The sequence below is a fragment of the Cyanidioschyzon merolae genome, chromosome 11 (assembly GCF_000091205.1).
Source record: "Cyanidioschyzon merolae strain 10D DNA, chromosome 11, complete genome".
Taxonomy (NCBI): domain Eukaryota; phylum Rhodophyta; class Bangiophyceae; order Cyanidiales; family Cyanidiaceae; genus Cyanidioschyzon; species Cyanidioschyzon merolae.
Window position 1 is genome coordinate 600,343 of NC_010137.1, and position 252,507 is coordinate 852,849.

The 252,507-nt window shown below is 55.1% G+C and overlaps 67 protein-coding genes and 11 non-coding genes across 78 annotated transcripts, besides 15 other annotated features; 40 read left to right on the top strand and 38 right to left on the bottom strand.

Moving 5' to 3' along the window:
* Positions 1–1,976: 1,976 nt before the first annotated feature.
* Positions 1,977–3,155, top strand: CYME_CMK220C (hypothetical protein, conserved; the record flags this gene model as incomplete). The annotated part of the gene is made up of 1 exon (XM_005536556.1): positions 1,977–3,155. One exon carries the CDS (start codon positions 1,977–1,979, stop codon positions 3,153–3,155), a length of 1,179 nt encoding a protein of 392 aa, XP_005536613.1.
* Positions 3,156–4,975: 1,820 nt separating this feature from the next.
* CYME_CMK221C (hypothetical protein, conserved) lies at positions 4,976–9,847 on the top strand (the record flags this gene model as incomplete). Its single annotated transcript, XM_005536557.1, has 1 exon — positions 4,976–9,847. The coding sequence occupies one exon, from the start codon at positions 4,976–4,978 to the stop codon at positions 9,845–9,847; it is 4,872 nt and encodes a 1,623-aa protein (XP_005536614.1).
* A 479-nt stretch (positions 9,848–10,326) lies between these two features.
* Positions 10,327–12,229, top strand: CYME_CMK222T. The gene has a single exon (XR_002461390.1). It is a non-coding gene; the product is annotated as a hypothetical transcript (transcript).
* Positions 12,230–13,289: 1,060 nt separating this feature from the next.
* Positions 13,290–14,918, top strand: CYME_CMK223C (similar to mitochondrial GTP binding protein trmE; the record flags this gene model as incomplete). The annotated part of the gene is made up of 1 exon (XM_005536558.1): positions 13,290–14,918. One exon carries the CDS (start codon positions 13,290–13,292, stop codon positions 14,916–14,918), a length of 1,629 nt encoding a protein of 542 aa, XP_005536615.1.
* A 1,034-nt stretch (positions 14,919–15,952) lies between these two features.
* CYME_CMK224C (hypothetical protein, conserved) lies at positions 15,953–16,690 on the bottom strand (the record flags this gene model as incomplete). Its single annotated transcript, XM_005536559.1, has 1 exon — positions 15,953–16,690. The coding sequence occupies one exon, from the start codon at positions 16,688–16,690 to the stop codon at positions 15,953–15,955; it is 738 nt and encodes a 245-aa protein (XP_005536616.1).
* Positions 16,691–17,023: 333 nt separating this feature from the next.
* On the top strand, positions 17,024–17,737 carry CYME_CMK225C (hypothetical protein; the record flags this gene model as incomplete). Its single annotated transcript, XM_005536560.1, has 1 exon — positions 17,024–17,737. The coding sequence occupies one exon, from the start codon at positions 17,024–17,026 to the stop codon at positions 17,735–17,737; it is 714 nt and encodes a 237-aa protein (XP_005536617.1).
* Positions 17,526–18,127: a sequence feature (possible transcribed region).
* Positions 18,128–20,129: 2,002 nt separating this feature from the next.
* CYME_CMK227C (hypothetical protein) lies at positions 20,130–21,641 on the top strand (the record flags this gene model as incomplete). The annotated part of the gene is made up of 1 exon (XM_005536561.1): positions 20,130–21,641. The coding sequence occupies one exon, from the start codon at positions 20,130–20,132 to the stop codon at positions 21,639–21,641; it is 1,512 nt and encodes a 503-aa protein (XP_005536618.1).
* Positions 21,642–23,260: 1,619 nt separating this feature from the next.
* CYME_CMK228C (mitochondrial translation initiation factor IF-2) lies at positions 23,261–25,618 on the bottom strand (the record flags this gene model as incomplete). The annotated part of the gene is made up of 1 exon (XM_005536562.1): positions 23,261–25,618. The coding sequence occupies one exon, from the start codon at positions 25,616–25,618 to the stop codon at positions 23,261–23,263; it is 2,358 nt and encodes a 785-aa protein (XP_005536619.1).
* Positions 25,619–26,399: 781 nt separating this feature from the next.
* CYME_CMK229C (hypothetical protein, conserved) lies at positions 26,400–27,284 on the bottom strand (the record flags this gene model as incomplete). The annotated part of the gene is made up of 1 exon (XM_005536563.1): positions 26,400–27,284. The coding sequence occupies one exon, from the start codon at positions 27,282–27,284 to the stop codon at positions 26,400–26,402; it is 885 nt and encodes a 294-aa protein (XP_005536620.1).
* Positions 27,285–28,470: 1,186 nt separating this feature from the next.
* CYME_CMK230C (hypothetical protein) lies at positions 28,471–29,517 on the top strand (the record flags this gene model as incomplete). The annotated part of the gene is made up of 1 exon (XM_005536564.1): positions 28,471–29,517. One exon carries the CDS (start codon positions 28,471–28,473, stop codon positions 29,515–29,517), a length of 1,047 nt encoding a protein of 348 aa, XP_005536621.1.
* Positions 29,141–30,678: a sequence feature (possible transcribed region).
* Positions 30,679–30,680: 2 nt separating this feature from the next.
* On the bottom strand, positions 30,681–32,120 carry CYME_CMK232C (argininosuccinate lyase; the record flags this gene model as incomplete). Its single annotated transcript, XM_005536565.1, has 1 exon — positions 30,681–32,120. One exon carries the CDS (start codon positions 32,118–32,120, stop codon positions 30,681–30,683), a length of 1,440 nt encoding a protein of 479 aa, XP_005536622.1.
* A 1,132-nt stretch (positions 32,121–33,252) lies between these two features.
* Positions 33,253–38,847, top strand: CYME_CMK233C (hypothetical protein; the record flags this gene model as incomplete). The annotated part of the gene is made up of 1 exon (XM_005536566.1): positions 33,253–38,847. One exon carries the CDS (start codon positions 33,253–33,255, stop codon positions 38,845–38,847), a length of 5,595 nt encoding a protein of 1,864 aa, XP_005536623.1.
* Positions 35,825–38,593, bottom strand: CYME_CMK234T. Its single transcript, XR_002461391.1, has one exon. It is a non-coding gene; the product is annotated as a hypothetical transcript (transcript).
* A 1,073-nt stretch (positions 38,848–39,920) lies between the features above and the next one.
* CYME_CMK235C (DNA ligase I) lies at positions 39,921–43,007 on the top strand (the record flags this gene model as incomplete). Its single annotated transcript, XM_005536567.1, has 1 exon — positions 39,921–43,007. One exon carries the CDS (start codon positions 39,921–39,923, stop codon positions 43,005–43,007), a length of 3,087 nt encoding a protein of 1,028 aa, XP_005536624.1.
* Positions 43,008–47,436: 4,429 nt separating this feature from the next.
* On the bottom strand, positions 47,437–49,164 carry CYME_CMK236C (hypothetical protein, conserved; the record flags this gene model as incomplete). Its single annotated transcript, XM_005536568.1, has 1 exon — positions 47,437–49,164. The coding sequence occupies one exon, from the start codon at positions 49,162–49,164 to the stop codon at positions 47,437–47,439; it is 1,728 nt and encodes a 575-aa protein (XP_005536625.1).
* A 2,277-nt stretch (positions 49,165–51,441) lies between these two features.
* On the top strand, positions 51,442–53,262 carry CYME_CMK237C (hypothetical protein, conserved; the record flags this gene model as incomplete). The annotated part of the gene is made up of 1 exon (XM_005536569.1): positions 51,442–53,262. The coding sequence occupies one exon, from the start codon at positions 51,442–51,444 to the stop codon at positions 53,260–53,262; it is 1,821 nt and encodes a 606-aa protein (XP_005536626.1).
* Positions 53,263–54,986: 1,724 nt separating this feature from the next.
* Positions 54,987–55,793: a sequence feature (possible transcribed region).
* A 500-nt stretch (positions 55,794–56,293) lies between these two features.
* Positions 56,294–56,938, top strand: CYME_CMK238C (hypothetical protein; the record flags this gene model as incomplete). Its single annotated transcript, XM_005536570.1, has 1 exon — positions 56,294–56,938. One exon carries the CDS (start codon positions 56,294–56,296, stop codon positions 56,936–56,938), a length of 645 nt encoding a protein of 214 aa, XP_005536627.1.
* An 846-nt stretch (positions 56,939–57,784) lies between these two features.
* Positions 57,785–59,978: a sequence feature (possible transcribed region).
* On the bottom strand, positions 58,501–60,369 carry CYME_CMK240C (hypothetical protein, conserved; the record flags this gene model as incomplete). The annotated part of the gene is made up of 1 exon (XM_005536571.1): positions 58,501–60,369. One exon carries the CDS (start codon positions 60,367–60,369, stop codon positions 58,501–58,503), a length of 1,869 nt encoding a protein of 622 aa, XP_005536628.1.
* A 73-nt stretch (positions 60,370–60,442) lies between these two features.
* Positions 60,443–62,073, top strand: CYME_CMK241T. Its single transcript, XR_002461392.1, has one exon. It is a non-coding gene; the product is annotated as a hypothetical transcript (transcript).
* Positions 62,074–63,062: 989 nt separating this feature from the next.
* CYME_CMK242C (unknown RNA-binding protein, conserved) lies at positions 63,063–67,178 on the top strand (the record flags this gene model as incomplete). Its single annotated transcript, XM_005536572.1, has 1 exon — positions 63,063–67,178. The coding sequence occupies one exon, from the start codon at positions 63,063–63,065 to the stop codon at positions 67,176–67,178; it is 4,116 nt and encodes a 1,371-aa protein (XP_005536629.1).
* A 567-nt stretch (positions 67,179–67,745) lies between these two features.
* CYME_CMK243C (phosphatidylserine decarboxylase) lies at positions 67,746–68,900 on the bottom strand (the record flags this gene model as incomplete). The annotated part of the gene is made up of 1 exon (XM_005536573.1): positions 67,746–68,900. One exon carries the CDS (start codon positions 68,898–68,900, stop codon positions 67,746–67,748), a length of 1,155 nt encoding a protein of 384 aa, XP_005536630.1.
* Positions 68,901–72,155: 3,255 nt separating this feature from the next.
* Positions 72,156–73,637: a sequence feature (possible transcribed region).
* CYME_CMK245C (ATP phosphoribosyl transferase) lies at positions 72,599–75,203 on the bottom strand (the record flags this gene model as incomplete). The annotated part of the gene is made up of 2 exons (XM_005536574.1): positions 72,599–73,435; positions 74,745–75,203. 2 exons carry the CDS (start codon positions 75,201–75,203, stop codon positions 72,599–72,601), a joined length of 1,296 nt encoding a protein of 431 aa, XP_005536631.1.
* A 633-nt stretch (positions 75,204–75,836) lies between these two features.
* Positions 75,837–78,565, top strand: CYME_CMK246T. Its single transcript, XR_002461393.1, has one exon. It is a non-coding gene; the product is annotated as a hypothetical transcript (transcript).
* Positions 77,130–78,218, top strand: CYME_CMK247C (similar to 11-beta-hydroxysteroid dehydrogenase; the record flags this gene model as incomplete). Its single annotated transcript, XM_005536575.1, has 1 exon — positions 77,130–78,218. One exon carries the CDS (start codon positions 77,130–77,132, stop codon positions 78,216–78,218), a length of 1,089 nt encoding a protein of 362 aa, XP_005536632.1.
* Positions 78,566–79,592: 1,027 nt separating the features above from the next.
* Positions 79,593–80,756, bottom strand: CYME_CMK248C (similar to phosphate/phosphoenolpyruvate translocator protein; the record flags this gene model as incomplete). Its single annotated transcript, XM_005536576.1, has 1 exon — positions 79,593–80,756. The coding sequence occupies one exon, from the start codon at positions 80,754–80,756 to the stop codon at positions 79,593–79,595; it is 1,164 nt and encodes a 387-aa protein (XP_005536633.1).
* Positions 80,757–81,657: 901 nt separating this feature from the next.
* Positions 81,658–84,468, bottom strand: CYME_CMK249T. The gene has a single exon (XR_002461394.1). It is a non-coding gene; the product is annotated as a hypothetical transcript (transcript).
* CYME_CMK250T lies at positions 82,022–84,414 on the top strand. The gene has a single exon (XR_002461395.1). It is a non-coding gene; the product is annotated as a hypothetical transcript (transcript).
* Positions 84,469–84,611: 143 nt separating the features above from the next.
* On the top strand, positions 84,612–86,753 carry CYME_CMK251C (probable DNA repair protein RadA; the record flags this gene model as incomplete). The annotated part of the gene is made up of 1 exon (XM_005536577.1): positions 84,612–86,753. The coding sequence occupies one exon, from the start codon at positions 84,612–84,614 to the stop codon at positions 86,751–86,753; it is 2,142 nt and encodes a 713-aa protein (XP_005536634.1).
* A 3,088-nt stretch (positions 86,754–89,841) lies between these two features.
* Positions 89,842–91,668, top strand: CYME_CMK252C (hypothetical protein; the record flags this gene model as incomplete). The annotated part of the gene is made up of 1 exon (XM_005536578.1): positions 89,842–91,668. The coding sequence occupies one exon, from the start codon at positions 89,842–89,844 to the stop codon at positions 91,666–91,668; it is 1,827 nt and encodes a 608-aa protein (XP_005536635.1).
* A 2,495-nt stretch (positions 91,669–94,163) lies between these two features.
* CYME_CMK253C (probable ubiquitin conjugating enzyme E2) lies at positions 94,164–94,916 on the top strand (the record flags this gene model as incomplete). Its single annotated transcript, XM_005536579.1, has 1 exon — positions 94,164–94,916. The coding sequence occupies one exon, from the start codon at positions 94,164–94,166 to the stop codon at positions 94,914–94,916; it is 753 nt and encodes a 250-aa protein (XP_005536636.1).
* Positions 94,917–95,548: 632 nt separating this feature from the next.
* Positions 95,549–96,595, bottom strand: CYME_CMK254C (probable tRNA splicing endonuclease subunit Sen54; the record flags this gene model as incomplete). The annotated part of the gene is made up of 1 exon (XM_005536580.1): positions 95,549–96,595. The coding sequence occupies one exon, from the start codon at positions 96,593–96,595 to the stop codon at positions 95,549–95,551; it is 1,047 nt and encodes a 348-aa protein (XP_005536637.1).
* Positions 96,596–97,593: 998 nt separating this feature from the next.
* Positions 97,594–98,181, top strand: CYME_CMK255C (hypothetical protein; the record flags this gene model as incomplete). The annotated part of the gene is made up of 1 exon (XM_005536581.1): positions 97,594–98,181. One exon carries the CDS (start codon positions 97,594–97,596, stop codon positions 98,179–98,181), a length of 588 nt encoding a protein of 195 aa, XP_005536638.1.
* A 329-nt stretch (positions 98,182–98,510) lies between these two features.
* CYME_CMK256C (hypothetical protein, conserved) lies at positions 98,511–100,058 on the bottom strand (the record flags this gene model as incomplete). Its single annotated transcript, XM_005536582.1, has 1 exon — positions 98,511–100,058. One exon carries the CDS (start codon positions 100,056–100,058, stop codon positions 98,511–98,513), a length of 1,548 nt encoding a protein of 515 aa, XP_005536639.1.
* A 1,629-nt stretch (positions 100,059–101,687) lies between these two features.
* Positions 101,688–103,424: a sequence feature (repetitive element).
* Positions 103,425–103,711: 287 nt separating this feature from the next.
* On the top strand, positions 103,712–106,951 carry CYME_CMK258C (hypothetical protein; the record flags this gene model as incomplete). The annotated part of the gene is made up of 1 exon (XM_005536583.1): positions 103,712–106,951. The coding sequence occupies one exon, from the start codon at positions 103,712–103,714 to the stop codon at positions 106,949–106,951; it is 3,240 nt and encodes a 1,079-aa protein (XP_005536640.1).
* Positions 106,952–107,199: 248 nt separating this feature from the next.
* On the bottom strand, positions 107,200–108,444 carry CYME_CMK259C (hypothetical protein, conserved; the record flags this gene model as incomplete). Its single annotated transcript, XM_005536584.1, has 1 exon — positions 107,200–108,444. One exon carries the CDS (start codon positions 108,442–108,444, stop codon positions 107,200–107,202), a length of 1,245 nt encoding a protein of 414 aa, XP_005536641.1.
* A 3,854-nt stretch (positions 108,445–112,298) lies between these two features.
* CYME_CMK260C (probable mitochondrial processing peptidase alpha subunit) lies at positions 112,299–114,316 on the bottom strand (the record flags this gene model as incomplete). The annotated part of the gene is made up of 2 exons (XM_005536585.1): positions 112,299–113,158; positions 113,530–114,316. The coding sequence occupies 2 exons, from the start codon at positions 114,314–114,316 to the stop codon at positions 112,299–112,301; spliced, it is 1,647 nt and encodes a 548-aa protein (XP_005536642.1).
* Positions 113,643–114,218: a sequence feature (possible transcribed region).
* Positions 114,317–116,658: 2,342 nt separating the features above from the next.
* Positions 116,659–117,129, bottom strand: CYME_CMK262C (hypothetical protein; the record flags this gene model as incomplete). Its single annotated transcript, XM_005536586.1, has 1 exon — positions 116,659–117,129. The coding sequence occupies one exon, from the start codon at positions 117,127–117,129 to the stop codon at positions 116,659–116,661; it is 471 nt and encodes a 156-aa protein (XP_005536643.1).
* Positions 117,130–118,091: 962 nt separating this feature from the next.
* CYME_CMK263C (hypothetical protein, conserved) lies at positions 118,092–118,883 on the top strand (the record flags this gene model as incomplete). The annotated part of the gene is made up of 1 exon (XM_005536587.1): positions 118,092–118,883. The coding sequence occupies one exon, from the start codon at positions 118,092–118,094 to the stop codon at positions 118,881–118,883; it is 792 nt and encodes a 263-aa protein (XP_005536644.1).
* CYME_CMK264T lies at positions 118,385–120,379 on the bottom strand. The gene has a single exon (XR_002461396.1). It is a non-coding gene; the product is annotated as a hypothetical transcript (transcript).
* A 447-nt stretch (positions 120,380–120,826) lies between these two features.
* On the top strand, positions 120,827–129,538 carry CYME_CMK265C (hypothetical protein; the record flags this gene model as incomplete). The annotated part of the gene is made up of 1 exon (XM_005536588.1): positions 120,827–129,538. The coding sequence occupies one exon, from the start codon at positions 120,827–120,829 to the stop codon at positions 129,536–129,538; it is 8,712 nt and encodes a 2,903-aa protein (XP_005536645.1).
* Positions 126,111–130,097: a sequence feature (possible transcribed region).
* On the bottom strand, positions 130,077–130,862 carry CYME_CMK267C (hypothetical protein; the record flags this gene model as incomplete). Its single annotated transcript, XM_005536589.1, has 1 exon — positions 130,077–130,862. One exon carries the CDS (start codon positions 130,860–130,862, stop codon positions 130,077–130,079), a length of 786 nt encoding a protein of 261 aa, XP_005536646.1.
* Positions 130,863–132,649: 1,787 nt separating this feature from the next.
* Positions 132,650–134,632, bottom strand: CYME_CMK268C (hypothetical protein, conserved; the record flags this gene model as incomplete). The annotated part of the gene is made up of 1 exon (XM_005536590.1): positions 132,650–134,632. The coding sequence occupies one exon, from the start codon at positions 134,630–134,632 to the stop codon at positions 132,650–132,652; it is 1,983 nt and encodes a 660-aa protein (XP_005536647.1).
* A 2,152-nt stretch (positions 134,633–136,784) lies between these two features.
* CYME_CMK269C (fusion protein of 3-dehydroquinate dehydratase and shikimate 5-dehydrogenase) lies at positions 136,785–138,413 on the bottom strand (the record flags this gene model as incomplete). Its single annotated transcript, XM_005536591.1, has 1 exon — positions 136,785–138,413. One exon carries the CDS (start codon positions 138,411–138,413, stop codon positions 136,785–136,787), a length of 1,629 nt encoding a protein of 542 aa, XP_005536648.1.
* A 136-nt stretch (positions 138,414–138,549) lies between these two features.
* Positions 138,550–140,745, top strand: CYME_CMK270T. The gene has a single exon (XR_002461397.1). It is a non-coding gene; the product is annotated as a hypothetical transcript (transcript).
* Positions 140,746–141,271: 526 nt separating this feature from the next.
* On the bottom strand, positions 141,272–144,220 carry CYME_CMK271C (hypothetical protein; the record flags this gene model as incomplete). Its single annotated transcript, XM_005536592.1, has 1 exon — positions 141,272–144,220. One exon carries the CDS (start codon positions 144,218–144,220, stop codon positions 141,272–141,274), a length of 2,949 nt encoding a protein of 982 aa, XP_005536649.1.
* Positions 144,221–144,874: 654 nt separating this feature from the next.
* On the top strand, positions 144,875–149,818 carry CYME_CMK272C (hypothetical protein; the record flags this gene model as incomplete). Its single annotated transcript, XM_005536593.1, has 1 exon — positions 144,875–149,818. The coding sequence occupies one exon, from the start codon at positions 144,875–144,877 to the stop codon at positions 149,816–149,818; it is 4,944 nt and encodes a 1,647-aa protein (XP_005536650.1).
* A 2,119-nt stretch (positions 149,819–151,937) lies between these two features.
* On the top strand, positions 151,938–152,378 carry CYME_CMK273C (60S ribosomal protein L23A; the record flags this gene model as incomplete). Its single annotated transcript, XM_005536594.1, has 1 exon — positions 151,938–152,378. The coding sequence occupies one exon, from the start codon at positions 151,938–151,940 to the stop codon at positions 152,376–152,378; it is 441 nt and encodes a 146-aa protein (XP_005536651.1).
* A 1,008-nt stretch (positions 152,379–153,386) lies between these two features.
* CYME_CMK274C (mitochondrial ribosomal protein S5 precursor) lies at positions 153,387–154,814 on the bottom strand (the record flags this gene model as incomplete). The annotated part of the gene is made up of 1 exon (XM_005536595.1): positions 153,387–154,814. One exon carries the CDS (start codon positions 154,812–154,814, stop codon positions 153,387–153,389), a length of 1,428 nt encoding a protein of 475 aa, XP_005536652.1.
* Positions 154,815–155,941: 1,127 nt separating this feature from the next.
* Positions 155,942–159,112, bottom strand: CYME_CMK275C (hypothetical protein, conserved; the record flags this gene model as incomplete). The annotated part of the gene is made up of 1 exon (XM_005536596.1): positions 155,942–159,112. The coding sequence occupies one exon, from the start codon at positions 159,110–159,112 to the stop codon at positions 155,942–155,944; it is 3,171 nt and encodes a 1,056-aa protein (XP_005536653.1).
* A 3,415-nt stretch (positions 159,113–162,527) lies between these two features.
* Positions 162,528–164,106, top strand: CYME_CMK276T. The gene has a single exon (XR_002461398.1). It is a non-coding gene; the product is annotated as a hypothetical transcript (transcript).
* A 1,231-nt stretch (positions 164,107–165,337) lies between these two features.
* CYME_CMK277C (hypothetical protein) lies at positions 165,338–166,159 on the bottom strand (the record flags this gene model as incomplete). Its single annotated transcript, XM_005536597.1, has 1 exon — positions 165,338–166,159. One exon carries the CDS (start codon positions 166,157–166,159, stop codon positions 165,338–165,340), a length of 822 nt encoding a protein of 273 aa, XP_005536654.1.
* Positions 166,160–166,812: 653 nt separating this feature from the next.
* On the top strand, positions 166,813–167,649 carry CYME_CMK278C (probable protein disulfide isomerase; the record flags this gene model as incomplete). Its single annotated transcript, XM_005536598.1, has 1 exon — positions 166,813–167,649. One exon carries the CDS (start codon positions 166,813–166,815, stop codon positions 167,647–167,649), a length of 837 nt encoding a protein of 278 aa, XP_005536655.1.
* A 1,890-nt stretch (positions 167,650–169,539) lies between these two features.
* Positions 169,540–171,162, bottom strand: CYME_CMK279C (hypothetical protein; the record flags this gene model as incomplete). The annotated part of the gene is made up of 1 exon (XM_005536599.1): positions 169,540–171,162. One exon carries the CDS (start codon positions 171,160–171,162, stop codon positions 169,540–169,542), a length of 1,623 nt encoding a protein of 540 aa, XP_005536656.1.
* Positions 171,163–173,776: 2,614 nt separating this feature from the next.
* Positions 173,777–176,378: a sequence feature (possible transcribed region).
* CYME_CMK280C (MYB-related protein) lies at positions 174,133–175,695 on the bottom strand (the record flags this gene model as incomplete). The annotated part of the gene is made up of 1 exon (XM_005536600.1): positions 174,133–175,695. The coding sequence occupies one exon, from the start codon at positions 175,693–175,695 to the stop codon at positions 174,133–174,135; it is 1,563 nt and encodes a 520-aa protein (XP_005536657.1).
* CYME_CMK282C (hypothetical protein) lies at positions 176,213–176,974 on the top strand (the record flags this gene model as incomplete). Its single annotated transcript, XM_005536601.1, has 1 exon — positions 176,213–176,974. One exon carries the CDS (start codon positions 176,213–176,215, stop codon positions 176,972–176,974), a length of 762 nt encoding a protein of 253 aa, XP_005536658.1.
* Positions 176,975–177,180: 206 nt separating this feature from the next.
* On the bottom strand, positions 177,181–177,789 carry CYME_CMK283C (hypothetical protein; the record flags this gene model as incomplete). Its single annotated transcript, XM_005536602.1, has 1 exon — positions 177,181–177,789. One exon carries the CDS (start codon positions 177,787–177,789, stop codon positions 177,181–177,183), a length of 609 nt encoding a protein of 202 aa, XP_005536659.1.
* A 565-nt stretch (positions 177,790–178,354) lies between these two features.
* CYME_CMK284C (DNA primase, large subunit) lies at positions 178,355–180,013 on the top strand (the record flags this gene model as incomplete). The annotated part of the gene is made up of 1 exon (XM_005536603.1): positions 178,355–180,013. One exon carries the CDS (start codon positions 178,355–178,357, stop codon positions 180,011–180,013), a length of 1,659 nt encoding a protein of 552 aa, XP_005536660.1.
* Positions 180,014–180,467: 454 nt separating this feature from the next.
* CYME_CMK285C (eukaryotic translation initiation factor eIF-3 subunit B) lies at positions 180,468–182,825 on the bottom strand (the record flags this gene model as incomplete). The annotated part of the gene is made up of 1 exon (XM_005536604.1): positions 180,468–182,825. The coding sequence occupies one exon, from the start codon at positions 182,823–182,825 to the stop codon at positions 180,468–180,470; it is 2,358 nt and encodes a 785-aa protein (XP_005536661.1).
* A 775-nt stretch (positions 182,826–183,600) lies between these two features.
* CYME_CMK286T lies at positions 183,601–186,641 on the top strand. Its single transcript, XR_002461399.1, has one exon. It is a non-coding gene; the product is annotated as a hypothetical transcript (transcript).
* Positions 186,602–187,470: a sequence feature (possible transcribed region).
* A 203-nt stretch (positions 187,471–187,673) lies between these two features.
* On the top strand, positions 187,674–190,124 carry CYME_CMK288C (probable potassium transporter; the record flags this gene model as incomplete). Its single annotated transcript, XM_005536605.1, has 1 exon — positions 187,674–190,124. One exon carries the CDS (start codon positions 187,674–187,676, stop codon positions 190,122–190,124), a length of 2,451 nt encoding a protein of 816 aa, XP_005536662.1.
* An 843-nt stretch (positions 190,125–190,967) lies between these two features.
* On the bottom strand, positions 190,968–191,807 carry CYME_CMK289C (20S core proteasome subunit beta 2; the record flags this gene model as incomplete). Its single annotated transcript, XM_005536606.1, has 1 exon — positions 190,968–191,807. One exon carries the CDS (start codon positions 191,805–191,807, stop codon positions 190,968–190,970), a length of 840 nt encoding a protein of 279 aa, XP_005536663.1.
* A 381-nt stretch (positions 191,808–192,188) lies between these two features.
* Positions 192,189–193,392: a sequence feature (possible transcribed region).
* Positions 192,762–194,261, bottom strand: CYME_CMK291C (delta12 fatty acid desaturase, chloroplast or ER; the record flags this gene model as incomplete). The annotated part of the gene is made up of 1 exon (XM_005536607.1): positions 192,762–194,261. The coding sequence occupies one exon, from the start codon at positions 194,259–194,261 to the stop codon at positions 192,762–192,764; it is 1,500 nt and encodes a 499-aa protein (XP_005536664.1).
* Positions 194,262–194,944: 683 nt separating this feature from the next.
* Positions 194,945–195,976, top strand: CYME_CMK292C (hypothetical protein; the record flags this gene model as incomplete). The annotated part of the gene is made up of 1 exon (XM_005536608.1): positions 194,945–195,976. The coding sequence occupies one exon, from the start codon at positions 194,945–194,947 to the stop codon at positions 195,974–195,976; it is 1,032 nt and encodes a 343-aa protein (XP_005536665.1).
* Positions 195,977–196,525: 549 nt separating this feature from the next.
* On the bottom strand, positions 196,526–198,679 carry CYME_CMK293C (AAA-type ATPase family protein; the record flags this gene model as incomplete). Its single annotated transcript, XM_005536609.1, has 1 exon — positions 196,526–198,679. One exon carries the CDS (start codon positions 198,677–198,679, stop codon positions 196,526–196,528), a length of 2,154 nt encoding a protein of 717 aa, XP_005536666.1.
* A 3,702-nt stretch (positions 198,680–202,381) lies between these two features.
* On the bottom strand, positions 202,382–203,581 carry CYME_CMK294C (26S proteasome ATP-dependent regulatory subunit; the record flags this gene model as incomplete). Its single annotated transcript, XM_005536610.1, has 1 exon — positions 202,382–203,581. The coding sequence occupies one exon, from the start codon at positions 203,579–203,581 to the stop codon at positions 202,382–202,384; it is 1,200 nt and encodes a 399-aa protein (XP_005536667.1).
* A 1,524-nt stretch (positions 203,582–205,105) lies between these two features.
* Positions 205,106–205,510, top strand: CYME_CMK296C (ubiquitin with short C-terminal extension; the record flags this gene model as incomplete). The annotated part of the gene is made up of 1 exon (XM_005536611.1): positions 205,106–205,510. One exon carries the CDS (start codon positions 205,106–205,108, stop codon positions 205,508–205,510), a length of 405 nt encoding a protein of 134 aa, XP_005536668.1.
* Positions 205,511–205,812: 302 nt separating this feature from the next.
* CYME_CMK297C (probable ribonuclease HI large subunit) lies at positions 205,813–206,799 on the bottom strand (the record flags this gene model as incomplete). The annotated part of the gene is made up of 1 exon (XM_005536612.1): positions 205,813–206,799. The coding sequence occupies one exon, from the start codon at positions 206,797–206,799 to the stop codon at positions 205,813–205,815; it is 987 nt and encodes a 328-aa protein (XP_005536669.1).
* A 104-nt stretch (positions 206,800–206,903) lies between these two features.
* Positions 206,904–208,394: a sequence feature (possible transcribed region).
* Positions 208,395–209,612: 1,218 nt separating this feature from the next.
* On the top strand, positions 209,613–210,359 carry CYME_CMK299C (hypothetical protein, conserved; the record flags this gene model as incomplete). The annotated part of the gene is made up of 1 exon (XM_005536613.1): positions 209,613–210,359. One exon carries the CDS (start codon positions 209,613–209,615, stop codon positions 210,357–210,359), a length of 747 nt encoding a protein of 248 aa, XP_005536670.1.
* Positions 210,360–211,997: 1,638 nt separating this feature from the next.
* CYME_CMK300T lies at positions 211,998–214,015 on the bottom strand. Its single transcript, XR_002461400.1, has one exon. It is a non-coding gene; the product is annotated as a hypothetical transcript (transcript).
* A 495-nt stretch (positions 214,016–214,510) lies between these two features.
* On the top strand, positions 214,511–217,069 carry CYME_CMK301C (hypothetical protein; the record flags this gene model as incomplete). Its single annotated transcript, XM_005536614.1, has 1 exon — positions 214,511–217,069. One exon carries the CDS (start codon positions 214,511–214,513, stop codon positions 217,067–217,069), a length of 2,559 nt encoding a protein of 852 aa, XP_005536671.1.
* A 1,636-nt stretch (positions 217,070–218,705) lies between these two features.
* On the bottom strand, positions 218,706–219,788 carry CYME_CMK302C (hypothetical protein, conserved; the record flags this gene model as incomplete). The annotated part of the gene is made up of 1 exon (XM_005536615.1): positions 218,706–219,788. One exon carries the CDS (start codon positions 219,786–219,788, stop codon positions 218,706–218,708), a length of 1,083 nt encoding a protein of 360 aa, XP_005536672.1.
* A 748-nt stretch (positions 219,789–220,536) lies between these two features.
* On the top strand, positions 220,537–221,709 carry CYME_CMK303C (similar to ADP ribosylation factor 1 GTPase activating protein; the record flags this gene model as incomplete). The annotated part of the gene is made up of 1 exon (XM_005536616.1): positions 220,537–221,709. The coding sequence occupies one exon, from the start codon at positions 220,537–220,539 to the stop codon at positions 221,707–221,709; it is 1,173 nt and encodes a 390-aa protein (XP_005536673.1).
* Positions 221,710–225,536: 3,827 nt separating this feature from the next.
* On the top strand, positions 225,537–226,721 carry CYME_CMK304C (similar to syntaxin; the record flags this gene model as incomplete). The annotated part of the gene is made up of 1 exon (XM_005536617.1): positions 225,537–226,721. One exon carries the CDS (start codon positions 225,537–225,539, stop codon positions 226,719–226,721), a length of 1,185 nt encoding a protein of 394 aa, XP_005536674.1.
* Positions 226,722–226,905: 184 nt separating this feature from the next.
* Positions 226,906–227,514, bottom strand: CYME_CMK305C (similar to DnaJ homolog, subfamily B; the record flags this gene model as incomplete). The annotated part of the gene is made up of 1 exon (XM_005536618.1): positions 226,906–227,514. One exon carries the CDS (start codon positions 227,512–227,514, stop codon positions 226,906–226,908), a length of 609 nt encoding a protein of 202 aa, XP_005536675.1.
* A 6,412-nt stretch (positions 227,515–233,926) lies between these two features.
* On the bottom strand, positions 233,927–234,808 carry CYME_CMK306C (hypothetical protein, conserved; the record flags this gene model as incomplete). The annotated part of the gene is made up of 1 exon (XM_005536619.1): positions 233,927–234,808. One exon carries the CDS (start codon positions 234,806–234,808, stop codon positions 233,927–233,929), a length of 882 nt encoding a protein of 293 aa, XP_005536676.1.
* A 2,646-nt stretch (positions 234,809–237,454) lies between these two features.
* CYME_CMK307C (probable thylakoid lumen rotamase) lies at positions 237,455–238,837 on the top strand (the record flags this gene model as incomplete). Its single annotated transcript, XM_005536620.1, has 1 exon — positions 237,455–238,837. The coding sequence occupies one exon, from the start codon at positions 237,455–237,457 to the stop codon at positions 238,835–238,837; it is 1,383 nt and encodes a 460-aa protein (XP_005536677.1).
* A 400-nt stretch (positions 238,838–239,237) lies between these two features.
* CYME_CMK308C (short chain dehydrogenase) lies at positions 239,238–240,530 on the bottom strand (the record flags this gene model as incomplete). The annotated part of the gene is made up of 1 exon (XM_005536621.1): positions 239,238–240,530. One exon carries the CDS (start codon positions 240,528–240,530, stop codon positions 239,238–239,240), a length of 1,293 nt encoding a protein of 430 aa, XP_005536678.1.
* A 161-nt stretch (positions 240,531–240,691) lies between these two features.
* Positions 240,692–242,848, top strand: CYME_CMK309C (unknown zinc-finger protein; the record flags this gene model as incomplete). The annotated part of the gene is made up of 1 exon (XM_005536622.1): positions 240,692–242,848. The coding sequence occupies one exon, from the start codon at positions 240,692–240,694 to the stop codon at positions 242,846–242,848; it is 2,157 nt and encodes a 718-aa protein (XP_005536679.1).
* A 537-nt stretch (positions 242,849–243,385) lies between these two features.
* Positions 243,386–246,503: a sequence feature (repetitive element).
* A 137-nt stretch (positions 246,504–246,640) lies between these two features.
* Positions 246,641–248,743: a sequence feature (pseudo-gene of L-lactate dehydrogenase).
* Positions 248,158–252,153: a sequence feature (repetitive element).
* Between the last annotated feature and the right edge of the window lie 354 nt (positions 252,154–252,507).

The window sequence follows — 252,507 nt, forward strand, 5'->3', positions numbered from 1 at the left end:
CTGTGCAGATGCCCGTCCGATTCGAAGAGCAGTTGCGACGCTGTGCGCTGCTCTTTGAACATTCAGAATCTTAAAGACACGTAGAAGGAGTTTTTCGAGACTGCATGCCCGGAATGTGAGGAAAAACTCTTCAGCATTGAATTAGCAGGTCGACTAGAAATCAGAATAAAAGCGCTGCAAGTTCTTCCTGATGTGGAAAATCCCGAGATGCAGACAGGCAGCGACGTGGCCCATACTCCAACAACCAGCAGTGCATCTCGAAAGATTTCTGGTTTGATTCGTCCGCTCCATTTCATTGAAAGGGAAGGAGAGAGCTGAAGCATCCAAGCATGTGCGTTCTGTGACCGACTGCCGCATGGGGCCATCCTTCTGTCCTATATCCGTGATCTATTGGAAAGGCACATCGGACTGCACGCTTTGTTCATGCCCTGAGCGTTCTCTTCCAAAGTATCATTCGATGTATCGTTGTGCTATTCAGAATTTGTAATGAGAGCTTACGGAATTTCGTGTGCAGTTGCAGGATTCTCGGTTGGTTTCCCGGGATGACGACTGCGATCCTCGGCAGACGGACTTTCTTATGTCGCTGGAATCCAGATGGATCGCGGCGTTTTACAACATGAGCTCCCTCCATAACCCTTATCAATAACATGTCCATACGAGAGAGTCTTCGCTCGTGTGCCTGCTCTCCGCTTTCCATGCTCAATCCACGCACTGTTCACCGTTTCGATCATGCTGTTTGACGGCAGATCGTCGGTGCTGCGCAACCGCACCGCTGCATGGTCAAGCGAGAATCCTCAAGGTCGACCTCCAACGATTCCTCCACAAGCTCATACGGGAACCGCTGTGAACTCGTCACGCCCATTGATCGATTCCGTTCCACATTCGAGTACGCTGCTCGTTGTAGCCAGACATGAGACAACGTTCGAGTGCAACATGATACCTGTCGCAGGATATGTATCTAGAGGCTCCCTGTCGCTTCCGTCTGTACGCAGACGGATCTCGGACTCGGACGTCAAGCATCGCAGTGATCGCTTCCAGTGGAGCGTGCGTCACCGCTCAGTACGACAGGTGCAGTGACGCACCCGAGTTTCCCGGCCAGCGTACATGCCTGCTTTTTGGTTCCGCTGCTTGTCTCATCATGGACAAGAGCGCGGTCCATAGATCCTTCACCGACGATGACGTCGAGCGGTTGTCTATGCAGCGGACATCGTCGTCGCTGCGGGAATCGCATATAGGGAGCACATGCTCGTGAGGCAAGGTACCTGGTGTGGACCCGGAGGCGTGCATTCGCGGAAGCCTTCTGTACCGGTCAACGGTACGCATCGTGCGATGAAGAAGGTGTTACCCTGCTCCAGTACAGCGCGATGGAAGCGGAATACTGGCCAATATACTTAGAATGCGTGAATAGCCTCCAATTTCATGACGAAGAAGGTCACACACTGAGACTGTATACGAAGAAGATGCGAATGGCATGCGAAGCATAGATCGTTACGTTTTCCTGTGCGTGAAACGTTTGTACAGCAGCCAGGAGCAACGCCATGCGGCCTAGGACGCTGCCATGAACACCCCTCGACGTCCTGAAACATATCTGGCGGGAGAAAGAAGACCGATCCATTTCAGGCTCGGAGATAAGAGGGAGCGATCGAGAGCAGTCGCATGAAAAGCCCACAATGGTCAGTACTGATTACATCAGGAACTGTCCCAAGAATCCTTTTTTTGTTTTCGTCCTGGAGCACCCTTTGCATTTTAGTCTGACATCGATATAGTAAACCAGAGACAGCAGGTTCACATACACAAAATGACATGACACGATACCCCTAGATGACGCATTGGGCTGCGACACTTCGCCAATGTTGCGCAGACGCTTCGCACGCTGCGCCTGTCGAAACCGACGTTTCGTCGTTGTCTGACGCAACGTCTCCCGAACCTGAGCAGCTCGCGCAGCTTATTCAAACTTGAGGGTGCGCTGACCGGCGATGCGAGTTCCACGGTCTCAAGCCAGTGTTATCCGGCGCTGCTGGGTCACATTCTGGCCAGAGCGAGTTTTGCCTCACGCGCGGAGCGGCTGCGACGCGTGCGTCCAGCGCAGTGCTTTGCCCGTCTGGGGCAGACGAAGCATCTGGAACGCGCGACTCGGTCCCGCTGCTGCTTCTGCGTCTGCGTCACTATCGACGCTGGCGCGACGTCGCGTGCCTTCGCACTTTGGCTTCGTTATTGTGCCCCAGCAGTACGCTTATATTGTTCAGCGGTTCGGCCGCTTTAGTCGAGTGCTCGATCCAGGTCTACACTTTCTCATCCCGTTTGTGGACAAAATTGCTTACGTGCATTCTCTGAAAGAAGAGGCGGTATCGATCAACTCGCAGACGGCGATCACTCGAGACAACGTTACCATCGCAATCGATGGCGTCCTCTATGTTCGTGTCGTTGATCCGGCGAAAGCTTCCTACGGGGTCGAGGATCCCTATATGGCTTTAACGCTACTAGCGCAAACAACCATGCGCTCCGAGCTCGGTAAGCTCTCCCTCGACAAGACCTTTGAGGAACGCGAAATGCTCAATGCACGCATTGTGGACAGTATCAACGAGGCTGCTGCCGCCTGGGGTATGCAGTGTCTGCGGTACGAAATACGGGACATCAATCCGCCAGCGAACGTTCGCAAAGCTATGGAGTTGCAAGCGGAGGCAGAGCGTCGGAAGCGCGCTCAAATCTTGGACTCTGAGGGGGAAAAGGAATCCGAAATTAATGTCGCAGAGGGCCAAAAACGATCCAAAATTTTGAATTCAGAGGCGTTGCAACTGGAACAGATCAATCGCGCGCACGGTGAAGCAGAGGCAATACTCGCTAGAGCACGTGCAACCGCCCAGGCCATACGTATCGTAGCAGCCGAGATGCAACAGAAAGGTGGACGGGATGCAGTAGCACTGCGCATTGCCGAACAATACGTGCAAGCCTGGAGTAAGCTCGCCAAGGAAGGAAATACATTGATCATTCCAGCGAATATCAGCGATGTTCGTGGCATGATAGCACAAGCTTTTTCAGTCTGGGAAACCATGGGGACGCAAACGTCGAATGCACGTGCAGCTCGTGCTGTGGTGTCCCCGGCGGCGGAGGATAAGGCCGCCCTAGTGGCCTCGTCGGAGCAGTCCGATAGCTAGGAGGAGGATCTGTCCGAGGTGTGCTCTGCGCTGTCGCCGCGCCGTCTTGGATTCAAGCATGTGCTCGGTGCACTGGCGCCGGTCGATGGCAAATACGGGGAGATGGCTGGCGCGAACAAGGACGCACGGACGTCTCTTACCGATTATGTCGTACCGCAGCGAGATATCTGACACGAGCGAATCTCGCTGTAAGGGTACTCCCCAGAGCGTACAGAACAATTTCTTCCAAAGTAGCTTAAAAAATTCAAAGGATAACGTACAGGACGCAAAGAAAAGGCTTTAGGCCTGTATAGATTGACAAGCTCATCGCATGGTATTGGATACGCAGGCGATGTTCGGTCTATAGAGCTAGGTCATTAGATAGATGTGTGAACGCGCCTCGAGTTCCACGCTGACGTGCGCAAGTGGATACGTGCAAGACCGCGCACATGATTCTCATGATATTGTGGGTTTTTATGCGTATTTCCGGGAGCTGGTTATGCTCAGCTCTGTACCTTGTTATACTATGAATCACGCTCACGTAGCGCCCACTTTCGCAAAACATGTGGAGCACAGTGGCATTCTCAAGGGGCGACGCAGATCCAGCTGAATGATTTGTCTGCGAAATGGACATGGATTTCGAGAGTCACATGTCTTTATGACACGAGATTCCGGTATTGACGCTAGACCCATCGTTCTGCCAAGTTCTGAGGACTGCGCTCTACGTGGCGTACACTTTCTCGGTGGGCGAAACGCATGTTGCATCGTCGTTGATGATGTCAGTTTCATCCGGCGAGCGATCCGCCACTTGCACAGGCCCTGGACCGTACACAACTCACGAAAGGGATTCTCGCGCTCTACCCGTATCCGCCTGAAAACTCTGGTTCTCGACTTGGGGGCCGTTTTTGTCGTCTGCGTACGTGCGCTGCTCCACACGGGTCCAGTATCTTCGTAAAAGACGAGACCGCCAGGTCTTGTTTCACCGTCGTAGTTGAATGCATCTTGAGTTTTCGTCTAGTTCTCCTGGGGCATGAACGCTCACTTAATCATCCCGCGGGATTCCCGCCGAACCGCAACCTGTCCATGTTTCGCGGCTACTCAGATGTAATGCCTTCAAGTGCTGCAGAGAACGCAGAAGCTGGTCCCAGTTGAGCGCCACCGCACGTCATGTTACGAAATCTAATGCTTGGTATCAAAGTCTTTCGACGTCACACTATTCATCGCTTCGGAGCAGCTGGTGCTGGGGATTCTATACGACGGAGTGCGCTTCAAATGTGTCGACGCTGCTGCATGCAGTTTCCAAGTTACGTGCTGCGTTGCCTGGGCAGTATCGACCTGGTGCGCAGCGTCGGCGCATCTGGCGTACATTGCCGCGCAGGAACGCACGCACACAAACGCACGCACGCATGCACAGAAGCACGCATCCGCCGCATGCGTGCGTGCGTGCGTGCGTGCGTGCTCACACATCCACACACACACACTCCTAAAGCATTGTTTTTTAGGGCTCTTCTCATTGTTATCCAGCTTAAACTCGTGTTTCTGCACAGCGGGCCAGGTTGTATCCGTGAACAAGTCCTCCCAGTTGTTCGTATCGTTTTGGGTGTACTAGTTCTGCTGCAAGTCCCTGGTCACGTGCTCGGACCGTGTTGGACGGATCGGGACGATGCGCAGTTTTTGGTATAAAGGGAGTTGCTCGCGAACCGCAGTACTTTATCTATCTCGGAAAGACTACACAGAGGGGGACTCGTTTTTGTTTCTGGGTTTATTATAGGACGATAGTGCCCCGCAAACCTCTCGTTTCACGGTGTTGCGTGTGCAGGCTGGGTTCTGCATCACCAGGGATGACTCCGGAAACCTCAACGCAACGCGCACACACAGAGGGCCGTTCCCCTGCGGAGGTCGTTAGTGGAGATGACGGAAACGGATGCCCAGGTAATAATAGTTCGGCGTCTGTGTTTGAGGAAGCTATCCGTGTCGAGAAACCGCCTGCGCCTTTCGAAGCGCTCGAAACAGCAGCAGCCTCTCGCGGTTTAGGCGCGCTGACCACGGGGACCAGCACTGAGACTCCGTCAACGGCACCCGCGGGAGCTGGCCGTCCGGAAGAACACTCGGGCACCGCCTCTCGAGTAGGGGCGCTCGGGGAACGCCAGAGTTGGCCGGCTCGCGGTCCCGGGGTTCCCAACGCTCGTGGCGTCGTAGGCGCTGGCACGACCACGGCGGCACGAATGCACACCCTGGGACGCGGCGGTCGTGTTGTTGTCCAGCAGCCATCGTCATCCGCTGAACAGAATGCCAAACCCGATGTTCGCTCGGAGAGCGCTGACACCCCCAAAGCGACCACGGCTGTAGCTGCAGCCGCTATGCTCAAAGCATCTCGGAATGACACTGGTGACCGCACAGCGATCCCTTCCACGGGGCCTGTTGTTCGCAGCGCTCAACAGGCCGCATGGAGCAGACAACGCTCTGTCCCGGACCCGGCAAGAAATGCTACCGGAAGGATATTCTCGAGAGCTACGCAAGGCGCGTCGGCGCGATCTGCCACACCGACTAGTGATTTCCCTGCGCTTGTGCGGGAGAACCCTACGCAATCGAAGCCGTCTGCAATGCAACAGCGGAAACCTGATGAGAGTGCTGCGCAGCTGCGACCTGTCGCTGCTGCACAGGATTCAGCACGGCGAGGGCAGCATCCGCTGGGTACTGTGTCACGAAATCACACCGAATCGGGGCACGTTCCAAAGGCGATTCCATCGCCCCTACAGCTCACGGACTGGAGTGAGGATCCAGATGAGGAAATGAACTTTAGTGTCCCATTGGACCAACGTCTCGCTGTACCTGGAATGAAACCGCTGACGCGTCCGGCACAGAAGGACTCTCTGAGAGAAGCGCAGTCCCCCACGACCGATAGTGCAACCATTTCAACACGTGCGATCGGTGGATTCGACTGGACTGATTCGGACAATGACGAAGGAAAGGCGGTGCCATCGGACGACAATGAGGCATCGAAAAATGACATTGCATCTGAGGTTGCGACGGGAACAGCAACAACAGCGAATGTGGAGAACGCGGACGGACGTCAGGGTGCTGCGTTCGTTGAGTCGGACGAGTACCAACAGCAGCACCAGCAGCAGCAGTCGCAACCGATCGCAGTGGGTACAAGGCGTCCAAATATTCAACCGAGTCTGTCCAAAGAAAAGATGCAAGTCGATTTGGAGGAAATCTCGAGAGAATTGCACCTCCTTGAAGAGCAGCGCGAGCTTGCGAAACAGAAAGCCGCCGAACGTGCTCGGCAACGTAGAGAAGAAGAAGAGCGTATGGAGAGGGAACGCAAGGAAAGGGCAGCACTCAAACTTCGCCAGCTCGAGGAACGAATTGCAGCGAAGAAGGCAGAAAAGGCGACTGTGAAGGAGCGGACCACTCCAGAGCATCAAGCTGCTAGAACAGATTCAGTCAAAGCCGCTGACCTTGGCAAAGATCGAAAGCTGCCAGCCGCTCGAATTGACCGAGCAATCGCTTCCGCCCAGAGTGGAGGGCCTGCCTCCTCCGCATCAGCGTCGGAGAAACCATATCCGCTCGAGCAGGTGCGACGAGATGATGCGTCTGCGGGTGATACGCGAATAACCCGAACGGAGCATGCTACCGAAGCGGGATCACGCTCGGCAGCGCGCAATACACAGCAAAGAGTACGACGCGCGCCGCTCACGGAAACCTGGTCCCAAGAAGAGCAGCACACACGCGGACGTGCCACTGCCTCAGCAGGTGTGAGAGGCACCGCTTCTGCTGTCCCCGCATGTGATCGGTCCTCGCTGGATCGTAGCAGAGCCACGGCATCTGGCGCATCCAGTACGAATTTGGATCAGAGCAGACGGCAACGCCGCCAGGGCGCACCTCGCGGGCAACTCAGCAAGAGTGATGAACCAAGAGAACGCAGTGACTCAGCTTCTGCTTCAGGGTCGACGAGCCGAGACAAGACGGCGACTGAGCCAGAGGGTCCAAAGATCGAATCATCGGTGCGCGGGAGCCGGTCTCGAACGAGCGCCCCATGGGGGCGTGCAGGCCCTGCCTCGAAGCCTGGCAAGCGGAACGATCGCGAAGGGGCTCCTTCAGAAGCAGCCCTGTCGGAGCACGTGCAGCCTCTATCGCTGGAGGACGCTTCGCTGCCTTCGAGCCCGCCACCGACGTGGTTCACCATGCCCGATACCATGGCGGACGAGGAAGAACCGACGGTGAGATCGCCCTGGGCAGCGTCAAGTCCCGCTCTGACACCAGCGGCAAGTGCGACCGGTGTTGCACCAAAGTCCGCCGACGAACTGGACAAGTGGCAGCTGCCGAGCTACCCGAAACCGTCGTTCGAGGATATCTCGCGAGCATTTGCTGCTGCAGGGCCGGTGGTTGCAAGCCCTGCTTCGACCGCATACGGCTTGGCGGAGCTTTACGGATCGAGCGTTTCATCCCAGAGAGTCCCAGTGGAATCGAAAGCGTCGCTGGTGTCAGCACGGCGCCCCGGCGCGCTCCAAGACGAGCGAGAATTGGAGGCCCCCAAGCGGGATACGAGCCGTTCAAGTCCGGGAACGCAACGCGGAACGCTGAGTGAGCGCACGTTATCTGAACCGGACGCAACCGCGGCGGATCCTGCGCAGCACCATCTGAGAGTATCATCTGATGTAGCTGTAGCAACCACTGCGGTTTCACAGCTATCGCTCAGTGCCGATGCCGACAAGACCCTAACGAAAGAGATCCCCTTCCATTCCGATTTACGCACGGATGCGCCCGAATTCGTGCCGTTTATATCGTACGGTGGCTTTGGCACATCTGCATTCCCAGTACCACAGATGAGCCCGACGTTCTTTTCAGCTCCGTACGGCGAGGCGACGCGGTCGGATCTATATCCTTTACCAGCTTATATGCAGCCTGCTGACTGGGGCACAGCGTCTGCCGGCGATACGATCGACATGCACCATCTCAGTTCTGGTGGCGAGGCGGCTGTACCCACAAGGACAGTGAGGCAGCGTGCGCCCCCAGAGGACGACGATGAGGATCTCGCAGCGGCGGCGATTTCGTCGGCGCTCGGCGAGCGGCGCCAGCATCGTGGCGGCAAGGGCGTCACCGCAGGGCGACACGCTGGAACCAGCAGTGCGCCTGGACGAACGCGGCAGCGCCCGACGATTGCGGCCAGCACGGAAGTATTTCGGGCCAACAGGGGGCGTCACCGGACTGGGATGGGTGTGGGCGCTTCTGGCACCGATGGAACGCTTGCCAAGCCACAGCGCTTCGTGTCCGAGGATCGCGAAGCGCCCTCGCACTCGGAAGCTTCAGCAGCATCAGCATCAGCATCAGCATCACGTCTGGAGCAGGAAGCAACGACTCCGATGGCACGTTCTGGACAGCAACAGCGGACCGCAGATTCAAACACGAGCGCCAGCACGGAGCTGCAAACGAGGCGGCGGTCTCCTGGGCTGCGAACGAGTAGCAACAGCAGCAATGTGCGCTCTGTGCAGGATGTGCGCTGCGAATCCAGGCGTGGTACTGCTGCTCCTACTACTACTACTGCAACGCAATCGTCGCCGGGGGAGAATCTGAAAGCTGCGGACGATGAGAGCGCGCAACGTTCGGAACCTGCGCCAGCTCTTTCAGAACAGCAGAGCGGGGCTGCTGCATCCGATGCAAGAGCCGGTGTGCAAACGCGAAAGGTAACCACAGGCGTGAATAGACTCAAGGCTGTGAAGCCATCTCGGCCCGCAACCGCGAACAAGTCGGCAGCAAACGCACTAGAACCAACAGCGGGTACCGGAACGGCCGATCGGAACGGCGAAGACGCCCTGGCACCAGCGACGACGAAGCGCGGCAAGTATTGCGACCGCAACGCTGGTGCCGATGGGAAACGTCGCGAACGATGGACAAGCCGACCGCGTCCACGAAGCATGCGCGAAGGGCGTTCGCGGAGTACCGCTTCCGTTACGGGTGCTGCTTCTGCAGCGACAACGGAGCCGAAGACGGCTACAGCCTTGGACACCGCAGTCAAGATGTTGCCGTTCGAGGTCAGTGGAACACGCACACCATCGCCAGTGCAGCGGGAGCAGCAGAAGCAAGAAGCGGTGCCTGAAGCGCCAACTCGAACGTCTCCAGCGGCGGAGGGCGCTCCCAAGGCGCTTGTCACGCCAGCTGATCCCGCTGAGGATCCGAAAACGCCTGCCAAAGACCAGCGGACTCGTGAGGCAGGCTCATCTGACGCGAGGGTATCAACGACGACGCCACCATTATCATCATCAGCGTCAGCATCAGCGTCGTTGTCGTCGAAAGAGCAAGGAGCCGCCAATGCGAAAGCAACCGCCGCTACGGGCCAAGAAACGAAACACGAGCATTCGGCTTCTCGTCGACACTCGCAACGAAAGCTGCACCCGCGACAACGTCAACAGAAGCATCGCTTCCGGAACCGGACCAATGCAGGCAGCGAACAAGTCGAAAGCTCAGCGCGCACCATGCAACCCGAGCCTGCACCAACCGGAAACGATCGTTCTTCCGCGAACGACGAGCATCGTGCGAGCTTCAAAAACGTCGATGTTGTCCCAGTTGCTGGCGCTTCCCTTGCACAACCAAAGTTCAAGCTGTCAACCGAGAGCGCAGTCGCTTATCGCCGAGTCGAGGCGAACGCGTCTCCGAGGCGTGCTCTGCGACAATTTCGCGAAAAGGTCAGCGAGGACGCCAAAGACGCATGATCGTCGTTTATCTCAATTGCAATGCACCTCCAGATGGGTGTCATCAAATGCCTCTTCGCGGTTTACAGCAGATGCGTTTGAAATGCGTTCATTTTGAAGAATAAAAAGTCCCATGGAAAGGTATGCACATGGAGGTCGAAGATCCCGGACGACCACGATCGTCGCCTATCAAACGATACCCAAAAGAAATCCTCTTCTCACGGACCATCGAGCGAAGGAGAAGAAGAAGAACAGGAAGGAGTAAGCGAGAAGAGGTGTTTGTCCGACGGAATGGCAACGAGACCGCGGTGGTACGGAGGGCACGATTTCGATGAATGCTCGCATCGGCAAGATCCACCAGCTGCAGATCATACATGGAGTTCGTGAACCGAGACTTGAACGTCCCCATCAATATCAGGAGATGTGCGGTACCGAGGACGTGACCTGCGGTGCTGACGCGATCGAATTCTGTGGAGCAGTGTCTCAGACTCGAGGTGCTCAAGGAGAAAAGCACTGGGAGGCGTCTGCGGGTGGCTATTCATTTACCCGACACGGTCGTAGAACATTTTGGTGTTTCACGTATCGAGTGCGCAGCAAGCAAGTCACGTTCAAAGCACAGACGTTGCAGTCGAGCGATGCTTCATTCGGCCGCTGAAGCGAATCAGCCTTCAGCAGCTGCCGAGTCCTCAATCCCATACCCGCACACGAGCGACTGCTGCATATGGTGTTTCGGTGGCGGCGGACAAGCTTCTCGGGCGGGAGTTTCTGTGCACTAGGGCTGCGTGAGTAGCGCCGCCGGGGCGTAAAACCTTTCCGCAGCACCACGTGATGGGAATCATTTCAAGAATCTGGCTTTCAGGTAACGCTTGATGGGGGTTTCACGAGACCCGCTGCTTTCTTTGTGGGTGCATTATGCCAGTCTGCAGGATGCGGCTCTATCGGTGTCCCGATGTGCTGCAGTTTTGACCGGCGGTGCCTGCGTTCGGTACGAATATGGGGCGCTGCGTGCCCGGGAGCGCACGAACCTGGACGCTGTGGGGCTGCTTCCTCGCACGCCGTTGAACAAGCTCGCCGAACACGCCACTGGATACGAAGACGCTGGTGCTGTTGCTGCTGATTGCGTGCGGGGATTCACCTGATCTTCGTTAGACGCGATCGGAAGGTTACATGCCGATATTCGTGCGGGTGCGACCTCGTATTCCAGTCGTCGTCGTCGTTACGCATATTCTAGAAAGAAATGCAAAGGGTGCTCCAGGACGAAAACAAAAAAGGATTCTTGGGACAGTTCCTGATGTAATCAGTACTGAGCATTGTGGGCTTTTCATGCGACTGCTCTCGATCGCTCCCTCTTATCTCCGAGCCTGAAATGGATCGGTCTTCTTTCTCCCGCCAGATATGTTTCAGGACGTCGAGGGGTGTTCATGGCAGCGTCCTAGGCCGCATGGCGTTGCTCCTGGCTGCTGAACAAACGTTTCACGCGCAGGAAAACGTAACGATCTATGCTTCGCATGCCATTCGCATCTTCTTCGTATACAGTCTCAGTGTGTGACCTTCTTCGTCATGAAATTGGAGGCTATTCACGCATTCTAAGTATTTTGGCCAGTATTCCGCTTCCATCGCGCTGTACTGGAGCAGGGTAACACCTCCTTCATCGCACGATGCGTACCGTTGACCGGTACAGAAGGCTTCCGCGAATGCACGCCTCCGGGTCCACACCAGGTACCTTGCCTCACGAGCATGTGCTCCTTATTTGCGATTCCCGCAGCGACGACGATGTCCGCTGCATAGACAACCGCTCGACGTCATCGTCGGTGAGGGATCTATGGACCGCGCTCTTGTCCATGATGAGACAAGGAGCGGAACCAAAAAGCAGGCATGTACGCTGGCCGGGAAACTCGGGTGCGTCACTGCACCTGTCGTACTGAGCGGTGACGCACGCTCCACTGGAAGCGATCACTGCGATGCTTGACGTCCGCGTCCGAGATCCTTCTGCGTACAGACGGAAGCGACAGGGAGCCTCTAGATGCATATCCTGCGACAGGTATCATGTTGCACTCGAACGCCGTCTCATGTCTGGCTACAACGAGCAGCGTACTCGAATGTGGAACGGAATCGATCAATGGGCGTGACGAGTTCACAGCGGTTCCCGTATGAGCTTGTGGAGGAATCGTTGGAGGTCGACCTTGAGGATTCTCGCTTGACCATGCAGCGGTGCGGTTGCGCAGCACCGACGATCTGCCGTCAAACAGCATGATCGAAACGGTGAACAGTGCGTGGATTGAGCATGGAAAGCGGAGAGCAGGCACACGAGCGAAGACGCTCTCGTATGGACATGTTATTGATAGGGGCTATGGAGGGAGCTCATGTTGTAAAACGCCGCGATCCATCTGGATTCCAGCGACATAAGAAAGTCCGTCTGCCGAGGATCGCAGTCGTCATCCCGGGAAACCAACCGAGAATCCTGCAACTGCACACGAAATTCCGTAAGCTCTGATTACAAATTCTGAATAGCACAACGATACATCGAATGATACTTTGGAAGAGAACGCTCAGGGCATGAACAAAGCGTGAAGTCCGATGTGCCTTTCCATCGATGACCAGCGAAACGATAAATGTTTGGCAACCATTGGGTATATTAGCATCGACTCGCAGACGCCTCCTAGCCTTTTTGCCGAGGGATATTGTGTGCTATCTTTTTCAGTTTCCCCTTGTGCTCGCATCCAGGCTTAGCGTCGTTCCCAGAGTGTTTGGTCGTCTCGGTACCTCGGGTCTCGTGCTTTGCGCAGCAAATCGTCTGATATTGATAGCAGCGCTGGAGCCTCGGTTCACGAAATTCTTGCATGCATTTTTCTGGTTGTACGCTCTATTGCAAAGATTCCCAGAACTTGTACCCTCCGCACCACTACAGTCTCATCATCGTCCAGTCGAGCAAGCACCTCCTCTCGTCCACTTCCCCTTCTTCTTCTTCATGACTTGCTCTACGTGCTGGAACGTCGGCGAGAACAGGATTTTTCGTATCCTTTTGCGACAGCAGGCGGCACCGGCTTTCCAGGATACTCGACTTCCGCGTCCATCCCATTCCCTCATACTTTTATTTCATCAAATAAATGAACCTGGAACGCATCTATTATAAACCACGAAAAAGCATTTGATGACTCTATGCCAGAGGTGGATACCATAGACGTGAAAGACTGTCATCTTACGGGGGGTGTCGGCCGCTGCGCTCGATGACGGTTACGTGCAAAAGGCTTTTTGTCGCTCTTTTGTGGAATACTCGTTCGCTATGATGAAACCAACGTGATTATGTCAGTTCTGCTGCTGATTCAAGTCTACAGGAAGAAACGTTCACGTGGACTGAGCAACAAGAGCGAGTATTCCTAGTTCAAGGGTTTACCTGGTCTCCGTCGCAGACTGATCTCGGGGACGATACACTTCGCTAACGAGCAAGCTCTGTAGCGATCTGATGCAGCGCACCCGATCTCTGGCTGCTTCCGTCCAAAGTCTCGCCAGATCTCTTCGAAGTAAGCAACTGCGTCCCTACCAAAAGGTGACGCAGCACGCAAACCGGGTAGAAACGGTGTCACTCGGGTCACTGAGCTACTGTGCAAGCGTCGTCACGCGATACCTCTGTAGCGCTGCACAGAAAGCCGCTGGGGCCGCGGGCACGCGGCCAACCATTTACGCCCTGGCGACTGCACCAGGAACAGGCGCTATAGCAGTATTCCGGATCAGCGGCCCCGAGACCCGACAAGTACTGCAGGCGGTGCTCCATGTGCCTGCGCAAAAACTTCCGCAACCACGGCAGCTCGTTCCGCGGACGCTCTATGATCCGCAGCGCAACTACGCTTTCGACCGCGGTATGGTCGTCTGGTTTCCGGCACCAGCATCATACACCGGAGAGGATATGGCGGAGTTGCAGGTGCACGGAGCACCAGCGGTCATTCGTGCAGCGCTTGTTGCACTGGCGGGATACCCAGGCCTCGTCCCTGCTACAGCGGGCGCTTTCACCAAAAGAGCGCTTACGAATGGCAAAATGGACCGATCTCAGGTGGAGGCGCTAGCTCATATCATCCAGGCGGATTCTCTCGATGGGCTTGCCCTGGCGGTGAATAACTTGCAAGGAGCGCTTCGCAGCCAGCATCATTCTTGGCGAGCGCACCTGCACGCAGCGATGGCGATCATGGAGGCGGTGCTTGAATTCGGAGAGGAGCACCTCGCACACGAAATAGACGCACAACTGGAGCAAGCAGCGCAGCGTATACGGGCTGTGCAGGCAGAGATGCGCATGCAGATTCGTCTCGCGAGTCCCGAAGGTCAACGACCGGAACTGAGCCTGACGCCACGCATCGTGCTGTACGGGCGAGTGAATGCGGGCAAGAGCAGTCTATTTAACTTGATAGGGCAACGGGAGGCCTCTATTGTGCACGAGACTCCAGGAACAACTCGAGATGTCGTTGAGCAGAGAGCATACATCGACGGGCTTGCCGCAACCATCATGGACACAGCGGGGCTGCGTGAGACGCCGCAAACCGCCAGTGCGATTGAAGCCGAGGGCATTCGTCGAGCCCGAAAAGTCATTGAACAGACGCCGCTGCGAGTGCTCGTGGTAGACGCAAGCACAGAGGAAGAATGTTCATTGGAGCATGACCCAACTGCGGCATGGTTGCCCAGTGCTGTGGTGCTCCACAAAGCAGACCTAGTCCCTGATCATCAACAGCGCGAGGCGTTGAGGAATCGCTTTTCACGCTGTTACCGAGAGTCTGATCTGTTTTTCGTATCCTCCCGAACAGGCGAAGGGGTCGATGCTTTTCTGAACTGGCTTGGCGAGCGGTTACGCGCAAGATTCGAATGTGCAAAGGATACAGATCAACGTCGCTGTCTCATTCAGACGCAACGTCAGCATGCACTCCTAAGAGTTGTCCATGATCTGCTTGACGGTGCTTTGCAGCATCTCATCGTGCCAGAGCTTGCGGTAGAGCATCTTCGTTCGAGTCTACAGCACTTGGCGGAGATATCAGGAGAGGGCGATCGGCGCTTCGATGCCGAGGATACTCTTGAGCATATCTTTTCGCGCTTCTGTATCGGCAAGTGAGCATCAACGATATGGGCTTTCCATCGATTCACCTCGCGCTTTCTGGACGCCGGGTGCAGTATTCCCGATCCGCTTCGCATCCAGCGTGTTGCCTGATCCGAACAGACACTCCACGCTAGCACTCACACATGAACGGATGGATGCATACGAATCCGATTCATGAAGATGATGGATAGATAGATAGATAGATGCAATTCAAGTCGCTTTATCAGAATGGCGCCCATGCGATGCACGGGGCGCGTTTCCCGTCGAATCCGCTGCCGCCGTATTCACAAGGCATCTCTACGAACGACATAGAGGTGCCTTGCCTCCCCGAAGCGGCCTGTGTTCTCTGTTGACGGTCGACGTGGCTATCGCCCCGTGTGCCGTTGTGGAGTAACTCGTTCGTAAATGAGCCAAAGCAGAGGCGCGTCCCTGTCTGGGACACCCCGATACTTGAACGACATCGCAGTGTCACCTGGAGGTCTGTCGCCGCCGCCGCCGCCGCCGATGCTGCATTCGAGTCTTTGACAGCCGTCGATTGCTACCGTCTGGCGTGTACTATTCGCAGCAGTCCTGATCCCTGTCCATATGAATTACAACAGTGAATGGTGTCAAGAACAATGCTCTACACCCGCTTGCTGATCAATCTGGTTCGCTCAACACCCTAGCACTGCACCTGGAACCTCGGTTAACGCAAGCTTTGGCGAGCGCCCGAGGCTATACCATTCATGTCTCGCGGGACACTGATGCTCTGGCAATGGCCCGCAGCTACCCTGCTACCATCCTATCGTTCTTGTGCATGTGTGCTTGCACGTCGTTCGGATCACGCTGGTCCCACTTGAATACACAGCATCCTTGGCGCTTGTCCAAGACGCCGAGGCGACTCACTGCACAGCGTCTGGCACCTGCTAGGTGAGCGTGTGTGCGTGTGTGTCCGTAGCGTACGAAAAGCGCCTCGTTTTGCGCAGCAGCATCGCAATTGGCGACAAGTCCGGTCTGCGTACAAGTTTACGTCGGGATGAAGCAGCATACAATTGATTTTTGAAAATTCACTAGTGACGCCGCTGCGTGTCACGACGTTCCTCGTAACGCCATTGCCATGGCCACTCAAATAACAGCGTCTCGTCATTCGTTTCTTGAGAAGCAGCCCAGACCCCGTGATGCTCTCTGCGAGCCTCCTCTTCGTCCGGGACGTACATGGTACTAAATTTTCGGAACGCTACAGCCCAACCGTCTCGCACCATCGCACGACCGAGGTCCAGGGTCTCGCCGCTCGCCTCTTCGACTGAACAGATAGCGACAATGCGCTGGAAAGGATCGCGTCCTCGTGGGACACAGGTGACGGGGCGGGCGCCAATGAGCGCACGAAGATGCTCCGTCGCCTGCAGGCCACAGCGGTAGGTATCGAACTTCAGCGGGGCAGCGTCTGGAGCCGTGTTGTGGATAGGCCGTCGGCAGCGCTGGCGCTGTTCAAAAGCATCCATACCGAAGAGCCGCACTCGCGTTGTACCAAACGCCAGGGTGTCGCCGTCCACTATGCGTGGATAGCCATGAATGACTGAAGCCGACGCCGGTCTCTCTCGGTTTTCCAAAGTAACTGCGTTAGCGGGCAAAGCGAACGCTGCAGAGCGCGGCACTGATGCTGGAACGGGAGCCGTCACACCTATCACACTGATGATTCCGATACCTACCAAACAGAGACCGAACACGTCGTCCTTTCGTAGCCGGTGTCCCTTGGAGCCCCACAAGTCCCACAAGTCCCATAAAGGCACGAAACACGCAAAGGACATTCACAGGCAGACGCAGTGCGCCACCGACTGCTGATAGCGCCTTGCTCCGGTGAGGTCCTTTGAGCTGCACGGAGGGTGCGTAGCGCCAGACGCCCGCCAGTATGCGAACGATGCTAGAACAAAGACCGTCAACTACACCGCTTGTAAAGACGCTTCTACGTAGCACTGCACTCAGCGCAGCGTTCTTCACTGGAATCGCTCAAGTACGCTGCTTCAATACCCTCCTCTGTATCCGTTTATGGTTTAGAAACGTTGCGAGCAACCAGTGCGACCGTCGAGCGCACCCCAGGTATCGGCAAATTCGCGTTCGCCTTGCAGCGCTGCAGCGAGGCGATGCCCGCATTCGCGACTCGACAGCAATCGTCACACAACGATTCCCAGTTCACCACAGGAACTCGATGCAAAGCGATGCGGTACCCGGCTGTAATTGTCGACACCGTCCGTGGCATGGTATATGGCAAAGTCGCTGTTACCCGGTGCTGCATCAACGCTGGCACGATCAAGGTTATGGAGCACGTTCGCAGCAGACTCGAGGCACAGTTCAACGTTCGACGTGACGACTATCGCCAGGATAAAGTATGTCTCATGGAACGTACAGGTAGTTCTGAAACGTACCGTACGGCACGTATCCTGGAGGAAGCGGATACGTCCGTGAACTTGGAAGTAGGACAAGACATGCGGATCGCCACTATCGAGCACGAAATCGGGGATTTTCCTCGTCACGGAATTGCTCTGTTGCGTAAAACAATATCCTTTAACTGGCGTTGTCCAGCGTACATCCCCAAATCACAACCGTATTCTGCACAAGCACGGGAATTATGTTCCCTGCACGATAATGAATTCGATATTTTCGATGATGCTGATGATGCCGCTTCGATACCGCTGCATGAGACAGCGCGCGGGCTGAAGCGCTCGGCAGCGGCGGCGGCGGCAATGCGAGGCATTTTTCCAGGCGCTATGCTTGGCGCTGCAAACTTTGTACCCGTTTCTTCTTCAAACTCGGCACCATGTCGAATACCCTCGCAAACCTCATCCAGCAGCGTGTAGTTGAGAATGCATCTGACCCCTATTTTACGCTTCCTTTTTCCATAGATTCAGATGCAGACTTGCTTCCTCGTGAAGGCACGTCACTCGGTATTGGCGGAACTGCGGCGTCACCGAGAGACGTTACGCCGAGCGCACCACCCTGGGATGCTCTCGCGGAAACGTCTTGGCCGGTGTTTGGTTCCATAAGTTGCTGTACGGATGATAATGATGGGTTACAGTGGCTTGGGGACGTTTTTCCGAGCCCGCAAAAGCAACCGATACGACGAAAAACACGTTCCCGCGCCCACCTAACTTGGTTTCCGGTGCACGTCGACGGTGCAGTCGACGCTCCGGACCCACTGACCAAGCGACTTTCCTTCTCGCTGAATGTAGGCCGCCTTCTTCTCCAGAAAGCAAAGGTCCTTTACGCAACCAGCTCCGTGTCACTGCAAAGCCGCCTTTCCAACCTGGTATGTGTTCATGGCGTTGTCCAGCATTTGCTGAAATGCATTCCGCAAACCGTTGAAGTTTGGTCAGCAGCCGCACAAGCCCGCTGGCGTCTGCTGCAAGCTCGTGTTCCGCGGTGGCATCAGGTCCGGGAATGTCATCTGGAAGGAAGCCTCACGGGCCTTGTGATCTTCGTGCGGGAGCCGAGACCCGCCCGAACATCACAACCAAGCATCAGGTACTTGAACGCTTGCGCGCATGATATAGTCGAGCGATGGCGGTCTCTATGGGACGACTGGCAAGCTCACTGTTACCAACGACGTGCACTGTATTTTGAACGGTACTGGGAAGCACGTGCTCTTCGATTGGAAGAAGAGAGCGTGCAGGCGCGCCAAGCGGCCCAGGCCTGGAGACGAGCGCGTGAGCGGCGGCAGCGCTATCGACGTACTGAACGCTAGCGCTGAGGACAGTGTCAGATGAACATGTGATACTGAGCTACACGCTTTGTTCATGCCTTGAGCGTTCTCTTCCAAAGTATCATTCGATGTATCGTTGTGCTATTCAGAATTTGTAATCAGAGCTTACGGAATTTCGTGTGCAGTTGCAGGATTCTCGGTTGGTTTCCCGGGATGACGACTGCGATCCTCGGCAGACGGACTTTCTTATGTCGCTGGAATCCAGATGGATCGCGGCGTTTTACAAAATGAGCTCCCTCCATAGCCCCTATCAATAACATGTCCATACGAGAGAGTCTTCGCTCGTGTGCCTGCTCTCCGCTTTCCATGCTCAATCCACGCACTGTTCACCGTTTCGATCATGCTGTTTGACGGCAGATCGTCGGTGCTGCGCAACCGCACCGCTGCATGGTCAAGCGAGAATCCTCAAGGTCGACCTCCAACGATTCCTCCACAAGCTCATACGGGAACCGCTGTGAACTCGTCACGCCCATTGATCGATTCCGTTCCACATTCGAGTACGCTGCTCGTTGTAGCCAGACATGAGACAACGTTCGAGTGCAACATGATACCTGTCGCAGGATATGCATCTAGAGGCTCCCTGTCGCTTCCGTCTGTACGCAGACGGATCTCGGACTCGGACGTCAAGCATCGCAGTGATCGCTTCCAGTGGAGCGTGCGTCACCGCTCAGTACGACAGGTGCAGTGACGCACCCGAGTTTCCCGGCCAGCGTACATGCCTGCTTTTTGGTTCCGCTGCTTGTCTCATCATGGACAAGAGCGCGGTCCATAGATCCCTCATCGACGATGACGTCGAGCGGTTGTCTATGCAGCGGACATCGTCGTCGCTGCGGGAATCGCAAATAAGGAGCACATGCTCGTGAGGCAAGGTACCTGGTGTGGACCCGGAGGCGTGCATTCGCGGAAGCCTTCTGTACCGGTCTACGGTACGCATCGTGCGATGAAGGAGGTGTTACCCTGCTCCAGTACAGCGCGTTGGAAGCGGAATACTGGCCAATATACTTAGAATGCGTGAATAGCCTCCAATTTCATGACGAAGAAGGTCACACACTGAGACTGTATACGAAGAAGATGCGAATGGCATGCGAAGCATAGATCGTTACGTTTTCCTGTGCGTGAAACGTTTGTACAGCAGCCAGGAGCAACGCCATGCGGCCTAGGACGCTGCCATGAACACCCCTCGACGTCCTGAAACATATCTGGCGGGAGAAAGAAGACCGATCCATTTCAGGGTCGGAGATAAGAGGGAGCGATCGAGAGCAGTCGCATGAAAAGCCCACAATGGTCAGTACTGATTACATCAGGAACTGTCCCAAGAATCCTTTTTTGTTTTCGTCCTGGAGCACCCGTTGCATTTTAGTCTGACATATGGTTGCATCAACGCCGAGCCATCTCGCCATGAGACAACTGCGGGCAACCAGCCGCGGCGTTTTGGCAGTTTGGCGCACTGGGTACGCTCCGCGCAGTCTCCTCGGGAGAAAACTACGGATATGCTCGTTTCGGAAAGAAACAAGCTTCGCAACCTTGTGACCCTTCTGGTACTTGTTTATATCATCATCCATGAAATATGCTGTCATAAGCACTGGCAACAAACAGCTGGGATCGCGGGTCCACTGTCGGAGACAGCTGCACCACTGCGTTGGGAGCATCGTGCCTGGAACGCGATCGCTCGTGCCACCAACCTAGCTGTCGCTCGAACTAGGCGCGGAAGCAGTCGAGACCGTTGGTTCCACGAGTATGGAAACTGGTGGGCCTCCTCTGTTCGCTTGGGCAATGTTCTAGGTCGGTCGCCGCGCGAGCCTATAGGCCGCTACACCCTCCGCCAAGAGTGGTCCTGGTTTGTGGAGTTGCTTGAAGAGAGTCTCGAGGTGGATTCTGTTGCACCAACAGGCCAGTTTGAAGGCACAGGTATTGTGATGGCGATCGGAAGGCCGCAGCGCTATGCGATTCCAGCACTTGTCACCTTGCGGTTGCTGCGACTGCTCGGCTGTCGCCTGCCTGTCGAGTTCTGGTACTCGAGCGCCCGTGGCGAGTCGCCGTTCGACAGCGGCCTCGAGGCGGCGCTCCGACGCATGAATCGAGTCCCTGATACCAAAGGTACCGCCAATGAGGCACCCATATATTTTCGTGATCTCGACACCGTGGTGCCTCGCCAACGGGACCTCGGTGGTTGGGAGTCGCTCTTCGCTATCAAACCGCTTGCGATCGCGTTCAGCAGATTCGCTCATGTGCTGTACCTGGATGCGGATGCCCACCCGCTACGCGACCCTACCTATCTCTTCTCGCTGTTTGCTCCTGAAGCGGTGTCGGAAACGAGGTCGAGTCGAATACCGACAGCCGTGTTCTGGCCGGACTACTGGATCATGCCCGTCGATCATCCAGCGTTTTCCATTTTCCGAGTAGTGCCGCGAACATGGCGCGAACGACGAGAACAGGAGAGCAGTGTCCTGCTCGTTGATAAGAGCGATGTTCATGAATCCTGGATACCTTTGATGCTTTCTGTGATGCTCAACGTGCGATCCGATTACACCTACCAGTACTTGCACGGTGATAAGGATACATTCCGATTCGCTTGGATGGCACTGGATGCTCCGTTTGATCGTATAGAGGTACCACCCGCGGCAGCTGGGCACTGGTCCTCCGAGGGCCTCTTCCACGGTACCACCATGGTCCAGCATGACCCCAACGGGAAGCCTCTCGTCCTCCATCATAATCTGGAGAAGCTCGATGCCTGCAGCTTGGATCGCAGCGCCCGGTGGTGGCCCTCGGGTCGTCTCTGGGACGCTGTACAGTTTGGTGGCCAAGCGAACTGGACCACCCAGGGACGCTGGATCGGGCCTTCGTCTCGGATTTGTTTCACCGGCACTCGAGTGAAAACAGTGCCGTTCGAAGAGTACATCGGACAGGATTTCGAAACGCAATTTTTTCGACCAGCGTTGGACGCAGTCCTCACGGACGCTTTCGCGAAGCGCCACCGATGGAGTCGCTGCCGGGCCGCTTGACAGCTCAGCGCTCCGGATCCTATAAACAACACAATCATGACAGCAGTTCAATCCGGCTGAGCAGTTCTGATGATTTGCACGTCGCGAAAGCCAACTGTTGGACTTTCAGTCTATGCCTCCTTCGGACCAAGATGAGCAGCAACGGAATATGCATTTTCGGGGGCGTTTCCAGGTTGCATCCGGTGCAACGCAATGCCGTATTGCTTTTGAGTTGCTGAAACGAGCAGAGCGCCTCTCTCTCTCTCTAAAGCATCGCGACTGCCGTCTTTTGTTTTATGATCGCGGGTACTCAACACTGGGCAGACGTAACCGATGACGTCGCTGGCCCATGAACACGCGAGCGTGGCACCAGTGGAGCCGCCCCGAGCGCCAACTCCAGTGGCACGCGCTCCGGTCCAGCGATGCGTCTCTCGCGTGGTGTACGGACGATAGACCTAAGGAGGATCCAGCGGATTCGCGCTTGCTATGGGCATTCGGCGTAGACAGGCTGTGATATTCGCCGGTGAATGTAACACGGATTCTCGTGCCTGTCGATGCACAGCAGCGCACCCTCCACAGCATACAGAGGCACGCGCCTACGACGCTACGCACAGCGGCCTGCGAGCGGAACAGGCACCGCGTCCCTGGACATATCCGCCGCGTCGAAGAGTTCCTGATGTGTTCATCCTGTTAGCATGCCTATTCTGGTGGAATCGCGTCTCGATAGACCATAGTTCAACGAATGTATGGCGTTGCTATAGAGCAGTTTTGCCGATTGCATGCAGAAAGCGTCATGATTCAGAACTGCTGCCAAAGTAACCAGCGCGTGCGGATTTTGGCTCCCTTGAACAAGAATGTTTTTCCAGATGGAACATACCGAGCAAGGAACCAGGATCTGCATGTTTCCTTTGTCTCGAATGAGCGTCGACTGTCGGATTCATGTGGCAGCGAGCGTCGGTACTCGATCGTGCGTGGGTGCAGCGCTTTTTTTCCGGACACGCTCTTCATGCAGCGGGTTTGTGTCACCTGTTACATCCGAAAAACGACTCGAAACTGGGAGCCAGGTCGCTTTGGGGACGCAGCGAGTGTGCGCGGCCGCTTCGCAAAAGCACATGTCGAAAGGAAAGAGCGTTCTCGGAGACCCGATGCCATCATGCTGATTTGTAGCCGTTCGCAGCACAACCAACAAGTGCGATCGTCCGGTGATTGCTCGCTGGCGTCTATGCGGACCGGGGCTCGACCGCAGGACTCGTGCTCTCGCCAATGAAACGACGACTGCTGTACGCGCTCTTTCCGTCTTTCCCACTCTCACTGTGTGTGTGTGTGTGTATGAGTGTATGTTGAGAGGCGATGCTCCAGGCTCCACAGCGGTAGATGCTGCGCTGTGGGCATGCATCGAATTCAACCGAACAAAATGCCCTGGTGTCCATGAAAACCGTCCACCATGATCCGTGACTGCGTTTCCAAGCAGCATCCCAAGGCATGGCGGCAGCAGCGAGGCTCCCGTGCCATCCTCCATACCACCCTCAGCGATCAGTCGCCAGTTCCATGATCACAAGCGGTTCGATACGGGATCATCATCTCGAGCGCAGTCGCCATCATTATCTGGGATGCGAAGCTGCCGGCATAGGCCCGGACTTTTAGCCGCTGTCGGCTATCCCGATGATTTCATCGTCCACCGCGAATGCAAATCCCTCCACGGCGATACCGCACTCCTGGCCTTTCCGCACCTGGGCAACATCTTCGCGATAATGCTTGAGAGAGCTGATACGCGCCTCATGAACACATTGTCCTTGTCGAAGAATCCGCACTGGATGACGCCTGTAGATAACGCCATCGATCACGCGGCAACCGCCGATAATAAGTGCGTCAGCGACCCGCTTGCCGGCGTTGTATGTGAAGACCTGCTGCACTCGAGCTCTGCCAGTGGCAACCGGAGCCTGGGGCTCGTCGCTCTGGGCCCGTCGCTGTTGCTGCTGGATGTCGTCGAGGATCTCGTAGATCACCGTGAAGCACTTGACAGGTACATGATGCCTAGCCGCCAATTCCGCGATTGCCCTCGGTACCTTGGTCTGGAAGGCAATGATTTGCGCCGGACGATCCAGAGAAGACGACGCCAGGAGAATATCGGCCTTGCATACCGCTCCAGTTGAAGCAAGCATGATGTGAATGGGGAAATTCGGGGTGCTCATGCGCTGCACCGCTTGCGCTACCGCCTCTACGGTACCTCGATAGGTACCACGAATGATCAGCTCGAGACCCGTTGTATGTGCGGTTCCCGAGCGCGTGGCTTCGCTACCGCGTGCAGCGGTGCTCGCTGGGGTCTCCAGCGCCGCAGTGGATCGCTCAGATCGTACGAAAGCTTTGGCAGCCTCTTCACTATCAACAGTTCGAACAATACTGCCGGGCTCGACGGGGATCTCTGAGTCGTCTTCGTTGCGACGCACCCCGATGACGGTCACCGGCTGTGTCGGCCATGCCTCTTGGATTTTTCGCCCGTGCTCGTCCAAGAGAAGCCGTACGCGTCCCCAGGCGGCAGGTGTTGCCAGGATATCTCCGGAACACAATTTCCCGTGTCGGAATAGACAGTCTAGCACGAGACCATAGCCTCGATCCATGCGCGCCTCGAGGCACACGCCCTCCGCGGCACCTTGTATGCTTGTCGTCCGTTCTGCCTCTAAAACAGCAGCTTGCAGGAGAATCGCCTCCACGAGTCGATCGAGATGTAGTCGCTTCAGAGCTGAAATCTCTACGCACTGCACATCACCGCCAAGCGCTTCAACACAGAGACCAGCCTGCTCCTCGAGTGCCTTGTAGATCGCCATGCCTCGGCCCTTGATCTTGTCGCACTTGTTCAACGCGACGATGATCGGTACTGCAGCTGCACGAGCGTGGTGAATAGCCTCCAGCGTCTGCGGCATCACGCCGTCGTCAGCAGCAATCACCAGCACGACAATATCCGTCACAGAGGCCCCGCGTGCTCGCATCTCGGTGAACGCCTCATGACCTGGCGTATCCAGAAAGGTTATCCAAGGCACCGAGGGTACGTCAGCACTCTGTCCAAGGATGCGCTCCCAGAATACTCGAAATGCGCGAATATTTTGGGTGATTCCACCGGCTTCCTCTCCAGCGAGTTGCGTCTCGCGTAGCGCATCGAGTAGCGTTGTCTTGCCGTGGTTGACGTGCCCCATAACCGTCACGATGGGTGGACGCAACCATGTATTGGTCGCGGGGGTTTTCGCAGCATCTACTATGTGTTCCACTGGACCAGCTTTCGTTGCCGATATGCCTAGATGGCGTATGTATCGAGCGCACAGAGCCGTACTGCGGCTGGGTGAGCGCCACTGGCACTGGGCACGTCTCTGAAGCTGCACTTGCCGCAGGCTCGGTATCCGGGGGCCACGTACCTCTACAGAGCCTTGCGCTCGACTGGATACGATTCGCAAACATTTCGAGTCGTCTGTAAAAAGAGACTCCCGCTGGCGACGAGGTTTCTCGTGTGGACGCCCGAGGCGCTGCTGCAACGACCGCAGGGTGCGGGATGCGCTGCGCTGGAAGGCGCCTCGGCCCACCGCAGTCCCAAAGCTGGTACCGTACCCGTGTTGAAGGATTTTCGCATCAGCGAAGTGACTCGACACTCTGGTATGTCGCACTAGGGACGATGCGTAGCTTTCGAATCGTGCAGGCAGTTTGAGTGCTGCTTCAGCTGCGCCTCTAGCTGGAGGAAGCGAGCTGCCAGCGCTGTTCCCACGCAGAACTTTGTCCAATGCTCCCACGCTTGATCTGCTCCTCCAGCACTGCAGATGTCGCCAACAGACATCACCAAGTCCATTCGCGTCTATAACTTGCTGTAAAGTGCCTCCCGATTCGCCTCTGCTTAGAGGGCGCTGGTGAAGAACGCGTCCAGTACTGGGCGGCGCCTGCGCTCGCAAAACCTCTGAAACGTTCTTTAGGTTACCGCACAAAGCGCTGAAACAAGATCGTAGTGGTAAAAACATGTACCATTCTTCGGAGCGACCAGCGTCAGGCTTGGGTCCTTAAACGAGACCCCGCCGCTGTGCTGCCTCGGGAAAAACCTATTCGCGTTCAAGTCGAACAAGTTGACGCGGTGGCTTGCGCAGTGCAGAGTACCCGGTAAAGCTTCTCGTTCTATCAATGCACAACCACCACAACCGTTCACTGCACAGGGCAGTTGCGTTGCAGGACGGAATGAGCACGATTCGCTGTGTCACTGTGAAGCCGCTTCTGCAGGTCGGAGTCCGGTGCGTTGCAGTCGCTGCTGGCGACGGGGTCTCTTTTCGTCTTCGAGGCAGTGCGTCACCGGTGCGGAGGTGCGCCTACTCCGAGCTCGTGTCGAGTTGATTGCATCGATGCCCGAGGACCGCAGGAATGCTCCATAATGCGTCAAACGGGCAGTGAAATTGGATGAAATATATTTGAAACGGTGATACTGGAACCACTTTATCGAACGAGCAGCTGCACACATACGCATACCTCAGCCATCTGTCAAGACCGACACTTCGCTTTCGGTGTGATCTGGCTGTAAACACGCGTTTCTGAGCCTGTGAGATTCGAGGCAACGCTCTACAGCGCATATCGACGCGATGCGGTACCCAAGGTACGAAAGTTGTTGGCGCTGTTTGCCCTGGAACACTCGTGTGCCGCAGCGGCAACACCGGGATCACGCGTACCACTACCACATCGGCTATGATTTTGATGCTAATGAGCAGCACTCGAATGTTCGGCAAGAGAGCTGATGCTGATCATCGCTTCCATCGTTCAGGCGGTTCGGAAGATATTGCCGAAACACTGGGTACAGTACCAGGCACCGGCGCTATTCTGGGCAAAAGCTACCGAGCAGAGCTCGTAGTCTCCCAACATGTTCGCTCGATGCGGTGGCGAACTGATAAATAAGTTGATACACTCGTGTGCCACATGCTCCGCTTCCGTGAAAAACGCGACGTTTTCACCGCTGAACACAATACCTGCAGGTACAGGTACGATCGGATGGCTCAGGTCCTGGTCACGGAAGACGCCTGTGCGAGCCATGTACTGGGACCAGGCCAGCGCCTCGACGTAGAGGCCCTGGTTGTAGCCGAGAGGTCCGAGTCCGTTCTCAGCCCTGAACTGGTTTGTGTACTCGAGGGCTCGCAGGCCAAGTGCTTGGATCGACGAGCTCGGTGACGGCTCTGCGCTGGACGGGCTTGATGTCGGGGGCGCTGCGGTCTCGGGCGGCACCGCCGAGGACACAGCAGTAGGCGTCGGCGCTGGTGCTGCCGTTGGTGTAACGAACGGCGGCGGCGGTACCGGCGTCTCCACCACAACGATAACAACAGGTGTCGCAGGAGCAGCGGTTACCACCGGAGCGCTCGACTGTATCGAAACTGCCGTTGGCGTCGGCGAAGGTGTTGGTGTTGCGATTGGCGTCGTCACGCTTGTTACTGACGGGCTCGCGACTGCCTCCTGGGACACGCGTTTGCAGTCGAGACCGTCGTCGCAGATGCAACCGACTGCACCAGCCACTAGAAAGTCTCCCGTGCAGCAATAATAAACACCAGGGCCACCGACAATATTCTCTGAGAGATACGTAGCATGGCATTGGGTGCTCGAGTCACCGCACGCTGCCGCGCAGATGGCGGTTTGATCCACAGCTGTCTGACGCATCGAGAGCGAGGACAGGGGTAGCACGGCTTCGGCTTCACGTTGTGCAGCTTCCGCCAGCTCCACTAGATACGCAGCCATTTCAGCGAAACGGAGCTCAAGCTGCTGCTCCTTCAGCTGCATCTGGCGACGGATGGAGAATAGCTCCTGTATGTGGAGCACATCTTCGATGGAAAATGCCGTTACGAGGCTCAGAAGCATCATCATAGCTAGAACACTGCACACGGCACGCCGAGGCGATAGCAAACGAACAACGCTGCGGGGAAGGCTCTCCATATCGTAGAGAACAGTCGCAAATGTTCTGCTTGTTCAGACGTTAGTGTATGCACAGAGACACGCGCTCCCGGCAGCAACAATGCCAGGACTTGGGTGAGACGTTTCGCTGGTAGACCACCTTTCATATGGAGAGATGGAAGGCACGCGCGTTCCTGGCACGAGCAACGGTGGCAGCTTCGAGGATGGCACCGGCCTGCGGGCCCCGCAGCGCCACGGCGCGCGGCAGCACCGCGCGATCCGCGTAACGGATGTCCGTTTTGCCAGCGGGCAGCGGCAGCGATGGCATCGTGCGTCGCAGGATCGCAAACGCGCATCACCAGCGCGTTCCGCGATTTTGCCGTGCGCGTTTGTTGATGTCCGTATTATACATGAATGTCGCTGTTGAGAAGGTCGAATCACGATCGGTGCGTTTGTTTATGTCCGTACTATACATGAATGTCGCTATTGAGAAGGTCGAATCACGATTGCTGGTATACGGCTCGTAGCTGGGTGCGCGATCCGGCATCGAGAAGCGCGCTGGAAGCATCTGCGCGGCCACTGGATGAAACGGAAACTGGTGGGATCGGTCCCGAAGGAGAAACGTTACTCGGGTCTGGTGGTGCGCATCGCCAGTACGTTGCGTTGCGGAGAGGATGCGGCGCGGGTGAGCTGCACCGAACCGAACCGAACCGAACCGAACCGAGCTCAACTGAACGCAGGGCTCTTTTCTTGGAAACCGTTTCATCGCTGCGCTGTGCGCGCTTGGCATCGCGTTGTCCGAGAGCGGTAACGGTTTGTTTCCGGTGAGCCGTGATATATGGTGTGCATGGTGGTTTTTTGCGAGTGGAGCTTTGGAAAGCGAACAGGTTTCGCCAAGATTGTAGTCTAAACAGCACTAATCACAGAAGTAGCTTATCAAGGCAAAGTGAGGTTCATGAGTTCTTACATGCTGCAGCGCGAACGAGGCTCACGTGCACCATGTTATTCGATGGCGCGCTGCCGAGTTCCTGCGAGAAACCGCCTTCACCGCTGGGTGCTCCTATTTTTCAGTGTGTTCGTGCTGTGGTTCGCGGCCCAAAGCATGCTTGTTCTGGGACACGCAGAAGAAGAATTTATACCACAGAGAGCAGTGAATCAACCAGAGCTGGTGCAAGACTCGAGAGCGCTAGCGGCGACTGCGGCAGCGCCGCTGCAAGCAATGCGGCTTGAAGCTGGAACGCCGGCTCCAACGACGGGTATTCCTTATTCCGCGCTCTCGCCGAGCGTGCTAAGCACCGCCCAACAAGCAGCACTTTGCGCGGAGCTCTGCCCGAATGCAGTCACGACCTGCGCAATCAAGTTCATCTACGGCACCGGAACGACCTGTTGTTGCTCGGGGGCGTTCTTTGTCCGTGGCAGCATTGGACACCTTTGTAGCGACCAATCCATTCCCAAACTCGTCCCCGAGTCGCTGCTCAACCAAGTCATCACCGCAGCGAATGCATCGAGTACCGGTGTTGAGGATAAGCCGCCCGGAGCGATTACCAAGGCGAATGCCAGTGCGCTGCATCTCGCTGGGCGCAGCGGTCTCGACCGGATAAACCAAGTGCGCGCTGCTCAGCGCAGAGAGCCCATTATTTGGAGTCAAGCGGTCTACGAGAGTGTTTCTTTCTGGCTCTCTTATCTGGATACAACCCATCTCTTCATTACGCAAAACTTGGGCAAACCAGCAAAGCCCTTTCCGCCCGGTGCACTGTTCCTTGCAGAGGTGGTGCTCGCTCAGCGCCTTCCTGAGAATGTCACCGCAGAGGAGGCTGGCATAGCTTGCGGAAACGCCCTGCTCAACGGGAACATTTCGGCGGAGATCACACTGGCAAACTATGAATTCGGCGCTGTGGGTACCATGCCGCGTTCCTCAGGTCCCGAGTGGCTATGCTCTATCAGTCTCGGAAACATGTTTCGATACGGCGGGACAAGTTTCCCCAATGCAACGGGTTCATAGCGTGTCGATCCGGGGCGCCCTGACCACGACATAGTCGCCTCGTGAATACGATCCGGGTCTGGCCAAAGAAGCCAGGCACGCCTTGCGCTCTATCGCAGGGTGCTTCACCTCAGCTAAAGAGCACGTTTCCTCCAGCTTTGGCTACGGGTAGATGCCGAATCCGTCTGCTTTTTGAAATATTTCGGCTGGTTCCCTGCCCTTCAGTTGGCCCCGTGCGCCGACAACAGCTTTTGCACCATTCGCGTCGTAGTCATGAATCCGTTGCCAGGTCGTACGTATGTTCTTGGTACTTTACTTAAGGGCTCTAATGCTTCATGCAATGAGCAGTGCCCTGACGACCTGTACGTTGCTACGCGCCCGGTCAAATCCGAGGCTCATGGCATTCCGTTCGGCAATGTCCAGACTCCAAACAAACGAAAGACCCCGAGTGCTTCCTCAGTATCTGAATAGATACGCTCGATTCGCAGCGCTTGGCACTTTTTCTCGACACAAAATCCACCCTGATCATAGAACAGAAGCAAGCGCAACGATGCTGGCACGCGAAGACGTGCGTCTCGTGGCAGGTACATCTAAACGTATCCATGTAAACGCAGGCGGATAGTCACAAAGTCCATGCAGATTGGCCATGCCTTGCGCTTCACAGATGGACTGCAGTTCCATCCCCCGGGCATCTGCATATAACGCTCCGTAGGAAGCAATGTTGGCTGCTGCGAATGTCACTGGTGCTCGAGGCGCTCGGACAGTGGCGTGCTCACAGCTGCGATGATGACCGTTTCAGCCTCAAACAAAACTCTCCCAAGCAGGCAATTATTTTGGACGTCACGGAATCACACCCGCTATCCTCGACCTTGGAAAGCTGAGTAGTCGCATCTTGGGCAGTACCTGCAAACGTGCGCCTGCCTCTGATGTCACTGTCAGCGTTGTGTGCTACTGGTCTCGGGAAGGCACACGCGGCTGCATTCGCAAGCAGCCTCGTCACATGAGAATCGTAGTGCTTATCATCGAGAGTTTCACACGAAACGATCGCTGGCTTCCTCGAAAGACGTTCCCTTCTGAACCGACATGCGCGCTAAACTGCAGTGCGAGACTGCCCCGCAGCTAGTGCCCACTCGAGCCCCACCTGGTCGACAAGAATGTCCATATGCATAGCCAGTACTTTCCGCTTAAAACCACGGCTGTCTCTTCCAGAAAGCGACCTGTGAGCGGACCTGCTCAGGCGCAGTACCGCCAAAAATATTACGCGCTTGCACACTGCGCAACGGATCGAAGAGTTCCAGGCAGTCTGCGGTCGCTTCCGGTACGACACGCTGCATCTCCGTCAGCGTAAGCTCATTCAGACGACGGCCTGAGCGAGTGCATTCGCCAACGAGCGCACCCACACGATGATGCGCTTCGCGGAATGGCACGCCGTTCCGAACAAGCCACTCAGCCAGGTCGGTGGCCATCAGCGACGGATCGCTGGCCGCTGCAAACATTCGCTCCTGGTTCGGCTTCAAAGTGAGGATCATCTCACGGAAAATCTGGAGCAAAGCCTTGTACGTATCGAGAGAATCAAAAATTCGCTCCTTATCTTCTTGCATGTCGCGGTTGTAACAGAGTGGCAAACCCTTCATCATGGCGAGCAAGGCAAGCAGATTGCCGTAGACGCGTCCGGTCTTTCCACGGGTCAGTTCGCAAACATCGGGGTTCTTCTTCTGCGGCATCAGCGAGCTGCCCGTGCAGAAAGCATCACCAAGCTCGATCCAACCAGCCTCCTGGCTCATCCAGAAAATCAGGTCCTCACTCATTCTCGACAAATGCATCATCGAGATACTGATTGCAGCGAGTAGCTCGAGTGCAAAGTCCCGGTCCGACACCGCGTCCATGCTGTTACGGCACGGGCCGTGGCGAAATCCCAGTTGCTCTGCCACGAAGAAGCGATCGATGGGGAGTGTCGTCGTTGCGATCGCACCGCTCCCCAGCGGACAAAAATCGAGGCGATTGAGCGTATCCTCTAGACGACCTGCATCACGATCGAACATTTCGCAGTAGGCGAGGAAGTAGTGGCCCAGTACGACCGGCTGTGCGTGCTGCAGATGCGTAAAACCCGGCATAATGACTTGCGCATATTCTTCCGCAAGCGTCACAAGAACCCGCTGGAGTGACCGGACGAGAGAGATTAGCAGTTGGATCTCATCACGTAGATAAAGCCGCAGATCGGTAGCCACCTGATCGTTGCGAGAGCGCGCTGTGTGCAGCTTCGAACCGGGCTCCCCGACCAGCCTGGTGAGTCTACTCTCTAGGTTCATGTGGATGTCTTCGAGTTTGATATCGAACGCGCCGAAAGTTCCATTTTCAATTTGCGAACAAAGTTGGTCAAGTCCAGAAGTGCACTGCGCGGCATCCTCGGCTGTAACGAGACCCTGCTTGGCGAGCATGCGCACGTGGGCCTTCGACTGCGCTATGTCATGCTTGTAAAGACGGTGATCATAAGAGACCGACTCTGAGATCCTGGCGACAAGCTCATTTGTTTCGGTTGCAAAACGGCCGCCCCAAAGCGCTCTGTTTTGGCCCTGCTTCGAAGCAGCTGTATCTGCAGGCAACGGGGTTGCGGTTTGATCCATAGTCTAGGGTACCCACGTGATGCGCTCTTCTCAGTGCAACTTGTCCGAAAACTTAGGCCAGTGCAGATGTGTTGCGTTCCCCGCACTCGAATGGGAAAGTACGGAGAACCCGCCTCAAAAATGCTCGATCTTGCTCAAGTCTCGTTGCACGAACGTAAGCTAAAGCAGCGTGCTGTGGGTTGCCATTGGCCTCCCATCCGCATCGCGTAGGTGGCGGCCCTGCTCGGGGGCCAACGGCTTCCAGGAACATTATGATATAAACTGGACATGGCGCGCCACCCGCCATTGCCTCCCTTTTTATGTATATCGCTGCACAAACTGGACATTGCGCGATCCCAACTGGTGTTGCGCTGATGATCGCCTGCTGGCGCCAGAACCGCGGGCGACTGCCGGTTGCGCCGAAGTACGCCACGGCCGATACTGCTTTGCTGCGAGCGACGCTCGGTATCGCAACGTATATTTGTCGCACAGGATGATGTACACGAGCCGTGGAATCCCCGCCTGCAAGATTATAACCCGCTTCCAGGTAGATAATCATCCTGCCGCATTGGAGATTCAAGTTCCACCAAACATCACAACAACTCAGAATTCCTTCTAGGAATCAAGGATCATGGATGCGATTCTCCGTGTGCCGAGCCGGCAGCGAGCACCCGCCACGAAACCTATAGGACTGCTCTGAACGCAGCATGGAAGCAGAACGGCTTTTTCATACCCTTGTGGACGTCCGCTCGAAGCCAACACGGACAGCATACCGCCTTTCACAGCATCCATAGCACCCGCTCTTTGCTTGCTATCGTCTCCGACACAGAACCATCCCGATAAGCACTCGGCAATGAGCGCTGCCGCGTCGCTGTCTCTCGCAACTGGCTGCAGGTGTCACCCCAGAAGGAGTACCTTACCTGGGGACGCCTGCCATGCACGCGCGCGCAGTCCGCCCTCGCCCGACGATCCGCAGCGCGAGCGCCGCACGGCGTCGTGCCGCAATGCGCAATCGACGCGGCGATTTTCGCGCCAAACGCTTCACCGGCAACACGCTGCCTGCAAGGTGCCATGAACCCTGGGTACGCGCGCTCTCTGCAGTGCCAGGGACGCTGTTTTCGGGAACGTTCTTCTGAATCGTCCAATCTACGCTATGGACTGGAAGGCGCTTCTGATTTGCTGTGAATCGAGGTGTTCCACAGCGGGTCCCGTGCTGGAACTTGCTCGACTGGTAGCAACCTGGGACGTTGTTCCACAGGAGCGCTCCGTGCAGGGTGCAGCTACGCTTTCTTTCATCGCTAGGGGCATTGGAACCGGGTTTTTGGACCATGAGGCTTTACGAATCGATCGGGAGAACGCTTTGCGAACCCTAAACGATATCCTTGTTGACGACCACCACGTTCGAGTCATGGCTGCAGTGGCTGAGCGCGTTTCCGAGAAGTTTGCGACAAGTTGGACGCCACACGCTTTCTCTACGGTGCCGTTGCCGCCAAGCGAGGCACATACGCCGCGGACCGAAGCTTGCCAAAGCGTCGGCAACGGCTACGAACAATTGCTGCGTTCCGTGCTGGAACGATTGAAGGCTCAAAACCCGGCGCTCTTCAGTGCCCCAAGGGTACCTTCTGCAGGCTCGCAGCAGGTGCTACGCGCTCCGCCAGCGGGTACGCATATGGGCAGCTCTCGAAAGCGTCAGCGTTTAGAACACACCAAAGCAAACAGAAATCTAGATTTGCCGAAAGCACAGTCGGTTTGGTCATCGACATGCGAGACGGCGACAGCTACAACCGGGAGCGGATTGAATGCTCTCGAGTCGGCGCCAGCACCATCATCCACGTACAACAAACCGGAGCTCCCAGCTGGACCGCCACTGTTCGATCCAGACCAACAACGCGTTTTGCATGAAACCAGCACGCTACTGACCTCTGCCTTAGAGGCGTTGGATCACTATGGCGAGTTACCACCGAGGGCGGCGAATGCAGCCGTCCACCGCGTCTGTGCTGCACTTGGGATCGCTAGCGCCCTTCCAGCTAATGCAGTTGATGAAGCGCCGGCTCTCCGGTCGCTTTTGCAACGAGGCCTCGATTGGTGTGCGCACTTGTTGGCCGACAATTCGCCAAGCAGCTGGAGCGCACGCGCAGCTGTTAGCGAATGGGTCTTTTTGGTCGTGGTTAATTCGTCGAGCTCGCTGCGGGAGGCGCTTCATGAAGAGCACCTTGTTCTGGCGATGCAGACACTCCGCGAAGGCCTACATGCCGTAGCAAAAACTTTCGGTCAGCTGGTCGATTCCGAAAGTGATGAACACCAAGGAACACAGCGAGACGGGATCGACCAAACGCACCGACAGGCGGGATTGCGTCAGTGGAACAAGTGCGTGCAGCTTGTTGTTCGACTGACAAATTTTGTGCAGTCTTGCCCCGAGATCGCGGAAAGTCAACGTTTCCAGTCGATATCTCTCTCGCTGTTTGCACTTCATGTCGCCGACACTCTTCTGGACGAGGTGCTCCGGAGCTCAGAATCCCTCAGCCCGGCAGATACGCGCGAGCTCATCCAACGATCCGGGAGCCTGTGGTCCTCGACGACTCGCCTATTGTGCCAGACATATGCGGCGTATGCTCAATGCCGTCATCTGGTCCTCGAGGAAGTGCAAACGCTGTTGCGGCGAAGCCGCTGCGGATACCTCAGTGAAGAGAAAACTCGCAACAGCGTTGTTTCGCCAGTAACAGTCGAGACAAGTGCGGAGCGTTGGCCCCCGCTGGAACTCGTCCTGGAATTTATCGATGTTGTAGGCCGCATCGAGTTCGCCCCGTTGCTGGTCGGAGACTCGACATGTTCGGATGCGTCCGTCGATCGAGTGAGCGCTCGCTGTAGCCCGACCGCGCTCAAGAAGCGCGCCGCCGCCACCACCACCACCAACACCACCAAACCCAGCCCGAGAGACCTCCTCGACACCTCGGCACGGTTTTTCGACACCGTAAGGACGCTCATCGACGCGCTTCTATCAGGCGGCAAAGCTACAGTTTTTGTTGGAGTCAACGACTGCTTTCCGACCATTCTCAGCTATCTGCGCAATAGCATGAGAAAGCTGGAAGCAACAACACCCGCACCGCTGATCTTTCTGCAGTTCCTTATACGTCATACGCAAATGATAGCGAGCACCCAGCAAGCGCTGCAAGCTGAAGACCATCTGCTTCTCGCAGAGCGTTGCCTTCTCCTTGCAAATTTTCTCGACGACTTTTGTGATACGGAATTGCCGCATGACTCAGATGCAGCTCCCCGAGAAAGTTTCTCGCATCTAGTGCAAGCGCTCGCGACTCAGCATCCATTGTGGCTGGCGCTGTGGGGATGCCTGCTGCCAATGCAAACGGACCATGAAACACTAGTTCATACTACAACTGTCCTAGAATCGCCATCATACCACAATGGAATGTTCCGGATTCAGTACTCTGAGTCAATGCTCTCGAGTGCTTCCCTTCTCTGCCTCGTCAAGCCTGCATTGAAGCGGATTCACGATTTGCTCGAAAGCGTCGCGTGTTTGCGCCTATCTCAAGTGATGCGCTCAGGCCGCGCAACGCTTCGCGCTCGCGCTATGCGACTCTTTAGCGAGGTGAGAGGTATATTGCAGCCGGCTGCAAACGAGTGTGCTCCAAGTCACGTACAGACGCTGGACTCGGTGCGAGGTAGACAGGAAAATACTCCTGAACTTCAGAGTACAACGATGGTTACAGCGTCAAATCCGTTGTGCATTTTAACTGCACATGCATTTCGAACCACCACCAGTGCGTGCACACCCTTTACAGCATCCAATGAAACTGCGTTGGAAACCGCCTCTAGTTCCGTTGACGACATGATCAAGTTTGCGTCTACCTGTTGTCTGGATGTTTCACCCAAAGTCCGTGAAGCCGCTCTCACATGCTATGTATCGTGGATGCGTCGTGCGCGCAGACCCAGCGCTGTATCCGAAACGCTTCTCGGACGCTTGCGCGATATCTCGGTCGCTGTTCGCCAGAAAGCTCTGGTTTTGCTGGATGCAATTTTTCAGGATCATGAGCAGCTCGACAACCACGCGTGGTCGCCGATGGCAGCGCATATACTCGCACGGCTGGATGATCCGTCACCGAGCGTCCAGCGTCTCGCTCAGCGCGTTCTGCTCAAACATATTTTTCAACGCCAGCTTGTGTATCGCGAGCGCGCACCGACTTGCCCCGACACATCCGATGACTGCTTCGACCTGAACCTCTCAGATTCTGACGCAGCATCTGACCGAGAGCGGACGGTTGTTGGACAGGCCCTGCGTCGGCGCCGTCTCCGCGTGCGTTACCTGGATGAGCAACACTCCTGGCTGGTGAGCTCTGTGTCGCATGCGTCTGCGACGTCGGCTTCTATGGACTTGTCCTTCCAGCGGCTGAAACAAATGCTGAACGCTCTGCCGCAAGCGCTGTCGGTATCCAGTTCGTTACCGATACCGGTACTCATGGAGCGTCTCCTGCTAGTTGGTGACAAAATCGTGTGCCTCTTTCGCGCGGAGGCGACGGCCTTGGTAGGCCTCGCGATGCGCGACCAGGCTTACGGCTTGCTCGCCATCTTGGCGCAGCTTGATGCCAACCTGCTGCGTCCTCATCTGCCGCTGCTCATCGACGAGATTCGCCTTCTCGCTGCCGAATGTCCAATCGCTCTGCCCTCAGCTACAGAACAAGTTTTCCTATGGATCCTGCGTGCGCTGATGAACTGTACTCGCGTGCTAGGCCAGGCGCGGGCGCAGGTGCAGCTCTGGTCGACTCTGGAGAGCGCTGTCGTGCGCCTTATTCTTCAACTGCAGTCAGCGAACGATGGACTCGCTGATGAGGCCAACCGTCTTCTACGCTTGTTGCACGATCACAACGAACATCTTGCCACAGGAGCACAACGCAGTGCCGCGTACTGGCAGCGTGTCCGGTGGTTGTGGACGTTCGTCGAGCTCCATCAGAACGTTGCGGATGGAGAGTCTGGTGTCGAAACCTCAAGCGCACCTTCAGCGGCAGTGGTAGGTCTTGCTTTGCAGCGACTTGGCAGACTCATTCGTTACGCGCCGAAGGCACCTCCTGATGTGGCCATTCCCTTGAACAATCTGCACGATCGGTTGCTGACATGCTGCGCAACGCTCCCGGCTGCACTGATGTGCCCAGCGGCCGAGATGACGACGCCTAGGCTAACGGTACTCAGCGGTGCATTTGAATGTCTGCTGCAGCTTTCGCGCTGCGATGGGCATTTCGCCCTGAAACAATTACCTCTATGGCAAAAGCTGTTGCAGTCTGGCTGTATCACAAGCGAGACCACATCAGGTTCACAATGCTTGTCACTGCTCCTCGGCATACAGGAACGGCTTCTGAGACATCTCGTCGAGTTTGTCGAAAGCGAACGCGCCGTTGGCGCTGCGTCCACAGCAACAGCGACGCTCCCGAGCAGCTCCAGCAACGTCATGCGACCCATCGTAGGCGGCCGGATACGCGTTCAAGCTGAACCCGACCGCGACAACTCGCAAAATGCGACCACATCATCGTGGGAGAACTGTTCCATCGCCGCCATAGACGAATCAGAAAAGGAATGCAACGTCATGTTTGGGACGATTCAGTCCATCTTGCCGAGTCTCGCGGAGGTGCTGCAAACGTCGTTGCTTGGCAAATCGAATTCGGCACTGGTTTCTGCTGCTCGCCTGTGCCAAGTTGCACTCATCGAAGGCATTCTAACTCCAGAGCGTCTACTCAGTCCGTTGTGCTACATCTTTTGGACATTGTGGGTTCGGAATGAAGCCATAGCGACCACTCCTAAGCGCTGTTTGATGGGCGCAGATCATCCCAGCGCCGTTGCGAAGGGGGCTTTGCTGCATCTCCTCAGGGATGCGCCACAGCAGGTAGCAGCGGGCCTCGGCGATGGCCTACTAACGGCCTGGCGATCGTGCTATGACGAGCACTGGACTAGGGAGAGCGTTGGTGCGAGCGCAGCAGTTGGCACCGTGCACGCAGCCTCCGGAAGTCACGTTCACGTAGCGACTGCGAAGACGCAGGTGTCCCTGACGGACGCGTTTCTCCGCTTGAACCTGGGATACGAGGGCAACGAGCATGTTTGCGGCTTCCTGTTCTCAGCGCTGAAGGGTACCTGCTTTCGTCGGCGAGTCCTTCAGAGCATCGTGCAGGCGATCACTGCACCAGCGACCGACGAAAGATATCCGCTAAGCGTGCGCTGTGCGGCTGCCTTGTTTCTCGCAACTATCTCCGCTATTGACCATACACTGCAGTCACAAAGAAACCTGCACCACGAACTGCACCTGCTTCTAGAAGCCCTGGAACACAGTCTTGATGAGCTCGAAGTCGCTGTAGAGGCTGTTCTCGGTTCCGCAACACCAAGTGACACGTCTCCGGGTGACGCGAGCCCGCAGCCAACGGAAACCGCTATTTGCTGTGGGTTTGTCCTGCAGCTTCGCCTATACCTTCTGCTGCGAGCCCGGTATCACGCACTACGGTCCGTTGCCGCTCGCGAAGCGCTGGCGGGCCTGGCTGCACCGATCGTGCCGATCGCATGGCCCGAGCTCCGCGCGATAACGAACGCTGCGCTGGCGCAGTGGAGAGACACCACGACGGATGATGTGGCGCTGGACGAAGCGCCCTGCACTCATCCCGAGTCTGATCAGGGGTCAGCGGCCGACGCCTCTACCGACAGTGTACCAGACGATGAAACATGGGATACCGAGGAGTCCTGCGGAGACGTGTCGTAGCCAGCAGAACGCCTAGCGACGCGCGTCATACGTGTACGCACGGGTCCGTGTAAACCGCAACCTGTGCCCCATGTTTCTTCGTTGCAGCGCTTCCCATGCCGCATTCGCAGGTACTCCAGTTCCGTGCGCAGTCAGCGGTGACGCGGAAACGCGGTTTCCGCTGGCCAATCGTCCAGACCTCCGACCGTACTGCCGCCTGCTCTCTATATTAGAAGCACATCCTGAATACGGCGTCTGCTCGGCGCGTTCTAACTGTTTTCTCCGAAAGAACTGCAGTACCGCCGCTGAACATGGGTTAGAGCCAGGGAATCGGGCCCGCATTGGATTATATCCAACTCGAATGCCGTCGTCTCTAGAGTTCAATAATCGGTCGTTGTACACGCTTTGAAAGCATGAGCGCACAGCGTCTCCATTGCCCGTACAACAATTCAAAATAGAAACGCATGCATCTATGCGTACGTGCACGCACGCATACACGCGCTTCCCGCGCATTCGTTGCTGTCGCTGCCGCCAGTGAACCTCTCCATGTCCGATGCCGGGATCCAGGGCATGCCTGGTCGCATGGATTCCGCATCCCTGGAGCGATGTGTGCACTCAGTTCTGCAAGTGATCCATGCAGGGCATTTGTATCCCATGCGTCGCCAATGCATGTGGCATGTGATCTGTCAGACGACCACAGCAAAGGTGTCACAATGCTGTATTGTGCTCGTGCGGCCACCAAGTCGGCAGTGCAGTTGGCGTCTGAAGCAGACACTCGGCGCACGCTAGAACATACAAAACGACCAGTGCATCTGAAACGAAGGAAAAGTAATGGAACTTGGAGGTAGAGTGCAGGACAATGGACGCATTTTCGATTACCAAGATACCCATCTATCAAGCAATCTGGGATCTATGGTCAATGGAACCGTGTTGTGTCATCAGAAAAAATGCGTGCGTGCGTGCGTGCGTGCGTGCGTGCGTGCGTGCGTGCGTGCGTGCGTGCGTGCGTGCGTGCGTGCGTGCGTGCGTGCGTGCGTGCGTGCGCCTGACAAACTCTCTGCTGTCCAAGTCTTGCTATTGAGCCAGTTGCTTTTATGACCTGCAATTGGCAGCTAGCTCACGTACTCTGGCGTCAAGAGCATCTTCGTTCCATGAAGGTTATCTGCACTGTCGCAAAAAAAGAATTATCTGCCACATTCAAGCGACCTTCGAACGGGTACGAGCTGTCGTTCGCGCTACCCAGGCCCCGTCCGCCGCAAAAGCACTGCGGGCCCACAGCTCGTCGAACTGCAGCTGCTGCTTCGCGGCGTGAAGTCTCCTGTCCAACTACCCCGAGCCGATGCCGTTGGAGCGTGCGGACACACAACCTGTCCGCCTGGAACGCCCGAACAGGAACTGACCTCAGCGGGGCGGCGGTGGTGCCTTCGCTGCAGGCCGCCTCTCAACCAGCATTGGTGTCGGCGCGGTTGGCGCGCTGCGCACCTGCAACTTGCAACGCCGGGCACGGCATAAGCAGCCGCAGAGAACGACGCCGAGTGAGTGATTTCTTCGGCTACATCCCGTTGGGAAGTTTCGAGGGACCCGGGAGGCTGTTAACAATCTTCGAGAGTGCGGAAGTGAGCTTAGTGAAGGAGATGCCCCCTCTGCACCGAAAGCAGTCCCGTCGCGTTGTATGTGTTGCGGACACGAGCAGTGATGACAGTTCGTCATCGGCAATGGCTTCAGAAGCCTCAAAGTTCCCTGGCCCCGATAAGTTTCAAAACGCAGCGCTTACACGCACATCCGAGAATGAGTTGGACGCAAATCAGCCTGGAACTGGCACGCTCGACAGTGTTGAAGAAACTCCAGTCTACGGAGCGCCAACCACGGACGCTTCGAGCGACGGTTTATCTCCAAGAACGCCTAGGAAACCTTCGGGTACATCTTCATCGTTGGATCGGGAAGAGGGAGACGCTGGTGGCTCCGAGTTGTTCGGAACCGGACGATTGCGACCAACAGCCTCGGAACAGGTAGCGGAGGTCAAGAGCGATGTCTCGCCGGCGGACGCGGACAGCAACCACCGGCTCGCATCAACGCTCCAGACCGCTCAGCTTGGTTCAAGCGAAGCGAAGCCGCCCAAGAAACGAGCCCGCAAAGGAGAGCGCGCCAAACGCACGCTCAGCACCAAGGCGAACGGCGACTCGGATGACGAGGATCGACAGACAGGACTATACGGTGCCCTGGCGGCAGACGATTACCTGAAGCTGTTTGAGCCCTGTTGGGAGCCCGGCCAACCCGTCCCATATAGTTTTCTTGCGAATGCGTTTGAAACAATGGCGGGAACAAGCGGACGCATCGACCTGACCCGCCAACTTGCCTGTGTTCTGTTCCATGTACTGAATCGAACGCCGGTGGATCTATTGCCGACCATTTACCTAGTCATTAACCGGCTAGCACCAGCGCATGAAGGTCTTGAAATCGGCGTTGGAGACGCTCTGTTGTTGCAAGCGCTTGCCGATGCCACAGGGCGGAGTCTCAGCAAACTCAGAGAAGACTATCACCGGACAGGCGACCTGGGAGATGTCGCCGTCCATTCGCGAACGACGCAGCGCACCATGTTCGCCGTGCCTCGCCTGACGATTCGCAATGTCTACAATGAGTTGCTGGCCATTGCACGCGCTTCCGGTAAGGCAATGCAGGAAGAAAAACGTCGCCGTATTCAGAAGCTCCTCGTCGCTGCAAAGAATAATGAAGCGAAGTTTATTGCCAGGGCACTACAAGGAAGATTGCGTATTCGGCTTGCGGAGAAAACCGTTATTCTGGCACTTGCGGCCGCATTTGTACAGAATGCGGCAGCGAGTCGTGGTACGCACCCGGATGCGGCACGCGTCGAACGGGCTGCGCACCTACTGCGAACATCATCCAATGAATGCCCGTCATGGAATATGATTACTGAGGCATTGCTCGAGTTGCAAGATATCGATGAGCGGCTTCTCGAGCGATGTCATTTGACACCAGGCCTCCCAGTGATGCCCATGCTTGCCAAACCCAGTAGGTCTATAGCGGAAGTCCTCACTCGGTTCGAAGGGATGCGCTTTACCTGCGAATACAAGTATGATGGCGAGCGAGCCCAGATCCACGGCCTCGCAGATGGATCCATCCGCATATACTCACGGAATGCTGAAGATCATACGCGCAAATATCCGGACGTCATGGAGCAGATACTACAGGCGGTTGGCTCGTCATCCGATCAGCCTTCTTTTATTCTGGATTCGGAGGTGGTAGCCTTTGATCGAGACGCCCAACGCATTCTACCTTTCCAGTACATTCAGCAGCGCGCGCGCAAACACGTCTCGCTGGACGACCTCAAAACGAACGTTCTCATCGTGGCGTTCGATATCCTATACTGGAGAGGAGAGCCCCTGACTCGCAAGCCATTGGCAGAACGGCGAGCGATCCTGCGGGATGCCTTTCAAGAGGTGCCGGGTGGTTTTCGCTTTGCGACGCGACGCGATGTAAGCGACCTGGACGGTATTCAAAAGTTCATGGAGGAGGCTGTGCGTGATTCGTGTGAGGGCCTCATGGTGAAAGCGCTTGAAGGTCCTCTTTCGACTTATGAACCGGCGAATAGAACACAGCACTGGCTCAAGCTCAAGAAGGACTACCTCCGGACAATCGGCGATACACTGGATCTGGTTCCGATTGGTGCGTATTACGGTCGCGGCAAGCGAACCGGCTGGTTCGGCTCGTTTTTGCTCGCCTGCTATAATCCAGAGACGGAACAGTTCGAGGCAGTAACACGAGTCGGCACGGGCTTTTCGGAAGAGCAGATGGCCCAGCTCCACTCGGAGTATGCGCAGTACGTGCTGGATAGCCCACGGCCGTATGTGGCCTGCAGCGAGTCCGTGAAACCGGACATTTGGTTGGATCCCCGCCAGGTTTGGGAGGTTCAGTGCGCTGATTTGAGCATCTCGCCCGCTTACGTGGCAGCCTGTGGGTACATTGCCCCAGACAAGGGCATCTCGGTTCGCTTTCCTCGTCTGCTACGAATCCGGAGCGATAAGCGGCCGGAGGATGCTACGACCAGTGCACAGCTCGCTGAAATGTATCGGAATCAGTTCCGGTCTACGGAGAGCTCGTCTGAATCTTCATCATCTGCAGCGCCTAGCGATGAAGAGCCAGAAAGAAACGCGGATGACTAGGATTTCGTCTCAAAAAGCGGAACACAAAGGAACCACGCACCCGTGGCATAAGCTGCGCCCACGCGCTGACGCCCCAACTGCTTGGCACCCACTCGCCACACAAAGTGTTTGACTCGCAAGCCTATTCAAAACTGCGAGCGCTCACAATGCAGGATCCGTGAATCTCACCGATTGCGCTTGCATCAACCTCAGCGCGCTCGCCGTCGCTTTCCATAACGCGAGCTCCCGAACGGGCGGAAGCGGTCGAAGGTATGCCACTCCAGTGGTAGGCTTGGCTTGCAGCCCTGACTACCCAGATGGTTCAGGGCCAGGAATCGGCTGCGGTCTAGCGGTATCAGAATGTGGCATTGGCGAGTCGTTGCTGACCGAGGACTTGCAGCTTCACGCCGCGATGAGAATGACCTCGGAGCTGTTTGTGGTGTATCCAATATACGACACGTTGACTGAACGGCACCGTGGCGCGGGTCAACCGGAAACACGAATGGATGCTTTTTGGGACGATGAAGCGTCATCCGAAAGCCGCGTCATCAACGTGTCCTAGAGACCCGTTCATTATGATTGGGCCTGTCCGTAGAACGCGTTTACCTGGAGCAAGTCGTTTTGCGCGACCGAAACGGATGCTCTACAAGAATCTACGATGCCATACTTTGAAAGCTCGTACAGTGAGATCTGCAGTGTCTCTACCACCACAACGTTACTGTTTGTTTTTTCGCAGGTACCTGGCAAAATGTATGTACGCTGCAGACGGGAAGAGGGTCGCGGAACGCCTTGCTGCGGTCACAGCTAGCTTGGAGGGGAGACCCCACGACCTCTACCTGTCCGTTATATTGCTGTCAAGAGGTGGATGAGTCACATTGATGATCACCGTTATCCTGAAAGTCTCGCACCCAAAACAGAGCTTGGTAGACGCTATCCACACGAATCTCCTTTTGCTAATCCATTCGATTCCATACGTTCTATAAGAAATAATACCGAAGAAGCTGCAGGACGTGAAGTTGACTGTTAGTTGATACGAACGGTGATGACGGGATATGCGTGGACAGAAAGAAACACGCTTCCAGTCGAGACCGTTCCGCACTGAACGATACACCATCGATTTCGAACGAAAACGCGAACGCCTGGCACAGCGGGGTCTGGTGTGCTTTCCACTGAACGACACCTGATTCGGGAGACGCTCTCTACATGAATACGGGTACTCAAGGAGCGGCAGGCTGCTGTTTAAAAACGAGAGACAGGTGAGTATGACGACAGCTTCGGTATTAGCAGCGAATCAATCATGTGGTCGCCTGTTGATCGTTAACCAGATAGGAGCGTTGCACACCGCATGCTTCATGGAAATTTTCATCGTAAATGCTTCTTTCCCGCATTCTTCTATTCTGTTCTTGTTCAGCGCTATATATCATCACTCAAAAACGGTCGACAATTACGCGGCTTTGCGGGGCGTGTAGCAGCTGCTCGTGCTCGCCTTCTCTCAGCGGTTTATCAAAGTCGAGGGCCTCTTCTCCGTTGTCAAGCGCCATCTGCACGTTCACAAATCCATAGACGAGTCGTTTGCATCCATACATTGTTCTTCGACAAATCGGTACCTGCTACCGTCAGCATGCTTAAAACGCCGTGTTGCTCTTCGATCCGTACCTGGTAGGGAGCGAGAAGGCATGTCTCGGTCCGAGTACATGCATAGGATGCAGAGATTGACGAAATGATCGCCAAAGAAAAGTAGATACATTCAGAGAAAGGGCAGGTTCCGGTCTATCCATCGATCTTGGGGATCTGAATCCGGCAACCAAATCGGGGATGGAGCCCAGCGACCACATCAATGCCACATCGCCGAGTAAAGGAGAAGCAAATGAAAGCACCGGGCAAAGAAGAGAAGGATTTTGCTGAATAGAGTACAAGATGGGACAGGAGGGGGAAAGTGTCTCAGCAGCGGGATCGGTAGGGAGCAATTGTAAAAAAGTGCATTTTCAAACGCTTCCGCGATGAGCATCTTCCATAGAGAATCAAGATTCAGGGCATCATTCGGGATCGTATAGCTTAGTGCTCGATACATGCTCGCTTGTCCTGCCTCGTTTGGACACATGTCGTCGAGCAACTGCTAGAAGGCGTTCCACGCGCACTACTCTCACGTATACGAATCGATACGGAATTTTTCAGTCAGGCCTTCGTGTGAAAACACCACCGATGCTCCGAAAAGCAGTTGCAATGAGTCCGGGTCGTAGGGGAAAGGATTTGTACGCGAATCCACGCTTTCCTGAACATATCAGATAACGCAAAATGTATCTTTGGCGGTCGGAACATTTCCAGCGCAGATACGAAAAACGTATCCAACCAGCCTCAAGAACGTAAAGCGAATGCGAATCAATGCCAAGCGTTTGATGACGCGCAGTCTGCGGGCCATCCTTCCCTTGCCTCACATGCTCAGAAAATGGGACGAATGCAAAGCATTCCGGGGGTCTCGATGGTGACAAATGAGGATTTGGCGCTAGCTGATCAGCTGGACATGGTGGAGAGGGCGGAAGAGCTGTCAGAATGAGAAGGAACGTCGCTTCAGAGCGTTGAAGCTCATGATGTTGCTGTTGACCTCGGATCGACGACAGGCTGTATTCAAAGTGCGGCTGAAGCTTGATGCTTGGCCTTCCTGCATCTCGCGCTACTACGTTTCTGAGAACAGCGCCTTGCAGAGCAAAACAGACTACGTGTCCGTATACGAGCGCCCTGACCTCCTCAAGCGTCTATTCAATATTATTCCTACGTGGAAAATGAGGGCCCAATATACCACAACAGAGACTTCTTTACTGTATTGCGTGGCCTTCGGTTTGAGTTACGGCTGGTTTCGAGGAGCGAACAACATGCATTCGAACAACACCGCGAAGGCTTTTGGTGGAGATCGTTCAATAGTTTTCATTTACGAGGAGGAAATCGAAAGAAATGCGCAAGGACAATGAAGACCAACAAAATATCACTCGGCGTGCTGTTCGCGAATGCCAGGCCTAGTTCGAATAACGAGACCCAGTTTCAACCTCTCGATGTAGATGAGGAGAAAGACTTCTTGGCGGACGTCGATACCCGGTTGAAAGGAAAAGATAGCCGTCATTGGACCTCTTCATCAAGACGATGGAGCAAATGAGCTGAACGCAGAGCACGTGAAGCCGTCCAAAATTTCCGCGGGGCTCAGTCTCATCAAGAGTTGGTCACGACGCAGGCCCGGACCGAAAACGGGAACTCGAATGACTGCGTCAGGATCCGTCGCGATTCTCTGAGCACACTATCGAGCAGAGCAGGGACGATTTGTTCATTTCATGCTGAGAGGGACATCCATACTCCAAATGGCTCATGCGGGCAATCGTTTTCAAGAGAAAAAGAGATCACGCTGGGGTCACCAACGGTTTCGATTGCACGAAGGAGGGAGGCGTGCACTCACCAACTTGTTCTATGAGTTGGAAAGGGAAATGAACGCAATTCGAGTCGTTCGGCGGAAGCCTATGGCGCTGGACATGCTGTAGCGTACAAATGCTGCACGTTTGCTTCTTCGATGAGAGTGTACAACAAGCGCAGTTGCCGATTCACCGCGATTCCCATCGATACATCGGGGACCATACACATGTATCCAAAGCACAGATGCACACTGACACCAACAGAGAACAAGAGCGTGAAACAGAGCCAGATGCTCGACTTGGTCAACGCGAAGTACATTGAACCTCACATCACGAGGCAAGACAGGGTCACAGGCTCGCCATGGACTGATTCCACCGGCAACCATGCGCCCAAGCAACATGCTCAACGCAACATAAACGTCTCATGCTCTCAGAGCAGCTACCAGCTGCGTGTCGAGGCAGCCTTAGAGCTTCCCTTTACCTACGCAGTGCGGGCATTGCGCTGAAATGCGGAAGACTTTCGAAAAAGCTCACCAGCTGGGAGTGAAGGAGTCGGATTCCCAGTCGGCGTAAAACACTGGTCTGGTACGGTTCAGGAATCCAGCACGCCTGGAGCGCAGTATACACACACACCACGAACGACTGTCTAGGGCAACTGGTGCAGGAGAACAGTGTTCCATTATTCGCAAGTACAGCGTATACACACGCATATTCGACGGGCCCAGTTGGGTTCTCGCTCGGTCTCTGCCTCAGGGCTGCGCAGAGTATTCCACAGACGGCATCACCTGACAGGGATCGATTCGCAAGTGCAGTAGGACGCGCCCTCTAACACTCTGAAAACTCCAAAGATGCTTCCAGACCGAATCGACGAACCGACTTCGTCTCCCCGTTGCAAGATGCCACGAGGCAGCTCACCTGGATTTGAATATCTCGCGTTTTTGCGAATGTGCAGAGTTCTATATGCAAGCGTGCCTACATTCTCAACTACATGCCTTTGCGCAAGTCTCTAGGTTCATACGTGCTTGCGTGCTCGGGTTCCTTCATTCAGACCAGCGTCAATTGGTGCTCTGTGAACTCGACGCTGACCCTGCCGCCTCCGTAGGTCGCTCCGGTCGAAAAACTCGTGCATGGTACGCGTCTGGCGACGGCAACTGCGCTCCGGTTTCCGCAGCTTTGCGCACGACCGCAGGATGAGCAATGCCGAGCTGCGCATAAAGATCGCGTCGTCTGATACCGACTTCGCTCTCTCCGAGCTTTTGGTAGCAGGCTCGTCGGACAGACTGGATCGCCTCTGGCGATACCATCACGTAGACGGGTACATACAGCGGGACATAAGCGACAGCAGCGCCTTGCGGTGTCCCAGCAGCGACCGGTAGCTCCATCGCGGCTGCTGCCGCTGCTTCTGCCGCAGCAGCGGAGCGGTTCACGCGCCCGTCCCGATATCGCCAATCGTCGATATTCCACCATAAAGCGAGCAGCACTGCGATGCACGCGATAAGTACAAATCGACTAAGCACCGCTTCGTAGCCGAACGCATCTACCACGTGACCCACGTAGATGCTCATGAGACTTGTTCCCAGGTTCTGCAGGGCCTGCGCAATACCGAGCGCCGCTCCCAGGGCCCAGACCGGCGAAATAACCGTCATAGAAGGCCAAACAGAACTGGAAAGACCGCTGAAAGCCACCCCCATGCAAATCATGCCGTAGACCGGGCGCGGCACCGGTTGCCATGCAGACGTGCGGGTGTGCTCTAGAAGGGCAAAGGATAGCAGATTCAGCGTGCACGACACAAGAACGAAGATTCCACGCAAACCAACTGCGTCGAATAGACGCCCGAGAAGTGGCGCCAGCACCATGGAAAAATCGTATACGAGCGACACCAAGAGGCTGCCTCGCTCGCGTGAAGTGCCGAACGCCTGATGCAGCAAGTCGCTTCCGATTGCGATAAACGAGAATACCAACGCATAGGACACCATGCTGATCCCAGCGCACAGCCAGAATGAAAGATCAAGGCATCTGGCAACTTGGAGCAAACTCGAGCGTCTGCTCCGGGGCGAGCGTTCCCCAGCAGGAGCCCGTGTCCGCGTTTTCGTCGGCTGGAGTGCTGCGGCTCCCTCGGCACGCTTGTGCTCTACAGAGAGCTCAATCGAAGCATAGACCAGAGCAGCACATATCGAGAGCGCACAAATAATGACACCCACTGCGAATGCCGACACAATGCCGGCAACCTGGTCCACAACCGGCAATAACATGAATGAGAGGATACTGCCAATACGTGAAACAGTCAAGCTCAGTCCGAAAGCAGTAGCGAGTTCATGACCAGCAAACCAACGACTCACGATAATTGACTGGCAAACGCCGAGGGACTCGCCACCCATGCCGAAGATGAAACGCCCACTCAGCAGGAGCCAGTAGCGATGTTGCAGAACGCCGATCAGCATGACCACCTGACCGACCAAGACCAGCGTTGCCAAAGCAAGCGAGGCCCGGCGACTGCCGTACGTGTCGATTACCAGTCCACCGATAAAAACGAGAACGACGTTAGGCCACGAGTAAATTGAGAAGAGAACGTTATACTGGAATCCGGTTAACTGGAGCTTTTCTCGCAGCGTAATCACAAGCGCACTAGGTGTGTCGTAGCAGAAGTACGAGCCGAACGTCAACAGACAGGCCGCGGCGAGTATCAGGGCACGTGTTGAACCCGACGCCTCGATCGCAGCTTGCGCTGAACTAGCGTCTTGTTGGGGTTTCGCGGACTCGATGCTTCCGTAGTCGTCCTCCATGGGTACGGAGGCGGAAGAGCCTCCGCTTTTGCAACGAGCGACAGCTGAACGCTGTGAAACGTCGCAGTTGTAGCGCTATGAGCTGCTTGCACCAACCTCCAGCCTGAAAAATGGAGAAGCCTCAGCAACCAGAACCAGATCAAGCGACTAGTCGATGGAAGACTATGGATATTGCGACACAGACGCCAAGTTCATACGGAACGAAGCCGAGCAGCAAGTTGGCGCTGAAACGGTTTGTCGGCGTTTCGTGACGGCCACGTTTCCTCGCCAAGCAGCCGCCTTGATGGATCTACTGAAACTCCGCGAGGAGCGTGTACGTTATCCTCCTGCGGAATGCGGACTTGACGTTTCCGTTTGGAGATTATAGTATCGCCCACAATTTTCCCCTGTGAATACCAGGGCAATACGTCACGTTGTGGGGTTGGATATCGAGATACCGACCAAAATATCACTGTGTGGATATATAGGCTAGGAGTTCATCTCGCTCGTTCGAATTTCATGATGTGGACCGTATTGTTTCCACATGCACACCAGCGTATTTCTTGCAGCTCCTCGGTTTGCATATCAGGGTGCATGGACCTCGTTGTGAGGCCCCCGCGGACACTACGCCCGTACTGGATTTATGTAGAACATTGGAATGTTGGATGTGTGCCTGCCTTGAGATCTTTTTCTTACTTTTTTTACGTGTACATACTTGGTATTCGAAGCACAGCGATATGGACTTTCCCACTTATAGGTAGTTATATGATGCCCGGCCGTCTCCTCGGAGTGACTTCATCGACGCTTTGCTGCTGAAGCTCGTAACAAGCCCAGGACCCAGATAATGAGCGAAGCTCTCGAGCAGCGCTACGAAAATACCCGATTCCATAATCCAATTCATAACTGCAAGAATCTGATCTTCTCTGTACCTCATGAGTAGCTTGCCCGAACCATGTATTCATCAACTTTTCGAACTCTGTATTTTAAGGCGACGTGTGAGCGCAGCAATGGGCGTCGCTGGACTGACGACGAGCATAGCTTGACGTGGTCCCTCGATGGCTGCTTCGCAAGCTCACTCCACAAGTTCACTAATCATCTCACGTTAAGTACTCGACACCACTCGAAAGATAAACCCTAAACCCATTGTGGTCGACGACGAGGCGGCATTCGACGGCAGCATGATACCTGTCCAGGGATACGCTCCAATGGTATCCCGTCTCTTCTCTTTCCATTGAATCTAGAACGCCATCAGCGCAGTGAATGGAAGCAGATACTGAGTTATTGAATGGAACAGAGTGCGCTCGCGGAGGCACTGGACAAGGTACTCGCAGATGCGATGTCCCAGAAGAGGCCCATGATCCTGGGGTGCGGCACTAGGCGTAAAAGCCGAAGAGATACCGAATAGATCCATCTGGACCCGCGAAGAGCATGTGCCGAGCGGTAAAGGAAGCATTGATGCATCACAGTGCGGTGCTCGGAGAAAGAGGTGTCATGGACATATACGAACAAGTGACCACAAAATCCTGTAATCACTGCAAAAAGCGCAACGACGCTATCTTTATACGAAAAACATGGAAAGTGAAGCATTGATACCATTTTCCGCCTGTAACTGAGTTGCGTCGGCAACAGCCGTAATTGATCTCGTCTGTACTCGGACGGCGCCATCAACATCTTTCAACGGCTGACAAGCGGCCTGAGGGCTACGAGTGCCCCGCTTAGTCGAATCTGGAGATCACAGAGAGGAAAAGGAAGCAGTCCGACAATCGTCACCATAAAGGCTGGAGTTGATAAGCGTCCAAAGACGCCCAAACGTCGACGTGTACATCATGGTGAACCGAGTAGAAAATGTTCCATGGTACTCCGCTAGACGAATCGGTGGAGACAGTTCAGCCGCGGCACCAATACCCCCGATAATCGCTTCTTCAACAAAACGTCCAAAACTGCCCCTTCCGGGCGGACGCAATCGCTTTGCAACCCAAGTTCGAGGCGCGAGCCAAGCCATTGCGTTGGCGTGTGAAGCAGCACCGCATTCTGTTCACCCCGGACAACTATTTTTCTGTCGGCTGGTACGGCTTGACCTCGACCGACTTGCACAGTCCGATCGGGTTCTGTGGGTTTACTGCTCTACTACCTGACTCTGCGAAGTTGTGCAGAACTGAGAGGAACTGTTGAAGCCACGACGAGCTCGAGGCCCCGCTCGTCACACAGGCGAGCATCGCCTTGTGCTTTTTCGTGTAAGATAACTTCACACGGTGTTCCATACTTGTTTGCGTCGAATACGCTCCCAGAAAATATTGCATGATGCGCTCTCGTTTCTCGCGGCAACAAAAGGTGTACCTTCCGGTTATAGGGGGTATGCTGTGCCTCCTGGCGCTGGCCGGGACTAGCACCACGGCCGCCACCCTCTGTGACTACTGTTCTCAAATCGGTCGTGCGTGTAACATCACTTTGGGTCAGTGCGTGCCGTGCACGCCAACGAGCGGTTGCACAGAGCGACAAGTCTGTAACACGAATACGGGGATATGTGCGGTGAAGGACTTGTTCCATCCGTTCCTATGGTCAGACGGTGTGCTCATTGTCTTGGTGTTCCTGGCTACGGGTCTCTCGAACGCTGGTGGTATCGGCGGTGGCATCCTGTTGGTGCCATTGCTTTCCCTATTTGCCGGTTTTACGCTGAAAAACGCGAGTGCGAATGCACAGCCGCTCATTTTCGGGGCATCTATTGCGAACGCAATGGTGAATGTGCCGCGCCGGCACGCAGCTCGCGATACCCCTCGTATTGACTGGAACCTCGTTGCCTGCACCGTGCCGTTTTTTCTAATGGGAACCACCCCAGGCACGTTCATGAATCAAGCTTTTCCCAGCTACTTCACAGCGTTTGTACTTGCATTGTTGCTCTCAGTGCTGTCAGTGCAAAGTGCTCTCTTTGGTCTGCGGTTACTGCGCGAACGCCTTCAGGAGCGCCACAAGAACGCCGCCGATGAGCAGACGTGGAAGGCGGAAGCTGCAGGAAACGCCGCCGATGATACATTGAGCTCGCGTGTGTCCTCGCCATCTGTTGCGGAAACCGCGATTCCCGTACAATCTAACGAAGTCGACGACTGCGGGCGCGACGCCACGGATGCCACGAAGCCGTCTGCAGACCGTGCATCGGCCGAGCGGCCAGATTCTTCGGATCCGCACTTGAATCATGAGTCTAGGGGTAACGGGTGCTGCTCTGCTGCTAACGCAAGCAACGCAGTCGACAGCAGTGATGTCCATGCGACAGGCAGCGAGACAGCTGCGTCCTCGCCGTCTAACAACGTGCATCCGCTCCGACCTGGCCGGTCGCGGTTCTTATGCTACCTGGATCCACTTCTGTGTGCGCAATCGCGGGAGGAATTGCTCGCAGCCGAGCGACCCTGGTTCCAGTGGCGATACATGCTCTTCCTGTTGGCATGTTGGTTGGTTCTTTTCATCATCCAAATATTATCCGGAAGTGCCGAGAAGCATTCGCCAGTGGGTGCGCCTCTTTGTGGAGCGGTCTACTGGATCCTTTTTGCTATTCAGGAATCGGTGCTTTTTGCTATGGGATGCTTCACCATCTGGCGTAATTTGTCTTTGAATAGATTGCGCGATCGACTGGGATATCCGTGGTACTCGAAAAACGGTCTCGGTGATATCCGGTGGACCAGGGCGCTGATCTTCGGATATCCCGTATGGGCCTTCATTGCCGGAGTTTTCGGTTCTTGGGTCGGCATTGGAGGAAGCTCGCTGCTGATTCCGTTTCTGAACCTTGTCGGACGAGCAGATCCGGCTACCGTCCAGTCGAGTATGTCGCTCTCGAACCTCTTGGGCAGTGCCTCCGGCGCCTTTGTGTATCTGGCCCAGGGCCGCCTCAATATTTCCTATGGACTCTTCTTCGGCCTGTTCGCTCTTCTAGGCAGTTACACTGGAGTCTGGATGGTATATTTTCTCGTGGAACGCTATCAAATCCGGGCGCTTTTTGTTTTTGCGCTCACGATCTGTTTCGTAACGGCACTTGGAGCGATTCTATACATTGCGATTCGGAATACGCTTGGCGTTGAGGCTGCCGGCGTCGGTTGGGTATTTACGAACATTTGCGCCTATGTCGGTTAAAGACTGGTGCTCAGTTGTTCAAGGCAGCGAGCGCGTACGCCATATCCAGCAGGAAACGAATTGCATGCACAGCGCCTAGGCAAGGTGACGTCTGGTGCGTGTTTTGCTCCTGACGCCAAGCGCTGACGCGATCTCGAGCCGGCAACGAATCGCTTGCCCAGCGTCTACAGAGGCTGAGCTCTCGAGTTTGTTTTGCTCATTAGAGAGCCAACGCTTCAGTGATCTGCAGTAGGCAACGAACCAGGTACATAGCGTCCAAAGCCATTGCGTGAAAAACACATTGATGCATTTGCAAGAAACTGCCGTCGACAAGAGCACTGTCGTCGTGTCCAAGCTTAGCGCCCAGCGCTTTCCCGTAAACCTGCGTCAGGCGTTCAGTCTTTGCTATTATCACTGTGCAGGGTCAGAGCGGAAGAGAGTAGCCGGACAGCACCTGCTCTGCTGAGCTTATCTGAAGGTATACCTGCTGCCCGAATGCAATAGAACCGGTCCTCGAATTCTGATGTATAAACAAAGTTTCGGGTCTCTTGCCAATGCCATCAACTTCGGTCGTTGTGAGCTTTGTTCTCAAACCGCTTGCTTTTCTTTTCCCTGGTCTTTAGCTTTCAATACTTCTGTTAATTCTTTTCTTCACAGCTCCGTTATCAACAGTTGAAGGATGCTGATGGCAGTGTCAGAGCCCTAATATCGCAGCTTTCAGCTGTTTTCATTGCACTTGCCGCACAGACTCTAGTTCCGATCGGAGCTCCGCTTGAGATGTTCTTTTTCTTTGTTTACATCGTGAGTGCACCCCTGTCAGCGGTGGCCTTTGACCATGGTGAGCTGTTCGCGTACCTGCACTACACTTTTTCTGAGCGTCGGCATGTGGCGCGTTAGGGCCTGCTTTATCGTGGAATACATCGCGTTCTCGGTTCCAGAACACTACGCGCCATATCCTACCCCAATTACTTACTGCATTCCGCGTCATATGATCACGGGCTCGCACTGAGCGATGCCATCGGCGAGTACGCTGTATCACCGAGGCGCAAGCGCAATCGGCTCCATTTGCCGAAGGATTTGTGGATGACGATGTTGCCCACGGTGAATCAAGCACCGGTTGGTAAACCCAAGCTCGAGAACAAGTCGAGAAATTTCGATCCGTCTACCCTCTCATCGTAGAAAGCAGAGACGCACTCTCCACGGAAAGCGATCGCGGCGCTAGCTAAATCCCGAGTCCGGGACCTTTTTCCGTATGAACGGTTGGGACGGTAGCCTCTTCGAAAATAACCCCGTGAGAGGTATCATGCTGGTGTCGAAATGTACACCGCCGATGGCAAAAACAAGAGGAGAATTTGGCTTTCGACTGGAATCGATTATTTGAGGTGAAATGTTTAGAGAACTTTCGGCATGCGCCTATGAAGATGTCTTCAAGGGACGACGTCTGGTATTGTATCCCGTAAATCCAGCCGCGCACATTGATGCGCTTACGAACTGCCTTGACACCCAAATACCGAAAACATGACGAATGAGTGATTTCAGCATGCTGCACATAAGGAACGGAGGAGTGTGGAGGCTTGTACGCATATCATTGGGCAATGGTATCCGATAATTTTGCGATCCCTTGTTTAGAGGTGTCGCGCAACATCTTGATTCCGTGGTCGTTACGAATCCAGTCGGCAAAAGGGCAAAGAGGCCTTTCCGAATAGACGAAAGCAAGTCCTAAAACCAAGTCGGCATCCTTTAGCTGTTAGTGCTCCACCTCGACTGTCGTGGCTGCACATCTGCAAAATTTCTGTTATTCGAAACGCAGGAACAGATTGAGCGGGTCAGTGCTCCGATTGAAGTCCACAGAGGTTTAACGTGGAAAGGCTGCTTGAATCGAATATCCCGGGGCCTTTTTTCGCAAATCCTTTTTTCATGTACGCAAGTATCTTGGACGCACCCGTGTTCCAGCAGACCAGCGTCGCAGATGCAGTGGTTGTACTATTCGATAGGAACCAAGCAAGCGCAGGTACCATATTCCATAATTGTTTCCTCGGTTCGGGTATCAAGGCCCCTGAGGCCATTTGCAAGGGTTCTGATCTTTGCCAGACAAAACCTTCTATGCCCGCTTGCAGCGGATACCGTACCTCGGCAGCGCGACGCTCCGGACAGCGCGTCGACTGCATATGTCTTACAGAGACAAGGCCGTCTCGCCACAGTGCTGCGGGTGTCAGTTGTGGGCCACTAGCCGGCAACGGGGCACGTACGTGTTCGCCTTCCAATTTTCTCCGTTGACAAAACGTTTCCTTCGGCCAGCGTTCTCAGATTACGCGCATTTTTTTTCTTGGTTCTTTATGTTTTTTTTTCAGTGCACGGTGCAGTATACATCAAACGCCCTACTTCTAAGTTACATTAGCTATACTTCTTCTCTGATATTCTGGTCGTTTCATATGTCCTATCATGTGTGCCTTGTGCCTCCCGAAAGCGACAGCAATGGCGCCTATAGCGCCGGTGCGGTCGCTGCACTTAGACAGAACGGCGTTGCCGCACCATACAGAGGGCGTCGGCTCGAGGGTTCGCCTTCCAATGCCCTGCGTGTGGCTCCAGGTTGGAATCCTGCACGCTATGGTAACGCTCTGCACAGGAGCTCCATAAATGTGCTATCTTGTACATATATAGGTAGTTTCAAGCCAGTGCATGATGCAGATGCCATGGACATACACCGCGCTGCGGTGTCGGCGCTTTGCGGACACCAGCGGTTCGCGCCAGATTGCAACAGTTGATTTCCCTTCGTTAAGTAAGGGAATTGCCTTATGCGCAGCGTAGATATTTTCGCCGCCGTTGGCGCACGACGGGCACACGAGACCCTATCCATCTCCCCGCAGAGATTGAGGATTATCGGAGAGGCCTCTCCAGACGTTTTGGATTCTGTTAAACAACGAAGCGGCTTGAGCTGCTGGAGCGCTTACTCAACTGACTATTGGTTACTTTCTGGTTAAGTTTGGGTATTATTTAACTTATCTGTGGGAGCAAACAAGAGACACGAGTTGCGCGTCGCGTGCCAGGCGCTATGAACCAGGGCGGTGCACTCGGAGGGCAGGCGGGCGTTTCACGTACGAACCCTCCCATGAACGGCGCGACAAGCGATCAAAGCCACCGGCAGGAAGAGAAACTTCTCCACAAATACGGGAACCTTCCGAACCGGCGAGACATTCTTCAACGAAGGCTGCGTGCGAACCACTTGCACGAACGAAAGTTTTACGACAGCGCGGATGCGACCCTGGCGAAAGCCGGGCGGGAGAGTGTTGACCAGGTTGGCGAGTTTCATCCGTATGTGCCGCCGGGGCTGACGCCTCTCACTCGTCGTGGACTGAACGGGACCTGCTCCGCCGACCAGAATAGTGGCGGAAGTTCAGCAGACGAGGGCAGCGATTCAGTGCACGGTCGCCCCAGGCCGGACGCAACAGCTTCGCTTGCTGGTACCGATGAGATCGGATCGAACGGTGACCGAACGCGACTACCCTCTTTTGGTGCTGAAATACAGCGAGAAGGCTCAATGGCCTCTTCTGGCTCATCCATCGGTTCCGCTGCAGGCTTCGTTCCGCTTCGGAGAAGTGCCGAAGTGCAGCGCAGTGAGTTGCCACCTGTTGCTGAGCCGGACTCGGTTGTCCTCGGTTTCCCAGAGCGTCAAAATGAGGAGAGTATCGGCGACTAGGCAACGAGCATATTCTTGCAGCGATGTCTAATAGCTCCCGTGTAGGAACGTACTTGCGAACGAAACTATAAATCTAACTGGTCAACTCATGAGTCGTCAGGCTGAGCAATGCAGGCAGATGCACTAGCACCAGACCCGCACACAACGGTGCTCTCAGAGGCAGGGCGCAACGCCCAACTCAGCGCGGGAGTGTGCGCCCTATGAAGATGGTCCACTGCAAACTAGGCTTGTTCGACGCGCGACTTGCGTTCAGAAGACGCTGCTTAGGCCGCACTGGACTGCACCGCCAAGTCGAAAGTCATCGGTAGCTTCGAGCGCTGCGTACGCTCCCGCTTCAGCACCGCTGAGCAGAGCGGCTCGCAGCAAAAGCGGAATCATGGGTGAAGCACCAGGCACTCCCAGTCGTTCCGAATACGCAAGTGCGCCCGGTGCCTCTTTTTCCGAGTCGGAAACGGAGCGAGTGCTGCGTGAGCTGCTTCTCGATGGAAGTTTTGATGATCTTAGGAGTCAAATTCTCGAAAAGCTACGCACGAGCGGCGAACTGGATACTTTAAGAGTGCAGGCGGAGGCGGTCGCTCAGGGCGCTGTCGAGCGGCACGAGGACGAACTGCAGCGAGCGTTCCTCACTGCACTTGGTCGCATCGAAGACGCGAGACGAAGTGAGCTGCTGGCACAGATTCGTGCCGAACTTTACCGAGGCGAACTCTCCCGTGTGTTTGACCGAAAACTTCGCAGGGTACTCAACCGCGGTGAGTTTGCAGAAAAGGTCTGGCAGAGCCTTTCCCGAGCCTACGCTCGAGTGCACGCGGAGCACGTGCATCACACCGAGGCGTCTGGCGATGTTAAGGTCGGTGCAGCAAGTGCAACACAGAAACCCTCTGCGCTGTAGCCAGGTCGACGTGCGGCGACGAGCGTTGCGAATCGTGCGAGTTTTGCGGTTTCCCAGCGAGCTCTTGGTCGTCACGCGGTCGATTGAGGTGTTTCCATGAACAGAATATATCTATGAAATAACGTTTTCGTCGAGTGTCTATCAAGGAATTGATACTCGTTTCAGGAGACGCATGGAGTTTCATGCGTGTCCCGGAATGAGACGCGTGGCGCCGTACGACGATGGAACCTGCGCCGCCCGAAAGTCTGTCCCGAGCCCAGCAACAGCTCGGAATGGCGTGGCATTCTCGGAAAACGAGACCAGGAAAGCGCTCATGGGCTTCGAACGTTCCCCGTGTTTGCTTTGAGATGGATGCAGTCACAGCCACGCCTCGCCCGCGCTACATGCAGTAGGAGAGAGCGCGTTCACGTCATTGAGGCATGGGCAGTCGAAACGACGCTGGCGTTGCAACGTCAGCGCACACGCTGTATGAACGTGGCCCTCCTGAGGGTACTACATATCTAGTGCTGCAGCTGTCAATACCGGTTCTGCGACCGCTGCCGCCAGTCGCTGCTCCCAAGCTACACGGGCGCCCCGGATTCTTTCTTCGTCTGCAGCAGCCCTGCAACAGAATCCGCGCTTGGCATTGGAACCCATCCACAACGTGCATCGATCACTTATCAGAGTCGCCAACTCAAGAGTCTCCCGCGCCACTGTTTATTACTGGTTCCAGCTGTGAAGCGACCGGTGAGCTCCCGGGTGTTAGACAGAGCGTCTGGGGTGCACTGCCTGTGAGATAAATCCTGTTCGCAAAGGAAGAAACTCGCGCAAGTTGCACACTGGGCAACGCCAACATGCTCGCAAAGACGTAACCGGTGCAGAAAGCGTCATATCCTGCCGAATGGGCTGCCCTGTCCAACGTAGCACTCTGGGCATCGCCCGAAGCAGCGTCCGCATGCAACGGAGGCATCGACGCGAAGCGCGCTGCCTCTGCGTTATCATCGCCAGCGACAAACATACTGTTACCCAAGGATGATTGACACGCTGCTGTTGCTGCTGCTCGACAGCCAGAGACTGGATCATTCGACCGTTTGGGGTAAGTTTCAGGAGGTTTCTGTCCAGCAGACCTGTCCTCGAGGTGTTCCGATTCATCCGGAGAGAAACTCGTGACAAACGCATCCACCGATGAAGGCTGCTCCGTTGGCCGTTCTGAAACCGGTATCCCCAAAGATTCACTCAAGTCCAGCGATATATGCTGCGACTTCAGGGTCTCGCAGATGGCTGCGGGACTCGTGTCCAGGGTACATGCACTCTCCATCTCTCGCACAGCGTGCCCGCCGTTGGGTTGGCATGCCTCTACTGCAACTGCTTCATCGAAGCCGTCACCTGTTTCAGTTTTTGAAGCTTCATCTGCGTCAATGATTTGATCGATGTCGTGAGAGAAACGACAGTCTCCATCCAAGCGGCAATGTCCTGAACGCGCATACCGCTTGCAGACTCGAGGGATCGCAGCGGGAGAAGCTGCGGCTCGCGACCCATAAATTGTCGCTTTCTTGGAGACGTAACCGGGCGCTGCGAGCTCCGGAAATTCTATCCGGACACCTCGTTGGGTCCGAAACCATCGACGCTCATATTTGCGAAAGACGTACTCCAGATATGCGGGACAATCACGTAGACGTGCGGGCACGAACTCTCCCAGCACTCTCGTATCGAAAAAGTAGCCGGGACACCGCGTTGCTAGCTGCGTCCTGAATTCTTCGACGCTCGGCGGTAGCGGCGCTTCGAACGCCGCAAACATAAGCAACAGATCATAGAGTCCGTTGTGGAAAATGACGGGTTTACCGCTGCCCAGGAGGACGCTCAGTACATGCAGCGGCTCGGCCGCGGGCTGCGCTGTCGAGTTGCATCCACGATGCCTCTGGGTCCGGCGACGAAGACGCTTGGGCTCTGGTGTGCGCTCGGCACCCAAGCCGCGTTCGCGGGCAACGCTGATATGACCGAAACCCGACTGAGACGCTGCATCCTCGGTTGTGCCTCCAGGAGCTGGCACTGCACGAGCTGCCTCATGGAGCGCGTCTTCAGCAGCAGCGACGCGCCGGTACGGAATCCCGTGTGCGAACACTCTGTTAAAGTCCATACCATGCCGTACCAAAAAAGCTGCAGTATCACCGGATATCGTAAAAGCATCCTGACAGTGAAAGTAAAACTCCAAGACGTGGGCCTGATAGGCACAGACTGCTGGCACTTGCACCTGAAGCGCTTCCCGGTCCGCGGTTACCTCACTGAGGCCGCAAATCGCTCTGTGCAGCTCCTCGCACTTGGCGGTGAAGCAAACGATCCCGACTGAGAAAATTGCGCTCGTCCCCGCTAAGCGGCGAAGGGCTTCATAGCGTACACTGAGGTCCGCAGAGTGGACCGCGGGATCCTCGCCAGTTCCTGAAAACTCTACGTCAACAGCCAGGAACGTGCAGTGGCGAAGACATTGGCCAAGCGCTTCGAGACCATCTCGATGATTCCGCCTATCAAAGCGGTAACACCTGCAACCAAAAGAGTCAGACCGCATACAGCGGAGGCGCTTGCCCTAGACAATATGCACAACAACGACCTTGACCGAATGCAACTGACGTGCAGCGAATGTGTTGTTGCAGCGCTGCCTGGTACTCCGCATCTCCACTGGATGCCGTTGCTGTGAGTTGGCGTCTTGGAAGAGCGGATATGAGCTGCTGCATCGAGAAATGTGAGTGTGTGTTTCAAATCGGTTCGTATTTCAGAGGAAAATCTCGTTCACGTTGCTTGAGGCTTCCATACGGTGATCTCTGTTGGCAGGCTTTAGTTTGCAGGTGCCGCGGAGAAGAAGTCGTTTGGGAAACGGGAGAATTTGTTCAAACCTCTTCAAAACAGTATTAGGCGCTGCTTTGGAACGAAGCAAGGCCTCATAAGGAAAACAAGAATTTCGCTTGAACGCGTTTAGAGAGCACTCCACCGCCGTCTGAATAACATGGATAGCGTCCAATCTGCGAACTCGGGTGTCCCGTCCAGTAGTTTGGGCCACTTGCCACTGTCATCAACACCTGCCTTCGCGGACCTTTTAGCGTCTGCTTCCTGTGCCTCTGTCTCATTTCCGGACTTTAATATGTCGGTTTCTCCTGTGCGTCGAGCGCTGTTTTCAGCAGTCGAAGAATGTTGAGGGCATCGCTAGAGTTTTGATTTCGTTGCTTCCCGTTATAGTCTACCCCTTCCAGGTACAGCGCAGAGTGCGATCCCGCTTCGTTTGCTGCTCTTGTCTTCTTTCTATACAGGCATGGTGCGCCCTTCGCAGCGGTGACGCTTAACTGTGGTCAGATGTTCGACGACGTCCACCATTCTTCTTCCATGAGCCACACTGTCGCGAGTGGATGTTTTCGCCATCGCGCAGTGCATCTTTTTGACGAGTACAGTATCCTGCTCCTGGCAAACTTCTCCGTTTTGGTGCCCACTGCCTTGAACGCCAATCACGGGCTCCTGATGGATGATGTCCACCCGCAGCGAGAACGCTTTCTGCTGAATGCACCAGCGCACGCTGTTCCATTCGATAATGGGCTCCTAGAAAGCAATATATTGTCCACGATGACATAACGATCGGAAGGAAAACCCAGGCTGGAGAACAGTTCGTGACATTTTGAACCGTCGACGCTACACTCACGCAAAACGGTGACGCATTCTGAACTCGTAGCGATCTCTGTGATGACTCAGTTCCGTGTTCAAGACCTTTCTCCATGCAAACAGTAGAGATGTGAGCACTCAGGGCCGTATTCAGTCGAAAATATTCTGCCGCTGTGAAATCGTGGTTCTTCGCTGGACTCGAAAAAGGCAGGATTCGTCATTGGAACGGAACATATTATTGAACGAGAGCAGTGCAGCGGGCTTTCGGCATGTGCTTGTGGACGAGTCGTCAAAGGCCGACTCGGAGTCGTTTTCCCTGTCAACATGGTGGCGCGCGTTGCTGTGCTCGGTAGATTTCCTGAAACAGAAGGATCAAAAAGCTAGGAGATTGCTTGATTTGAGCATGCTGCACCTGAGGGAAGGAGATATGTGGATGCATGTAGGATAGATCTGGGTAACGATATCGGTTATTTTACGAACCCTTGTTCGAGGGCGTCGCGAATCATCCTGATTCCGGTGACGTAGCGAATTTTAGCGGTAAAGACATGAAAGCGTAACACCGAAAAGAAGAATGAGAATCCAAGAGCATTATGAATCCATAAACTCTTATTGTTCCACTTCGAATGCTGAGTCTGTACATCTAAAAATAGCTCAGGGAAAAATCAAGGGGCAGAAAAAGAGCGTGCATTTCCATACTCTACGGTGTCGTGACTAGAGAAGCAATTGCGTTATGCAGTAATTCTAATCTTTCGGAAGGGGAATTCTTCTAAAGCTCCCGTCGATACCTGCAACGGGAAAGCGTTTCGTGAACGTGAACCTCATAGATCACCACGGTGCACCGCATGATGCTCTATTTCAACGAAAAGCTCTGTGATCAATGAGCTGAAACCATGAATACCCGTGAGAGTCTCGAAAAGCTGGCCACGGAAGCCTCTTCTCATATTCTGAAGAATCCTACGAGCAAGCGTCCCGCTCTACTCAAGCAGCCACGGCTCTCTCCGCCACGAACATTCGAGGCGTTTTTTCATTGATCAAGGAGCAGCATCTGCACGAGTAACCGGTCAAACGGCAAGCTGGCGTGCACGGGTTCCGCTCTGCCGAAAAAACAACAAGCTCCCCAGCAAGCGAACGCTGTGAGCACTCGCAGATCCATCGCATAGCATCTGCTGCGCTTCGGCATGATCCAACCCAAACTCACTTCTCCCTGGCAAGCTCATCGCTTCTGCAAGGTCGAACGCGTTGCAGCGACGCCGTCCGCAAGAAAACTGTGAGAAAACGAACGGACCACTACGTTTCTCTCGAGAGTTTCAGGCAGCAAACTGAACCGCACCCTACGTCGCAACAATATTTGCGATAGACGTTCCTGTATGTCATACATCATGCCAAAACTTGCTCTCATTCCGTTTCCTTGTCCTCGCCAAAGGCCGCCGCAGTCCCCTAGGCTGCTGCTCCCCAGACTCGTGGAGTTGCGTTGCGCTGAAACGTCTGAGGGCGCGGCGGGCGCCGTATGCAGCAGGCCCGGCATCGAACTCGAAAAAGTCTAGAGTTCAGTGCTTGGGATGCCTGTAGTCGTAGGTTGGTTCTCCAGAACGCCCCACTGTTCAGCAGAGTGCCATGGCACCAACAACTAAGCGGAAAACCAAGTTTTCTCTGCTGGACTTGCGAGCTGAAGTTTCCGTCCTTCAGGAGCGACTTGGTTCCGGCTCTCGGGTGCTGAATGTTTACAACCTAGGCCGCAAGACGTACCTGTTAAAGTTATCAGTGCCGCCGTTAAACGCTTCAGGTCGGATACCAGCGACTGAGACTGAAGAAGCATGGGCAACTGGTGATAGCAGCTGGCGCAGGGAGTACCTGTTGATCGAGTCTGGTGTTCGCCTGCACACCACGAGGTTCACGCGTCAAGCCGCTGCTGCTGGTACGGCAGCAGCGTCGCTCGTGAGCCGCCAAAAAATTGGTACAGATGAGACTCTGGACAACTCCATCGCTACGGACCTCGCCCACATGGACTTGGATGAACGGGACCGGGAACTGCAGCTCGTACTCCAGCGACACCGAGCACTTGCAGAGCACGAGCAGCGAGCACAGTCTGGAACGGGTGCAAACGCAGAACTTCCATCTGGTTTCACGCTCAAGCTGCGAAAGCATCTGCGAACACGGCGCCTAGCTGAAGTTACCCAACTCGGTATCGATCGCGTCGTAGACTTTCGGTTCGTGGGTGGGTCCCAATCCGCCTCTGCCTACAAGGCCAGCGCGAACGGGCAGCCTTCGCGGGCTGCGCTCGAGAACCACCTCATCGTTGAGCTGCACTCGGGCGGCAACATTATCCTCACTGACGGAGACTATCAGATTCTGGCTGTGCTCCGCGTCTTCCGAGCGGAACCAAGGCCGCTTGCAGATTCCGCAGATCAGCGGGATCCTCCGGCAACGGGACCCGGATCCCGGCGCATGCAACAACAAGACGCTGTCGTTGGTGCGCGCTACGACATCAGTCTAGCACGACAGTTTGCACCTTTGACGTACGATCGTCTACACGAGATTTTTCAAGAGTGTTACCAAAAGCGTCAGCGAAGCGGCGGAGACCAGCTTCGCGACCTCCAACGCAATCTCGGGCGAGCGCTAGGCTGGGGTCCTGAACTCATTGAACACGTGCTGCTCGAGGTAGGTGCACCATCGCCTGATCCGCTGCCAGAATACGAGCAACGACTCTATCGCGTGCTCTGTGAGGCGGCAGCATTTCTATCAGAGTCGCCTCGAGAGGGATATATATTGCTGCGTCCAGTAGCAGAGGGAGCGTCCCAGGCCTCTGGTGCTGACTCCGAGGATGTTTCAGATCGCTATTGCGAGTTCACGCCTCGTTTACTACGTCAGCACCAGCATCTGGAGCCACGAATGTTTCCGTCCTTCGACGAAGCGGTAGATGAATATTTTGCTCGAATGGAAGAACTACGGTATCGACAGGAAATTGAGAATCGACAACGGCAGGCACAGGGAACACTGGAGCGCATGCGCCGTGAGCTCGAAACGCGAGTGCTTACGCTAAAACAGCAGGAAGAGCGCTGTCTGCGAAAGGCTGCACTCATTGAGACGAATTTGGTGGATGTCGACAACGCGCTGCAGGTCATAAGAGCAGCACTAGCGTCTGGTATCGACTGGAAGGAATTGGACCAAATGCTGGTACTAGAGCGTCGTCGAGGGAACCCCGTCGCGCAGCTCATTCATTCGCTGCAGCTGCAAGAGAACCAGATGACGCTGATGCTTGCAGATGATAGCGGCAGCGTGGACAACACCGATGCGGAGACGGGGAGCTCATCACGGCAGCGGCGTCCTGCCGAGACGCGAGACCTCTCGAACGAGGACTCAGCGAGCTCTGTAGAGAGCGCAAGCGAGGACGAGTCGGGCGACAGTACGTCCGTGTGCTCCTCCAGAGTGGAGCTCGTCCAAGTGGACCTGAGCCTAAGTGCCTTTGCTAATGCTCGACGTTATTATGAACAGCGAAAGAAAGCAGCGGAGAAGGGCACCAAAACGATGGAAGCGAGCGCTCAAGCGCTTCGGGCTGCCGAGAAGAAAGCGCTGGAAGTGCTCGCCGGCACTGCCTCGAAAAACAAGCGAAAGAAAGCAACACCCCTGAATACGTTGAAAGCAATACGGAAACCGCTATGGTTCGAGAAATTTCGCTATTTCATCACTTCAGAGAACTATCTCGTGATTGCCGGGAAAGACAGTCAACAGAATGAACAGCTCGTGCGTCGATACCTTGAGGAGAACACCGGTGACCTCTACATGCATGCGGACGTTCACGGGGCAGCAAGTGTCATTATCAAAGGCAAAAAGAATCGTCCGGCGCCCCCGCTATCGATCCAAGAAGCAGCTATCTTTGCGGCCGCCTGTAGTTCCGCATGGGACGCCAAAGTCGCTGTCAATGCCTATTGGGTATATCCGGAACAAGTTAGCCGCACTGCTCCCAGCGGTATGTATCTGCAGCAGGGTAGTTTTGTGATTCGCGGATCCCGGAACTACGTACCGGTGACGACGTCTGGATCTGGCCCGTTGGTCATGGGGTTTGGGTTCCTCTTTCGACTGGCTCCGGAGTCTGTGTGGCGTCATATTGGGGAGCGCCCTGTACGCAGCGGCCCAGACTCGCTGCAAGAGGCGCAAGCTGCTGGAGCGCCTCAAAAACAACAACAGCAAGTCGAGGGTGCTGGCGAGCGAATCCTCGAGATCGAGTCGGACACACTGAATGCGACTCTAGGTGAAGATGCGCACATCACAAACGTGAACGGAGCAAGTCGAGCTGGTCAACATTCCGCTGCAGATACCATTACCACCGAAGCGCGAAGTCCTCTTGGTCATGATGGCGGTATGCAGGCCACCAAGGCCGCAATTGGTGTCAGGAGCCACTCAGAGGCCAACGGAGCATGTGTTGATGCGGGCTCAGGTCTTCCAGATGTATCTCCTGATCGGCCGCAAGATACCCATGACAACGTTACGCTTCCGATCGCTAGTGATACTACAACGAGAACGGATACGCGTAATGGAAACAGCCCAGGGACGATACCGGGCTCGCATGCTCGCACCACGCTCCAACTACCGTCGTCATCGTCGGAAACGGATCCTAGCAACCAGAGCGTTCACTCTACGCACGCTCCAAAGCAAGTGGGTGTCGCTGAGACGCTTACTACCGGTATCCGCAGTGACGCTGCTGCCAAAGCACCAGGTGAGATATCGCTGCAGCGCTCCGTGCAGGCTACAGAGGCGCGCTCCGCTGCAGCCTCTGGTGCCGAGGCATCCCGAGCGAAACCTGTTCGCGGCAAAAAGTCCAAACTTCGAAAGCTTCGGCTCAAGTATTCCGATCAAACTGAGGAAGAGCGTGAGGCAGCGCTCAGGTTACTCGGCACTACCCGAATGCGTATTATGGAAGCACGTGATCGTGAGGGAGCGGCCACTGAGGCGCCTGCATCGAGCAGCGTGAAACAAGCCGCGGGCGTTGACCAGGGTACCAACACGACTGTACAGCGAAATGTGAACGCTGAAGAAGCGCCTGCATCGAGCAGCGTGAAACAAGCTGCGGGCGTTGACCAGGGTACCATCGCCTCTGCTCAGGGACAGACAAGTGCTCAACGGAACGGTACGTCGGCAGCGCCCGCAACACATGCACAGGGGCACGCTTCGACTGGCAGTGCGGCTTCCGAGTTGCCCCTAGAGACGCATCGCGCTGCACGGGAAGAGACGCACTTTCAGTGGCAAAAAATAGACCAGGTGGAAGTGTCCAAGATTTTGCAAAGTGCGTCTGCCGCATTGGCGGAACACTTGAGCGAAGCGGAGCTCGCGAATCTCAGTGAGCTGGACCTGTTTACCGGGTGCCCGCACCCGGACGACGTGTTAGAGTACGCGTTACCTGTCTGTGCCCCGTATCAGACGCTTGCCAAGTACAAATACAAGGTCAAGTTGGTTCCGGGAACCTTGAAGAAAGGCAAAGCGCTCAAGCAAGTGCTTGGGGTCGTCCAGAGCCAAGAACGCTCAGGTGCGCGTACCACAAATGCTGCGAATGCCGGGGCAGACGCTTCGGAGGTGGCCCAAGGAGCAGCTGCAACTGCGAGAGAGCTTGAACTTATTCAGGCGGTGGATGAGACTGTGCTCGTGCAGCAAATGTTGGGAAATGTCCGTGTGCTTGCTCCTGGTCTCCAGGAGAGTCAACGCAAGAAACGAACGCAGAAGAAAAGCCGCGGGTAAAGTTTTTATGCGGAGCACTGCACGAACCTGGTGAGATGCACATCTCGATATGCAGCGTATCACAATCGCGTTCAACTAGCTCGTCTACGTCAAGGGCTGGATTTCCATAGCGCAGAACGATCCCAGTGATGAACTATAGGCAACGGGAGCCATTTCCCATTTACAGGAACGTACTGGGCGTGTTGAGAAGAATGCTGTCGATGCGGCTCTTGGTTCAATACTGGTGGCATTCGGCGGCAAGATCCTTTGGAAATGGCACGGGCATTCAAATGCCCAATGAGCACGGACGTATCGCCTTTACGAGTGCGTCATCCGAGCGAAGCCGCCACCGCTAATCAGTGTCGTTCATGGACTCTAGCTGCACCAGTAGAAGCAGCTGCCCAGCGCTTCGCAAATTAGCAACGAAATACCTTTGTGCTTTCCGCTCGGAACAGCGCACATTTAAAGACTAGACAAGTCGCATAAACACGAACAATAACGAGTCATCGCTGAGAAACTGCGGATCGCTCACGAAAAAAAAAACATGAACGCATCGATGTTCCAGTTCAGCTCCTGACTGGTTTCTTGTTACGGCGCCCGAAACAATGCCTCACCCGTACGAACCAAGGCACCGGGTTGCACCAGAAAACCAACATCTCTGCCTGTATGCCCAGACGTGGAATCGTCTCGAACCATTGCCGCAGCCTCGAAGAGCAACACGATACAAGATCCTTGTCGAAAGCCGCCCATTTCGTCACCTGGTTGCAAGCGGACTGGCCAACGATACGTCATATCGCGCCGGTAGTTCAGCGGATACTCGTGGCAATTCGTCACCAAGTCCTCGTCAAAGTGCAGATAGATATCGCCGTTTCCAAAAGCCGCAACAGCAACCATGCCGAAAAAGCCATCAGTCCATTCGCCAACAAGGCAGACGCGCTCGTTCACGGTGAACAACGACCCTAGTCTTCGCAGGATGCGCGGTGTTCCTGGTAAAAGCTGGCCAACGACGTGCCGCCGCAGCTCAATATCCCACCGTGCAGGTGAATGGAAGCGATGATAGCCACCAGCGGGCAAATGGAAAACTGCATAATAGAGCGCCTTGGCCTCGGTATCCGGTTGGATTGCGGTATGGTTACTCTTCATGCTCATTGTTTTGCTGTTGAGCTCAGTGCTGCCGCGAGTTCGTGACAAACCTAGGGTTTCGGTAGTGGCAACCTCTACCATGATGGGTCCTCGTACCAAAGGATCCCGTTCATCCGTGGAGTCCAGCAAGGCTCTCATAGATAGACGAATGCCCTTGATGGGTTGAAGCAGAGCCCCGCTCTCTACCTGGCCACAGGAGAGCAAGCGACCATCGCAGGGCGCTACGAGGCTCGCTTTCGAGTCGATAGGTCTCGCTGATGGCTTCAGCTGTCGCTGCTGGAAAGCGGCCAGTGTTGGAAACGTCTCCAAGGGATCACGTATGTCATCTAGCTGACAGGCAGGTAAACACGCACAGTACGTGGAGAGCAAGGTTCGTCGAGTTGCCTTTGGTAAGTAGACGCGACTCACGGCACCTAGCGCACGGGAGAGAAGACGTAGCGGCAGGGTTTCGAGAGCAGTGCGAGCCCAAGGCGCAGCCTGCCTGGTAGCAGGCGTTCCGTACAAGTCCGCTGAGCGTTCAAAGGAAACAGTCTGGTGAGCAAGCAAGCCGGTCACTGTGCCTGAAGCCACTATGGTCCACAGCGTTCGTTGACGGACCATGAGTCTAGCGCACTCTTTGTAGCGTGCTCAAACTCCATAGAGCCTGGCTGTTTCAAGAGCGTCGGCGAGTTCGTATTGGAGCTGCTTCAGGCAACGGAAGCAGGAGCGAATCTATTCTCGCACAGTGCAAAGTGCCGCTTTGTGAGAAGCGTACGAGAGAATCGTCGACGCTGTGCGCGGTGGGCGCCACTGGATAGGGCGAACAGATGATTTGGTCTTGTCAGAGGCAGTTCTCGAACGTCAAGATCGTCGTCACTGATGTAGACGAGCAATATCCCGACAGATACAATACCAGCGCAAGACGATGATGTCTAGTGGGAGACGATATCGGGTGACGTCATCATAAACTTGTTTAAAAGAGGTTGTCGTGCACGAAGCGTTGTTCATACAGCATCTGTGCGAGACGTCCTACTGTGGCGCTCTGCAGAGCACAGGTGCACTTGTACCGTCGTTGTGTTTCCAGCAGCGAATTCCGGAGCACTTGTGCCAGCACACTCGTTTTACTTCTTGTTCAGTTCTCCTACCGACATTCAAGAGAAGGAATGTCTCCGATAGATTGGAGAGAGGTCACGGAAGGATTTGATGCTGTTCGAGTTTGCTTGGGAGAAACGATCACCTCTGTTCAAGTCGGTTATTCTACGTACAACGCATGGTTCCATTACCATTCATGAAGTTCTTATGCTGAACCGCGTATGCCCGAGTCAGAACCTATCAAAGACCGTCGACATGGCTGTCTTGTGGTCAATATAATTCGCCGCATGCGTTCACTAAGAAATACGATCAAAGAAGGCACAGGATGTGAAGTTTCCGTTCCGTTGATGCAAACGTCGATGAAGAGCCGCGGGTTGTCGACGAATCAAGCACGATTGTATGAAATACCGTCGCGCGTTGAACAGTACTCTGTCGATCTCGTCATGAGACAGGAACGCTTATTACAGAAGGAACAGCTTCCGTTTCACTCGATGGGACTTTATCCAGAAGAAATGGTAGACATGGACATGGGTACTCAAAGAGCGGCAGCACGCTGCTCGAAGAGACGAGGCAATCGAGGATTCCGACGACATCTGCACGAGCTGCGATGCGATCGTGTGGTCGCCTCCAAGTCGCCAAAAGAACAGGATTGATCGAGGCCTTGTCGTTCCTCGAAGAACTCCTCGTGGCATGCCCTTCCCATATTCTTCCGTCTAGCGCTTAGACATCGTCGCGTTCCATCACTAAAAAACGATAAGAGAGCAAGCGACTGAGATTGACGCTGAGCTGCGCTTTTTGCTAGTTTATGTTCCCTGGTTTATTCGAGTCGGAGCTTGTTTTAGGTTGCCATTCACCATTTCATGATCATTTTTTGATAACACCTCTACGCAGACCAGGGACCGTCGACTGCGCTTTTGATGGCAAAGCGCTGTGAGGCATGCTCACTTGCAACTAGCTTCAGATTCCACCGCCCATACGTGCCCTCGGAGCATCTAGTTATGCTCCGCGTCCTATCATGCACCTTGCCTGCGGCGAGCGTCCGCAACAGCGCCCACTGCGCCACTGCGGATGCAACACGAAGATAGAACGCCTTTGCCATACCACGAAGGGCGTCGACTCGAGTTTTTACGCTCATGGTCGATTAGAAAAGTCGTTCGCATTTGTGACATGGCTCTTCGACAACTCGTTTCTAAACAATAAAATCGTTCAGTTTTGCTACCAGTGTGCTGCTCTATCGCTCCTTTGTCCGTTACGGGATAGGGCGGAAAGCCACGCTTCAGTACAGGGGCCTCCTCGCGATGCAGAAGATACAGAAAATATGCGTTAGGGAGCGAAGATCCATGCATAGAAAAGGCGAGTTTTCTTGCCACCGTCCACCGACGTTCGCCTGAATCACTAGGAAAAACAGTACCTCGTATAGCGACCGTGTTCATGGCATCCTGCTGAGTCAATGAAAAGGCGATAGAGCTGGCCTCTGCGAGCAAGTATGAAGCACTCGAGCAAGTTGTGAAGAGCAGTTGTGGCGTTCGTTCAAGTTTCTCACTTATTTTGTATGAACCGATCAACAGGACCTGTTTTCAAACGCTCAAGGCAATGGAGAGAAGGATTTCGTCGTGAGCATGGATCCCCGTTTGATTGATACCGTGGCAGTTGCCGTCCTTCGAGATCAAGAAGACGGAGTCGCCGGCCTGAACGGGATGCAGATGAAGCCACTGGAGTTTCCCAAGGCCGGGGATCATCGGGATTCGCGCATCGCCGACTCTATGAAGCATATCCAAACGTCGAATGAGGGCGTCAGACCCATGTCGACGCTCCCAACACGATATAGACCAACGGGACACGCTCTGTACGATTCAGAGAGTACGCAAGGGTCCAAAAGCTTCAAGCGGCCTATCTTTGGCAGGAATGTATCAGAACGTGCTGGGGTTGACAGCGGTTTCGGTCGCGCGTACACAAGAAGCAAGGTGATCGACGACTTGTTTTGCGGGCTGGATGAGAATATGGCCGAGAATCCGGATCGCTTTGTGGTAGCGTCTGGAGCTGAATGTGCCGCATCCGGCAAATTCTGGCCACTTGCTCTTTCTCGAAGTGAGTGTAGAAACGTTCTGGTGCCTATGCCGTACAGTTCCCATTGATTAGTCCAAGACGAGATACACGCATCTTGAGCACGTGTCCATTCTGAAACTGGTAGAAAAGATGAGAATGAAACAGCGACGGATGCACGAGATGATGCAAGGTAAACCCACCGAACGTCATTTAAAGAGACAATGGAAGCCAGGAGGCTCACAACGGTATATACAATCACCAAAAAGAAACACGAGCACTTTCTGCACCAAGAGATGAACGTCTTGATCAACATCCGCAAATTTCTGTTGCCTCCGGAGTGTCCAGCGGTTTCGTATCTCGCACGAAGTCTCTCACAACTCATTTATTATGCTGTGTGCCTCCATGGTGCTGAAATGCTGCAGACTCGTGATGGAAAGAAACCGCACGCCAGGAGAAAGTGGATTTGAATGACCCTGGACAAAGGCACTTGTTTGGTACGATTCACGAATCCCGAACGGCTTACGCGCTGGGATGTACAGACAGGGAACGATCCTCGTAAGCATTTTTTCAGAAGATAACGGGATTTTGCTACGCGACGTTACTATGGATATCGCCATCGGAGAGCAGCCTGCGAGAAACGGAACACCGGACGGGTAGTGTCAAGGCTCCCGACGCGAACAGCCTCTGACGTCCGAACAGACGCCTTCTGAGATCGAGGCCTGGCGTCGGACCGAGTGCATCGCCAACGAGTACCTGGTCGTCACCCGCAAGTGAGGGCATCGAATACCACTATGGATCTCAGTGTTTAGATTGGTAGTCTGCTGGCCTACCGAGCGTTTTCAGTAGCGCTCGAATTTGCACCCGGAGGAGCTCACAAGCTGAACCACTGCCAGAGCGTCACTGCGGCAAGCACGGCCACTGACGGGTCGAGCGCACGCGTGCAGCTTGCTCTCACAGGCAAGCGACTGCTCCTTTTCTACAAACATTACACTCGGTTTGAATTTTAAGCGGGAGAGAAGAGCTTTGAGAGCGAAGACGTGCAAGCTGTAGCCGCTGGAGCAGCTGCATATCCGAGCGTTACGCTTTCCGTGGGCACTGCAGAAGCAGGCGCCCTTGCCAAGCGTCGATGCCGGCGCTCAGCGCTTCGAGCGCTAGCATTATCACCTTCCAGAAGCAAAACTTCAGAGTTTATCGCTAGAAAATGGTCGCGGCATGGTTTTCCATTCATCGTTCTCAAAGGGAATCTGCAGCTCCTCGCACAGCCGCTTCCATCGATCCGTTGTACCCTCAAAAACAAACGTTACCGGAAGGACGCAAACCCCACTACCTCCGACTCGACGCAGCTGCTTCATAGCTGAGTATATCTGCGTCTTCTTCACTACCAGTCCGATGGCGTACATGCCGTGGGCGACTCCTCGAGGTGGAATCACGGTCGATATGGTCGGTCCGTCGAGGCCTCGTAGATCCGTGAACTCGCCAAGACGTCGAGCAACGTCACCAGCGCTTTCACCGCGTATGTTCGCAATGACATTGTAGTGTTGCTGCGCAGTGAAATGGGCATCCATCCGTTCGATCAGCTCTCGCACGAAATCTCGAAGACGCTCGGCAAATGGATATCGAGTTTGATCCGCTGCTAGGCGGGAACGATTGCCGATAAGTTGCATTTCCGATTGAAGTATCGTGCCGCCTGGTATTTCTTTGAGATTATTTTCTCGGAGCGTCACGCCGCTGCTGATGAGATCAATGATGCAATCGGCGGTGCCAAGCTGGGTAGCGGCCTCTAACGCACCATCCTGGTACAGGAGTCGATAGTTCCGGATGGCGTGAGCTGCCAGGAAAATTTCCGACTGGTTCGGGAACTTGGTCACGATGCGCAAGGGTTGTGAGCGAGATTCTGTAAAGCGGCGAAAATCTTCAATGTTGTGGATATCGGTCCAGAGAATTGGCACTCCCAGACCCAAACGACAGATACCGAAGCCGAGACTGTCGTGGACAATGACGACATCCGTAGAAGTTCCCTGAATAGTTCGAATCATGAGCAGGTTAGTTCGTGTTCTTTCTTGCGCATCCACAGCGTTGAATATCCATATGGAGCGAACAGTTGCTCTAGGTTGAGGCAACGGTAACAGCGGCATCGCATGCGATCCCAAGGGCATCAAGAGGACCGGTCACGCTCATGGAAATGGTATCTCAAGTCCAGTACAGACTGCCCGGGTAAATTGATGCATATCTCCAGGGTCTGGATACGGAGTCGATGCATCTGCATCAGATGTTCGGAGCCACGGCATCTCTAGTCCAATCCGGACCGTCCATGGCCGCGGAGACGTACCACCGGCGTATGGATCCGGAAGCGACGCAACTGCATCTGATGTTCGCAGCAGCAGCAGCAGCAGCAGCAGCAGCGCCTTTGGTCCACTGCTATCCGTTCAGGTCCCTAGAGACATCAATCTAGGCTCTGCGTTACCAAGTCGCATGTGAGTGGGAATCGAGATACCATGAACCGTACAACGCGCGACACTCGTAGCGATCACTCGCCGCATGGCGTGTACTCGGGCAGCGACGAATCATCTCCGTTGATCCGCATTCTAGACCAGTTCATCGACAGGAGCATCTGCACCAGTAACCAACGCGCGCTCCAGTTCAAGGTATGCACCATGTCGAGCGCGTGTGCGTGCGCCGAGTCACCGCCACCAGCAAACACGCTCCACCGCACAAGACTCACTGCGTAAGAAGGCATTGTATTCCATAACACTGCTTGATGCTTTTCGCTCTGACGCCATGGATCAAAGCTTCGAAGCTATCATGTGTCCTATCTGCGGGAGCATCTCGCACTGCATACGGAGTGATGCTTTGAGCACCTGTTCTCGCATGCAAGTGATTCAATATAGAGCAGCGTTGCTGACAGACGCAGAGCCGGACAGCACGCCCCGTCTACAAAAGCATTTGCGCCCATCCGAGCGCTTCCACTCTTGATATCCGACTCGGGTACTGCAGCCAAAATGCACGTCACCGTTACCTCACTACAGGATCATTCTAGAGCGATGTCGACAGGCTGGTACTCGTACCACGATCAGCTACCGCTATCTCGCCTGGTGTAGTATCCAAAGCAAAACGACTGATTGGCATGCTACGCGCCTGTCGCTTCGAGTTTCTCTGGGGATACAGCTTGAGCACCAGCGCCTCAGAGCCGAGCATGCCCATTTGCAGGCATGATCGAGTGCACAGGTGCCTCAATGAATCCCCGTAGCACACGCAGGTGCCGAGCAACCGATCATGGAGAACGTAGGTCTCGGAACTTGCTCCAGCCTACGCCTTGCACAAACTTACGTTATATTCCGCAACGAGATCATAACCAGCAACCCCAATATCCAAGGTACCATCCTTAACTTTACGAACAATATCCGCTGGGCGTTGAAGCCAGAGCTCAACCTCGGGAAAGTGCTTGATGCTACCCACGTATTGGCGCGGGTTGCGCAGGTCCACTTCGAGGCCGCAGCTATTCAGCAGCTCAACCGCAGCTTGGTGGATCTCGCCTTTCGAGGGAATCGCGAGTCGAATCGAGTCACGAGCCTCCGCATCCGCACTCAAGCTCGTAGTTTCATTGCCTAGGTTAGCACTTGCAGCGACCTTGCAACTGCGAAGCTCACGAACGCCCTGCGCTCGCCGCACTCGCAGGCAGCGACGCGTTTCGCAGCTACCGCCACGGAGCCTAACACTCGTGACAATGGTGCTTATCCGTTGCCGCTCCTTGATGCTCGAGCGTGAGCACTGCACAACAAACGCCATCACACTCCTTTACGAACTTAATCGACCAAGGAGGCTGCGGATCAACAAGCACAGGTTGATGACTAGTCCTATGAGCGAAGCGGGGGCGCTCGTTCGTCTCCAATGTACACGCGGCCCGGGACCGGCAGCGCTGGGCGCGCATCGCATTCGCTTCGGCCGGCTATTCGCTGGTGCAGTCGCTTCGCGAATAGCAGACCGCTTTCAAAGGCAGCAAGGGCTCCGACATCACCTGTGCAGCGTCAAATAAGGAGACGACACTGCTTCCTCCAATGCTGATTTTTAAATCTTTTCCAGAGTTCCTACGCTGTACAGCACCGACGTCCGACGTGCCGCTATGAAGGATAACCGATTTGTACGTACTACGTATCGGATGCTCGCGGTGGTTGTTTCGGATTGGTTCATTCGACGCGTCGCCGCCAGCATTCGTTACCATACGAAAATCGTGATGATTCGAAATGGGCTCGAGAAACGCACCCTAAAATAACCGATATCAGTATCTAGTGCATACAGGCGAGCCTGCGCTATCCTCCGTGACGTATTGCGCAGGTGTTCGAATGCTGGGCTTCGAGGCACCTCGCGGGCGCAGCGTCTCGTGCGGAGAGCTCCACGGCGAGGGAGCCTTGACGTCGTCCCTTATTGGCGTGCTCGTGAGCGCATGCCAAAAGCCCGCTCAACCTGTCACGTCAAGTTATCGAGGCCGTCCAAAATTCATCGCCGCCTCGGTTTGTGGTCATCGACGGCATGGCGTGCAGCAACCGCTTGATAACGGTTGCGGGAAACGATCCCCAGAGGCTCCCTTGACTTCTGACTGCAGCGGAGAACGCGTATTGGACGCACACTCGAGTCGCCGCAGCGCTCGCTTCGAGTGCAGCGCGCGTCACCGCTTTGCGAGACGAAAGCGCATTCCGTCCGAGAGTTCTCGGCTTGATCTCCAGCCCGGGGACTTCCCTCTGGCTCTTGCTCCATCGAAGCGAGCAACGCCTCTCGCAAGCTCCCTATCGAACCTGTGAGCAAACGCGTGCGACAGCAGCGGGCAGAGTGAGTACTCGCCGAGTGGATCACCCGCACGGAGCCTGTGATCGCTGGGTACACCACCAGCCCCGGTAGCAGAGGAGCGCATCGACGGGAGCCTTCCTGTATCGGTCCATGGCATGCGCTGAGCAATGGGGCAAGCGCTCGTGAACCAGAGCGTCGCCCGTCGGACAAGACGGGGGCCTCGACGGACATAGCTGCACCTCTGACAGCAGCCCCAAATCAGAGTTGCATTGAGCGCACCGGGGCTGTCTCCAGGAAGCAATGGAAACTGCGAGCGAAGCGCGAATCACAGCATTCGCTCGCTCATGGTCTGCTCCGATAGCAGCCGGAGGCATCGAAATCGGGACTCGCACGCACTGCCATCAGCATCCTTCGACTGCTGAAGAGAGGCATGGTGGGAAATGAGCGACCGGCGTATTTGAACCTGGAGATAAGCGAGAGGCGAAGGAAGCACTCGGAGATAGAGCCAGCCACGTCCTATGCTGCCTACTGTGGGAACAGACCAAACCTTTGTCGTGCATGAACGAGTCAGAGGATTCGTCCCAATTCAATCTGGTACGCATGCAAACGTTCCGCAAACTCGACGCGACATGCCTCGATTCCGTCCCGCGCTCAACGCCGCCTACTAGGCGCGTCATTCGACCATGCCGTCCAGAGCGCAATCCTGTGGCCAGCGCGAGCGTTCTAGATATATTCACTGAGGGTGTCGGTCCGCGCCACTCGTAAACGCCGTTGCGACCCTTGTCCTGGCAGTATCTCAGCGTTTTGCTGCAAATACGAACAGCTTGAGACTTTCGACGCCGGAGCAGAACGAACTAGGCGTCCAACAAAGTCGATCGGTGGTGCCCAGATCACGGCGAGTTCAGCGCTGCAACAGCTTGCCCGCAAACCATGCTCGGCGGTTTCGGTGACTTTTTCTTGCTTGTGGGTGTGACCCTAGGATCCATCCTGCTTAACCTCTTCTTTCTCATTCTGTCCCCGGTGATTGTGCTGTACGTAAAATACGGGGGCGTTGGGAACCGTCTGAAGCGGCAGATGCCACTACCACGGGTTCCGCGGTGCGTTTTCATCACCGGCGCGTCATCCGGTGTTGGCGAGGCGCTCGCCTACGAGTATTGCAAGCGAGCGCGCAAGCAACAGGTTCAGGACCTTGTGCTTTATCTGACTGGTCGAAATGCGACACGGCTCGACCAGGTGTGTGAACGGTGTCGGGAACTCGGGGCGAGTAAAGTGCATGCCCTAGTCGTGGACGTTGCCGACGAGGCAGCGATGCGTGAGGCGATCACCAAAGCCGACCAAGAACGCCCACTTGATCTCGTCATCGCAAACGCCGGTGTATCCGTGACGAATACAGGACTCATGGAGGAAAGCAAGTCAGGCGCTACTGGCTATGAGAGGTCCAAGAAGCTACTTGACGTGAACATATACGGTGCCCTGTACACGATCTGGCCGGCGCTGGACTGCATGATCGCACGTCAGCGCGGAGGCCAAATCGCGATTAACGCAAGCATTGCGTCGTACATTGCGGGTCCGCTGAATATGTCATACTCTGCGAGCAAAGCCGCAGTTCGATTCTACGGAGAGTCATTGCGCACCGCGATGGCACCATTGGGCATCCGAGTGAATACGATCCTGCTGGGATTCGTTGAGTCGCGGATGACGGAGCCGTTGAAGAATAGACATGGCCGTTTGCCCTTCGCCAAAAGCGCTGAAGAAGCGGCTACATCGCTTGCGAATCAAATAGAGCGTGATGTGGGCGTCATCGAATACCCTGCATGGCCATTCGGTGTGCTCGGTGAATGGCTGAATGCCGCCCCGCCCCTCGTCCGAGAATGGATATGGAGTATGGTGATGGGCCGTATGGTGACGCGCGCGGAACGGAAATTGAGAAAGCGTCAAGCAGCAGATGTGAACATCGCCGACAGCGGAACCTCGACCAAGTACGCGATCTTGACACGCCTTGTGGAGAAGCTTATCTAAATGCACAGATCAGCATCCTTGACGTGAGCAGGTCGAGCGACAACAGCGTTTCCGGGAAAGACGTCCACGGCGATGCGCGAATTCGGCACTGCGCGACCCGGCGGTGATCGCTGCCGGACACGTGTCCACGTATCCGTGGCTTGCGTGCGCGCGATGCGTGCATCGGGAGCGCTTCCCGTATTGTTCGCGACAAGTTTTTCGACATTGCCATGCGCATGGATACATGCATCATTGCAACTGCGCATGCCTTCCATGGAGCGGTTACGAGGCGGGACTTGATGGACGTCAGATCATAGACTACGGTTGCGAGGCTGGATCGTGGCGAGAGCGCAAGCGCTTGTAAGCGTGATGAGATAAATTCAAGTGGTATTGCGTCTGGGCACTTTGGATTCCTCGATAAGCACTGCAGTCAGCGCGATGCTATGTGAACTGGGCCCCCATCAAGGGAATTCTCTGACGGTGAGGTCATTTTTATGAAAAGCATCTCTGCACGGTTCTCTTCTCGCGAGCGCTCCTAGGCGTGGATCTGTGCGGTTCCATCGAGGTGGCACTGGAACCGTGTTGTTTGCGTTGAAATTTCGGTCGCGGTCAATCCGACAAAAGAACTGCTTTAGGATATCGGTCTGAGCACCGCAGCACTGAGCATTGACGGTCGTCGGGCGCGAACTTACATGCAGGCCTTCGATTTTTCGATGATGCTCGCATTGGATATGCAGGTAACGAGCCCAAAAGTGGTCTAAATAGCGCTGCGGATTTTGCGGGAACTGCAGCGGAAAGCTGCGCAGTGCACGCGGACTCGTGAAAGCCACCTCGTGCCTAATGCTCAAGCCAGCACGCTTTTTCTTGGAAAAAAGTGCCCGCGTTGCGACTGTTTACCAGAATCGTATCGACGGGCTTTCATCAAGTGTCTGGGATCATTCCGGGCGGCAGCATGCATTTGGCTGCTTCGAAAGTACTTTTCGTGATACGCGACTACATTCCCATGAACCAAAACCCCCAGCAAGTTCATTCTTTGCGTCACGTTACAGTGCCTGCAGTCACAATAATGCCTGAGATCATTGCCACAGTGCTCCGCGATGCATTTTTCTGTGGCGAGTACGCGCCCCGGCAGGCGTCGCAAGTTCCAGTGGCACTCTCGGCTAGCGTTGTCGACCACCGGCATGCGCTAGACAGCCCCAGGACGGGATCGCCAACCGCTGACGGTTCCGATTCCGAAACATCTGCAGCGATTCCAGGCATATTTCATCTACAAGAACGTATCGCCAAGGCGTGCTAGCCCAGTGCCTTCACTCAACGAGGACGAATTATTGTCCAGGATACATCTGGTTTCGTCATGCTTTCATCTGTACAATCGCTGGTATGCGGGAGACGCTCCTACACCGCAGTGTCCTCCTGCATAGCGGAAACATCCAGTCGCATGTTCACTTCCTTCGCGAGCCCCGTGCTCTCAGGTACGCCAGGCCCGGTGGCAGGTGTGTGTTCGCTTTGGGCATCGGCTTCCGCCGATGCAGTATCAAATTTGGTGCTGGTACTTGGTTGCTGTTGCCTGTACCGCTGATATAGAAATACACCTACGACGCATACGGCGTAACCGCTGAGGTTCAGCCACGAAATGCGGTTCCGAAACGTTATCCAAGAGACGCCGATCACCACGGCCGTCTTTACCGTTCCAAGCACGGTGGAGGTTAGGGCACTACTGCGATCTATGAGCAAGATATCCCCAAAATTCAGCCCAACAGCGAGCAGGCCACCGGCAATAAGAATCAAAATCGTTTCGATCACGTACAGCGCATCTTTGAGCAGCGCATCGTGACGCATTCGGGTCGTCCCGATGGCTAACGCTGCTGGCAGAAGCGTTACAAAAGAGATCGGCGCTTGATAATAGAGAATTTGTATTGGACTAAGGCCCACGGCACTATGCAGTTTGCCCTCGGCACCATACCGAAGAAGCAGCTGCTGTTCAATCAAACGCGCGGAGCCGCATAATACGGCCAGTAATTCTAGCGCGAAACCAACTGGATGAAAGTTCATTTCACCAACCGTCGCGACCGCTAAACCGACACTAATGATGACGACGATAGCCAACAAGACACCAGAACGCTGCTCTAGTCCAGCGGCGAGTCCGAAGAGCAAAACCGATGCCGGCATGCTGCTCTTAATCATTTCCACGAACGAGGCTTCCAGGAAAAGGTAGCCGGCATTGGTGAACACGATATCAAGCGCGACAAAAAGACCGACAAGCAGCAAGCGAGGTTTGCGGTACGGCTTGTCGATCGTCGGTCGCGAGCTTGGTACGCACCACATATAGAATTGAGTCGCGAGGGAAAGAAAGAGCATATGGAAACAGGTGACCACGAGAGGGTACGGGAAGCCCCAGCCGAGGCATCGGCCAGCCGTCCGTGAGGTCTGCCGCTCCTCGGCGGCACAGTTTGTAAACAACCACTTGTTGTAGATCACTAGAGAAGTTGAAAACGAGTAAGCAAGCACCACTGCTTTCAGCAGCTGTACAGCTTGCTCACGTCGTGGAGGCGTCGTCATCACTAGTCGCCCATGCGTACACGCAATCCTAAGCAGCGTGCGCGCAAACGGAAACCGCTCGCGATAGATGCGGACGTTGTGCGAGCACCTCTAAAACCAAACCAGGTTGCACACTCAAAGTGTGCCTGCACCGCCTTGCATAAACTGCCTGCAAGCGCCACCCAAAGCTACAGTGGCTGTCGGGGCGACGCCCTGCCGCTCTCGCTCCCTGTACGGCGCCGCGGAGTGCAACAGTCCAATAGGCCTCCAACGTTTACGCGCTACTGGAGAGCGTCTTCCCGTTGCAGAGCAAATTTTGAAACAGCTTCCCGCCCTGCTGCTGTATCAACCTCGCTTAAGAGCAACTGCTTTGTGCTACGAAGAATGCAGGACGTATACGTCTCCACAGCAAAACCGACGCATAGCGCACATGCGGAGCGTCCAGCACAGTCGGCAAATTCTTTTTCATGGACAAAACGTGTCCATGGGCCAGCGGTCTCCGATTGTGCGCTTTTTCCTTTCTTTTCTTTTTTGTCAGCGTGCGGTGAAGTATCCATCAAACCGCCTGCTTCCAAGTTACATTATCCATACTTCTTCTCGGATATTCTGGTCGTTTGGTTCGTTCTATTGTGTGCCGAGCGCCTGCTTTGTTGGCCCGCAATGCCGCCTATAGCGCCGGTGCGGTCTCTGCGCCGAGGCAGAACACGGCGTTGCCGTACCACACAGAGGACATCGGTTCGGAAGCAGTCGGTCAATGCGTGACGCTTTCGGGTCGTGTGCAAGCAACGAGCGCACCTGCGCTCTTTGGAGCGCATGCTTGCTGCCTGGTGCGGGATTCAAGGATCGATGGATTCGAGGCAGCACCCGACTCGAATACGCTGGACAAAGGTTGGATGTATGGAAGACGACACTGCTTCCTCCAATGCTGCTTTTTAAATCTTTTCCAGAGTTCCTACGCTGTACAGCACCGACGTCCGACGTGCCACTATGAAGGATAACCGATTTGTACGTACTACGTATCGGATGCTCGCGGTGGTTGTTTCGGATTGGTTCATTCGACGCGTCGCCGCCAGCATTCGTTACCATACGAAAATCGTGATGATTCGAAATGGGCTCGAGAAACGCACCCTAAAATAATCGATATCAGTATCCAATGCATACAGGCGAGCCTGCGCTATCCTCCGTGACGTATTGCGCAGGTGTTCGATTGCTGGGCTTCGAGGCACCTCGCGGGTGCAGCGTCTCGTGCGCAGAGCTCCACGGCGAGGGAGCCTTGACGTCGTCCCTTATTGGCGTGCTCGTGAGCGCATGCCAAAAGCCCGCTCAACCTGTCACGTCAAGTTATCGAGGCCGTCCAAAATTCATCGCCGCCTCGGTTTGTGGTCATCGACGGCATGGCGTGCAGCAACCGCTTGATAACGGTTGCGGGAAACGATCCCCAGAGGCTCCCTTGACTTCTGACTGCAGCGGAGAACGCGTATTGGACGCACACTCGAGTCGTCGCAGCGATCGCTTCGAGTGCAGCGCGCGTCACCGCTTTGCGAGACGAAAGCGCATTCCGTCCGAGAGTTCTCGGCTTGATCTCCAGCCCGGGGACTTCCCTCTGGCTCTTGCTCCATCGAAGCGAGCAACGCCTCTCGCAAGCTCCCTATCGAACCTGTGAGCAAACGCGTGCGACAGCAGCGGGCAGAGTGAGTACTCGCCGAGTGGATCACCCGCACGGAGCCTGTGATCGCTGGGTACACCACCAGCCCCGGTAGCAGAGGAGCGCATCGACGGGAGCCTTCCTGTATCGGTCCATGGCATGCGCTGAGCAATGGGGCAAGCGCTCGTGAACCAGAGCGTCGCCCGTCGGACAAGACGGGGGCCTCGACGGACATAGCTGCACCTCTGACAGCAGCCCCAAATCAGAGTTGCATTGAGCGCACCGGGGCTGTCTCCAGGAAGCAATGGAAACTGCGAGCGAAGCGCGAATCACAGCATTCGCTCGCTCATGGTCTGCTCCGATAGCAGCCGGAGGCATCGAAATCGGGACTCGCACGCACTGCCATCAGCATCCTTCGACTGCTGAAGAGAGGCATGGTGGGAAATGAGCGACCGGCGTATTTGAACCTGGAGATAAGCGAGAGGCGAAGGAAGCACTCGGAGATAGAGCCAGCCACGTCCTATGCTGCCTACTGTGGGAACAGACCAAACCTTTGTCGTGTATGAACGAGTCAGAGGATTCCGTCAATGGTATTATGACTTGCATGTATGCGTGCATGCAAATAGTCTGATACCAGAGAAGCCGCCATCTTCTCTCTCTAAGTGCGACGACGCTCCGCTCATTTCTAGAGCAGAATACCCGTCAGGAATGGATGCTCGACCGATCTCGCGATAATCCAGGTGCTGCACCTCTGTCGGGCTCACGCATATGCTTCTAATGCAGGCACAGGGCAGCGACTGAAGCGCTTCGCCAGACGCTGGTTGTGCGCTTGCCAGGTCACGCACACTCGTCTCATACGGTGCGAACTCCATGCATTCATCGAGCTTTCCCCGGTGTACCCAAATGCTGCTGGTGGCCACACAAGAGACCTCGGGTTCACCATGAGCGTTTCAACGTGTCTCGCACTCCATACTGGTGCTCTCCTCGGAATTCGAGCTGAGATGTATCCTGTGAGGATTCAGTTGCGGCACCTTACGCGACCACCGATGAATACCTGGTGCTTGCGTAATGCCGTGTGCGGGCGCTGACACGAACTGCAGTATGCTTCTGTGCGAGGCCAGCATGTGCCGTATTCCTGGAATCCAACAGGATGCGTAGCCAGGATACACTCATGTGCTATGCTTTCGTGCCGAAAAGCTTCCCATCGTATATGTGTACCGCTCGCAGTGCCGATCACAAGCGCAGTGCTGTGGCGACAAGGGATCAAACATCGTGCCGTACTGTCGCGGTTTCGCCTCTGATGTGAACGGCGTTTCCGACTCAACGAGCCGCCGCCAGTCTCCCGTGAGCCGCTGCCTTTCTTCATGCGGTCGAGAGCCAGTCGCGATCAAGGCTCTTTGCGTACATCGAGGCAATGCCTGATTCTTTTGCAAAAATGCAGTGTGTCGATGACATGCTGGGGCTTCCAACCGCCACCTACCGCGTCGGTGTCTGAGTATGTATGTGGTCAGTGATGCAGAAAACGCTCTGCGACACTAGAGCGTAATGATACATACACTTACAGACGCCTCCAGTCCTTCTTTGACCCGCTGACTGCTATAGATTTTGTTTTATCCAGGCAGAGAACGACCCTGAGAGGCTGCCACACCAAGTCGCATAGCGACAGCTTCCCGGTTCTCGCCTCGAGCAGTACACTTTACATGATATGGATGGCGGCGTTGATGTCCCGGTTCACGTACTCCTTGCGTTTATTGCCTGGAGTGGAACTCGCCTTTGCAAGGATTGTTTGACCTCGTGCACTCTGCGCCACTACAAGCTCATCATTATCCTGCCGTGCTGGCACCGTTTCTCGCCTATCTCCTCTCTCTTTTTCTTCGTCTCCTTCGCTCGATCATCGGTGAGAAGAGGATTTTTCCGTTTTTGTCGAACCCGGCGATGACGGGCATCTAGGATCTTCCACTTCTATGCCCATCGCTTTCCCTTAGACTTTATATTTCTTCAAATGAACGTACATCGAACCCATCTACTATAAACCGTGAAAAAGCAGTTGGTTACTGTATTCTAGAGGTGGAACACCATTGCGTTGAAAGACTAAACGTTAGCCGTCAGGCACTTTCAGTTGAGCGCGCGCGTTGCACTCGAACGAATCTTATTCCATTTTAGGTAGCTGCAGCTGCTGCGGTATCTGTGCAGGCTTTAGAAGCCCGAAGTCCACAAAGGTTTATCAAGGAATGTTGAGGAAAGTGCGCGAAGAGCTTGCATACGATCAAGCGCTGTTCGCACTGCAGGCTTGGCAGAGCGGGTCCCGCTGGTGGCAGCGCGCTTCTGCAACGCCTTTTACGGAGTGTTCGCGGTGGCCCGGCGGGGGAACGTCGCACGCTGGGCAAGCCGCCGTCAAAGTCCGCAAAAGACAGAGAATCTCTGTGCCAAAGTGGCAATGTGCAGCAAAGCGCTCCGTTGAACACGTTTGTCGTGAGTGTGGCCACACGGAGGCCCGGCGCTACGGGCGTTGTCCGTGCTGCCAGAGCTGGGACAGCATGGTGGAACAGCCTCGCAGGCGGCGTGAAGCTGGCGGTTTACAACGCCCACGCGACGATTTCGCCAACCAAAGAAGACACAAGCTCTGGAGCGGTGATGCAAATCTTTGGTCTGGTGACAGCGACCAGCTCAATGACTGGTTGCAGGGCGCGGGCACCGCGCCGTTGCCACTTGGTATCCTACGGCGCGGGCTAGGTCCAGGAACTGAACACAAGGTTGCGAAGGCGTCCGCATTGGACGGCAGTTCGAGCGGTAATGCATCGGGGAAGCTTCCGCACGCTGCATCCATGGAATCTAACAGAGCGCAACCAGTTGAGGTTCACAGGTTACTGACCTGCTCGGCCGAGTTTAATCGAGTGACTGGCGGAGGCATTGTTCCTGGTTCACTGCTCCTGATCGGCGGGGAGCCCGGCAACGGAAAGAGCACTCTTCTGTTGCAGATTGCAGGTGATGTGGCCAGCAGCGGCTGCCGCGTCCTCTATGTTTCTGCGGAGGAATCTGTAGAACAGGTAAGTTCGCGTGCCGCCCGTTTGTTTGGACTCATGGAACCCCGTCAAGAGGAATCGACGGAAAGGCGTCAAAGCCTCGAGAGAAATCTTCTCATCATGCACGAGGCCTGCTTGGAGGATATTCTCGACATTGTTGAAGAGATCCAGGCGGGGCGAGAAAACGCTCCACCAAACAGCGCTCCAAGAGCGACAACGGCGAGCGCATCGACAACACCTACGGCGACTGTGCCCAGCACAGGTGCTCCGTCGAAAGCAGTCGGCGCTGGACGCAAAGACGCCTCCACGGTGGACAACACTGATGCCCAGTCGCCGCTGGGGTTGCTCATTATCGATTCCATTCAGACTGTGTATACGCAGGAGAATGAGCAAGAATCAGCAGCCCCGGGCAGTATCGTGCAGGTGCGGCACTGCACGAACCGTCTGCTTGGACTCGCAAAGCGGCAACAACAACGGCTAAGAGAGCCGTGGCAGCGCACTGCGATTATGCTGATTGGTCACGTCACCAAATCAGGTGACTTGGCTGGACCCAAACTGCTCGAGCACATGGTCGACGTGGTCCTCTACCTCGAATCTGAGCAGGGTCTCTTCCAGCATCGCATTCTGCGCTGTACAAAAAACCGCTTCGGACCGACGGATATCGGCATCTTTGATCTCACCTCACGGGGTCTCGTAGATGTTCCGAATCCAAGCCTGCTGTACTTCCAGGCTGCCGAGTCGAGTCTGATGCATGACAGTGATGGAGCCGCGAAAGCGCCGAACAACCCATTCCACACCTACGCCCGTGAATCCACTGACGGCACCGCATTCTCCATGGTCGTCGATGGAACCCGCGCTTTCCTCGTCGAAATCCAGGCCTTGGTTGCAAAGACCTCGCTCACCCAGCCCCGTCGGACGAGCAACGGTTTCGATCTTTCTCGTCTTTACGTTATTCTGGCGGTTTTATCAAAACGAGCTCGACTGCGACTCGAGACACACGATGTCTATATGAACGTGGTAGGTGGAGCCCGCATCCAAGACCCCGCTGCAGATATGGCGGCAGCGGTGGCACTTGCATCCTCATTACTCGCGAGGGCGCCTCGGCCGGATACAGCATTCATTGGAGAGCTCGGCCTGCAGGGTGAAGTTCGCCCGGTACCCCGTCTCGACCTGCGTCTACGGGATATCGCGCGACTCGGATTCCGCTTCTGTGTTTGCAGCGATCGTTTGAGTTCAAGACAGGAGACTGCTGCTCGGGAGACGGGCCTCCAAGTCATTCGATGCCGTACTATTTCCCAGGTGCTGCAATTCGGCATTCCCGAAGAGATAGCACCCACGGAGCAGCACTGATTGATCGAGCTGCTTCGGGGTGTGGGTGCGGGTCCCGATGCATTGTACGCATCATGAAAACGCATCCAGACGCTCTGCACTGAGATGGAACCAGAGTCGCACGTCGCAAGGCATCGAAGGGCGTACCAGACGCTGGCGACGCTGGTGAACGTTGCCGACGCTGTCACGTGCGCTGGGCGCCAGGAGACTGCGTTTGCGCTATTCGGTATCGACAGCGGTCGTCTGCAGCGCTCAGCACCCCAAAACGTCAATACAGCAGGCGTTTAGGATCTTGAGTTGCTTAGTAGATGGTACTGATTGTGAGGTGGCGGTGTCCGCGGGTGCGTTTACAACCGCGGCTCCGTGCACGCATCCTCGTGGCTGAGTTTACGTGCCGTTTCTATATGTGCAGTACGCGCGTCGCAAATATCCCGGCTGCGGTCATTGCATACTCATGGATATCGTGTCTGGGAGCAGCACGGGCAGCTACCAAATGCCGAAGAAAACTACTTCCATTGTGTAAACATGTATATGTGTGTATGCGGCGCTCCAGTGTGTCAGAAATGCTGACCGTTCCACACCAGTTGCTTCGTCGAGGCGGGAATCCAGTCACGTTTCTCCTGGTCGCTGCTTTCGTTCCTTCCGAAAAGTTGCAATGTTTCCGCACAATGCCTTCGCCGAGTACGAAACGATTCCCATGGAATTCCGCTCGATAGAAAGCCGTTGGACGCTCAGAAAGCATGCCGCATATCAGGGTATTGACCGAGACGGTCAAGTGCCGTTGCAAAAAGTGTTTGCGGGCGTTGCTGCAGGTGGAATCACGCGAGAACAAGCCTCTCAACTTCGACTGACTTGCCGTCTGATATTCGATCGGCTCCATGTGCGCGCTTCAGTGCATGTGGCTCTGATACACGCTCTTGGTCTCAAGCTGTCCTCCCAAGAACACTTGCTCGTGATGCGCGTATACCCTCTTGAACGCATCGATGGGAATCGTGTAGAATCGATTCCTGCACTCCCTGTCTGCTCAAGGCGACGCCCTGGGATTGCGGTATTCGCACGTCAATGCACATTCACGGCCATAGGCTATCAAGAATCGATGCGACTTGTCGGTCACTTCCTTTTCTGACTCTTTGAATACGTTTGCGAATGTATGCCCCTTGCCTCTGTGCAAGAAAAACAGCGGCGACTTTTACGCTATCTCATGTGCTCCTGTCAGGTGTCGTCCGCATGGACGATTTGGACGCTCATCTAATTTCTGCATGAATCACAAAAACATCCACATTTTCTCGATAGGTTGCAAAACGCATCGAGATGAATCATGACGCCGTCATCGCCTTTGTTGGTATACCCGCGTTGCGCCGATCATGTCCGACTCTGTTGGTACTACCGAGCCCTGACAAAGCTGAGCGGATTCATCTGCATTCTGTTCAGGTCCTTGGCGCCGTCCTCTTGACTCAGCGGCCTGGCGACGGCCAGATGCCCCGCAACCCGAAATCCGCACCCCACTACGAAATCGTTCACTGCATCCACCAGGAGTCGTTGAAAAAAAATCACCGCGCACTGAGCAGACGTACAGTACAGCGCAGTCCAGAGCATCACTATCTACAGTGATACAATGAATGTCTATGTGAAATAAACGGAGCACATCGAACCGAGGGTCAGGGAGGGCGACGGTTCTCGCATTTCGTTTCAATGCTGCCGTGCCCTGGGGGGATCCGTTCAGGAGCACCTGGTAACCCAAGGCGCAAGGAGAGCAGGCATCAAGTTGGATCCATCCTTTTTATACAAAGTTCGTCGGTCCGATGTCGTGAGTTCCACCCTGAGCTTGCTCGTTCTGTTGTGACGTTCGCACGCGTTGCTGCATCGCTTCCGAACACGCGACCACGTCGAGCTTTTCCGAGTCCAGCTCGTCATTTGACTCCATCGACTCGCGAGCAACCCTTTCTATCAGTCCAAACTTGTCGGATCTAGTAACCATAGGGCAGATAAATACATAAATTCTCACAGAGAGCTCTTCATGAAGCGCTCGATATTGACCCGCATATGTGTTTTGAGGTGATGATGCGATATATCCGCACTTACGCAATCGAACTTGATCCATCGTGGACGTGGCGTGGCGAATCGCCAGGCTCTTCATGGACACGGTTCGTAAATTCCCTGATCCTATGCTTATTCCGCACTGGGTCTTCGGTTCCGACGATCACCCGTGCCGTTGCACAAAGGCAATGTCGATAAGTACAAACGAAATGTGAACAGCTTGCAGCCCTGCGTCCGAACGATGACAAACCGTTGCTCGATGAGATGCGTCAAGGCGAGCAAAGCAACCCGGACTTTCCGCAGCTCAGAGGCTGCACCATCCCTGATCGTGTCCTGCATCTCTTGTTTTCGAATATTCTCCCCGTTGATGTTCTGTAGTAGGCAGGGTTTGGGAACCGAATCACAATGACCATTCCGCTCTGACAGTGTTCGCTCTCAGTCAGTTCCCGCCCGTTTCCAGCAAAATCTTTCTGTTCTTCGTTTGGCGGCGTCGTATCCTTCATCTCCTTGGTCGTCCAGTGAAGTTCTCAACCATATTTCTGGAAGCGTAAGCTTGTCTCACGGCCACCGTTGGCAGGCGCACTCACACTGATGCCCTTCACGCTCGGTATGCGAATGAGCACTGCAAGCGGAGACGAGACTTTTATGCGGTTTTGCGTGAAACGCTCAGCATGAATCGACCAGAAACGTACCAACACACAATAAGATACAGGCCTATTCGATACAAAGTCTCTCCTGCTACCCAGGACGTCGTGCATTGCTGGAGCACCGGATGCCCAGCATTCTCGGAAAAGCCTAGAGCCCCGCGCAACGCACTGCGAACGGAAACCTTCTGGTGCGCTCTGTGCTTAGCGATAGCGGAGAGACTGTATCGCAAAGATTCAGGCGGTATGCCAATGACTAATTTACTGCAAAATCTAGACTTGCTGAAGAAACTGATGGAACTGGGCGTCTAGTCCAGGGTTTATTTGCAACGATATCGCTCTGCGCTGGCACACTGCGAACATACGCTGCGCCGGTTTCCGTGCGGCGGCAGCGTCCTCGGTCGCTATCCGTCTACAAGCGACCGTACATGCTCGCAACCGGAAACGCTTCGAAGCAAGAGAAGCGCCCTCCGTCGGGTTCCGCTTTCGAGCGTGGTCGACGAAAGCGGTCAACAACGTATACCTCCCGAACCAAGCTGCGGAAACCGGAATCTCCAACCGATGAGTTCGGAACCGCTGAACCGGGCTCATGGGCGTCACTTGTCAAGTCTCGTCCGGGTTCAGTTGCCCTCTGGCTAAAATACGCCGCATCCGAAACCCAGAAACGTGGTCCCGAAGCCGGTCGAGAAGTCCTGGAGCAAGCCCTCCAGAGCCGGGATCTCTACCGACAGGAGGCATTGTGGCGTGCCTTGGCCACGAAATATCAGACCTGTTATGAAGCGGCTCTAAAGAAGATACGACAAGCTATTCAGCTCCTGCCAAGAAGTGCGTCGCTCTGGGAACTGTACACAGAGCTTCGTTATTTTCCATCGGAGGTGCTGGTTCGCTGCCCGCTGGATGAATGCAGCGACGCTGACGATCGTACACAAGTGCCACTCTTTGTTCATTTCGAACAAGAATGGCTCACCGCTTTGCAAGAAACACACGCAAGTCTAGAAGAAAAGGAGCATGTGTATCTCATCTGGGCCGCAACCTTGCGGCGGCTACAGAACACGCAAGCATCCTCCTGCAGCCGTGCTGAGAACCTGGAAACTGCAGCGCGTGATTTTCCCGAAAAAAACATAGATGCTGTCGCACGGGCGTCGTCCGGGGAAACGATCGCTCATGCTGTGCTTCTACGTGGAGCGCGTTGTCTTCGTTCAGCTCGTTTATGGAAATACTTCCTGGAAAGCGCCGTATCACTAAGCGGGAACGACGACCTGGCCCTGCTCGAGGAGGCCATGTGCAGCGTCCCGCCTCTACGCAATGATTCATGGTTCTGCGATGTTCTTCGAGCGCGCCGTGAGCGCTGGGCTCTTGAACGCGATACAAGGACGCTTGCGAGCCACGTCGAGCGTTTCCCTACAGATCCGGAAGCGTGGCTCATGTTTGCCGAACACTATCGATCTGTGTACGCTGATGAAACCCAAGCGGAAGCGATTTTGTTGACTTTCTTGCAGTACGGCTTTTCTCAAGCACCTGGTGACTCGGTCGCCCGCTTCATTGCTACCTTGCTGGATCAATCTTGGTCCCGTACGAGGAGCCTTGCTCGAGTGCGCGCTTTTCAGGAGAGCGCCCTTGCCTGTGCAAGCGATCGAGCCGCTCGAGATGCTATTTTTCGGGAATCTTTGCGATTTGAGCGCTACAAAGCAGTCTGTCTGGAGCGATGTAGGGAGCTGTTTCGTCGTTGGCTCGCGGAGGCTCCGCATTTAGCCTCGGTTTGGGCATCCTGGGCGCAGCTCGAACGCGAGGTGGCGAAGGTGCCGGCCAACGCTGTTCTGGTACTGCAGGTCGCCGTGGATTTGTTTCATGAGGCATTTGAGCTGCATCCATCCGGTGATGCGATGTGTCGGCAGCGTCAAATGCTGCAGATTCTGGCGCTTTGGAGATCACTGATCGATTCGCGCCTTGCGGAATGCTCAGATCCGCAGCAGCAACAGGACGCTCTTCGGAGCGCTTACCGAGTCTTGTTGAACAGATATTCCAATTCGCTTGCGGTTGTTTGCTCGTATGCAGCATTGGAAGCTTTTACTGGCGAAGGAGGCCTTGATTCGGCGCTGGAATTCTTGCGTCAGAGAAGACTAGAGGAGCACTGGCCTCCAGAAGATCAGCTGCGACTAACTGAATTCGTAGCGGCGTTACGGAGAACACACGCCGCGGTGAGTCGGCGGATACGAGCTCGTCTCTGGCAAGATATCCGCGATCCGTCTGACTAGAAACTTGTAGATTTGGGGCAAAAACAGAGACACTAGGAGGTGCATAGTCCCCAGCTTTGGTGAAACGCGTAATTTCCGTGTTTGAGGCGGGTCATCCAGTGGTCCAAGACCCCGAGTTGCTGTGTGTTGCACAAGTGCCCGGTGCGCGCGGCCACGTAACGACGTGCATGGTCCGTAACTGATATGAGTTACACGAATGCAGCGGGACAGCAGTGATGAACTCGGGCGCAGTATCTCAACACCTAACCTGCCTGGGTCTTGTATTCGTCATTTTTACATCAATTGTGCCGCTGCGTCACGCGGAGAACTTCACAAATCATTCCTCTGCTCCACAAGCAAATCAAAGCGAGAACGATATGCGGAGCGAAAACGGGCAGTAGACGAGTACTCGCCCGATATCTAACGAGAATCGAAAGCGCCCTGATTCGCGTATCGCAGATCAATGGGAATCCGAGGCCCTGTTTGCTCCGCCCAGGGTGCTCAGTGCTGCGATGTGCTACAACCGCTCCAGCTTTTCAAGTTTTGTACAGGCGGCAATTTGACATCCAATGCCCCACCAGATCTAGACGCATCTCCATTCATGTACATGAATTCCAAAAGGCCATCCCCTGCACTAGGCTTGCAGAACGGCGCACTGCAGGATCGCAAGCGACCAGGTGCTGTGAATGTCTTGTTGTATGCAGAGCAGTGAACTCTGGTGCACATGTGCCAGGACGTCGTTTTTGTGATCGCTTCGTTTTTCTCGTGAGTGTTCATGAAAAGGATTGTTTCCTGTAGATTGGAGAACGGTGACGGAATGATTTTATGATGTTTCGGCTAGCTAGAAAAAAACGGACTTGCATCTGCTATTCAATGATTTTCCGCTCAGCTGGTAAATGAACCACCTTTCTCGTACACGTTATCCTGAACGTCCTGTATTCAAAACAAGACCATTCAATTTCAATGTACAAGACTGTCTGCTCGTGCACCCATTCCACTCCATAAGTTGTGTGAAAAAGACTCCCAAAAAAGCCACAGGACATGATGAATGTTTTGCTGTTCATTCAAACTGTGACGGATAGACACGGATGGGTAGAGAAAAAAGCACGCTTCTCGGTGAGGCAGTCATGCGTTGATCAACACACGCTCGATTCCGTGCTGGAACGTAAACGCTTAACTTTTTTGGACTTGGTCCTGTGACACCCCCGCTGAATTTATTCGAATGCCTTCTCGCAGCGTATAGATATGGAGATAGAGACCAGGACGCAGTGTACCGTGCAGATCGTAGACGAATTGCCTTTGGAATATATTGTTTACTGAATGGCGCAAGCAGGACTGTATTTCTACCTCAGGTCAGTCATAACTCAGTGCGCAGATGTTTGGTGAACACTAAAAGAAGCAAGTACTGGCGCTCCGCGCCGCACACGAACACTCTTGAAGACTGCTTGCGATCAACGGTAGAAATCAACACGTTGATCAGCTTACGGAAGGCAAAAGCGATGCTTGTAGTCGCCACGGGCGTCTCTCCTTCTAGTCAGCTTGTTCGTATTTTCCTAGAAACTCTGGGATCCATTCGCCAAGGAAAGAGTCATTGTTCACGAACGGCTCTTTTCCACCGAAATCGCAACGAAAGCGTTCCTGGAATGCCGCGATGATTATAAAATACAGGAACGTCAGTTTGTTTTTTAGTCGATGTGACTTGCCTCGGATGAAACAGTCCTTGCGTATATCGATATTCGCGGAGCAGGGCCCCCATGCTACGTACTATCGAACTCGTAGAGAACGGGGAAATCATGTGTTCCCGCTGCATTGGATTCATTTGGCGGCCGCAATTACGCTCACGGAAAAAGCCTATAGAACAACACCAAGCACTTCGTCGAATCATGGAATACTTTTCCCATGATGTCTGGCGACGTCCTTCTAGTGGCCAACATGGTATTTCACGATCCCTGTTGCGTTCGAGCTTTTGCCGATTCTATCTTGGAAAAGAGCTACTTTTCATCCCGGCGTACTTTTCGAGCTTGAACCGTATCTGAAGGGGTGTATTCTCTCGAGAACCGTAACGATTGCCCCAGGAGGCGAATCGTTCAAGCGCTCAGCACACGGTTATACCGGGACGCATGTCGTCTTTCTTCCGCAAATCCCTCTTCCTCCAGAAAGGCCCTCACCTAAGGGTATAAAGAAGTGCGTTGCGATTAGAAAAATTAAGGCATGAGCTCGATTATACGCTTCAGAAAGTCGAGATACGGAGAAGGCGAAGAAGGGCCCGGTAGATAAAAAATGCATATCGCAGACAGAGCGATAAATAGCAGAGAGGGCACGAGTTCGAGGAATCCTCGCACTTTCAGCTCAAACAGAGGCACAGAACGCATGGCATTCATGAACCGAGACTTTAACGCCGCCATCAGTATCAGGAGTTGCGCAAGGCTGAAGAAGAGGCCCCAGGAGCTGAAGCTGTCTAACTTTGTGATGCAGCCTCTTCGACTCTCGAAGTTGACAAAGAGAAGCTGAAGCCGATGGCGGGCGGCCGGTCCAAAAACGCTGGGAGGCGTCTGCGTATGGGTATTCATTTACCCTCCAAGGTCGTAGTACATTTAATGTTTCACGGACATGTGCAGTTTCCGTCCGTGCTGCAGACTGGTGCAGCTTCCCGCCACCTGCCCCATGCTGGAAAGCATTCGTTACGCTGCGACGCGCCAGCCGCGCAGCGTCGCCGGATATTCCAGAGCCGCCGCGACCTCGCGCTTGAGAGCGCACGTTCCGTTAGAAACGGGGTTTTTCGTTTTGGAGCGGGTGCAGAGGCCGTAGTCATGTCGACACCGGCTCGGAGAAGACTCATACGGGACTTCAAGAAACTGCAACAGGATCCTCCTGCTGGTATCTCAGCAGCACCAAGTGAAGCAGACGTCTTGAAGTGGACAGGAGTAATTTTCGGCCCGGAGGACTCCGTGTTTGAAGGCGGGGTCTTCAAGTTGACCCTAACGTTCAGCGAGGAGTACCCAAATAAGCCTCCTGTCGTCAAGTTTATAACCAAAGTCTTTCATCCTAACTTTTACTATGGAGACGGAGGAGTCTGTTTGGACTTGCTCCAGAACAGCTGGAGCCCCATCTATGACGTTGCGGCCGTCTTGACCTCTATTCAGTCGTTGCTGTGTGACCCCAACCCGAACTCGCCGGCGAATGCGGAGGCCGCCAGGCTATACCTAGAAGACCGGCGAGAGTATAATAAACGCGTCCTGCAGTGCGTGGAAGAGTCGTGGTTGACTTGAGCGCCGCCGTCACGCCTGCACTTGCACGTGCAAGCGAAAGCGGTTTGCGCGAGTGAATGTGCCGCAAGGAGCCCGACCAATCTAGACGAGTTCATTTGCGCTGTCTTTGGATCGAAAAAGCGAAATGAGGAAACCGCGAAAAGCATGCGCAGATCCGCATTCGCAACAGGAAAGCGACGTCCTCGCGAGAACATGGTGTGGTTCCTGCTGGTCCGTAGACAGGGCAGTACGCTAGACCCTTGCTGGGAGGAAAGCGATGAATGTCGACGTCGAAATCGTTGTCCACGCGCGCTATCTAAGCACAAGCGCAACAAGTTCCACGCTTTGGCAGGCGTCACCCATAGCAACTTGCGCCAGCGCAAGAGGCGATGTTACCCTTCTGTCCCCGTCGTCGGGTACGCGAGGGCATAACAAAGTTACCGAGGTGTATTTGTCCAGTCGTATGCAAAGCATGTAAACTGCAGATACGATTGATGCTGTAAATTTGCTTGGAGCCGTGATCGAAGTTACCCAGCTGCTTGGCTCTCGAACAAGGAACCCTTGCATTCCGATGGAGTCAGCACGTTCCCAGGCCAGCGCTGGGCCTGCTAAAAGCGCCAGCATGCTCGAGCGACGCCTTCAAGAGTGCACACTCACAGTCCCTGCTCGTCGTTCGATGAACTGCTGCTCGCCGAATGACTACTGACTCCAGAGCATTCCTCAGCATCCGATCCGGATATGGACGCATTCCAGTCGGAGCTTTGAGCTGACATGGCATCAGCATCGTCGTCGTCGTCGTCGTCGTCGTCCTCAGCTGCAAAAGCACCCAACGCGACTGATGCGTCTGCCTCAGGGCCATTGGTAAGGCTTTGAAGCGCAAGCGCCCGTTCAGCCATCCACAAGTCAGCGGGATTCGCTGGCTTCGCCAGCGGCCCTTGAGCTCGCACTTCGAAAAATGCGACGATGCTCCGCTCGACGACAATGATGCGCGCGGAGCTCGGCTCCGCTGCCTCTGCTAGGTGTCGCATCTGCGCAGCCGTCCACACGGGTGCGCTAAAAGGCAGAACAACTGCCCGAAAGAGCGGCACACCAGGCATGCTGCGCTTGAAGTTGCCCGGTGGCCACACATCGTAGTGGAAGGGGACGCGATCCCCTTGAAAAGCTGATGCGAATGGAGCCCCAACAATGGCGGCAGCGCGTGTATCTGATAGACTTCGTCGCACATGATATCCCAGACGGCGCAGGTACGCATACGCGTAGTAGTGCTCCAGCGGGATGCGTTCATAGAGCAAGAGCGCAAAACATCGCTCCACGGAAGTCGCGATGCCGTCAACCAGTAGATCCGCAGAACTGCGATCCACCAGAAACACAGCCTCCTCGGGGTAGAGCCAGTGTTCAGGACCCCGCACAATACCCAGTGACTGGAAGATCTTACCTCGCGGCTGGCGAACGAGGGCCATATGGTGAGCAGGGCTCCACTCCAGCACCGCCAGATGTTTCGTCGAAACCGTTTTGGGTGCTCCTGCAAAACGGAAAATCTCATAACGTCGACGGTTAAGTCGCTTTCGCTGACTAGAGCTCAGCTCAGCGGTATTAATGGGAGCCTGAGCTTCATCTTTCACGCCACGACGGGGCAAACCGCGTTTGAACTGCCACCACAGAACGGCGGTGTCTTCAGCGCCACCCCGCTGATTTCGCATTTATCTAACCTGAACCCGAGACCCCTCCAAGTTAAAGAGCGTCTCGACTGATGACTTTAAAGAACTCGGCGAACCCTGAACCAGAGCAGACCGGAACTCGTAAAATCGATCGTTTTTGTTGCCGCCCTGCAACCGGGCCAGATGGAAACGTGATATTGAGCTGGTTGCCCGGTTCCTGCCATCCGATTTCTTTCCGAACTTTTTTTCGTAGATACACGGCCTCGATATTCCAATTCAGCACTAGGGGTTTACGAATCAATATGCAGGTTTTGAACTGGCGGTCGTGTTGTTGGGGTGGCTCCGTCTACTCTTTGCGGATGGAGTGCGTTAGACCACCGGCATCAGGATGATTCGCGAAGCATTCGAGCTGCGGTTCCTGAAATAACCGATACCATTATCCCGTTTACATGAACAGGCACCCAGTCTTCTCCATTTGTTCCGTTTACCATGCTCGAATCCCGTTTGTTTCAAGTTTTCGATCTTTCGCTTCCAAGGCAACTCAAGGGCGCAGCAGTATGCCCTGCAGCATTGACGAGGAAAAAACTCGACGAATTCCCTGGACGACATCTGCTAAGGCTTATGCCAAAAGTTCGCTGAACTTTAAATCCTAAGAATCTATATAGGTTGATACACAAACCACTCTCGCTTTGTGTTCATCCATGAAACGTCATTCAACAGCCACAGGATAACGCTTACGAAACATATTTGGAGAGGCTCCCGTCTCTCCTGTGTGCATGGAGAAGCGTATCGGATACGGAATTGAGTCGTTACACCGACCGGCCAGTAGTGGAGCGCCCATCACCGCTATGCATGAAAGGAACTAAGACGGACGACAAATTCTCAACTTGTTCTCCAGCCTGGATTATCCTTCCAGTATTTTTTATCATCAAGGACCAGCTCGTGCTCAACAAATCCTCTATCGAATGCGACCGCGCGCGCTTAGGTGAATAGCGGACAACATACTCGGTGTAGGGATCGCGCAGAAGAGACTCGTTGTCATGATGCACGACGCCGACCGCGGAACCGCAGGAGGTTTTTCATGGGAGTCGTCTGTGGCCGTCAATGGCATGTACCTGGCGACAATGAAAGCGCTCACACACCACAGGGTCAGTCTCGGAGGAGGAGGCGTAGGTGCGGTAGACCGACGAAAAAGTTTTGGACGCAGTCAGCTGGACCGCTGCAAAATGCTCACCGCGGCCGTAAACAAAGAGGACGAACATGGCAACCGAACAGGAGATCGCAACTTCCCCAAACGCATGAAATGTATCAACAGCAGCCGGAAGCAGCGAAATAGGGACTTGCACGCTCCCGTCAAGAAGCTTCGATCTCTGACATCAGCGCAAGACGAAAAACAGAAACGGGCGTGGGTAAAACCGGAGATTAGAGAGAGAAGAGGCAACAGTCGCATCACAAGTCCGCCAAGGCAGATGTTGACACCAGCGGGAGGCGCCTCAAACCTCATTCTATCTGCCTGCGTTTCTGGACGAATTCCATTTGACGCTGACCTGGTTATAGTCCCTGCGTGCTCGACGATGCTGGGCTTTGCTTACGCGCTGGTGAGAATGCGCGCTCTTTTCGAAGTTTGAATATCCAGAACGCAGGAAACTTGGCTGGATGCTACTTGAGAATGTCTGCTGTGGGAAAGCCGGGAATCCACCGAAGCAGCAGGCAACATTTGTGGCGCATTCACACCTCTGCACCCCAAAGGCAATAATATGTGTATTTACGCTACGGCCGATGTAGAACTGTTTTCTTGCAAATGCGTCGCAATCTCTGAATCGTTCAACGCCTCAGCTTTCTGTAGCTTGACTTCCCAAACACCATTCCAGTCGTCGAGTGCGCGGGCGCTCGCCACTACTCCATGCACAATACAGACCTGCTACTGTCTCGCAGCGTACACTGCACTGCCCTGGGATCAGGTATCCTCGCGTTGGTCTAGTTGCGCAAGCAGCCTATCCATGCAGACGCTAGTCCAGGCAACGAAACGGTCTCGTTCATGCTTACGGGCGGGAACGATCGCCGCATCCGCCGTCTCGCCCGAGTTTGTGGCGTTCGCAGCACCAGCGGCTGCCGCTGCCACAGCAGTCGAACGAGTTGCCAGCGAATCGACCAGCTCGAAGGATTCCCCATAGGGTTTCGACTCCAAGGAAAAGCGTGGCGCAACCCGCGGTGCATGACGCGTACCACCGGTAGACCACTGGCGTTTCTTTTCGTTCACGTAGACATCTCGCTGCCAGAGCCACCGGGGCACGGCACCGTCGGATGGCGGGATACGAGTCACCAAGTAGACGGTTTCGCTGCGGTGCGCTTTCTGGCCCCGAAACTCGGCAACAACGGCGTTACTGTTCAGATGAATCAACCCGACGCTACCATTTTCGTTACCGTAGGCAAGTATGGAGCCATCCTCGACGAGAGCCAGTGTGCGAATAGCCCGCTTTTCTGGCACATCCCGCTCGGTGAAGCCACGAAGCCACGAGGTCGATGTGGTGGCACTATGCCCGTCGCTCTCGAGATTGACTAGCGGTTTCTTGATCAGCAGCGTGCGCGTTGAATCAAGACTCAAAGACGGCAAACAAATGCGGAGCACATCGCCGGTAATGTGACCCACGTACGCGGCCCTCTCGAAAACGTCATCCACCACCAGGCTAGTTCCTTGCATACTCAGATGGATGTTCGCCAGCTGCATGCCGGTGGGAAAGTCGAGAATCCGCAATGTCCTGTCTCGCCCGAGGCTATATATTCGGGCGGTATGCAGTTGCCAGGCAGCGCCCAGATGGAGCGCAACTACTGCACCAGCATGTACCGCAGGGAAACGGCGCCATGGTTGGTGCGTCTGCCCCGCAAACAGCTCCGATGTCGCCCAAACCGTGATACTCCCGTCTTCGCCTCCAGTTACAAGGAACGCATCATCTAGAGTGAACACCAGCGTTGTCACCGCGAGAAGCTGCAGCTCCCAAGCGGCAGCCGACTGATGCCCGGTTTCAGTGTTTGCGGCGGCACTGCTTGGTCCCGATCCCGCACTGGGCGCAAGCAGGACTCCAGTGTGCAGGTCCCACAGGTACCCGAGACCCTGCGCTGTGCCCGCAGCTAGAAAGTGGCCTCCGTGGGAACACGCCAGGGCCGTTAGGTTCTCGCCCAGCGTCACCTGGGCGACTTCCGAGTCGCGCTCTAGCGTGAAAAATTTAATGCAGCTCTTATGGAGACCGGTGTTCACTCCAAACACATATCGATCCCAGGTAGCAGGCGACGCAAGCACAGGGCAAAATGTTTGAGCACGTAACGAGCCCGACACCTCAGGGGCCGCAGCGCGTCCTATACCTAGTCGCTGAGCGCCTGTTGGCCGAGTGAGCTGCAGCTCGCGTCGCACGACTCGCTCTCGCGTGTTCCAGAGGAGTGCCCTGCCGGACGATCCGTCCTCAGAAACGGATACGGAGAGTACATCAGAACCTAAATAGGCACTCATCCATGGTTTTCTCAGTGCCAATAGAAGCTGGGCCTTTTCAGGACAACGCCTCGCCCCCGGCTATTGACCGCTGGGGGCGTAGATTGTATCGGTGAGCGTCGCCGCAGCCGCCGGCCTCACGATGGCATCCGACCGTCGCAGTCTTGGCATGATGCCTTGGAAAAGCGACCGCTGGCTGCTGTCTGCAGGACGAACAGACCAGCGCATTCTGACAGACGCTTCGACGTTGGAGACGCTTCAGTCACGAATTTTCCCTGGGAATAGAGGCTATGTGTCGAGCAATCGCCAGTGTACCGAGTCGGCCTTGCGCGCTGCGCCCGTGTCAGGGATGCATGGAACACCGAAATGCATGCGCTGTTCCCGCCTTGCGATTCATTATACGAACGATTGTCGAAATGCACCGTCGGTATTCCGTGATACAGCAACAAGGGCTTATGGAACGATACGTAGGTTTGGGAATTTGAGTCTTTTTTGTCCGAGCGGCTTCTTCGACTCGTTGGGGCTGAAATGCGTTACGTCACCGAAATAAAAGGGATTCGCGGCGCATTCGAAAGAACGTTCGTAAATAATCAATACCGATATTCATTTCTCTATGTGGAATTCTCTACATTTCTGCTCTTTTCACGTCTGGCATGCCCAAATGACGCATGCGTACGCTGTTTGATCTTTCTTTTTCGAAGCATCTCGTTGATGCAGCAACGTGCACCGCTAGATTGTTAACGAAAGAAACTTGACTTCGTTTCCTGGCGGCTTGTCCACAAAATCGATGCAGTAGCTTCACTGAATTCGTCACGAAATAAACATCGATTTCGTTCGAAAGACGAGGTCTCCACTATTTCTGACCATCCACCAAGGACATTCGATAGCAGGAGCATGATACCTCTCGAGGCACGTGCACGCAGAGGCTGCCTTGTTTTCTGTTTTCACGGAAACTTGTCCTGGACTTGGACTTGAATGATCACAGCGATCACTTTCAGTGGAGCATATATGACTAGTCTGTACTACGTGAGCCTAGACATATCAAATTCTCTCGACTTGGTCCCCTTCATGGATTTTAGCCTCTGGTACATGTTTCGTCATGGGTGACATCGGGTTTCACATATTCTTGTCTATTCGTAAAAACAGCAGGGAACAGAAGGCGGATCAAGTTATGCATTTGAAGAAACGCTTCATCGTTCATTCCGTCTAAGACCGTCTTCTCGACCGTGAAGAACAGGCTCAGGGAAGCAAAACCAATATTTGGACAACTCAGATTGTCCTTGAAACGAACATGTGGAAAGTGCTTCCGGTGCGTAAACTTACCACTAAACAGCGAGGATGGGGAAGAACAACAGAACGGACCGCTAGTTGGTGACTTGTTCATCGATGCTGTCCATCGCCCGCAGCACGAGATAAAACGGGGCATCATTCACGTCTATTCGGAAGTTCACTTGAGCGGTATAAGATCCCGCGCGCCGAGATTGAGATCTTTTCAGAGAAAAATGTACCCGCCAACCCGAGCGACGAATCCAACCGCATGCCAGATGCGGCAATGACAGGAACGTCCGGTTCCCTTCTGCTCTGCATAGCATTGCGATCCTGGGAGCCGAATGGCGATACAAGCGCGCTCCATCGGGCGCCATTGACGGGTACTAACCTACAAGTCACTTGCAGCCTTTCGAGAAAAGATAACGAATTATCAGTACATTAACGAAGAAGGGACACCAATAGAGGACTCTACAATAGCGAAAGAGGCCCAACGGGATACAGAAGAAAAGACACAATGGCATCATGATCCACATGCCAGAAGAGTAACCAGAGAAAGTAGCTCAGGAAAGAGCCCGAAGAAGAAGAAGACCAACAAGAGAAAACAGAAGAATAGAGAGAAGAACTCCCAAACGGGCCCATCACAAGTGATCCCCAGAAAGAGCACCCAAGTGGGAACTCAAGAAAGCTGCCACCAAACCCAGTCACCTACTCACAGCGCTGTAGATCCGAAAAGCCGTGCATACAAATCTTTAGACCAATTGGCACGCGAGTTTGTAGCTGGGAATCAGAAGATCGCCAGAGAACTGGGACGGCTGGCACCAGAACGCAACAGTTGCAAAGCGCAGAACCTGAAACGACGTACCAAAACTCGGATTGATGGATGCTACCGACTCAACAAGATCGTCAACCGCACCGCCATACGTGCCAACGCCGGAGACAAGGAAGCGAAGGCAGCGCTACCGGCGCTATTGCGGGCGATCAGGGCAGGCGCTCGGTGCACGATTTTACGTATGAAACGACCAGAATATCCGAGAAGAAGTATGGGTAATGTAACTTGGAGGTGGGCGGTTTGATGGATACTTCACCGCACACTAACAAAAAAGAAAAGAAAAATGCGCATAATCGGAGAACGATGGCCTAAGTAAACGTTTTGTCAATGAAAACAAAATCGCAATACCCAAGCGTGCGGAAGATGGTAACGACTGTAACTTACGTCAGAAGGACATGCGTCTGTTGAGGTCCTGGAGAGCAAGATACTATCGAGAATCGGGAATAATGAATGCGAGGACAAAAATCGAGATATGGAATGCAGGAATGAAGGATCACCCCTGGAAGCTAGGAGCGAGGTGACGAGCCTAGGAGCGGACCTTCAAGCTTTTCGGAAGTTTCATGGAAGTTAGCGTTGTTCATTGGGAGGCGCTGTGGAATGAATATACAAAGCCCCGGTGGGCTCGTCTGCGTATGAATCTATATTGTGGGAAGCGGCGTGCATTTGACAACTTTTTTAGTTCGTTGAGCGCCTTGAAGGAGAATGAAAATCAGAGGCTCGTAATTGCGTATGGAGCAGGGCGCTGGAAGACCCAATAAGGGATTACGCCAGCTCCAACGATGAGAACGTACACGGAGTGTGCACGTCGTTTTGTTACGATACCTGTAGAAGAGTTCCGAACGTCCTAGACACACCATAATCTGGGGTGTACGCTCCAGCGGGTTGAGATGAAAAAGCGCCAGCGGAGCTCTGAGGATATAAAAAAGTACGGAGCACTGACGGAAGAGCAAATGGAAAGGAAAGCGAAATTTCGAGGATTGCTTGCATGAGTAAGTACAACGAATGATGGCAAGAAACGTATGGAGTTTGTGAACCGGGACTTGAATGCCGCGATCAGTGTGCGGAGATATGCGTTGATGGAGACGAGGTCTACAGAGTAGACAAGAGTGAATTTTCTTGGACAACCACGCAAAGTGGATTTATATTGGAAAAAGTTGGAAGTATTAGATGGCCGCTCGAGAACACCTGGAAGGCACCTGCACGTCAGCTGTAGACGTCTTGTCTAGGGCGGTTTACTCGCCACTACTGTGCACTGCCGGCGGCATCGTTTTTCTTTTCAAGGGCGTTCGGTTTCGGAGGTGATGAACTTTTCGTGTTCCGGAACAAAAGCACTAAAACGTTGCCGTTCCCGGAGCTGGGGTATTTGCTTAGTCGTTTTCAACTTTTCCGTGTAGACGACTGAGGTATTACGCGTTATACTGGGCTGCAGAGGGGAGCACAAAAGCTCCGCAAGCAAACTCGAAGGTATTTTAGGTAGCCTGATCGAAACGCAGAAGCGCTGGTCCGTAACTTCCCGGGTACGAAAGGAAACTTGCAGCGTATTTCGAGAATAGCAAGCGCTCCGCGTCCGCAGGACATGGCTGGTCGTGCGGGAAGTAACTCGCGTTCAAACTTCAACGGGGAACCAGCTGAGCGGTCGCGCCGAACGTCGGCCCGAGGGTACCGCACCACGCTGGACTACGGCGGCGGTGACTGGACCGCACCCGGTCACGCGCCTGATCGCGACACGAGCCAGAGCCAGGAACCCAGTGTTGAACAAGTTTCAGAGCACGAAGTACACGCCGACGTTATGGCTTCCAGCACTGCTTCCGAAGGTAGCTGCTCTGCGGAGCAGCGAGAGTTTCTAACCGTAGAAAGTTACCGACAGCAGAAGAACGGGGAGCAAAAACCTGCTTCTGACTCTGGCTGGAATAGAAACGATGAAACAACGGAGAGAGCATCCAGAGATACGCAATCCGGAGACGCATCTGGCATGAGCGTTACAGCGGGCGGCGCTGTGGCCTCCGTTTCGTCGTCACGGAGCTCAACGGAGGCGTCGACGCCGAGGTGGCTGCATCTATCAAGGCCGCCTTCGTCTGCGGGTAAGAGTTCTGCGGAATTCTCGGAGCCAAGTGGAGCGGCTCGGGAGCGTGCGCTCCGCCGTCGACGCGAGTGGAAGCGCCTGGCGTGGCGCCGAGAGGCCATGGAAATGAACCTTCTCGAAGAGCAGTTCAATAGATACTGTGAGCGGATCCTGAGTGCCCGCGGCTTTTCTCGATCCGAAAGGGGCGCTGCAAGTATGCTCCCCGAATCCATAGCGCTCGCCGAACTGGCAAAGCGCTACCAGCGACGTGCCTCGACTGGGCAGCGCCTGCAGGGACTATCACCAGCCGAGATTCGAGAACGCCGCAATGCACAAAAGCGGGAAAGCAAGCAAAGGATCCAACGATATCGAGAGGAGCGGGCTAGTTTGCTCCGCAGGTTCATCAGTGCATTCAAAATGGAGTTGGGTGAACTGGACGACGACAACGACAACGACAACGACGAGATGCCTACCGAAACTGGCGAGCACGGGCGAAGTGCCGACTCCGCATACGGTGTGCATCGCGGCGATCTCTCCATAGCAAGTACCCAAGAGCGGCCATTCTCGGAGTATGCCATCGCGGACGCAATGCGCTCGAACGCGAACCATGTCCGTCAGAAAACACGACTGCAGGCAGGTAGCCGATCCACGGCGGAGGCGCTTCAAGATATGTCAAGTTTTATTGCAGAATATCGGAAGGATGCTCTCGAGGATATGCTATTCGGTAGTCGGCCCCGGAGCGATGCTGCGAATATGGCGATCGCAGAGCTTGATGGAAACCTGATGCTGAACCAGCAGCTCATTGGTGATGATGATACTGGCCAGCAGCTGCGAGAAGCGAATCAGATTGTCTCGGAATTACTCGCAGAAATGGATGCAAACGGCCCACTGGTGTCGGCCTGGGATCTGAGCTTGTTGAAAACTTCGGGCATGAACACGATCATGGTTCAGAGCCCGAGCATGGGTCGGCTTCTTGTCGGCATACAGGTGTTCCAGGGGCTCTTCACGAGCGAGCGAGCAGCCAGGGTTCTGGGGATATCGGCGACTGTCGCGCGCAACGCGCTCGAACGCCTGCACAACAATGGTTTGCTGTTGGCGATCCCGCGGACAGCGCAGCTGAGTAACGAATACGCCTATCTGGTGCCGGAGCACGTACGTCGCATCCCGCCTCACGTTATCCTGCAACTGGCGACAGAACGCCCAACGCACAAGATGGTAACCCTAGTTGACCTGGATTCGCATTCGGTTGCTTCGGAATCCATGATGATCGAGGCCAAACAGATCCTCTACCGCGTAGAACATAATTTTGTGCAAGAACTAAGAGAACGTCTCAGTCGCTTGCAGTTGGAGTCTCGCTCGGATCAACCGGATGTCTGGGATCGGATTCGGATCTACTTCGACGAGCTCAAGGATGACTTTTTCTACGCCATAGAGGTTGCGCGCAACCATTACGGCATCGTTGGCGTTTCCGACTTTGTCGCCAGCTTCTCATACCCGATTCGGTACTTACTGAAAGCCGAAGCTCGTACCGGCATCTTCAGGGACATTTACGAGCGATTTGAGCCAGCGCTGCGCAGCTACTTGACATCACTGAACAGATTGGGACATAACTTGTCACTATGGACAAGAGATGTCGGCACGTCCGCTGGCGACGTCGTCGCGCTGCAGCGCCAGGTCGAGCACGGCCCGAGCGTGGCCGACTGGCATCGTCTCTACCCGACCTGTCTAGGGAATGAGCATGCAAGCGACGATGCGCTTAGCTCAGCGTTGCTCCTGGGCGGTACAGTAACGTCGGCGGCGATGCCTTCCCCGCTGGCGGAAGATGCACCCTGTGACTCGCTGACCTTGAGCTTTCCCGACGAAATCGAGCACGCTATCCTATCCGGTCTGTGTCTGTCTCGAGCTTGCATCGACTCACTCGATTACGAAGAAGCCGAGCGAATCCTGGAACAGTTACTGGAGGTATGCACGCGGCATTCTCCGATCATTATCCCGAAGAGTCAAAGCGCCAGCAGCAGCGCCCCGAGCAGTACGGCAGTGGCGCCGCTGGGCCCGCGCAGTTTCTTTCCACATCAAGAAGTCCACCTGTTGATGCATCCAACGATTCATGTGGCAATTCTGGAAAACCTGGGTCGTTCGCATGCGCTGCGGGGTCGAACGAAAGCCGCTTGTCGCTGCCTGGCGCAGACGCTGGCACTGCGTCGGCAACTGGGCCAAGAGCAATCCATCCCCTATGCGTTGACGCTGATCTCGTTCGGCGACTCCTTGATCCGTGAACACCAACTCGAAACAGCGCGTACAGTCTTCGAAGAGGCGCTCTCTATCTTCGATCGCTTCGTACACCGATATGCAGAGCGTTTTGAGCTTTCCTCCAGAGCCGAAGCGCTCTACTACCTCGCGCTCCTGCACTTTGTGGCCGGCGATGAGCGCAAAGCCATTGAGTTGTTGAACGTGGCCCTAGAAGTGCTTGATGCTCGACATAGCAGTAACTTTATCTGCTGTAGTCCGCGCACCGTGCTCACACTCGAGACCATGATTTACAAACTGCTCGCCCAGATCTACATCGCTGCCGGGCGACGCGATCGGGCGCTCGTGCTGCTGCAGAACGCACTGAACCTAATTGCTTCCACGTATGCCAGAGGCATCGAAACCGGTATTCACGGAGGCAGCCAGTCGCAGGATGAGCGAGCGACCCGAGATCTCGTCGACGTCCTGAGTCAGCTGAGCGTCGACGCGGAATCGAATGCACGTTAAAGAGACCGCGCATCTGAGAAAAGCTTTGTAAACGACGCACTGTTTTGTGACCTGTATACTGGGCGTCTCTGTTGCATGGTCGCCTTGCCCCGTGCAGGCGCAATGCCCAGTGCTCCAGCGGGTGGTGGAGGTGGTGGTGATGATGGTGATGGAGCGCGCTTTGCAAGCGCCGCACCAGGCAGCATGCGCATTCTGCGCCTTGTAGCTGACTGGCAGCTAGCGTCTCGCAAAGCAGGCGTGCCGCTCAGTCAGCTCTCCTGGGTAGCAGACGAAACCGGCGAGACGCTGGTCGATGACGCGATCGCCTGGAGGTACGGTGGTATCCACCAGGCAAAGTACCAGTTCGCGATGCTGGCTGGACTTCGACCAGAGACCCGCAGCAAGCGCTGTGTTCCCGGAACGGCTGCATGGAGGTCGGTGTCCGCTAACGGCACCAGTGCTGTTGCCAGGTTTGCGATAATCGTCCCGAGAGTGGCCACGCTCCGCTTCTGGGTTGCTGCTGATGCAACCGGTTCAAGTTGCGGCCGCTCGACGGTATCGCTTTCGACCCTGAGCAGCTGCTGTTTCAGAGCGGGACCTGGCCATGCGAGCACCTCGCTTGGGAACAGGAGCGCCAGTTCGGGTGGCAACGTCGCGTCTGGAGGTCGCTGCAAAAAAGCGGCAGCCGCCTCGGCACGCTGTAGGGCGTCGGTTGCATCCGGAGACAGAATGCCTGCAACGGTGCGTTTGCGAATCACACCCGTGTAATGGGTGCGAGCGGTTAACTCTTGTCCGAGATAGCAGCCCTTGTCGAAAGCGATCGCTCCAAGCTGTTCAAAGTTACATTCGAGCGGTAACGACTGGCCCGGGACCACGTCCTGAATGCCCTGCGGAATCGCATGGAGCACGCGATGTGCCTCGGCAAGCCAGTATGAATGATAACAACGCTTGTGTTGGCCAGTTCCAGGCATCGTTGTGCAAGCTGGTGTCGACGACGTTAAGCACTGCCAGCGGCGCATACCCAGCACGGGGGAGCGCGGGTCGATCGCATGCATCTCCTCGTGACCGGCAGCGGAAACACGAGTTTCAACCTGTTTCACTGTCCCAGAACGAGTATCCGTGTTTGAACCGCTCCCCTGGTGTGCGAAAGCTTCCACATACAGCGTCGCAGGCAGGTGTTCCCATGCAACGCGCGCTCGCATTCGGTGCAACGTCAAGTGGCGGAGTGCGAGCCCCACGACTCGCCCGTCGATGTCCAAGTACACGCGCTCCGGGCCGTGAATCCATACCAGGGCTTCAAAAAGCATTCTGCCACGTCTATCAAGAAAGCAAGTGCTCGTACAAACCGGTCCCTGCTCGTTCGCATAGCGTGTCAAGTGCGCGGTGCAGAGACCGTGCAGAAACGGGGTTGTGTCGGGGCCACGGACCAGGACGAGCGCACGTCGCGGCCTTCGCGGTGTTGCTACCCGAGCGAATAAGTGTCGAATCCGCGGAAACCCCTCATTCGATTGCATCGCACGAGTGTCAGATCCAGTAGCTGCTTGCGTCGAGCGCTACCCAGCACGTTTGCAATAGACGCTGTTGTCGAGCGTTCGACAGCGTCGCCGCGGCTCGACGCTGCTGCAAGACTCGAAGGACTCGCTTACCCAGAGCAGTGAACACTGAACCCCTGTGTACCAGCACAGTCTTTTGGTTCTCCTTCGTTGTTCTCGCAGGTACTCAATAACAGTTATGGGTTGCGTACCTGGGAGAGACCGGCCGCGCGATGCGTTTTTGACGACAATGCTGGCATGCGAGCATGCAGCTGGACTTGTTGTACGGTCAGCAGGAGGATACATGACCCTGTGTTTCGTCCTTATCCTGAACGTGGTGCACTGTCAGTGGAACTTGTAAATTCTCTATGTACTTGACTGTCTCATCGTCAATCCATTCTGCTCGATACGGTCTCTGAGAAATTCGAAGAAAGCAGCCATAGGATATGAAGTTTCCGTACCTTTCATCTGAGCTGTGATGAAGCGACACAACTAGCCAAAGAAACAAATGCGATTCTATAGGAACATGTCGCTCGTTGAATAACGGATAATTGATGTCGTACTGAAACAGCAACGCTGATTCCAGTGGGTATGGATGCTCGTCGCACCCGATGAGACTTTCTTCAGGAAATATGGTAGGGATGGATACGCGCTCCCAAACAAGAGCAAAACGCTGTCCTCAGAGAAGAGCACAGTGTGCATTCCGACCACACCAGTATCAGCCGCGATGCAATCGTGTCGTCACTTAGAAATCCCGAAACGAACAGGATCGCTCAAAAGCTCATCCTTCATCGACGCAGGTCGTGACTTCTGTTTCCGTTCCTCTTGCCTTCTCTTCGTCGGAATCGCTTTTCTTCGCTCATTAGCGGTCAAAGAGTAGGCAGCCTCGAGAGGCGTCACTTTGCTCGTTGCCCCAGCATATTCCGTCCAGTTTAATCCCGTCGGAGGTGTCTTCGCTATTGTTAGATGCCACGGCTACGCTTGCGTACGCAATAGATGACTCGTGCGCATACGTGAAAACGTCCGTCAACCAATGGTTCTCCAGCTTCACCAGCAGCGAAATACTGTGCTGCAGTCCGGCGTTTGCGTCGGAGCGAGGCGAAAGACCGCGCTCCTTTCTATGGGCGTGCTCGCGACACAAAAGGTGAACGAAGAGGAACTCGTGGCTTAGTCGACACGTACGTACTCTACGAAGGCGGACTTTTTTCCTACTGATTATCCAGTGCGTCTGAGTCGCGAGGCAGCAAATGGATACAGAGTACAGCGCTCGCATCCACGTCATCCCGCCATGTGAATGTGAGCTGAAACAGCACCGGACGAAGTTGAGGCGATCCTCCCGAAAATGGGATGAGAAAGGACGGCAAGGGAAAACATTCGGAGCGGAAGCAACAATCTCATACATTTATCCAGGCCACTTTATAAGAACACATCAACATGGAGAATCTTCCACAAAGTGTGGTTCAGGACGCCATCACGCATCGTGTAGCCTGTTGCTCCAGGAACGCTCGCACAGCTTCTCCAGTCTTGACGTATCTCGTCATGCAACTGTTTGGACGAGCTCCGGTCGCAGGGATGCCAGGTGTCAACATTCCTCTGGAATTTCTCGTTCAAATCTTCATACGAAAACTGATACTGGGCACAGAGGATGCAAAACGACCAGATCGTAGGATCAGGGATTCGTATAGATTCACTTACCAGAATACCTCGACGTTTCGCCGTGTCATCTCAGCAACTGAAATATGGTACACAGTTCAGGTGCCCAGAAGTATCAACCCAATCTCAAGGATCAAAACGACATGCGAGTCAATGTAGTGCGCTTCATGAAACGCACAATGCAGCGATGGTTTCCGTCGTACCCTCATTACATTCACCCAGAAAAGTCGGGACAAACCGAAGGCGCTGTCCAGCGGTGTGATAGAAGCAAATAGCAGACTGGTGATGGCGGAAGCGATCGATATGGTAGGGAAAGTCGCTTGAGATCGTCCAAGCTCATGGTGTCACCTCTGACTGCGAGTCGGCGAAGGTTGCCTCTAAATAACGAATGAAACGTGATGCCTCTCTTCCGTGCATCTCTCGCTACAACTCTTTTCTGGACGGAGCCCGCGAACCCGAAGCGAATTCCCTACCCCAAGTCGGGCGCTCTGGACTCCTCAGACACCTATACGACGTGATGCGCATGCCCTACATCATGAGGCATCACATCACTGCAGACACTTTTGTGGAATACTGTACGATCTTTATTGTGAGCTGCGGCTGATCTAAGCATGAAACTAGGAAGCACTCACAAAAAGTTCGCATGGAGCATAAGCGATACGATTTCAGTGTTTCTCGTTTCCAGGCACGATGCGGAAAAAGGTTTCCGGACAAGATGAAGCGCTGCGCACTAGCCATTTTCATTCACTTTTCTGAAACTCGAGCCTGACCCCAGCAACAGAACTCGCTTTCAACCGATCCGGGGAGAGGAAGAGAAAGAATTCGTGGTAGGTATAGATCCGGGGGTTTCGGGTGGTCGTACGCGTTGCCCCAGGCCCGACATCACAGGCACGGCGCCAAAGACCTGAACAGAAAACAGATGAACCCCCTCAACTTTTCCAGGGCTCGGTATCATCCCACATCGGGCGTGACAGACGCCAATTTGCATACGTTCAAGTGGAATGACGGTGTCGGGAACCGTCTCGATGTTCTGCGCCCCGTACCGATCGGAAGCAGATGTTATGTGCGCTTTCTTCGGAGCGTCGATGATCGTCCCAGAGGCTCACACGGACGCTCTCTGGCAGGAGCACATGAAACGCGCGGGGATCGTCGCCTGTTTCTGTCGCATGAATGCAAGCAGCCTGCAATCTCTAACTTGTCCAATGCATTGGAAAAAGGAAATGCCCCATAACTCGCGTCGGTTGATAGAAGCTTCCAGCGCTGGACTTGCTGGAATGTGCAGGGATTCCACACCCGATCCCTTGACGAGAGCGCAGAACAAGTGCAGGAATTGATGCTGCTCGACTCCCATCGTTCGATTCATTGGGATGTATACGCAACACGGGCACAGCTGCAAAATGAAGCAGCATAGGAGAGCGCAAACAGATCTGGATGCTTCAAATGGCATCCGATAAGCTGATCGAGTCTCAGCTGGCGAGGCGGTAGACGGCAAGCCGCTCGCTACAGTATGCTTGGACGAGCAAGTGTCCACCCGAGCACTTTCCGCACCGGGCATTGAACACCTCGATCAACACCAGGACGTGTCTTGCTCGTCTGTAATGTGAACGGGTTTGTGCTGAACTGCACTCCAAGGTAATCAATTTTATCTCTCTATGCACGTATTGTGCGGAGACGCTACTGACTTTCGATTCAAAAATCAGTGCCATGCGAGAAAGAGCACTGGGTTCTCGTTTCGAGCACGCCACCGGTACGGCACATTCCAGGATTTCAGCAAGCCTGGAACGCTGCACGCAAAAATGACGTGAACGATTTTGCCCGGTAATTGGAGAACAAAAATGGTGTTCCACCATTCGATATTACAAAGCATACTGGTGCAGTGGGTTGCGCTATCGATGCACCCTTTCGATGATGAGTGGGTTCCAGCGGGTCAGTTCGTCCGCGATGCCGCCACGTAGCGCTCCTATGCAAGGGGTGCGAATGCTCCTGCGTACCCGCGGGCGCCAGATGACGGGCAGACAGGCAAAGTGACCGACCGATTGTCCGTCCGTCCCGCTGAATGGCTGAACGCGTGACTGTCCGTCCATCTGCCTGTTTGTCTTTTTCATGTTAGGATTGATAGCGCCAGCATCGGGGCGGCAACGTTGAGGTTTCGGGATCATCATGCACACACAGGGTGATAAACTTTACGCAGCCCCACTCTGGAGCGCTTTCATGCCAGCAGCCTCGGATATCTGCTCGTACGTCGGTACACCATACATCTCTCCGTACAGAACCACGGTCGGGCGTGAGCGCAACATCCTCGTTGCTACGCGGAAAATGTCCTTCTCTGTGACTTTTTCGATCGCAGCGTACAAAGTAGCTGGTTCTATGTACTGGCCCGCGGTGAGAATTTGCCGTCCGAGGTCCTCGCACACCACGGTGTTACTCTCGAGATTCATAAAAACTGAAGCTTTGGTTTGATTCTTGGCTCGCACCAGTTCCGCACGCGTGACCTGCCCCATCTTGGCAATCTCTTCACAGATGATTTCCGCCAACTCCGGCAGGCGGCCAGACTCCGCACTCGCGTGGATCCCAAACAGACCCGAATCGGTATAGCAGTGATTGAAACCAGTGCATGACTGCACCCAGGGATGCCGATTCAGGATACCCGTATAAAGTCGCGAGTACATGCCCTTACCAGGTCCGCCAGCTGAAAAGGACCCGCCGCCTCCCAAGAGGGTGTTCAGCACCGCCACCGGAATGAGGTCGGGATCCGACCACGAGACCGCCTCACAGGCAACGGCGATCTGGGCAAGTCCGTCGCCGTCAAGGCGCGCTTCACCCCCAGTGTAATGCGACGCCATATCCACCACGGCCTTGTCCGCGGGTGGACGTGGCAACCAGCCCAGGGCTCTCTCGGCAACGCGCAGCAGCTGCTCGTGGCCAATACCGACCGCTGCAACCACAATATTGCCTGGATTCTGTAATCGCTCGCTGAGAAAACGTTTGACAACTTCTGGAGTCAATTTCTTTCGCCTTTTTTCGTTCATGAAAAGCGGTAGGCCTAGATAATGTCAAAAGATTGGTTAGTATCACGTTCTTGTTTCACGTAACGAAATGTGGGTGCGCTCCGACACAGTCAGAGCCTCGCGACCTTCGAAAAGGGTTCCACTCTGCCTGCTCTAGCGCGCATCCGATGGATTCTCCGTGAGCTGGCCGGCTCGATATCATCGAGCGACCACGAGGCGACACAGCACGTGCCGGCCGGTGGCAGCCGACTCACGCTTCTCATCCGAGCGAGAAGCAACATCTTATTCTCCGAAGCGGTACCAGCGGTGCAGGTGGCAAATGCGTGAAAGAAACGCACACCCCACCGCACTCTCTATGCCGAAGTTGCTTCGGTTGCCACCAGCGAAAATAAATTTCACAACTTACCTAGTGTGTTGCCCTGATAGGCAGTCGCGTGGAGCGCTTCCACCAATTGTAATTGCGTGTCCTTGCCCATCGCGTGTTCCTGTTCGTATTCGATCACTTTGAGCGCGTCCTGCAACTCCGCTCGGATGCCATCATCGAGGGCGGCGGAAACCTCCCCGTACGCCATGAGCTGCGGACGCACTGCCGCCTCACAGACAAGGTTTATGAGCTCAGGAGCGGCGTCTCGTAAGCACTCCCCAGTAAAAGCAATAGACTCGCGTGCCGCTGCACAGCCAACAGAACCTCCGGTGCGTTCAATATCCTGCGCAAGTCGAAAACGGGAGCGCTCGAGCGTTGCCGAACGGAACGCCAGTGTCTCTAGTGCGTGCGTACTCCCAGCGGTGAAAAGATCCTCGTACCGAGATCCAGCATTAAAATAAACGCCGAACGACGTCACCAGATCGTTTGCCGAGTGCGCCTTGGGCGAGGCGTTCACAGGCGTCACCACCCGCACGCCATTGTCCAGGAACGACACGCGACATCCGCTGGGTCGTGGAGTTGCTGTGGCGGCCTCGGGTGCCGGCACACCGGCCAGAGGGCTCGACAAAGGTACCTCAAACCCAAACCAGCCTTGCAACTTGCGCCAAACCCATGGCGGGCGCCCGCTCTCTGCCCCGCTTTCGCTACTCGGGGAGGTCGCTTTGAGCGTGGAGAAGCGGGCCCCGCGCAGACTTGCAGCAATGGAGTTGCGCAACCGACCCGACGGCCAGGCCGCTTCTGCGATCCCGCGAGATGCAAAGCTTAACATAACCAAGCGCAAAGGTTACTACACGCACCCTCGTTCAGCACTCGAGGGGTACTTGCTTTTCGAACGCGCCGCTTCTGTAACGCGCTACGAACGCGGCTGCTCAAGCGCGGTGTATCGCCCAGTGCGGCGGCATCGAAGGGCGCCTCAGCGGCGTCATCGGCTACTGGAATGGTGAGCACATCACAGGGTCTCTTTCTTTTAGTCTTTCAACACAATTACGTTCCACGTCCAGGTGTGTATCATTAGCTGCTTTTACCCGGGTTATAGCAGATGCGTTCAAAGTGCGTTCATTGGAAGAAATAAAAAGTCCAAGGGAATGGGACGGGTACATAAGTCGAGGCTTTTGGAGGCATAGAGTCACGGCTGCTGGACAAAAAAACGAATAAAATCTTGTTGTCGCTTACTTTCTAACAGATACGAGCACGTGACGACGAAAGAGAAGAAGCAGATGCGAGATAGGTGAGAAAACGTGTACGCGCCCGACGGGACAATGACGAGACCGCAGTGGCCCGTCGGGCACGAGTTCGATGAACCCCTACAGAGGCGAGTTCCACCAGAGGCAATAAAAGCATGGCGTTCGTGAAGCGATACTTGAACGCTGCGCTCAGTATGAGACGATATGGTGTGCTGGAGACGATATGCGCGGAGCTGAACCGTTCTAACTATGCAGGGGCAGCTTCTGCTACTCGAATTGTACCTGGATGAGCTGAAACCGATACCAGCCGGCCGGGTCAAAAAGGCTGGCAGGCATCTGTGACTGTGTGTGTATCTAGAAACTCTATGGTCGCCGAACTTTTTCCGTCTTACTTCGAATCATATTACTCGGGCGTTAACGACTCCCGGAGAACCCGGGACGCTGCAGTATCCGATCGTCTACCTGTATGTCTATGACTCTATCCGAGATTGAGAGTGCGGGTAGGAGCTGAGGTCTACCCCGACGGTTATTGGCAGCACTCGTGTGTCGGGCGAACTCTGTACCGAGTCGTCGCTCACATGCCATGGGTGTGTGTGTGTGTGGGTGTGTGGAGTGAACGCTTTAACATTCGGGACGCAGTTGGATCTCATAGCCTGCATTTGTATGTGGGTAGGATCTAAACCAAGTCTTCTCACAGTTTTCCTAGCAGTACTCGTGTTTCGGGCGGAGTCTAGATCGATTCGTCGCTCATATATCGTAGAGGGGTGCGACGGACGCTTCAGCGCTTGTCTCGCGAACTAGCAGAATACGAAGACCTGGCATGAGTGGAGAATCTCACCCAATAACGTTGCAAATGCCCACGGTGGCACACACTTACATAGAGTACTTGATAGGATCCCTTTTCCAGTATTTTTTTTTGTATCTTGGAACAGCAGCTCAAGTTCCATACAGGAGCGGCCTCTTCGTAAAAGCCGCACACGAAACAGCTTGCCCGAGGTCAGATCATGTCATCGGTCCTGCCGAGTTCACTTGTGCGATATGTCGGAAAGGTGCTGCTGAGGAGACACTGCGAGCTCTGATCGCGCCCAGGAGAGAAGCGTGAAGGACGCTCTTCGAGGGCAGGCACGCGGCGACTTGTCAGAGCACTGGTCGATGCGCACTCGCATCAGCCATGCTGGAAGTTTTCTTTTCCGGATAAATTGCGCATAGTATGCAAGCTCGATTCGTTTCCGTCTATGAAGAGTCTTTCTTCTTCGATGCAAATGTGAGCGCGGCACCGGCAATGCTCAAATTGTCCTCGATCATGCGTACTCAAGGCGGTGTGCCTGAATTCCTGCTTTTTCGAGTGCATTCGGAGGTCCATCAGCGTTTCGTGTTTGTCGGTACAGACGCATGCCAGAGGTGCAATCGGAGCCGGCGCCGAATCCGTCGAGAAGCTGCACTTGACGGGCTTGCACTACTGAGTAGCTTTTTGACGCTGCAGCCTCAAGAAATCGATGCTACAGCCCACATACGTCGAGGGCCGCATACGCGCTGTATTCTCGACGAGTCCGCGTTAAAAGCGCACACACCTTGGCGTTACGCTCAATAGCTGGTCAGCTGCCTCGCTCTGCGCAGTAGTGTACGTGAGCGGGGCTCTGGAATGGGCCGCATCTCTGCAACTGAGGCATTCAACACGAAAATGCACCCGTCGGCCGCTGGGGAGCATGACCGGGCGGCTTCAGACCTCGAATCGATCATTCGATTATCCCCTGAAAGGGTGCTTTCTTTACCCGTAAAGCTGCCTGCTTTCCCTATCCGTTTGGGAGGTTTTTCCCCGAATGCAAGTACCTCATCCTCAAATGCCACGTGAGAGGCCCAGGTCTCGCGGCATGCCACCGCGGAGTCGCTCGCTGCTGCACATTCTCCGTCGGCCAGGACGCGCCCTCTAGCGCTTCTCGAACTCCTGTCGTAAGACTTCGCTCTCCCGAGCCGCCTCGCGCGCCTCTTCCTTCAGCACTTTCGACTCCTTCTCTAATATTTCGTCCTCCTTCTTTTTATACTCTGGCTCACGTTCCACACGAGGGGTCCGGTACACTTCCTTCTCAGCAGGGTCCGGGTTTTCGTAGAGCTCCTCCTCGTACTTCAGGCCGCTGACGTACTTGTCGAGCTCCTTCTCGTCATCAATTTTCGGAGCTTCTTCTCCTTTGTCCGTAGGCTTCTCACGTATCTTTGCGATGCTTGGGGACGTGCCTGGAATGACCGTCGCGAGCAGGCCTCCCAAAATGATGTGCGCCCCTGCACGGAGTAGCGAACGGCGGTCTGGATCCGGTACCCTAACTTGCATACGAATAGGACACTTTGAGCCATTCCAGTGTTTAGGTGCACTCTTCACAATAGCTCCATGACTTACAAACATGATGTTACGTTCTCGCAGATAAAAAACGTGCAGGTTCCAGGCCCGTGTCCCACGCGAGTCCCCAAGGGTACAAGTGGATCTCGCGACGGCGTGCGCATCGCCCTCGCGCGCTCGCGGATCCACGCGCAGCGCCTCCGCGAAGGCCATGGCCTGCAGCGCACCTCACGGTGTTCGTTGCTCCGTGCGAATTGCGGTGCACGCTTTGCTGGTATGGACTTGAGCCTGCAGACACCGTGCACAGCTGACACTCGAACAGAAGGACCAACGGGTGCCCGGTGCGTCGTCTACACGAACGACAGCGCATTGCCTCGCGAGTGTCCGAGCAAATCGCAGCTTCTGCTTTGCGTGCGCGCTCGATGCATGCACGAACATCGACATCGAGGCCGATGAATCTATTGGGACTGTTCGCAGCATTTGCTGATTTGTCTTAAGGGTACAGGATCGATGAATCTACTGGAAAGGGTAACATCTGTTGCGAATTCGTTTCACGGATACAGAATTCATGGATCAATTGGGCATGCTACCAGCATTTGCTCATTTTTTCAAGGATATTGGATTGGTGAATCTACTGGAATCGTTATCATCTGTTGCAGAGTTTTTTCAAGCGTACGATCTATGAATCTACTGGGAATGCCCCGCGCGATCCCCAGTGGCGTTCTGCACGCGTTTTCGGCACCTCGGGGGCACGCCCCGCTGAGGCGCGCCCTCGCCAGCGATGCCGCCTCGCGCACAGGCGTCGGTTGCACCTGGAGCGTGCGAACGCCCCGCCCGCAACACACGGAGCGTGCCGGGTCGAGTGGCGCTGCGAGCGTGTGTCAGCTCTGGTGCACAGCCAAGCTCGGTATCTGAAGCTCATTGGACTGCACTGCACGAAAGCGGGCAGCGTGCAAGGCGGTTACTCTCTCAAACGGAGTGGTTCTATCGTATTAACCTTGAGGGACTCGGCCTCGACCTGAATTTCCATGGCATTTGTGAACGTTGCAAACACGCGCATCAACAGACTTGATTCGCTGGGGTACAGGCACCGCAGTTGGTCGCACGCGTTTCCGCAGCGCCGTGCGTGGAGTCGTGCCAGTACACGTCGTGCACAGTGCGAGGCGTCACTGGTTGCTCTGAAACCGTATACGTCATACCACCTGGCGCGTTGGTTGGCCAAAGAGTGGGACAACTACGACCAGCACTTGGCAAATCCGCCGTTTTGGGCGCACATCAGGGTGAGTTACCGGCCCCTACCCTGGGAATTTTTGGAAGGCCACGCCTTTTACGTGGAATCGATTTACACCTATGCACCGAAGCTTCCGTATCGGGCGACTATTATCAAAATCACGCGAAATAGCGACGGTGCGTTGGAAACGGAGTCCTACAAAGTCGAAGGCGTTGAACAGTTCTACACGGCTGCTTTCGATCGCAGCAAGCTCGCAGAGCTCGTTCGACAGGCGCATCCCCGGCACACCAATCGATGCGTGAAATTGCCGGAAGCATGCAATGCCGTCTTCGAATGGGTCGAAGCCGAACAGCTGTACCGATGCAAAACTCGACCTGGATGCAAGTGCATGGTACGACGTGGTGATCGCGACAGCTATCTCGATGCACAAATGACGCTCTCGGAGTCGCGCTGCACGGCACTGGATATCGGCCGTTGCCCACAAACGCATGAACAGCTCTGGGGGGCGGTGGCAGGGCCGTTCGATTTTGTGGTGCGAAAGTCGTGGAGCGACGAGGTGCCGCTGCCACCGGCTGCCATGGACTGGTGAATCGGTCACGAGTAAAGCAAGCTGCTTCGTAAAACATAACGTCCAAGGTTGTTGGATTGCATTGCAAAAGATGGATCGTGGTTTCTGTTGAATTCGTGACGGGAATCGTGCCCGAGGATTTGGATGCGTGGGCGAGCATCAGTAGCGGCGAGTGTGCCGCTACCGCTCGAGGTATTGATTTGCTGGCGTTCTCACGAACAGCATCAGAGGCTCGCCTCAAAGGGCGCTGCCGATGATAAAACGCTGGACGCCATTGTTCGCTCGGCGGGTCGCCACGGCCAGTAGATAACGACGAGCGCAACGCGTACGCTAGTGACTGCATAAAGTCGCTCTCGCAGCACAGTTGCGCTCCTCCGGCAAATTGGCACGCTGTTCTCGTTGCTCTCATATCGCGTCAACCAGGACGGTAGAGGCGATTTGCTGCGCAAATAGCGGGTTTCAGTTCTCCATCGAAACCACCCGAACGGGAACCGGGTCACAACCGAATGGCCTGCAGAGTCAACTTCTGCTCCTTCCTGGACATGACATATCGGTTTGCACTGGACAGCAACGACTTGAGTTAGATTCGTGCCTCTTTGCGTTCTCAGCTGCCATCGCATACCAACAAACAGCGCACCACGATTCGTGCGCATCAAACCGGCATGTCGCTCGATGCTCGGGCGGAAAACCTCCCGCATGGAGCGCAGCCGCATCCTCGTCAGGTATCAGCAGCATGAATGCGCGTAGTAAGCAACTTGAGGCGCTGCATGCACCCAGCTGTCCACAGTATGCACCATGACATCGAATCGTGAACGGTGCCGGAGCGCTGCATCGGGCTAGCTATCCTGCGAGTACTCGATTGTCGCCATAGACCAGAGCGCCAGCCATGGTAACCCGGCGCATGCGCCTTCTTGCCTACAGCGCTAAACGATTCTTCTCTTCGATCACAGAGCTGGAGTCGCTCCTACCGCTTAGACTCCCCGGGTATCGAGCGTATGAGTTGCGCCTGCCGCGTCGTCGACTACGCAAGTCCATACGCAGCACGCCAGGGAATTGGCCCTTGAAGGCTCGTATAAACGACACATGATTTTGAGAGAAGAAGCATGGATGATCGTGACTGGTGAAACCACGAAATCTGGTGCAGCACGCAACGCTACGAGACCACCACCACGATCACGACAATTATCGAGATGACCTGCAACCGACAGCGCGTTTCACGTATGGTCTTCCAACGCAATTGGATTCCGCGTCCAGGTGCGTGTCGTCAACTGCTTTTCCCCAGTTAATAGCAAATGTGTTGAGGGTGCGTTCATTTGAAGAAATAGAACCTAAGAGAAAGGTACAGGTATAAAAGTCAATAATCCTGGAGGGTCGGTGTCGGCGGGATCGACCAAAAAAGAAGAGAATGCTCTTTTTGCCGACCATCGAGCGAAGAACATCAAGAAACGACGACGACGACGATGACGAAGAAGAAGCAGCAGCAGCAGCAGCGCGGTGATAGATGAGAAACGGTGCTTAGCCGACGACAAAAGTCCGGAAGGCGTCTGTGGCCGGGTGTCTATTGATACACGATACCGCTGTGGTGCATTTTTGGGTTTTTTCGATCACTAGAAATTACTGAACAATATGGACAACGTTGCTGTCCAGATCGCCCAGCGACGACGTACGCAGCCGGCACACGAGCACTCGAGTCCCAGAATCCAGCGCGTCCGGGTACCAGCAAAACCTTTGGGGTTCGTTTTGCAAACGTGTGCTTCAAAAACGTTGTGACTGAGCGCTTGTCTCAACTTTATCACTAGAAGGTACTGACAGAGGCTCTCAGAGTGGTGTCAGTCCCCGGAGTGCGCTGCCTCGTCGCCAACGCCGAAGACTGCTCACGACGGGTCATAAGCAGCGCACCGCCGGGGAGCACCCGTTGCTGCCACTACAGCGACAGCAGCTCTAGCCCTGACCAACGCATATCCATGCAGCAGAGCGTCTTGGAAGCTTTTCATGAGACCTTAGAGTCTGGTGCAGATAGAGAGAGAATCCCGAGGCAAACGTCTGTTGAGGAGCTCGCGCTCCTGGACGAGTTGGATCGACTTGCGCGCCTGCGCTCGTCAACACCGCCGTGCGAGGACGACCAAGGCGGCAGCTCGCTACGAAGACCCGCGGATTGGCCAGATGGACAGCTACGCGAGCGTTCCCCGAGTCAGCACGCGTCGCTGGATCCCCGCAGCGAGCGCTCAACCGATCACGGTCATAGCCAACGTCTCGCTACCGAGCCATTGTTCGAGAACGATGCACATGTGCGCTTCGTTCGAGACGGCAGGGCACATCGCTCGCGGAGGATGCGATTCATCGGCTCGTGCGGCTCACGTGGCCACTTACCTCTAACGCGCTCTACATCGACGCTCACGGACCTGGGTCGCCAGTACGCCATCGAGGAGATCACATCGGTATCCGCCCAACAAAACGCTGGCTTCAACGCTTCACCGCGCATACAGCAGCCAGCAGTAGCAACGCCGCGGCGTCGCGGGTATCTGCGGAGTTTTGCGGCGACGACCAGTTCCGGAGAGCTGGAGCAACGTCAACAGCCCACACCGGATGTTCTCAATACAGCGATTATTGGGCGAGTAGCGACCACCGTTGCGGCCGACTGGACTGATGATTTCTGCTTTCCTGATCGCATTCCTCAAGAACAGGTTATGGATCAGAGGCCCCAGTTGCCAGATCATGCAACCATGGGGCTGCACCCGCTGTTTCGAGTGCCCTCGGCACCGACACTCACTTCGAGCGCCAGCGGCGGTATAACGCGCGGATCGGGTGTACACCAGTCGAGCCCCAGTGCGAGCCTTCGATCCACATTTCGCAACCAGAGGAAGCCTGATGTCACTGTCAACGGATCTGAAGCACCCGCATCAAATGAAAAGCTCGTCTCAGGGTCAGTGCCTTTGGCCATGCGAGCGCACGCCGCCGGTCAGGTGCAGCCTTCACCGACAGTCGGTGTTGCGGGAAGCGCAGCGGGCGGTGAGCGCTCCCCCGCTACAGGCCGCAACCGGTCCAATATGAACACTCCCGAGACACTAGTCGCTGCGTCGCTTTCCCCGCGAACCCGAATGATCATGCGTACTGGTCGCCTCGCCGACAATCTGTGGCTCGGCGCCCGTGCTCCTGCTCCCAAAGTTGCCCGTGAACTGTCTGCAGTTTTTGATGGGCAACGCCAAGGAAGGCAGTCAGCGTTTCCTCCAGCGCACCGGAGCCGGTCGCCTGAGCGCAAAAGCCCCGCGTCAGGCGCCGGCTTCCGCGTGGAACCCGCCTCAGCACCGCCAGCGCTGCGTGGTACTGTGCCGCTTTCTCCGCTGCCTAGTGGGCCTGCAAAACAACCAAGTCCGACCCCATCTCTGGCGTCGACCCAGAGCACCTCTACGGAGGACTCAGAGTCCGCCTCTGACTCCGACTGGGACGCCGAACTCGGTCACCAGTATCAAACATCGACAGCTGGCGAGGCTGGCGCTCTCAGCGACTTCATACCCGCGACGTATACGTTTGACGGGAGCGCTGGTGCCCCCAGCACTTTCGAGGACGGTGTGATACCGGCGTTTTTTCGCATTGTTGATCGTGCTCGTGCGCTATATCGCGGACGAGTCATCATGCGGTATCCACGTCCATCATCGTTGGTGTTTTTACGTCTCCCCGAGACGCGAGCTTCGCAGCTTGCCGAGAAGGAGCTCGAATTGTGGCTGATCGGACTCGTAACGTCGAGCCTTGGCTCACCCTTTGAGCATCCCCTAATCCCGCCACCAGTGCGTCAGTGGGTCCAGAGTCCCGCCAATCTACAGAAACTGTCCGGACTCGGGGAGCACTCGAACGGAAAGCTGCTTCGAGCATGCAGTGACCTGCACAGTTACATGCCCTGGGTACCTCTGGTGGCGCTCAGTATCACACAAGTCAGCGAATGTGTTCGCAGCTGCCGAGCACGGCGGCGAGCCAAACTCGCCTTTGCGAACCTGCAGCGCTGCCTGCTGCTGGTAGACGCACTTGGCATGCAGCCGGACTGGCTCCCGGTACTCGAACCGTGGCTGGCGTCGTATCTGTTTCCGACGCTCGGCACGCTCCTATTCCGTGTATATACACAGGCCCGTATCGACCGAGGTGGAATACCGCATCTGGTGACGCTTCTGGACCGAACGCTGTCAAGTCTGAGCTCCCAGGCTAGTGCCTCGGTTCGGTGGCAGGCGCGTCTGATCATTGCCGAGCTCCTGCTACAGTTTGGCCCCGACTTGGATGCCCCGCTGAAGAAGACCTTCTGGGAGCGCGTTTGTCGGGACGCGTTGCATTGCCTCGGGCACTATGCTGACGTGCTTACCGCTGAACTCGAGAGCACGACAGCAGACCTGGCACCGGAAGCAGAGGACGCGTCGAGTTTGTCAGCGCAGCAGCAGTCCATGGATTTGGTAGCGCCCGATGGACACGGTGTTCAGGCAGCAAGCTTCGGATCCATTCAAGTAATTGCCAGGGCAGCGTGTTTACTGTACTGGCTACTCCAGGGCGTATCTCCGTTCAACTTAGAGCCGTTGGATTATGACACCGCTGCGTTGTATGATGCATGGGCGACGACCTTTTGGCAGCTTCCCCAGGAGCTCCGGCCCTATCTCCACAGCCCGGATGCTCTCTGCGAGTTTCTCATCCAGAAATGTTGTCCGCTGCTTCCGCGACACTGTGAGTCTCGCTACCGCTGCTCGACAGTGCTCGGACACCGTGCGAGCCTCACTGGACACTATGGTGAGGCTGAGTCGCATTTCTTTGAAGCACTCGTGGTGATGCACGGGTGTCCGCCGTTGGTGGACGCTTCGCCCTGCGTTTCGGAGTTTGCACAGAGCGTACTCGAGCGTTACGCCGAGTGTCTACGACAGGGAGCCAAGTACCGATACGCTGTTGCAGCGCTAACCGCGGCAGCAGACGCTTTTCTTGAGCGCACGGGGCAGAGTCCGAACCTGCTCCTCCAACGAATCAGTGAACTGGCACTCTCCGAGCAGGACTACGTTCGAGCGATTCAGGCGAACATCGCGCTGCTCCGAGCAGTCTCCTTAGAAGGACAACTCCTGCAGGCGATTCACGTCACGCTCCGTCTGGGGTATGTGCTCGTAGAAGCCGGTTGGTTCATTCGTGCTGAACAACTCCTAACCGCTGTATGGCATGCGCTCGAAGATGCCGCAGCCTCTATAGCATCAGCGACACAGGGCACCAGCTCTGAGCCATTGCTCACCTCGTTGACACGCGAGGAAACACGCATGAACCTCAGTAGGTCAACAACGGAAACGCCCTCTCGCACCAATTCAGAGCGCAGTGACTGGTTACCCTGGGACCCTGCGGAGAGACGGGTACCATCTCCGAGTGCTCGTACCGAGAGACGCACGATAGAGTCGCATCTCTCGGATATCCTGCTGCTTTTAGCGGATGTTCGAATTCGAGCTGGTCGCTTAGCGTCAGCATTTCAACCGCTCATGCAGCTCCAGCAGTTACTGCCTCCAGCTCGACAAGCAATCATTCACCGCAAACTGGCTGATATCTGGTTGCGTCTGGGGAATCCGGTCGCCTGTCGACAAGCATATCTGCGCTATTTGGCCATGAGCTGTGCGGGCACCAGCACCAGCACCAGCAAAGGCGCTGCTGTGGCGACAAGCGCAGCGTCTGCAGGTGCTCCTGCGCCTTGTCAGGTTCTGATGTCGACTGCGCAAGCGCCGCAGGAGACCAGCAACTACACACCGAAGGACGTTGCATCCGCTACGGAAAGCCGTGCAAACGCGCGAGACTCACTGCACATGCAGTCCATTGAGGTAGAGCGTCTGCCTGGACATGATACATTTCCCGCTGCTGCTGCTGCTGCTGCTTCGACAGCTGCCTGCATCGACAACCTCGATAGAGCGCGAATGTTCCAGTTGGTACGAGGTCGCGCCCCGCCAGAGGCAACGATTCTTGCGTTGCTGTACGAGGAACAGTTCCTCGATGCGCTCGCCGAAATCGACTGTGCGATGGAAATGACGAGCTTTCGACGGCTCCGTAACTTGGCTCGTCTGATGCACCTTCGTGGACAAGTTCTTCGCGAGATGGCGTACCACCTGGACAGTGGGAGCGTTCTACAGGCAGCACTACCCGCGAGTGTGACCATTGAGGTGCTTCCGCAGCTACGTCTCAGTCGATTGCGTTTGGTACCTCCACTCAAACTTGTGCAGCAACTACCCGATGCAATGCAGCGCACGTGGAAACGATGGTTGGCGGAATCCATCCGGTGGGCTTCCCCAGAGCCGCCATCTCCAGTCGACGTGATCAAAGCAGCCCGTCTCTCGTTTGCTGCTGCTGCCTATCTCTATAGCGTTATGGCGGATGAAATCTACGCGGCACTATCCACGGTCGCCGCTCTTCGAATGGGCATAGAGTGGGCGCTTCGCCGCTTTGTGCGAGCTGAACCCGATAGCACGGCGCCTGCAGCTACATACCAGGAAGGTGGAGCGCTCACCAAGGCTCCCGCCAACGACAACGACAACGACGATGCGGAACAATGCGAAGAACGGCTGCTTGAAGCTGCGAGTATCTTCATGGAGACGAACATGGTGCAGGCTTCCATGGAAGTCAGCATAACAATGGCGCAACTGATGATCCTTCGCCAGCAGCCCGAGGCTGGCGTTGCATTCCTACGAGAAGCCTGGGCGACCTTCTCTTCGCTCTATGTTGACGCGCGGAACGGGCGGTTTGCATTTACGCGACTGGCTTCACCGCTGTTGCTGCGGGAGCTGCGTCAGCTGCTCAGTCGGATGGTGCTGGTGCTGTATTGTTTGCCCTCAGCGGTCGTGCTGGAGTTGCACGCGATGCTCGATATCCATAACCAGCTGAGTTTGGAAACGGTACTGGCAGAGGCACGTTCCGCGACTCGCACCGGGTTACGTAGTATGCCGCCAGTGTTGGGGCAGTCATCCGCCCTGGCACGATACCGCAGCTCTACGGACGCGAGCGTAGAGCGCAGCACCAATGCAACCAACGGTCCAGGCGAGAGCGCTGCGAAAGCATCCGCTTCACGCCACTGCTCCGAAGCTCCCAAGACGACACCTGCTTCATCATCATCTTCTTCTTCTAGTGTGACTGCAACGCGCCCAAGGCGTACAGCGCCACCAAGAGCTCGTATTGCAAATGGTCTCGGAAGCAGCGCTCCTAACTGGACCGCGTCTGAACTGCCGGACGTAGCCAGCTCCAAGCATCCATGGAAACGTATTGGTGCTTTATGGCGTCAAACAAAGAGGGTATTGGGGCGGGGCATGCCGCGCTCTAGTCGCCCTGAGCGCCAACCCGAACCCGCAGTCGCACTGGGCACAAACGACGCGGTATCACGGCAGCCGTCGACCTACTCGCCAGTGCTGCAGCGTCAGCAGGCGCTGCATCCTCAAAGACCCACTGACCATGGACAACAAACTCCATTCTCAAGATCGATTAGAGCGTCGAAGTCGAAACAGACGGCTGCAGCGCCGGGCGCTCGCGGAGAAGCGGCACCCAGTACACCAGTATCACTTGCATCCAGTGCGCTGCAACGCACAGCGTCCCAGAGAGCGCCTCGGGTGCAAGTGTCCGACGACAGAGCACCACCACTGCAACAGCGCTCACGCGTGAAGACGCCAACAACACCAGCGCAGGTAGCAGTAGCCACCGAGGTCATGGGTGCATCGGCAAAGCGCAAGTCGCCCTGGCACCAGATCCTTCGCCAGCAACGCGATATACCCCAGGGTAAGCGTGACGATGCCATGCTTTCGAGTCGCTCGTTGTCGAGTGGAAACAAAGCTGCCGGCACCCGTGCTGCTTCATCGGAAACGCGTGATATGTTGTCGTCGTCGTCGTCGTCGTCGTCGACACCTGCGCGACTGGTCCACCAAACTACCGCTGCACAAGCACGCCAGCATTGCACCAGCACTAGTACCAGGAGCACGCTGGCAGGCGCTCAACGCGCTGGCACGTCCACAGCAGGGCGTCTTTTGCTGGCCACGGCATCGAGTAGCCACGCAGGTAGCGTGCCGGGTATCCAGCACGCCGCTGTATCCGAAGCAACTGAACTCGGACCGCTCTTCTCTCAAGCTTGCAACCAGATCGTCCGCGACGTCCTCGACGATACCAAACGAAGCGAGACAGCACAGTTATACGCGCTGTTGCAGCAGCTCGACTGGTATGAAGCGCATTCTCCGACGATGTTGAACGCGCTTTTTGGCTCGGATGATCCGGTACAGGTCGCATGGGCCATGCAGCAGCGCTTCGAGATGCAAACCGAGCGCTATCGACGAGGTGAGGTCTCCACAGCGGAACTCGCTCTCGCTAACGAGGAATCCCTGGAGATCTGGTTGCATGAAATGGGAAAGCTCTCGGAGGTGCATCCTGCGGCAGCAGCGCAGTCGATAAGCCCCACTGCACTCGACAATGTCGTTGCTCGGCAGGTCGACAAGGCGCATCGCCACGTGAATGCAGCAAACGCACCGGTTGCTACAACGAATACGACAAGTGCGCGTACTTCTTGTACTGCTTCTGCTTCTGCTTCTGCTATGCCTCATGATCAGCACGATGGCGAGCGGTCGGCAGGCGCGAACGTGCACCTTGCGAGTACGCACGGCACGGCAGCGTTTTCCGCTGCTGCTGCTGCTGCTGCCACCAGCGCTGCCGCACCTTCACCGTCGTCGCTACCGGCGCTGACCAGTACAGCACCGGATCTGCTCTTCATATGCAATGTAGGAGGCCTCGTCTGTGTCTACAACCTACAGAACGGTTTCCGGTACCTGTTTACATGGGAACCTTGTCAGTTTCGGGACGCCGCCAGCGACACCTGCCTCAACGGCTGGTTCCTGCTCCCGCACAGCGCAGCAAGGGATGAGCTTTCCGCGGGACATGCGCTTCCGCCTTCGCCACCTGTAGATGCGCTATGTCCCTTGCAGACGCTGCATGCCGCGAGCGCACTCTTCGTGCCTATCACGACCATGGAGGCGTCTCCTTGGGTAGTTTGCCCGAAAAATCCACAGCCGATACCCTGCTCCACTGCTGATCATCAGCGTCGTGAGCATTCAGCAACGGTTGCTTCGTTATTGGGTATTCGACGGGAGCACTGGCTTCGAAGCGCATCAGCGCAAGACTTGTCCAATACCTCGACGCCGTCAAGCGGTCTCGGTCTGCTGGTCTGTGATCTGACACTTTCGCTGGTGCCGTGGGAGCTCCTGCTCGAAACACCTTTGATGCGCGCGTTTTCTCTGCGGGATCACTGCGATCGATGCACTTGTCTCGATCACGATGCAGCTGACATTGCCCAGCTCGTGGTGTTTCAGTCGCCGCTTCCAGGTCCGATGCTCGCGACGCACCGCACCGAAGAAGCAGTTGGTGATCGTCTGGTATTCGCACCGGATGATGTCGATGTCGATGACAAGACGCTGGAAACGCCTCGCATTTCGGCGACAGCAACTGCATCCACGTGCAGTCTCCGCGCTCGCAGCGTTGTAGCTGCACATCAAGCGGCCCTTACCGGGGATACCGAGATGCGTCCTGAGCGAGACGTTGCGTCCACGAGCGATCACAAGTGTTCAGGGCCTAACCGTGGCATCTGCTCGGGGTGGTGTTGGTCCGCGGATACGAATTGGGAAACGACGGGAAGCGGAAACCTCATCTGCGCAGCACCAGCAACACCAGCACTGGATGCAAAAGATCCAACATGGTTGCCATACCAGCTCAGCGACGGTGCAGAGCATCCAGAGCCGCTCCTGTGCATCGATGGTGTTTCGCTGGCGTCGGTTACCAGCCGTTCCTCAATACACGATGCTCGTGCTACTACTACTACTACTACTGCTGCTGCTGCTGCTGCTGCTGCTGCGAATCGGGGCGTTGCTCTGGAGCCTCTGGTCCAAGTGCTCCCGCTGACGGCTCGTGAGGCGGCGTTACGAACGGATGATCACGAACGTCCAGGTCTCGGTATTCAAGCACGATCTAGTGCTGGTGCTAGCCAAGAAGCACATCTTGACCAGCTGACGTCTGTGCTTGCAGCCGGCAATGCTGCAGCGACCTGCGCGCCACCAGCGCCCGAAACAAGCTCGTGTTTGGTGACTGGTACGCAACAACAGCTACCGCACGTGACGCCAAGTGCTTCCATGTTGCCGCAGTTCTCCGGCCAGTCTCCAGCATGCTTGTCAGCAGCACCGACAGCTGGTACCACCGGGAAACATCGCCTGCTGCAGCAAACGACCGGTGCATCCGATGCGCCTTTCGGAGATGAGCGGGCACGCCCAGGAACACCACTGACTTGCAGCGGTGATACCGCACCACGCTCGAGCAGTTTTGGAACCCCGATGGCAACCACGACAACAATGTCAAGTTCGCTGCCTCATGGATCGAACCGGAGCACCGCCAGTGACCTAATCGCTGCACTCGGGGTGTTCCCGTTCCACGAGTTGGCGTATCCAGGTCGGGTGCTTCGTGAGATACGCGCAGTCTGTCCGAGCTCGATTACCGCTTTTGTGCCGCTGCCGTACTTGCCCTTGTTTGAGCGTGCGGTGCTTCAAGTGCTGCATATCCACGAAGGAAACCGACGGGTGCGTTCTGTTCAGCAGCTCGTGGAGACCCTGCTGCGTACTTTTCTTGAGCAACAGATTCCAGTGGCTTTTGTACATGGTCATTTCGACTGAAAAAGAACGAAGAGCGGCCGAGCCGATCGCGCTCAACTCGTGCTGCACTGCGCGCTATGTAGACTCGCGTGTGCTTGACAACTTGTCCATGCACTGGACGCTGTATAAACCAGAGTGTCCATACTGGATTCCCTAGAGCGCTGTGCGCTGTAAACGCGCATATACGCGACGCCTTGTCCGTAGGTGAGTGCGTCTCCTCAACATAGGACGGTGCCCTGGCACGAAAGTGCTGGAACAAGCACCCAACGAGCGCGCAAAGACGCGCTTCTTCGGTGCCAGCGCCACAAAACACACACACACACACACAGATCCAGCAACTGGAACGTGCAGCCAGACTCGTGCAAAGAGCGGGACGCCCGCAGGCGTTGGCCGCTTCACGGAAAACATACACACCTCAGCGTCACCACGGTATTGGGTATCGATCGATTATCGCACTGCAGGATTCTCGTGACGTCCTGCTTCGGAATGCCGCCTATACTAGACGCTGTGTTCGTATCCTGTCCCCGGACAGGTAACCATGCATCCCAAATACATGCAGTCATTCGGACTTGCTGTTCAGAACAGAGGTGGCTTGCGAACTCGGAGGTCGCTCCGCTGGAATCGCTGCAGATGCGGATCCAGGAACAACGGGGCCCGCTTGATGGACAAGGAGTCCTCGTTCCGTGGATAGGCTGAGAGAGCTTTTGGTGCTACCATTTAAACCACCACCACCACCACCACCACCACCACCACCCAAGGCCCGCATGATGCCCAGAATGAGCATCACCGCTGTGCCGGCAGCGCCAATGACCCACTTGATCACGCGGTTCTCGATTCGCTCCAACTCGGTGTAGATCTGAGCCATGAACGTTTCGACTTTCTTTTCCACGAGCTGGAGATCACTTCTCAATACAGCAAAGTCTGCTTTTTCAAGGATTTGCATCTCGCTCTTGAGAGCTGAGAACTCGGCCTTGGTGGCAACCACCTCGGTGTTATAGGCCAGCGCATCTGCGATGATCTGTGAGAGCGCACTCGATAGCGCTTCTGCTTGTTTAGGTGTAAACTCTGATGCTTCAAATACTCTGACAAGCTTCAAGGTATCGAAAGCGATCCGTTGTCCAGCTGGAGCGCGCTGCTCGCCGCAAGCGCGGAACCTCCGCACGTCCACGGGCGCTCGTAAGCGCCCCGCAACAACAAGAGGCAGCAGGCCTGCGGCTGTTGGTAAAGTGCCTGGAACCCCTTTTCTACAGGTTTGCTGTTGCAGCAGCTGCAGCGAGAGCAGAGGTGAACCTGCCCGTCCGAGTGACCAGGCACTTGGCAAGAGCGTACGCCAGGTACCGCCCATGAGGACGACAAACCGGGACCGGGTGGAACGCAAACGTACCGGCGTTGGCGAAGCGCGGCTTCTGGTGCGCTTTCCACCACGCGTCCTGGATACACCTGTGTCGGCGGACAGAGTCGAGTGCACTGGATAGAAGCTGTGTCGGTATGTTTGGATTGTTGGTGATTGTGGTGAACGGCGGGCTTTGCGGGTAGTTCTACGAGTTGTTGCTTTTTTATCGACGGTTTTCAATACGCCGCTATCTCCGTAGTCCCTTGTTCTGATGCCAGCAGTGGACAGGTACGAACGATGGCAGCGATACCCAAGTGCCGATTGCTCTGCTTCCGGTGCTTATCGACGACGCATTCAATGGACCGGCAAAAGATGCGACCCGTGCTGCACTTGCCGTTCCCCATGTCCTATGCATCAAGCCTTGACGTACCGTTCGCAGTGCCGGCACTTGACTGCTTGCAGGGATTTTCATGCGTCTAGTACATGTCTCATTCTCCGCCGAGGCCTACCCTGCGGTGCTCCAAGCCTGGCTACAGAGCGCTCCACTCGATACCCGCGTTCGATTTTCGCACCCAGTGCAGTGTCCTAGGAGCACGCGCTTCTTCCAGGCGATGCTCTCAGCGAGTACGCGATCCGCTGCATACGCAAGCGCATACTCTGGTAATCGATCGGGGGTTTGCGGACTCCGATGCCGTCCCTGATGACGAAACGATCACAGCAACGAAAACAATGCAGCAAGTTGAGAAGTATCGATGCATCGAGGCTCCCGCAGTGCAACGCGGTGACGTACGCTCCACTCGAGGCGATTGCTCCAACGACGCTCGTTCGAGTCCGGGTCCCTCGTCGATGCAAACCGCAGAGACTGGAGTCTCCCGGTGCGTATACCGATCGATATATCTCGCTGTTGCGGAATGCCGTCTCGTTAACCGTCACGAAGCACAGAGGATTCGTCTTTCAAACGGGACTTATGATTGTTCGTGACAAGTCCGGACCACTTTGGGGCAGGCGCTTGCGGCCAGGTTACCAAACGACGTCGTCGATACTGGTCTTCATGGTCAGTCCAGCGGCGCGACTGGTATTGAAACAGATACATCCATGAACGATAATGTGTGATGCTCATTTGCAACACGTCAGGAACTGAGAAGCATTGGAGGCTGCAACGTAAGCACTGGGCAGTGGTATCGGGTATTCCAGGATCACGCTTGGTGGCGGGCGTTGTAACTCATCGTGATTCCAGTGTCGTACCGAATACTTGCGACAAAGCATCGCAGGTCCCGGTCCTGAACCAAGACCCAGAATCCTGAAACGAGGTATGCATCCGGCATTGCATATGATTTCTCCTCGAGTATCGAGACTGAGCATCCGAGAAAACGGCTGGTAAGATTTGAAGCCAGAATCACAGCGAGCATTCCAGAGCTTCACTCTAATCTGAGACGCTTATAGAACGCATTCGTATGCGTTCTAGATGCCCTAACTCCGGTACCAATCTCTGGAGCAGCTCCCGCACTCGGCAGCATTCCGAACGACACCATGATATCATGAAGCGAACTGGTGCTCGCCCGTTCGCTGCACTGCAGATCGTAAAGAGGCCCTCTTCCCTTCACCATCACTGCGCGAGCAAGCAGGCACGTTCGGGCGAGCTCACCATCCACAGATCAACCGAACCGTTGTGGAGTGTGCTCATACGCGGAGCGACTGCATCCGACGCTTCCCAGGCTTGCGCGCTCGTCTCGGTATCGATGCCTCCGGGGATACCGCCAGCATCTGCTCCCGTCACTCACACAGATGATAACCTGTTTCTATGCCAAGCCAACAACATAATCTTCCTGATTCTTGTCCAGTTGTTGTAGGATGCTTTGTGCAATGTAGTCCGCTGCACCAGCTTGACCCATCACGAGCGCGGCTTGTTCCCGCAAAAACGCACATATCGACGCTCGCTGGGCGGTATCACGTAGCGCGCTGCAAACTCGGAGCACCGCCTTGGAGACTGCGTCGCCATGCTCTCGCTGCGGATCCGCGAGGATAACACTCGGGCCAAGGAGACGTCCTTGGGCCTCCCAGAAACCTCTTGTGAACTGAGGTCCTCTCCCCGGTGACGTGATCACTGGTTTACCCAAACCTACCGCCTGCTCTGTCGCAGTACCGGCACATGCGAACACCAGGTCGGCTCGCTGAAGACAAAGTTTCAGCGGATTTCCTGTCACCAGAGAAGATTCGCTAGACGATTGCGAACTCCAGAATCGGAGACGATGGCCGCCACTTGCGTACAGCATTTCACCAGTAGATTCTTGGGTAACATCAGCGCTATCTCTGGATGCATCTTCCGTCGAGTGGTTTGTCGGATGCCAGCCGAGCTTTTGAGCGAGCCCGCCTAGACAAGCACAGTCCAGTGTAGAGGCAACGGGAACCTCCAGCGAGAGCCGGATATCGTCAGCGTTCGTGAGCGCCTGCTCCAGCTCGCTCAGCATCCGTTCCCAGTTTCGATACGCCTCGGGGGCTCGCGAGCCCGGCAGCACCGCAACCACTAGGAAAGGCTCTGCGTCGTGCACCCGATGCGACTCGATATCCGCGGTTTCCGTTAGATCATCGAGCATGGGATTGAGTGCATAGGGCGCCACTCGTGGAACATCTAAGCGCGATAGGTTGCGAGCCGTCAGCTGATCCCGAACGTAAACACCCGCAGTACCGAGACGCCGCATGAGCCAACGCTCCCACGGCAAATAGACGCTGGATCCTGTTAGGAGCGCTTCGAAAAGCCTCGCAAGTCGCCAGAAGAACGGAGCGCGCCAAATCCTATACCGACGATACATGAAGACTGCATATTGGACATCCAGAAGCAGCAGGCGCAGAAAGCGCCAGCAACCTTGGAGTCTCGCGTGCCAGCCGGGCGCCCTAGCCGCTGCACCCAGGCAAAAGCGAGACGCTTCGCTTGTGTTCAGGCCGTACACCCAGCGATCGCTGGTCCACCGATGAGGATACGGTTGCATAAATAACCATTCGCCGGCGGGACTCTGAAGATAGAGGTCTGATTTTGCCGTCCCAATGAAGACGCCGTGTTGGACGCCGCTCTGGACTGCCAGGAAGAGCGGCCATACATCGCCGACCGCCAAGACGACGAAGCGCACCGACCGCAACATGTAAGCCGGCACCTGGGTGCTCTTCTCATGCAGCCAATATCGACTGCGCCTCCATTGTCCAATGACGATACGAAAAAGACCTGCGGCGATATCGCGGAGCAATGCCCATGGTCGAGCGTAGATGAAGCCTCCACTCGGCAACGTTGCGCGAGGTTGCAGGAGACACAGACTGGGGACCCTGTTCGGCATCGCTGAGGCGTTGCTTGTCGCGGGCTCTTGATGCAGCTCGAGCGCCAGCTCTTGAGCGAGCCGCATATAGGCACTGCCAATGCCGACCAGCGGCAGCACATCCACGTGCAACCAAGACGAGGTATGGTGGTAGAGAGCGCGAAGTACCTGGGCAGCAACGAGGTCCTCTCCGTGTCCGTTACTCAAACACAGCGCCACCGTGCCTTCAGGAGCGACCGCTTTCCCGTCGACATGGGCACCTGTCTGGGCTCGCAGCAGGTTTCCAGCAGCAGGTCGGGCTCGTCGCTTTGCAACCCGTTTCTGTGGCGGGTACGTCAAGTTTACGAACCGTCGAGGGGCATGTTCCAGCGGCTTGACCGACACCACCCGCCTCGACTGGCGCTGGACGGGCACTAGCCAGCCCGTCCCGAGCGAAGCACCTCTTCGGTGGCCTTCGAGTGTCCGGTGTGGACTCATGGGACGCTACGGGCGCTCGGAAAGCTTGTTCGAGAAACGCACCCAGTCCAAGAGAGCCGACAGAGGCTCGTACCCGCCCGCTACCAGCCCTACCGCCCGCAACGCTGAGCTTGTCGGAAAACTGCCAAAGACCGTCGACTGCATGACGCAGCGGTGTCATGGGAACGTGGACTGGATACGATTGCGGAGCTTCTGGTATTCGTTCGGGTCAACGGGGACGATGGACTTGAGGATCTGTAGAGTAGATTGAAGGAAGCCCAACTCGAGCGACGGGAGAGTCCAGCATCCTTGCACCGTACTGGTCGCTGTCTCGCAGACTCTTTGATAAACTCATGCGATATTAGCGCAGGATAAAACGGGTGCACTTGGGTAACTCGGGTGTACAGACTCCAGTTTGGGCTCTCTTTGCTCTGTCATAGACAGAAGCTTATGCAGGACGTTGCTTCTCCGGTATCCTCGTCTTCAAATACGACGGTATCTGGGGTGCCTTCAGGTCCCTTGTCAGCAGTGGACAGGTACGAACGATGGCAGCGATACCCAAGTGCCGATTGCTCTGCTTCCGGTGCTTATCGACGACGCATTCAATGGACCGGCAAAAGATGCGACCCGTGCTGCACTTGCCGTTCCCCATGTCCTATGCATCAAGCCTTGACGTACCGTTCGCAGTGCCGGCACTTGACTGCTTGCAGGGATTTTCATGCGTCTAGTACATGTCTCATTCTCCGCCGAGGCCTACCCTGCGGTGCTCCAAGCCTGGCTACAGAGCGCTCCACTCGATACCCGCGTTCGATTTTCGCACCCAGTGCAGTGTCCTAGGAGCACGCGCTTCTTCCAGGCGATTCTCTCAGCGAGTACGCGATCCGCTGCATACGCAAGCGCATACTCTGGTAATCGATCGGGGGTTTGCGGACTCCGATGCCGTCCCTGATGACGAAACGATCACAGCAACGAAAACAATGCAGCAAGTTGAGAAGTATCGATGCATCGAGGCTCCCGCAGTGCAACGCGGTGACGTACGCTCCACTCGAGGCGATTGCTCCAACGACGCTCGTTCGAGTCCGGGTCCCTCGTCGATGCAAACCGCAGAGACTGGAGTCTCCCGGTGCGTATACCGATCGATATATCTCGCTGTTGCGGAATGCCGTCTCGTTAACCGCCACGAAGCACAGAGGATTCGTCTTTCAAACGGGACTTATGATTGTTCGTGACAAGTCCGGACCACTTTGGGGCAGGCGCTTGCGGCCAGGTTACCAAACGACGTCGTCGATACAGGTCTTCATGGTCAGTCCAGCGGCGCGACTGGTATTGAAACAGATACATCCATGAACGATAATGTGTGATGCTCATTTGCAACACGTCAGGAACTGAGAAGCATTGGAGGCTGCAACGTAAGCACCGGGCAGTGGTATCGGGTATTCCAGGATCACGCTTGGTGGCGGGCGTTGTAACTCATCCTGATTCCAGTGTCGTACCGAATACTTGCGACAAAGCATCGCAGGTCCCGGTCCTGAACCAAGACCCAGAATCCTGAAACGAGGTATGCATCCGGCATTGCGTATGATTTCTCCTCGAGTATCGAGACTGAGCATCCGAGAAAACGGCTGGTAAGATTTGAAGCCAGAATCACAGCGAGCATTCCAGAGCTTCACTCTAATCTGAGACGCATCTAGATCCTGAGCACATCCTTTCTGGCTCAGTGGCATGCGCCCAATCTGCGAGGACTTTCTCGAAAGCATTCGCTTTACGCCGTACTTCTTCATCACGTACTGATTAGAAACGGAGGCTGCGTCAAAAAGCGAGCGAGGTAGGCGCTCCGGGGTCCACGGATCACAAGCCAAGCACCATGCATCCCGCATGACGACGTTACCTGCATCCGAGCATACAGATGCGCTATTGCAGGGCATCATGTCGCAGAGACGCATACAAGCTGCAGCGCATACCTGCAAGCGCTGGACGTGCTCTCTCGGACACTGTCCAACGGCGCCCCGGTCAAGCACTGCGGAACCAGGAAAGCATCCAAAATGCGCTATCCATTATGAATCTAGAAGCAGATCTGCACGACCTCGTCGAGGGCATCTTCTGATGCGCGTCAACGAAGTTGTTTCCGCTTTACATCCGAACCGACCGCTCTCTGTGTGGAACACGCGTACAGTCAGCGTCGGGCCAGCTGCCCAAGTTCCTGGAGTACAATGTTGCGCATCTCCTGTGCCGGGGCCCTCAAGCCCGTCCAGATGGTAAACTGGGCTGCGGCCTGTCGGACGAACATCTCGACCCCGTCCACTGTGAGACAACCTCGTCGCTTTGCCAGACTCAGAAGCCGCGTTTCTATTGGATTATAGACGGCGTCGAACACGAGGCAGTGCGGCTCCAGAATCTCCTCTGGAACCGGAACGACATTCACATCTGGATGCATGCCAATGGAGGTGGAATTCATCAGAATATCGATTCGCTCTCGGGTAGCAGGGTTCCTCTGCTGTTGACAAAAGTCCTCTAGTGAGAGCGCAACTAGCTCTGTCTTCCCGAAAGGACTCAAATCATTTGCGAGCGATCTTGCTCTTTCCAGGGTACGATTCACGATAGTGAGTTTGCCGCAGCCGCAGTGTACGACCCCGAAGGCGATCGCCCGTGCCGCACCACCGGCTCCCAGGAGGACGACATGGCGTCGCTGGAGTGCCGTCAAGCGAGCCTGCCCCTGTTCGATTCCGGGCATCAAGGTCTCGGATACTGCATCTACCGCTGCCTGCCAATCGGTGTTATAGCCCTTGCGTCGGCCCGTGAGCGGATCCACCACGATCGTATTCACTGCCCCGATCTGCTTCGCCACATCATCCAATTCGTCCAGGCACTCCATGATGCGCTGCTTATGGGGAATGGTCACACTGGCCCCGCGCAAGCCAAACTGCGTCATGGTATCGAGAAACTTTTGCAACTTAGAGCCGTCCTGAACGAGAAAGGGAAGGTAGACGTGGTTCAGACGGCAGAGTCCAAAGGCGTGGTTATGGATCCGCGGGCTCATTGAATGCCTGACGGGTGCCCCGATAACCCCATAGACTGTGGTATCAGGGTTCAGGCTATGGAAACGATAATGATCGATGAGTTCTTCGATCCGGAATTGACCCGGTGCAGACGCCCGTGCCTCGCTCAGCGTTGTGAACGTCAGCATTGCAGGTCCAAACTTGGCGGCAAGAACTCGGCTGATCTGCCCATACTCTCCCATTCCTATAGCAATCGTAGGTTTGCTGCCAGCAGTGCGCTTCAGTAAGGCAAATAGTCGCGCGTTGTCGCACAAGTCGTGGCACATCATGGCGATCTTGCAAATATCAGCTCCGGTTGCCACGATTGCCGTGTAGATTTCAGCGAGCTCCGCTTCAGTTAATGGTCGCGTGAAGCTATGATAGGAGACGATGAGTCGTGGACGAGTGGATGCATCTTGGAGCTGGACGCTCTCCGGCATCCGAAACAGGTCCATGTTCGCGAGTTCGACGTCCACGTACTCAACGCCGTGTTGAACAGCGCGCTGCAACAGCCTCACTCGCTCGTGATCGTTCATATCGGATAAACCTCCCTCACAAACAGGACGATATGTGAAAACCATAGGCAGAGGCCGTTGATCTACTACCCGCTCCCAGGACTCCCCCTCGGCGAGGTAGTCGGCACGGAACTCGACGAGGTCAGCGCCGGCCCTTCGTGCCTCGTACATGTCGGCTATCGCTTCTTCTGCAGAGTTCGCTGTTATAGATGTACATATTAGACAGCGAATTCCTGCACCTGAAACAGGCATTAAGCGTCGTTATACCGGTGAACACACCAAGGTGTTCTGGAACTCGCAGATGTCGCGAGAGAGGCACACCTGGCGTGTGCTCAGCGTAGGCGCTGCTGGCCCGCCTCGTATCCCAATGTGGGATCAGCAGCGGTACGAATGCTGAATGCTGCGGGTGTTGTTCGACGGACAGTTTCTGGCTATCGAAAGCGTTGACGCTTTTAAGGGCTACTGTTCCGCTGTCCCGCCTCGTATCCCAATGTGGGATCAGCAGCGGTACGAATGCTGAATGCTGCGGGTGTTGTTCGACGGACAGTTTCTGGCTATCGAAAGCGTTGACGCTTTCAAGGGCTACTGTTCCGCTGTCCCGCCTCGTATCCCAATGTGGGATCAGCAGCGGTACGAATGCTGAATGCTGCGGGTGTTGTTCGACGGACAGTTTCTGGCTATCGAAAGCGTTGACGCTTTCAAGGGCTACTGTTCCGCTGTCCCGCCTCGTATCCCAATGTGGGATCAGCAGCGGTACGAATGCTGAATGCTGCGGGTGTTGTTCGACGGACAGTTTCTGGCTATCGAAAGCGTTGACGCTTTTAAGGGCTACTGTTCCGCTGTCCCGCCTCGTATCCCAATGTGGGATCAGCAGCGGTACGAATGCCGAATGCTGCGGGTGTTGTTCGACGGACAGTTTCTGGCTATCGAAAGCGTTGACGCTTTCAAGGGCTACTGTTCCGCTGTCCCGCCTCGTATCCCAATGTGGGATCAGCAGCGGTACGAATGCCGAATGCTGCGGGTGTTGTTCGACGGACAGTTTCTGGCTATCGAAAGCGTTGACGCTTTCAAGGGCTACTGTTCCGCTGTCCCGCCTCGTATCCCAATGTGGGATCAGCAGCGGTACGAATGCCGAATGCTGCGGGTGTTGTTCGACGGACAGTTTCTGGCTATCGAAAGCGTTGACGCTTTCAAGGGCTACTGTTCCGCTGTCCCGCCTCGTATCCCAATGTGGGATCAGCAGCGGTACGAATGCCGAATGCTGCGGGTGTTGTTCGACGGACAGTTTCTGGCTATCGAAAGCGTTGACGCTTTCAAGGGCTACTGTTCCGCTGTCCCGCCTCGTATCCCAATGTGGGATCAGCAGCGGTACGAATGCCGAATGCTGCGGGTGTTGTTCGACGGACAGTTTCTGGCTATCGAAAGCGTTGACGCTTTCAAGGGCTACTGTTCCGCTGTCCCGCCTCGTATCCCAATGTGGGATCAGCAGCGGTACGAATGCTGAATGCTGCGGGTGTTGTTCGACGGACAGTTTCTGGCTATCGAAAGCGTTGACGCTTTCAAGGGCTACTGTTCCGCTGTCCCGCCTCGTATCCCAATGTGGGATCAGCAGCGGTACGAATGCTGAATGCTGCGGGTGTTGTTCGACGGACAGTTTCTGGCTATCGAAAGCGTTGACGCTTTCAAGGGCTACTGTTCCGCTGTCCCGCCTCGTATCCCAATGTGGGATCAGCAGCGGTACGAATGCCGAATGCTGCGGGTGTTGTTCGACGGACAGTTTCTGGCTATCGAAAGCGTTGACGCTTTCAAGGGCTACTGTTCCGCTGTCCCGCCTCGTATCCCAATGTGGGATCAGCAGCGGTACGAATGCTGAATGCTGCGGGTGTTGTTCGACGGACAGTTTCTGGCTATCGAAAGCGTTGACGCTTTCAAGGGCTACTGTTCCGCTGTCCCGCCTCGTATCCCAATGTGGGATCAGCAGCGGTACGAATGCCGAATGCTGCGGGTGTTGTTCGACGGACAGTTTCTGGCTATCGAAAGCGTTGACGCTTTCAAGGGCTACTGTTCCGCTGTCCCGCCTCGTATCCCAATGTGGGATCAGCAGCGGTACGAATGCTGAATGCTGCGGGTGTTGTTCGACGGACAGTTTCTGGCTATCGAAAGCGTTGACGCTTTCAAGGGCTACTGTTCCGCTGTCCCGATCATATCAGGTGAGGACTATGATCGATACTGCGGGTTTGGAGCGCGTTTCCAGGGCCAAACAAGGGGCGTTCCGCACAAGCGGGACGAGTTGGACTTTTCTGGACGGTTGTCAAGGGCGTCGGCGTTGAGCGGTCGTACGAGTTTCTGCTTCGAGCTTGCAGAGGGAAAGCAGAATCGACATGCATATGTGACTGCGATGAGCAGATGCTTTTAGTGTTCAAAGCCGTTTGGCGAGTTGATGACGAGTTCAAGATCGTCGGTTGCAGCGTGCGCTGCTTCGTAGAGAGGAACAAGGACACGAAAACCTCGAACTCGTTGTGGCGTGTCTGAAACCAATCGTGAAAGAAATCGCCAAGCATCGCTTCCAATGAGTAAATAATATATCGATACGAGAGGGTTCTGGTTAGCCTACGGATCGCTGTATGCTGTCTGCATGCGTGGGGCGCCTCTACAGCACCTATGAGAACGCGGCGATGCTCAGAAGCGAGTCCATGACCTTGACATGACGCTGTGTACAGAGGACCTGAGGCTGTTCGTGAACAAGCTGCTGACTCTGGAATGCCCGTATCTCTTCAGTCTGGCGATAGATCGTTGATCTGAACGTCCGAGTCCAAATCCTGTGTTCCAGGCACCGCAACTGGTTCAGTACCCGCAGTGCCCGCATCCCCGAGAGACATCATCGTATGTAGGACGTGGCGGGTGTCCCTGAACGCTTCTCGTTAACTAGACAACATGAGCGTTTGCGTTAGCCCCCCTACAAGAACATTTTAGCGAGTCTGGGTGGCGCCCAGAGCGCCCAGCTCGAATAATCTGCCTTTTGCGACAGCGTGGCAGCGGTGGATCCAACGCCCACTGGGTACCGGCTTCTGAAATCGCAAAACGTTTCCTCTGCGAGCGCGTTGCAATGGCTAGTCTTGTCCCCGGGGACATACATTCGCTTTCTCGTCGACGCTAGCGCGAGCGGCGCTTTCGCCGAGCGGCCACCCGGTACGCTGCGCAACCAGGTTCCAGACTCGTGTTCGAATGCGAGCGCTACATCCATCGGGACGCTCAACAAAACGGTAGACCAGACGCTTGATTTTGAACGACTGCTGATAACGCCATTGTCGCGCCCATTCGCTGAATACCTCTCGAACTGATGACGCATCAGGTGGATCTCGAAATACTCCCTGTTGACCGACAGTTGGCCGCTGTGGCAAAGACCCCGCTGCTGGTATTCGTAAAGCGTCGCGATCATCAGCCAGACCGTCCGTTGCCGTATGACGACCCGGGTATGGATGCTGGACTCCATCCACAGTGATATATTCGGCTTCTTGGATATGAAGTAGGCGCATGAGGCCCGCAAAGAATCGATCAACGGGGGTATGCGCTCGACCTGTTCGCAAGATGGCGTGCCGCAGCTCAGCAGCTGCGTTAATGAGCGTATCACCGAGCGTCCCGCAGCGGCGTGGCTCAAAGTCGGCGGCGACCCAGACAGCGAACAAGAGCTCGATTGTCGTTCCCAGATACGAGAGGAGATATTCGTCATCTGTCTGGGGATTCTGCTCAGAACTCCGTTTCAAACGCCGCCAGAAGTGTGCAAACAACTGCCACAGGCGACTAGCGAGGTGAGAAGGAAGCGGACCTTCGCGCGCCGCCACGGCTGCTGCCGTCACCGCTCCAGGCGCGATACCAACGAGCATTGCCAACGCCATGCGGATACAGGGACTCTTCAGCGGCTGGCGTCGAATACATCGCACGAGCACACCAATCACGATATCGACAAGTGTGCAACGGTCTGCATCGAGGCTGGTCTCGCGGTACCATGTAACGGGCTGCTCAAGGACGTGGCTCGCAAGCGCTCGAGACCAGCCCTCATCCTCAGTGAGCAGAAGAAGCGTTGCGAGTCGCAACTCCGTGACGTCTACCGAACTCTCTACGTAGAGCAAGCGCAGCAGCGTTAGCAGAAAGATCTCGGGATCCGTTCGGACGGCCAAGTAGCGCCGCCAATGCTCCGCGGAATCATACGTTAAAAAATAGAACAAGTACGAGCCTTCTGGATAATGGAGCCACCAAACGCATACATCATGCAGGTTGGATAGCGTCAGCGGCTGCACTGAATGCAGCCCAGTCTGCACCGCATCGTTGCCAAAGTCCGCAGCAGCGCCAGCAGCAGCTGTTGTTGTTATTGTTGTTCGTTGATGCTCGCTGTTCGCATCAACAACGGCTGGGAGCGTTTCGCAGGAGGTACGCGCAAGCACACCAGCGAGTGCCTGGCGAAATGGTTGACCGGCTCTCTGATTTGGAAACAGCGGCTGCGCTAGCTCGTCTGGATCGTCAGTCACGAGCGATAACAGGGTTAGCAAGAGCCCCATGCATACCACAGTTTTCCGAGCGATTGGATCCTCCGGTAGTGCACTCGATCGATGCATATGCAGCGTTCCAGCTGGTGCAATGGCTTCGGCTGCTCGAGAATGCATCCTCGAGGGGCTCTGCTGCTGCTGCTGCTGCTGCTGCTGCTGCATCGAAACTACTGGTTCCTGTGAGGGTTCTGCGAGCTGGTCGGCCTCAGCCGCGTCTGCGAGTACCCGTTCAGCGTTGGCATGCTCGCTGACGAATGGCCAAAACTGGAACCAAGACCAGTTCGATCTCTTCGCTACGGCGGCATGCAGCGCAGCTGGACGTGCGCTTTGCGTTGCCAACGCTTCCTCGGTGGACCTTTCTGCGAAATGTTTTCCGTCTAGTTCGAGAAAGTTGAGGCCCTGCCCTCTCGTTGCCATTTGTAGGAGCACGCTCTCCAAGGTCGTTGCGTCGTGAATTGTTCCGCTACCCAAGCCTGCCATCTTCCGAATTCTCGATAGCGTGTCGCGAACTAGGCACCCCAGCAAGAGCTCGATGCATCGATGGATTCTTGCGTCTAGGCGTCGAATGAGCGCATAGGTTTTCGTTGTATCCATCCAGTCAAGCAAATGGAGCAACAGGCAGCTGCTCCAGAAAAAAGTCTCCTGATCGCGGTCAGCAGACAGCATGAGGTACTCGACGCTCAGGATCAGCATGATATACTGGCAATGCTCAAGTGCTGTCTGGTCGGGGAGAAGAGATTCCCCGCGCTGAGCCCAGCTTCGCCTCACCGCTGGCCGCAAAAAGTTGCACAAGAACCAGAAGGCCCCATGCACAGCGGCGTGCCAATCACCGGTATTGGCGATACGTGGTTGCTGATCACCAGGATCCTGCAAAGCATAGACTGCTTTCAGCTGATCCAGGGCACCCAGCGTCGCCAGTAGAACAACAGGTGCTAGTGATTCAAACGCATGCAGTGATGTCACTAGCCGTTGCATGACAAGCCCGAGCAGAGATTCCTGCTGGTCGTCCAGTGCTGCTCTAGCTGCAGATGGTGTTCCTGGATCACGCGGGAGTGCATTCGCAGCTCTGGTGTGTACAGTACCGGGGTTCACGACTTCACGCTCGAGGAAGATCAGCGCTCGAAGCCAGAGGCGATCCCCAATGGGCGGCACCGAAATCCCCTGTTGATTCGTTGGGGTGACACCAGCACCGCCAGCTGCGCTTGTTGGAACTGTGCTCTGCGCTCGGCTGTCGGATGACCAGTGCGCAGTGGCGTGCGCGACTTGTCTGTGCCAGTAGTGGGCTCCCAGGAGCCGTAGACTTTGCGCAACGCTCTCTGGGTGCACGCTGCCGCTCGCTGCACCAGTGCCCGACACGTTTGCGTCCGCTGCTGAAGCCGCAATAGCGCTCGCAGCGTCTTGGTCTTTTGAGCGCCATGACGGGCTCAGGAGGAGGTTTGGGGGCACTTGCTTCGACTCCGGAAACTCGTTACCGTCTGCGAGTGCCTCCGCTTGGGTGTTTAACGCGTTTCCCATATGCCAGTAGCGTCAGGGGCCAGCATGTGGTACCGTTAGGTGCAGCACCTTGCAGGTTGGCTGCCTGCTGCTCCAGAATCGTCGACAGCCGCGAACAACTCCAGGATTCTCTGAGTGGCTCCGGATTCGAGAACGGGTCTATGCTCGTCCACTAGTTCTGCAGACAGGCCGGTTTGGGGACCAGAGAGACCCTGGGTGCTCCGCGGAAGCTCAACGTAAACGATAGCTCTGCGATCACTGGCAACTGATGCTCCTGGTGAGCTATTCCCGCTTCAGTGATAGCAGAGTTTGAGGTAACAACTTCGAGACCTGGAGCCGTTGGAAAAGCGAGCTTCGGGAAGAAGCTCCCTTAGATCTCCGTGGAATAAAACGGTACTCGCTCGCCCTTCTATAACCGCGATATTCTCTCCTTGAGCTCTAACGAACGTGCCAGCACCCACTAGCCCTTCCACAACGGCAGACTAACCTGGACTTGCGCTCGTGGAGTCTGTCAACACGCTGCAGCACTCGAGGAGACGGCAACCTTCTTCGGTGACCCTGAATTCGGATGCTGCAACTGTCCATGGAACGCTATTCGCTGTGCAGCTATCGCCGACGCGTTTTCAAACCGCTTTCGCCTTTCGTACGTTCTCATGCAGCACTTTCTACAGTTATATGAGCACGGACGTTCTTGTAACAGCAGACACCACACTAGCCGACCTTGCGTGGCCAATAGTATCAGCGGCAATACGCTCCGCAACCTTCATTGCGTTTTCGCTTAGAACGACGGTGTCGGTGCAAGACTGCGAACGCCAGCTAGGGTCTCTTGCAACGGATACGTTGACTTTGGACGCTGTTCCAGATTCCTCCGAACCTAAGCATGCCGGGGAATCATTTTCTCCTGCCGACGAGTGTCACATTGCCGCTAGTGGCGCGGGACATCACCAGTCGCTACAGCGTCGGTACGCAGTCTATCGTGAGTGGATCACGCGTCAGTCCGTGATAGAGCTGGGTATGACGACGTTCAGGCGGAGGCCGATGGATCGCCCCTGGGTTTCAAAAGCGCGTGGAAAATTGAGCGGGGAGCGAGAGCCTTCGGTAGCTTCAGGTCCAGGGGCCGAGCAAAGCACGAAATCATCCGAAACAGCAGCTTTTGATGTACAGACTTTTCGTTTTATTTTCCTCCTCGACAACAAGGGTACCGGATCCGTCATTCCATGTTTCCTGGTGACACCGACAGCGCTGAGACAGCTCAGTGGACGGCAATATAAGGAGTACAGTGGCCAACTTGAGGTTGATGCTGGGGCGGTCGTCGGGAGCCCGCTGTACAGCGACACCTCTGACGACGACGACAATGATGAAGACGATTTTGACGATGTTGATGTTGACGACGACGTCGCGCATGCGTGTACAACAGTCACTGCGGCACTGAGCAAGAGTGAACCGTACGAGTCCGCAACTCAGCAACGCGTTCCAGAGATAGCGGCTTCTACAGAGTCTCTGGGCTGGGATCGAACGGCAGAGAACGTGCTCGGCCTGGCGCTGCGACAAGGTATTCGGTATCTGCCGCCGCGAAGCCAGGTAACGATGGAGACGACGCCGAACTCCCTACCACAACCGGCGGTGCCCTTGTGTTCCGCTGCGTCCTTCGAGACGAATGCTCAGCGAGAGTGCCCTTCGTTGAACAGCGTCGATGTAGCCGGAGGTACGCTGCAGGGCTTGGCGACCTCAACAGCTCACGCAGCATCGCTGAAAACTGCAGGATTAGGGGCTCGGTCCAGGGAGTGGGCGTCGCTGCCGCCGTCGACGGCCAAGGGCGAAGGTGCGCAACTTTTTCGGATGTTAGCAGAGTCGGGCGTCCCGCTCGTATTCTTTGATGGCCTCTTCGAGATTATGTCCATGTATGAGGCTTTTTATGCCCCGCTTCCGCCAGACCTTGATGCATTTATTGCCACGCTTGGCATCGTGACTCCGCGAGTTGTCGACGTTCGCTGTATGACTGCACTCATGAACTTGCACGGCAGCAGAAAGACGCGAGCACCTTGTCGAGCGAACGCGAACGACCTCCGTCCGGGTGAGGCGTTGCTGGCGCTGATGGTACGCGTCGCCCTTCAAAGTGCAAGCGTGAAGCATCGCCATCTGCTGGAGTCTATTCGTGGTGGGAGGTGCTTCGTCAACCATCCTCACGCGCAAGCATTACGTCGACAGGCGCAAGCTTTCGCGCAACAGCATAACAACACATCAGCACGCCAACGCGATGGCACCGGGTCGGATGCATCCCTGGACAACGCTGGCAAGCAAGTGGGCATCATCCTGGACGGGCAGCAGCCTCCGAACGAGAGCGCCGATTCGGGAGCAGCAGGGCTTGCCACCTGGGACCTAGAGCAAATGCTCACGGAGAATAGCGAGCCTGCGAATGCTGGCGAGTATGCGAGCATGCTTTTGGTGCCGCTGGCGAGAGCGCAAACGAATGCGCTCGAACGCTATGGACAAAGCAGCAGCGACGGCACTGCCGCAGGCTCTTGGCCGGCGCCTGGCGTACCGGCTGATGCTCTTGCCGATTGCACGCCTCTCAATGAAGCGGACGCATGTGAGCTCATTGCCGCGCTTGAAGACCAAGAATTGCCGGATGATGCACTAGCGGATTTCGATATGCCTCCGCAAAACGTGTCTGGAAACACAAGAGGAGCGGCGCTTCGTGCCTTTCATGTGGGCGCAGTTTTGGCGTACTTACTTGAGCGTCACGGCTGGTCTGCGATCATGGATCGATTCCGCGGTTGCATCAGCTCCGGCTATGGAGACGACGCAATCCGCTTACGCGAGCCGGGAAGCGATGCGAATGCTGCGATGTACACGGGCAGCACTGGCTCCGGGCCAGACGTAATACAGGGCAAGCTGACGTTTCCGGTGACGTCGGCTGCGTCTTGGCGCTCGAGGGTCGGCGGGTTTGTATCCGCCAGCGACAGCAAGCGGATCACGAGCCCAGAATCCCAGGCGGATGCTGATCGTGTTCCCGCCGAAGCTCGTGACTGGGATCAGCGACACCAGGCGCGTTCGACACTCCACCAGGGCCAGCATGCCGAGGCATCTCCACCAGCGAATGCGTTTCTTTCCGAAACGCCTACCATAAGAACGACGGTGAGCGCAGCAGCAGTAGCAGCGCCAACGCCTACGTTGCATCAGCAGAGCAAAGCTGCGTCACTGACGCCGTCCAGCACCGTAGGGCATGCGCTGGCTGATGAATGGATTAGCCGACTTGTGAGTCTGCTCGCGCCGAACCGCCTAACCGAGATGCTCTACGAGCGAACACTCATGGCGGCAAGTAGCATCGCACAACGAGCATTAGGTGCACACTCGTTTGCAGTCGGATCTTATGCAGAGAAAACGTATCTATGGGAGAGCGGCCTCGACGTTGGCGTTTTCATTGCAGGCGCCACCAACAACAACAACAAGTGCACGCATACGCAGGGACACGTGTCCGGTGTCACGGGCTCGCCGCGGCGCGCCGCCACCCCCAACCCCAATGATGATGTTCATGATGATGCATCGTGCATCAGCGATGCGTGGCCAACGCGCCTTGCCGCAGCGTTGTGTGCGCGCGCCACGCTGCTTGCGTTTCGGCGATCGACGGCGGTACCAGCGTCGATCGCTGATCACAGCAGCGAATCGTGCATGCCGGCGAACGCGCACCCTCAACTGCTGTCATCGTCGCAGTCGATGGAGTCTCCAGTACACGCATGGATGCGCGATGCGGACACGCATTCGCAGGCGGCGTGGCATGCTGCTGCGCGGCAACGTTCACGGCGACGACGGCGACGGCGACGGCAGCAGCAGCAGCAGCAGCAGCAGCAGGAACAGGAACATGTTGTTGCAGCGGCGATATCTGGGGCGGTAACGACGGGTGATCTGGGCACTGTTGAGGCGCGCTCGGGTCCTGCGACTGTGGACAGCGATGCATCGTCGTCGTCATGCTCGGGCGGCGAGCGCGCTACTACATGGCGTACGCAGGGAAACGATGGTACATTTCAGGGAGTCTCAGCTGGCAATGCCCAGTGCGCCACGAGCTTGCATTCGCCCTGTATGGAGCAACTGGACTCTATATGTGTTGAGCGGACGCTTACCGACGACGACAACGCAGGCGACGGTGCCGTTGTTGTGCGATGTCGCACGAATGGGCTGACGACACAGTTCCTACTGAACCCGGCCGTAGCGCTTTGCAGGTCATGTTTTCTAGTCGAATGTGATGAATTGATCGGGCGGAGGCACTTGCTCATTCGCTGTCTAATTTTGCTGAAGGTTTGGTGGCGCCACAGCCTGGCCACTGCGCAGGCACGAGCTTTGTTGTCGCCGCTCTCCGGGTCGCTTGTCTCGCCGTTCCTAGCATTGTTGTTACTGAGCTATTTGAATTGCAGAGGCCTTCCTGGTGATGAACCAGCACATGTTTTACAAGGGCTCTTCTCTTTCTACGGATTCGATATGGACTGGTCTCGTTGCGGTATGAGCATCTATGGGCCGTTTGACATCCAAAGTGGCGCGCTGATGACGCATTTGACGACGCGCCAACCGCTTATCCCAGACGCGATGCTTCGCGCGCATCAGCTCGAGTACGCTACCTGTCGTCTGCGGTATCGGGGCAGTGGCGAAGGCAGTGCTCGCGACCTAGGCGACACTGATGCCGGAACGCGCACTGGCTACTGCGACGAAAACGACGACAACGAGGGTGCTGGAGAGCTACGCGCCCGAACTGGTCGCCAGCGAGCGCACTTGGGTCATTTTCCCCTCAACGTATTGGATGCTCTGGACCCAGGCTGGAATATTGGGCTCCAGATGGCACCGAGCCCATCTCTAGCATTCGCACTTGTGGGGGCATTTCGCGCGACGGCACAAAAGCTGGGCGAGTTCCGGGATCGCCCCAGCCGTATGCACTTGGACTTCATCTGGGGCATCGACGGTGCGCTAAAGCCCATCTGGTCCCTAATCCATGAGCACTGTGGATCGGATGCGGTCTTGTTGCTGCAAAGAGCATTCGATGATACGCCTGCTGAGTACGCATCGGGTGAACGCGCTGCGGACGGGCTCGACCAACTGAGCAGCGGAGTCGTTCCCGCAATGCCGTCCACAACGGTACTGCGCTTTTGGGAGCTGCGGCATCTCTGTGGCCTTGCGCTCGCCCCAGAAGCCGTATCCACGTCGCCATGTTCCGACAAACGCACTGGATTACGGCAGGTGCACACATACGCATCCAGTGCTACGCGCGAAGAGCTTGGCGCTTTGCCCGATATCGGCGAGCTGAAGCAAATCCTAGCCTACGTGCGATTTCTCATTCTATTCGATACTTCCGAGGCTGGTATTTTGGCGTTCCTGCTGCAAACGCTCCGACGCAAGCGCTCGCTACTCGTTGGAGAACTTGGTCAGCTGCTGCGAAGCCGTATGAACAAGAGCGCATGGCAGACGCTCTTCAAAACACGCCACGGGGGCTTGAAGCGTTTCCTTGAACGGTATCCCGATCTTTTCCAAATCGAAAATGATCATCCGCTGAATCCGCACGTCTCACTGCGCATTCGGGACCTCGGCCAGAACATGCACCGCAGACACCGTGGTGAAGCAACAGCTACCTGACAAGTGGCGGCTTTCGAGCTGGACTCGAAATCCAGGTCCATTCAAGAATCGTCCATATCCTGTTATGGAACGGAATCGTTTGCAAGTGGAAGTCGACTGCACTCGCCGTGTCTGAATGGGCCCCGGCGGCGAGCCGGCACGTACATCGACAAAACGCGTGCCACAGGTTGGATCACTCGGACACGAGTTGTTCTGGGCACCTTTTCGTGGCTTTCGCTGAGATGCATCTTTCGGGAGTCGTTGGAGCGCTCGCACTCCACCGATTTACCGCAGCATCCACTACAGGGCAGCGCCGGGCGCTTTCGTATTCCAGCACTGGTTTGCGTGGCTGGTTCGGACAGGCAAGTAGAACGCGAATCTCGGCGACGTCTGCAAGTCAGCTCGAGGCGTATCGACAGCGTCCAGCGGGGAGGCAGTTGATGACGCGCGCGACTGGCACGCCCGGGCTACTACCCGGGCTCATCGTCATCGACCGTACACCACAGAGCGATCGATCTTCGAATCATTGATTGGAATTCTGGCCCGTATTCGTCGCCTGTTGACCGTAAGAAATGCGATCTCCAAAGAATTAGCAGGGAGCTGTGTTCATATGCATCGATTGGAGACCATACATCCATGTGTGAAGAAAATGGAACGGGTATACGTTCCTAACTCGGACGTAAAAACCAGATATCGGGGTTTGCTTTCCACGACGATCAAGAGAAGCCTCTGCGAAATTTTTCTATGACTGCTTGCTTTTTTCCTCGTTATCTCCGGTTTCAGTGACGCGGGTCTCTCCGTTTTCCCGCAGTTCTGTTATCAGCAGTGCATGGATGGGTGATGAGGATGACGGTGATTACGGCAGCGTTCAAGTTCCAACTGTGCTGCGTCCGGCTATTATCAACGCGCGCACTGCATAGACGGTTGCTGTGATCGACGCTGTCCTTTACATTTTCATTCTCTACATTTCCATGCTCGGTGCGCGCTTCGTAGCAGTGACTCCGGAGTTTGGTCAGGTGTTATCGTATGCTCATTACTCCGTCTTCGCCGCCGAGAGCTGCCCAGTGGTGCATGAACGATTGCTACATGGCGCGGTACGTGGCCTTGACGAGTACCGCTGGCGGTCGTCGATGCCCTCCTCCGTTTCCCGCGCCTAGCACGATACCTTAGGATCACGGGCTTCTTCCGGGTGTATTCCCTTGGCGAGTACGCTGCCCCATTCAATAGCAGGTTTCGGAACGATATGTTGTCTAGAAGAAAATAAGCATCGGAATGAAAATCTGCGCTGAGGAACGCAATTTCAGAATTTCGAACGGTCGACGCTCCGTTCTTGCGAAACGGTGACGCACGCTTCTCTCGAATCGATTTCGGTGATGCCTCAAGTCCGAATCCAGGTCTCGTTTCCACGCGAGCAGCAGAGACGGGAGCATCTGCGCGCAAATCCCAGGAGAGGTATCATGTGTGTTCGGAATGCTGTTTCGTCGATGACCGGAGAGAGAAGCGAATTTGTCTTTGAAACAGAGTGAATTATTTGATGGGATAAGATTTGTGAACATTCAGCGTGGGCCAGTGAACAAATCGACAAGCGATGCCAACGAGTTGCCTAGAAACCGAATGATCGACAACCAGAACATTGCATAACACGGGCATGATACACGTATGGCAAGGAGAAGCATCCGGGTTTTCACGAACGAGTTGGATCATCATATCGCTTCCATGACCCAGCCTTTTGTTAAACAACGTCAGGAATTATCTTGATTCTGGTGACGCAACGAGCTTCAGTATCAAAGAGTGGAAGGACCCGCTCCGGATAGACGACCGAGAACCCGACCAATATCAATGCATCTGTAAGCCCATGTTAGCGCAGTCTGGATCCGCAGGCGGTGCATCAAAGGAAACGTGCTGCGTAAACAGGACGTAGAGGAACAGATCGCCCAGTTCAGCGTACCCGAATCATCTGTCCCGAATATACCTATTTAGCGTCTTAGCGAACCAAAAGGACTTGTAGGTATTTTACTGGAAAAACTAGCCATTCGCGCGGCGATGCTCGGCGATCGCGTCCTGCGCTGGCGCCGCCCCTGCCAATCCTACTACTTCGCCATCCAGCCTGCTTCTCTGCTTTCAGCCTATCGCTGCGCCCATGCCCCGTATCAGGAAAGGCTTAGCCAAGACAAAGGCAGTGGCCAAGGTAGTTCGATCGGGATCCACTCCAAAAATCCTGGCCAAGGCCCACGAGAAAGTGCGTTTCAGAAAGCCGAAGACGCGAAAACTCGCACGAGCGCCCAAGTACCCTCGCAAGTCTGCGCCTGCGACGCCGTGGATCGATGAGTTCGGCGTTATTAAACACCCACTGACGACGGAGAGCGCAATGAAACTAATGGAAGATCACAATACGCTGGTGTTTATTGTAGACGTTAGGTCTGACAAGCGGAAAATTCGTCAAGCGGTCGCGAAGCTCTACGGTGTTCAAGCGAGCAAAGTGAACACGCTCATTCGTCCCGACGGGAAGAAGAAGGCGTTCGTTCGATTGGCTGCCAACTACGACGCACTTGATGTTGCGAATAAGATCGGAATAATCTAAAGGTACCTGGTTTCGCTTGGCACCAAAGGGAAAACCGTCGGTGAAGTGCACAGCGGAAACAGCATTTTCATGCATTGCAGGACGCACTCGGCGGCGGAAGCGGCGGCGAAGCGTTCAGCAGACGCAGTAAGCACTGCGGTGCCAGGTGATCCTCGAAATCGCTGTTCATCGTAGCAACGTGCTCCCTCGGGCGCCTGGATACTGGCATCACATTCTGCAGCAGAGTCATATGGGTCGCGGATCAGGTGTGTTCGCTGCGAACCCGGAACGGAGCATTCCGTCACAGTGGATGATGTTGCAGCACAGAGAGAGCCCTGTGGAGCATACAACCCCAACATGGATGCTTTCAGCGCGAAGAGCGCATACATGCCATCGTTTCCCGGAACAGATAATTCGCAGTTGCTGGTTTCGAGTGCTGCCGCCTGTCGTTTCAGAGGTTTCTCAGACCGGATTTGCGGAGCGTCGGCAAAACCGAGCTTGATGCCCTCTGCCGCTACACTGTACGTATTATTCGCGAGCGATACTACCACCGGGATCTGGGCACTCTCTCCGGGGGTGTCTGTCATTTACCGTATCTGCGCTGCGTCGAAAGACCGTCTACAAGCTGGTACGTCGTTAAATGAGAGGCCAGCGATCCTTCTTGATTGTGCGTCGGCAACCGCCATATTTAGACCGCTCAGATCGAGCGAATAAAGGCGAATGCGACGGAGCATCAGGCGGCGAACTCCCGCTACTGTCTAGACTCGCGAACAACGAACCTGGTAGAGCGTAGTCGTAAACCCGTGCGTCGGTCGCGAACGAGAGCATCACCAGTTGCAAATGCGACACACCACGGTCGTGCGCTGGTCATCGTCGATTCAGAACCCGAACTCGTAAAATACTCCGAAACGCCAGGTATCATCCTGTGGTCTGAATTGAGGCATTTGGCATTCGGTTTCTAACCACGAACGGCGTCCGTGACTGCTATTCCCGTTCCATGCCGCGAACGTCTAGCCGGCCACGAACGGATCAAGGGCGCAGCAGCGCTGTCTGTAGCTTGCCCTCTATATAGGAGCTGAGGTCCACGACGCGATAGCCTCGAGACTTTGCGACATCCACGGGGTCATGTATCTGCTTGAGCGCCTCAAAAAGCGCCTTGAGGGCATTGATTCGGTTGCGAGATCCATGCAGCTTGGCGCCTGCGTCCTTCACTCCGATCACATCCAATGCGCACTGGTAAAAGTAATTCATGCGCAGCCCGGTGTTCGACTTGAGCGGCCACAAGTACACGAGACATCGCCCAAATCGTGCAGTTGATTCATGCGGTATCGTTCGTTGTTCATAGAGCGGCACGTAGATGAGGTTCCGCCGCGCCTCACGAGTTGCTCGCCTAATAGCGCCCTGCACCGTACGCGCCTTGCCATCCCCGTAGCCGCCAACGCCTTTCCCGTTTCCGATACAGACTGCAGCTCGGTAACTGAGCCTGGTGGAGCCTTCGGTCACCTTTGCGACTCGTTTCATATCCAAAAGCACGGTATGAAAGCCCCGCAGCAGCGTGCGTGGATCAGACGAGTCCTCGTACCACTGGGCGTAGCCACCGCTGGGACACTCGTCGCTGTTCTCGTATTGGACGTTATCACGCGCATCTGCCACCGGTCCGTAGAGCTCGCGGTACCTGCGTTCCTGGAGCGCGGACTCCGCCTCCTGCTCCGCAAGGATCTTATCTCGCTTGGTCAGGCGGCGTTTCTCCTCGAGTTCTGGCTGCGGCACCATTCCCGGTGGGTAAGCTTCGATTGGCACCGCAACACGCAGACCAAAACTCAAGTCCAGAAGGGCCTCGCGGGTGCGATACACTTGTGCGAGCTGTTCGAAAGAGAGTAACGCATCACCAGAGGTTTGCAGATGCGCTTTCAGCGTCTCGACCAGCTTCTTGGCATCGTAGAGCGTGGCGGAAACTCGTTCGCGCATGATACCTACGAGCGCCTTCGACTCCTGTGGGTAGGCGCTCATCACTTCCTGTAGAAAAATGCTCAAACGTTGGACCTCCTGCTCATGCTCGGAACGTAAACCGGCTGTATCCAACTTGGCAACGCAGGACCAGGTCTCCGTGACGAGACCTCGTTTCAAGAACTGACGCGGTTCACAAGCAACCGTAATTTGCTTTCGGAAGGCTTCCTGACAGCCCCGCATTCGGGTGATAGCGATGGGGTTGGCGCCAGCGGACCTGCTCGCTCCCCACGGGAAAGCACGAAAACCGCGAACGAGGACAGAAAGGAGAGAATGCAACCCGTCCGCTCTAGGAATATGACCTCTGTCGCTGCCGTGCAGGCTGCTCCATTTGAGGCCTCCAAGCGCCGAAGCGGACCCTAGAATGCCACTGCGGTGGTGGCCTGCAGTCCCGGTGCGCGCACCGTGCAGTGCGCCTAACGCAGCAGCCAGCCGAGGTGCCAGACGCATGGCGGGTCACGCTGCTGGCCTAGAGTGGTGCCTCTGCGAAACCGTTCTACACAAGTGCTCGTCTTCAATGCGCCGCACACGTGTGCGATGAACCCGAACGGGTACACGCAACGCGAAGAGCTCGAGCGCCCGTCGCCAGATCTACACACGCGGGCAAGTAAAGATGCACACCCACCGGCTGCAGTGCCTTGAGGCAAAGGATTGCGCTATGCTCGTGGACACCGTACTGCCCGATCGTCTGCCAGTCAGTCCTAGTCCCAGAACTGCTCTGCCCTGACGACTAGGCTCGATACCGGTAAAGAGGCACAAGCGTCAGGGGGCGTCAGCACCTCGACAGTGCGCCTCATGGTCTGGGTTTCCAATGGGACAAATATTGAATTTTCTATATGTTTATGGACTCTTCTCGATGCACGCCAGACCCTGTGCCGCTTTTTATACCAACGCGTGGATCGTCGCTACGAGCCGCGGAAACGCCTTTCCCAACGAAGGACTCCGTCCACGTGTATCTACCTTTGGTTATGCGTCTATCGAAGGTTTGTGATGCGTTTCCAGGGGGTCAACCCTGGAAACGGCAGCAAGAGCGCCGGCTGCAACTGGCGCTCGAGTGGAGAGCTCGTCTATCGAGGAACGGTGTCCGCGCGGCATCGCCTGGTACCCCGTGACGGCATCTGCGAGTTCGTTGCAAACATACCAACACTGCAGACCAGGAGGCGTCCAAAATGTCAGGATCATCTCATGCGCGGCCTGCCCGAAGCCGAACATTGACGCACATGATGCTACAGCTCCATGCCAAACTACAAGTTGTCAGGATACGGCACCCAGATTCGCCCGCGTGATCCACATGGGCGCTACGCAGTACCCGATTCCAGGGATGCAACGATGTCTTCCATTCCTCGATCAGCGATGCCGAGCTGGACATGCGGCACAATGCACGTCTGCGTACGCGACCTGCAGTCGTCACCTTGCACGCCACTTGCAGAGACAATGCTCTACAGACTGTTATTCCAGCGCTGGTTCTCGCCAAAGCTCTGCACCGGTCAATGAACACCCGCTGTCCGTTCCGCAGCGAGACCCGCGAACCGCTGGTCATCTACGACGCTATCGCGTGCCGCAACATGTCCGCGCGCTCAGCGGCTGTGCGGGCGCCGCTGCGCATCCGGACCCGTCATCGACTCGTGGTACGCCTGCAACACGTGCTTGCCAAGTCCAGCGGGATCGCGTCGTAACAGGTCTTGAAAGGCAGCGGTTTCAATCACCTCCGCGAAATGGTGCGTGATGTACGCCAGGCAATACGCTTTGAGGCCGCCCATGCCGTCCTCACGTTGCGCGGCGATTTCCAAGACAAACGCAACATTTTCAGGACGTATGGCTCGTTCAACCAGCGCAACACAAAAATTCCGCAGCTCATCCAGACGCAGCATATCTGCCGTTCGCAAACATTCAAGCAGGAACCGACCATCACGCTCACTCGTCGATGCCACGGAAAGCATCGCACTAGCGTCCATCGCGTTATCGTGACAAGCGCGCCCACTAGCCCTGGCAGCGATGCGCGCATCGTGTACCGGCAACTCGCCCGTATACAAGTAGCGCAGCACTGCCTCAAATACCGGTGCCGATACATCCGGTAAATGGATCACGCGAGGCCATTCCCCGTGAAGCGACTCTCGTAGACCCGAGTGAAACATATCTGCAAAATACTCGGATCGAGCAGCCAGGATCACCCGGTGCGCGTAGAAAAGGCGGCATCGTGAGGCGCGCTGCTGCCGCTGCCGCTGCTGCGTCGCCTCACGCGGGAACCCAGCGGCGCATTGCCCAGCGTTCATGGCGGCGGACACGTGGCGGGTGCGTGCGCTCGTCGCGCCTTGCACGCATGCATTGCTGGCGTCGATGCGATCGCATCGAGCGTCTACGGGCGACGCTGTGTGCGCTGTTGCCACAGCGGGCCCTGCGGGTTGATCCTCTTCGGGGAGCGCGTCCAGGGATTCGGGAACCTCGAAGATCACATCAGCAAGGGTCGGCTCGTGGAGTGCTTTTCCGAGCTCAGTGCAAAATCGACACGGTTGCAGGACGTCACCACGGTCGGTACCAAGACCATAAAATACGTACATATCTCCGAAGAAGCGATCTTTGGCTCTGTTTGTCCCGCCAAACAGATACATGGAACAGCGTAGCGGATCGCGGGGTGCCACCACAGCGGCGCTCGCCAGTTGCCTCGGATGCAGCTCGACGCGCACGCGCTCTGCCGAGGCCTGACCCAGAGACGCCTCCGTGAGCTCATCGAGTGCGATTCGCTGCCACATGTTCAGGTGAAAGTGGTATTTCCAAATATCTCGACTCAGGTCTGAGGAACGCAGCTCTGACGGGGTAGGTGACGTGTCTGCTGATACAGCGCTCGTCAATGCATGAGGCGGTAGCGAATGTTCGGGCCGCTCCGCAAGCACCGGCTGTGCGGCGCGCTGCGTGGCATCGAGGCGCACCTTGCCGCCGAAAACGTACATGGCACCGGCACCGGCGACCGCGCAGTGGCCGTGAACCGCCTGCGGTCCACCGCCGTGCATCAGCACCGGACAATGCCAGGACCAGGTGCATAAATTCAGCACAAAAAGATCAGAACATCCATAGTTGAGCTTGTTGCGATACTGAAAGCCCCCGAAAACATACATCGTATCGTCGTAGACAACTGCGGAATGCTTGCAGCGCCGATGTGGGTAATCGATCCCAGGGCGACCAGTTGCCATCGTCTCCTGTAGCGCACGTGGACAAAACCATTTGCCGGAACGCAGATCGCAGACAGCAGTGGTGTTGACCTTGCGACGTCCATCGTAACCACCAAAAACGATCATCAAATGGCCATAGGTCACTGCCGAGTGCTCAGCACGCCCCGAGGTCGGGCCACCTTCGGGCAATGGGATCATCTGTACAGAAGTGGCGTGCTCGGGGGTTGCGCTGAGCCCAGCACCTATCGACGGATGTGGAGCTCGGAAGCTTTCGCGCCGCCCTGACCTGGATTGGCCGCGTTCGACCGCCCTGAATCGTACTTCAGATCCCCTGACATTGGACGTACCTGTTGTTGTTGTTGCAGCAGCTGCTGCTGTTGGAACGCGAGCTAATGAGATGGATGTCGCCGCGCCTAGTGCTGCGTCAGAGGCGGTCTCGGTCGCACGGTGCTCGGCATGCCCGACATTCTCCAACAGTGCGCCGGGTGCTCGCGCCCTGCCCTGGCACGATACCAGCACCCATCGTCGCTCTGAATGCAAATCGAAGCGCCAAAGATCTCCCAGCACATGATTCTCCGCATCAAAGCCTCCGTAAACGTACAGGGATCCATCGAAGCTCACCATGGTCGCATGGCGTCGTGGTGCCGGCTGCTCGTCAGCAGCATTGCTCATCAAGCGCCAAAGACGAGTTTCGCCATCAAGTTCTATTAGATCGCAAAAATGCACCGTATATCTTTTTTGTCCATCTGTTGTAACCCGATAGAGTCCTGGTGGAGGCAAGGTGTCTGGGTCTGGTGTTCCAGTCGCGCTCCGATGCCCGCCAAAGATGTACACGCGGTTGTCAACCGAAGCCATAGCGTGGCCAGCCCGGCCCGCACTAAGATAACGAAGGTTCCCAGACACCGGAATCGACTGGAAGCGCATTCGGGTTGCGTATCTGCTTCCGGAGCCACTGGAATCCATCGAGTCCTTCCCGTTTTCGGCGCCGAACGTGTTTCCTTCACAGGTTCGGTCAACTGCGGTGCCCGCAGGTCCTTGCTGGGGCGCTGCCGCCGCGCGCTCGACCACCTGTCGGTGCTGCGGCTGGCTGCCAGCGGCGTCTGTGTGATCACCGACAGAAGCGGATCGCTGGACGTCCGCGTCTACTGACGCCAGCGGTACCGCACGCGGCTGTACGCGTCCCGGTGCCGCAAACGTCGGTTCCTCCGGGCACTCCGTCGTGTGTGTGCACCCGGCTGCGCTTTTTTCAGTTCGGTCTGGTGCGTCCAACGTTCCCACTGTTTGTGAAGAAAACCCGACGCCGACTCCGACGCCAATGTGCCGCGAGCGCTTCACCCAGCTCTCGGGAGAGTGCTCGCAGCCGCCAGCGTTCCAGGCCACGTTTCCGTGTCGTGACTCGTAAGCTACGGGATCATGGGACTGACCGAGGTTCAAACGGTTCAGTGTCCTCGCATCCGTCACTAGACACGACGACGCTCTTGAACTGGAGTCCTCAGAACCCGAAACGTTTCCCTCAGAGCTCCCGGCCGTCGACGGTGGTGATGGTGCGTTTGACCGGTGTGCGCCCTTAGCGCGCTGCATCCGTAGACTCGTACAACAAGTACACGTCACTCCAGGCGCCTTAGTTGCGCTCGGGCGTGTGAAGCCGATGTAAACGTGTGCAGGATCCAAGCAATCGACAGTGTCGTCCGCTTCCAAAACGCGTTAGCAGTGCAGTTGCAGCGTCTACGCAGTGCCGTTGCGTTCTTTTCGGTTTTCGACACGACGTTTCGATGCGCCATGGATTCCATCCTGCTGGACGGATACTGGTATTCGTGGAAGCGTTCATCACCATGTTGCACTCTACTTCCAGGTTCCATGGACCGTAGTTCGTTTCGGAGGAACTGTTATCTTGTTGCTAGTTACTGGATAGTTTATGTTCGTTTTCCGCACCGTTGCAGCTAGTAAATGGTTTGTTTCTGGGCTTTTTTTTCTCGCGCAGCGAATCGATGCTATCGTATGCTTTTTAGGGACCAGTAGCGTCGCTGATGCTGGTGGCAACCCATATCCATCGATCGATAAGGTTGTACACGTCTCAGACAAGAATGGAACGGGTGCACTTGGGTAACTCGGGTGTACAGACTCCAGTTTGGGCTCTCTTTGCTCTGTCATAGACAGAAGCTTATGCAGGACGTTGCTTCTCCGGTATCCTCGTCTTCAAATACGACGGTATCTGGGGTGCCTTCAGGTCCCTTGTCAGCAGTGGACAGGTACGAACGATGGCAGCGATACCCAAGTGCCGATTGCTCTGCTTCCGGTGCTTATCGACGACGCATTCAATGGACCGGCAAAAGATGCGACCCGTGCTGCACTTGCCGTTCCCCATGTCCTATGCATCAAGCCTTGACGTACCGTTCGCAGTGCCGGCACTTGACTGCTTGCAGGGATTTTCATGCGTCTAGTACATGTCTCATTCTCCGCCGAGGCCTACCCTGCGGTGCTCCAAGCCTGGCTACAGAGCGCTCCACTCGATACCCGCGTTCGATTTTCGCACCCAGTGCAGTGTCCTAGGAGCACGCGCTTCTTCCAGGCGATTCTCTCAGCGAGTACGCGATCCGCTGCATACGCAAGCGCATACTCTGGTAATCGATCGGGGGTTTGCGGACTCCGATGCCGTCCCTGATGACGAAACGATCACAGCAGCGAAAACAATGCAGCAAGTTGAGAAGTATCGATGCATCGAGGCTCCCGCAGTGCAACGCGGTGACGTACGCTCCACTCGAAGCGATTGCTCCAACGACGCTCGTTCGAGTCCGGGTCCCTCGTCGATGCAAACCGCAGAGACTGGAGTCTCCCGGTGCGTATACCGATCGATGTATCTCGCTGTTGCGGAATGCCGTCTCGTTAACCGTCACGAAGCACAGAGGATTCGTCTTTCAAACGGGACCGATGATTGTTCGTGACAAGTCCGGTACACTTTGGGGCAGGCGCTTGCGGCCAGGTTACCAAACGACGTCGTCGATACAGGTCTTCATGGTCAGTCCAGCGGCGCGACTGGTATTGAAACAGATACATCCATGAACGATAATGTGTGATGCTCATTTGCAACACGTCAGGAACTGAGAAGCATTGGAGGCTGCAACGTAAGCACCGGGCAGTGGTATCGGGTATTCCAGGATCACGCTTGGTGGCGGGCGTTGTAACTCATCGTGATTCCAGTGTCGTACCGAATACTTGCGACAAAGCATCGCAGGTCCCGGTCCTGAACCAAGACCCAGAATCCTGAAACGAGGTATGCATCCGGCATTGCATATGATTTCTCCTCGAGTGTCGAGACTGAGCATCCGAGAAAACGGCTGGTAAGATTTGAAGCCAGAATCACAGCGAGCATTCCAGAGCTTCACTCTAATCTGAGACGCTTGCGGGTGCTATTCGCAGGCCGCGGCACACGGCGTCAGCAAGTCGACACACAAGTGACGCACGCATGTGTGCGACCTAGAGCTGACTGCCCCACTAGCAAAGAAATGTCGTCTTGTCTCCGCGTTGTGATCGCAGGGGCGCATGTAGCTTCGCAACAAGCGCTCGCAGTCGCCGCCGCACGCTGCTTGTGCCAGGATCGATAGCGCACCCATATTTCTGGTGCGGGATCTATGCTGGAGCTCTTGAACCGCAGGTGCTTCCAGACGACGACAGCCTTGTCTTCGCTTGTTGCCGAGAATGAAGGCATCGAAAGAAAACTCGGACCCGGTTCATCTTTTCATACCATGAAGCATCGGAGCCGGCGCTATCGTTGTCGATGTAGCATGGAAGCAGCAGTAACCGCTCGGTGCCTCCGCTCGAGTCAATCTTCGGCCAGAGGTCTCCGAGCAGGACAACGATCACGGGGGAACCTGTGGATGAGCTGGCGCAGATCCAACTGGAACAATCGTGTTTTATGTCCGCATCACCCTGTGGATCTGGATGCGCGAACAGCAGCTTACAATCCGCGAGCCTACATTTCGAAAAGAGGTCGAAGAGGTAGCTAGATTGTAACCTGACCGCATGTTCGTCGACTTGAATCTGCCGATCAAAGGGGTATTCGCTGGTGTTTGGGCAACATTTGCGTGGATACCCGATAGAAAGTCCTGCGTCCATAAATGTTGCATGCCTCGGGACGCAAATGCCTCCGCATCGCATAGCGTAGTCCACGACAGCCTCGAATCGCACGGCCTGGCTGGTTCTCCCGTATGCAGAACGCAGGCTCTGGAATTCGTTTTCGGGACTGCGTCGACACACGCTGCAAGACGGGCTTCCTAGAGGTGCTCCTGAGGGTTTTCGGCAGCCGCTCCACGGGCTCCTGCATCTACACCGGAGAATTTATCGTAGTACCAGCTTGCCGATTAGACACTGCTGATCGTGGTGTTCTTCGCCATGACGACGCACGCCGTTTCCGAAGCTCTGCATCACTCGCAACTTGGAATGTGCATGGATCGAATGCGACGCCTGCGGAGGAACGGGGCTTCTCACGAGAACCGCGCCTCTGCAAGCGCACGCTTCGGGCGTTATGCTGTGATCCACACAGTTCTCTGCAGCGACAGCACCTGAAAGCAATGCGCCTCGCTCCGGCGAGCGCGCTCCAGTGGTTGCATGGGATGAACGCCACTCCGAACAGTCGTGGGCAGAAGCGATCTCCTCAAAGCTTCCGGATGCTGACGGAATTCAGGGTACAATGTCGATAAAACGAACATGGGAACCATGTGCATAGAAACGGTGATACAAGACATCTGTTCGGAGCGTCTGGATGCTGGTACCATGGAAGCTGCATCGTCGCTGAAGGAATCCGCGTGTCTCTGAGCACAGAAACGAATAGCAAGCCTTCTGGGAAACGAAAGCGCATGCCGCGCTGCCAGCAGCGCGCGATTCCGAGAAGCTGGCCATAAATGGACTAAAAAGATTCTAATTCTACAAGCTTTCCGCGACGTAGCCCCCGGTTGCCGCAAACGTGCGCGCTGAAGTCGCTCTTGCGTTTGCGTTTCTCATGGTGTATCGAGAGCTTCAAGCTTCGATATTTTGGTAGTTTCTGTTCTTTCTACCGTAACAGGTAGAAGCAGCTCATGGGATATTTTATATTCCAGGGAGCCTGCATCTCTTAACTAATTTTTCGTTCTCTTTTCCCTCGACCTCGAGTCTCACTGTTGTCCACGCGAGCGTCGTTGTTACAGGGTGCCAGTCCAGCACTGTTCGCGAAATCGCCTACAGATCGCAAACCCGGTGTCCGCTGCGGTTTCCTCGGGTTTTCGTTTTCGTCCGGGGTGACGGGTTTCACGGTTAGCCACAGTCAAAGTCCCGGGTGCGGTGGCAGTTGCTATTCGCAACGATGGCTTCTCGGAAGAGTCGACCGCTCCCGGCACACGGACTCGAAGTCGGACGTGCGCTGCTTCTAAACCTGCGCGCGACTTGACAAGGCCTCAGTTCTGTCTCCTTCCAAGTTAAGCGTCCTGAGCACTAGTCCAAGAAACTTGTCCGCTAGACTAGGGTACAAGCTGCTCATCGCGACTGGGCGAAGCAGACACCTCTGAAGGTGTCCGAGTGCTTCGCGTTTGACGCACACGTTTCCGACGGTCACCTGGCCTGCGCAGCTGTTCAAATGTAGTAGAAGGCCTAGAGAGCATCGCGCTGGAGAAGCCGCAGTGTGGAACCGTGCCCGGGAGCAGGCTTCCTGGCTATCGCTGGCAGTCCAGCGTCGTTCGCGTCGGGTACGGCGCCTCAGTACTTTAAGAGCGGGCTATTCGCATCAATAAGCTTCCGCCCAGGAGGCAGTTTTGCTCGTCACCATCACTCTAAGCGGAAAAGTTTGATCAGTGTTCTTCAATGCCGGCATAAGAAAAGCCTTCGCTTGACGCCTGTCCAATGGTTTGCTGGCGGGGGCCACGGCACGAGCGCTCCTCAATAGCATGGACTTGCTGCCTTCGTTTCTTTCTACGAATTAGTTTTCATGAACCGAAACGGATTTCCCCGGAAACGCGACGGCTGCTGGTGAATAGCGGCGCCGCCCCCCCCCCCCCCAGTTATCTGGATGCAGCTCTATGGTTGCACCAGACTCTGACTGTTGGCTCCTGAGCCTCAGAGACGTGATTCATGAACACAGCAGCTGTCAGGGTACCGCGCTCGTTGCGCCTCTATAGTTGCCATGCGGAGACGTAGCGGCTTTTCGTATTCATTGTGGGCGTGAGCCCGATGCAATCAATAGCGGAGTTCCCTGCAACACGCTCACGGACTGCATCAATACTCGCAAAGACCAACTTGAAGATGAGGATCATGAACGCTTTCAAATCGTTTCTAGGTCGATCACGAGGTGCTGTTGACGATACATCAGGCTCGCAGGAACGCCTGGGTGTACCGGAATGTCGCGGGCTCCGATGCTTCTGCGAGTCAAAGCGGACGCGGTGCACCTCTGACACCGCTCACTGCTTGTCCGCGTGACGTACCGTTGGCGACTCGTGTGCTATGTATTTCAAGTCGTTCACAGGTTTGCGGGTATGCGCGTGTGCAGACGGCGGATCCTCAAGCATGCGGCACCGCTTGAGCTCCCGTCCAAAGACTTAAACTACATCAAGTGTCCGACTCGTGGCAAACTCCCACTGCACTACGCGCGTATGCGCCGATCCGCGGCACCCCCAGCACGTGGCTGACATTCTGCAATGGATGACGTGCCTTGATTGCGTGTAAAGTTGCGCTATAGGATCTGGGATCCTCACTCTGTCAGGAATATGGAGGGCAACGCAGTAGATACACGATGAATTTCAACGGACCGCGGGTAGCGAGCACCAATTTGATGGGGTGTTCTGTCCGACGCTTTCGGGGTTTGTGGAACGTGGCCGGCGCGTCCGTCTCCCATTCGCTGGATAGCGAGCGTCGCTGTATTCATGGACGCTGGCGTTGGACGCACCACGCGCCTTTACGTATTCGTGTCTCGCTCCCGATGATGGTGCCTGCGGCTTGCGTAAACAGACGCACGCCATCACAGAGTGTGTTAGACCAAAAGCCGCGGTAGCTTTGGTGCGGGTCTTGGAATCGCTCGACTCGTTCTTCTAAGAATACGAATCGAATCGCATTTCATTTCCCGGGGATGGGCGTTTATATGGATGGTACAGGTCTCACAATGCACCCATGCAAAGAAGTTGTAAAATTGGAAACATTCAATTGCGACAAGAGTCTACAGAAAACTCGCAACGCGAAAAGCGGCGAAACTTTTGGAGATTCTTGCATCTACCATCCATGGCATCCGTTGCCATGGTCGCTGGCACCACCTCTGCGGAAGCTAACGCCCTGTATCGTCGAGCTAGAACCGCAGGGCGGCGTCAATGCAAACTTGTTCAGGGCGCTACTGGATTCTATCTTCCGGGCGCAAGGTGCGGCTTCTGGCGCTGACCACGGCACAAGCTGATCAGATGACGCTGCAGAGTCCTCGCGCCAAAATTTGCAAGTCGCACAGCTCTATAGCGATACCCGAGAAGCCACAAATACAATCAAAGATAGAATTCCAAACCACGGGTCGTATACCTTTTCACGAAACCTGCAGCAAGCGCGCACACACGCTTCGACATGCGGATTCCGAATGCACTGGGTCGCACCTCTAAACACGCTGCGGCTGCAGCGTGCGAGTCGAGTGCGCATACACGTGCCTCGAAGGCGTAGGGCTTCCCACCAAAAACCCAGTAGGCGTGCTTAGCTGCCGTGAGCGTCGGCACCGCTGCTCATGGTGGTGTACAGGCCGCCGCACCTATAGGTCCCGCACGCACGTTTCTACGGCAACCTAGGCGCGGGCGAATAAACGCATCAGTACGCTCACAGAAACTTGTCCCGTGCCGTCGGTGAGTAGACTCCCCCAGGTGCTGGTCTCGAGAGCGAGGTCTCTCGAAATTTCCCACGCTGACGTTTCCAATACGAAGGGCTCAAAAACGCGAGCGTCCACCAGAACTGCAAGGCCACCACTACGACAAAGGAGACCTTGGTGGACCAGGCGGCAGCTGGATGCGGGAGCACCTTATAAAATAGGATATAGGGGTACCAAACGATGCGTATGCCGAGCCAGCTGGCATAAAAAAGAACCTCAAACACCCAACCGCCTCGAATGTTTCGGCGCAGTAGGAGAAACAGCGTATTCAATTCAACAATAAGGATATCCGCGGTTATGGCGGTAAAAGCTAGCGCCAAGGACGCCAGATCCCCGATCTCGAAGCAGCGCGTGGTCACGCGTCGACACTCTCCAACAAGGTTGGCCAGTCGCAGAAGAGCCGTTGTCGGCTGCATGAGCAACACCATCGCCACAAGGTGATGCACCAGAATGGCCCACGGTTGTTTCACGATGTAGGGCGCAAACAGAATCCACATTGTGTCGCTCAAAAAGTACAAGTCAGCGTAGACCACGAGCGTTGCATGCACCCACACACGGTCCGTAATCATGCTCGCAACAGATAACAGGAAAAGCATGGGGATTTGTGCCATGTTCACATAGTCGTGGATGCGCGCACCCAGCCCAGGCCGCCACACCTCTCGGGTCGCTATTCGATCCCCGGAGCCAGGTTCGGACGTAGCGTCGGCCCCGTCAGAAGTGATGCCTCTCAACCCCACCATACGAACATTCTCACTGTTCCTGGACTTGTCCATGGTTCGCACGCTGTCTCCGGTATACAACGGAGACCTGCGCGTACGCCTCTTCGGTGCTTTTATCGCTGCCGTGCGGAGCGCGCGCATCCGGGCTGCGCCTGTGGCACCGCAGCGGCGCACGCGCCACGTAAGCGAAGCGAAGCGTTGCGATGCGTCGCTTGCGCAGGCGGAGGCACGCGCATCCAACGTCCATGCGCGTATGAATGAATCATCTTAGAACAAAAAGGGATCTATCTGATCGTTTGCGCCTCAACGCCGAAACGGCGTATGCGGGGATGGGCGCTCGCCCCGCAAGACGACGGCCGGCATTGGATAGCGCCAGTGTTCTTGCGTTGGCGGCCCTGTCGTTTACCATTCGGCAAGCAGCTGTAGTGTGTCAGCGGTTTGGGCGGACAACGCGTCTGGTGTCGCCTGTTGGTAGAGATCTCTGTTGTGCGAACAACTTCTGTTAGCACTGTTTTGCGTGTGTGTGTGAGTGTGAGGCAGCCTGGTCGCGAAACACTGGTACGGGCTCTAGCCACGAGCAGCATCGCCGTCCTGAGTAGTCGACAGCGCTCAGGTGTTTTACCTGATAGATTCGGCGCGCTCTGGTTTCAGGAAAAGTTGCATCCGAGCCAGACAAAATCAATCCTGGAGCGTGGTGTTCGACAACGATGCGAGTTTCCGTGAGCGATCCGAAGGTGTTTCGAGGTCAGGGCTTGTCGAGTTCGTTACGGCCAGTGTACCGCAAGTCGTGCGCATTGTGGATCAAGTTTGCGGGCATTTTTCTTGCACTGAGCCTGTTTAGCGAATGCTCAAACCTAGCGCTCGTCCTCGGCACCGATCATGAGCTGTCCAGGAACGACACGCTTCTGGAGCTCACCAGATACAGCTTTGATCGAAAAGTGAAAGAGTTGCTTTCAGACCACCCTGCAATGTTGTTACAGGTGTACGCGCCATGGTGTGGGCACTGTCGTCGCTTTGAACCTACTTTGCGCAGAATTTCACAGCAGTTAGCAGGGGGTTGCCGGGACCCGCCCACACACCCGTGTATCCCGGTCGCCAGAATCGACGGAGATCGCGAAATGGTCCTTGCGCTGCGCCTGGGGGTCTGGGGATTTCCCTCGTTTTACGGGCTCAGGGCGAATCCGGATAATCCGAATCGACCAGTCGTTCTGTTCTACAATGGCTCACATGATCAGGATGCACTCGTGGCTTTTGTGGATAGAGTAGCCAAACAGGTGCCCATTGACGCTATACCAGACGCGGTGCGTCTGGATGGGTGGCGTCATCCGTTTGGCGCCATCCTACGGCTGGCCTCTGCGGGTGTTTTGGCGCCGTATCAGGCGGCAGCGGGGCTCTCCTCACTGATGACGCGTTGGCAGTTCTGGGCTGTATTTGCGGTCGCTCTAACAGGTAGCCTGCTTTACTGGCGTCGTCGGCGACCATGGATGCCGCGACAATACACGCGGACAGCCACCATGAACGGACACGTGAAAAAACCCCAATGAACAGACGATTTGACCGATGGTATCGGTATGTACCTGCACGCTTGCGCGGGCTGAAGGCTTCACTTTGCGAGTACGAGTGCTCTGCAGCCTCCAGGTTATCGCACAGTCTCCAGCAGATGCGCTTGGCATATGCAGGAATCTGGACGATTCAGTTTCTGGATGATTTACAGAAAAGCGAGGCACATTGAATACCCTTGTCGGAATAAGACGGTACTGGGGTGTCGGACACCGGCGAATAAGGTCAGTTTTTGGTCTCTTCCAATGATCAGAAGCATCAGCCTCTGCGGACTTTTTCTGGGAGTTCGTTCCTTGAACACTCGCTGCTCTCCGAATTGGAATGCACTGGCGTCTCCTGTCTCTCTCGCTTCGTTTTCAGCATTCGAAGGATATTGATGACAGCGTTCTAGTTCCGATTTCACAACCTTGAGCTGTCGTTGACGTATTTCCTGTACATACAAAACCTGCGATCCGCGGTTCGCCCGCCATTCTCATCTTGAGTGAACACCGGCTCGGTGCGCCCATTGCAGCGGTGACACTTGGACATGCTCAGGAACGAGTAAATGTCGATCGGGCCTGCTCGTGCTCCCCATCGAGGCTTCACCCAGTGGCGCTTGAAGACTTGCTTAATGGCTCGGTACATGTACTTAAACAGCGCAGATGGGTCAACTGGATGCCCTCTTCCGTTGCAGCGCCCATGCACGCTCTGCGGTCGCGGGCATCTACTGGGCGATCTCGTCGGTGCAGACGCTGTCTGCTGCACAAATACATGTACGCTGTTCGATTCGATAAAGAATTTGTGGCACGAGATGTTGCCCGTGATGAAATAAGTACCGGAAAAGCACCATCCCGGCTTGAGAACAAGTCGAGATGACTCGATTCCTCTATGTAGTCTTCGGGCAAATCGGTGACCCACGCTCTACTCGACGCGATCACTTCGATGAATCAAGTCCGAGCCCACGACCCGTTTTTCACACAAGCGGAAGCCGTATGAGCCTCGGTATGCATAAGTTTTGTGGGATATGATGCTTCTGTTGGATTCCGTCTCGTCCATGGTGACAATCGTATGAGGATTTGTGGTTCGAACGGAGTCGCTTATTTGGTATGCCAAGTCCCGGTACGGTTCGGCATCAGCTTATGAACAATCATCATGCGACGACGTAGAGTACCTTTATCGTCATTCAACGGCGCCACTGGTGTTGCCCGCGATTTGCCTTCAAACAGAAAGACAGATAAAAGAGAATGAGTGAAGTGAGTGTGTTACATGAAAGGAACTAACAAAACCGGAGAAATGTACATATGATTTGGATAGTCGCATAGTTTATTTTACAAAGCCTCTCTTCAGGGACGTCACGAATCCTCTTGATTCCGGTGACGAGAAGAGTTTCGAGCAGCAATGCGTTGAAGGTGCCACCCGAAAAAGCGACCTTGAATCATAGAACGACACATACATCCGTTATGCCTTTTTGCTGTAACTAGAATGTAAAGGATCCACATCTTAAGAGACGGTCGACGAAAACTCGAGAGGCTGGAACAGAGTGCGCACTTATGGATTCCGTTTCAATCTGAAGCGGGTGCAGAGGCTCCGACAGGTACGCACTGGTTGCAGTGGGCGCTGACATGCTCGTCGGCCAGGCGCAAGCGTACCTAAGTGTACGCCATTCCTCTTCCATGCGAGGCGAAGTCGTCATCGGAAGATCCTGGTCACGATCGTTGACATCTGTGGGACGCGTCGCCGCACGGTGTTCTCTACCACGACTGGCTGCCGGCATATCGATGCAAGAACAGAAGCGATAGCCAAGGAGCATCATCTCGTACTTCATTTTTAGCGGTGGCGTCTTCGTAACGACCCGAAGCTGTGCAAAACGCTGCTGGGCAAAGGCGTCTGCCTACTCAGAGACCAAGCGCCTGATTCTGTGCTTTGCTGCAGCCGACAATGTAAAACAGAAGAATCGACCCAAAGACAACACAAAGAATGAAACCAATAAAAGCCAACAGGGCCGCTTGAATTCCGCTGTTACACTGCTCCTGCAGCGCATCCGCTAAAATGTTCAGGACGGGTCCACAGGCTCGCCACTGCTCCAGAATTTGCGTTCCGTTGCTCAACATGTCAAGAATGTGTTCGCCCTCAGTCAGAACGCCGTGGAGGAGCGTCGCGCGGAACCCTCCGGTGGATTCAAAGTCCTGAATAACTTGTTTGTAATTCTGCAGTGTGATGTTGTGATGCAGCAGCGGCTCCAGCGCAGTTGAGACTTTGTCCAGATCTCTCTGTTGTTCATCCAAGACATGCGTGAGGCTGGTTACAGCAGGACAGTAGATCAAATGGTCTAGCGAGTGAGACGATATGTGATCGGGACCACCAGTTTCCCCATGAATGTTCTCACCGCGAAGCAACTGTACCTGGCGTGCACTCGCGGCCGAGCAGAGGTCCCCATTGAGCACACCGTAGACAACAGAGGCGCCCAGACCTACCCAAGAAAGCGCTGCAAACAAGACTGGAGCCAGGAGCGTGATTCGCAGGAACCATTTCGTCCACCGAGACCTTCTCTGATTCAGTGTAACCGGGTCATCCGAATGGACTCGTGCGGTTTCCACGGAAGCGCTCCGGATCGCAAAACGGTTTGACAAGTAGAATGCCGCAGCAGTCAAGAAAGCCAACACCAAAAGCACAATCGCACAGGCCAACATCAAACCGAAGTGGATCGATTCTGCGAGATTCACCGATCCCAAGCCACTGTCGAGACTGTTCAGAACGTTCGCCACGTCGCGGTAGATGCTCCTCGCCTGAGCTGGTATATCGCTAAAGTTCAGCCCCGAAAGCGAACTCGAGCTCACCACCGACTCCAAACTCGTCACCAGGCTCTGAAGCTCCCCCGAAGCGTTCGTGTAGAGGGAGACAACGGCACGGCCCTCGAGGCGTACCGCGTGGGATCCCCCGCGCACCACACCGAGCGTATCGTCCAGGGTCTGGTGAGAGACGATCACACCTGCAAGAGCAACGGCAGCTGCACCTGCCATGAGCACGAGTCCGATCGTTGCGCTCACCGGGTACACGGCGCACAGCGGCGGAGGGAGAAACCGACAACCGTTAGAAGCTGGAGGAGCTGTCTCCGCTGCCACCGTTGATATTTCCTCGTCTAGTACAGGTGCTGATGGTTCTGTACTCGTGTCTTCCTCAGAAAAAAGATCGGGACTTTTCTCATCGGACGCTACCTTTTTCGCGTAGAAGAAGGTTGCGGGCTCGGGAGCGGAGACCAGCGGACGAGGCCGTCGTCGAGGTAAGCAGAGCAACACACGCCAAGGGACACAAACGAAGACTACACCAACAATAAGGAAAAATAGCGCAACAGCCAAATAAGGTATCGCAGTATACCCAATCCCAGCAAAGTATCCTACGGTTACCTGAAAGTCGTTACTCGCACCGATGATGCGTGGGTACTCGTGAAAAAAGGACACCAGACTTGCGTCCGTCGGTGTTGCGTTACCAGGTGTCGATGCACGTATGACACTATCCATGAAGCTCACCAACGCAAAACAAAAACAATAGAGTTGTCGACTCACCCAGGCGCTGGCCTTATCTCCCCAGAATCAAACACGACTCGGGACAGCAAACAAGATCTCGTGTCGCGGGAGAAATGCCGGCGGCACAGCGCCCGATTCGGCAGCTGCAGCGGCGGCCGCCTGTGACGTGTCGGCCGGCACGCCCCCCGCACGGATGCTGCTCGGGGCGTTGCACACAGGCCACGCTCGGATACACGTGCGTGGCTTGGTATCGGGGAAGGGGTGCTCGTTCCTCGACAGGTATGTCTGTGTCGTGATTCATCCAGAGCAAAGTTGTCCTCGGGAACGGAGGTTATGAAAAGCAGCGAACAGTCGGCTGCCCGCTATCCGTAGATCGCTGCAGTGTGAAGCGCCTCGTCTCCCTGATGGTACAGCGTGCGTGGGTACCGAGCCTTCTGTGCAGAATGAGCAATTCAGCTTGACTCGTGGTGGAGTCACGTTGCATCTGCGGAATGGTACTTTATGGTCGAGAATCGCTCGATCCGAGCGCATATCGTACCCGCATGATTTCGTGAACGCTGCCAGATGACTGCAATGGTGCGGTGTCGGTGTCGGTGCGGCACCTGCTGCTGGCGACCGCTTCCAAATGTACGCTGTGCGCGGGATTTTTTTAACGTATGTGCTTCGTATACCAGTCGATGATGGCGGTGCTTTGGCTTTGAATTGGACAGCCATTGCTGGTATATTTCTGTCGGAATCGTGGACACAGACTGGCCATCCGTCGATTCCAGCGGGGGTTTCCGTGGCGCGCCCGCTAGACCCGTGTCAGATGCATACGGAACCCTGAACTGCTTGTGCGGTTCTGGGCTTTCAATTTGGTTCCGAATTTTTGATGGACGTACGGCGTCGGCATTCCAAGTGCAGTGAGAAGCGCATACGGATGCATGTGAGGTTTTAGGGTCGGCGCTCGTGTTTCCGGGGTGTCTGGTTCGACGCTCCGCCGCTGGAGTTCATCACGCTAATGGAATCACGATGATTCACAAGGTCATCGAACAGGAGTTTGTAACATTACCGGTACCGCGATCCCATTCATAGGTAAAAGCTTCTACTTGTCACTGTTCTTTACGAGCAGCATGCTCAAAGAATACATTTTTCCAGTTTTCCAATTTTCCGGTGCATGGCAGCTCGTGGGCGCGGCAATCGGCGTCGCTGGATCGTCCAGGGACAAGAGCTCTCTGTCGTATCATAAGAACATTTTCATATGCACATGCAGCACGGTTATTGAGCTTGTCACGTCAAATGCTCGATGCCGCTCAAGAGACGAACCTGCATGCTTTTCTCGGCCATCGACGACAGAGCATTCCACAGTATCATTACATCTCTGGCGGCGTACGCTCCGAGAGCCTCCCGCTTCTTCTTTTCGCATGGCAAAGTGCCTTGGACCTGCTCTTGGGTCATCGCAGCGATCGCTGGCAGCGGAGCGTACGTTAACGCCTCGCACGAAGCAACTGTAAACGGTTCGAAGTTTCCAGACTTGATGGCCGACCTGGGTTTTCCTCTCGGTACTTGTTTCATCACCGACAACACAGCGTTCCACAAATATTCTATCGAACCGAGCAGCGTGCGCTTGCGCGTGGAGCGGACAGCGTACTCGCGGAGCGGCGTGCCACAAGAAGCCCGTGATCGGAGGACACGGCACCGGGCGCCGTAAAGGAAGCGGTTATCGAGGCGAGCCTTCGGTATCCGTTCATGGCATGAAGCGAGCGACCCTGCAAGCGTTCACGCGCCCTAGAACGGTTCTCGGAACAGGAGCAGGAGCAGGCGAGTTCGACCGACGGGTACGCCCAACGACAGGCACGTGTTACCATTGCGACCGGCGCACCGAGGCTACATACGAGCAACATGAAAATAGCAAGCGAGCTGTACATCGCTACGCGCACCTGTACATGAACTGCGTCGTGAACAGCTGGTCGCAGCTGTCTGGAATTGAACGCTGCCATCAACATCCATTGACTGCTAACAATAGAGCTCGAGCGAAAGGAGAGCCAGGTGTGTGTCAAGCTGGAGATAAGAGGGAAGCGGCGGAAGCAGTCCCAGAAAAAGTCCGCAAAGGCTGGTTTTCGTTGTTCTGGGAAGAATTTGCGATGCTCGAGCGCGTACGCCCGAGCAAGACACCTCGACCCATCCATGGTGTTCTGAAACGGTCAGTGCTAATAGCTGGTGCGCTTTGCAATCTTTGATTGCTGCGTATGCAAACCATACATTTAGTGACGCACACTCACATGTCAGGAAATGCCATGCGCCCATCGCACTCACAGCACCAGAGAAGTTGTGTGCGCTGAGACTCGCAAAGTCGCCCAGCATGATGGCATCCATCTCTATCTGTGTATCCATCCTTGTCTAGCTGAGCTGCACTCCAGAGCGTCCAGAATACATCAACTTCCTGGTGTTTTTCCGGACTTGTGTAACCTGAAAGGAATGCTCCAGCTGTTCATATAGACACGATTTCGCCGGAAAACGCCTCCAGGGAACACGCCGTAGAAAACAGCGCGGCGTTCGCTCAACTGCGAATAGCCCGCTCGCTGGCAAAGCACAGCACTGGCAATGACTAGTTGCAATCGCTGGCGTTGTCGCGCTCGAGCGATTTCCTCGTGACCCGAAGAACCCAAGTTTACTCGACAGGGGACTTGAACCGAGCCATAAGGCAATCGCTCTCTTGGGGTCCTGCAACCACCGGTTGCGGGAGAGTCTTCAACGTTTGTCTGGGCCTGTTTTCCTCGAGTAGAAGATTATTTCCCGCAAGCAGTGCAGTATACGGAAATCGTCGACCAACCGCCTCTAGCAAGCCCGACCACTGTTCCAAAGACGAGGTCAGCGCAAACACCGGCTGCGATGACCCACGGGTTTTGCGCTGAACCTGGCTGCTGCACTCCGTCGTGAGACGATCGCGTTGTAAACACCCGAGTTGAACCAGGTCATGAGCGCTCATTCGTTGAGCAAGTACCGTAACTGGTCGTCAAGCAACTCGCTACGGGATGTATGAGAACCAATGGGCAACTTTTCCGAGACTTGGACGTTGGGTCGCAGGGTCACCGGTGTTATGAGTGCGTCGTAGTACGCTGGCGAGGTCGCTGTCGTGTCACCGGGCTGGCTTTCGGTGTTGGCGCTCTCCGCTTTCGTGAGCAGTAGACTCGGAGCTCGTGAAGAACCTACTTCGCGGACAGCGTCCCGCGAGGTACCCGTCTGCTGCTCGGCAAATTTCAGGTTTGCATACTTATCGAGAAGAGAGCACTCCTCCTCGCTAAGCACATTGCGCAATGCGTCAAACCTGGCTGGAGATGCCGTCTGCTCTGGAAAGAGCACCGATTTGATATCGCTCAGGACTGGAGATGTGAGCTCGGCACCGATCGCATTTTCATGCGACAAAAACGAGTCAGGTGAGGATCGTAGAAAGGCCACCTCAATACGGTGTTCAATATCGGTTTCATAGGGCGGCAATTCGACGTCTTGATGGAGTCGAGCTGTCGTCTCAGCACCGGATGCAAGCAGCGGCTGCGCGAGCGCCTCTGATCCCAGCGCACTAAACGATGTGCTCGTGGAGGAGCGCTCACCGCTTCGTCTGCGCTTGAGTTCTGGCCTGGAACAGGTCGTTCGAACATCATGGATGTGCAAATTTCCCGAAAACGACCGCGGTAAGGATTCGATCCCGCGGGGTGAGGTCACTGCGGCTGCGTCCTCATCGGGTACCGGAATCGCCAAAGCGGCAGGGCGTACGTCTGGGAGCTTTTCTCGTCGTTTCGACGGATTTTGCTTACTGATTTCCTCAGTGATACGCGCGCGTTCTTGCCGAAGTCGTTCTTTCTTCAGGGCTTCTGTTTGCTGGCGCTTTTGGTACTCCAGCCTCCTCAGGTAACTATTGAACCTATTTTTGACAGCATTATCTGTTCGACCGGGAAACTCTTTCGCAATGACCGACCAGCGGTTTCCATAGATCGCTTGTAATTGCACGAGACGCATTTCCTCGTTGCGCGTCCACTCGGTTTTGACGATTCCCGGAGCCAAGTTGTTGATATACCGTTCGCGACATTGTTTCCCGGAGCGATTGACCATGTACTGCGCAATTCGTGGCCAAGCACCGACGCCAAGCATATTCACCAGGGCCTTGAGCCTCTCATCTTCACATGGTTGCCACGGTCCGCGTCCATTCACACTGGGTGGTATTTGCGGTAGTTTGGACTCGTCCACGTAGTCCAGTTGTGTTGACGCCGTAGGTCGCGTCGCCCGACGACAGCTCGTCTGTCCGTATTGACCGGTGTCGAGCGCGGCACTCGTTACCGTCGGTGAGCGGTTCGCCGACTTGCTCGGACGTTCCGAGTCAGCGTTGAACACGCTGCCTGCTTGCCTGCTGGACGCTGCACGCATCGCTGAAGAGGTAGGCGTTGCGGAGTCGACGGTCGGCGGGCCGCCGAGCACGCGGTCGTCCGAAGGTAGACAGGTCCGCTGTTCAGAAGAGAACTCGCTTTGTGCCTGGTTCCTCGTCCGAGCCATACCCAGCTTCTCCACTCAAGGACAGCGAATCGCTTTGCACGAGTCACTTGAGGCGAGCACTCGCCGAGCACAGCGCTGCGCCTCATGACCCAGACAGCTGAACGAATTTCTCCTTGAAATTTGAAAATGAATCAGACTCGATCCCTGTCCGATATGTCCCGTTTCTAAAAGTAACGCATTGGTGCGCTGCAGCGCGCGATCAGGCTCTTCGCCGGTGCACTCGGGGCGGATGGGTGTACAGCCTTTCGCCGTATACGGCCTTGCTGCGCTTACTTTATGCCCAATGAGGCGAGCCCGCTCATAGGACTCAAAGACCACGCTCAAGGGTGTTTGTGTGCTGCTTCTGTAGTGTCCTGCGCGATGGCGAGCTTCCTCGGGTTGGCTTTCGCAGATCAAACTTTAGAAAGCAATGCGCGGTTTCACCTAGTGCCTTACGGGAAGCGTGTACGTGCGTGCGCGGTACATCGATAGAGCAAGCGTCCGCAGAACATATGCGTAGGTGCGTGCCCTTGGGCGAATGCCGCCGCAAAAGCGCCAAAACCGGCCGTGCAGCCTGGCTGCGTTGCGTTTTTTGTGCAGTGCGAAAGGAGCTGCTCCCCAAGTGCGACTGAGTCGCCCTTCTAGCGTGAAACCGCATCTGCGGTGTTACAGCGTCGTTGGTAGCTCGGCGTTGACGGCGGTAGTGGTAAACTGCCCGTATGGCGCGTCGATTACATTCGTCGCAGGCGAGGCAGAGCGCCACGAGGCGAACAAAAACCGATTGCCCTTTCGGCTAATGGAACTGGGATCGGGGTTCAGAGCTATCTGCAGTCGTGTGCTTTCGCCAAAAATCAATAACGGGCACGAGTTCAGCACCAGACACTGGATGGCTGCATCGGCGCCTTTGCAGCAGCCCGTGCGCCCAGCGCTGTGGCTGAGGCCCAGTCTGGAAAGCCTCTCTACGAATCCCGACGGAGATGACGACGACGACGACGACGATGATGATGATGATAATGATAAACGACGTGTCACGTGCTGCACAAGCAACGTCGTTGCTTACAAATCCGGGGGCGGCATTCGGTCTGAGGTTCTCCCCAGGATTCCCATTGTCCCGGGGTGTCTGCATCGGTACCTTTCGACGGATACCATTGTCGCCATAAACCACGTACCTCTATTTCGTGGGTTTGCAGGCGCGGACGCTACTGCGCTGAGTAGCTCCCGTAGCATGAGACGTAACCAAGCAAGCCGTTACCTGTGCACCATTCTGCCAGCATCTGCCAGTGGAGCGTGGTCGACGTAAGCGCAAACGCAACCCGCCCTGCAACAAGACAAAGCTCGGGCGCACACTATCCGCAACGCACTCCCATTCACGATGCAATCGAGATCCAGGGCGATCGCGAGGCATATTCGAGGTGACCAGTCATTAGCAGGGTCCTCGAGCTGAAGATGCCCGGCAGCACTGATTTGACGCACGGTTCCGGGTGAATACACTGGGTCGATTTCGCGTTAGTGAAGCGAAACCTCAGTTCCGCCGCCAGCTGGTCCGGTCGACTGCGGTACGTGCCTCAGCACGTCATGATGGATGATAGCTGTTGTTGGTCGAATGATGGACTGCCACGCGAACGCGTCGTACGATATGGATGGCGTTGTATCGATCGATCGATCGATTGATCGATCGACATACAGCATCGCCTGATGGCGCGCGTCCAGCCAGCGACCCGAAGCATACCGCCGTGCTTTGAGGTGCGTCTTCACGTTTCCGTTAGCCCGAGTCACGATTCCTCCTTGTGAACTGAATTTTGGTCGTTCCGTTGACGCACTGGAAGAGACATGGAAACCGGATAGCTTTGTGAAACACTCATAGGCGTTGCGTGGAGGCATGGCTGACCTGGCGCGAGGCTGGGTCTCTCTCGGTCGCAGCTCCGCTGAGCAATAAATCGGCAAAGCCGTTGGCCACTGCGTGCAACGACACGGTGTTGGAACGCTGCAACTGAGGCAAATTTCGGGTATTGGGCGCCTCTCTGTCTTGTCCTGCTTTTCCTCAGCCAACAAGAACTGCGTTGCGGTGAAGTCGCGCGAGTCGCACTGCAGCGCTTGCCACGACGCAGCGCACATAGCCCCAGTGCAGCAGTCGATTCCTTCGCGCCCTCGGAGTTTGCACCACAAACGTTCCCCCGTTTCCAGTCTTGTGATACGCAGGCACCACCAGGGGAGCGATCCCTACCACCCCTCGTCCATGGTGTACGTGTCCGCCGGCTAGTAGCGAGCCCCCGCGACACCCCGCAGCGCAAACGCGCGTGAATACGGCAGAACACACGAAATGACCATTTCGTCTGAGATCGATCATGGAGCAATGGACGCGTTCCCCGACTGCCTGCGTATCCAGGATGCAATCGAATTCGCGTGTGGTGCGCGCACCCGTCGATCGATACAACCCAGAGAGCGTCGATTTGGCGCGAAACACACCAGATGGCGCGATGCTGGCTGCACAGCTGGCGCCATCGGCGATCGGGCGATCCAGCGCGGCCTCCTGGGTTCCTGTCTCTCTCGGGCACAGCCACCTAGATACATACACAGAAACGGGGACAGGGTGCTCGCAGCGGCTCTTCCAGACTTGATTGACCAAAGACAAGTTTAATCTTAGCGTCGATCCGCAAGCCTGGGGGTTCCTGTAATAGGCATGGCGCTACATAGCAGAAGAGCCTCTGGCGGCCTCGTCTTCTTGCAAAGTACAGGTGATGCAGGCGCTGCGAACGCTACCGAACACGCGCTTTACCTCACGTGTTCAGCGGGTTCTTGCACCTTGCGTGAGCTTCTCGGTTGGGGTTTGCAGCGACTCGCGCTTCTCCAAGAGCTGAGCGACTCGGAGTTGGAGCCGGCTGAGGCTGAGGCGCAAATCGAGCGTATGTTACGCTCGCCTGCCTACCGGTTTCTGCAGGAGTACCCTGGAAAGGCCGACGCTTGGTCGCACTTTATTCTGCGACTGGCGCTCGGTTCATTTGAGTTCGCGCGAGACTGGTGGATCCAAGCGGAACGGCAACTTTTGCGCTTTCGACTGCGACGACGTGCCCTGAGTTTGCGCAGCATCGACAGCCTCGTTGCGCTAGCCGAGCAGGTGGCACCACCCGAGCTGCGTGCTGCCCCGCGGCCGCTCTTGGAGGCGGTACCTGGCGAAAAGGCCCCGAAAGAAGTCTACGATACGTTGCGAGGCGATGGCTATCCGTTGATCCACGAACAGCTCAAAAACCTGGGACACACTGGGACTGGTAACCTGGAGAACATGGGTCTGCCCATGTTTCGCGTGCCGTTCGAGCTCGTCTTGCAATGGGTACGTCACCGACAACTCTGGCTACAAGCCGGCTACGCCTGGGTACCGGCATTAGCCGTAAATGAACTCGTCCTCGGGTGGTATGAAATATTCCTGCGCCGAGGTACCGCAACCGCGGAGCAGCACTTCGCGGTGGCGCCCAAAGCAACCCGTCTCCGTGAGCGCCTGACCCCGATTCTGCTCTACCTGCGAGAACAACACAGTGCTTGGAAGCGAACCCGAATACGCGGCACTGGACGCTTGCACGGCATCGATCGACCACTGGGTACCGAGTTGCATTTGACGGAGCTCGATACCGCCATTCCGGATATGCCGCTGTGTATGCGACTGCTGCTGGAGCGCTTACGACAATGCGGACATCTGCGGCACGGAGGGCGCCTCCAGCTCGGTCTCTTTCTCAAAGAGGCTGGATTCACGCTATCCGACTCGCTCCAGTTCTGGCGAGACGCTCTTCGCGTCAACAGTAATGGACGACCTATCGCGAATCATGAATTTGAACGCGAGTACGCGTACGGCATTCGCTATAATTACGGCCTCGAGGGCAAACGGAAAAATTGTCCAGCCTTTAGTTGTGCGCGCATACTAGACATGCGCCCGGGGGCAGGTGAGCACCACGGATGTCCTTTTCAAGAGCTCGCCCAGCCAGCGCTTGAACAAGCCGTGCGAACGCACTTACGGATCACAGATCCCATGGACATTGAGGAAATAACTCGGTATGCTGCAGCTGGACAGCCACAGCGTGCGTGCGCGGGCTGCTTACGATCCGGGCTGCAGCATCGCGGTAACCGGTTTGAGGAGGAGGAGGAGCAGCAGCAGCAGCAGCAGCATGAGGCCGGCACTGCTGCTCCATCGGAGACACTGACACGGGTTTACGGCGATTCGCAGCGACTATCGATAGCCTCTCTGCGACTTGTCGAGCATCCGAATGAATACTTTGCGCAAATGCGTCTGGCTAGACACATGGAGCCGGGGACACCACAGAGCACTGCTCTCGACGGCGTTGCTCATTAGGATACGATATCGCGGGCGCATGATTGCCGGCGCTCGTTTCAAGTACGCATTGATCCCTGCTCCCGACCGAGTGGTCGGTACGAACACGAAATCGCGAGCGGGTTATCGCCAGTACTCGTTTCCATTGCATTCGAGCGCAAGTCTTGCTACGCGCTCAGCCGCAACACGTCGCGTCTAAAGCGTGTTGCCGCGCCAGCAGGCAGCACGGTCCCTGTATGACTCGTCCAGACGCTCTCGGGAAATCGGGACCCCATCGGAGCGCATCCAACCAAACCGCGCGGACAGCAGGTGGCACTCGCGTTCTCATCAGCTCGTGTGTCCGGCATATGCAGTCCTAGAGACACCGCCTCAGCTGCAACGGCATCCTCAGACGGCTTGTTCGCGTCGCGGTCCACTATATAGCTGAGCACGCGCCAATGTAGGTCGCTGAATCCCAGGCCAACGATGCTCACGTTCAGTCCCGCTCGTCGTTCTCGTCCAAATATTTTTCGAGCACCTTTTCTTCGACCTCAAGGACTTGTTCGACCCATTCTTCGAGGACTTCGTCGTCACCGGGAGCAGCGCCTTCCGCATCCGCTGCGAGCGCATCGGTGATATGGCGCTCGCCCCCGGGGATATGCTTCCATAGCGCTGCACGTTTTTCTGTCTCCGCTCGATACCGCGCACGGTTGCGTTCCACAAGTTTCTGCCATTCCGCGAGCGCGTCCCGGCGGGCAACTCGAATGTCACGACGTCGATGGGCGCGCATCGCTGTATCCTCGGCTTCGTACTTGGCACGGTACTGTTTCAGATTCTTGCGTACTTCCCGCTCCTCCTGCTCAGATAGGAACCACTTGGCGGGGCGCGGGCGCCAGGAAAACTCAAAAAGGTTCTCCATAAAATGGGGCGCACCAAGTTTCCGCCCGTAAAACGTCCAGAGTTGATATCCATGCTCAATACGGGAAGCGCTCGCATTCACCCAGGTGCACACGAAGCGGCCACTCGGATCCCAGCAGATGTCGGAGCAGGCAAAGTGTTCATCAACGCCCATGAGCTCATGGTCGGCAACATTCCACCACTCGAGGACGCCTCCCATGCTGCCGAGGCCTGCCAGCAGAACATGCCCCATACCTGTCGGTGACCAGCAGATTCGATTGCACTGCTTCCGTTCGAGCCTGAACAGGGTCCGTACGGTATCCTTCTGGACCTCGTAGAAAGTCACCATGGGGCGCGTCGAGCCGCTTGCCAGGCCCATGGCACCGGCAACGCCTCCAGCAGCGGTTCCGAGCCCGCCCAATGGCGTCGTCGTCGTTGCTGCTGCTGCTGCTGCTGCTGCTGTATTCGGTGGCAAATGTTGCTGATGCAGAATCGCGAATCGGTCGCTTTTGGGTTCCCACGCAAACGCTAGTACCTTATCGCGTTCGGAGAACTCAAGCGTCTCCACTGGTACGTCTTTTTCATTCACACGGAATATTTCAAAGTTTGTGAATCGACCTTTTCTGCTGCGTGTATACCGCTCGACTCTGCAGGCGAGGTACTTGCCCTGCGGGTGCCAGATGAGTTCGATATTCGCGACCGAGTACAGGGCTTTCTGTCGCAGTTCGCGGCGGCTTGGCATCTCCAGCAGCAAGACGCGTGCGGGCGACTGGCCCTCCTCGGGCGTCCAGATGGCCAGGAGGTTCGGCGTGGTGGGTGACCACGCAAACCCGAGCGCAGCCGGAACGCTCACCGGACGATGATCGAGTAGCTCAATCCGATCAGGCAACATCTCAAACACGTGAATGCAGTCCTCTCCGAGTCGCGCCATCATTGTCTCGTCAGCGGAGAACTGCACGAGGGGCCACGGGAAGCGCCCAATATCTGGAGGCGGCATCCCACGTTCCCGTTCTGTTTCCATACGCTTCCACTCCGCGGACTGCATGGACGCGAGCATTGGGTTCGCTGCATCCGCTCGTGCCCGTTCCTCAAGAACATCGCTCCAGAGACGCTCCAAGAGGCGCGGCGGCAGACGCAGGGGCGACTCGAAAACCTTTAGGCGGCGACCAGTGCCGGTTTCCCACACGACCAAGGGCTCTGGCGAGTCCGGGGCATTAAACGTAACTAGATACCGCTCGTTTCCAGAGAAATGTATCAGACGGGGTTGTGGATGCTCGAAGCGTACGATCTTCTGGAACTCGCTGCCGCCCCAGAGGGCAATGCCCTGCCGATGAAAAGTCGCCAAATAGAGGCCCTGCGGAGACCAGGCTACGTCAGACTCTGTCCAGTTTGCTCGCTCGTGCTCAAGTTCCGGAGGCAACAGTGGGTCAACCCAGTACACGGCAGTGTCGACGCCCGTGCAGACGACGAACTGATCGCGCCCGCGTGGATCCGCCAAGTGTGATAGCAAGTTCGGCCGAGTTTCCATGTGTCGCGCGGTCTCGTCACTCAGCTCCGCAAGCAGCTCTGCTGGTGGCTCAAAAGAAGCATCCGGAGGCAGCTGACGCAACCGCTCCACATCGCTAAGAAGACTCACTTGAAAGCGGTGCGCTTTATCGAGCTGAAAACCGTCCGTCTGCTTCCGAGCCCGCTCTGCCTCTTCTGCAGTAGCATATTCCACGATCCCATAACCCCCGGTCGGCGGAATTTCAAGATACTTGATCACACCCAACGGGGAAAAGATCTTTTGAATCACGTTCACGAGTTTCGCGTGTTTGCTTTCCGGGATCACGGGAACGTTTTCGACGACAAGCGTTGAAGCCAGGGCGTCATTGACCGCTCTGTCTACGAGCGCTTGCTTTGCATTAACTTTGGATGTTTTCCAGGTATCCGCGCCTGATGAAGCAGCGCGCGTCATGGCCTAACCCCAGCAACGAACACGGTGTCTTCGTAGGCGGCGGGGGTTCGTAGAGGCCCTGCGAGCACGAAAACCTCGACCTGCACGACTGCAGCGTCTGACGTCCGCGCGCGCGCGCGGCGACGGCATCGCGTGGCTAGCAAGTCGCCGAGGACGATGGTATCGAACACCTCGACACCTTCCAGGTATGAGGTCCAGCGAAACGGATACGCACACGGGCACAGTGCGCTTTCTGCAGTTACCCACTATGGTGGGTGTCAAGCACAAACCCGCATTGCCAGCCGAAAACAACGCATTCCATGCATGATCACGAAGGAGAGAGGCGGCTCCCAGGATATATCCTAACAGCCACGTTTCTCCAGCGTGTCGTGCAGCGAAGACAAGCCTGCATCCGCAGACTCGCTGAGCACATACCGACGACGAGACCCAATTCTACGTCGGATGAAGCACACCTCAAGCCGACGCCCTCTGTGTGGCACTGCAACGCCGTTCTAGCTCGATGAACTATCTGCTCTAGCATGTAAGGTGCAAAGGCGAATACGGAACTGCAGGTACTAGGCACACTCGATAGGACGTATGAAACGACCAGAATATCCGAGATGAAGTATAGGTAATGTAACTTGGAGGTAGGATGTTTGATGGATACTTTACTGTGCACTGAAAAAATAACGCAAAAAAGTAAGAAAAGAATAAAGCGCACAATCGGAGAACGCTGACACAGGTAAACGTTTTTTCAATGGAGCAAAATCGAACACCTCGAGACAGACGGTTGCACCTGCGAAGACGTGTCAGCAGACACGGAGATTGTCGACGTTATTTTCTGTGTGGGTTGGTGCTGCTCACGTTCAAGACAGGTGCGATGACTTGGAACCGTGACTGGCTCTGTTCGGGGCATCCGACGGCTGCCGAGTCTACGGTGAACACGCTTAGCCAGCTGCCAGTGGCGATTACCGGGTACGTAGGCGCGGCGTGGGCGGGCCGGGTGCCTCTGCCTCGGGGCTCTGATCGGACACCGTGGATACTTCGCACAGGTGGACAGTAACCTGCATATGTAGGCAACGTGAGTCGCTTAGTGGTGTATGTGGTCCGGTCGCTTGCACTCTTGGCTTGTTCATTCGGCGCTACATCGCGGAAACGTTCGACCGTGGATGCCAGGCCTTGCGTCGTGATTCGCATTGAGCGACCTGATTCGGGCTGACCAGTGACCGAGACGCCGTACCGGAACGGCTGATTTTACAGTCAGGATGGAAATCGCAAGGTGTCTTGACCTGAGCTTTCGAGTTACGGGGCGTCGAGGCCTTTTTAAGCGGAGTCAAACACATCCTGTGCATGAGGTAGCGGATTCATAGGCCACACTGTGGATCGGGTCACTGATATGCAATGGTATCGAATCAGGGAACACGATTTTCACCCTCGTATAGAGCAGGAGAATCGTTTCCGGTCTATACATGCGGCGATGCAGCCTTGCTGGATTCCCGCCTGGACCAATCTTGTGCCTCGCTCCAGCTCGGGAAGCAATGCCTGCTCTCTCCTGGCCACGGATGATGTTCTTCGTCGACTATCTTCAGCGTTTGAGCACAATCTCCATACGGTGCTCCCAACGAGTTGCAGGATTGTTTGCTCGACACAAAGCCGATGGATACTCCGGGCGCACGCCACACCTCCAGATATTGATTGATTGTGCTCAGGTAGCAGTGCAGAAACCGCTTACTCGCGTGCTCGCTGATGGAATCGCAATATAACTGACATTCGATCAGCTTCAAGTACAAGAATCTCTTGTAGCCCGACTCTGGTTTACGCGCTTCTCCTCTCTAACGGATTACGCGCGCATTCGTGCTCATCATGTGTGTATGTCGTGCGAGACGCATTGATAGGCTTGCAAGCAATCGATTCCTGCGCGCACTCAACGCTGTCGCCGAAGAGACAGGAGTGCAGTCCTTTCGCGCTCCAGCACGTCCGGTGCTGTGGGCCTGCACCTAACAACGGGACGTTTCGCTTATGTCGCCTTCCGACTCCGTGCTCAGGTTGGTGGATGCAGGCCTCTGGCCTCTGGACGCCCGAAACCTTTGCCGACCCCCATGTGGTCTCTTACGGTCCTGCCCGAGGTCGTGCGCGTGAGCGATCTCCACGTTCATGGGCGCTGTGCGTGAAGCGTAGAATCCCCTCCATCAGTCTCCATTTTTCGGGCTAGATACATGAGGGTACAACGCGTATAACGCACCCAGGGAGCTTGTCATGTAGCGCTCGATATTGACCCGCACATAGGTTTGGAGTATGTTTGGATGCATTTTAGCAGATGCGCTGTCGATTTTTTCGAAGCTTACGTTGTGCAGCGGCGTATCAAGGTAGCCCAGGAAGCACATGTGCGAATCTCTGATCCTACTTTTCGACCGTATTCGCCTCCTGTCCCGATTATCAGTTATTTCGCCGCACGAAGGTTTGATCAAAACAAAATTTCAGAGGAATCTGGACAACTGGCAGCGCAGCGTCTGAAACTCCAGTGAACAATTGTTCGACGAGGTGCATCACGTCGAGGCAATCTAGACGAACCTTCTTCGAGTACCAAGCTACGTGTTCCTTCATGGTGTTCGAAGTCGCTCGTTTTGGAAGCTTCTCCCCGGTGACGTGTTCGTGTTCCGGAGTGATGCTCATGTCAGGCAAATTTCCCTTCCTGTCATTCGTTGTCCTCTTCTCTGGATTCTCTTGCTCTGTTTTGTCTGGTGGTTTCTTCTCCCTCTCCTTGCTCGCCTTCTATTCTACTAGGCGGCGTGGCATAGACGTGGTCGATTGACTCCACACGCGCTTTTTTTTTCTGGGCTCAGACGTGCTGAATGACCGCTGAGCCCGAAGATCGCTTTTGGATGGATGTATGCATGCATGCAGCTGCCATTTCTGAAGTAAATTTTCTTCAGCTTTTCCGTCGCGAGCGCTCCTGCCTTCTATATATCGTGCACGAGCAGAGGAGCAATACGAAAGCTCAGGGCTGATGGAGGCTGGAAACGACTCGTCGGATAGCGGTATCACGGATGCATGCGACTTGGACGTGGATTCGTGAGCGTTGCAATGAAGTTGGGCGAGAGATAAAACGCCTTCGACTCGATTGACACTGGACAAATACACTTGCACGAAGAGCACCTCAACGCCGATCTCAACTGCGTGCTCTTTCACCGATTTCGGATGATCCAAATCAACGTTGTCTAACTGCGAAGGAGAAGCCGCCGAGTGTGCTTCGACGAAGAATGGAGTGGTGCAGGATCCTGTGCCTTTGGCGGCTCGAAGGCGACCGCACGATAGCATCGTCGCTAGAGCGCATACCATTGGCATGCTCGGTTGTCTCTCCTGAGCGGACGCCGGTTTGCCGCTCTTCGAGTACCCATACACAGGTTTACTGTATCTCCCGAATCATCGCTCGTCAAGTGAGACAAATGCCTCTGTACCATTTGTCGTACGCGTTCACGTTTCAGTGCGAACTCGATGCTCCATGTTGCCCAGCATGCGACTGACTAAAATTGAGGCACGCTTGTTTCATCGTCTATTCTGTGTGTATTTATCAACGTGCGTACCAAAGAATCGGAAATTTCATATCGTCGAGCGTCTGGGGTAGTATTTCTGGGATATCCCACCGGATGGAGCACATTGACGACGACGCTTTCGTACAGATAGAGTCTGATGTGTTCTCCTTTGAATACATGGCGTTCAGGGTACGGACGACGAGAAGCGTGATTCACGTGCTTGCGACCCATGGAGTGACCGACTAGGACAAGGTAGCTCGTGCATCTCTGGCGATTATTTACAGCATAAAGTCTTTTCGAGACCTATCTTATATCTATAGGATACAGTTCCGTTCTTAAATGCATGCACGACTATGAAGCAAAAAAAGGCATGGTGGTATCCGTGTTCCGGAATGCAGTGCACGGCGTAGAACCGCAGTTTCCTCCTTTTTCGTTTTTGCAATCGAAGAACGCCCCATCATTTCACCGGCAAGTTCCGTGCTCTGCAGCATTCCCTGCCGAGCTCTGTATGCGATGCCCGAACCTCATGGTTAGCACTTCGAATGCACAAGTGCAGCGCCATGCCAAACCTAGGCAACCGGCCAGGCATGCACTGCCTCGCGCCAGCTGCATGCGTCCATCGCCCGGCACCTTCTACCTTCCAGGTGGAAAGTTCCGCGATCCGCATGAAAAATCCGACCCACTTTTTCGTACGCCTCTTCACGAGACGTTGCGGAGCAGGTGCTAGCGTCACGAAACGGGGACGAGTTTCACATATGGTAGCAAAGGCGAGACTCGGTCCCTGGGGTGCTCGCCAACGACCAAGCTTCTCCAACGCGTCGTAACGCGAACACAGACCTCGGCAAGCAGACTCTCTATACTCAAATCAAAGACGATGCGTCCCGAACCCGACTCGGTTGACCCATACCTCGATTCGACGCCCGCAGTAGTATACCAGAGCCGCTCTGCTTCCGTGCTGCGTCCGCAGCGGCACCGCTAGAGACGCAGTTGCGGACGCTCAAGACAAGCTCTGCGTACTCAGGTACCTATACAGTGGCCAGTGCGTCCGACGAGACGGACTAGCAACGGATTCTGGAGTCGGGATATGGGATGTTGGACGCTCTCCCGACCGTTGATATCAAGTGCCTATGCGCGGATACCTGCTCTTTCTACGAAAATGCGCTGAAAAAATCGCGACGCGCCCTGACTAGAACGTCGTCGGCTGAACGCCCATTGCCGGTGAAGTGCGGAATCCTGCTACTGCTACTACTGCTTCTGGACACAGTGTTCGTGCTGGTGTCAGGCTGCGTGGGGACGCAAAAGCACGCTGCAGACGGTACTATTCGTCTCTTGGTCAATGCAGTGCGTTTCCTGCAGCGCCAGAGTCCGAGTTACAACCCAGGCGTACCCAGCGAGGCTTTCAGCGTGGGTTGTTTCCGCGAAGGCACCAGCGCTAACGCATTCACGAGGCGAACGCCCAAACTGCTGTGCAGCGAACGTTGACCGCTGCAATGTGTCGCGAAGTGGCACGAAACCTTGCTCAGCAAGGCACATCTTTTCCGGGCAGTTTGCTCCTCGGCGGCGCTTGGCGCTACCTGGGACCTCGCGAGTGAACACTGGTCGTTGCACGGCGTTTACCTTGCGGAACCTGGTGAGCGAGAGTGGTGGCACTGCGTTTGCGCTGCGGGACGCACTTGAACTGCTTGCGGCGACGGTGTTGACGATTCCCGTGTTCAAGAAACTCCGTTTGTCGCCCATACTAGGTTTCCTGCTTGCTGGTGTTATCTTGGGGCCGCACGGACTGCGCCTCGTCCGTGATGTGGAGGATATCACGGCGCTTGCTGACTTTGGTGTCCTATTCTTATTGTTTGAAATGGGCCTTGAACTGTCCTTGAAACGACTGCGCGTGCTGCGCAAGTACGTCTTCGGATTCGGAACCCTGCAAATGGCGATGACAACGGCAATACTCGGGCTCGGTGCATACTTGGTTGGTGGCGACGGTGTCAGTTGGCAAGAGGCGACCGTTATTGGCGGGGCGCTCTCGCTGTCGTCTTCCGCCTTCGTCCTGCGGCTTCTACAGGAGCGTGGAGAGCAGAACTCCCGAATTGGTTTGGCTACGTTCGGGGTGCTCCTTTTTCAGGATCTTGCGGTGATTCCGCTCCTCGTGCTGCTGCCGTTGTTGTCTGATCTAGGCGAAGTCGCTGAAAGCATGGGCACTCCGAGTGGATTCTGGCACGAGTTGCAGCAGATATCGGAGCAACTCGGTTTGACTGTAATCAAGGCGATTGGCGGTCTCGCAGCGCTCGTTCTTGTGGGCGGGGCGGCGTTGCGCTTCATTTTCGATCTCGTGAAGGAGTCCAAGTCTCCGGAAACTTTCACAGCGATGGTCTTGCTCACGGTACTGGGGACGGCTTGGGTGACAGACCACATGGGCTTGTCGATGACGCTGGGAGCATTCATGTCAGGTGTGCTCCTCTCGGAGAGCGACTATCGAAACGAGATTTCTGTGGATGTAGAGCCGTTCCGCGGAATGCTCCTAGGCTTATTCTTTATCACGACCGGCATGTCTGCTGATCTGAATCTTTTCTGGCAGGAGCCGCTGCTTCTAACTGCGCTAATTGCAACACTGCTCGTGGCAAAGTCGTCGATCGCGACGCTCGTGGGGCGTCCTTTTCTCCCGACCTGGTCGGAGGCGGCACGAGTTGGTCTGCTTCTCGGACAGGGAGGTGAGTTCGCCTTTGTCGCGTTTGCATTGGCGAAACGTTTGGGATATCTGCCGGAACCCGTGAACGCACTTCTGATTGATGCGGTCGTAGCATCGATGGCCTTGACACCGGCTCTGGCAGAGGTTGGCGCCCGCCTCTTCCGTCCTTCGGGTTCGGCTGCAAACGCGCCAGAAAAGCCTGCCATGGAAGCAGACATTTCAGCTACCGCAAAAGGCGACCACGCTCCGGAGACGGAGGAGCAGGCCGCCATGGCGCCTGTGCCCTCCGACAGCGACACCGCCGTCGTTGCTGCAAGTGCGGTACCGTCTGAGTCCACACAGACGCTGCCGGGAGATGTGGTCGACGCAAATACTATACCAGGACCCGAGGAACTGAAGGCGATCATCCCTGGTGATCATGCCCTCAACGATATGGTTGTCATTTGTGGCTATGGCTTGGCCGGACGGATTGTCAGCTGTATGCTGGCAAAGAAAATTATACCCTACATCGCCTTTGATCGTGATGCACTCGTCGTGAGGCGCGCCGTAGAGCTCAGCGTTCCCTGTGTCTGTGCAGACGTTCGAAATGTAGATGCGCTGCGGGCAATGGGGATTGTAGCGCCTGCCGCTTTCGTGATCACCTTCCATGGGAGTCACTTTATGGACACCAAGGATTTTCGTGAAACAATTGAAACGATTCGAAATGCTTTTCGTGAGATTCCGATTTTTGCCCGGGCACGCAATCTCGAAGAGCGACGCTACCTCGAAAGCATTGGGGTGCACGCATCCTTTCCGGAGAGTTTCGAGACGAGCCTCTTTCTCGGCCGCGAAGTGCTCAAATCGTTCACTCGTCGCGAGGCTGAAGTCGAAGCCATTGTCACTGAGATACGACGCAACGAGCAGCTTCGGGAGGAGTTTCAGCAATGGGAAATCTGGCACAACGCCGCACTGAGCCGCCGTTCTGCTGAGGCGGCCATCGCGAGCTGGCCAACTGCTGCTCCCGAATCGCCGACTCTGGACCACAACGGGACATCTAATGGAACCGTAACGGATCCGAGTTCACGAGAAGCTCAAACCGCAGAGGAAGCTCGGCACAGTCGCTGATGCAACGCTCCTAGGCGATGTGGCAGCGGACTCGCGCCACCGCCAAGGCAGTCTGGAGTATACGCTGTGCCAGTGCCGAACTCATTGCGATGTGCAAAAGCCGTCACATCGCGTAAGGACTCGCTAACTTGTACTGCTACGCGATCGAGTAAGCAGCCAGAATAGCACCGCACGCATGTTCCCGCTGGTGACGGAGCAGATGTCGTGCGGAATATATGCAACAGTGCGGTACAGTCGGCGTGCGAACGGCGAACTTGGGCGCACGACTGCTCCAGAATGGGAACCGAACGTGTCGCCCGCAGGGCCGCGGCGGAGTCGGAGCGGAGTCCTCAGACAGAGCGACAGGCGTGCCCGTGAGGCAGCCAAGCGCATAGACTTTGCTGATTTGCGAAACGCAGAACATTACCATACCGTATCGAGATTGAATACGCACTTGTTTCCGATGCTCACGAGATGAGCTCACATGATCATTTGCGTATAGCCTACTGATCGAGGTCAGAGAGATCGTGCTTCAGGGTCTCGGGGCATGGATCGTTTTTGAAAACGACGCAAACGGTCGGCTCTTGATCTCTGTCTTTTCTAACCTAATATCGCAACGCGAAATAGTCTTGAACTTCTGGAGAGCACACTGCCTCTACCAATGCACGGGGAGCATCAAGCGATGCACCCGATCTGCCAGAGGCGCGCTACTCGACTCAGGTCGTGTGCGCGAGTTCCTCATACTTTCCAGGGATGCGACGTCTACCAGACACGCGCTGTTCAATAGAAATCCTGCCGGTATGCCGTGCAAGCTGTTCGTGACGCTCACACTCCGGCACAGATGTGTGAAAGTTGCCGCTGCGCTCACAAATCGGAGACGACGCGCGTTACTTGAACGTATTTGCGCAGCTCTTGTGCAAGGACAGCTGTCGTGCCACGCGCGAACACGTGCCCTGTAGGTTTTCGGTAAACACGAACGTTTTCCTTCGCATAGCCCCGCAGGTAATCGACTGCCCTGCCACCGTTCTTCACGACACACAGGTCAACATTAGAACCGGAGCCCAGGTCGTTCTCGATTCCCGCCGAGATCGCTTCGTATACAAGACATTTTGCCTCTTCTTCAGTGAGCGCTTCATGCCAACGCGCTTCAAACACAGCCATTGCCGCTAGCGAGCCACTACCCATTGATACATAGGGCAACTGGTCAACGCTTCCGTGCGGGTATACCGTGTACAGCGAAGGGCCATTCAGCTCGTCAACTCCACCTAGAACAAGCGCCGCGGATATGTATCCTTGGTAGCGAAATAAGTAGTGTTTTAATCTCGTCATTGCAGCGGCCACCGGAACCAAGTCGCGATCGACGGCCTGCCGGTGCAGCTCCATTTGGCTCGCGATCAACTGCGTCGTGGCTTCCGTGTCCGCAGCCGTTCCAGCTCCACAGCAGTAAATATTTGATGCTATGTAGTGAATCTTGCTGCAGTTTTTATCAGCCACAACGTTTCCTTCCGTCGCGCGCGTGTCTGCTCCGAGCACGACACCGCCAGCGAAGAGTACGCCAGCAATGGTCGTCCCGGTTTTGCGTGGCGGCTTTGCCAGGACGTTTTCGATCCTCTCCTTGGATTCGTTAGACCAGCGTCTTAAAAGCTGCTGGTTGCGCAGAAACAAGTCAAAACTAAATCCCTGGAAGTCCTGCTCGAGAAGCATGTTTAGCAGGCAAAGAGAAACGGGTCAAGAACTGCGCTGAGGCGCACTCCTAACGCGGATGTGTGCGTTTGCAGGACGCTGCACGGATGCGTAGATTCAGCTGGAGCTTTTCGGGTCGCTCTGTTTCAACCCGTCCCAAATATGCATCATTGGGTCATGATTTCCGTCTGAGGATGCCCTGGATGCGATAGGAACGAATCAGTATAAATTATTCCTAAATGGTATCTTACTGCCATCTGTGCATTGCACGCGAACAGAGACCTCTGCGCTGCAGGCACAGGCGACTGTCGCCGTTTTGCGATCGCCTCCGACCGAGGCCAGGAATTTAGGCGCCCTCAGCGCGATCCGAGCGCATTCGCCGAATAGCGCATTAGATGGATGGATGGATGGATGGATGGTGAGCGGGTCCACCTCGGCAGTGGGCTTGCGAAGGGCACGATGCATCCGAGTGATCGTCTTGCCAGACTTGTTTTTTATACGGTGAGCGCTGGAACACTTGCATCCACGGTGCTGCTCACACCTCTAGTCCAGCACCGTCGACGCCGACGCAAGGCGCGCGAAGCAGAGCGCCTCGAGCGTTGACTTTGCTATTCGTGGTGGGGAGGCGTAGCCTCGGGGGACGCAAAGCGCACACCTGAAACGCTTCTGCAAGTAAATGGTTCCAGCGCAGTGTCAAGTTGCACGACACCGGAACGCAGCTGTGGCAGGAGCAGGTCGCGGTAGCGTTGTCCGAGGTACGGGCACGGCTTGTCGCTTGAACTACCCCAGTGAATGAGATTGTGAGAGCCCGCTGCGCACGCACCGGTAAAACGGTTGCGCTCCACTACTAAAGCGGGAAACAGTTAGGTGCAAGATCGACGCAAAATTACGCTTCACGTTTAGGACTGGAGGAGCTGCGTCAGCTGCTCTGCTCCGCCGGCCTGCCACACAACGGATGCTGGTCGTGTAATCGGTTTAGGCCGTTTTCTGTGCTTTGCGAACGGCGTTATCAACGGCGCGCTCATTCATTTCCTCTTCGCCGCAGGATACAGTGTACACCCAGAGATCTCCGACTTGCCGAACTGCGACGCAGTTGCATCCTATGCGCCAGATCGCCTGGAGAATTGGTGTAGGATCATACAGATAATGTTCGGGAAAAGCCTTCTTGAGAGCCTCTGTGGCTTTCTTACCATGGTAATGGGGTATTCTCGAGCATACGTGATGCACCACGTGCGTAGTCCCGATGTGATGGTGCAAAAAGTCGATGAGCTTTGGATACGGCCGGTCGACAGTCAGCAGCGCGCCCTTGTTCCAGCTCCAGTGCTGCGAGTCATAGTGCGGAATATCCACGTCCGTGTGCTGAAGCCATGTATATAGTACAAGCCACATGTTTGTGACCAAATATGGCAAGCCGTACACAACGCAAACGCGCACCGGCCCGTCGTATTGGGCCCAGCTATAGAGTAGCCCTAGCGTCGCCAGTACCCCCAGATCTGAGGCTAGCACTCTGAGCTTCCATCGCCAACCGGGATACAGCGATACTGGTCTCGGCAAGGTCTCGTTCACAGATTGCAGCTCACCTTGTCCAAACGAGAACGGTATAAAGTGATTGGTCAGGCCACGAACTGGCCCGCCCGTGGCACCGTACAAAAGATATGCTGGCCAACCCAGGACCAAATGCATGAAAACGTTGAGGGCTCCAAAAGCATCATCTCCAATCCAGTGCATGATGCGTAGATTTGTCTTCCCTGAAACACTATTTGCGGTATGCGGAACGTGCGTCTCGCCCTCATCCAAATGGTTTGTACGGGCATGATGCACTGCATGAGAGCGTTGCCAACTGAAGTAAGGCACCAACAAGCTTGAATGGAGCACAAATCCGATCAGATCCTGCAGCCATGCCGCCGAGCAGAATGCACCGTGCCCACACTCGTGTGCGATGACCCAGACGCCGGTGGCGATCGTTCCGGTTACCGCAGCGTATAGCGCCCAGAGCACGAGCATGCCAACTTTGGCCAGCGACGCCCAGCCCGCCATACGCGACACTACGCCGACCTGGAGGTTCCATAGATACGTGTATCCAAACCAGCCACAGGCAAGCGTCAGCAACACAGACATGGCCGCGTATGCCGACGAGCGCACGAAGGAGCGTTCGTAGCACTCGTCCGGAATGGCGGCCAGCAGCGCCTTGACCGAAGGAAACTCCCGATTCGTAATCATCGCCTGATGACCAGTCCCTCCAAGAACAGATACGTCCGTCAGCACCTTGTCACAAGCCTGGGCGTCAGAACGGGCCTGGTCCGACGCGCACATCGTACCGCACGCAGTGCTGGCGTGCGGGCAAGCGTCAGCCACACCGCCAGTCCGCCCTGAGCATCCAACGGAAAAACACCGTTTTGCCTCTGGTGTACCTTGTTTTACAGTATCATTCGACTTTTCGCCTCTGATTCGACTTTCATATATGCTTGTATTCATAGATGGCGCCGCTGTGTTTCCAAACAACTCCAACTTTACAGTGTGAAAATACGAAAAGCTTCTAGGGCGAAGAGCGCGCTCGACGGCTGAACGTATCGATCGATCGACCGGATCCGTGGCGAGGATGCCGCGGCCGCTCAGGGCGCCGCATCGCCGCAGAAAGCACGACGAGATGAGCGCGCGCGCGCTCCGGCGGATCATCACGCCGTACCGCGACACGACGCTCGAACGAATGCGTACGCTGCGGCTTGCGCACGCGGTAGCATTCTAGGCGGGCAGCAGCGGGATCTCTGCCGCGTGCGAAGGGCAATCGCAGCGCGATGTGGTGCGCTCGATGATGCTGGGGCGTGCTGTCGATATCCTCCCATCAGATACAGAAAGGTATGATATTAGATGCGGCCTGTTCGGTGAACCGCTCGGACGACGCGCGCACGCCCGCTGCGTCATCGATGCGTCGGTGTGCGGGAGCGGCGCGCGTTGCTTGCATTCCTCGACGCTAGGCACCGTGTGCAAGTGCCCGAAGAAAGCCGTCGTTGTCGACTGGTGGCTTGTTAGAGCGGAGCGTCGCAGCTCGTGCGTCTGCAGCGACTCTCGTTGTTACTGGGACGACCTTGGGAAGCGACATGGTTTGCGGGTTCCCAAACTAGGGTTCTATTCGTTTGCAGATTCAATCTTCGTTCAGGATGACGAACATTTGTTTCATAGACCAGGGGCTGCTGCTTCGGAAACGAGGATTTTCCTGTCGTCGCTGTAGCGTCTGCTGCGACACACAGCGTCGTGCTCGCTTGGGCGCGTTGCCGCGCAGAGCTGGTGCCTCTCGGCTCGTGAATAGCAGCATACAGGTAACTGCTGAGTACGCCCAAGCGTTAGCTCAAGCGAATGAGCTCTTCAATCTGTACAATGCGGACGTACCGTGGCCATGGTTCATACGCGGCGTCGTCCACTTGCAGCATAATCGCGCGGCGCTAGCGGTAGCTGATCTTGAGCGAGCGCTTCTCATGGGTTTTCGGGGTTCCGAGGTGCGTATTTTCGCAGCGGCCGCGCTATTCCGTGCCGGCAAGGTTTCAGACGCCGTTACATACTATCTAGAAGTCATGCGAAATGAGATCGGGAGTGTAGGGAACCCATTGGCCGAGCCGAATGAGCTGCGAAAGCTCATAGGTCCCTATATTCCGCTGTGGAAACCACCGGGAAAGCTCTTTCAGCAGGCAGTGTGTTTCTATTGCGCCCGCAGGTTTGAGGACGCGTTCCAGGCCCTGGATAAAGTTGTTGCGCTCGGTCGGGACTACATCTACGCTGGCAACGAAGACACTGGAGATCCCCTGACCTGGGAGCACGTTTTGTGGCGGATAGCATCGTACCGTCGGCTCAAGGGACAAACGCCAATACTATCACAGAGCGAGCTCGCGGCCGTTCCAACAAGTGATATACCTCTGTCTCTGATCGACTTGTACAGGACGAATGACGTTGCGGTTGAGGAAGCGCTCTGCCAGCACGAAAGCGAAATAGCGACATTGAGCGACCAGATTCGCTTCCAGTTCTATCGTGGTCTCTTCTGGCAGCATCGCACCGATTCTCAGTTGCATCAGCGAGCGCTTCGCCATTTCGAGCAGGTCGCGAAACAGATACCTGACGAAAACACCCTGGATTCTCTCGATGATTCGGCGGCTTTTCTGGTGGATGTCACCCGCATCATGCTCCATCGAACGTTGTAATTAGACGTGGGCCATCATCATCCGATATATTTGCGTACAGCAGCGCTTTATATGTGAGAGAATGTTTTGTTGCGCTTCCGCTGCGCGTCGTATGGGCAACGCAAGATTCTGGCCAACAGAGTTGCCAGCAAACCTTGCAATAACCTCTAGACCGCCAGTGCCGATTCCCCTGTTGTCCGAGGAACAAAAACAGGCGGACAACTGGTGACCCTCAAAGCGTATGAACGAGCCCAGGGATGCGCCTCGAGATACAGTGAATAAGCGCGTACCACGTTTTTAAATGCCGCTCTCCGGAACTGATCGAGGATCGATATGACCAGGAAAGAACGATGCACACACGTCTTCATGTATCTGGGCTGCAGTGTCGTGCGCGGTATTCTACGCTCCTCTTCGAGGCCATACGCGCGATAATACCCCCAGTGCATGAATGCGTCTTCTGCGTCGTACGTGCCACGTCTTGGATGATGGCTCGTGCGATTCAGCAATGCCCTGTGAGACGCGCATGCACGCATGCATGCAGTCGTGCATGTACCAGGGGCTTAGTGAGCCTCACGGTGCTTGCTCGCATCCAGTGAGCTCAGCTTGTCGCGAGACAAGGTCGAAACATAGCTGCTCGATCGCAGCGCAGCTCCAGCCGTCTGTCTGGGCAACTAGTTCATCCAAAGCAACGGAACCAGGAAGCAAAGCCGTCTCTGATGCTTGTTGGTCAAACGTGGTTCGCATGGGCGTCTCAGTTGGCGCCCGGGTGAGGTAGAGTTCAAGGATCGCTCGCCGATCGACTGCGCTGGGCAACGGTACCTCGAGCTGCAGGTCAAAGCGTCCCGGGCGCAGTAGCGCCGCATCGACGCGATCGATACGATTGGTAGCTCCAGTCAACACTACATGCGCATCTGTTTCGTTCATAGCATCTATTTCGGTGAGGAGCGTCCCCAAGAGACGATTGGCGACATCAGATGCCCCTGCCGACGTGTCTGCATTTCGGATTCCTATAAGGTTGTCGATTTCGTCGAGAAAAACGAGCGCGGGACTCGAGCTGCGTGCGATCGAGAAAATTTCACGTAGCGTTCGCTCGGATTCTCCCAGATACGCGGAATAAAGATCGGCGCTGCTAACATGAATGAAGGTGAACGGAGCTCCTTGTCGCCAGAGCGTCTCCACTGCAGCCCGAACGAGACGCGTTTTCCCGCATCCTGGTGGGCCGTAGAGCAGCACTGCACGAGCAGGTCGCACTCCCAGTCGCACACAGGTACTGCGGTACAGGAGAGGCCAGGCCAACGCGCGGAACAGCGCTTCTTTTGTGGCGTGGTGTCCACCGAGGGCATCGAATCCACGAAACTGATGTCGCAAACTTGACGCATTAGTTCCGTCCACGAGAACATCCAGGCATTTTGGGTGCTCAATTCGATACGTCTGGTGCGCTCGCGCGGCAACGCCACCGGCTCTCTGAAAAGAAAATCCACAACTGGCGAGGCGAACGTAATCACTGGCCACGTAGCCGGGCGTTTGTGCCGCCAGAGACGCCGGGTCCGGTGCTCCAAGCGCTCGCATCAGCGCGATCCGCTCCTCGAATGTAGGTACCGTGGCGTGAATGAGTCCTTCGAAGCGACCCCCTCGTCGCAAAGAGACCGGCATGTCGCCGAGCCTTCTCACAGTCGCCACACAAACGACTCGCGAACGCCCAGCCGACAGTCGATGCTCGATCGTATCAAACCAGTTCACAAGTAGAAGCGGAAGCGCGTCCGTTGCTTCAGAAGCGTTTCTCGCGGCGAAAGGCGCTCGCTCACCACACACTCGATCAATATCTTCGAAGAGAATGATGGTGTTTTTGCAAGGGCGTTCTTCGCAGGACGCTCTACTCAGTCGCCAAAATATCTCAGCGGTTAGCGCCTCTAGATTTGAGCGAAGCGTCCCCAGGTCGCGCCCCTTTTCTCGGAGCCTGAAAGTAATGTGCTCCGCTTCCAAGTCCTGCGATGCTTGCCTGACGGCGTACGTCTTGCCGACCCCGGCAGGGCCTGCCAAAATACACCCATGAATGACGCCGCCGCCATATGCTCGAGGCAGGCACCAGAGCGTCTTGATGTAATCAATGAGCTTCTTCGCAAAACGGAAGTAAACTTGAGTATCGGGGGTCGCGTCCCCGATAGCGCGCACGAGCGTATGTTCAACTCGTTTGGGCGTTCGGTGGATTTGGGTTGCGAGCGTAATCCAATTTCCTCCGTGGACTCGAAGGACTCGCCAACGTTGGTGAATCACTGCACCGGCAACGACAGGCAAATAGAGCAGAAGCGCTCGCAGTGAGGCGGAATCTTCGCACTGTGGTGGACCAAGCGATGCATCTGCCTCGGGGAACAACAACTCCTCGAGCCAGAGCTCAGATGCAGGAGCCCGGGGACCAATGACCTGCACGCATGCTCGGTTCTGCTCTGGAGGGGCTCCTTTGTCTGCAACTGCGTCAAACGCAGCAGCTGGTGCTGCAATACGCACTGCGTTGACGTCGTGCAGCTCTGAACGCACCAGGTGCGGCGGGTTCTCATCGCACACGAGCGGAGCGTCCACCACCTCCCGAGCACTGCTTGGCCAGAGCGTACAAAGCGCAGACCCGTAGAGCGTGACGACTGAGCCTACGGTGACATCTTTTGGCCACTCGCTAAGCGATAAAAATGCTTTCCCGGAACTCGTGGTTCTCCCGTTGCAGCTTGTCATTCCAAACACTTCGGTGAAGCGTCTGCCAGCTTGAGGTGTTTGGCTCTCTTACACCGTGCGCTTACGCTGATCGAACCAACTTGGTACCTTAAGCACGTCGTAAATCGTCAACCAGCTGCCAACACGTGTACTCTTGGCGGCCTTGTACCGGCGTCGCTGGAGCCGCACCGCCCCAGGAGTAGAACGCTTGTCCTGGTTATGCCAGTGCCAACTGCTCCTAATGGTGTGTGCTCCACAGCGTACTCGTGACAAATAGCAGTCACCAGTAGAATGTCATGCCATTATAAAAACAACGCTAGGCACAAGAACGAGCCTTATTGTCATTTTGGCGACTACAGCACCGAAGCGGGAAACCTTCCCGACACCTTCAATACGTCGAGCAGTAGGAAGTGCAGGAACGAGTCCAGCGCTCACGCCTTCATTCATCGGGGGATAAAATGGAACAGGTCCAGCAGCTCGGTTGTGGGCGTCCATGTTCAGGGGTCGCTTTGTATTCTCATCATCACCAGACTCGGCAGGCTCTTTTTGCGACTGATTCACGCTCTTCTCTAGTGTAGCCTTTCAGCTCGGTTTGGTTTCATCCACGTTGGAGAGTAAAGCAGGAGATCGAAATCACGATGCAATATTCCGTATAGATCGTAGACGGATTGTCTGTAGGATATATATTCTCTAGTGAACAGTGAAAGGAGAACCGCAATCATCATCCTTTAGCTCTGCCATGCCACGGTGCTAAGATAGTTGAGGAACACTGGATGAACGAAGTACATGCGTTCTGCGCCAAAAACCGATATTGTGAATGACTGCTGTTGTTCAATGGTGGATAACGATCCGCTGATCACCACACGGAAAGCAAAAGTGAAGATAACAGCCACCAGGGGCGTGCCTGTTTCTCAACAGCTTGTTCGTGTGGTCCTGAAAACACTGGGATACAGTCGCAAAAAAGGGTCCTGGTTCATACACAGCCAGCTTCCATGGGAATCGAAACTACTACAGGTTTCCTGCGACTCAGTGATCGGCATGAAGCAGGGGAACCTTGGTTTGTTTTCCCAGTGGATGAGACTTGCTTCAGGTAAAATGGTCGAAGCGTATACAGGTATTCGTGCAGACAGAACCCGTTGTGTGTACGATCGAGCTCGTAGAGAACGGGGACATGATCATACGTTCTACCTAAAGTGCATGCACTTGGCGACGTCAGTTTCGCTCGTAGACAAGGCTCATACAACAGCAGCAACCACTTTGTTGAACCATTGACAACTTTTTCCCTGACGTCCGGCGACGCCCTTCTATTAGACAACGTGACATTTCACGATGCCCTTCGCTTTGTCTTTCTTCCGCAAGACCTTCTCGCTCGGGGAACGCCATCACCTATGGGCTTGAAGCGGTGCATTCATTTTCAAAAATAAGAAATCTAATATTTGAGCTAGGGTGTAAACTTTAGAAGGTCGAGATGGAGAAAAGCCAGCAAAGCGCTCCAGCAATAGAAAAGCACGGAGGACTGACAGAGCAGCAAATTGCGCAGAGGGCGCGAGTTCTAATAATACATAAAATAGTCAGTTCCACCAGAGGCGACAAACGCATGAAGTTCGTGAACCGATTCTACAACTCCACCATCAATTTCAGACAGTGTATGGCGTTGAAGACGAGGCCCGAGGAGAAGAGGCGGTCTAACTTTGTAGGGCAGTGTCTCAGACTCGAAGTGCGTCCGGACAAACTGAAACTGGTTGTATGCGGAAGGCCAAAAAAAGACTGGGAGGCCTGTGCACCTGGGTATCAATGTACCCTATATGGTCGTGGGTTATTTTTCGTTCCATTAATCACATTTTACATACCTCAGGCTGTACATACTCCGATCTAATCTGCTTCTCCAGCTCCGTTTTCAGCAGTCGATGGATGCTGATGACCGTTTTTAAGTCCCGGTGTCGCTGCTCCAGACTATGGTCTATGCATTTGATGAGTCGGCGAAAGCTGCGATCTACGCTTCGCCTGGCACACTCATCTTCATCGTACACAGCCTCGGTTCGCCCTTTCCAGCGATGCCACTCGGCTGTGATGAGGTATTGGCGTACGCATCCGCAACGCCTCCTCCTCCGAGCGCCGCCCCGTCGCACGTGAACACTTGCTTCGTCGCCCGATCAACGCCCCCTGACGGAGAGAAAAGACTTCCTGAAGTGTCCGTCTCCGTTGGCACGCTCGATGGCTTCCGTACCACGCGCGGGCTTCCTTCAGACGACGCCCTCGGCGACTACTTTATCCGTTGAACACGCGCAAGCACGAGCTTTTCCATTCCATAGAGGTTTTTTTGTGTCACGCAATATTTCCCATGACAGAACACCGCAAGGAAAATCTCGGACGGAGAGCCAGGCGTGGAATTTTGGATCTGTCCGCCTTCCTTGGTACGAAGCGGTGACACACGCTTCTCGGGAAGCGATAGCTGCGGTGGCTGAAGTCAAAGTCTACGACCCTTTCTTCCTCGCAAACGGAAGAGATGGGAGCCTCTGGGAGCATATGCCGTAGGTGGATTCACACTGCTGTCGAATGCAGTTTTGTCCGTAGCCATAGATAAGGACGATTTGTCTGGCAAACCGAATCCAGTGCGATGCGTGAGAATTTGACTGAGCTTTCGGCATGAGCTTGTAACCAAGTCGTCACTGGTCGACGTCGAGCTTTTCATGCGGAATCTCGCTACGCGAAACGCCGCGCCAACGAGTTTCTTTTGAAGCAGAACGATTGAAAACTTGCAGAATACGTGTTTTCAACATGTTACACTTATGACAGGGAGAAGCGTGGAGGCTTGTACATATGAATCGGTTGATGACCCAGGTTTTTTACGAGCCCTGGTTCGAAGGCGTCGCCAATCATCCTGATTCCGGTGACCTTACCAATTTCAGAAGCAAAGCGGTGATGGAGCCACTCCAAAAACACAACCGAGAACGCTAGAACAACGTACGAATTCGCAGTTTCATTGCTGGTCTACTTTGAATGTCGAAGATGAGCTTCTAAAAAAATTTGGAAAGGCAAGAATAGAGCCAGCAATTCAGCATTCGATTTTAAACTGAAGCGGGTGTAGAGCGCGCCAAGCACCTCATGGTCCGCAGGCACAGCGACAATGCTTCGCGTCATCGACTGCTTTCGAGAGTGAATCGAACTTTATGGTTCACCTGTACGGGCAAGGTTTGTGACGTGTTCCAGCCACGAACGTCTGGCACGGTGCGGCGCATGGTGCTCCACTCCTGAACCAGCAAGCGTGCAGGAATCGTTCGCCGATGCGCGCATGACGTGCTTACTGGCTTGGCAACCAGAATTTTGTGTGCAGCATCGGGTTCATGACAGGAATGCAGAACTGATGAATTCCGGTTCTTTTCAGGACCAAGAGATGCAAAGCAGATCGCATCGCATTCTTATTGAATGAACACGATCTATACGGCCCGTTTCCGGAAGCGGCGCCCTCCAAGACCTAGACAATTCGGTGGAGAAGGTACCCTGTACCCTATGGACGCGAATACGATATCCCCTTGACAAGCAGGCGTGATCGATGCGGTTTTCGATGGCTCTCAATTGTGCCGAGGCGCTCCGTGGATACGGTGGCTCGTCTGGATGCGCGTCGATGGAGGACTCGTATCGTTCATAAGGGATTTGCATACCAGCCCTGGGGGACACGTTGCGTCGACCGGTCTCCTACGAGCGACCTGTCGAAGCACCCTTTCAAGATTTCTTGAATGCCTGGCCATAGTCCATCTTGGGTTCGAGTTTCTTGTTCTCCGATAGTTTGCGCACGGCTTTCATAAAGTCGTCCATCACAACATAGTCACGCTCTTCCCGTATCGCAAACATGCCAGCCTCAGTGCAGATATTCCGGAGATCTGCACCATTGAATCCATCTGCCAGACGGCAAACAGCCTCGTAATCGACGTCGCCACGAATGTTTAGCGAGCGCGCGTGAATACGCAAGATCTCAAGGCGTCCCTGTTCGTTCGGCAGTGGTACCTCTATCTTACGGTCGAGTCGTCCAGGCCGGAGCAGCGCCTCGTCGAGCACATCTGGACGGTTGGTGGCCATCACCAGCTTCACTGCCGCGAGTTCATCAAAACCGTCCATTTGCGCAAGCAGCTCCATCAGTGTACGCTGGATTTCCCGGTCCGCAGAAGTGCCTTCACTGAAACGTTTCCCGCCAATCGCATCGATCTCGTCCATGAAAATGATGCACGGTTGATGATCCCGTGCGAATGCGAACATCTCCCGAATGACTCGCGCGGATTCCCCGATGTACTTATCGACGATGGCTGACGCGACAACCTTCAGAAAGTAGGCATCCATGTTCGAGGCGATCGCTCGAGCTAAGAGCGTCTTACCGGTACCAGGCGGGCCGTACAAAAGGACGCCTTTGGGCGGTTTGATCCCGACCCTGATGAAGAGTTCTGGGTTCGTCAGCGGTAACTCCACCGCCTCACGCAGCTCCCGAATCTGTTCACTGAGTCCGCCGATTTCCGAATAGTCTATTCGCTGCCGTGTTTCTGCATCAGCAAGCATTTTATGGACCAGAGGATCCACTTCCCGTGGAAGAATGCGCATAATCGTGAGCGTCGTCATATCGAGCGCCACCCGCGTGCCTTTCTTCAGTCGCCGTCGCGGTAAACGTGCTTTGCAGCCGACCACGTAGCGCGGCCCTGAAGACGCTTTTACGATAAACTTCTCCTCGGTGAGAGGCCGTAGTACTTCGCCCACGATCTGGCCGACGGACTGAAGTGCTCGCAGGTCTTCTTCGGTTTTCTCGAATTTCGCTCTGACCTGCCGCAGCGTTTCTCGGTGCCCGCGAATTTTCTCGGACAGTTGTTCATGCTGCTGGAACACCCGTCGGTACTCCTGAAGAGCGGCCTGTCTGCGAGGATCCTCCCCGGTCGACATCGTCTACGCAACAGACGTCTCTGAACAGTTCTGTGCGCTGTCAAGCGTCCGCTGAACTAAAGCGATATCGGTGCGCGGGGTGGCGAGCCTTCGATTTAGGGCGAGGCCGCGAACGCACCGGATTCAGGCAGGTGCGCTGACGGCGGGCACTCGGCACCTGGAGGATCGTATTTAGGAACCATGCTTCCCAAAGGAAAGTCTGGGTGATGGCTTCTGAACCTTGAGGGACCTGGTGTCCAATGATGCACGCTCGCGGGGATGCGCACAACCATCGTGCACCATTGGAGATCCCGTGGTTCGTGTCACCGAGACTGCGCCGAACGAAAAATCCAGCGAGGTGTTGACGTTTCCCCATGAGGTAGTGTCGAGCTGCTGACGAAATTAGCCAGCATTTTGTCCGGGATTTTATTGGCTATCGTCGGCGCATTCAGCAAGACTCACTAGAACCGGCGATCTTCATCAATTGCCCTTGCGCCAGCGTTCAGCATTTGCGGTAGGCGATACGCGGGGTGCGTTACGGAGCGACGGCTCCTGCTATTAGCGTCCGCGTCTCGAATGTCGCAGCATGGTCCATGGACCAACGACTCTCATCGAGCAGGGCGTGTCGTTCGTACGCGAGAGCAGAGGTCTGTCTCACAGCGACGAGGGCGCCTCAGAGCTGCCCGTGGCAATCTGCATTGCATTGGGACAGGGTAATCTTGGGAAACCTTGCAAAGTGGGAGGCAGCGTTCCTTTGGCGTCATCGAGCCTCCTACGATAGACCAGGACCATGTCAGGTGTTTGCTGTGCGGACGATCCAGGATGAGGCGCTATCTCGGGACGTGAACCAGAGATTTCCTCGGAATCGTACCGAGTGTCACAGCACGCGCTCAGAACGTGCGAGCATCAAAAAAGCCCAAGGATATACGGCGCATATTTTCGGGAAACACTGAATAAGTGGGTCTTCTCTCTTCGTTCAACGCGGGTTTTCGTTCCTCAAGCGTCCAGTACCAGCGCTGCAGTGAGACGCGCCACCTGGCCGTATGCTAGCGCAGCGGGAACCAAAAACATCGGATCCTCGAAACCTCGTATCAGGGATGCGTTGCACCGCCAGAGACGGGTTACACGGACGTCCCTCGCTGCAATGCCGTGGGATGCACCCCGAAGCGATGCTCGACCAGAGTCTATGCAACGCGCGACGCCTGTGGATATTACGCCCAGCTATCTATGTCTGCGCCACGGACGCGAAATGGGATCGCAGTCATATCCTAGAGACGGCGTACTGTTTGTACAGATATATACCTAAATGTACAGATCGCATCTTCTCCCCACGAGGCAGTACCCAGTTGCCGTGATTTTCGGACAGGCAACGCGCCCGCTGGGAGCACGCATCGCAGGATGTCACGGCCACGCGCATGCGCTGCGTGTGATCGGGGCACCAGCTTCGCGACGCGCGCGCGTCCATTATGCGTCCGTTGGCGTTCTTCATCGTAACCGACGTTTCTCGTGAACGTGCGCTGTGCGACCACCTACAAATAGAAAACCATGCAGATCTTCGTCAAGACGCTGACCGGAAAAACCATCACACTGGAGGTAGAACCCTCGGACACGATAGAGAACGTGAAGAGCAAGATTCAGGACAAGGAGGGTATCCCACCAGACCAGCAGCGTCTTATCTTCGCCGGCAAGCAGCTGGAGGACGGTCGCACGCTGAGCGACTACAACATTCAGAAGGAGAGCACACTCCACCTTGTTCTCCGCCTCCGCGGTGGTTACATCAGGGTGGTCGTAGAAGACGGAGAGGGTGCAGTGTCCACTGGGTACGCTTCGTATCCGACAACGACGACAATGGGGTCGTCTGCTGAGACGGCGGAAGCGGTCTCGACGTCAGAGCTGAGCAAGTCAAGTTGCCCACGATGTGCAGCCTACGCCTCTATCAATGGGAGCTGAGGTTTTCGGTGGTATGTGATTTACAGCGAAACTGCTGGCTTTGTGATTGTGAAGGAGAGACTTTGAGCGCTTCGAGTGGAAAGTAGTTTCCCGCGTTGCGCTCGCGGCACAGTTGTGGAAAGCGGTAAAGTTTGTTTTTCTTTCAGAGTCTATTGTCCAAACTCAGTTTTTTTTGTTCGGGCGTTCTCGGCAAGCAGTTTTATAATATTTGTTTGCCGAATAGGACGATCGTGTGCGTATATGCCCTGCGCAGCACTCGTCTCTGTCGTGGCTGAACGTCCGTCACGTCCGCAAGCTCGCAGCTACGCTCGCTTTTGATCGCGTCTGGAAGACGGCTTGGAAACTGACTTGCGCTCGACCCGGGAGCGCTTCGCGCAGTCAGGACGTCGTCGGGTGGGTCGCTTCGCGGGTACCAACTTTGGTGTTGGCACCGGCAATGGTGGCGGCTCGTCCACCACTAGTCGCCGGACATGCGCCGCTTCGAGGAAAGCGCAGCCGCATGGCCCCGGCGAATGATTTTTCCTTCTCATGATAAAAGGAAGCAGGGCTCCTGAGGTAGAATCCTCCTCCGGCCAGTCTACTTGCACGCATTCCTTCTCCAGAATCCGGGAACAGGTTGACCAACTGAACCGAACAATACTAGGAAAACCGAAAATCGGGTCCAGGTGCTTGCGGAGCCACCGCTGCGTCAGCGGGTCTGCGGGATAGCCAGAGCCGTACTCGCGCGAGAAACGCAGCTGTGGGTCATTCGCCTCCTCAGGGAAGGTCCATGTTCGAAGGGCCTTGTCTCGGGTGACCTTCGCAATGATGCTAGCCGCAGCTACCACTGCGAATCGTGACTCAGCCTCGCTTTGGACAACGATACGAGGTATCTTGGGGAAGATGCGTTTAAGCCGCATCTGGTACGCATCCGGCTCACCAACGGTGTCCACAAAAAGCCCTTCGATAAACATTCCGGAGGAAAGCGCATCCTTCACGAGCGAGATGGTGGCAGCATAGCTGGTCTCGTTGAGGTTCACTCGTTTCCGCCCGAGCATCGTTGCGGAGAGCATTTCTGGACTCAGTATACGGGTCCTACTGTAGATCCAGTCCGCATTTTCTCCAAGGGTTTGAAAGATTCGTTCCCGGCACTGTGCCGAAAGCTTTTTGCTATCGCGTACTCCAGTAGCTTCCAGTTCCTGCAGGCGGCCCGCTTGACACGCACAGCATGCATAGACAAGGGGACCTAGCACAGGCCCGCGACCGGCCTCATCAATACCCATAATGAAAGACTCTGACACAGGTTCCATGAGCTAGTTGCCTATGACAACCTATGTGCGATTATGAACGTCGTATGCCGCCGAACTGAAAGTAAACTTGCGGGTCGACAGTGTTATTCTTGGCGCGTTCCCTCGTGGGCAGGTGCGAGCTGGACGCTCCCGCACAGCGGCGCTCTGTCACGCGTTCACCAAAGCGTCGAACTCGAGGCTGCTACGCTCTTGTTCAGCTCACCTGAGGCTCGTATTTATGAAGAGAGTGAGCGACGTGTTCGGGGTTAACACCTAGAGCAGTCAGTAACAGCTGTGCTCGCGAGTTTGTGAACGGCACGCTGGCAGCACTAGGACAGGTAGTCTTGCAGGAGTGCAGCGGCAGCAGCAGCAGCAGCAGCAACCGAAGAAGAAGAAGTACTGCAAGTATGGTCAAGCCTCCAGGTTGCCGCGTTCAGACTCGTCGCAGCGCTGGAACCAGAGCCCAGCGGCAGCTGTAGAGGCTCACCCCAGGTACCGTCAAACCTATAATTTGCCGCGTACAGACCAGATGAAGAAATGCTGTTTCGGACGTGTGCACGACATGTTTACAAGGCACGTTCGAATCGATGCCACATTGCCGATATGTTTTGGAGCATTGATGCCATTTGCACCCATGTCAGAACAGAATAGAATAGAACGAGTCCAGTCAGGGAACGCGGGAGAGCATATTCAAGTGGGAATCCCTTCCAATTGCTCTCAACGCGAGCCTTTGGGGGCGTTTTCGTCAACTGCTTACGTTTCCTCTCTATGATCGCTGACTTTAACGACGTCGGCTTCCGCTTTCCGTCCGACTCTGTTGTCCGCATCCGAAGGACGTTCATGGCAGCGTTCAAGTGCCCGATTTCGACGCTGCCGGCTGTTGTCTACGCATTTCGTGCACAGGCAAACGTTGCGATCTACGCGTCGCTTGCCATACTGTTCGTTTTGGTGTACAGTCTGGGTGCGGCCTCCGCGGCGGCGAAAAGTGGATATGGTCAGGTATGCCCGAAGGTCCACCACGCCTCCGTATCCGAAGGCCGCTCTGTGGCGCGACAAACGCTTGCTTTATGACTTGGTACGAGCCCTTACGGGGTAACGGGGGCTTCCGCGTCTGCCATTCTCTGATTCCGCACCTGGTGTTGTACGCTACGTTTGCGAGCCTCTTCTGGGTCGCGATCCGAGGCGACTAGTCGGTCCGCTGCACGCGCGGGCGCGCGCTGCTGCATTTGTTGTAGGTTTAGAGATGGCGATGTTGTCCATGAGGAATCATATACCGTCAGGAAAATCTGGGCTAGAGAATCGGTCGAGAAGTCTGGATCCGCGTACGCTCACTTCATGTAGAGCCGAGAAGTACGCTACAATGGAATCCATCACTGTGATGATCGAAGACTGAACTGAAGACTCGTTACGATGGAAACGGTATAGACGGGAGCCTTTGGGAGCATATTCCCTGAGAGGTATGCTGCTGGTGGTGCTGGTGCTGGTGCTGGTGCTGGTGGTGCTGGTGCTGGTGGTTCCGAGGTCGTATTCGTCGTTGACCACACAAAAAATAAGACAGCTGGTCATTCGTGTCTGATCGATTATTGTTCGTGACAAGTCCAGTAAACTTGCGGAATGAGCTTTTGCGCAAGTCAGCGAGAGACATCGTCGAGTTCGTGCTCCTCGCGAGTCCAGCAGCGCGTATTGGTGCGCTCACGAGTTGCCCCGAAACAAAAATATCTGTATTTTGAAGCACTCATGATTTGAGCGTGCTCCAGGTAAGAAAAGGAGCAGAGTGGAATCTTGTGTGAACAAATTGATCCGCAGCATCGTAGATATGGCGAGCCCGTGTCCAACATAGTCACGAATCGTATTGATTCCGGTGGTAACGGGTCGCAGGAACCAGGCTTCCAAATCCGATCAGGAGTTCTGGAACTGCTTATGAGTCCGTGAGCACTTAGAACTGCGCATCGAACGCTGAGGGTGTAGATCTGAATGTGAGTTGGGGAGAAAAGCGGATAGCTTGGACAAAGCGCGTAGTTTCCTGTTCTTTTTTAATTTAACTCTGGTGTTGCACCGGGCGCCAGACCCGAGAGCCGCGCTCTCGAATAATGCGGACCCTGGAAGCCACTTAGGTTACTCATCGAACTAGGAATGCATCAACCAATCAGAAAGCAGCATCGGTGATCATGCATTCGGAAGCGTCGGCAGCTTACTACCCAGGCGTTCTCACTGAAATACCTCACATACTCAATCAATACCGAATGGGATACACCGAGGGCCAGAAGCGGGAAAAAGATAAGAGCTTCGCGAGCGCTGCTTGTTGCTCGCAACCGCTGCTTGTCTGGACGCATTGAAAATGACTGAAGGCCGGCTCTGTCTCTAAATCTCCGCCCACAACCCGCGATCCATGCAACACTCAGGCACGAGATATCGCCTTCCGGTACACTGCAGGGGCCCACATCCGCAACACAGAAAACTCCTTTTCATCGTTACGGTCGGTTGGTGTGTAGCATTTCCGTTGACTCGCTCACATCAGTCTGCGTTCACGAATTGAAACTCTGGCCGCAGCGAATGGCCAGGACCGCCACACCTCACCAGTCTGGTCTCGTTGGAAAGCCTCCAAAGCATCCCTCTGCTCCTATTACGCGCCTCGTATCCGTGTGGTATCGCCGGCCAGTGCACTCTGTATCCGGAAAGGTCCCGGCGAACGGCATCGACACCCGTGTCGCAAAAGCGCCTTGAACGCACACAAACACACGCGCACATAGATCATTGCGCAACGTTTGCTTCTAAAGCGTGCCGTCTGTTGCGGCTGTGCGACTTCGAGCTGGGCGGTGCCCGGACTAGGTCCAATGAGCAACGCTTTCGTAACCGGGCTGGAATCATGCAAGCTTAGGCAAAGTGTTCGCTTCGAAATTGAAAACGGTGCGAACGCGGAACCGCACGCTTCGCTGGACAGGTGGCGGCGTTCACCAGCTCTGGTGCGGAGGCGTACTCGTTCTCTGCGGTTGCCGCTTTGGCAACTGCGTAGGCAATCCGGCTGCATTCGAATTCGACTTCTGTGTGCAAACTCAGAACCCAGTTCGACTGGGCGACCACGAGTGACACCGTACCCATCACAGCGGGCTATTTTCTCGAACGATAAGAAAGCGTTCACGCCGGCGGAGCTCAACGACTTATTCGTACGATGCAACGAGCCGCCACGCGATGAACGTAAAATTTTACGTTGCTTGAAATACTCTTTCTCGGTAGTTTCCGCTCGTCTGCTTGGGAAAGATCAGCGCCTTGTTGCATTTGTGCGCAGTATTTCCGATGGTGTTATGAACGCGACTCTTTGGGACGTGCTGGTGGACCCGAATCTGCCCAACCCGGCCGTCATGCGTCGGAATATCATTCGAAGGATGCTGGACGACCTCAGTAGGGATATTCCATTATGCTCAGTGGCCATGATTGCTCCGGAAGATCTCGTAATATTCTACGAAAAAGAGTGCGGTTTCGTGGCCGAGCCAAACGGTATCCGTGCGATGCGGCTGGTTCGTTGGCCGGAAAATCTCGATGAACTTGACCCTATAGAGACCGAAGACGGTGGCCAGATATAGGGCAGTGAGGCGGCGACTCGGAAACCGGCAAGTCGACCAGGATGAACACGACTATGAGCCGGGACGCGAATCGGTGCTGTGCACCGCGAAATCGATTTCGTAGCGATCCTGTTTAAGCTTTGCTTGCCCACAGCACGAACGCTACGTTGTGACTTCGAAGCTGCGTCAGCGTTAGAGGATACGCAGGAATCGGTGACACTGCTACAATTCTGGTGCAGCGTTCGCCATGCGGGTCCCGATTCCGAGAACGAGGTACTGTTCTGCGCACGGCACGCTCCTCTTTGAATGCAGCAAATTTTTCGCGGACGCAGGATCCGATAGTCTATCTGAAACGTCCCCGGGTGCGTGAGTGCCACCAGTAACCAGACGAAGGTTTTCAGCGGCTCAGGAGATGCACACGCTTTTCACAGATTCCCGGGTCATGCTCTCCGTCGGGAGTAGAGGTTCGACCCATACAGCGACGATCCGAAACGGAGCGTATCGTGGTCGCTTACAGTAAAGCGGGATTCGGCGTCGCTGTGTTCGGCCAACAAAGACAGATTGGCTCTCGGTCGATTTAATGGTTGTCGAGTCAAGGTGCAGGTACAACAATGGTTTTCGAGAAGAGCGCGTTTGTCGGATTATAGCAAGTTACGCGACGAATCCGGTGACGCTGCTGATGCCTCTCGACGTACACACTGCCGACAAAAAACCGCCTGATGACCTCTGCTGCAGAGTCACACGACGACCCAATCTTTTATGCTTTCGAAGCAAACGTACCCAACTGGGAGGGTTGCGCGTCGTCTTCGGCTTCCAGATCCGGAACACTCGTGCTCTGGGTTGCTTGACGCTGCTCGTTGCACGAACCGGTCACGAGTATCTAGGAGGAATGTTTGTCGGAGGTCGCATACTACATTGATCAGTTTGGAGACGTGACTATTTCCAAATATGCGAATTGACACTAAGCACACAGAGGCGCTAAATCGTTTCTTGTGGCGAGTTTGCCTGCTCCTGGACGACTACAGCAAGAGAAGTCTGCTGTGGTGCCTCTCGGGTCCGTTCACGAACGGTTCTAGACTTTACCGTTCAGATGCTCATTTTCCATTTTCATCACGCAACCAGCGCGCTGTATTAGTCGTACAGTATATTCAAATTACGCATGGCATTCCATGAATTGATAAGAGGCAGCCCTGAGTTGCTGTTGGCATATGTTTGGGACAAACGCCTGATGCAGCAATGGGAGACCATTCTCGCGCGGGTGCACCAGGCGCCATGCGTTGGAGCTCGCAGACGCCGCGCTATGAACTACCCAGCTCACCGGATACGCGCCTCATGCGGATTTTTGCGTCAATGGCCAGCTATCCAAGTCACCGGGAATACGACGTGCTCCGCAAGGTAGGCTCGAACAGCGCGGGCCCGTACCGTACTCCACGTACGACGCACGATGGGTTTTTGACGTCCGCGTTTACAATGCTGCTCACCATCTTTCGAATCGAAAGGTTAAGGAGCGCATAGTGCTGGGCAAGTGCACGTGGAATCGTTTTTTCTGCTACAGGATCGTTTACAGCACCAACGCATCCGCGACTGCGTCGTTGCTAGTTGCGTGAGGGAGAGTGCCGACTCTTCTGTTGGAGTACAGGATTGTTTACTCCAATCAGGCTTTATCGATTGCACGATAAAGCAGGCGCCTGCTGCTTGCATCCTGTGGCACAACGCACTTGCGCAACGCCAGAGTCAAATTAAAAAAGAACAGGAAACTACGCGCTTTGTCCAAGCTATCCGCTTTTCTCCCCAACTCACATTCAGATCTACACCCTCAGCGTTCGATGCGCAGTTCTAAGTGCTCACGGACTCATAAGCAGTTCCAGAACTCCTGATCGGATTTGGAAGCCTGGTTCCTGCGACCCGTTACCACCGGAATCAATACGATTCGTGACTATGTTGGACACGGGCTCGCCATATCTACGATGCTGCGGATCAATTTGTTCACACAAGATTCCACTCTGCCCCTTTTCTTACCTGGAGCACGCTCAAATCATGAGTGCTTCAAAATACAGATACTTTTGTTTCGGGGCAACTCGTGAGCGCACCAATACGCGCTGCTGGACTCGCGAGGAGCACGAACTCGACGATGTCTCTCGCTGACTTGCGCAAAAGCTCATTCCGCAAGTTTACTGGACTTGTCACGAACAATAATCGATCAGACACGAATGACCAGCTGTCTTATTTTTTGTGTGGTCAACGACGAATACGATCTCGGAACCACCAGCACCAGCACCACCAGCACCAGCACCAGCACCACCAGCAGCATACCTCTCAGGGAATATGCTCCCAAAGGCTCCCGTCTATACCGTTTCTATCGTAACGAGTCTTCAGTTCAGTCTTCGATCATCACAGTGATGGATTCCATTGTAGCGTACTTCTCGGCTCTGTATGAAGTGAGCGTACGCGGATCCAGACTTCTCGACCGATTCTCTAGCCCAGATTTTCCTGACGGTATATGATTCCTCATGGACAACATCGCCATCTCTAAACCTACAACAAATGCAGCAGCGCGCGCCCGCGCGTGCAGCGGACCGACTAGTCGCCTCGGATCGCGACCCAGAAGAGGCTCGCAAACGTAGCGTACAACACCAGGTGCGGAATCAGAGAATGGCAGACGCGGAAGCCCCCGTTACCCCGTAAGGGCTCGTACCAAGTCATAAAGCAAGCGTTTGTCGCGCCACAGAGCGGCCTTCGGATACGGAGGCGTGGTGGACCTTCGGGCATACCTGACCATATCCACTTTTCGCCGCCGCGGAGGCCGCACCCAGACTGTACACCAAAACGAACAGCATGGCAAGCGACGCGTAGATCGCAACGTTTGCCTGTGCACGAAATGCGTAGACAACAGCCGGCAGCGTCGAAATCGGGCACTTGAACACTGCCATGAACGTCCTTCGGATGCGGACAACAGAGTCGGACGGAAAGCGGAAGCCGACGTCGTTAAAGTCAGCGATCATAGAGAGGAAACGTAAGCAGTTGACGAAAACGCCCGCAAAGGCTCGCGTTGAGAGCAATTGGAAGGGATTCCCACTTGAATATGCTCTCCCGCGTTCCCTGACTGGACTCGTTCTATTCTATTCTGTTCTGACATGGGTGCAACGCAAGTACTAGCAGACAGCTCGATGCGTTTGCGAAGCAGCGATACCCCCAGTTGCACGAGCACGCTGCTGCTCCAGTGGCTATCAGCACGCGCATCCGGTGAACTCATGTCCTCGTCCGTGCCTAGACACTGCTTTTCGCAGTCGGCAGGTTTGTCGCGTGCAACGAATATCTGGAAACGCAGCGCCGGCCACGTCGAAAAGCTTTCTTCAGGATCTGCGTTTATTTTCTGCTTTGGCGACGACACTTTGCGGGTTTTCAGACTGTCAGCCCCCGAAGCGCTTCAGAGGAACAATATCACTGAATGCGAACTCCAGTCACCTTTCATACAGCACGTCAAACGAACGCACCCGCACATTCCTTGTTTCGCTTCTATCGGCGGTGAGTCGTGGCATATCAAGCACTCACCAGCGTTACAGGCATCCTCCTCCCGACTGCTAACATGCTAGCGACACGCGACCAGACAAACGGACGGAGCAGCAGACGTTCTGAGCATAGATGCTCGTGTCCGCTCTCTGGCTACGGGCATTCCCGCGACACCCGATCCGTCAAACGGATGGATCGTTGAACGATCTGCATACCGATGCCGCGTAACCGACACCCTGTCCGCAAGATCCATTTTTATACAGAATCTGTTCCGAATGCCCTTCGATCCAGGGCGACCTGCCCACCAGCTCTGATCCCGGTCGACAGGGCGGGGTTTGCATCGACCCGAGCCCGGGTCCGATTCTGAGTCCAAAGCCCCTGTCCTATGGCGACGCCAGCGTTTCCGCATCAGTACCACCGGGGCGCACCAGGCGACGCTGTGTTGGCACTGTGTGCCGAAACGTCGCCCTGGAACGGGTCCAGCGTCATGGCGTGCGGGTCAGCTGGCCCCGATGCTGGCTATCGCATGTGCCTCTCTGGCCCAGCTCTTGTGGCACTTTTTCCCGAATAAATTTTGTTCGTGATTCGAGAAGGCATTCGCATCAGCACGAGTTGCAAGTGCGGGCTGGGGCGAGGCATTTGCACACCGCGGTGCGCAGCTCATGCGCCACTGGCGGCCTCGTCGAGCGCACCCACACAGTCGAATCCTTTGGGTGTTTCTCTCTCTCTTCAACATATTTATCTGCTATGCTGCTACGGTCGCGCTTGGCGGAGAGGTTTCTGCACACGCATACGACCGGTGCAACTCATCCCTGATGGCAACGGCTGGCTTCAACGACAGTGCCGCACAACAGTTTGTCTTTCAAACAGCACTAGAATTGCTCTATACCAGTTTCGCATCATCAGAGGCTGCAGCGAGCCTAGTGCGCCGTGGATATGCCCATAATGTCCTTGAGTATGCGGCCATGTTAGCGATGAGGGGCAACGCTTCCGACTGTCCCTTCTTTCGCGAGCTGCTACGTGAATACGGTACGGCCTTCGCTCGAAACCCCAAAGCTCTCGCCAGTGATTTCTTCGCTGCATTACCACTGGCGGCCGCTATCCATTACGGTCTCGAAAATTCTTGGATAACTGTGTCTGACCCTGGTCTCGACCCAGCAGTGATCCGTGCGGTCTGTAAGCCGGACTGGACCCTGCGCGGTGCGCAGAATCAAGCGATGATCAAGGCAGCCGGCACTGCGCTCTGTCTCGCGTCGATCCCTTCCCAGATTTTAGGCGGATCAGCCACAACCACGTATGCTGCGTATATCGAGGCAGTATGGGATGACTTTGCGGTACGCGCCCAAGGCGATACCACCGAGAATGCTCCGCAGTATAACGTGATATTTCTCAGCGGTTTGTGGGTCCTGGTCAACCTGAACCAAACGAGGTGCGATTGGCTACAAAAGTCTGCGAATGCCTTCAACATGTTCATGGATTTCGCGAACCAGGTGTCGCCCCTCGGTATACTGCCGAGTTACGGCGACGACGGACTCGGGACGCCGCTCGTTTTCGCTGGCGACTGGGCCAGCGTGCTGGCGCTCGCTGCGAAGCTCTACGCCGGCCACGTAACCGGGAGTGGCGACATGACTGCAGTGTCGCTCCTCGAGGCCGCGGCGTATCGCGTCTGGCAGTTTCAAACTAGCGGGCCGCTCACAACCAAAGCTGGCAATTCGGTTGGCGTTTTCCTCCATCCTGTCCGCTCAACACAGCCGTTGTTTCACATGGCGCTGCTAGCACACCCAACATGGGCCGACTTGCGAGCAGGCGCTACTGCTGCTGTGGGCGCAAACAGCGCCGCAACCCGTGCAATTGTGACAGCGCGCGTGCCTCAAACGCCCGACAAAGTCATCGTTACCGCGACGGATGGCTCCGATGCCGGGAATCAGTCCCTTTTCGCCTGTGCGAGTGTGTATTCATCGCCTTTCGCGTACCATGCCCATGCACAGCAACTGGGAACAATGGCCATGCTCTCGATGAACGATGCCGTACTTCTGTACGGCCTCGGCTACAATAATCGCCTCCAAAATCAGTCAAATACAATGGTGCTCGTTCCGCGTCAACAACTATCCATGCCCAGTGTCATGAATGGCATCTGGCAGAGCGCGATGCTCCCGACCGAGAATCTGGAGCCATATGTCGCCGGAATGTCGTTTGAGACACTTGCAACAGGTCTTCTGTCCCTGCAGCAAACCGCGAGTTTGTTGCGCAACTTCAACCGGACTGTGACGTTTCGAGTGCAGTACCGAGGACCCGGAACCGGCAAGCTTACAGTGCGCAACCTGAGGCTCGTATCAGGTGCCGGAGAGGAGCGCGCTGCACCACTGCTGGCCTCCACGGGCATGCGCGGTGCGAGCGATAACGGTGCAGAGGTCGCCTTCGAGAACTGCGGCGGTGATGCGGTTGCCTTCAACACATATGCCCTGCGCAACGGCAGCGTCACCTTCAGCGTCACCGAATACCCGTATGTTGCTTTTGATTGGAAGTTCGAGGTTTTTCCGAACACTGCTTGCGAGCCGGGAAAGCCACCGCCAGCTGGTGCCGGCAGTATTACCGCACCTTCTTACACATTGTTGATCTTTCGGGCATCGCCCTCGTCGCTATTCGATATCAACGTGCTTACGGACCCGATGCCTCGACCCCGAGACGTTGAGGCGGCGCCTATGACATCGCTAGGCGAAGCAGGATCAAGCCCGTGGCAGGCAGCCGCTCGGTATCGCATACGCGGGTACGGCACAGCGGATACTATCTGGACCCGCGAGCTCTTTCTCTCGGCGATTGCAGAGCGGACCCTCCTGGTCCGTGACACCGTCGAGTGCGGCGACGCGCTCCTCCAGAGAGGTTATGCGTCGATAGGACCTGTTTGGAACTTTCTCGGAACCGCTTACCAACTGAACTCAAGTGACCGTACCGTATACATACGGGGCTTTCCCAACGCTGTCACGAAAGTTGCTCACGACGACCGCCTGGTAGCCGAAGTGCGCGTGCGCTCCAACACAACAGCTCAACTACAAGTATCGAACACGCAGCTCTTGTGGGCGAACGTTAGACCAGTAGTCGTTCGCGCTCAAGCTCCGATCACGAGTTCGCAAAAGACGTTGCGTTTTGAAACGACCATCCGCCTCGTTTCAGAGTCACCGGCTGGTGCGCTGTGGCACAAATACCAAACACTCGACTTTTGACGCCTTCGCACGGACACCTTGCCGACGTGTCCGCGCACGCATGCAGTCAGTTGCCGCGCACGCATGCGTCCATCGCTGTGCGTTGTTTGTGGCGCAGCATGCAGGGCACATGCCGCATCCGCCGCTAGGCACTGCATCAGCGCCTGCTGTGGCATTCGCGCTCGTGCTGGGCGGCAATACAGCGAGATCTCTCTGCTGCTTGACAGAGGGTCGACGCAGACAAGGGATCCCCGAGTGCACGCTTGATAGCAGCGTGCGGTGAAGCACCCATCGTTCCACGCCCTACCTCCACGTACCATCGTCCATACTTCCCCTCGCGGATCCTGGATACGGTGAAATGACGCTGGCGCCCGCAGCATCACCGATGCGATACGATCAGGAGTACGTTGCAAATCAGGCGAGCATCCGCAGGATGATGGATGTATGATGTAAGGTCGATGCCTTGAACCGGAATCTCCCAGATCATTCAATGATACCGGTGAACAAGCTAGTGAGTTTCTGGTCCTTCCAGATACGTTACGGCGTAGTGCAACATCCAGAGCGATGATCCATAGTGCATGTGATGCTAGACCGAGGCAGCGCCCTTGCGGGTGCCGCGCACGCGTCATTTGGTTGACACGGCGCTGGATGCGCCGTCGCAGCCATGGACGTCCTGCAGAGGTGGAACAGCTTTGGGCTGCGTTGATGAGAGTCAGCTCAAGGCATGGAGATATCTGGCACAAGACCCGGACTAGTCACTGGTTTGTGCACTGCCGCGTTTCGGTTCACATTGTGGAGTGCGTATCGCACACGGCCGCTGCCGGGAACCAGTGGCATGCATGAGCAAAACGAGCTAGGTGCTTTTCGCAAATATCGCAAATGCGCAAATGCCCCGAGGATGAAAGATCTGCTTTTTGATGCTTGTTTGTTATTGCATGGTCAGTAGCAGCCGGCACTGGTCTGCGAACTGAAGCGAGATCCGCTGATGACTGGCGGTGCTCAAAGCATCCAGCCAGCTGTGCTACATTCGCGTTGTCGAGCCAGGAGCGCGAGCACTGTGACAAGGCGCGATCGCTGCATCACCGCAGCATCTGGTAATCGCTGGGCGTAAGTAGTATCTTCCCAGCAGTTCCCTGGGGAACGCGTGTCTTTTCCGAGCATACAGTCTCCATAGGACTCATGTGTTCCGCTCTCGTGCCGCAGTTCACAGGCTAATCGCTCTGCCAGCATTGTTCCGCACGGGCATGTGAACCATGTGCTGTGCGTTTGCGGCAGTCTCCATTGAGCCGGTATGCCTGTCGTGCAACCATATGCAAGCGGATTATCTTCAAGTCCCCGATACTGCATGTTCTGGATCAAGCGGTCACCGTCGACGCTCCCGTCCATCATATGAACACACAAACCAAGAGTGATGGAGCTCTCGTCGATCACACGAGCAAACCGCCTTCGGAGCGGGCATACAGCGACCTCCATATTGCGATAGTACGTGCGCTGGACTTGGTTTCCGATGCGAACAGGAACCGCTTTCCCCTCGTGACGAGGCACTAAGCAGAGCACACTACAGCATTCAACTATTTGTTTCCTGACTGTATCCGTGTACGTGTGGCTGTGCTTCTCGTTCTGATGGATTCCAGTGAGCAGGCGGCTGCTGCGTTCATCACGGATTGTATCCGACCGTTATCACAGCATTTGCGATAACAAGCCGATCATCGCCCGGCCTATCACCGTGCTCCCCGAGATAAATGCCGGAGCTCGCCGCCAAGCCGCCAGGTACGATTTCCACCTCAACTTGCCCATATGGAAAGAGTCGCCGGAGAGCGTGCTTGTCGACGCGATTGTGGAACTCTGGCGGCAAGCCTAGTAGAACATGTACTCGCATTTGTTGGAGGTCCCCCGGTGGCGGCAGAAACTTCCGTAGTCCGGGGTACGAATTGCGGTGCAAGGCATCGTTGCAGGCCCGTTCAGCCGCTACCTGAGCGTCTTGTCCGTGCAAGTCCACGCCGAAGCCAACCTCGATAGCGAATACCTCGGTGGGCAGCCCGGATAGGGCCTCAGTGTGCCCGAAAGTCGTGCGATGTTCATCCGAAGCCATCAATAGAGTTCGTGGTTTGCTCTGGCCAGATGAAGTGCGACCGCCTGGGCCCACAAGCGGTTGCCAACGCCGCTTTCGGGCTTGCGTCAGTTGAAACCAGTTCCGCAGAACGTTCCGCAGTCCAAACAGGTACGCAGTTCCAGGCAGGTGTCTCCAATAAGTTTGCGCTCGAGAGCTGGTTGCACGGACGGTCACTGCGCGCCGCCCTTCAGTGGCCAGTGGAGCCCGCAGTTTCTTCCTCTGAAAGCGACACGTCTCAATACGACAACCGCTTGTCAACAGCCCTGAGCACTGCCCGGTGTCCAAGCATTGAGAGCACCAAGTCGCTTGCGGCGACACGCTTACAAAGAGCGCCACCAGGATACGTCGATGGCTTCGCTGTACCTGTGGCATGCGCGAAACCCGCACCCACGCAGGAACAAGTACGACCACAGTGTCGTGGGCGCCGACGTCGCCCTCCACAACATTCCCTGGAGCCAGCACTGGGAGCGCGCCCCAGAACCCCTCTGTTTTCTGTACGGCATCCGGCATAGCGCTTCCATCGGCGGAGGAGTTGCACAGGGTACGCTCGGCACCTGGGAAAACTGTTTTCGAACGATCCATGCTCCCGAAACAGGTGCTCTGCTGTCGGTTGAGGAACTGCGACATCGTTTGAAATGGGGTGGTAGTTACGCAACTTGAACACCGATCGCAGTCGTGAACTCAGAGAGCCTCGATATCCAGTTTATCGAACCTAGATCATCGAGATTTTCGCTCAGCTCGACGCCTTGGTGGTGATTACAACAGGACCCATCCGTATCCGTGCAGCGTTCGCAGCGGTGCTATGCAGGCGCGGGCCTCGGCGCTCACGACAGGCTCAGTAGCCAGAGGATCGGATGAACATGGCATTATTTTCAAAACGACGTCTGCTTCGTGGCAGACAGAGACTGGAGATCTGGTGTGGCATGATAGATGCTTTTTCTGATGCCAATATTCGATGTACAATTGGGGTTACCTGGCTGGAGTAAATGATCCTGCATCCCCGTATGATCGGAACATTCACCAGAGGCGCCGCCCGAGTGCCATGCCTCGCAGCGCGCCGTTACGTCCCGTTCCGTTGCCAGGTCGAAGTGCCAGACCCGCAAACCGCGATAAACGGTACGTCCGGGGTATCTAGTGTGCAGTTTTGATCCGTCTGCGGCAGGTAGCTTCCGGTGGTACGCACGGGAGCCGTCAGGAGCGCTGAGTCAACCACCTGAAGCTGGTTGGTGCTCGGCTAGCAGGATCCCCGCGCTGGAGGTTCACGGTCTCCGTTGGGATAGCGTGCCCCGCGCGTTTCGCGTTTAAGCACGGGCCAAAGCTGCTTACCAGAGCAGTGGACCTGCTTGGGGAGCTCGCGTACTGCTCAATCTGAGGAATGGCTCCTGATGATCAGCCCGAGGAGCTCGACGCGGCAAAAGTCCTCGCGGAGCTGCAGCGTCTTCCAGACAATAAACGCTGTGCAGACTGCGGCGCGTATCATCCGCAGTGGGCTACAGTAACGTACGGCACGTTCATTTGTCTTGAATGTTCAGGTCGACATCGCGGTCTCGGCGTGCATGTTTCGTTTGTACGCTCTGTGAGTATGGATCGCTGGAAACCTCTGGAGCTGCGTCAAATGCAAGTCGGCGGGAACGCTGCGTTCATAGACTTCATGCGGCGCTTCGCCGGCATCACGCCCAGCGTCTCTGCTGACATTCCCGCCAAGTATGCGACTCCAGCTGCAGCAATTTACGCGCAACGTATTCGAGCACTAGCACGAGGCGAGCCCTGGCAAGACCCTGAACCTGGGCGCGTACCTCGTATGCCAGCGCTCAGTGGGTGCTCCGATAGTGGCGGGCCAGCCGCACCTGCAAGTGTATCAAGCGGTGCTTTTCCGGGGGGGTTTCCACGACAAACACCACTCCTTGCACAATCGGGCCGGATCGAGAGCGTCTCCAGCCGCCCAGTGAGCCTCTCTGGTGGTCGCTCAATGCGTTCCGTTCCCCATGGTAGCGTCGACCATGATGCTTTGAGCGTGGAGCAAGCTCTAAAGACTGCCGGCTCTACGCTAAGCGAGCTGACGGAGCAGGGTACGGAACTTGCGCGCACAGCGACGATGAAGTTGAGCGCATGGATCTCACGGGCAGCCAATCTACTGGAGGGTCCGAATACAGGTCATCAAGAGCTGACCTCGCATACGGAATCCATTCAGATGACGAGACGCACCGATAACGGCTCGTACACTGGTGCCGTCCGCGACGACAACGACGATGAACAGCAAAGTCTGCTGGCGGGCATTCGACACCTACCAAAAGGCAGTGGCCTGGAAGGCATCGGCAATCCGCGACGTCCAGCGCCCACTGAGGAACAACACAGCGCATCGCGATCGTCGAATTCTACGGAGAACTCGAGCATCTTTAGAGGTTTCTTAGGCAATGAATCGAGCCTATCGTCAAGTTTGAGGCGAGATCTTCGACACCTGCAGAGAAGTCAGCGAAACCTGGACGATGGCCCCTCCACAGCATCGGATGCTTCGGTCCATTACGCGTCCCAGAAGCGCTTTCAATAGCGGAACATTTAGGTACGTATCCCAGCTGTGATGATATGTACCATGTTTCGTTTCATACATCCATTACAGGAATGGTCTGCCTAACAGCGTAGGGCAATTGCAGCATAGCAAGGCTGTATGCGCTGTAGGCAGAAGGAGCTGGCGTCAAGAGGTAGCGATTGCTGTCACGTTTTCTGCAGAAGAGCTATTTCGTCGCTGTAAAGATGAGAAGCATCATCGTATGCGCTTCGTGCATTCGTATCCGTGTCCGCAGCTCGAGACTGCTCCATTGCAGGTAGCTTGCGGATGCGGGAGAGCACCCAAAGAAGGTGTCCAGCTCAGAAGCTCGCGAATTGTCGATTTTGAGACACGCTTCAGCACAGGGCGTGAAACTCGGGACGCAATGTGGCGAAATATCGAGCAACGAGGAACTCGATGCTGCGTCGAGCTTATATTTGCCGTGCGTACGACATAGGCAACTCGTGGAGATGCTTATATCCGCGGATTCGGGGTAATAATGTTTACATCAGAGTCATATCGACATCTCGCGACGCGCACAGTGTCCAGAAACGAGTTGCCAGCGCCAGCTCCGGCACTGCGGTTTGCGCCCGGTGCATTTCGTGGTTCGAGTCAATGAACCGCGACTCGCATGGCTGGAAATACGCATAATGATTAGTACTTACGTCACATCGAATTCTTTAGCCTCGTCGCGCAATGCAGTGCTTCCCCATTTCAGTTTAGCAGGCCCATTTCGGAGGCATTCCAGACCGTTCGCGAACCAGTTCGCATAGCAGGCCAAGGCGTACGTGCCTAGAATGGGCTTCCAGCCACGAAGCCCCTTGCTTGGCAGCAGCGCAGAGCGGCTAACGACTTTGGCTCTGGTGAAGCGCTCTCTCCGAGCCACGCGTTGCTTCGGATGCTTCTGCCATTGAATACCATCGTGACTAACGCACGAACACAATCTGGAACGGCAGCGGTTGCTTGCTTCCAATAATCGAGCTTGTGTCAGCAAGCCATAAGGAAGCTCCTGGAAGTGCGGAACGACTTGTAAAGGGAGCTGGTAACCGCTGAAAGCTCGCTGCCCTGGAGAACGTCCAGCTTGACGTTTCAAATCCCGCCTGCAATCCCTGAGCCAGCGCACCCAGTGAAGGCATTACATGGAAACGTACCGAGAACAACCAAACTGGAGCAGTTTTGTATCCCAGTCGTATGACTACTCCATGTCACCGCTTATCTTATGGCGCACCCTTGATATATCCAGTAACATCGAAAAATGGAGCAGGAATCTCATTTACCAATCGTCCAGGGAAATCGATCCCAGTCTTGAGAAAGACAGCACTTGTGCATTGCGAGATCGCTGATCTGCACCATAGCGAATGCCCTGCTCCGAGCAAGAATCAAGTTCTCTCTCTCCTGACAACTGCTTTTTTCGCCGTAAGTTTTTACGGGTTTAGCACACCGTTCTCACTGAGTATTCAAGGATTTCCTCGAATCCTCGCTCCACACACAAAGCCGCTGGAAGCTCCAGAAGCACGAATATTTTCGGCTGTTGATCGAGACGTTGAACTCTGGACGCAGAACATGTTTGCATTCACTGTTGCTGATCGATGCACAAAACACCACGCCTTTCACTTTCGATCGCGTCACCATCAGACCTTCGCTCTGCTGACGATAATCTTTTTCGCCAAACCGTCTCCGTTTCACGGACGTCATCTCAACCGGTTTCATCATATAACCAGGCTGGAGATACATGAATGTCGCATTGAATCCATCGATGGGAATCGTACACCATTGATGTCTAGACTCGTTGGGTGCCCTCGTCGAACGAGCTGAAGTGGAGCCCATGCTCGCTGCAGCAAGTCTGCATCCACTGGGTCCCATTAAATGACGTCATTTGTCGGTTACTTCCATTCCGACGCATCGAAGGTTATGAGTGCTCGCTTCTTGCCTATGTAGGAACGAGACCGTTGACATCTCTCGCCCAGTGTCATGGCAGCCTATCAGAGATCATCCGCATGAGCTGTTTGGACGCACACGGACTCTCTGAATGAAGCGTACAACGCATCAGCCTCTGCTCGATGAGATGCTCAGAGCGTCGAGATGGTTCCAGACAACACAGTTTCGCTTACTGGTACGCTTCCTAGTGCTGATCATGTCCGACACCTAAGGATATCGAACCCTGAAATAATCAGGTCGCGTTGCATAGTGTGTACCGAGCATAAGATGTCACGTGAAGTTTTGGTCCAAAATCGAATAGAAATGCAGACAGCTGGTAGATCATTGACCAGAAATTATTGCGACTGGTTGCTTGAAAAGGTGCGTCAAGGCAAGGGATGCCCGGCGAGAATCTCTCGAGTAGGAAGATATACCGTCCCTCATGGCGTCGTACAGCTCAAAGTTCGAAGATTATCACCCTGACGTGTTTTACTACGGAATGCCTGACAACAGCATTGGACTGATGTTTCGGCTCCGTTACTTTTCCCTGGGTGTACTTCATCGTCCGTAAATCGGAACGATTTTCTCTTCTTTTTCAAGTCGTTTCCTCTCCGTCCCGTTCACCTGGCGGGCTGGCATAAATATGGCTGCTACCCTCTGTATCCGTTTTCCGTCTCGGAGCCGGAGACAGTGTGTCGAGGGCGCGTTGGAGGCTCATCTCCTCTATGCACGTGTTCACTGTTCCTGAATTATATTTCCGTTACGATCCCTTTTCGAGGATACCCATGTACCGACGAACACGTTTTCGTTCGCTCCCTCGCATTAGCAAGGAAGCAGCACATCTGTTTTTGGATATTGAACGCAGGAAAAACTTGTACAAGAACATTTTCTCGACTAAGATTGGTGCCACGGACATGAACGACCGTCCATAGGTATGTCAGGGCATCGACAAAAAATTTGGGAAGGAGCGAGACACAAGGAGACCCTCTACGACGGAGACGGTGTTGAGCGATCCCGTCTGTTTCATGATTCGTAGGAGCACAGGCAACTGATTCGCCCGCTTCTGCTGAAGTTTTCGGAATGCTCGCTTGTCTCTTCTCTACGAACGCTCGTCTGATCTTCGTTGAGTACCCATGTACATGTCTACAATTTCTCCCGAATACAGTCTCATCAACTGAGACGAAAACTCGTGCCGCTCGTGATAAGCGTTGACGCGTCAATATGAAATCAATATTAATTGTCGTTCAAAGCGCGACGCTCTGTTATTATAGAAACGTTCCACTCTCCGGATTTATTCGTAGTATGCCCTAGGGCACGTGCGGACCGCAGGGGATGTATGGGGAGACACTCGTGTACATACATAAAAGTCGAGGAGCTCTTTCCCGGCGCAAGTCTTTTCGTATAAACACTCGAAGAAAGGTGTCTCATGCATCCTGTTACCCTAGATTGACCTATTTTGGACGATGAAGATCGTTTTGTCACCGGCTATCCGCAACTGCATACGCTCTCTCCGCACTATTTCCATTCGCAATAGAATATCTTCCTTTCGAGGAATCCCTGCAAGAAAATCGTACAAAAAACAAAATAGGATGCGCCTGTCCAGGTACACCACATTTCGCTATACAGAGCAGAACGCTAACCTTCGGTAACCGTTTCCTGAAACACGAAAAGGCATCAAGAATGATAGCCGTGTTAGCACCTTGTCCCCGCTACTGCCTCACCCGAGGATCGTCAGTTCGGGGGCTGTGGATGATGGCGCGCGCCCCCGATGACAGGCCATGCCTGATCGCGGGCTCGGGCGGCCTGAACGCCCGTATGTCACGTGACTTAAATTTGATTTTTCCTCCTACAAGTAGTTACGCTCCTTCATCATACCTATACTTGGCTGTCTCCCACGGCGTGGAAACTGAAGCATGGATAGACTTGATGAGCTGCGCAAGGGGCAGTCCAGTCCTGACAATGGTTCCGGGGTCCAAGAAAGCGCTGGTGACATGCGAAGCGACCTGGAGGCAGGGCCTAGCACGTCCGGTGCGACTCGCACCGCCGTGCGCACTGGAACAGGCCGCTCGCTAGGGGAGCCTGGAGCTGTTGGCGACGCAAGCAAGAGCGACACCGTGTTCGATCGTATGGAGAACGGTCTTGCCAGACTCCAGCATCGCTTTTTGCGCGGCATCCCGGGTTCGAGTCGCAGAGGCGCGCAGCGCACTGGCGATGCCTCTGGTGCTGCTGAGAGCTCCGAGGCAGGCGAGGCTAGCGAAAGCAGCACGCAGCTGAGCACCTTTTACGAAAAAGTGGATATGGTGAAAGCTCAAATCGCTGACTTGGTTGCGGAAACAGAACAGATACGTGCTGCACACAGGGCGCGGCTTGAGGATCCTACTCGGATGCAGCCACCCCCGGATATGCGTCGAGCGCGAATGCTTGCCATCGATATTAAGCGCCAGCTTGACGAGATGAAGCTCGAAGAGCAAAAAAAAGCATCGCAAACTCGAGGACAGGCTTCGAGCTCGGCTCAAGCTCGGATAATCGGTGGAACACATGCCGCGCTCTCGCGCCGTTTTCTCAGTGCCTTGAAGGACTTCCAGCAGCTCCAAGGTGAATGCGATAGCGAGCTCCGGGAGCAGGCCGAACGCGAGCTCCGGATCATGAATCCCGATATCACACACGAACAGGCGACTGCAATTCTTGAAGCTGCCGGCTCGTCTGGTAATGCGGGCGAACTCATGCGCCAGCAGATGTTACAGGCCACCGACCGCGACTATGAGCAGATTCGTATTGTAGCACGAGATATGGAAGAGCGCGCAGCAGCGCTGCGTGAGCTCGAGTCTGGCATGGAGGAGTTGCGGAACATTTTCCTCGACATGAGCGTCTTGGTCGAATCGCAGGGCGAAACTCTAGATGAGATCGAGAAGAACATCGCCGCCGCCAAAGTTTCGACTAAACGAGGTACACGCAAGCTGCAGACGGCTCGGAAACGGCAGCGGACTTATTATCGTCTAATGTTTTGTGGGTTTTATTGCTTGATTATTTTACTCGTGGTGATTCTCGTTCCCGTTCTGGTTACGACGTTGCGAACGTCTACCAGTACAGGTGGCTAGGATCCGGCAAGCGCCCTGATCAGAGATGACGGCACCGCCTGGGTCGTGCCAGATCTATCCCGTACGAGATGACATCGATCAGAGCGCCCATTCTACTGGCCTATACAGCGGCCACTTGTCGAGGTGACGGTGCACGGGCGCGCGCTGAGGTCTCTCCATCCACGACGGAGCCGCAACCGCGACACTATCGCTTGTCTCGGGACGCCGAGGCCCGTCGTTTCACGGCGTGATCGAATGAGTGGGCAGCGTTCCGCTTTTCCCAGAGCAACGATACCCCACGGGTTGTCAGCACAAGACTCGTACCGAGCGCGAGCACTCCGGTCAGCGTGGCAGCATGCGCACCGCGACGCATTCGTCGCCACTCGAGTCCTGCACGCCAGCGTATCCAGCGCCATGGATCAGCGCGAGAGTCTGCAGCTTCACTCCGGGGCGCCGTAAACGCAGCAAAGCCTGCAGCGTCGCGGACCGCTGACGCGCGACGAAAGGCCCGCCAATAGGCCTCTGTGGCGGCATCCGCATAGCTGCTGTTCGGTGAGCAGGTAAACCGCGAACCAAACCTACTTGATGCTGCCTCGTGCGGTTCCCGTGTACTCGAATGCTTGCGCAACTCTTCACAGCGCTTGTACGCTTCAGTCACCTTCTTGAACTCTCGCTCCGCCAGCGCTTGCGTTTCCGGTGGGTGCTTGTCGGGGTGCCAGCGCAACGCGAGGCGAAGGTATGCGGCGCGTAACTCCGCCTGTTCCGCGTTTCTTGATATGCCAAGCAGCTTGTAGGGATCCTGCCCCTCAAGCATGCCTTCCCTGCGGACTGCGTCCGCGTAACCACAGACTGTAAAGGGTTATGAAATAGTGCGCTTTAGTGTGAACAGCTGACTTGAGGGATCAAGGTGATTGGTGCGGCGCGCGCAAAAACGTCGTCTGATTGGTTTGTTTGCGGCCTGTCACCTCAGTTGTGTTCCACCGCAGGAGCGTGTCATCAAAAGCTTGTTCGCGATTTATTAGAGATGCGTTCGAAGTGCGTTCATTTGAAGAAATGAATAATCCAAGGGATAGGCATGGGTATGCAAGTGGGGATCCTGGAAGTCTGGTGTCGCCAGTTGCCGGGAAAAACGAAAAAATCCTCTTCTTGCTGAGTATCAAGCGGAGAGGAGCATATGACGAAGAAGAGGACGCAGGGAGGCGATTGGCGACAGAAGGCGTTTGCCCGACGGAATGATGACGAGACTGCAATGAAAGAGAGGGCGCGAGTTCGAGGAAGCCGTGCAGTGGTGCGTTCAACCAAGGCAAAGCATGCAAGGAGTTCGTGAACCAAGACTTCAAAGCTGCCTTCATTGTGAGAAATGTGCGATGCTGAAGACGAGACCCGAGGAGCTGACGCGATCGAACTTTATGGGACAGAATCTCAGGCTCAAAATGTACAAGGAGAACTTGAAGCCGGAGCAGGAACTGCTCAAAAATGGCTGGGGGGCGTCTGTAAATGTGCAAATATATGGACTCTGTGGTTGCGTATCGTTTCATTCCATGGAACGTATTCGCAGATCGTAGCTGCTTCTTTTATTTTGATTGCTTAGGTTTCACGAGTAGCTTGGGTTTGTGGAACACATGAGTGCCCTTTGCACCCTTATTACTCCAAATGTACAGAGGATCTTCGCATACCTTGGTACACTGCCCTTGGTGTCTCAAGTGCTCCCTGTAAGATTTACGCAGCTACTGTATTTTGATAGAGTAGGAGTCGAAGTTGGCAGGAATGCACGTTTAGGGTCCACATTCCTCTGTGCACAAGTGCCCCTACTATCTTCCGTGTCTGTATGTTAAGGTGTCTTTGGTATCAAATGCAAGTGAGAACCGAGGTCACCAAATGTACTACGGCCTGTTGACTGCGCTGTCGCAAAGGAGCCGATGGATGCTCGCTGGACTCGCCGAACGCAGATAACAAGACACTGTACGTGAGCGGGTAATTGGCACTGGCGGCTTCATGGTCAAGGCGCGTTTGCTATAGGCAGACGTGGTGTGGTTGCGAAAAGGGGGTCCAGCGTCACCACCAGCACAAGCACCAGCATATCGATAGAAAGAATGTGGGCCACATGGAGCAGCTTCACTCCGAATGTCACGTTTGTGCCCATGTGTGCTGCATTCTGCCTGTGATGGAGTTCCAATTTGCATCGCTGTACGATGAAAAACATGTCCTGTGCCTTGATGGAGCTGTCGGCGAACGAGTCCACATGATGCGTCGTCCCGCGAATAAAGGCAATCATGACCAAGCGAAACATTTAAACTTGGTACTTGATGCCAGCAGTTCTGCAAGCTGCGCAGAGAAATCGCTTCGAGCGTGGAGTGCAAGTTTTCAGCATCGGTGAGCAAGAAATGCGCTTGCATACTGCTTGTCGTCATCGCTTCTCGCTGGCGGCAGAACGAGTCTCCTGCATGTCAACCGCGGAGCTTTCAAAGAGAGCGAACATTCCCATGTACAGATTATTTTGAACCGGTGTCATTGACGTGTAAAATAGTCTCACGATCATTAAATTCAGATCATTTAAAGATAGCGTCCAATCTAGCGACGGGATGAAGCGCATTCCAACCGGTGCATCGGGTTTTTGGGGTAGCGTATTCCACTGTACCAGCGGTCCCGTATAGTTAGAAGAGAACCACAAAGACGGCCGGCAGCCTTGTTCACCTGTCGGAGACTGCGCTGTACGGCACCATGCGGACCTCATGTTTCCCGCTGCTGTCACGTGTCGCGTAATATATAAATATCATGAACAATATCGAGCACCGAAACACCATCATCGTCTCCCAATTTTCCTGAACAACTGTTTCCAATGTATAATCAGGCGCTTCCGCTCTTATCGAATACGGTTCATGCTAATCCCGTGCAGTGCTGACAGCGAGAATACAATTCTCTTAATCGTCGATCAATTTTCTTCCTTGGAATTCTTCAGTGTTTCGGCGCAATGCCAACGCTGACTCATAAAGGATTCCCTGGAAAGTTCGCTCGAAACAAAGCGGCTGTATGCTACGGGAATGCGAGACTTTTCTGGATGCGTATCAAAAAATTAAAGACTCGGTTCAGAAATCGGTTGCATGCATGGAAGCCAGAGGAATCGCACTGTCGGAAGAACCTCACCATCGACTGCGGCACCATCCGACGTTCGGTGAGTTTATCGTGCATTATATCGCGCGTCCGGCTCTGTCTAACTCTCTTCTACTTGGCCTGTTCAGTCATGCGCCCGAGCTCATCACGCGGTGATGACGTCCTGAGCTCATCGGTTGTGGTCAACGAGAGCCGATTCATGCTCTCGAGAAAAGCCCTCGTCGACAGAACAGCAGTGCAGCCCTTGCGCCCACCAGCACGTCCATTCCCATCTGCTACCAGCACCACAAGACGCTACGTATCGACCGTCTCTCGTTCTGACTCATGGAACAAGTAGACGAATGAGTCCCTTTGGCATCCTTACAACCCAAGCCGTTGGCAATTCTGGCATGGTTTCAGGTACTCCTGGGAGGCATCATTCGCTCGAGCCTTTCGACGAGTCATATACGATTTGAATGAAGCATACCAAGCGTCGAAATTTGTTCGATTTGGTGCTCAGGCATCGAGATGTGTACGAACGCCGTAATTTCACATTTGGGGGGTCTCTCCTGTTGCCCATCATGTCTGGCTCAAGACGGTACCGCCCCGTGCACGAGGTCAGCAGCTTTATTTGCTTTCCGTTTGAGTCTTTCGCACCAGCCTCTGGATCTAGAGTTGCTTGGGCTGCGGCGGTGGCTTTCAGCAAGCGATCAGCGCTCACCTGGAAGTCTTTCTCTGCGCCTACCCTGAACAACTGGATATTGGTCTTTTTCCTCGACACAGGCCTAGCGTTCACAAAGTGAACAATGTTTCATATGTTGTGCGTCTCTATCGTCCGTGTGGGCTTCTATGCATTTTGCTCCTCGTCGACGAGGAATCATGAACATGTGCCGCTAATGCTCTTCTTGAAATTCTGTGAATGCGACAAATTTCTCTTAGGGATCACTTGAAGCGCATTGAGGAGGCCAAAGAATACTGTGCAGAAAAATTTTCTCTTGGATAACATATGCCTTGATCTTACAACTGGAGACCATATTCAATAAGCGCTTGAGGGACTTCGGGCACTCAGATTCGGATAAGGCGTCGGTTTTGCTTTTCTTCTGAACGGCGCTCTGGGAAAAAGCGAAATGGCGCAGCATGCAATCTGGGTAGGGATCATGGTTCATATAACTTTTGCGTTAAACGTCCGTCGGTCTGAGGCCGAGGGCAGTGCAATGCGCTTAGACGATCTGAAGCGTCTAGCGCTCTCATTTTGGCACCTCTTTCGAACTCGACGCAATCTCGAGATCTTCCAAAAGGAGTACGTCATTTGTCTCCGTCGGCACACCCCAGAATTCATTCCATCAGGATGCACCTCCTCGGCATATGAGGTGAGGCTACGAGGGATGCAACGTCCACAGCGTTCGCTTCATGAAGAGCTCGACATTGAACCGTTATAATTATGGTGTTCTAGGGTCGTTTGATACATTTTGGCAAGCGCGTTGCAGATCTTGCTATATCCGACGTACGATGGAGACGTGCCCAAGTATTCTGGGAAGCAAGTGTCCGCAAGTCGAGGATCCTACGATCAGGCCGTGTTCCATCCAGGATCCCGTGTACAAGTTGTGGTATCGCACGAAGGTTTCATTGAAGAATTCTCGACAGATGAGGAGAGCTAGCCTTGGTGCGTCAGGAACTCGTATGAATAATTGCTTGAAGGGATACGTTCAGGCAAAGGAGCATAAGCGGGTCTTCTTCTCGTGAAATGCGAATCATCCCCTATTGCGTTCTGGATCTAATATTTTGCAGGATTCTCCCCCACAATGTGCTCGAGCAGATAGGCCTTGGCAGAGTCTCAGACTGATCTTTCCACTCCGATACGTTTTCCCACACCCGTGCTCGTCACCTGTTTCAAGAAGAGCTTTACCTTCTGCTCCACATGGTAAGCAGCACAGAAATATACGTTGTACGCGATATAGGTCCAAATCCTCGGGATTCAGACACACTGGGTGGAAAATGAATCTGAAGCTCGCCGTTTCTATACATGTACGAATCGATTCTTTCTAGAGGACCTTCTGGTCTACTTATCCATCCCGAGCATGCTCATGGACAGAAACGAGATTGCCCGCTCGCCCTCTCACGCACGAGCGGAGAAGCAACCGAGCGGCTCAGGTATTATGAAGGGAAGGAGCGATTTTTGGAAGAAGATTTTGTGAAGGAACGGTGCCACGGGTGCAAAGGACAGGTTTACTGATCCGCGAAGATGAACATTTCGCGTTTGACAACCGAGAAGACGACCTCAACTCGATCAAATCGGGGAGCAGAGACTGGTACGAAGAGCCGCTCAATGCCGAGGTGAATCTGTGCGCCCATTCTCAGCTCCCGATTCAAGGCAAGCAATCTTGTGTAAGGTCAGGACAGAGGGATTCAGAAAGGAGAGGACACTTCGGGTGTTCGATGAAGGACGAGGTGAAGAACGATACCGTATGTTTGATCGTTTCTAGGTGACTACACAACTGAATCGCCTGTAGCGGTAACGTTTTCTTGGAATGCACGCGTGTCATTTCTTTACAAACATATATATGGCCCCCTTGGGTTCTCAAATAGACGTCTACGATTCCTCCCAAGTCGAGCCGAACTGAGTGCGATGAGCATCCGTCCCTCTTGCACTATACAATTAGGTTTGAGCACAAATTATACAACGTACTGCTGAGTGCGTGACGGTCTGGGATACAAAGTGCACTTTTTCGTCGCTCCATCCGTGTCTTTCCGTCACCAGCCATATTACAGGTACAGAGACGTCGTATCCTGCGGCATCTTTCGCATCATTTCTGAGAAAACGTATGGAGTCGAATGGATTGGCGCGGATACTCTCGTGTTGATAGAGTTTCATAATTTCTGTGGTGGGTTAACTTCGTTTGCGATAAGGACATCGATAAGGATGGTTCAAATATCTGCTGACCCGAGAGTGACAGACATCTGAAAGTGAGGCGGTTTTTGGGGGGGCCAGCAGTTAGAGCATAAAGCCTTTCTGCGGCTTTGCTCAAATCTCCAAGATACACTCCATCTCTTGAATACCTAGAACCAAGATGATCAAAAAAGCCGCAATGGTACACGTGTTGCAGAATTCATTGGACTGAGTTTAACGGAAACCTCTAATTTACAGCCGTGTCGAGATGAGAGCTGGAACAGAGCCGTGTCTCAGACAATTCGGCATCCATCGGATGCAAAGAAACAAATGATTGCGTTGCGGGCGCTCCCGACACATCTCTGTTAGATCGATACAAAGCTACTCCAAGCGCAAACGTTGTAAAGTGAACAGTGGATCATTAGAGGCGGACACATCCTAAGAAAGTCTGTTTCTCAGAGCATTCTCGCTGGATCGAACAGACAATTACATGATTGTACATAGCCCTCTCGGACGCATTGCCATGACCGGGAGTGCGTCTGCGGCTCTTCCAGAGTACCCGAAGAAGGTGCGCTTTTACTGTAAACGGGGTAGCTTGAGGAGAACGTGCACTGGGCCCAGACTAGCTCTTCACTTTCGCACTATTGACGGGACAATGTTTCTCTGGCCAACTGGTACCATTCTCTTCTTTTCCATCCACATTCTCTGACAGTGAGCATACGGAATATAGGTCTCAACCAGTGATCGAGTACGGTTGCTCGTCCCTCTCGCCACTGGTGGGCTCAAGCGGCATTAAACTAGAAGACATGCACCATGAACACTGCAAGTGCGACCACTATCCAGCTAAACGAATCCAGGGTAGTTTACCAGCAGCGGGGTTCTCGTCGAGGCAGCTTCATGCATCAATGCGGAACCGCGTTTCCGCAACGTTCGGCGTTGGTGTGCGAAACGACAACACGATTCTCTCCCAAACCTCCGTCAACGTATCGTTGCCATATCGCGGCTCCCTGAGCTTCCGTCTGTGCCTGTGCGGGCCGGGTGCAAACGGCAAAAGTCTCTGGATGAGCAAGCAGCAGCGCATGGCTCAGGGGTCTTCTTGCCTGAATGGCGCGTTGAGCAGGCAAGTCCCGTTCGGCAACCGGAGCTGCGGATCACTTTCGCGCTGTGTTTGTGTCTCCGAGTTATCCCAGTAGGAACGAAATCGTTCTGCCCACGCCTCTGCAGTGACACGCGAAATCAAGAAAAGGGACTAGGCTGTCGATATTCGTTCCCACAAATACACGAAACCCTTCTCATCGCGAGTAACTCGGTAGACGTCGTCCAGAAAAGTAACATCTAAATATCCGGTGGGATCGAAGAGCTCTTTCAGCACCTGCTGGCGCTGCTCATTCATTATGGACACGAAATTTGCTGGCTGCAACGAAGACGAGATGCCCTGGATCCAAACCCGCGCCGAGTTCGACACGTCTGCCCCGTAGAAAGCCTGTACGGTGTAGACACCGTCAATACCCCCGAATACCCGAAATTCTACACGGTTCTCTGCTCTACCAGTTTCACTTACGTGCGCTCCATGGAACTGCGCAGGTACTTTTTCCGGAGCGTGTATTTGCTGCGTCACCTCTCCGAGGTGCACCAGGCCTGGCTTCGCGCTCGACGTTAGGTACAGAAGCGCCCTTCTCCGACCCAGAATCATTCGGTCAGTATACACAAGGCGCCATGTGCCCAAGAGCTTCGACTCCAATTCGCACAGCGGGGCCTTGGTGGGATTCTTCTTCTCGAGCCGGGCCAGCTGCGATGCGATGGCGTCGCGTTCGAACTCGTTAAGCGCAAAAATGCCTCTGTCTGGACCAGCGATCTTCACAATCTCGGAAACAAACAATGCAGAAGCAGACTGTGGTTGCTCCAAGTCAGAAGTGTCTCCATTATTGGGCTTTCTCGGGCCAGAGCGCTGCGCTTTCACGTCCGCATCGAGCACGCTGTGCAGAGTCCTACGCGCGAGGCGTCCCGGACTCCGCTTACCGTACAAAGCAGGTAACGCCAATCTATTCTGGGTACTATGCAGTTCCTTTCGGTCACAACCAGTGTGCAGTAGTGGCTCCAACGTGAAGGAACTGAGGAAAGCGGCCTTCATCCTGTTTGGTGCCTCCAAACGCCAGGGTGAACAAAAAATTTTAGTCAAAGCGTTGAACGATTGCACCTGTTCATGGCGGGCCCGGCGTGCGGATTGCCTCACGGGGCGATCGATTTTTTTTTCAGATTTTCTTTTCAGATGACAAACCGTTTAGATTGACCAAGGATCCCAGAATTCGGAATGGATATTCGCCTTCGGGAAAGCGTCTACTATGAAGCACCTACCTTCATGTGTCATTACTTATACTTCCTCTCGGATATGCTGGTCGTTTCGTATATTCTATCGTGTACCAAGTGCCTGCCGTGAAGACACGCCGTAACGCGCTTATACCACTGAAGCAGATCCTGCACGGAGACAGAACGGCTTTGGCATACCACTGAGGGCGTCGGCTCGAGGCGTGATTCATCCGATACGGGGTCGGAGCACATAATCATTCTGGGAGCCTGCGACAGCGCGAAGCGATATACTAGGAGTCCACTGCGACCAGGGCGACGCTCAGACGCAGCGTACGCACTCCTCGTTCCAGAATGAATTGCGTTGCGAACGAGTTGCACAGGTCTCGCCACAGCACCTGCCACTGGAGGAAGCATGAAGCACTAGCTAGCCCCAGACACTCGTCCGGCTCGCGGGACCTTCCGCCTCGAAAGTAAACTTTCGAACATACGGAAACTTTCCCCATTTCAACGCTTACTATCAAGGTCATGCGAAACTGTTATCGAGTTGCTAGTTAGCCGTTAGTTTCTGCTCTTTCAGCAATCTGTCGGGACTCACTATGATTCTGGGAGCCTACATGGCGATTTATGCGTTGCGATACGCTACTGAAACTGTAACAATGCAATTACGCTTCATCCACACTGCCGTGTACAGCAGAAGATCGAAACTAAGGTGCAATGTAGTCTACGTATCGAAGATAAATTTCGTGTAGGATATATGCTGTACTGAAAAGTGGAACGAGGACGACATTCCTTCTTCAGGTCACTCAGAACACAGTACTCAGATTGTTGAGTGATACTAAGAAAAACAAGTGGATGTTCTCCGTATCGAAAACCGAGATTCTTAAAGCGCGTTTGCGGGCAACAGTACAGAACGACTCATTGATCACATTACGGCAAGCTAAAGCGACGATCGCAGCAATCGCGGGCGTCCCTGTCTCTCAAAAGCTTGTTCGTGTGGTCCTGGAAACACCAGGATCCAGTCCCGAAAAAGAGTACTAGTTCACGCACGGCCAGCTTCCATCGAAATTGCAACGACAGCGTTCCTAGAACGCTCCTATCGGTATGTAGCACAGGGACGTCGGTCTGTTTTTTTAGTTCATGAGACTTGCCTCTGGCGAGACAGTCCTATCGAAAAGGGGAATTCGCAGAGCAGGGATCCCGTTATGCTTACGATCGAGCTCTAGGAGAACGAGGATACCGTCTGTGTTAGCCGTAGTGGACTGATTTCACAGCCGCAGTTTCTATCGTAGAGAAGGCTCATACAACAGAAGTATCCACTTCATCGGATCATTCCAGTCTTTTTCCTAACTTCTTGCAACTTGGAGCTAGTGGACAACGCAGTATTTCATCTTTCCCCTTGTGTTCTAGCTTTTGCCAATGGTATGGTGGAGTAGTGCTGCTTTTCATTTCGCGATACTGTCTCTGATTCATCCCCACCGAAGGACTGGTTTCTTCGATGAAAGGTAATGACGTCTCCAGTGTGTGAATCACAGAAGAATTCAGCACGCGGTGACACATCGGTGCACATTGCGTCTTCTTGCGTATGTCCATCTGCCTCAGGGGAGGTCCCTACCTAGGGGCATAAAGAAGTGCGTTCATGTTCAAAAAAATGAAAATTCCAAAGGCAAGTTATGAACATGAAAGTCGAGGATCCTGGAGGACCGGTGTCGCCGGGTTCGAAGAAAACGAAAAACTACTCTTCACGCCGACCATCGAGCGAAGGGAGGCAAGTAGCACAGACGAGAGAAGATAGACGGGAAAACATATTTACCCTACTGGGCGGTGACAAGACTTTAGTGGCACAGAGTGCACGAGTTCTTGCAATCTTCGCGGTGGTTTATTCAACCAAGGCAATGCGCACAAAGAGTGCGTGGACCGAGACTTCAACGCTGCCATCTATATCAGACGATATGCAGTGCTGAGGACGACATGCGCGGAGCTTATTGGATCCAGCCCCAGCTGAGCTGAGTTTCGCGGGCGCATGCCTGACCCCCCAGTTTTTATTGAACATGGCGACGTGACGGGTCGTATCCGTGGAAAGAAACGTCTATAGCGCATCCGGCCGTGCCAAGGAAAGCTTCTAGGTGTGCTACGAATTGCAGCACACGCTCTGTCGGCTTTCGAGAACTGAGAAATCGCTGGAGCAGCGACGCATCGCGCTCGAGTCGACGGCTGTGCATTTCGGATAGTCGGCAGAGCTCTAGACCGTATACATCGAAAAATTGTCCTGCTTGATTCCATTGCGCCTAGAGTATGATCTTCTCGTATCCGAGGCTCACCTCTAAGGACTATGAGAATCTCTCAGGCATGGAGTGATCATTTTCCCTGGTAGAAATGCGAATCTGAAGGATCCGACTTCGCCGTTCAGGGAGAACACAGGCAGGCCCACACCAGGACGCTGCATCGACGACGCCTGCCAGGGGCTGTAACGATGATCACGGCATTGAGGCGCTACGCTTTTGAGCACCGGAACGAGGAGTCGGTTTTTCTTTTAGGCTGTCGAGCTATGTGGTCTCAGTTGGCACCTGTTCACTCTCTGCAACGGCTAGAGCGCAAGTTTCGTGCGCGGTGCCGTTCGCGAAAGCCGCTGCTGCGTCTGCACCACGGTTCTGGAGACGGGGAGTTCTCCGTCTCCCGCCGGGAGTTGCTGAAGCACTCCGCCGCAGCCCTCACTGCAGCAGCTCTGTCGCAGCTTGGGGTAGCTGCCTTGACTGAGCGGCATGTAGTAGATGAGGCCGCTGCGGCAAATAGGACCTTGTCCGGCGCTTCAGGAGTGGTCAACAAAGACCCGGAGTCGCTGTTGCGTTGGGCGCTTCCCATTGACAACGAGCACTTGCGGCAGCTCCAGACGGAGCTCGAGGCGACGCTGCGGGAGCTTCGGCAGAAAAAGTGGTCCCAAATTTCTAGTCATGTCCGCAAGGCCTCACAAATGACTAGTAGGAACGCAAATGACTTGCTTGCGGACGTGAGTGAAGCGAAAACCGCAGAGGCGCAGCGGGCTCTCAGTACGCTGCAGTCAATGCTCGGAAGTTTGCAGGCTTCTGCGGATGCAAAAGACGCTGAAAATTTCGAAAGTATGGCGAAGGACGCTCTGCGCCAGGTTGGAACGCTAGAAGAGCTCTCTGTTAAAGGCTTTCCTTTCCAGGTCCCGGAGGAATACAGCCATCTCCCACAGCTTCTGGGGCGGGCAACCGTCGAGTTTGTCCTACGCAAGAGCGGCGAGGAGGGCTCGCCCAAGCAGTTTGATATCGATGGCAATCTCTATGACAGGGCACGGCTCGTAATGGTTGTTGATGGGTATTCCGCTCCGGTGACTGGTGGTAACTTTGTGGATCTCGTCTCCCGAGGCTTCTACAATGGTCTACGTATCATTCGATCCGACGGTTTCGTAATTCAGACCGGAGATCCCGAACCAGAAGGCAAGATCCACGGCTTTATCGACTCCAAAACAAACCAGGAGCGAACGATTCCTTTAGAAATTTTCGCGAAAGGAGATCCGATGCCTCTTTACGGCACAACGCTCGAGGACGACGGAAGAGGCGGTCAGGCCACGGTGCTTCCACTAACGGCCTTTGGAAGCCTGTGCTTTGCACGTAACGAATTCGAGCCGAATAGTGGCTCGAGCCAGTTTTTCTGGTTCCTGTTCGAGCCAGATCTTACTCCCGCGGGGCGAAACCTGCTCGACGGGCGTTTCGCTGTCTTTGGGTACACGACCGAAGGCGCCTTTTTCTTGCGGGATGTCAAAGTCGGCGACATCGTGGAATCAGCCAAGGTTGTGCAGGGACTCGAGAATTTGCGTCAGCCGACAGCGTGAATGTGCTCGATGCGTTGAAGAGTCCAGGGCGCTCGCTCACGGTGACTAGATTTAGCGATGAATCCAAGTTCTCTAGAAGTCGAACCTGGTAGGAATGTTCGTGTCATTTGTGAAAAAATGCTGCAGGCACCGAGTGCGCCACGACTCGATTTGGGTGTCTCCAGTTTCTTGCAGGTAAGGATCGATCGTAAATAGAACGGGGTTTAACTCAGAACAATCCACGAATGAGATCGCACAGGTCGACTATGCGACAGTGTGGGGCTCGTGATGAACAGCATCCCCCGACGGCGACTTTTGAGGGGCGAAACGATCTCGTTCACTGAGAGCATCGTTGTATACCCGTCCACAGACGACCCGTCTTCGCCGAGCATGGAGCACACCGTAGCGTTTCGAATACAGCCTAACAGGCGCGCTGTCTTGGTGCTTCCGATGCCGCCTTGAATGCCCGGTATTCTGGTACGAGATGCCGCAGTTGCACCAGGATACTGCTCAGCAGGCCAATGTCAATGATGTGATTCAGCCACCGCGTAAGGCTAGAATATAAACCGATATCGCGGATGAGGAAGCCACGACCTATGGAGCGCATGATGCTTTCAGCAACACCCTCAGGGCTGGCACCTGTAAACCGATCCAGGAAACGCAGAATGGCCAGCTTTGGCTGGCCTGCATAGAGATTTGTCCGCGTATAGCTTGGATGGACGACTAACACATCGACACCAAGGTCACGCACCTCCACCGCCAGCGACTGTGCAAACGAGGTCAACGCCGCTTTCTCGGCGCCATACAAGGTCGCGAATGGCGTTGGCAGAAAGAAACTCGAAGAGCTCGTGAAAACAAGCAGTCGTCTTCGAGAGGTTCGCGACGTCGCACCGGTACGTTCCAAGTCACCGAAACGATGCTGGTTTTGGGCCCAACGTTCCAGCACATAATGCGTCAGCCGCAACGCCGCCGTGACGTTGCACTCCCAGTTGCGCATCTGCTCCGCGAGGCCTCGCTGCCAATAGAACGACATTAGAAGGTAACCAGCATTGGAAAACACCAAACGCAATGTGTCTGCAGCAAAGAGATCAGCTGTAGCTTCCTTCACATCCGAGAGGTAGCCGGGTATCACACCTACTTCTTTCTCCAGTGTGTTGTTCGCTGGGGTAGCGTCCGAGAGATCCGTCGCCACTACGCGGAAACTTCGCTCCGGAAACTCAGTGTGCAGCTGCTCCACGGCTTTTGGTAAAAGCGCATCGTTTCGAGCAACCAGAACCACGTTGATGCCCTGCCTAGCCAACTCTCGAACAATGCATAACCCTATTCCAGAAGAAGCCCCTGTCACAAGCGCCCAGGGCTCTTTTGCTACGTCGACGGGGTTCCGCGGCTCTTCGGCTGCAGCGGTGCCCGCGCCACCCCTCTTTACTGAGTTCGCTCGCTTCCTCCTGGACTCCTGGGTGCTCGCAGGTTGCGAGGAACGTCGTCCGATCGTACGATCGACTGCCTCGGCTACCGACTCTGATCCAGAAGCACGCGCTGACTCGAGGTCCGCGAAGTAGCGTCGGCACAGGTTGCACCGTGGGGCCCAGCTCATGAACAGCAACGGGCCAAAATAAGAGACAATCAGGCACGTCAGCGAGATGCTCGCCAGCAAGCCATAAATATGCCAAGCATTGATAGCCAACCTCCAGACAATAGGAAACTGAGGAAACATCTTGTGGAATGGCACCCGAGCTCGCTTTGAGAGCGCCTTTCTTCGGCTTGTGACGTGAAGCGCGCATCCCGTGTGCCGAGAGAAATGTACACTGGTAGTATGAGTACCGGGGCTCTGCTGCCAACTCGATCACGAATGGGCGGCTGTGGACCTGATGCTCTATGCTGCTGCTTGTTGTAGAGGTTGTGTATGGAAAGGGGCGCTCCCTACTTCAACAGGCACAGTGCATGCACCCGCACCAGAGCAGCGAAGCGGACGAGTCCTCAACAGGCGTACAAAACGAGTCTGCACCGCGCTGGGCGAATACTCGTTTGACAAAGGGCCCCAGCGAAGCGGCGCCTGAAGCACCGGTAAGCGACCTTAGCCCTGAATCATCGACCGCGCTCCCAGCGGTTGGCGCTGCTAGTGAACGCGGAGAAGTGTGTGAGGCCTGGCGAAAGCAGCCTGCAACAGGTACGGAGTCAGTTGACCCGCCGGCCCGAGCGAATGACTTTCGCAAGCCAAAAGGGTATGCGCGCCGGGAACCGGAGGACTGCCCGAAATGGCTCGATTTCAGGGCGGGAAACCCAGAGATTCCACTGGACACCGTTACTGGACGCATTCATTTGCTTGCAGACCGGCAGAGCGCTCGTCGTGTTCAAGAGCCCCAGCTGGAGAGCAGTGCTCCCGCGGCGAGCACCACAGCGGCTGTGCGTAAACCCACGGAATCGAGCCTGGGGGACCACATTGCGCGCTCCATACTGGAGCATAAACAATCCACTTTGAACGAAGACGAGGACCAAACGAAGAGAGCCGAAGTCGAAGTGGGTACACCCAAGACGCTGGCGGAGGCATCCAGCGACTCGGTGAAGGGTTCACATGCCACTGGAGAGGTGCCGGCTGCTCACTGGAAATCGTCTCCTAGCTCGCTAACTTGCTCGGACTTTGCCCGACGGCATGCAAAAGCTTCCATGATTTTCGATCAAACGACATTGCTCTGTATGCTTGGAGTTCCCGGTTATTTGAGCACTGCCGATCTGGCCCAGTTTGTAGCACCATTCAGGAGTAGAATTCGCCGAATGCGAATTGTTTGGGACTTGTCCTACTCGAATTCGTACGCGGTTTTGCTGCGCTTCCTGAGCCCAGACGATGCTGTCCTCTTTCGAATGGAGTACGATGGGCGAGCGTTTTCAGAGGCTCTCGCTCCCGAGCGATGTCGGGTGCTCCCTGTGGAGCGCGTGGTCTATCGCTGCACATCAAAACAGAGTTCCCGTTTGGTCGCCTCGTTGGCGCTTCCTAGCGAGCAGGACGGGGACGAAATCGTGGAATATGACGAGTCAACGTCGAGTGACGCGGATATCGGACATCTGGAAGAGTGGCCTACCTGCCCAGTGTGTCTTGATCGGCTCGATCTCGAGTCTATACTGGTGGGCCTCTGCAATCACGCCCTGCACACGGCCTGTCTGGCACGTTGGGGCGATCCATCGTGCCCCGTGTGCCGCTTCGTGTCGGAGACGCTGAACCCACAAAAAACCTCTTGTCAGGTCTGTAACGCTCAGACGCAGCTCTGGATCTGTCTCGTTTGTGGGCATGTGGGATGCGGGCGCTATGTGCAACACCATGCGCTTGCGCATTTTCGAGACACGAACCATGTCTTCGCCATGGAACTGCAAAGTGGGCGCGTCTGGGACTATGGTAGCGACTCGTACGTTCACCGCGTGCTGCTGAACGAAGTCGATGGGAAGCATGCAGTGCTCGAGATGCGTGCGTCGACCGGCAGCCGCGCTGTCGCAGCGAGCGGTGTTCCTTATCACAGCGATGGAGGTGCGAATGCACCGGCAAGCTCATCCCAGCGAAGCGCTCCGGAGATAGACGAGGAACGCACGCAGCTTTTTGCTGCGACGATTGCTAGCAAAGTTGACTCACTTTCACAGGAGTATGAAATGCTTCTGCTTTCGCAGCTGGAGTCGCAGCGGCTGTGGTACGAGGCAAAGGCGACAGAGTTGGAGCGAGCTTGGAGCAAACGCGTTCAGGAACTCGAGCAACGCCTTGAGCGACTCAGCAAACCGAAGTGCTCGCGAGACGCAGCCACGGGTGATGGAGCAGGTAATGAGTTTGATGCCAAGCTTTTACGGGAGCTGAACGAGCGCTTGCTTCGTGACGCTGCTGCTTGGCGCGAGCAAGTCGAGCGTCTCAAGAGGGAGCGCGACGAGCTTGCCGAGCAAGTGAATGACCTCCTGCAGCACATTGAGGCGAGCGCGAAGCTATCAGCCCGAGGAAACAATTCCACGAGCATTCGGCTAGAGGCGCTTCGCAACAGGCGCATCACAAAGCCCTAGAGGTATCGGTTGTTTGTTATTCCTGCACGATACTGGATGGGATGCTCGACACGATGCAATAAAAACGCACTATGAGAAATGGCTGTATTCCGAGCGCGTTGCTACTCATGGATCCCTCGTCGATGCAGAGCGTTGTTGTTTGGGTGCCACGTGAGCCTGCCTCCTGGCGTCCTCGATGCTCGTCGCCATGTATCGTACCGCGAGTCCAAGGCTCGTTGGACTATGGCAAAGTAGGATCGAAATGTAAGCATGAAGTGTAGGATCAAACTCTCGATTCATGGGCGATGCGCGAATAGAGATCGTGATGCGTACTGATGACTAACTGGGGATGATCGAAACATCAGCAATCATTTGAAAGCATCACTGATGATTCATTTTGGGGCGCTATCGACGTAACGAGTTGCTGCAGCGCCAGAGAAGCCCCTTGATGGCTTGTCGTCTCAGAATCGAGCGTTGTATCCATGCCTGATGGTCAACGGGACTGGAAAATTACCGAAATGGAACTGTGGGAATGTTTGCAGCGGTATCGCGAGCTTTCACATGCCGACACCGAACACTTTCCAAAAGTCGAACGATGCCGACCGTGTACAGCAGTGGCGGACGGTGCGCCCTAGACGACGTCTCCATCAGACGTGTAGACGCCTCCCCGTCTTTTTGGACCGGCCACCCACTACTGTCTCCAACTTTTTCTCATATTGTTTGACCTTGAGAGGTTGTCCAAAAAAGTTCCTTCTTGTTCACTCTGGAGGTCTGTTCCCCAGCACCGCACATCTCCGGATATTGATAGCGGCATTAAAATCTCGATTCACAAACTCCATCCGTTTCTTGTCATTACTAGTTGTACTTACTAGTGCAAGTAGCCCTCGCACTTTTGCCATCCTTTGCATTTGCTTTTCCGTCTGCGGTCCGTACTTTGCTATTTCCTCAGGACTCCTCTGGCACTTTTCCATCTCAACTCTCTGAAGTATACTCCCCAGCTCATGGAGTGTATACGATGTTCGAAACTCATATACAGGTATCGTAATGAAACGCCGTGCACACTCGTTGTACGTTCTCGTCGTTGGAGCTCGAGTAGTCCCTTTTTGGGTCTTCCATAGCCCTGCCCCATACGCTACTACGAGACTCTGATTCTCGTCCTTTTTGAAGGCACTCAACTGATTGAAAATGTCGGCAAACGCCCGCTGCCTCCCACCATATAGATTCATACGCAAACGAGACCACCGGGGCTTGGTATATTCCTCCCACAGTGCATCCCAATGAGCAACACGAACTTCCATGAATTTCCGAAAAGCTTCAAAGTCCGCTCTTTGGCTCGACACCTCGCTCAAAGCTTCCAGGTGATCCTTCATCCCTCCATTCCATGTCTCGATTCTCGATTGTATCTCGATCTCGAGCACCTCAAAAGACGCTTGTCTTTCTGGCTTTAGTTGCCGTCTGTGCCATCTTACCCACGCTTCGATGCTGCGATGGTTATGATATTCGTATTCCCAGCGTCCGCGCCAACCATAAAGTTGTTAGCCTCCACCTCCTGCGTCGCAGGACCCGCCTTTCTCTCATCTTCATGGCTCACCAAGGGCGGGACTCGACGATCTTTCTTCAATAGCCGTTAGTGTACACCCAAGGCTACACCATCGGTTTCGATCATCCCAGTGGACAACTTTGCTTGCTCGCTCTCAGACGTTTGAAATTGAAGATGTTCTTCCAGTACGTCTGCCGGTATTCGCCGGCGAAGTCCTCCCTACTAGCATCGAACTGGGGACTGATCTCCTTCATGATGCCGTGAAGGATTCTGGAGTCGGTACTCACAAAATGTGACTTGATGTTGCACATTGGAACCGCGTTGAGGTGCTTTCTCATTAGGAAAGCTTTCCGTCTCTCCCACTCTTCATTTTTTCCTCACTCTGCTTCATCTCTGCCTTGCGTTCGAGCTCTGGTCCAGAAACACGAAATAGCGCAGGACGAGGCGATAGTATTTTTCTTTGTCTTTTTTCAACTCTGATATCTGTCTGCTGGATTCGCCAGCCCCAAGACTGCACCGTGCTCATGTATAACCGAACGGATGAGGGAATTCTCATTTGTGCTCCTGCTTGACGGCTTCTTATCGACGAATTCGACTTCATCTTCATGCTGGCGATCTTTCGCTTTTCCATTGATAATCGCCCATATTCCTTTGCGAGAGATGCCCGGGTACAGCGCAAACACGGCACGTATTATGAGACGTTCGAGTTTCACGATTACGTGATTCTTCAGGTTCGTGATGTACTTCGTCGCCCCTTATACGTAAACATTCGAATCACCTCTGTATGGAGTACTGTTGAAGCTGTGGAAGGGACATTTTTTGTGGAGGTCATGCACTCGCTCCTTCCTCATCGATGCTTTTCTTGTGTCAGCCATCAGGTGACGAATAAAGCTCTTATCGAAAAACTCGTCCGGAATCTCGACCGTTTCCATGTGCATCACGTCGCGATACATCTCGCTCGCCAAATGCATCAGTCCTGACGACGCCTTGACGATACTCTTGGAGTACCAGTCGACACGGTTTCTGATAGCTTCTTGCTACTTGAACGGATCCATGATATGTACAAGAAGACAGGCTTTCACCACCATCTCGTTGCACAGTCGTCTTTCTTGCCGCCTTCGACCTAGGGCCTTCCCCTTTCGGTCCTTCTTCTCTCTTTTTTCTTCTGGATTCCGCATTGTCTTTTGCTTTTTTTTTTCTGGCAGCCGGCGACCCTGGACCTCCAGGATCGTCAACTCGCTTTTTCATAGCTTTTTTTTTCATCTTTTTTGTGAAAAAGAACGCTCTTTGAACCCTCCTGTTATATGCCACGACAAAACGCTCGAATATTTTTAGTCGAGGGTTGAAACGGCATCGGACTGGAAGCTATGATTTGTTACGACTTCCACACAAATACAGCTTGCCTGTTAGAACAGCAAGAAAACGTGTCGTCACGGTCGCGTTTCTCTTCAAAGGCGACATATGCGTCGTGTCTCGTAAGTGCCATACTTGGAGATGCACGTATCGAGCGCGCCATACAGGAAAAAGGACAGTGACTTACGATTTACAAGAAACGATGTAAAATTTTTTCCCGCTCTACGATAAGCGTTTAAGGGGAAACAGATCGCCGTATTATCGGAAGCTTATGTTCGAGGCGGAAGGTCCCGCGACCCGGTCGAGTCTACCGGGCTAAAGCTCGGTATGCCTCTAAAGTGGCCGCTGCCGCTGCTGCTGCAAGACCTGCGTAGCTCGTTCGCAACGCATTTTATCCTGAGACTATGCACAGGATGCTGCGTTGGGCCTCGCCCTGGTCGCAGTGGAACCCTAGTACAGCACTTCGCGCTGGCGCAGGTAGTAGGTCTTTCTGCGCACTTTGCATGTTCCCAGAATGACAAATAGCCCTGATTCCGTTTCAAGTGAATCATTCCTCGAGCGGACGCCCTTAGTGGTATGGCAAAGCCGTTCTGTCTCTGTACAGCACCTGCTTGAGCGGTATAAGCGCTACAGCGGGTGCTCACAACAGGCTCGGCGCTCGATAGAACATACGAAACGACCAATATATCAGAGAGGTAGTATGGATAATGGGACTTGAGGACAGGTGCACTATGATCGAGATATCCCCGGAAGCCATCGTGCGTTCCGAATTCTGGGATGCATGGTCAATGCAAACGTTCTTTCATCAAAAAGAAAAAAACGCTCCGGAGGCGGACTCGTCATCGAGACGCGCATCGCTCTGGATCGAATCTCCGGAAGGCGCTTCTGGGCGATCGCGAAAGCCCTCAAGTGCATCTTTGTATTCTCAACGGATAGCATGATTTATTCGGGGCGCTCAGTCTCGAGCGTTCCCTCTGACTTAAAGCAATACCTTCGTGGATCCGACAGCTGTGTTATCAAAGAGCACTGTACCTAGTTTTGGCGAGGCCTATAGTGCTGGAGAACAAAACGATCACGGGTTTGTAGCGATCTCGGCACCAGTGCTGGAAACAACCCTGCACTGGAGCTCGGGCGATCTAAAACCCGTAGTCGGACTTTTTCGAAGATCTGTCTGGCAAGGAAGCAAATCGTGGAAATGTGCTCTTTGGAATGACGTCAGGGATCGACGAGGCAGCAGCTGAGCTTCAGGGAAGTCTCTTTGGGGAGGTCTCGCCTGCGATCGACACGCCGGGTGCGGCGCTTGCACGTTCGTACCCCGTCCGCATCACCGTTGTCGGAGCTGGTGACGTTGGCGTTGCTTGCGCCTATAATATTTTGACCCGAGATATTTGTAGTGAGCTGGTACTGGTGGACGTTCTCAAGGACAAACTCAAGGGTCAAGTTATGGACTTGTAGCATGGAGGTGCGTTCTACAGCACCCGCATCCGGCTGCCGAGTCCCACGAGGGTACAGCACATTCGGCAGTATGTATTATAACGGCAGGTGCGCGTCAGCGGCCCGGAGAAAGTCGTCTCGAGCTCATGGATCGCAATGCCGCATTGTTCAAAGGCATTATTCCGCCCCTGGTGCAGTATTCGCCGAACACAATCCTGTTGGTTGTGAGTAACCCCGTTGATCTATTGACACATCTAGCGTGGCAGATGAGTGGCTTGCCTCGCGAACGTGTGATTGGCTCAGGGACATATTTGGACTCTTCGCGTTTCCGCACACTTCTGGCGCAGCGGCTGGGCATCGATACCGCTTCTGTCCAGGCCATGGTACTGGGCGAGCACGGAGACTCCTCGTTTGTGTACCGGAGTGGTATTACGGTTGGTGGCGTGCCGTTGCGAACATGCTTCGAGCGCATGACCGACGCTGCGAGCGCGTCCACAGCATTCTATGATCTGGTGAAAGGTGTCCATCAGCAAGTTGTAGCCGCGGCTTACGAGGTCATTAAGCTGAAAGGCTACACCAACTGGGCCATTGGCAGCGCTGTTGGAAGCATCGTTACAACGATTGTGCATGATCGGCGCAAAGTGCTGCCAATAACGACGCATGCGGGCTCGTTGCGAGGCCTCGAGTCGGCGGATGTATTCTTGTCGTTGCCATGTGTGCTAGGTCGGAATGGTGTCGTTGAAGTACTACAAATACTGCCGTTCATGGAAAGTGACGAGAAAGAAGACCTCCAATCCAGCATAGAGGCACTCCAGAGCACGGCGAAGAAAGCATCTTGAGCATGTTGCCTGCGCATGGTAACGCGTTGGATGCGGATCGTTTACAGGGACGTTAATCAAATGCCTCGTCGAAGTGCGGGCTCTGCACAAGCGTGCTCGGTCTGTACTCAAAATAAGCGGATGAACAAGGAGGACTGAGATATGCTGGATACCTATGCCAAACTGGTAGGTCTTGGCACCGTAGAAAAGGTGTGGAGGGGAGCGTCCGTAACCATCTCGGCGAGCTTGTTCCAAATGGACAGCATTGCTGGAGGACAAGGTGGCACCAGAATTGCAACTGCAGAGTAGCGTTCGCCTACTATCATCATTGAAACCTGCTAGTCGTGTCATGGATACCGGACGTGCTGGAGTTCGCATCCGCAACAGCGAACAAGGATCAAATCAACTGACTCAAAAATCTCCAAAGCGATGCGTGGATGAAAGCTGGTGAAAGTTGCGGGTCTGGTACGGCATAACGTACGCTTACCCGGATGCCGATATGCATCGCACCTGACCCGAGATACCCTGGTTCAGGTCAACCATCCTAAACCGCAGGATAAAAGTATGCCATGATTTAACGTTCACTGATGTTGGCTGGACGGCATCGCAACGCTCCACGAACCTGGGCGCGGCGCCGAAGGCTTAGTTTCCGAGTATGACCGTGACAGACTTTGCTCTATGCGTATGGATCTGGAAAACACGAGCCGGAAGTGTGCATCAGCACGCATGGGCGACGAATAAAACCCTTAAAGCGACGTGCGAACAGTGACCTAACGATGCAAGTGGAACGAACCGAATACCCTGAGGTAGGTATGATGGCACAGCTTCTGCCTTGAGAGCAGCTGCACAAGCGCTTCAGTGCGGTAAAGCCGAAATCGTGCCGAAACGTCCGATTCGCGTCAGCGCTTCTAGTGAACAGGAATGTGCCTCCAGCTTCTCTGACGTTCCTCTCGCGTCCCAGCAATTCTGGTACAAAGTTTCGCTCTATGCAGCACAGGCGCTGATGCAGCGCTCCTTCGGAAGCCCTGCCTTCCGCAAACTTGCACCGAGACGTTCCGTACGCAGCTATCGTGGTTATGCTTCAAAACCGGAACGGTATTGCAGTGTCTTGGAAGCGTCGGCTAGAGCTTCTGAGACCGAAACGTCTCGTAAGACCACCGCACCCGACGACAACAAACATCTTTCGAAACAAAAACGTTGCTGCCGGCAGTAGACAGTACTGGCGAGAAACTCGCCCTAGACAAGAAGTCGCCAACTGACGTGCAGACGCCTCCCCGTCTTTTCCGACCGGCCACCTACTGTGGGTACCATTTGTTCTTATATAGTTCCAGTTTAAGAGGTTGTCCAACAATGGACTCTCGTGTCACCGCTGGGAGTCTTTTGTCTATTCCCGCACATCTCCGTAGATTGATTGCAGCGTTAAAGACTCGGTTCGCGAACTCCATACGTTTCTTGCCGATGGTAGACGTACTTACTAATGCAAGTAGTCCACGAGCTTCTTCCCTCCTTTCCATTTCCTCTCCCGTCAGCTGTCCCTTACTTTTTTATATCATGACGACTCCGCGGGCACTTTTCAATCTCCATCTTCTGAAGAGTACATCCCAACTCGTGGTGTGTATACGATGTTCGGAACTCACCCACAGGTACCGTAGCGAGACCCAGTGCGCACTCCTTGTCCATTCCTGCCGTTGGAGCTGGTGTAGTCCCTTTTTTCGGAGCCCAGCCCCCTACATCATATGTAACAACGAGCCTCTGACTTGATCGTCTTTCAAGCCGTTCAACCCATTGAAAAAGCTCGCGAATGCGTGATGCTTACCACGGCACAGATTCATACGCAAACGTGCCCAGCGGTGCTTTGTATACTCGCCCTACAGCGCCACGGAATGAGCAACCCCAACTTCCAAAAATTTCAGAAAAGCTTGAATGTCCGCTCATCGGCTCGTCACCACGCTCAAAGCCTCCAGGTGATCCTTTATTCCTACATTCCACGTAACGATCTTCTTCCTTGCATTCGTTATACCGGATTCTCGATAGTATCTCTCTCTCTCGAAAACCTCAGCAGAAGCATATGTTTGTGGCGTAAGGTGCAGTCAGTGCAATCTTCCCTTCGCTTGTGAACAGCGATGGTTATGAGATTCGTGCTCCAGGGACTAAGGCCGACGCCAAAGTGGTTTTCATGGGGCTTATACGTTCCATAGCCCGTCAACCTGTGTTCGTTCTTCGGCAAGGGCCGTAAAGAAGACGGGATAGGACGAGCTGCCTTCAACCGCTGATGGTGTACACATATGTGCGCCACATCGAGATCGATTGTTCCAGTGAATAACCTTTTTTTGGCCGGTTCGGGACACTTGAAATCGAAGATATTCTTCTCGTAGGCGTCCCGATCTTCACCGGAGACCTATTTGTTGATTACATCGAGCTATGGATAGATCTCTTTCCTGAAGATGCAAAAGGACTATGGGGTCGATATTCACAAAATGTGACTTGAACGCGCATAACCGACCGACATTGAAGCGCATCTGGAGAAGACTTCAATGTCGTTTCTCGCACTCGTCTTTTTTTCCACACTCAGCTCCATGCCGACCCTGCGATCGAGGTCTCGGACCGAAAACATGAAGCAGGGCAGGTTGAGAGAGTAACAACTCTATCCGTCGTTTCTCATATCCGAGAGTTTTCTCTTGGGTTGACATGACCCAAGACCGAACGATGTTTTAGAATAGTCGCGCGAATTACAGAAGCATCATTCATTATCCTGCGTGATGTCCTCTTGTCGACGAGTCTGATCTCCTGTTCATGCTGGCGATCGTTCTTCATACCGTCGATGATTGCAAGCATCCCTTCGCGAAATAGGCCATGGTACAGCACAAAGGCGACGCGTATCATGAAACAATCGAGGTTTGCCATTTTATGGTTCCTCACATTCATAAGGCACCTCTTTGCCCTGTATTCGTAAATGTCTGCGTCACCCCTGTGTTCAGCACCGAAGACGAGGAATTTGGCGTAATTTTTGAGGAAGGCATGCACTCGCTCACTTATCCCCGATGTTTTCCCATTAAAAACAATCAGGTAGTTGATGAAAGTCTTTTGGAAAAATTTTTCCGGAAACATCACTTTCGCGATAAGCGTTACGTCCCGATGCAGGTCGCTGTCCAAATGCCAACGTCCTAAAGAGAAGATACAAACATACCTGGCGTACGAACCGACACGGTTTCTGATAGCGTCTCGCAACAATCAGTCGTACGGATCATTGATATGTTGGAGAAGATAAGATTCCACCACCATCTTGTCGTACAGAAGTCACAATTTCGGCCTTCGATGTAAGGCCCTCCCATGTTGCTTCTTCTTCTGTTCTTGACCCTCTTCGCTAAGCACTACGTCTCGTTTCTTTCTGACATCCGGCAGCACCGGCCACCCCAAACCCACAACCTCCAAATACATAAGTCTAATTTTTGTTTTGGGAGAAAAACTCATTGGACGCTTCTGCTTTGAACGGCGAAAATAAGTTGAATACCCTTACTTAATGATTGAAACGCCATAGGAGCCAAAACTATACTTTGCTACGATTCGATCAGAAATACAAGTGGCCCCGATAGAGCAGTCGCTCCAGAAGAGGTCATTACCGCGTTTCTATTGATCGGCGAGATGCACGTAGCGTGACGTGACGGCCAGATTTCGCGATGCGTTACCAGGACGCACGATATAGAAAATGCCAAAAAATTGACAATATCCAAAAACGGGGTACCAAGTACTAACGCCACCTACTGTAGACGTTAAAAGGAAGAAGTCTTTGCGTATGGTCAAGCAGTGACATATAGGCGGAGGGTCGGCAAGCAGCGAGACTCTACCAACCGCTAATACCGGTTGACCATACAGTTGCGAGTGAAGTGACACACCCTAGCATCCCATCCGAAAAAGAACAGATTCTGGAACAAGGAGCGGATATATTGCGTCTAAGCGTGACCTAGATTGCGGTAGACTAATGGTATAGCGCTTTACGCTATCGCAGGCAAAAGGTCTGCAAGAACAGCTTGAAGGCTCCAAAGAAAATAAATTTCCCTGATCCCATGTTGCATGAACCAAGACCCTTCCAAAGCGCTCAGTGGTAGGCCAGAGCTGATCTGTTTGAAGAGTGCAACAGCAACGAAGAAAGAGAGGCTACGGCGGGTGCTCAGAGCAGGTAGACGGCGCAGGAGAGAAAGTCTGATACGATCAGTACAGCCGAGATAAAGTAAATGCGACGGAAGGGAAAGAAACTGGTCAGCGGGATGGACGATTCTCCGAAACCAGTATCGATCCAGGAATTTCGCCGGTCTATCCAGTGGGCAAGTTCCACCAGACCAATAAAAGCATAGCGCCGGAGGTAATTCCCTAATGGCTCTAATATGCTAAATGAAAAAAATGACATATGCAGAGGAGCTCAGACGGTACCGCCGAAAAAAAAATCCCTAACGAGTCCGGAATGGTAGACGTCAAAATCACAGACGCTTTCGCGCTGGGATCATCGCGTTAATGGTGGGACTGGGGGGAATGGGGGG